This window comes from Neodiprion fabricii, chromosome 7, assembly GCF_021155785.1.
Source record: "Neodiprion fabricii isolate iyNeoFabr1 chromosome 7, iyNeoFabr1.1, whole genome shotgun sequence".
Taxonomy (NCBI): domain Eukaryota; kingdom Metazoa; phylum Arthropoda; class Insecta; order Hymenoptera; family Diprionidae; genus Neodiprion; species Neodiprion fabricii.
The window spans coordinates 7,200,842-7,489,199 of NC_060245.1; the positions used below are offsets into that span (position 1 = coordinate 7,200,842).

The window sequence follows — 288,358 nt, forward strand, 5'->3', positions numbered from 1 at the left end:
GTGTACAATTCACTTCTTTGAAATACGCTGATTCGTTTCGAGAAATCCTACAACGATGGATTTTGGAAAAATTTTCAGATGAACACGTTATTCGTTGAAAAAAAAGAAAAAACAAAAGAAAGGAAAACGAGGTGATCGAAACGAGGCTTGGAAGTATTCAAGAAAACCCTGGTTGATTCAGAAAAGCTTGTTAATGGCAATTTTTTTTACTTGATTTAGCGAGTTTTAAATTTTTGAGAAATTATCGAAGCGCATTTATTTCTACTGAAATTTTCATTCATTACTTCGAAAGTCTCTGAACATCAGAATTTTTTCGAACAACACTGAATTGAATTAGATTTTTTAACAATTTTCCATCTTCTCTACTGGAATTTTTACAAATATTTTAACAACACGATTACAAGATTTTAATCCTGATCTAGTTCAATTTTTCACCAAAACGAAAATAAATATAATTCGGGGTACGAAATTCGAAAGAATTTCATGGCTGTATTCAGAAACCTTACAGTTTTCTCGCAATTCCAACAATTTTTTAACCGTTATCGCAACGACACCCTTTTTTATTAAAATTTTTAACTAAACATAAAAAACTAAATTTTTCACAGCGCAGCCGCTTCCGCGACAAGACTTGTGCTTACCAATTATTATTTATCTCCATTATCTAATCAATGCTTCCGAGTGATCTTGACGATGTAAACACACATTGGACGGACACGATCACCAACCAGCATAGTTATATCAGCAAGGTTTGATTTTGTTCAGGTCGGAATCGTGCCGGCATTGAACCGTGAAGAGAAGATAACCATTCGCTGCGAGCAAATTTTTTTTCACGTACACTTGGCCGCAGTGCTTCTGAAATGGTTAATTTTCACGGTGAGTCGGTTACGTTGGCAATACCGATCAGACCGCAGCGCCACCACCGGTCAGCTTTCAAACAAGCTTAATCTTTGTCAACGTACCGTGGTGTGTGTGTGTGTGTACAACAGGGTGGTCCTTAAAATGGTGATTTTTGAAATTTGACCAACTTACCTCCTGAATCGGCTACAAATAATTTACAAATAATTTCCTTATTTTTTAGATTCTTATCTCAACTCCAATCCCTGCCCGCAAGAGGGTGGATATCCCCATTTAACCCTTCAAGGGGACATTAAATCTACTAAACGCATTTCCATGAAATTTGAAACAGACGGGTTTCTTGGGTCGCTGACTGCTCATCTGATCTCAAAAGTTGAAAATTCAAAATGGCGAATCCAATATGGTGGACCAATGTCGCCATATTGAATCCAAGATTTAAAATTTTGTAATTTTAAGTTCGTATTTGCATTCAGCGACCTCAAAAACCCCTGGGCACTGAATTTTATCGGAATCGAATGACTTTTTGGATTTTGGTTCGCCATATTGGATACGCCATTTAGAATTTTCAAATTTCGAGTTCAGATTCGTAATCAGCGATCCCCGAAACCCATTTGCACCGAATTTCATCGTTCGGTGGATTAAACGTACCCCTGAATGGGTTAAACGGTGAAATCCACCCTCTTACAGGCACGGGTTAGAGTTTAGATGAAAATCTGAAGAAATTAGAAGGTTATTTTTGAATTATTCGGAACTGATAAACTGGGAGGTGAGCCGGTCAAAATTCAAACATAACCTTTGTAAGGACCGCTCTAGTAAACATAATAGGTCGATAAAAATAACTCAAGACCGTAGAATCTAACCTAAAAATATAAAATTCTCGGGCCACGAGTTATCTTATGTTCGCAAAGGTTGAGCCGGTTTCGTGGCCGTCAAATCTAACCCAAAAATATCAAATTCGAAGCTCATAGGTTATAGGTTATGTTATATTCACATAGATTGAACCTGTTTCACTGTTAGCCGCCAGTGGCGCTGCGTGCTGATTCAGCATTGCCAACGTAACCTTTTAGTCGAAGAATTAAGTTAGTCGACTCAGAATCACCGAGATTAGCGAATGGAATCTACCTACAATGAAACGACTCTCAAGGCCTTGCACTCGTTCAACTGGTCGCGTATTATTTCACCATTTCCCTATTTTTACCTCCAAATCTCGAACAGATGTCTGCAGTGGATGAGCCGCCTGATCCGAGAAAACTTTCGAGTTATGCTCAAAGTACAACGATAAGTCTAGATAATCTCATGCGAAGACTGAGAGGTTCTGTCGATCCTTTGTTCAGCCGAATCTAACTCCCGATTAATCCATGCTTAGAGGTAATTTTCAGTAACATATCGCGTGTCCGATGGTAAAACGACGTATGCGTCGAAAATATGAATTTGACGGTAAAAGGCGGTGGGATTATTATTTTTTTTTTTAAATTTATTTGTTACATTTAGAAATGGTACAAGGTAGGAAAAAATGATATCCCACGTAACTGTATCAGATCGTTTTCACCAATTTTTGTTTCTTTTTCGCAAACGCTTTGCAAATCTTTGAAACGTGGAGATTCGTTGATTTTGGGAAGAACGTTTCAATCTTTTCTATTTCTCAAAAAAAGATAATAACGTTGTTGAATGTGGCTTCGATTTTTTTCACGCAAATACAGAGGGAAAAAAATACTTTCTTTCACCCTCACGTGTGGTAAAAGGTTGTATAATACAGCGTACGTCCTTTGTGCCATTAAACATTCACTGAGAGAAATTTTTAGTTCCGCTTACCGCTCAGTCCTTAACGATTTTCATTTTTTACCACAATTTAAAAATACAATTCTGGGTAGAAAATGAAAATTAGTTTTCTAGCTGTTACCGAAAAATCTAGTATCCGTTACTATTCTTTCTCATTACGATCACTGTTGCTATATTTTCTTGCAACTGTTGCAAAAATTTAATGCTTGTGCAAGAATAAATTGACGTCAAAGCCTTGTTTAACTAAAAAAGTATAGTAAACCTCTGAAACTGATTTTGCGTTGCAATTACCAAAAAAGGATCGACAGTAGCACAAAATGGTTACGCCTACCTCGTTTTTCTTAACTCCAACAATATTCAAATATTTTTTTAACGATACCTGTTTTACTGAATTTTTCTAATCACTATAGAAATAAAATTTTTCTCAGTGTGCGATACATTACACTTTACGACCTTTCAATGAATAATGTTTCAGGATTTTTAACGAAAGAATTTATTACGGATGAAAAAACTATTAAACGTGCCTAATTGAACCTACTTGACGTTTTTCCTTTTCACAATTGCGATTCAATATTTTTTCTTGACTCATAATCTCTGCATTTATGCAAGGAAATTTAGATTTATCGACATTTATACGTGACTGTATAATCTGAAAAGTTATTTCAAAACTTTGGCCAGCTTTTTAGTAAGTGTTTCGTACCCGAAAAACATGAACCGATATTTTTACGATGATGGATTGTCGGGAAATTGACGCCTTCAAAAATAAAAAACAAAGTTTAACAAGTTTATCGTTCTTTGTTACATTCGGTTTTTTTATTTTCCAGAAAATCGCTCTACCGTAAACAAGTGATGAGTAAAGAAATTGGTTTCAAAAGAGTTGAAATATTCTAAATTCAAATTTTATTGTGTATCGAGTAACGAATAATTCACTCAAAATTTAACGCGTTAGAAGCGTGATTTTTTATATAATTTTAGATTCTCTAATGCGATTCAAAACTGACTCTCGTATGTGAAAACGATCTATCGAATTCACATCGCACATTTTTTTTTCGACCTTGTAAAGTAATTCTGGATACAAAACAAAAGGGATGGAATAAAATGAAAGAAAGATGTGACGTGACCAAACGAAACGAAACAAAAAGATGAATACAAAAAATTGCGAGCTTGCAACGATTTTCACGTCGACGGTTTGGAAGAAATGATCCGTTTTGACGCTCGATCGAACAATTTTTCTCTTGTTTCTTTTTGCCTACTTTGTTTTTCCTTTTTGTTTCTTTCTAACATCACGTACAAGATGACGACACATTTGAGTGACATATATAGATCTGGAAAATTCCGTCAGGGAAACAATTTTATTTATTGACAATTATTTAAATTATTAACAATTGGATTAGCTACGTTTCAATGTGAATGATAACATATTTTGTCTTCGGAGATCGATTCGTAGGCACGCTTTAGTCCGTCATCATAAAAAGGACAAAAAAAAACAAAAAACAAAAAAAAAAAAAAAAAACGTAGTCACGATTATTTTGCTAAATACTTCGGAGAAACTGGACTGACAATGAGTTAGGTTTTTTGACACTTACTTTAATAAAAATTTCACATGCTGTGTGAAGCTTATTTAATTTTTTGCTGCGAGAGATTTCGAAAAACGTTAAACAATGTACTCAGTTACTGGAATGATGCTGGATTGAGGATATTTTTATTATTAGACGCAAAAACATCGCGGATTTCATAAAAAAAAAAATGAAAAAAAAATAAAGCGCTTCTCTTACGTTAGAAAACAAATTTTTGTTTATTTTGCATACCGTGACTCGAGTTTTTGTAAGTTCATCGCAGCTGGAGATTAGGTATGGAATTTGGTAATGCGATTTTCTGTTATCGGATTAGTGGTAAATGCCTTATTGATTACCCTGAGTTGAAGATATTTTTTTTTTTAAGAATTCAACAAGTACAGGGCAGAAGAATTGTATTAAAATTCAGAATTGACCAAATTTCAAATCATTCGTTCCACCATATCAACATTTGAAATTATATTTTCAAAAGATTGACTTGGCACCTCTGATTTCAAGATTAAAAATAACGATCGTGGAGTTTATAGGGGTGATTAGTGAAATGATTGACGGTAGAAATTATGGTTAACGGTAACGAACAATAAATAGACGATTCGTTGAAAAAAAAAGCCACAGAACAACAGTTACAGTACTCTAATCTAGACGAATGAATAACGGTAGTGAAGAGAAACGAATGAAGCTAAATAATTGATGGGTATGTTGCGAGAGCACGGCCAAGACTACTCTAAAATGTAAAAAGTGCAAGCTCGCTTTCCGCCATAAAAGCCACTTGTAGGGAAATTTCAGGCGCGGTCGGACCCTTGACTCTGAGCTAGGAGGGCGAGGCCTTGTGACATATTTTTCCTTTTTTCATATAAATATACATATATCTAATTTTTGTGTCTTATATTTTGATTCTCTAAAAAAAAAAAAATTACACGAGAAAAATGACAAAAATGTATAGAATTTATTTATATGACACTTTCGAGCTTCAAGTCGTCTTTATAACATAACGAATCGTAGTTTCTTGACCTCGATAATGTTGAAGTAAATATTTTCCTTGGAAATGAAGGTCGGTAACGACATCCAGAAAAAATTGTTTACGTTTCCGGCCCGTCCTCGGAACGATTATATACTTACAGAACCATCTGACACGGGAATAGAATAATTGGTAACAGGAGTGAATTGCTTAAAATTAATATTGTACAGAGAATTATGAGATTAACAAAGGCAACTTGTACCGATATAATTGAAAGGAGATTGCCTGGTAATAACGTGGGATATTTCAAATTTGACGAACAACACGAAGAAAACAATAATTAAGACCAAAGTGGGCTAAAAAAAAACCGATGTTAATTTTTAAAAGAAAGAAGAAAAAAAAATTGAACTTTGATCTTGAATCACTTTTTAATGAATGGACTAATCAAAAAATGTTTTCAGACCGCTTTTGTAGAACGTTCAATTCTCTACAAAGATCAGAATGGCGCTTTTTTATTCGACTGGTCGTTTAAAAGGTGTAAAAATCAAAAGAAGCGAAAATAATTTTTCTCGTATTATTCTTATGGGAATTAAAAAAATGCGACGAGGACTATCTTAATATTAATATTAAGGGCTCATTTTTTCACAGTAACTTTTTTACATCCGAACGAAACTTTTGAGCCTGTTTGGAAGAAAAAAAATTAATTTTTTTTTGTATCACCCTAACGTATATAACATATATATATGTGTGTATACATGTACTTCGATACATGACACATTGTTTCGTTGATCTGCAAGATTTGCCGCAGAAGAAATGAATAAAATCCTTGAACAGCGTTGTTTTTTCCCCACGGAACTAGCGACAGCGGTAAAAATTTCGAATCCATAGAAGCCTGAAACGAAATGAAAAACCTGTCAGATCGATCGATTATTTCGCGACAAGGAGCAGCGTTTTGAAAAAGTAACAAGAAAACAAAGAACCAGAGGGAGAAAAAAAGTCGAACGGATACGCGTCCGAGTGAGCGGAAATGAAACGATTTGTTGCGGGATAGATAGCTCGTGCAGAGGTTGAGTAGGCAGTCGGTGCGGTGTTGTAACTAAACGGAGAGTAAAAAAAAAAAAAAAAAAAATTGGAAAAAAAAAAACAGAGCGAAAAGCTCGCTTTCCATACACGCCGGGAGGAATTCGAGAGGCGAATTGAATTCGCGGAGTTATTTCGCACGTGGGAACTCTGGCGAATATTCGAAATGGCAAAATTTCGTGTAGTTACTACACATCATACCTCCGGGTATATTAGAGTGTATCAAAAAAACCGACTATTTTTTTTTTTTTTGGAGAACATTGAAAAATCTTCCGAGTGTCCCTCAAAAATGACCTCGGTAAAATATGAGCTCTTAATATTGATATTTAGAGGTGGCGATTCTCAATTTTCTATTTCCCATTTAAATAACATGGGAAAAAATTTTTTTAAAAATTTAGAATTTTATTGCTCGAAAACGAATCAGTGTGAAGATATAAACAAAACATATTCTTGTAGGAAATTTTACGCTCTACAAAAAAGATCTGAACAAAGATTTGCGTAAGGTAAGTCGTTTCGGAGTTATCAGGCCTCAAACATCGAACCGTTTGAAATAATGATGTTATTAATTTATAAATGCTACAAAACTGACTTGGTTTACAAATATCGTTGTATCGCCAAAATTATCGATCTAATTGTACCGAAACACGGACCTGAACCCGACCAGACGTTGTAGCTATCTGCATAGAAAAAAAAAAAAATCGGTTCAGGAGTTGAGAGACGGCGAGTTTTATCCGTACCTGAAAATAAGAGGTCCTTTGACGATACGTCCTGCACGTACCGGGGATCATATCTCTCAGGGGTTTTATGCCTACCCGACTTGCCTGCAGTTCAAACCAGAAAACATTGCAGGTACCGCTGCGGAGAAAAAGCTTTTCCTTTTTCCTTATAGATATCCTTGCTTATACATGCGGAGATAAAATTTATCAACTTTGGTAAACAACATTCGCCCTGCGGATAGAGATAGTTCGAATTGCCTTGTACCATGGACTGTTCGATAATACATTCACGACGAATCAATTCTCTACGCCGAGGGAAGTTTCATTTGCTACGGTAACTAGAAAAATTCAGTAGAACCTTATAAGTTTATTTGAAAATTAGAAATTATGCCAAATCAATATTAAAAATCTTTTATAAACTATGAGTAGTAGAGTGAAAATTTTAATTTATTTATAAATATATCCACGCCTGAACCGTCATTAGGTTTAAAATTCATTCATTCATCCATTTCACAATTCATTCATTCCAGGTGTATATGGTTAAAAACAGTGTATATTGTTAAAATGGGTGGATATCGTTGAAATTATAAATTATTGTCAATAACGGTTTTTCGTCGAGGCACTATATTTTCTGATTTCACTTCTAATGTTCTTCGTTTTATCGTCTCTTTTTAAATTTAGCTTGGCTTTTCGAATGTTTAATGATTATTTTGAACGGTTTGTCCTCGTAGTTTAGATTTACTTTTTATCCTCAGTTAGTCGACTTTCGATCAGTTACGATTTCATTTCAGAGAGGAACATCTCCGCACCTCCTTCCTCCTGGAGAGACGTAGACCAAAACCACCTAATTTCAAATTTGTGACCAGGTTCCCCACTCCCTGGGTCTAACCTAATTCACTCGTGCCGTGTTCATTGCGCGGTTATATTTGAATTTTTTTAGTTAAACAAGGCTTTAACGTCAATTTATTCTTGCGCAAGCATTAAATTTTCGCAACAGTTGCAAGGAAATATTGTAACTGTGATCGTAATGAAAAAGAATCGTAACGGATACTAGATTTTCTGTTAACAGCTAGAAAACTAATTTTCATTTTCTACCAAGAACTATATTTTTCGATTGTGGCAAAAAATGAAAATAGTTAAGGACTGAGCGGTAAACGGAACTAAAAATTTATCTCACTGTATAATCGTTAAATGTATAAGTTACGTTTCGAGTGGATGAAAAAAACTCACTTCGTGGTAATAATTAAAATGTATTTCATCTTCGGTTCAACGTTCGAAATTCCATTTCTCGACGTTGTTTTTCCTTCACGTTGCGTAAATGAATTTTGTTTTACCGAGAGATAAATTATTCATTATACTTGTTATTACCGAGTAAATCCAGTGCATCAACTGTGCATAATTTCGGATATCAGCAATCTTTTGAAAATGTATTAATTTATTGCTAGATACATTTCGATTCTTTTGTTTGGAATAATTCAAACATTTAATTGTCTGCACGAACGTTTCAATTGAAATATCACTACACAGTCATAGTTGGAAAAAAAAGTTAAGATCATTACACAAAATCTATTCCTTAATATGAAAAATTCATTTTGACCGTGTCTGTAATGAAAATATAACCATTCGATATCTCGGAGCGTTGAAGCTGTGAATAAGAAAAAATAAAAAGAAAACCACTGATTAAAATTTTTTGTTTAAATTTGATCTTTTTTTGAAAACTGGTTTCTCATCGTTCGGCAAGTGATAATTAGTTCAAAAACTAATACTTTTTTTTACAAGCGCATTCACCGCACGGAAAAATCGATACCCTCAAGCTCAGATTTTCCTTCTCTTTTCACCGCGCATTCAGAGAAGAACAATTGTTTCGACTGAACAAGCTTCGATTTAATTAAATGCAGTTTCTCGAATCTCAACAATCAATTCTTATCAAATCAAAGAATTTTTTTTACGAGTATGTCAGAGATTCTAAAAATTCATTTCATATTCAAAAGTATCGTGCTCAATTTACGGTCAACGCACTTAATTACTTGGGACAAAATGACTTCGTAAAAAATGACTCCGTAGAAAAGGACTTTTCGACAAAATGACCGCGGTCAAAATATCTCCAGCAATGTTATTACTTCAGGCATTTTTATACCCCCCGCAGAATCTTACTTATGCTTTCACCCAGATTTTCACGGAATTCCGACAATCATTCAATTGAATCAAATTAATTTGACAAAACCGTGAGATTTTATCATTGGCATAATTGCAGCAATTATTTGAAAATTAATAGATCGTTCAAATCTGTCTTTCAAACTTTATGAAATAATTATTTACCGACAAACATTTCGTCTGAAGTTACTTTTTTAAAAAAAAATTATTTCCCAAGGCCCGTTGTTATCCGATTTGTATGGTTCGTGGGTTAATATCTGCACGAACGGATCGGCCCTCGATGAATAATCGACATAACCGCAGTGATTTTGAATCGCCACTGCAAAACGGCGTGCCGCATCAATGATTGCGGAATCATTAGCGAATAGTGGCGACAGTCTATCGGGATTCGAATTCAGGCTATCAAAGCTTGGCCTGAATCCCTTGTGTAATCTCGTAGGAAATGAACAAACTTACGGAATTTCGCTTGAACGGTGCTACCAAAGGCTAGGAGGATGACCTTTGTGCTTACGTGAGGAACACTCACGCAAAATAAACAGACCTCAAAGTCAACGATTTTCTTCTTGTATCTCAGGTTCACGCACCGACGACGAGAGAAAAAAGTTGTTTCTTCGTCCTTTTTTTGTTTTTTTTTATCTAGGGGACGATATATTTGAATAGCAATCTTAGATCTGTTTGATCTCACAACGTGCAAAAATCCCAGCTTTGTTGCCTTGTCTAATAAAAGCGTTATTTTCAAAAATTTATTCGACGTAGAAAATAATTTTCGGATTCAACTATCGAGTGAAAATCTTACCTGAAAAACAGTTATTGTTTTTTTACGATGCAAGCCTGATTATAATAATCCGTATTGCTGAACAAAATGCAGATTTGTTTAGGTTACATAAAAAAAAGGGTGAACGGACGTGTATTTCGAATCGTTTAAGAATTTATTCAACTGAATTGCAATGCAAAAATTTGGCGGCTTGAAAGATGTTTTATTGAACTAGAACGAACTTACACAGTAAATTTGATTTAATCGATCAAAATTCCGTATCAGTCTTCTTAACGCAATTTAGGGAAGGAACGATATAATTCCAAGATTTCTTTCAACCTAGAAGGCAAATGTCAGAAAAAGAAATTTCTTCAAAACACCATTTAATTTCCAAAATTCGACGCGCAAGACAGAATAACTCGTTTGTACGATTGAAAGCAAAAAAAAAAAAAAACATTGCCAATATTTAGACCCCAGGGAATTTTTTTGCGCAGAAAAAAAAAACCAACAAATGTTATTACTGCGTAAATGGGCACTTTTCGATACCGTGCGTAAAATCGTATTTTACGTACTAGTTGCACAATACGCTCGCTCCACTCTCTTGCGTCAGTTGGAAACCTGAATGTTTCTTAAACCATTGGCCGTAGAGATGTGATTGAAGAAACGAGATTGTTTAAAATTTCATAAGCTTCCCAGCTGGTGAATCCATTTTTTCTTCAACAGCCATATCCAACGATTCACTGCGGAACAATCATTAATTTTCCCAGCTATTTCACATATTACCTCTATAAATTCTTTAGTAGGCTGGCGAATAGGATTGTAGTATATATACGCTTGGTTATCTATTATCGTAGGATAGACTCACCTGGTGACTGGACTATTAGTACATATTATTGATCGAAATAGACAGTTTCGCCGCCGGCAAAGCGCTTTCGGCTTCGTTGCTTATTAGTCTCGGTTACCAGACCCGCAAGGGGATTAGGAGCAGCTCACTCGTCTTGTTGCGCGACTCTCGACCTGACAATTTCCACCACCCGTTACCAGTATACATAATACATGGCGTGATACATAGGTATATGTATACAGCCGTATAACTGGCGTCATACGCAAGTCATACTTTGACGTCTCTGCGGGGATGCAGACGCTTGAGGTTCCGAGTTCTCGCACCGTTGACGAGCAAATCCAAGTTTAAGTCCCGCCTTAACCTTGTCGCCTTCGGTACCGAGAAGTGAATTATATTCACGTGCCGAGTGGGTACAGCTTAGAGGAAATATTCCCGTCGGACAAAAGATCCAGAGGCGCAAATCCATTGCACGGGCCCACGAGGACAAATAAAAAAAATATCGGTGAATCCGAATCTGGGGAATTTGAATTTAAATTACATATCAGGTGTTTACATCTGATTGTTGGAATTTCCTCACCTTTAACAGCCATTTATTGAAAATCGAACCTGAGGATGCCCCATTCTGACCCCAGATTCGGATTCATCGACCCCACACATACGTATAGTTATGGCGATCGTCTCGGCTTCAACGGTTATTTCTCGTTTTGACCTTGAAACGACCTCGATTTCGAACTGACAGGGTCAAACAGACCCCAGATTCGGATTCAGCGACCCCAAAAACGTATAGTTACAATGATTGCAATTTCGAAAACTCATACGACTGTGTATCACTATTTTCTTACTTTCAAGAGCCATTTAGTGAAAATCGCCCCGGAAAAATCCCCCATTTTGACTTCATATTCGGATTCTTTTTTTTTTTTATTTGTGGGCCTGTGTTATCATGGTCGAAAATTTTCGTCAATGAAACTTGAGTAATTATAATAGCAACCCGATGTTTTCAATTTTTCTTTCATCTTGACAATGTTGGGTTGTCAAGAATCGACACTTTGCAAACAATATAGCAGCTGTTCAAAGTTAACTCAAAATACATCTGCGACAATATTATCGTTCCTTGCAAATTCAACTGTCAGTTTGACTTCAGCCAGAGCTTTCGAATTCGCCTCGTTGTGCCAAGATGATGTCTATTCGTTTCGACGATTGTTTGTTGTGACTTAAAATTAGCCTCAAAACATACGTCAAACTGAGAGAAACTTATGGCAGAGCCATTAGAATTGAAGAACCTAGCAAGCGTTTATTTTTGGTAGCCAGAAAATTTGTCTCAGTTACTCGAACGAAAACGGAAGTATACATATTTACTCACCTTCAATGTATTATACGTCAACTTCGAAGTAACGTGCCAAACTTTGAAAATGGTTTGTATAAAGCGCGACGCTTTATTCTCGCTGCAAAGCTCTCACTTTCGTCCCCTTGTTTCAATCCTTTGTCTTGCAGAACAATCCGCCAACAACAACAACAATAACTTTGTATCCTCGCGGGTTTGGCACAATTCATGAAAACCCTGCGTGCAAGAATAACAAGTTACACAATTGACACGAAGTTGAGCGATAGACGGCAGTTATTAATTGATATTAAAACTAACTGGAACGATTGATTACAGCTGGAATACAATTTCGGAATTTAAGATGATAAGCTAGCTTAACGGTCGGAAATATTTACCTGAGATTTTGAGAAATGACAATGCGCAATAAATCACGTGATACGTTTATTTCAACTTTTTCTCAGCGCAGAGAGAGAGATTTGTTTATTTTTTGTGTTCATAAACGATTTCGAAAATCACTTTTTAACGAACAATTTTTCGTTGCGAATAGAATCTAATCATATCCTATTTCAATCTAAATAATTGGTTAATCAATCGGTAAGAATACAACGTTTTCGATTTCAAAACATGACGAACGATTATTCGTTGCTTGTCTTGTCACGTGGTATCTTATACGCGAAACACGTCGAAAAAACACGTCTGCTGACAATGAGGCCAATACTCCAAACAAAAGACTGACTACATTTAAGTGACATTTATTTATACCTACGCATTGGAGAAACGGACTACGCGGAGAATACCATAAAAGGGAGGAGTCGGCACAGGATCTGTACCTTTTCGATACTGACACCGCAACATTGCGAGTGAGATCGTTATCTCCAATCATCCTGCGTTTTACCTGCAAGATCTACACACGCATCGATATCGCAATATCGTGAGGGGTAGACCTCCCCCCCTCACTGGTAGCGCGATGCATCCGATCGCAATCCTTCCACATATCGCTCGACGGATCGATAATGTCAAGATATATCGACGAAGGAGAAGACGAGCGAAGATGGACTACCGCCCTTCTTACCTGTTGACCCGTATCACGTGACCCGCTCGACCAATCGGAGATCGCACAGGATGAGGAGACAATCACGTGACAGCAGCACACCGAAAATCGGCCGGTATCGCCAGGATCATCGCTAAACGCGACACGCACTACGTTCAACACATTTTCCGAGCGGACGTGCTTTCGATTCTGCGTACGAGTTATCTTTTCTACCGCTTCCAATAGATTCAGTTTTCGATTCGTTTTCTATTATCTTCTTCTCTACCGTGCTACCGACATCTTCTCTGATGAATAAGAACATCTTCTCTACCTGCTTTCTACACCTGCACCTGCATTTTCCTCTATTCTTGTAAGTAAGGTTTTCTTTTTTCTATTTCGTCAAGCCACGAAGTTACTTGTATCGTATCTCTTCTATATATTTTCTCTTTTCGTACTTTCTCTGGTGGTTTGCTCTGCGTGAGCAACGTGGGTTTCATCTAATACCGCAAGCAGGGTTGCAAACAATGCATTACTTTTTTAATTGCATTAGTGTTTTCATTAAAAGATTAAATTTAATGATTCAATGAATATTATAACAATTTAATCATCGAATTTAATGGTTTAATGGAAATTATTTTCATTATGAATTGAAAAAGTAATAGTTACCGCATTACTTTTTGGTTAAAAAATTTGCAACCCTGACCGCAAGTGACTTCGCAACGTTCAGCACTTATTTAATTTGTAGCGAGTATTGCGTGTTTTCTTGATCTTGCTTTGCTAGAATTGATTGATTCACCTGATATCGATGAACAGCAGCGGCTTACTATCTTTTTGCTCACTGTTGAATAGCTTCAATTGCCTTGTTTGACTTGAATTTGATCATTTATTGTTTCTCTGCAGTGATCGGTGAGTTAATTGGCTTGCAATTTTTCACAGTTTATCTTTGTCACTTATTATCTTTTCTTTATGTTTTCCACGTCTCTAATTTGATCGTAAGTTTGGTCGCTCACCTAATATATCCGACTGAGTAACATCGTAAGCTTACCTCGTGCGCGACCTTAAATCGCTGCGCTTTATAAACACATCGTCCTTTGACTTTGGAGTATTGCTCCGTATTGTACATCTTTCTCGTCACCTTTCTTCTCCGATACCGATGTTAAGTAGTTTGTCCCTCTAGCTTACAAGACATCGCGTTGTAATTTTTTCTATTATCCATTATTGATCGTCGAAAATATCCGAGCCCTTTTCTATTTCTTCTAGCTATCTCTCATCCACCTCATACCTATATCGCAAGATAGACTCCACGTATTTCTTTTATAATTTACATTTTAGCATCAATTCTCTCAACATTCCTTCGAGTATCTTGTTTCTGTAAGCTGCAACTTCAATTCCGTCGTCACTCGATCGACTTGTATTTTTTTGCATTTCGGTATCATTTCTCCCATCATTCTGCTTGACCTACGAATTATCGCATCTGTTTACCTGTACTGTGATGACGCAATTCTCTTGCCGTGTTGTTCTGCTTTCGTTTGAATCGCCAACGTTTACTTGGAGGATCTTAGTCCTCTAGTCTCCTGTCTCACTAATTTGTCAAGTCTCACTTTCACCTCTTTCTCCGGCTGTATTTAATCTCCGGCTGTAAATAATGTCTCATCCTTTTTTTCTTTTTTTTTTTTTTTTTGTAGTAAATTTGATTATCTACAAAATAAAACCAAAAACAGCCTCCAACGTGTAAAGTTCTTAAGAAATTTTTAACGGAGTGTTTCGAAAATTAGAATTTTGCTGGCCTGATAAACAATCATTCCGTGTGAGCAATGATACATTCGTAACAGAACATCTCACAAATCAGTGAGACTAATCTGTTAATTATCAAACTTACGCTGAACCATTTTTCTTCAATTGGGTCCTGAAGATATTGTATAACGTCTTGTGTTTTGAAATCGAAAACTTTGTATCCGTACTGTTGCGGTGGATCTTGGATACGTAGGTCAAAGTATTAACGACAACATTTCAAGTCAACGGTTCGACTCTGATTAGAGTCATCCTCAGGACATTATTTAATGCATGTATTGGAAACAATTTCTTTACAAATGTCTTGTTGGTGACAAATTTGAAACAAACATTAATAATACATAATAAAAATATGAATAAAAATCAGGGAAACTAACCTTGTAAAACTTGATCAATTAATAAAAAAATTAAATGTCAATCCATGAAGTACCGTCATTTTTTTTTTGTTTTATCAAATCCAAATAGTACAAAGTGCATATTGCAAAGGTACTAGGATAAACCCAGTGTCTCTGCTATAATTCACGGAATGCGATTAACGCATTTCCTAAATATCTGCAAAACTCTACTCTTTTTATCAATTTGTCTTTAATTGTAATTTGTATATTATCAGGAACACTGTCCTCATAACTACCAAAAGTAATATACACTGTTTTCTCTGCATTCAGTGATAGCTTATTAAAAGCAAGCCAGTTTGAAACTTTCATTAGATATTTATTCATTTTTATCTTTGCCAATTCCCATGTATCATCGCTCGCTATCACATCAGTATCATCGTTATTGTTGAATAACTTGGATCACTTTAGTACCAATATTATCAACTCCCCCTTTTTTAACTTTCATCTTCTTAAGTATTTTTTTAATTTCATTTTCATTCGCACAATCAAGTAACATAGAACTATTTTTAAAGTCAGGTAGTTTCGTTTTATTGTATTTGTCACAATTGATCCTATCACTCAATTTCTTTCCTATATTACAGAAATAATTAATAAATTCTTCAGCTATATTATCACTATTTTCAATGACCCGATTATCTTCATCAACCATATATTCTATACGGGTTTTTTTTATTAGTCTTATCACCTATTATGGAATTAACAGTGCCCCAAAGTTCTTTTCGATCTTCACTGTATCTAAGAATCTGTTTTTTTTCGAACTTATATTTAGCATCTTCATTAACTTTATCAACAATTTTTGCATAATTTTTATAATTATCTCTCAGTTCTTTCTTATTGTGATTTAATATCCGCAATTTATATAGATTATCTTTGTGATTACACGATATAATAATAGCCTTGGTAATCCAATTTTTCCTAGGTCTATTTTTCGTGTGAGATTTTTTTTTGCTCTCTAGTGACCCCGTTGGGTGGTTCAAAGACCCTGCCTGTGGGTTTTTTTTTAATTATTTTGAACCAATTGGGGGGGTAAGACCATTAAAATTCGATTTTCCCCTTCTTAAGGACAGGTCTAATCTACATATTGAGATATAGAGTCTACTGTGTCTGGTTTATAAGTACAAATAATTGATATCAATCCTTTTTTTTTCAAATCAATTTATTTTACATTTTTCACTTCAAATTTAGTTTGAAGTTGACTTCGAATCTCATTGATTGATGAAAAATTTCGATCTTCTCCTTCAGTCGTCTCAGCTCACGGTAGATTTAATTGTTCATTTGCAAGTTTCCCCACAAACTTCTTTCGCCCGAGTCAGTTTCCGTTATCATGAGGAAGAATCGAACGTTTCTTTAGAGCCACTCGGAACTATTCATGAGGTTCATGAGGATTGTTTGATAAACCAAAGCTTTTCTTCTTTATCAGCTCCCATCTTGGTTATTGATGCAGACGCCATGGTGAATGAAGTTTTCAAAAGATTTTGTACTCACTATCTGAATTTTATTCTGTTTCTGCAAGACATTAAAGTGTCCACTGCCTCCGTCGCCGTTGAAGGGTAGCGAAAATTGTTTCTCATCTTGGGATCCGATTTGGTGTGGATGACTTTGTTCTCCGCGATACACGATTAAACATATCTTAAAAATGTCCGCAGCTGCAGCTAATCCTGCTTCTCCCCCGTAAATTCCATTTTTGTTCATACGTGATTTGTAATCACCAGCTGACCTAATTGTTGAACCGTTTTACTCATTACCTCTAATAAAGCTCGCAAATGTAGACCAATTATCCACTATATTTGAAACGATACTCAGTCTCACCTCTGCGCGTCGACGGGAATCATCTTGATAATTTTCATGTTTATTTTTTTCGTGTCAGAAACAGATACCTATAAAGATATTTGTCAAAGACTGTCATAAACAGCCGATGACAGCTGTCAAAGGAAGCTTTGTTTGCTAGATGCTTTTTGTTTCGTTATCATCTTATCTCATCCCACCGCCAACTTCGTGCGTATACTATTGTTATTATAGGATTCGGGCTTCTTTGGCTTCAGACTTCTCTTTCATTTGTTCGAAACTTTTTTATTGGATAAAGAGATTATCCTTATTTACTTTCTTCTTTGGTGATAGTTTTTTCTTCTCTGTAGTTTCAGAATTTGTAATTCCCGCTTCATCGTCGCTGGAATCATTCGCTCATTCATCGTTAGTTGATAAATCAGGTTTCTCTTCAACTGCGGTGTTATTCTTTGTAAATTCAGTTTTACCAACAAATCTTTGTAAAGTAGGTTCAACGCTATAATCCGTGTTGTTAATATTTCTCTTTATTTTCTTTTTCAGAATGTCACATTCGTAAGTGTCAGTCGTGAAGTAGTCAATTTTATACTTAGTATTGTAATTCTGGTTGCTGTCAAAGCGATTGCAACATTTCTTACGGTTACCTTTACAATTCATTGTAGCACGTTTACCAGCATATTTCAGGCATTTGACTTATTTATCACACTTGCTACCTTTGTGGTTTAGCATACCACAATTGTAACAAGGTTCGACACCAGTCATGTCGTAAAGTCTGCAACGTTGTATGCGAATAAATATTTTTGACTGATTTTCTCTCATGACTTTATATATTTCACTAGGAACATCCAGGATCAATAAAGTCAATTTGTCATTTGGGTTTAATTGTCAGTGTAAAATTTTGTACTCATCAGTCATATTCTCAGAGTTTCGCGAACGAATATCATTTTCTTTTTCATTTAAATTCATCATTTCAAAATTGTTTAAACCAATCGGTCTCATTACTGGATTTTTTGAGATTCTTGTTGTACTTTACATGTACTAGAGAGGTTGTGTTTCATTATTGACGCAACCTTGTCAACACTTTCTGTGTCAAATAATATTGGTTGACACTTTTTTTTCTTATTTCTCATCGCTCCGTTGGATTTATTTATGATTCAACCGCAAACGAGTCAGAAATCGGAACACACGAGTACTCTGTCCAAAGGTCGTTACAGAAAGAGAGTTGGAGAGAAGTCAGTAAATATAACATAACCCATTCTTGTAACGAGTGAGCATAAATAAGAAGAAGAAAGTAAACAGAACCATAGAAAAAATGTAAGACAAGTGAGAAGGTCAGTCACGTACCTACGAATTCATATCAGTGATTAGTTTAAGCGACATCTGATGTTTACATCACGCTTGAAAATCGTAAGATATGTGTAAAAAATAAAAAGCCGCTATAAAAAAAATATCTGTATACTTTACGGTCCTGGCAGTTTGCAGAACGCATATATATAAGTGTATGTATGTATTTTTTTTAATGTATTTATATTTACAAAATACTTATTACTTGCAGAGTGAAACACACACACTAGTCTGAGTGGGCATGCTACAGAAAGAGGTTATACATTACTTACTGTATTATCTCAATTGCGTTTATCCACTTTTTTCTTTGCTCTACTTTCGAACCTGCTCTTGGAAATGCGTAACATTTGCACCGACTATTTCTGCCTGTATTTTTACAATTAACAACGCAACAACTATTATGAACCATTTTTATATTCAATTTTTACGTGTTTATTTACAACGGAAGCACGATTTGACGAAATTTTGTCCACTATGAGAGCTGTAATGGATTCAGTTGTCCCCACCATATACTCCGTTCCCTGCGAAAATCAAATTGGTGATTTAACGACAATGCATGTTTTTTTAACGCAGCGTGATGATCATCCGAGTCTTTGTATTCGTACTGATTGATTAACCAATTATTTGGATTGGGATACGATAAGATCAGGTTCTTTTCGTAGCAAAGATTGTTCGTTGAAACGTGATTTTGAAAATCGTTTATCGACCATCATTATAATACGAAACGAATCGACGTGAATTGAAAAATCAAATAAATCGTTCTCTGCATTCAAAAACTGTTGAAATAATCATTTCACGTAATTTATTGTATAAATTCAATATCGTCGAGTGACGGTCAAGGATGAAAAGATGCGATATTCGCACAGGATTATGCTTTTTATTCGACGTTTTTAACATCATCAGGTTTCTTTAATGTAAAATGAACAACACGATTTTACATGAGAACAATGCGGTGTTTACAATTCAACTGATGTACAAAAATGCCGCTGTTTCATCTTATTGTTGAACTACTGTGTAAAATTCAAATATTCCAAACTTACATGTATCGACATTACTTGGTACTTATGGTGTTTGTTAAATGGTGTTCAAAAAGGAAGTGACTACCCACATACCTACGTATACTGACAAGCCTATTCTCTTAATCTTAAATTATAACATTCATCTTTGAGAGTCATCCATATATTCACGTGTTAGTTGGTATGTTTTTATGTATTGTTTACACGACAGTCAATGCTTTTCCTCTTGAGAATTTATATAATGTCAGAATGGGGGTAACTTAAATTTTCAACGTCAGTTCTTCTGCTGACTGCCTCGCTCAGGTGGGATGTATCGTTTCTTTTACGATCCTCTTCTGTCAGTTGGTTTCTTTGTATGTAATATTTGTATTTTCTAAATTAAAACTCTGTCCATCCACGAGCGAGTGACAAGCCAACCCTGATCTGTCTGGATTGCGCGTTTTAATATCATAGCCGTATACAGCAATCCGTTGTTTCAGATGTTGCGACGATTGGCCGATGTAACACTTGTCACAATTTTTACAATCGATTTTATAGACAACATTGGTTTATTTCAGTGTGGCTGTTTTTGATTTTCAAGACGTAAATATGTCATTCAACTTACTAGTTGTGACGGAATGCCTGTTTTCCATCACGATACAATTAAATAAATTAAAATAATAAGTCATTTTGTACATCTCCTTCACCACATCTCCGTGTCAATGTTTGACAGAAGAACGCGAACAAAGAATCATCTTATCTTGTGGACGGGGAAATTCTGCTTGCTTGTATAAAAGTTGGATAATATGTGGAAATGTAATATAAATATGTGTAATGTGTACAATGTAAACTTATCAATAGCGATCCGATCGTGATTTAGCCTCGTGTTTGTCCAGTGTCGTCCGTTGATTTATTCGATCCTATTTTCTGCCTCTTCGTAATTTCCATTATTATTTATATTTGCCTTTTTTGGTGTGTAATTTAGGTGACTGTTCAACGTTAATAATTCAGTATGTCTTCGATAAAATTGGTTTTTTCGAAAATTTCACTCCATTTTCAGATGTATATGTTTATCTTTCGAACGTGTTACCGGTTCGGTTGTCGTAGAGGGAGTGAGAGCGAGAAACGGTGAGGACTAGATTCATAGGCCACGACCGCGACGGTCAAGCCTTTACACGATCTACATTGAACTCTTGTTGTGATTTTGGCAGGCTTGTTCGACTGTTACATAGCAACTTTGTACGAGACATTGATGTTTTCTATAAACATTGTCTTTTTGATGTTTTGTGACGGGTCATCGATAAACGGGACTGATCCAAGCCTTTTCGTTTCTTAGTATCGATGTTATCAACGTTATTATACATGCGACTATCGTAATGTTTTTCTATTCGTTGTTCTTGTAAATGCCAGATCAATTTTGCTGTATAGTCATTTTCATTTAGAGTTTTTGGTACCAAATTCTATCAAATAGGCCTATTGCTACACTATCTTTTTATATTGAAGCGAATGGTGAGAATGATAGTTGATGTATCTGGCAGACCAAGTTTCATCGTGAAATCAATCACTTTTCACTCTTCCTTCGTAGTCAATTAACCACGTATCCAGAATGCTAATTCGGTTGTTTTCTTTTCAATTTCATACGTCAACTTTATACGTGAATGATGGGAATTGAATGCATTTACTAGTTGTTGGATGTTGTCCTTGTGCAGACATGTTATTGTATCGTCCACGTATCGTTTGTGGAAAATTAATTCGAAAGGCAAAGAATTGACGGAAGTTTGTTCTATTTTTTCCATTCCCAAATTACCTGCACTCGGACTAATTGGTGATCCCATAGCTACTCCATAGATTTGTTTGCAAAAATTTCCGTTCATCGCTATGCTATTGATTAGATCATTGGTCTGTTTCGCTATTCCATTAGTCAAGTCTTTGCGTGCTTTATAGTTCTGTGTATGATTAGGAATTTCTTCATTGTTTTTTTCTGTTTTTTTCTCATCGTAATCTTCCCTGTCCATAATGACAGTACTATCGCCTTTATTCGCTTTCGTAGTAACAATGCCCTTATGTGATCTAAGAAATGCTTGTGCTTTTTTATAATAAGAATTACACTCTCTTGAATTGCTGATATCAAGGACTTGTCTAGCGACATTCGCTCCAACTCTATCCTTGGTTATAACATATTTTCATGCTAAAACAGTCTCAACGGAACATATTGGCTCATTAATAGGAATGTCTTTTTTATTACATGGTATAACATGTTTAGGACCAAGAGCTATCATGTTGTGAATGTTACCAGGTATCTCGTGCTTAGTTAGATTCACACACCAATTCTTTTGTATGTCAACATTTTGCCACGTTTTAATCTCTAATGCATCAAGTTTTTTGATGTTGTTCAATTTGATATTTAGCAACGTTTTTTCAGAGCTCTTAATGTCAGCGTTGAATCTATCCAGTTCTGATCGACTCGAATTATTTGCATGAAATTGGACGATTTGTTGATCAAGTTTTTTTTTATTCAATGCTACTACTTCTTGACGGTATTTATGCGCTATTTCCAGATTGAGAACAATCCGTTGTAGCTGTTTTAGTGACTTTTTTGAAAGAATTGTCGTTAGTTAAGTGAGCAATATTATTAAATTTAAATGTGACAAAGGATGGAATCAACCCTTATTGCTTACATTTGAGAAGGAATATTCGTCTATTTCTCATTATAGACAGTTTGTCTCGAGTTTTTCTTATCTTGTTTGCGTTGATGTTGATGATTTCGTTGTCCCGTTCACAAGGTGTCTTGATTCTTTGTTCCGGCATTTTAGACGAGATATCCGTACTTCCTTCTGGAACACCATGTAACAAACACCAGAAGTGCCAAATAATGTCGATATATGTAAGTTTGGAATATTTGAATTTTACACAGCAGTTCAACAATAAGATTGAACAGTGGCATTTTTGTACATTAGTTAAATTGTAAACACCGTATTGTTCTCATGTAAAATCGTGTTATTATTAATTTTACATTAAAGAAACCTGATGATGTTAGAAACGTCGAATAAAAGCATAATCGTGTGCGAATAGTGCATCGTTTCATTCTTGACCGTCACCCATCGAAAGGGGTGGAATCGGTAAGTGGTTCGATGGTTTTTCCAGGATATTCTGGGAAGGATCTGGAAATTTTCCGGACCCATTGCTTGTACAGACTGATCAAAAATGTAACGCGAGAGTCGACGATTAAGCTCATGTGGTAGCCGAGAAAACTCGCGAAATGGCCTCGTAAAGTGACTCAATGTTTTTTGCGTATCAGATGAATATTTACTCTTGAAAATACGTGATTCAAGTATCTTTGAGATCAAGGTATCCGATTCGACCATAAAAATTTATTTCTCACGCGCATTTAGACTATTTGGAGCCCTCGAAGTTGACGAATTTTTAATTATTTTTTCAAATGGCGTCCGTGGAACCAAACTATGGTTTTCTTTTTTCACAGTCTATCCTTGTCTCTTATTATCTTTTCTTTATGTTTTCCACGTCTCTAATTTGATCGTAAGTTGGGTCGCTCACCTAATATATCCGACTGAGTAACATCGTAAGCTTACCTCGTGCGCGACCTTAAATCGCTGCGCTTTATAAACACATCGTCCTTTGACTTTGGAGTATTGCTCCGTATTGTACGTCTTTCTCATTACCTTTCTTCTCCTATACCGATGTTAAGTAGTTTGTCCCTCTAGCTTATAAGACATCGCGTTGTAATTCTTTCTATTATCCTTTATTGATCGTCGAAAATATCCGAGCCCTTTTCTATTTCTTCTAGCTATCTCTCATCCACCTCATACCTATATCGCAAGATAGACTCCACGTATTTATTTTATAATTCACATTTTAGTATCAATTCTCTGAACATTCCTTCGAGTATCTTGTTTCTGTAAACTGCTACTGCAATTCCATCGTCACTCGATCGACTTGTATTTTTTTGCGTTTCGGTATCATTTCTCCCATCATTCTGCTTGACCTACGAATTATCGCGTCTGTTTACGTGTACAGTGATGACACAATTCTCTTGCCGTGTTGTTCTGCTTTCATTTGAATCGCTAACGTTTACTTGGAGGATCTTAGTCTTCCAGTCTCCTGTCTCACTAATTTGTTAAGTCTCACTTTCACCTCTTTCTCCGGCTGTATTTAATCTCCGGCTGTAAATAACGTCTCATCCTTTTTTTCTTTTTTTTTTTTATAGTGAATTTGATTATCTACAAAATAAAACCAAAAACAGCTTCTAACTTGTAAAGTTCTTAAGAAATTTTTAACGGAGTGTTTCGAAAATTAGAATTTTGCTGGCCTGATAAACAATCATTCCGTGTGAGCAATGATACATTCGTAACAGAACATCTCACAAATCAGTGAGACTAATCTGTTAATTATCAAACTTACGCTGAACCATTTTTCTTCAATTGGGTCCTGAAGATATTGTACAACGTCTTATGTTTTGAAATCGAAAACTTTGTATCCGTACTGTTGCGGTGGATCTTGGATACGTAGGTCAAAGTATTAACGACAACATTTCAAGTCAACGGTTCGACTCTGATCAGAGTCATCCTCAGGACATTATTTAATGCATGTATTGGAAGCAATTTCTTTACAAATGTCTTGTTGGTGACAAATATGAAACAAACATTAATAATACATATTAAAAATATGAATAAAAATCAGGGAAACTAACCTTGTAAAACTTGATCAATTAATAAAAAAATTAAATGTCAATCCATAAAGTACCGTCATTTTTTTTTTGTTTTATCAAATCCAAATAGTACAAAGTGCATATTGCAAAGGTACTAGGATAAACCTAGTGTCTCTGCTATAATTCACGGAATGCGATTAACGCATTTCCTAAATATCTGCAAAACTCTACTCTTTTTATCAATTTGTCATTAATTGTAATTTGTATATTATCAGGAACACTGTCCTCATAACTACCAAAAGTAATATACACTGTTTTCTCTGCATTCAGTGATAGCTTATTAAAAGCAAGCCAGTTTGAAACTTTCATTAGATATTTATTCATTTTTATCTTTGCCAATTCCCATGTATCATCGCTCGCTATCACATCAGTATCATCGTTATTATTGAATAACTTGGATCACTTTAGTACCAATATTATCAACTCCCCCTTTTCTAACTTTCATCTTCTCAACTATTTTTTTAATTTCATTTCCATTCGTACAATCAAGTAACATAGAACTATTTTTAAAGTCAGGTAGTTTCGTTTTATTGTATTTGTCACAATTGATCCTATCACTCAATTTTTTTCCTATATTACAGAAATAAGTATTAAATTCTTCAGCTATATTATCACTATTTTCAATTACCGTATTATTTTCATCAACTATATATTCTACACGGGTTTTTTTCATTAGTCTTATCACCTATTATGGAATTAACAGTGCCCCAAAGTTCTTTTCGATCTTCACTGTATCTGAGAATCTGTTTTTCTTTGAACTTATATTTAGCATCTTTATTAACTTTATCAAGAATTTTTGCATGATTTTTATAATTATCTCTCAGTTCTTTCTTATTGTGATTTAATATCCCCAATTTGTATAGATTTTCACTGTGATTACACGATATAATAATAGCCTTGGTAATCCAATTTTTCCTAGGTCTATTTTTCGAGTGAGATTTTTTTACTCTCAGATTTTTGTAGGAATGTGATATGCAATGTTTAATTTCATCTATAAGAAGACCTGTTGTAAAATTCGGATCGTACATTATTAGTCTTAGCCGATCTACTTTCTTTGCATTTCTTTTTAGTTTGCGATAGCCAAGTATTTTCATATTATTATCTACTTGAGTTTGTTTAGTTACATTTCTCAAGCTCAGTAACAGTGGGTAATGATCAGTTATTTTTGGTAGCAATTTCATAGCTTTGTAATCGACATCGTTTGTTTCAATAAAAATATCGTCTATGCAGGTACATGTATCCAAATTTGCTTCAGGTCTAGTTGTAGTTTCAAAACATTGTTTATATCCATATTCAAGCATACTAGTAAAAAATTCCTTTCCTATTGTATCTAGATTCACTTACTTTTTATATATTTATTTTAGATATATATTAGAGATATTTATATTAGAATCACCAACTATCTGGTGGTTATTGCAATTTTTTACTTTCTATGAGAAATTTCTTCAAGTTGCAAACAAAATCAGTCCTTGTTAAGTAGTATAGATATGACAGTTCTAGACCAAGCCATTACGTAACCAGGTGACGTAACCATGTGACGTAACCGGCTGACGTGCCCACGGCGGCCATTTTGAAAATGGCGGTCGTTTCGACGGCGGCCATTTTGATTCTTTTGATGGCGGCCATTTTTGATTTTTTGATGGCGGCCATTTCGATTTTTGCTTAGTTAGACGAGCGGTCATTCACACAGCGGCCATTTTGATTTTTGCTCAGCCGGATGAGCAGCCATTTTGATTTTTCATCGTCCGACAGTTTGATAATATGATTTTCACTATGACGTCATCAGCATAATCGACCGGTTTTACCGTCTGACGGTGGCCATTTTGATTTTCACTCAGTCGGATGGGCGGCCATTTTGATGTTTATCGTCAGACAGTTTGATAATGTGATTTATTTCTTGGTCGGACGAACAGCCGTTTTGATTTTTCGCATAATAAATAAATAAATGAATAAATAAATAAATAAATAAATAGATAAATAAATGTTAAGTATGTGAATTCACATTTTCAAATCCAGTCCAAATCGTTTCCGCATGATGGCGGATCGCCCGAGGCGTCAAGTGTAAATATTCATAATAATTAAACGTGTACAGTTTTATCCTATAGCTATCAGGGGGCTGGGACAAACCCTCAAGGTAGGGTGTCGGTCTGTACAGGTATCAACATGGAATCTCAAACTTTTTCACATCATGTAGAGTGGCAGGGAATTTGATGCCTGTACAGTCCAACTCGGAGATAAAGCGGCGATAATGGCTAGTTCTATCGGTGGGGGTGTTGGCCGGGTGGCGGGCTGCAGTGATGGCCCAGAGAAGGCATCTTTCATCTTTGTTTTTCACGTTCACCACCGCCCTCTTCCGCTGAATGTCCTCGGGCAGCTCAACGAACGTCGAAAGCCCCGCAGCGAGAGGCTGGTACCGGTTGATATTTCCGAGATTCGTTACAACTCCCGTTCGGATCCGGTTGGCGAAAGTTCGATCTCCGGCACGCCTGCTTTCATCCCCTCGCGGATGAATTTTTGTAGAGGTGGTGGTTGGGGATCGCATAGTTTATTTATGGCACATAACTGCATGAAAATTCGAGCTTGTTGAATTCCCCACCAAGATATTTCATTTGCAGGCGATTTTGCCCAGCCATGTTGCACATTTCAGCCAACTGATTTGAATCTTCTTGCAGGACCCTTGCGATTCTCGGTGGTAAGAAGACGTTGTTATCTTCATCGATCGTTGCCAGAACACATACCCCAAATTTCGTTTCGACCAGCCGTAAGCCCGTGATGTTGTACGCCGCTCCAATTTCAAGTTCCGACATCTTCTTGGTTGGTGGATGCTCCGGACTACCGACGTGGTTAACCTTTGTTAGATCCATCGCGTTTCAATCGGTTTCTTGTTTTTCACTAGTAAGTGCAGTTCACGACGCGAAGAGACGATGAGGCCCGCGTCATCATCGGAATAGGCCCACGTTTTATATACCACTCACCCCATCGAGTGGGAAATAAGCCTGGAGGTAAACTATTAGCGTAAAAGTTTACCGATCACCATCAACATTCCCAGCCTATCTAATTGCGGTGTCGCCACCCGGTCGATTAGCAGAAAAGAATGTATTCGAAGTATGTTGAAAATATTATTTTCGCTCTGAGAGTAAACTATTAGCGTGAAGGTTTACGGATTGTCATCAACATTCTCGACCTATCTAATTGTGGTGATCATCCCCAACCTATCTAATTGCGATGTTGCCATCCGGTCAATTAACACAAAGAATGTATTCGAAGTATGGTGAAAATATTATTTTCGCTCTGAAGGCGAACACTGCTGCAGTCGTTGAACGTTTTCCGGGCGCACAATCATACGTCGGGACGTATCTCATTCCTCGCTGATCTGACGACGTTCGATCCAATTGGCTTTGCGTTCATCGTCATCTGAATCGATGTCCGAAAAGATCGCGATCACCTCGTTTCCCCCATTTTTGAAAATGCAGGATTAATGTTATGTCCCGAACATATACCCTGTGCTGTCTGCGCGGTTGCGCGCGAGCTCTCCGGACACATTCAACGAGTCGCCGAAGATCTTGGAGCGAAAACTCCGAAGTCGCGTGGCTGAATCCTATAATTATTTCTTCGCCGGTAAACTGGTTATTACGTGTCATGATGATTTTAGCGCTTTCGTCTCACAAGAATTATAAAAGGGTAATTTCACAGGGAAAAGTTGACGCGAGGGATTTTATTAAAAGTGAGAATCGTAACCGGACAAATTGTGGAAAACTATCGGAATTGTGCGCGTCTCTCTGAAATTCAAATTACACCGATTATGAGCAGGAGCACGATATTTACCCGTGAAGTGACAGTGGTCGTGGCACTTTTTCTCCTCAGGGGTAAACGGCTTTTCGCAAATGTGACAATTCTTCGCGCGCATATGACAATCGTGTTGCACTTGGGTAAGGTAAGAATTTGGGAGAGTGATAGTCAAAGCAAACTATTAGCGCGAGTGAAATTTTACGGATTGTCGTCAACATTCCCCGACCTATCTAATTGTAGTGAACATTCCCGGCTATCTAATTGCGATGTCGCCAACCGGTCGATTAACGCAAAAGAATGTATTCGAAGTACGTGGAAAATATTATTTTTTGCCCGAGGCAAACTATTAGCGCGAAAGTTTACGGGTAACGGCGAAAAATCAAAATGGCTATTCGTCCGACCAAGAAATAAATCACATTATCAAACTGTCTGACGATAAAAATCAAAATGGCCGCCCATCCGACTGAGCAAAATTCAAAATGGCCGCTGTCTGAATGGCTGCTCGTCAGACGGCAAAATCGGTCGATTATGCTGATGACGTCATAGCGAAAATCATATTATCAAATTGTCGGACGATGAAAAATCAAAATGGCTGCTCATCCGGCTAAGCAAAAATCAAAATGGCCGCTCGTCTGACTAAGCAAAAATCAAAATGGCCGCCATCAAAAAATCAAATATGGCCGCCGTCAAAATGGCCGCCATCAAAAAATCAGAATGGCCGCCATCAGAAAAATCAAAATGGCCGCCGTCGAAATGACCGCCATTTTCAAAATGGCCGCCGTGGGCACGTCAGCCGGTTACGTCACATGGTTACGTCACCTGGTTACGTAATGGCTTGGTCTAGAACTGTTATATCTATACTACTTTGTAATATATTTTATACCCATCAATTGAAAAGTAACTATAATGATCTAACTTCCAAGTTTCAGTGCATGTAATTATTCATGGTTTTCTAGACATTTGTTTCAACATAATTTCCAATTTACCAATTTGAGCGTTCAAACTTCTCACATTGACATGCATGATCAAATTATCACTAATATCAATTTTCTAATTTAGCATAGTAAAGTTAGAAATAATTGTTTCACCTTGTATTACATCGAAGTTATTATTAACAAGTTCACTGGACATTCTTTTATTTCTTCTTTTGTTGATTTCTTATGTTAGTAAGTATATTGTGATTTTAACATGATTACTGTCAATGTTTCAAGTTTCATAAATAAATTATTTTCAATAAATTTTTTGTTATTTGACATATTAAATGAAATTCGGGGAATGGGTCATTTGAGACACAACAATTGGAGTCGAATGAGCCATGTTTAGTCATGTTCAAATGACTTCTAATATTTAGTCACGTTAAGAAAAATAATAAAAAGGTGAATGAGAAGAAGAAAAAAAAATGTAAAGAAAACAAAACTTCCGTCAGACACCAAAGAGGATGATTATTTTTGTCTAGTGTGCGCTGAGTCCCATTCAATCAGTCTCCCAGGAGAAGAGTGGGTACAATGCACTAGTTGCCGGGATTGGGCTCATGATAAGTGCACTTCTGGTGTCAGTGCATTTTATGTTTGTATGAACTGTGACAGTAACTGAACTATTTAAGTGTTTTTTTTTTTCAATACGAAATTTATTTAAGTTTGTTTTTGTTTCTATGAGGAATCTCAAATATTTTATTATGTTTTTGTTTCTATGTTTCATATATTTTGATGTGATAAGTTAGTATAACCCAATGGCTCTAGTGACCCCGTTGGGTGGTTCAAAAGACCCTGCCTGTGGGGTTTTTTTTAATTATTTCGAACCAATTGGGGGGGTAAGACCATTAAAATTCGATTTTCCCCTTCTTAAGGACAGGTCTGATCTACGTATAGAGATATAGACTCTACTGTGTCTGGTTTATAAGTACAAATAATTGATATCAATCCTTTTTTTTTTTCAAATCAATTTATTTTACATTTTTCACTTCATATTTAGTTCGAAGTTGACTTCGAATATCATTGATTGATGTAAAATTTCTATCTTCTCCTTCAGTCGTCTGAGCTCACGGTAGATTTGATTATTTATTTGCAAGTTTCCCCACAAACTTCTTTCGCCCGAGTCAGTTTCCGTTCTCGTGAGGAAGAATCGAACGTTTCTTTACAGCTACTGGGAACTATTCATGAGGTTCGTGAGGATTGTTTGATAAAACAAACAAGAAACGAGGTACGCGTAAGCCATTTTGCGATATCGTCGATCCTTTTTTGGTAATTGCAACGACGGATCAGTTTCTGAGATTTGCTCTATTTTTTTAGTTAAACAAGGCTTTAATGTATGAATAGATAATAGAGACATCTTCTCTACCTGCTTTCTACACCTGCACCTGCATTTTCCTCTATTCTCGTAAGTAAGGTTTTCTTTTTTCTATTTCGTCAAGCCACGAAGTTACTTGTATCGTATCTCTTCTACATCTTTTCTCTTTTCGTACTTTCTCTGATGGTTTGCTCTGCGTAAGTAACGTGGGTTTCATCTAATACCGCAAGCAGGGTTGCAAATAATGCATTACTTTTTTAATTGCATTAGTGTTTTCATTAAAAGATTAAATTTAATGATTCAATGAATGTTATTGCAATTGAATCATGTAATTTAATGGTTTAATGGAAATTATTTTCATTATGAATTGAAAAAGTAATAGTTACCGCATTACTTTTTGGTTAAAAAATTTGCAACCCTGACCGCAAGTGACTTCGCAACGGTCAGCACTTATTTAATTTGTAGCGAGTATTGCCTATTTTCTTGATCTTGCTTTGCTAGAATTGATTGATTCACCTGATATCGATGAACAGCAGCGGCTTACTATCGTTTTGCTCACTGTTGAATAGCTTCAATTGCCTTGTTTGACTTGAATTTGATCATTTATTGTTTCTCTGCAGTGATCGGTGAATTAATTGGCTTACAATTATTCACAGTTTATCTTTGTCACTTATTATCTTTTCTTTATGTTTTCCACATCTCTAATTTGATCGTAAGTTGGGTCGCTCACCTAATATATCCGACTGAGTAACATCGTAAGCTTACCTCGTGCGCGACCTTAAATCGCTGCGCTTTATAAACGGATCGTCCTTTGACTTTGGAGTATTGCTCCGTATTGTACATCTTTCTCATCACCTTTCTTCTCCGATACCGATGTTGAGTAGTTTGTCCCTCTAGCTTACAAGACATCGCGTTGTAATTTTTTCTATTATCCTTTATTGATCGTCGAAAATATCCGAGCCCTTTTCTATTTCTTCTAGCTATCTCTCATCCACCTCATACCTATATCGCAAGATAGACTCCACGTATTTCTTTTATAATTTACATTTTAGTATCAATTCTCTCAACATTCCTTCGAGTATCTTGTTTCTGTAAGCTGCTACTTCAATTCCATCGTCACTCGATCGACTTGTATTTTTTTGCATTTCGGTATCATTTCTCCCATCATTCTGCTTGACCTACGAATTATCGCGTCTGTTTACCTGTACTGTGATGACACGATTCTCTTGCTGTGTTGTTCTGCTTTCGTTTGAATCGCTAACGTTTACTTGGAGGATCTTAGTCCTCTAGTCTCCTGTCTCACTAATTTGTTAAGTTTCACTTTCAGCTCTTTCTCTGGCTGTAAATAATGTCTCTTCCGTTTTTTCTTTTTTTTTTTTGTAGTAAATTTGATTATCTACAAAATAAAACCAAAAACAGCCTCCAACTTGTAAAGTTCTTAAGAATATTTTAACGGAGTGTTTGAAAAATTAGGATTTTGCTGGCCTGATGAACAATCATTCCGTGTGAGCAATGATACATTCGTAACAGAACATCTCACAAATCAGTGAGACTAATCTGTTAATTATCAAACTTACGCTGAACCATTTTTCTACAATTGGGTCTTGAAGATATTGTACAATGTCTTATGTTTTGAAATCGAAAACTTTGTATCCGTACTGTTGCGCTTGATCTTGGATACGTAGGTCAAAGTGTTAACGACAATACTTCAAGTCAACATTTCGACTCTGATTAGAGTCATCCTCAGGACATTATTTAATGCATGTATTGGAAACAATTTCTTTACAAATGTCTTGTCGGTGACAAATTTGAAACAAACATTAATAATACATAATAAAAATATGAATAAAAATCAGGGAAACTAACCTTATAAAACTTGATCAATTAATAAAAAAATGAAATGTCAATCCATAAAGTACCGTCATTTTTTTTTTTTTATTAAATCCAAATAGTACAAAGTGCATATTGCAGAGGTACTAGGATAAACCCAGTGTCTCTGCTATAATTCACGGAATGCGATTAACGCATTTCCTAAATATCTGCAAAACTCTACTCTTTTCATCAACTTGTCATTAATTGTAATTTGTATATTATCAGGAACACTGTCCTCATAACTACCAAAAGTAATATACACTGTTTTCTCTGTATTCAGTGATAGCTTATTAAAATCAAGCCAGTTTGAAACTTCTTTTAGATATATATTCATTTTTATCTTTGCCAACGCCCATGTATCATCGCTCGCTATCACATCGGTATCATCGGCGAATGATAATATAGAATTATCCGACATGCTTATTAGTAAGTCATTTACATATATTAAGAATAGTAGTGGGCCTAATATTGTACCTTGAGGTTCTCCAACGTCGATTGAGCGGTAGTTGCTATAAATATTATTAATTTTGACTCTTCGTTCTCTACTATAAATGTAACTCCTTAGTAACACGTAGGCCTCACCTCTTATCCCATACCTGTAAATTTTTTGCAGCAATATTTTTGCATCAACAGTATCGAAAGCTTTGGCTAAATCCTGAAACGATACAATAGTTGTTGCGTTACCACTGATGTTGGAATTAATTAAGGAAGTTAGTTTCTCCGACGCATCGCTAGTCCCTAGATTTCTCATAAATCCGTATTGTTTTTTTTTTGACATTATTCTTTTCTTTATAACAATGTTATATATTCTGCAGTGAATTATTTTCTCAAAGATTTTAGCAGTATTTGATATCAGAGAAATTGGTCTGTAATTTTCAACCATACTTTTATGTTTTGATTCGTGGATAGGATTAATTTCAGCTTTCTTCAATGCATCGGGCCATGCACCAAGACTCGTGCACTGATTAAATAATACAGTTAGTGGCATAGCAATATGTTCAACAATAACTTGAACCACTTTAGTACTAATCTTATCAACTCCCCCTTTTCTAACTTTCATCTTCTCAACTATTTTTTTAATTTTATTTTCATTTGTACAATCAAGTAACATAGAACTATTTTTAAAGTCAGGTAGATTCGTTTTATTGTATTTGTCACAATTAATCCTATCACTCAATTTCTTTCCTATATTACAGAAATAATTATTAAATTCTTCAGCTATATTATCACTATTTTCAATTACCCTATTCTTTTCATCAACCATATATTCTATACGGGTTTGTTTTATCAGTCTTATCACCTATTATGGAATTAACAGTGCCCCAAAGTTCTTTTTCTTCACTGTATCTAAGAATCTGTTTTTCTTTGAACTTATATTTAGCATCTTTAATAACTTTATCAAGAATTTTTGCATAATTTTTATAATTATCTCTCAGTTCTTTCTTATTGTGATTTAATTTCCACAATTTATATAGGTTTTCTTTGTGATTACACGATATAATAATAGCCTAATCCAATTTTCCCTAGGTCTATTTTTCGAGTGAGATTTTTTTTTGCTCTCTAGTGACCCCGTTGGGTGGTTCAAAAGACCCTGCCTGCGGGGTTTTTTTTAATTATTTCGAACCAATTGGGGGGGTAAGACCATTAAAATTCGATTTTCCCCTTCTTAAGGACAGGTCTAATCTACTTATAGAGATATAGAGTCTACTGTGTCCGGTTTATAAGTACAAATAATTGATATCAATCCTTTTTTCTTTCAAATCAATTTATTTTACATTTTTCACTTCAAATTTAGTTCGAAGTTGACTTTGAATCTCATTGATTGATAAAAATTTTCGATCTTCTCCTTCGCTCGTCTAAGCTCAGAGTATATTTAATTGTTTATTTTCGAGTTTCCCCAGAAAGTTCTTTTGCCGGAGTGAATTCCCGTTCTCGTGAGGAAGAATCGAACGTTTCTTTAGAGCTACTCGGAACTATTCACGAGGTTCCTGAGGATTGTTTGATGAACCAAAGCTTTTCTTCTTTATCAGCTCCCATCTTGGTTATTAATGCAGACGCTATGGCGAATGAAGTTTTTAAAGATTTTCGTACTCACTATCTGAATTTTATTCTGTTTCTGCAAGACATCAATGTGTCCACTGCCTCCGTCGCCGTTGACGAGTAGCGAGAATTGTTTCTCATCTTGGGATCCGATTTGGTGTGGATGACTTTGTTCTCCGCGATACACGATTAAACATATCTTAAAAATGTCCGCAGCTGCAGCTAATCCTGCTTCTCCCCCGTAAATTCCATTTTTGTTCATACGTGATTTGTAATCACCAGCTGACCTCATTGTTGAACCGTTTTACTCATTACCTCTAATAAAGCCGGCAAATGTAGACCAATTATCCACTATATTTGAAACGATACTCAGTCTCACCTCTGCGCGTCGACGGGAATCATCTTGATAATTTGCATATTTATTTTTTTCGTGTCAGAAACAGATACCTATAAAGATATTTGTCAAAGACTGTCATAAACAGCCGATGACAGCTGTCAGAGGAAGCTTTGTTTGCTAGATGCTTTTTGTTTTGTTATCATCTTATCTCATCCCACCGCCAACTTCGTGCGTATACTATTGTTATTATAGGATTCGGGCTTCTTTGGCTTCAGACTTCTCTTTCATTTGTTCGAAACTTTTTTATTGGATAAAGAGATTATCCTTATTTACTTTCTTCTTTGGTGATAGTTTTTTCTTCTTTGTAGTTTCAGAATTTGTAATTCCCGCTTCATCGTCGCTGGAATCATTCGCTCCTTCATCGTCAGTTGATGAATCAGGTTTCTCTTTAACTGCGGTGTTATTCTTTGTAAATTCAGTTTCACCAACAAATCTTTGTAAAATAGGTTCAACGCTATAATCCGTGTTGTCAATATCTCTCTTTATTTTCTTTTTCAGAATGTCACATTCGTAACAGTCAGTCGTAAAGTGGTCAATTTTATACTTAGTATTGTAATTCTGGTTGCTGTCGGAGCGATTGCAACATTTCTCACGGTTACCTTTACAATTCATTGTAGCATGTTTAGCAGCACATTTCAGGCATTTGACTTATTTATCACACTTGCTACCTTTGTGGTTTAGCATACCACAATTGTAACAAGGTTCGACACCAGTCATGTCGTAAAGTCTGCAACGTTGTATGCGAATAAATATTTTTGACTGATTTTCTCTCATGACTTTATATATTTCACTAGGAACATCCAGGATCAATAAAGTCGATTTGTCATTTGGGTTTAATTGTCAGTGTAAACTTTTGCACTTATCAGTCATATTCTCAAAGTTTCGCGAATAAATATCATTTTCTTTTTCATTCAAATTCATTGTTTCAAAATTGTTAAAACCAATCGGTCTCATTACTGGATTTTTTGAGATTCTTGTTGTACATTACATGAACTAGAGAGGTTATGTTTCATTATTGACGCAACCTTGTCAACACTTTCTGTGTCAAATGATATTGGTTGACACTTTTTTTTTCTAATTTCTCATCGCTCCGTTGGGTTTATTTTTGATTCAACCGCAAACGTGTCAGAAATCGGAACACACGATTACTCTGTCCAAAGGTCGTTACAGAAAGAGAGTTGGAGAGAAGTCAGTAAATATAACATAACCCATTTCTTGTAACGAGTGAGCATAAATAAGAAGAAGAAAGTAAACAGAACCATAGAAAAAATGTAAGACAAGTGAGAAGGTCAGTCACGTACCTCCGAATTCATATCAGTGATTAGTTCAAGCGACATCTGATGTTTACATTAAATCACGCTTGAAAATCGTAAGATATATGAAAAAAAAATGAAACGTATATATATGTAAGTGTATATATGTGTTTTTTTAATGTATTTATATTTCCAAAATACTTATTACTTGCAGAGTGAAACACACACACTAGTCTGAGTGAGCATGCTACAGAAATAGGTTATACATTACTTACTTTATTATCTCAATTGCGTTTATCCACTTTTTTCTTTGCTCTACTTTCCAACTAGGTCTTGGAAATGCGTAACATTTGCACCGACTATTTCTGCCTGTATTTTTACAATTAACAACGCAACAACTATTATGAACCATTTTTACATTCAATTTTTACGTGTTTATTTACAACGGAAGCACGATTTGACGAAATTTTGTCCACTATGAGAGCTGTAATGGATTCAGTTGTCCCCACCATATACTCCGTTCCCTGCCAAAATCAAATTGGTGATTTAACGACAATGCATGTTTTTTTAACGCAGCGTGATGATCATCCGAGTCTTTGTATTCGTACTGATTGATTAACCAATCATCTCGATTAGGATACGATAAGATCAGGTTCTTTTCGTAGCAAAGATTGTTCGTTGGAACGTGATTTTAAAAATCGTTTATCGACCATCATTATAATACGAAACGAATCGACGTGAATTGAAAAATCAAATAAATCGTTCTCTGCATTCAAAAACTGTTGAAATAAACATTTTACGTAATTTATTGCATGAATTCAATATCGTCGAGTGACGGTCAAGGATGAAAAGATGCGATATTCGCACAGGATTATGCTTTTTATTCGACGTTTCTAACATCATCAGGTTTCTTTAATGTAAAACGAACAACACGATTTTACACGAGAACAATACGGTGTTTACAATTCAACTAATGTACAAAAATGCCACTGTTTCATTTTATTGTTGAACTACTGTGTAAAATTCAAATATTCCAAACTTACATGTATCGACATTACTTGGTACTTATGGTGTTTGTTAAATGGTGTTCAAAAAGGAAGTGACTACCCACATACCTACGTATACTGACAAGCCTATTCTCTTAATCTTAAATTATAACATTCATCTTTGAGAGTCATCCATATATTCACGTGTTAGTTGGTATGTTTTTATGTATTGTTTACGCGACAGTCAATGCTTTTCCTCTTGAGAATTTATATAATGTCAGAATGGGGGTAACTTAAATTTTCAACGTCAGTTCTTCTGCTGACTGCCTCGCTCTGGTGGGATGTATCATTTCTTCTACGATCCTCTTCTGCCAGTTGGTTTCTTTGTTTGTAATATTTGTATTTTCTCAATTAAAACTCTGTCCATCCACGAGCGAGTGACAAGCCAACCCTGATCTGTCTGGATTGCGCGTTTTAATATCATAGCCGTATACAGCTATCCGTTATTTCAGATGTTGCGACGATTGGCCGATGTAACACTTGTCACAATTTTTACAATCGATTTTATAGATAACATTGGTTTATTTCAGTGTGGCTGTTTTTGATTTTCAAGACGTAAATATGTCATTCAACTTACTAGTTGTGACGGAATGCCTGTTTTCCATCACGATACAATTAAATAAATTAAAATAATAAATCATTTTGTACATCTCCTTTACCACATCTCCGTGTCAGTGTTTGACAGAAGAACGCGAACAAAGAATCATCTTATCTTGTGGACGGGGAAATTCTGCTTGCTTGTATAAAAGTTGGATAATATGTGGAAATGTAATATAAATATGTGTAATGTGTACAATGTAAACTTATCAATAGCGATCCGATCGTGATTTAGCCTCGTGTTTGTCCAGTGTCGTCCGTTGATTTATTCGATCCTATTTTCTGCCTCTTCGTAATTTCCATTATTATTTATATTTGCCTTTTTTGGTGTGTAATTTAGGTGACTGTTCAACGTTAATAATTCAGTATGTCTTCGATAAAATTGGTTTTTTCGAAAATTTCACTCCATATTCAGATGTATATGTTTATCTTTCGAACGTGTTACCGGTTCGGTTGTCGTAGAGGGAGTGAGAGCGAGAAACGGTGAGGACTAGATTCCTAGGCCACGACCGCGACGGTCATGCCTTTACACGATCTACATTGAACTCTTGTTGTGATTTTGGCAGGCTTGTTCGACTATTACATAGTAACTTTGTACGAGACGTTGATGTTTTCTATAAATATTGTCTGTTTGATGTTTTGTGACAGGTCATCGATAAACGGGACTGATCCAAGCCTTTTCGTTTCTTAGTATCGATGTTATCAACGTTATTATACATGCGACTATTGTAGTATTTTTTTATTCGTTGTTCTTGTAAATGCCAGATCAATTCTGCTGTATAGTCATTTTTATTTATAGTTCTTGGTACCAAATTCTATCAAATAGGCCTATTGCTACACTATCTTTGTATATTGAAGCGAATGGTGAGATTGATAGTTAATGTATGTGGCAGACCAAGTTTCATCGTGAAATCAATCACTTTTCACTCTTCCTTCGTAGTCAATTAACCACGTATCCAGAATGCTAATTCGGTTGTTTTCTTTTCAATTTCATACGTCAACTCTATACGTGGATGATAGGAATTGAATGCATTTACTAGTTGTTGGATGTTGTCCTTGTGCACACATGTTATTGTATCGTCCACGTATCGTTTGTAGAAAATTAATTCGAAAGGCAAAGAATTGACGGAAGTTTGTTCTAGTTTTTCCATTACCAAATTACCTGCACTCGGACTAATTGGTGATCCCATAGCTACTCCATAGATTTGTTTGCAAAAATTTCCCTTCATCGTTATGCTATTGATTAGATCATTGGTCTGTTTCGCTATTCCATTAGTCAAGTCTTTGCGTGCTTTATAGTTCTCTGTATCATTATGAATTTCTTCAGTTTTTTTTTTTGTTTTTTTTTCTCGACATAATCTTCCCTGTCCATGATGACAGTACTATCGCCTTTATTCGCTTTCGTAGTAACAATGCCCTTATGTGATCTAAGAAATGCTTGTGCCTTTTTATAATAAGAATTACACTCTCTTGAATTGCTGATATCAAGGACTTGTCTAGCGACATTCGCTCCAACTCTATCCTTGGTTATAACATATTTTCATGCTAAAACAGTCTCAACGGAACATATTGGCTCATTAATAGGAATGTCTTTTTTATTACATGGTATAACATGTTTAGGACCAAGAGCTATCATGTTGTGAATGTTACCTGGTATCTCGTGCTTAGTTAGATTAACACACCAATTCTTTTGTATGTCAACATTTTGCCACGTTTTAACCTCTAATGCATTAAGTTTTTTGATGTCGTTCAATTTGATATTTAGAAACGTTTTCTCAGAGCTCTTAATGTCAGCGTTGAATCTATCCAGTTCTGATTGACTCGAATTATTTGCATGAAATTGGACGATTTGTTGATCAAGTTTTTTTTTAATCAATGCTGCTACTTCTTGACGGTATTTATGCGCTATTTCCAGATTGAGAACAAGCCGTTGTAGCTGTTTTAGTCACTTTTTTGAAAGAATTGTCGTTAGTTAAGTGAGCAATATTATTAAATTTAAATTTGACAAAGGATGGAATCAACCCTTATTGCTTACATTTGAGAAGGAATATTTGTCAATTTCTCATTATAGACAGTTTGTCTCGAGTTTTTCTTATCTTGTTTGCGTTGATGTTGATGATTTGGTTGTCCTGTTTATATGGTGTCTTGATTTTTTGTTACGGCATTTTAGACGAGATATCCGTACTTCCTTCTTGAACACCATGTAACAAACACCAGAAGTGCCAAATAATGTCGATGTATGTAAGTTTGGAATATTTGAATTTTACACAGTAGTTCAACAATAAGATTAAATAGTGACATTTTTGTACATCAGTTCAATTATAAATACCGTATTGTTCTCGTGTAAAATCATGTTGTTCATTTTACATTAAAGAAACCTGATGACGTTAGAAACGTCGAATAAAAGCATAATCGTGTGCGAATAGTGCATCGTTTCATTCTTGACCGTCACCCATCGATATTGAATTTATGTATTATCAACGCAGTCACGAACGCATTGGAGATTACGGGAAAGGATGAAATTGTGAAAAGCAGGTAGGTATATGGGAGGTCTGTCTGTAAAATGGTTTTAGACAGTCTTCGAGCAGATACTTTTATACCTGCACTGAGTCACAAATGTTTGGCAGTTCTGGGTAATAAAGGGGTGGAATCGGTAAGTGGTTCGATGGTTTTTCCAGGATATTCCGGGAAGGATCGGGAATTTTTCCGGACCCATTGCTTGTACAGACTGATCAAAAATGTAACGCGAGAGTCGACGATTAAGCTCATGTGGTAGCCGAGAAAACTCGCGAAATGGCCTCGTAAAGTGACTCAATGTTTTTTGCGTATTAGATGAATATTTACTCTTGAAAATACGTGATTCAAGTGTCTTTGAGATCAAGGTATCCGATTCGACCATAAAAATTTATTTCTCACGCGCATTTAGACTATTTGGAGTCCTCGAAGTTGACGAATTTTTAATTATTTTTTCAAATTGCGTCCGTGGAACCAAACTATGGTTTTCTTTTTTCGGGATGAATTTTACTTTTGACTAACATTGAATGACACTATCTTTGAGTCTGAATACTCAATTCCAAAAATCACCGAGAAGTTTTGTCAGTGACATTTTTCAACAGTCTACCAAGTATGAGTCGTGTTATTTCGAAATCGATGCTTATCATTATTCATATTTTTTCCTCATCGGGAATAAACATGGGGGAGTGGCTTAGCAATATGGCAGCAATAACTGGGATACGAGTAAATTGTTTTAGGTCACTTACGCGAATACAGAAGTACGGAAAATTTGGTGCAAGCTGTGACGCTTCGGTTGTTGAAGAGAGAATCATTACACCGCAAAAAACGCAACGAAAGAAGTCTTTCAAAGTTGAATACAGCTCACTCAGAGCATTGCATTATTCTGTCGGCAGATGTCACTGCGACATATTTTCGTTTCCAATAACAATTTCTGTTTTTCTGTTGCCTTCGTTGCGTTCAGCTAAAAATTTTTCTCAACGGGAGACTTTTTTTTTTAATAAATAGGTCCTTTTGAAACCATAAATTCGATAGATTCGTTTGTTTCGCGTACCCTGATGGCCACTCAACGTGATCGGCAACCGCTCCTGGCACTTCTGACATTATTCCTTCTTTGCTTTTTCTCTGACGTAGGACTCTTCACTAACATATTACACTTCGTTCGTCCAATATTTAACACACCAAAAACCAAAACTGCACATTATTATTTATTCCATGACCGCCATTTGCCAACTACGCTATAGCATACCATACTCTATCAATGTATGTTATCATACTGTCCGACATTATGCTCTCGGCTGCTAGAGCACCGAATATACCACTCTCTCTCCGTTCCCAACGTTTTTCTGTTGCGTTCGTTGCGTTCAGTAGTGGGCCCCTTTCGTCACCACGAGCATCGAGAGACACTGTTGCCTTCGTTGCGTTCAGCTAAAAATTTTTCCCAACGGGAGAATTTTTTTCTTAATAAATAGGTCCTTTTAAAACCATAAATTAGATAGATTCGTTTATTTCGCGTACCCTGATGGCCACTCAACGTGATCGGCACCGTTCCTGGCACTTCTGACATTATTCTTTTTTTGCTTTTTCTCTGACGTAGGACTCTTCACTGACATCTTGCACTTCGTTCATCCAGTATTTTATCACACCAAAAAACACAACTGCACATTATTATTCATTCGTGACCGCCATTTGCCAACTACGCATACCATACTCTATCAATGTATGTTATCATACTGTCCGACATTATGCTCTCGGCTGCTAGAGCACCGAATATACCACTCTCTCTCCGTTCCCAACGTTTTTCTGGTCTTGGCCATCTCGCGGTTGATCGGTCGTTACGACGTCATAATGCCAATCGTCACCCGGTCACCCCGTCATTCCGGATCCGTGACCGGTCGATAATTTATCATCCCCTGAGGACGAAACCTGGACGGGCTGCAAGGGCTCACCTTCCACGTTGCGCGTCTCAGCAGGGCCTGGGACCTGAAGCTCTTCCTCGCTATCATCCGACTCGGTGTCACCGACTCCTGTATTCCAAAGCTTTAGTTTTTCGCCCGGAACCAAGCCACAGTACGGCTTCTGCGTGCGCTGAGCACCCTTGACGTCCTCGATGACGTACCTATCACGATCTAATACCCTACTGATTTGATACGGCCCAGCGTACTTTGGCAACAACTTTTAACTCGCACCATCGTTCGTACAGACAATACGTCTGGCTACAACAATGTCTCCGCAATGAAATTTTCTGGGAGGAGCTCTCTTTTTATCGAACCTTGCCTCTTGCTCGCTTTGATTCCGCCGCATAACTTTACCGGCTGCCTCTCGAGTTTCTTCTCGGTTGTCATCGTACCGAGGTCCTCCTATGCTATTGAGGATTTGTGACTCGACCGCATTGCGAGGCCTGAGACCCAGCAATAATTCTGAGGGGCATTTTCCCGTTGCCTTATTGACCGTGTTGTTTAAACCCCAGACTACTCGCGGCAAGTCCTGATCCCATCTCTTTTCTTCACTCGAGCTAGCCGCTAACGTGCTAAGGATCGTTCTGTTATATCGCTCAACCTGGTCTTAAGATGACGATGTTGTTCGTTTGCAACTCTATCGAGAAGTGACCGTCGCCGAAAGCGAGACGTTGGTCTCAAGTGGGCCCCTTTCGTCAACACGAGCATCGAGAGAAACTGTCGCGTTCGTTGCGTTCATTATTTTAAAACTTTGATGATAATTTTTGTTTTTGCTTCAAATTATCAATATCTTATTAGCTTGGTACGATAGGTCCGAGGTTTGAGAAAATAGAGAAGCAAGCTATCGGAGTAACAACGTTTGATCGCCTGAGGGCAGCTCGTAATTGATCCCAGTTATACATATCGCTGTTTGTGTTTAATCCCATGGATTTGTGTACGTTGCTTCCGGCCGAAAACGGCCAAGACAGTGGATTGAATTTGCCCGTGACAGTTGCGTCTGCGGTGCAGAAAGTGCTTTCTGGTAAAGCAAATTCGGACAATACTTTGACGTGCATCGCTCCAAACTCTCAGTTCAACATACCTCAAAGCTCAGAAATTGCGCGAGCACAGTTTGTGTTGGTATTATGGATGTTGGTGTGATTAATTTTATTAAGTAATTAAAGATTTATTATAGGAAGATTGTTACTTTATTCAAAATGGAGTATCGGAGGTATGTCTTGACAAACTGAAGGATCAGAGTGTACTGACTCCTTGGAGCTATATTACTGTAGCTGTATTGTTAAAAATATATTTAAGGGTCTATACTGTGCTTAAAATTACACCTAGTTTTTATGACTATGTTCGAGTACTCTTATCCTTACTTCTAGAAAACTATAAAAGCAATCGCTACAGGGTTGACAATGTGTTTACCAGATGTTGCAAGAAAGTGAAAACTTTCACTTTTAAAATAAATAAAATAAAACTCAAATATGAGAAATATAATATCTCAAAAGAGAGAAACTTTTGTCGACGAACTCAATATTTCAACAGTTTGGTTACAAAATCCAGACCAATTGCTGCGATTATACAAAAGCACCTCGACTGCGTTGTAAATGAAATTTCATATCTTACGGTTTTTAAAAACTTCTCGTGAAACGTGTATTCTACTTCAACGGTTTGAATATTGTTAGAATTGTACGAAAATGCTATACGTAGATTACTAGTTACTGCAACATTTTTATCTACTTCTTCGATTTACTGAATTTTTTTAGTTAAATAATGCCTCTATGTCAATTTATTGCTCCACAACATCAAATTACCACCAAATTTATGAAAACACATTCTACGAGTGACCGCAACGACCAACAAAAAAAACATTACATCCCAGATTTTCTGGTTACGGCTGCAAAACTTGTTTCTATTTTACAGCCGGACTTATATTCTCTGGTTACGGTAAAGAAACGAAAATACTTAGAATTCTATAGTGGCCGCAATAAGAAGCTTCTCTGGGTATGGGAAAAAAAGCTTCTTCATATTTTGATAGTAATAGTTTTAATTACAAATAAGAAAATGCAGATGACCCAAGTATTGCAAATTAATCGATTTGCGCGTGATTGAGAAGAAGTGTCTTATCAATAAAGCAGCAGTCAAATTACGTACACGAATTGATTGATAAATATGAATTTTTGCTACATCATAAATTAAAGTGTAGACAAGATTTTACGGCTCGCTTTGATCCATGTATTTATTTTACTGAGAATAATTTTCACTCGATGCACCTAAAGAAAAAAAATCACGCTAAAAAAATGGTAATGTTGGATTCCGTGATATTAAGCTCAAAATTGCTTCGACATGTATCCATTGAACAATGAGATACTATATTAATGCAACACACCAGCGTCAAGATAATCACCGTAACTGGAGAAGTTCCGTGTTTCTCTTTTATTTGAATATCATCAATTTGATAATAATATTGAGTCATTGTGTTCAATCTATTTTGTGAGTTGACCAAATTAATTACCTTCAACGTGACTGAATCACACTGACAAATCTACTAAACGATCTCCGTACCTTTATTCGTTTAGATACTTGGATATTATTTATTAAAAGTGTGAATTGGTCATAATAATTGAATTTCCGCAATCCGAGTAATCGTTTGTTAATATTGTTAATTTTTGTCATATCTAGTCACCGTCAAACACGCCGAGTCGCCCACAGCTCAAATCAAGAAGACCGACGAAAAGTAAGTGACAACTTTCATTTCGAAAGCTGAATCAAAAGAGAAAAACTCCACGTTCACCTTAGATAAATCGTGTTCAATAATTTTCTCCTCGTACGAGCGTTAATGTATTTCGATCTCGAAAAGTAACAATCAAGTATGCTCAAGAATTGGTCGAAATGAACGATTTAGTATAATATGAAATACTCCGTTGCGTATAAAAATAAAAAAATAACGACGTAATGGAAAGTTACGTACCAAGACTTGGTGTGAAAGAGGGGGTAGTTTGAGAAGAAGCGCTGGCGAAAAATAATAATGGATAGAATAGGTCAACGAAGTTTGTTTCCAAATTAAAAATTAATTTCAAAAAGGTAAAATGGGGGCATTCAAAATAGTCATCGAATTCGGAGGATTCAAAATAACGAGAGCATACGTAACACTCGAAACCTTGATAAAGTCGAAGTAAAAATATTCGACGACCAAATTTTAGAGCAATCAAGGCTTGTACATTTGAACAATGGAGAAAACGAAAGCGTACATAATCTAATATATGAAAATTAAGACGGGTTTTACATACCGGGTGAGTTATTAGGATCCAGATGTGTTATAGAGCACGAAGTAATTACAGAAGGTGTACAGCCAATAATTATCAAACTATACAGATTTGAATAATTTATTGAACAATGACATTATCTAGCCGTCATTATTTCAATATAATTCTCCTTTATCTGTCTTAACGAAGAAGGACCATTCTGAAGGCAACAAACGCTGGATAATCGTCATAGATTATCGAGCTTTGAATGAAAAATTGTAGAAGATGCATATCCGTTGCCAAATATGACGGAAATTCCAGATCAAGTGTTTTCATCAAAAAAATAATAGAGAACGATGCAACTCAAATAGCATTTTCAACACCGTGTAGCCATTGCAAGCTTCAAAGAATGCCGTCTGGTTTAACAAACGTACCAGCAACGTTTTAGAGGCTGATGGATCACGTTCTACGAGGTTTACAGGGAGTGAAACCATTTGTATACCTCGATGGCGTAGAAGTATACTCAGGTTCACTTAAAAAGCGTAAAGAAGAATTCAATTCACTCGTACCGAAATTGAGAAATGCGAATTTAAAAACTTCAACCAGACAAATGCGAGTTTCTGAAAAAGGAAGTAGGTTATTTGGGTCATATAATCAGCGAAGACGGCGTAAAACGTGATCCATAAAATTCTCATAGCACTTGAGGAATTTCCAAAACCCATGAATGCGTAATATATCAAACAATTCCCACGTCTAATCGATACAACAAGAAAGGCAACGACGATGAAAACGGATACATTATATCTCATGAACATTATTCTTTCCTCGTTACATAATTAATTAATGTATTTTGGAGTAATCGAGGTTCAATTTTTACGTCAACTTTTAAACCTTACATTAACAAAACTAACTTATTGGATCTCTTTAAATCTATGTAACGTCACTAATGTCTTTTAAATTAAAAAATTATTTATGCACATATGTATAAATATATATATGTATATATTTGCAATATACTCCAAATTTAAGTACTATTTTTAACAGCCATTACAACATAGTTACATTGTAGAAATATAAACAATTGACAACCGTTCCGATTTCGAAATTGTTTTTCCACTTCAATAAAATTCTTATAGCACTTGAGGAATTTCCAAAACCCAAGAATGCGAAATATATCAAACAATTCCCACGTCTAATCGGTTACTATCGACGCTTTGTACCAAATTTCTCGAAAAATAGTAAAACCTTTGACAGAACTTTTGAAAAAAAACGTGAAATTCCTTTGTAAAGAGGCACAAGAAAACGTCGTTAGCTATTTATGGGATAAACTGCGCGAAAGTGCAATGTCGAGATGATGCCTTTACGATAGTTTTTATTGTGACAACGGATACATCAGGATTCGCCATAGAAGGCGTATTAAGCCAGGATCCTTATAGTTGCGGCCATAAAGAATTAATGGCCATAGCTTACACAGTGACTAAGTTCAGACCATATTCATATGGAAAGAAAGTCAATTTACAATTATTCACGGATCATAGACCTTCAATTTGGTTGCGCTCAGGTAAAGATCCAATGTCGAGACTTTTACGGTGGAGATCAAAGCTTACAGAGTACGAATATAGTTGGGAATACAAACCTGGAAGAATAAACGCGAATGCTGACGCGTTATCGAGAAACCCAGTGTTGAACGAATCGCAAGTATCAGCAATCAAACGACAAACGCAGGATCTGATACAGAAGTCAAAGCAAAATATTAAAGTTACGCCAGGTGGTTCATTCACAGTAAATCAAAACTATTCGCTAGTTCATTGTGTAGCAGAAGATTGATTTCAAATACCGTTTTGGAAACGTTATTCATTTAAAATATCAGAAGAGACCTGTTAGCTTTTCTAAAAAATGGCAATATATGCATATTCCATCTCACAACGAAAATGTACAGACACGAAAGGCCAACATTAAAATCATCGGAACGAAGTCTGATATCATTAAGAAATCTATGCAAAAATCTAAATTGTTATAAAACTGCAATGCTCAAAATAGGATGTGGTTTAGATAAACTATCATGGGAAAAGGTAAAACAAATGTTTGATTAATACAATTTCCACTGAACCTTTTGAAGTACTTATGTATGTCAATGGGAAACCCGATACGTCTGAGACCTTCGGGTAGTAACTCACACTACGAAGAGAGTTAGTCGTAAAACGATAATGTAACAGCAGGCCCAAGCATAAAAAAGGATGGAAAATCGGATAACCCAAGTAGTCATAATACCGAAAATGAAGGTCGTTGTAAATATTTGTTTTCGTTCTTATATACTAACGAACGAGATAGAGAAAAATATATACAATGGATGTTAAGAATTTGAGTCAGTAATCATAATAAAATGAACAGGCATACAAAAAAAAAAAAAAAAAAATCAAGCACGAATATAAATACGAAAGTTACATTTAACATTGAATTAAATAAATTAAATACAAATAACCATAGAAATCTTTAAATTTCATTCCATTGAATTTTACTTTTCTATTTCTCTGATCATACATATATACAGACATTAGATCATCTATTTCATTGCATTTAAAATTACACACTCATACATTCATTCACACAATCATACACAAAGTAAAATACGCCTTTTCAATTAATTAGTTCCTTTGTACCGATTGTTTTTTATATTTTAATTTGTTTTTCAATTTCTAATTATTCTCAACAGTTTTATCATTAAATTAACAATAAAAAAATTAAATCAACGGTTTCATCACTTATCATGTAGTTTGGTACAACAGGTTCCGTTAAATTGTTGATGTAAGATCCACTTATAGTGTTCTTTCTGATTTACGTCTCGTCAGACCGTTTCTGTGACATGATCGTTTTCGAAGATTAGTGTTGAAATTTGTTTCAAATTCGAGAAATTGTGTATTAAATTTTGCACCACTACGAGGAATTAAATGGAGTTTCGAAATTACGTATTACCGTCACATCGTAAACTTCGATACAGACAAAAATAAAATCACCGGATAGATACACGGACAATTTTAACTTCAACCTTCTTTACGATGTAAACCAAGAAAAAATTGATAATACAATACTCAACGACGTGTTAGAAACTATTAGCATGGATAACAACGTGCAAAACACCAGCATTCGTGAGTCTGTTGAAAATGAAAGGAAAGCAATCGCGAAAAGCATAGATAGCCGTATTGAATACACCTTCAGATCGTGATATTTTAATAGAATCGTTAGACGTTGTCCTGGAATTAAATTTAAATATTTTATCAGTATCGAAAACTAGGAAGATCGATGGAATAGAATGGAACGAATTTCGGATTTTGTTTGAATATATTTTGGGTGAAAATTAATGTAAAATAACAATCAGCAAAGATTTAATTAGAGTTACATCACTGGAAGAACGTACAGAGATAATACGAGAATATTATGCATTGCCTATCGGAGGACAGAAGGAAGTTACAAAGCCATGTAATAGAATTAGACAGAATTTCTTTTCGCCAAACATGAAACTTCAAGTCCGGCAGTATGTTACAGAATGTATGTAATGTCAACTCAAAAAATTGACAAGAGTTAAAACTAAAGAACCTACGGTGTCGACTGACACGCCAGGTTCAAGTTTTGACAAAATGTCTACAGACATAGTAGGACCTCCACCTATCACTCCTTCAGACAAGAAGTATATTTTAACAATTCATGATCAATCAACGAAATATTTTTTATTCGTTATTTATACTAATATTTTAGTGTCCGCGAAGAAAGAAAATATAAACCTTGTTAATTAGTCTTTGAAAAAGTAGCGAGATTATCACACAAATATGAAATAATCGAAGAATTAAATGATCGAACATACGAAGAATACTTAATCGAACTTTTTACCAAAATCAGAAATATTTGAGACCAAGCTCAAAAAAAAAAAAAAAAAATCGATACAATCAAAATAGAAATTGAAACATTATTATGGTAAACAAATAAATTCGTTAAATTTGGTAAAAGGCGATTTAGTCTTTTTTTTTTAAAGGAACCCATGAAAGGGAAATTTGCAGATCAATATTCAGGATCGTATGAGGTAGAAGAGATATTGGAAAATCATAATGTCAAATCAAATTGGCAATAGAATCAAGATAGATTACATGAACAAATTAAAAATCCTAAAGGAATAATTAATTACTCACGTTAGAATATTGGAAATTCAGGTCGATAGAGCAACGCCAAATTGCTTTTAATATCAAATAACCTACGTAGTTTAATTACGGTACTGACCTTTTAAAAACCATGTGCGTAAGATTCGTTCGCCAACGGACGAATGGCGAATGAATCTTACGCACATGGTCTGTAAATTAAGAGATCAGTGCCATAATTGAACTGCTTAGGTTACTTGAAATTTGTTTGGTGAACGTGTTTGAAAATTCTCTTTGTGTTCATGTTGATGTGCATATAACAAAGATATTTGTTCTGAGGAGGGCCGAAATTGTGGCCGAAACGTTGACATTAAAACCAATTTGACGTTGTTCTGTCAATCAGTATTTCCAAGATTCTATCGTACATAAACTACGAGGTCGAGACAAATTGTACATAATTAATTACTATAGTTACTTATGATTAGGTGAGGATAATCATAAATCTTCAATAGTTGGCAAGTCATTTTGTATAATTACGTTAATCAAGTTCAATTTATGGATAATAATTAACATTGTATAGAAGAATATACCTACGTTTATGATTACGTTAAACAAGCTCAATTTAGCAATAATAATACTAGATACATTTAATGGAATACGTTAAAATTGGGAAAAGAATCTTTTACAGCACAACATTTTCAGTCTTGTATAAACGGTTAGAAATAGTAACAAACAATTTTCAATCATTTGAATATAAGTATGTTGTTTTAGAATCAACATTATCAATCAGAATTCCGATCAAAGCAGAGACGGAGACAGAAAGATAAAATATGCATATATTCACTGACTTCAATCAATCATGATATTATAAATCCCAATGAATAGCTTTCTTTATTATTATGTTACGAATGGAACATTTTGATCCAAAAAATAAAGCTAAACGCTTTAGTACAATCATTCTAGTGGTGAACATGTTATGGATGCCCGCCGTAATTTGGGCTCTAGTGGGTTACGACTGTGGAGCAACTTCAAGAAACGCTTCAACCATTTATACTACCAGCATCGGAAAATGCGACGTACCAGAATAAGAGCCTATTTCCTATTAAATCCACGTTCAATTGCGCCAAGTAGCCGAATTTCGTCACATATATGTCATCCAATGCAAAATCGAGATCTAGAGAATATTTCATCACTGTGGTATGAACTCACACAACTCTGCGGTCAGAAAAGGACGACGTGTTTGTACACATAAGGTTAGCAGAGAAACATGTACGGGGCTTTATAATTTTGGAATAAACAGTCTGGGGAACAACGTCGCCGTACCGGGATTTCTTCAGAACAGGACCAACATTCGAGATGCGATATTTGCCGGAAAAGTGACGGATACCTGAGTTTGTGTTGCTGCTAGCTATGACTATGGTTAAGAACAACAAGAAGATGCAACAGCTGGTAATGGTAGATGGAACTGGACGCAGGTTATCCAATGCAGATTGTTTTACACCCTCTACACCGGACCAGCGCTAATGATTAGAGAGCCTCAAGATGATGGATTCGCACTTGACGTCTATACTTATTCAAGCGAAAAAACCACTTTCGCCATGATCAAAACGACTAAATTTAGTATTTGTGTTTACAAAATTGCACGAACAGAATACTCTTGACTGTTCATTGCGGAAATTGACCCTGCGAACTCGATAAAAGCCAAAAGTAAAATCGCCATTGACAATGTCGATATCCTATCGTACGTGAATAAAAAACTAGTATACCTAGAAAAACATCCTAGTAATCAAATAGCGAAAGTCTACAAGGATGATATTAAATAAGCATGTACCATAGAAGGTCAGATATTCCGTAATACCTTTACGCTTGCCACCCTTACACCAAATGAACCTCATACAACGTGATGAAGAGACCGGGTTACATGGCGATACGAGCAGGAGAAGTCGTACAATCTATTAAATGCGTAACCGTTACAGTGATTGTGAGGAAAACACAAACGTGTCATCGATAAATACCAATAACATTTCAAGATGACTCGCTCTTCTGAAATCGAATGAAAGAGAATGCCGTGAATTGCATTCAACCACATTTAGCATCGACGAAACCTGGATGAAATTCTCACTTCTACCAAAAGTTGTCGTCGACGCACCGGAGAAGCTCACACCGATGACCCGGCTATCTTGGAAATATCCTAAACCGCCACCTCTTTCTGTCAGTGGTATCTAAACGGAGGAGGACTTGAAGAGTTATCGCGACCGAGTGATGTTCCCGATTCAAAAGCCAGCCGTGCTGAACGCAGTTGCAAGAGGTATAACTGGACACGCTATTTCCGGAACAAAAATATCACCATCAGCTTTATTGGACGAGAACTTGTTGAATAAAATCACCGAATCGACATCACGTAAACTCTGGATCGGATTCGTGCCGTTTGGAACTGCTAGTTCCGGAGCCTTTGGGTGTCTACTTCGCTGTGAAATTAATTGAAACGGTAATTCATATTGGAAACCATGGGTAAACTCAGCACAATATTTATAGCTGGAGTGTACGTCAACTGGGAGCAGTACTCGGTTCATCGATAACCCTGCTTACGCATTTGGGAAAACCTCAATCCGATAACAAGGACGAGGAAGAAAATTCGACGAAAGAACAGATCGTCGAAAATCCACCAGTCGTACCACTATCCCAAGCCATCAAATTCATTCCTACCCATGTACTCGAAAAATATTCATACAAGCGTCAAATGTTACACACACGTTCAACATTTGACACGGAAGGGGGAGGAGTCACATCCTCAATGCCTAACGCCTCTGAATATTAGTCTCATTTTGCATCACGTATTCAATTCCAAGGATTTATATATTCTTTTCCTATAATTATAATCTTTTATAATTTCGTTTGTCATTTTTATATTATACTTTAAATTTTCGTATGCATTGAATGCATAAGGTTCCTTTTATCTTATAACCGTTTTGAGAAGCATTCATTCTTGTTCATGTTAACCTTGTAGTCAAATAATATTAACGGCAGTCTGAATCCAAACAGATTCACGTGAACGTGCATACCAGATGGACCACACCAGAGAACGAGTGGTGTCCTTCAAATATTGCAAGCTCACGGTCGAAGCATTTTCTTTTTTCACAATGCCTTTTATACTTTGACTATTCATTTCATCAACACTCGAGCAAAAACTATTCAACCTCGAACAATATTTCGTTAAGACAGACTAGATGCCTGAAATTCACCTTATGATATTTTCGGACATGCGAGAACTGACGTGCACGTGCAGCGCAATAAAACCTTTTTTAAGCGGTGCCTGTTTGGAAAATGACAACCAAAGGCCAGAATAGCTCATCTTTGTATACAGGATTCAAGTACGGCAATTCTGGAAAGGCTGGGGTAGGCATAACAAACCCACTGCACCGGACCCAGAGGGCAGAAGTAGTTCAGGGCAAATATGAACCTTTTAAACAGTCAGTTCATAACCATGATTGGAAGAGAGTGGTTCACAAAATCTCTTCCAATCAAGACTAGGAAAGTAACTGAAGAAATTCCGTACTTTTCTTTTATTTTAATATCGTTATTTCAATAATAACATTGAATCATTTTAATATTGATCTAATTTATTTGAATAAACTAAATTATTGTGTTCAATCTATTTTGTGAGTTGATTAAATTAATTACCTTTATCATGACTAAATCGAACTGTCAAATCTACTAAATTACATCCACACCCATTTTAGAACGTTCACCGGAGCCCTGTTTGGCATTGGCGAATTCTTTTCTCTACTCTGTCATTTTCGCGATAGCAATTGAATCATTCATTAGTCCACCGGCACCCTATTTGATTTTGGTGAATCTTGGATGTGCCTGGGCTGTTGAATTGTTATCTAAATCTTGTTAACCTTATCCAACGGCGCTCTATTAGACCTTGGTGAATCATTCTACCTTCTTTTAAAAACCCTTCCACAAAACTCTGTTGTAGATAACAGTTTGGAAGTGTAGCGATCGATTCTAAAGTGCTACCAGACAATTATAACCAGCCATTTTATTCATTTAGATAGTAATATTTAATTTTAGTATGAATTAGTCGTAATAATTTAGTTACCGCAACCCGAGTAATCGTTTATTAACATTGTTAATTTATGTCATATCTAGTCACCATCGAGCACGCAGAGTCGCCCACAGCCAAAATCATCAAGTTCAACGAAAGGTAAGTGAAAACTTTTATTTATTTCCTCAACCAAGGAAAATTCCGCGTTCATTTCAGATAAATCGTGTTTAGGAAATTTCTCTTTGTACGGACGTTGATATATTGTGGCGAATTTTGGTTTTCAACGAATAAATAATAGCCAAGCGAAATCTAGCCCACAACAATCATACTATCTGACTATCAATTTATAAAAAAAAAGCCTGTGATTTTTCGTAAGAATTGATTTGACATTGATACTAGACTTTTTGGTAACAGCTACAAAACTAATTTTCATTTTTTACCCAGAACTGTATTTTTCGATTATGGTAAAAAATGAAAACAGTTGAGGACTGGCCGGTAACCGGAACTAAAAATTTCTCTCAGTGCAATCAGGTATAGATTACCAAAATGAGTCAGCGATCAGTGAGAATTAGTGAGAACACGCGAATGACGGTGGGTGATGCGATGTTGGAGAGCGTTCAAATGGTTTTCCCTCGCACCCTTAGACAGTTTTTTACGATCCTAATTCGCGGGGTGTGATAAAAAGTTTTCCGGACCCTCGCGAACGATGCGGGAATTATCGAGCTGTAAAAAGAAATTGTTCTCACGAAATCCGACACAATGACACGAGCGCCACGAAATTAAGAGATTGGCAACTCTGGCCGAGAGGGGTAGGTGACGAATCGTGATGCTTGCAGGGTGTGTAATCAGTGAGAAGCAAAAGTTGAATTACCGCTGCAGTGCGGGCCTTATAAACCGAACGAGGCACTCAGGTCGTGAGGGGCTAAGCCGGAGTGAAGAGTGACTATAAAGCCAACTCACCGTCCGACGCCTCGATGATACCCCAAAATTGGGGACACGTTTAACTACGTACATCAGCTCGGTCGGTAAGGTCACTTCTCTACCTTACCGATAATCTTTGGCCAATTCTGGTGCCCGATCGGATTCGCCGGTCTTGCAGCCTTCTCATTCAAGGTCCATGGATGGACGAGTGAATAGAAGAAGGTTTTTGCATGAGGAATTGTTCGTAGGAACTAATATGGCGATTGCAAATGGCGACGCCAGAGAATTATTCATTCTTTTTTTTTCCGTTCTAGTCATGTTTAGATTGTAGCATTGAACATACAGACTGTACACAAATTGGAAGAAAAATAGAGTTATTGGAAAGACCTTTCTTTGTTCACTCGTTTATCTACGGATCTTGTTCTCGTCAACTCGCCTGACCTAACCTAACCTCCCGGTTTCACTTGGAGATCGATAAATAAACAAAAAACGTATTGGGGAGTTTTTGTTCAGTTTTATTGTAAAATACGGCTGTTACGCCCTTTCTTTACGACGAGTAGCCTCTAATAGTAGCTGAAATAGAAGACATGTAACGCAGTTGGTAAAAACTCACTACAGCATCCCCTTAATAGAAATTATTGTGATCATTTTCGAATAACACGAGCTAAGGTATCAACAATTTGAGAAAAGGATGTCGTATTGAAATGTCGAAAAAGACTAAACTCTATTGCTTTTTAGGTTAGTCCAACGTTTTTGGGTTTGCTTTTCACTCCAGAGGTCTTCAGATATCATCTTAAAAAATTTTGCAAATATTTATGTCTAGAGTGGATAAAAATAGATTTATGTAAGGAAGATACAGAAAAAAATGTTTCTCAACAATTATAGTTATGTGTTATAAGTATACTGTAACGTGAGAATCTTTCAACGTTTTTCTGAGAATTTACAGGGTTTTGATTGGTGAGAAAAATGAGTCGAAAAACATTAGAATCAAACAACACCGATATTCAACTATTTTCAACGTATCGGTTATAAAAACTTTTCTCAAATTGTTTGTAGCTAATCAGCTTCTCTTATTCGGATTTACCGCGAGAATGATCTCTGATGACTTTTAGAACGGCTTATTCTCTTTTCCTAACTTTTGATTCAGACGACCCGGCTGATTCGTATTTAAGGGTGTGTCAAGTGTACAGTGAAGCGAAGAGATTGAAAAAACAATGAAATACCGAATCGAGGGCTTGGAGATTGAAACTGAAGTTGTTTGTGTCGATATTTATTTCTCTTCGTCGCAATAAATGAAGGAAATATCGCGAATCAATACGAGTAAAGTTCAGTTATAATATTTCAACTTTATTACATCCCTTATTTTACACCAAAATCTTACAGTTGGTTCGAATTTTGTCCTAAACAAATTCTCTAAAAGTCGCATGCAACCAATTTTCAATAACGCGAACATGTGAAAACAAGAATAAAAAAAAAACAGCGGAAATCAAACTCTGGATTTCCTTTACATTTTTGGCAATACGTTCCGACAAATCAATCGCATGAAATTTTGAATGTATAATTAGATTTGTGAATGATAATTTTCCACCGTTACTTGCATCTCGTTTTTATCGTTTTCTGGAATTTCATACGACTGCGGCATTTTCACGTAACTGATGCCAAAGGCTTTGATGATAGTTAAATCACGTGACGTTTTACTCGGTCGGTAAAAACTCAACTAAAACAGATCAAAGCTCGGGAAAAAATTCGTTGCCTTATTATCGGCATAAATTCGAACATTGTTACATTGTTACGTTATTAGTTTATACAGGAAATGCAATTTCCTCTTTTCCGCTGCACAATATCCACGCAATTACTCGAGTCGGGAATTGTTCAACGATTCCTCACGTATTCAATTTACATTTCAAAGTCAAACACGAACTGACCGTCGACGGAAAATAGGACGGTTCAGAAGTATGGGATAGGCTTTATATTTACGCGGATCTTCTCAGGTTTGCGGAGAAGCGTTTTCATTACTCCTAGTCTCCCTCGGGGATGGAGTTTTGCCAGTAGGACGAGTAACTCTTCAGAACAAAATCAATATGAGAACTGTCCGTGAAATAAAGTTGGGGATGAAATTTATAGAAAATAAAAGTCGAAAGTTTGATTTGATGGGAAATGAGAAAGACGGGCAAAAAATTTTAACTGATTTATAACAACGACGATTGGTTTTTGATATTGCGAGATTCGTGAAATTATTATATTCGTCAGGTACGAAAATCTATTTAAGAATACGAAAGTAAAAAATACTGAATTATAACCGAAAGTTGAGATATCGATGTTCGATTTGAAATCACTTGAAAACTTTTAAAAATCTAGTTAATTCGTTCGATTTTACTCTGAGCTTTTATTAATAATTGTTCGAGGAATTTCTGTTTTTGTATTTTTAAAGAGATCTTTATAGCTTATGAATTTTTGCTAATTTGAAACATTTCGCAATAAAATTTATAAACAATATAATTTTTCTTGTCCAACAAACCTCCTCATAATACGGCAAGATTATTGATTCAGGAACGAGTGCAGAGAAATTACGAACGTTTCATTTTATTGCAGAGCTTAACGGTTGACGATAAAATCTGGAAATATAAAATAACTGTCGACAACAAGAGAATAAATTTATGATGCTATAGAATCGATCTCAATTTGACAATTCCTGCAGACATTATGCATATTTTACTGCCTTTTGATTCCCATGCGTTTTCATTGATTTTCTATATTTTGTTAATATTCTTAAGAACAATTAACTCTTTACATATTCGTTGTTTTGCCTATTTTTTTAATTTTGGACTTCTTATTTTCAAGGGTTCGCACTTTCAAAATTTCAATCTCGATCCACCAACCTTTTCAATAATTGTAATTTTTTCAAAACCTATCTCAGCCTGTCCGAATGTATTGATTTTATTGAAAAGCATATTTGTTTTTATTCAGAAAAATTCATTACGCAAATTCTAATACACATCTCAGTCATACGAATTATAACACGACTGATTGTGAGCAGAATATTTCTTCAACCGCTTAGATAAACGTGATTCTTTGATTTAATCAAATAATTCACTTTCCTTTGATTAGGAAAACGTTATTTCACTTATTACCGGTAAAATTGCTCATCACTTCTACCGAGTGTAATATAACAAGATGATTTCATTAAATTGAAGAGATCCACCAATCTCATGAGGAAATTGGAATCCCATACAATTTACACATATACCGTTTTCATAAAATAACCATACATTTTTCTACGTTTTTTCCTTCATTGATTGAAAAAGTGAGGAAAGAAACTCGAGTTTTGATGCATTTACGGAGGCATTTACCGCCAAAAAATCGACTTTTGGTATTTTGCATTTTTGTACAATTGCATCCCTCTTATGAATGGGGAAATTTTTTGGGGTCGGAAACCTTTAATTTGTATGGATCTGCATACGGCGAATTTAATACAATAAACACTTTAAAGTATAAATCGATTTTTCTTCACTTTTGATTTTTCAAACTTGCGCGCAAGGCTTCTCCAATTCACCTGAAATTTTTACTCGTTTTTTTTCTTGAGTATTTTTCACAAATTTTCACCGAATTTTGCCCAAATTCTAACCTAGGAGTGAGACACCCTAAATTTTATGTTAAAGAACGGCTCATTATTTTCATTCAAAATGAAGCTATTAAATAAATCTTCAATTAGATTATCCCAAAAAAATTCGTACCCTATGCTCTGAATATTAAGTGAGAAACCTTGCGCGCAATGAATTTTCACTTTTTTATACACTACTAAAATTGCACTCCGTGCGTCGCCCTGATACGTTTAACCGAGGATCTAACGAGGCCAATTTACTCTCAAAGTTGTAAAACAAATGCATACCTAAACCCTCAAAAAATGTTGAAACTTTTCCTGAATTTTGAAAAAATTAACCGAAATACCCGAGAATTTCCTCAAACTCCTCTAATTGGTAAGCGCCCCTTTAAAAACCGATTCTGCATTTCTTTCGTCACCTTCGAAAATGGTACTTATTTTCAACATCCCTGCGCCGCGGAATTTATCCAGATAGCGAACTCTACGAACGAAAGATGGAAAGATGGCGATGGAACCTGCAGCGTTGTTGCATCTCAGCAGCAGGGTTGCCATACGTACGATAACTATAGTACATGTACGATGTATTTACCGTCCGTACGATACACGATTATCGTACTAATTTGTACGATAATTGTACCATATTATGTGAGATTGTCCGATATTTTTTTTTTTTGTTCCTTAGTCGATACGTCAGAACGTCACGCCGGAGCGTCAAGCTTAGGCCCAAACATCGAGGAAAATGAATAAGTACAGCGTAGCAATTTTATTTTCGAAAATTTCATCCTCTATTACCAGCAGTCGGTATTCCGCTTAACCTCCTCGTCAGGACTGTCAGGAGTAAGAATCGATTTATCAACTCAATGCTTTTCTCCTAACAGAAAGGTGTATACCATAATTTGGTACGATAATTTATAATAATAGACAATATTTATATAATAATTTATAATAATAGGCAACCCTGCATCTCAGGGAGAAACTGCAATCGGACGAACGTGTCGGGAAGCCAATATGAACGCGACGTCGCTTCGAGGTTATGTTGAAGTATCGCGACCTCGCGTAAGAGATAAGCATACCTACTAGAATTCCGTGTATCTGGGTCGCGGGTGTTATTGAAAAATGGAAGTAAAAAGTGGTAAGAAGACCTGAGACGACACCCCGCAGGCCAGAGAGTGCGCGGCAATAACACCGCCTTGCTCCTCCTTCATCCGCCCGCCGCCGCCGCCTCACGTACTTCATTTCTGCCTCCCCGCCTATTACATTGGCTCGAAAATATTGTCTCCGACCTTTTTCCGATCACTCCTTGTTATTCATCGCGGAACGTGCCGAATCGGCCTTCGTATCGCGTGTTGCAAAAAGATCCTAGGTGCAAATCGACCAGAAATAATAACCGACGCAACAAATAACCCGTGACAAAAATATCACATTTGAAATTTCATTTCATTTAATATAATTCAATGTTTCTTCAGTTTTTTCTTGGCACGGGTCATTTTTGTCTCGAGTTATTTTACCGCCTTGGGTTATCTTTGCCTTTGGTCATTTCTATTTGTCTCATTTTTGTTTTCGGTTGTCTTTGTTTGAATTGTATTTTTTTTTTTTTGTGCGTCTTCTTGTTTAATTTGGTTGTTTTTGTCAAAGTTATTTTCGTTTGGGTTTGTTTTTTTGTCTTGGGTTATTTTTATAAGTGTCATTTTTGTTTTGGGTTCTCTATATTTGAAATATTCTTTTTTTGCTTGTTGTTGTTTAATTGGGCTGTTTTTGTCGAAGTTATTTTCATCTGGGTTATTTTTGTCTTGGGTTATTTTCATTCACGTTATTTTTGTCTTCGGTCATCTTTATTTGGATTATTTTTCATCGTGTCATTATTATTTGGATTATTTTTATTTATTTTTTTACTTATTTTCATTCGAGTTATTTTGATTTGCATTATTTTTTTTCTCTTACGTTATTATTTCGCATTTATTTTTTTTATTTTTTTTTGTCTAGGATCATCCTTATCGGGGTTCATTTTTGTTCGGGTTATTTTTATTTGGGCTATTTTTGTTTGGATTAATTTAGTTTGCGTCATTTTTGTCACATGTCATTTTTATTTGAATTATTTTTAATAGGGTTATTTTTATTTCAGTTATTTTTCATTTTATAGTGTATTTTTCCGAAAGACATGTAACACTCATTGGAATCAACACAAAACTGCTGTTACAATATTTCAAATTTTTTCTGCACATGACACGGACTATCTATTATTTTCAAAAATTGAATACTGAATTGACCTGATTTCAAAATTTCACACCCAGAAGAAACATCCATTTGAAAATGAACTCATTAGAAATATTGAACTAGAGAAATGACAATTTATTGACTTGAAACAAGTCTCAATCAAATCAAATAAAACTTTCCCAGCTTACGACGGCTGATTAATTATTATAAATAAATTCAACGATGTTCGAATAACATCTTTTCATTTCAAACAAATCGAAAATAATTTTTTCCGAGTATTATCATTTACAAAAATTAATTACGAAATTCTCTTCAAAGTGTATTATAATTTTTATTGTCATACGTTTATACCTATACATATGTATATTCTGAACTCATCAAAACATAATTACTTGTACGAAAAATCGTGTTCATTCTGTTCGTGAATTTGAACCGTTCGTTTTCACCATGCCAAAAATGTACGAGAAATTTTTCAACAAAGTGAATAAATAAAAGCATCTGCACGTTCGGTGAAATCTCGACTTTTTTACACGCACGATAAATTCGTTCCGATGAACGTTACATCGTGTTGGAAATTGCTCTGAAAATTTTTTTATTCTCAGACAAGCTTAAAAAAAGAACCAATTATTACAGACAATTATTCGAAAATATTATTATCGCAAAAACTATTCGAGATAAGAATTTGAGAAAAATATTGCGTGTTGGTTCGATTCCTTAAAATGTGGCGAAAAATTAAGCCAAGTGTAATAAACGTCCTGGCTGGAATTGGTACGGAATGCCCGTTATGTACTGTAATTTAGGTCTTGTCGAATAACCTCTAACACTTCGCCGAGTGCGGATAATGAGAGACGCGATTTTAATTATTGGCTGCAAACAGTGAAATTCGCGGCTTGTTTTTTTGATCATTGACCCGTGATTTTGACGGGATGAGTTCCGAGTTTTTTTGCAGGGAGGATCTGCTGCCTTGAGTGCCAGGCAATAAGCGACGGTGCGTGAATTCGATCTTCTTGGTGTTTTTTTTTTTTTTTTTTGGTAATCCGCACGTAAATGCGAAGCTCCGTCAGAGGGGTGAACATCTTTTCACCCCATAAGCTGCAGGCGTTCCTCGTGGCAACAATCATCAAACGGGCGAATTCTGTACAGGAGCTTTATAAGCCGAAAGCTGAGCTAAATTCCCGAGCTGCGATTCTACATCGGGAAACAATAATTATACACACACCCGTGCTGCAGAAACCGGTGAATAGTAATTAAATTCCTTATGATGATTTGATATGGAATACCGAGCATTCCTTCCGGCAGCTCAGTTTCCTTGTTATTAGGAAAATTATTCATTGACCGTTAACACGCCCCTTTGACGGTCGGGGATCAAAATCCCGTGGGATCAAAAATTGGGATCCATTTTGAAATTGGGACTTTCGATAAGTCGCCTACGGTAGAGTAACTGTTTTCCCGAAAGTTCCTTTATCCGAAAAAGTACTTTCAGAAGATACGGAAATATGAAAGCTCCGAAATAACAATTCGGAGCGGTTGATACTTCGGACCGCCAAGAAAACGGAAGAGTTATTTGTCGGAAATAAAAGTTCAGAAAGAGCAAAATATCGATCCGAAAAATGCAGAAGGACCAGAATCCCGAAATACTTACCGAATCTCATGGGAATACAAAATTTGTGAAATTTGTCAATTCGATGCTGGTTTTATCAAGATTATCCCATTGTATTAGATAATCGTCTGTGTCGTCAAAGAAAAATAAAACGCAAAAGAATCGGCAACATATGTTTGATAACATTTAACATTCTGTGTCAGTGGATTTTGGGATTTTAGCTTTTCGATTCTTTGGTCGGTAGTTGTCGATGAATTCGGATTCGCAAATTTTGGAAAAAGGCACGAGTCTGACGTTTGAAATTTTGCAATTCGCAATCTTGTCCGTTGAGAAAAAAAAAATTCCGGTATAAATTTATTTACACATTTTTGCGTTCTCAATTTTTGTTTCTTACTAGACAACTTCTCGTATTTATGGTCCTTCTACATTTTTAACTGTTGGTACTTTTGAGAATAGTAAACACTGTTGCGGGAGAAGTTTATTCCTTTTGTTTGTGTTAGAAAATTTTAGCGATATGGGTAACTTTACAATCGTAATTAAAATTTTGTTAAAATTACATGACAAGTTTTTACAATTGACTGTTTGGTGCAATTATATTCATCGATACGATAAATTTCCCGGTTATGGATTTCAGATTGAGAATTAAAATGAAACAGTATCGCATATCTTGACGCAGGAAAAGTTTAAACAAAGACCATAAGTTTCAGTTTCGTTGGCAATAGTAGATTATATAACAAGGGAATAATCGAATTTTATTCCCGACTCAACTCGGGTCACATTATTGACTTGATAAGTTGGACTCGGTATTTTTTGGAATAATTTGTGCAGAATTCAGCACAGAGATTATGGATAAAATAATAAATTGTAAAAAATGCGTACAATTAACATACGGATGATTACGGATAAAATCATTTTTTGTATAAAAAATCCTAATAATTTTGTGGTTCATGTGTAAGTACCATAATTTTATTAGTCTAAAGAATAGAAAATTATTGAAAATAAATAATACAGAAAGAAATAGTTAAAGTTGACTAAACAAGAGAAAACCAGAAGAACTGACAAAACTAATTCGCGGGAAATGAGAAATTTTTTACGGGAAATGCGCAAATGCAGGAAAAAAGTACAAGTGTAGTCATATGCTATTTTTGTCCCGCTTTTCAGGTAAAAAACAAAGAAAATGTTTCGGACGAGTCGGGAATAAAATTGTGGATCACTTTGTGTAGATTCCATTATTGAATCATTTCTAGAATGAGAAAATCGTGTCGTTTGACACTTTTTAATAAACTTCACGGCTCATTTTGTTCATTAATGAGTTCTTCAAAAATCTACAAAATCAAAATTTTTGGTAATGATGGAATGTTTTTAATAGGAAATTAGTTCACTATGGATCACTTGTAATTTTTCTTTTCATGTTTGTTTTTTTTTTGTTTTTTTCTTTTTCTGATCCAGTGAGAGGTCGATCAGAAAATATGACTTTGTTTACCTGTCAAGAATTAATTTACAAAATAAATCAGATCTGTTTCACAGAAATCAGTCAAAAGGTATTATTTTTTCATTGTCCGTTAATTTCACTCTTACTTTTAAACCTTCGTTGCTATCGCGATAGTTGAAAAAAAAATAGTGTAATACGAGTAACTGTAATAAAAAAAATAGTTATATACATATCAAATTTTCTGGCGACAGATGCAAAACTCGATTCGTCTTTGTACTCAATAATTCAGATATAATATAATTTTAATATCAATTCGCGCAGTGCTTGGTTTGAAAATGAGTTGGATTGAATTTAATTGAATTTTTCACGAGGTAACGAGTGTTGAAAGATTGAAGTAATAATGTGAGATTCATAATTGGAATTTCTCTGCATTATCTGGCCACCTTTGTCTCAGCCTTGTAATCGATTTGCGAAAACAAAAGTTTCGATTCGGTCTCTTGACTCCCGTCTCTTTATATTCTCATCTTTTGCAGGATCTTCTTTTCGCCTCACTTCGTCCTTCCGACGTACCGGAAATATTCATCATGGAAATTCTCGCGAAACGCAGAGAAGAACGTGTAACCAGATTGAAAATTATTGTTTGGAATTTCTAAGGCTCTCGTCAACCGTGACAACTTTTCCATTCCTCTCAATAAGCTTCTTATCTTTCCAATAAATTGACACGAAGCCAATCATCGCATGTCCTGAAAACCGAACTCTACTCTACAATTCAAACGCGGTTTTCAAACATTCGACAAGTCTTATTTGCAAACTCATTTTAAAATTGTGGAAAAATCGATAAGCCTATAGGGTAGAAAATATTCTGACAAGGATTCTGCGCCGAAAATTTCCAATATTTCGAACAGGTTAGTAGTTATGAACAGATAGACATATTAAGTTTTAAAATTCAACACTTTTCTATTAACTTTATCGTAAAATATTTGATTTCGGTATTACACTGAAACTGACGTTGAGTTAGAGAAAAAAATAATGTAATATTGAAATATGCATAAAATTTGTGAAAATAGGAGATATGATCACTATTTTTAATTTAAATACTTGAAAAGAAAAGTTGATAAATTTAATTCGTGCAACCAACAATGAGCTCAAGCAGAACGGTGGTTTGAATAAACTGGCCTGATTCTGATGAGAGAAAATGTGTAACGTAACGAGAGAAATGTCAAGACCGAAAATTTAACAAAGCTCATACATTTGGCCCCAAGGGTATGATGAAGGAAGAAGAAAAATTGTGAAAATTCGCGAGGCAGATTCGGAGTTTCTAAAATGAAATTGCCTGAAGGTTACGCAGTTGTATTATTCTGCATTTATTCATGCAAGACGGAATAGAGCCCGGTCATAATCTCGTTTTTCGTTCTCGTCCTCAGACCGTGTAGGTAACGAGTTTTGCATATGCATGCATGCCAATTAGCAACAGCAAAATACATTTCGAACCTTCCGTCCGTTGTCATTGTTTCAAAAGATTTCGCTTGCGATTCGGTTGTAAAATAATGAACCAATTTACATAAACGTTTAGGTAACTCACAAGTTACAAACGCAACAAAAAGGGCGAGATATAATCACGATTGAAGTCACAAGCCAAAAAGTTGAGAATAGAAATGGGAGTGTGTTAAAAAAAATTTAACTATGTATAACAGAGAAATTTTACGCGTCTTGTTTGTTATTTTAAATTCTAATAGTTTAGGATGGATAATTTTTTTGTTCAAAAAGATTTGTTTCATTCAAATACGGTTCAACCAAACGAACGAATCATTTTGAAATTTGGTCAGCGGTCGAATAAACGGAAGTCTTTGAATCTCACCGTGATTTTCAGGATGTAAAAAATGATATTATCTACTGTTAGTAAAACAGTGAGTCGATAGATGTCACTACAGGTTTGCACCGCTCTCGCGGTAAAGAAGATTTGAGAATTACAATGATTTCCTGCGAATTGGATTCTAGAAATTATTCGGTGCTTCGTTGTATTCTCTGAAAAGTTATCACCTAAAATTCATGGATTCAGTTTCGCGTTGGAATTAAATTTTAACCGTTCAATTATCCATTCAAACTTGAAAATGAATTATTTTCTCTATTAACTAGCGAAACGTCAAAACAATCCGGTAAACAGGCGTTGAAAGGGTATAGCCGGGTTAATATGGGAAATCTGCCCTCGCGGCTTTTTTGACTCGCACTTGGAGGAGCGATTTGGTGTCGAATGAAAATAATTCACCTGAATTTTTAGCTCTTTAACCCAAACGGTTTTCGAGATTTTCAAAAAAACCTGTTTTTAAGATTTTATTTTTATTTTTATAGTAAAATTCAAAATTAATCAATGATGAATTTTTTCCTCATTCTTAGGAGTCTAAGACATGAAATAAAAAATGTGGTCATGATTTTTAAACGGAAAACCAATTCTTAGCTAAGAAAAGAAAATTAAATTATTTTTTTTTAGCCTTTTTGAAAGGTGTCACTCACTGAATTTTGTCTAATTTTTTTGATATTGTTGCACCACTTCAAAAAATTCGACAAAATTTCTGAGCGTGGCGGAGTATAAAAGACATTTTCAGACAAAATTCAGTGACACCTTTCAGAAAGGCTAAAAAAAAAAATTTAATTTTCTTTTCTTCGCTAAAAATTGGTTTTTCGTTTAAGAATCATGATCACATTTTTTTTTCATGTCTCAGACTCCTAAAAATTAGGAAAAAAATCATCATTGATTAATTTTGAATTTTAATGTAAGGATAAAAATAAAATCTAAGGAACAGGTTTTTTTGAAAATCTCGAAAACCGTTCGGGTTAAAGAGCTAAAAATTTAGGTGAATTATTTTTATTCGACACCAAATGGATCCTCTAAGTGCGAGTCAAAATAGCCGCGGGGGCAGATTTCTCATATCAACCCTTTGTACGAATATAAAATAACGGATATTCCGTCACGCGAAATCTATTTAGGATGCAAATTTTTTTATCATTATATTCCGGAAGGTTAAACAAAATCTAAATTCAGCTCATTATTCATTACATCGGTGCGTTTAAAAATGGTAATATAATTCTTCACCACTTCCTCGTCTTTTCACGTCAGAATCGGCGCGGTTGCGAAAATTTGTCTTCTTCCTCATAATTTTTTTTTTCTCCATTAGGTGATTACTTTTGACAATAAGTTAACTGTATAACTTACGAAGAGCAAAGATCGACCAACACGCAGTGCCGTGGTTGATTCAATGTCCGTACTCAAGTACAGTCGCACCCTTATGAAATGAATATTCCGGAAAAGTTGGCACGAAAGGCAGGAGAAATGCAACCAAATCTGGGCATTTTACCAAGAATTCTGAAAGCGTCCTCATTGCGTCGTAATTTCAAGATGTCTGATCTTTCTTGCTTTTTTTTTTTGCCTTTTCTTCTTTCTTTTCGTCTCTCGCGTTGCCTCTCAGTTACTAATTCTGGTTCAACCGTAATCTAAACTCGAGAGATAGAAAATATGAGCCGAGAGAGTTTTCACCTCGCGATCTGGGCTGAAAATATTTTAAAAACATTTAACTGTGTATCGTGCCTACACGGCAGAGTTACTTGTATTGGGACACGCTTATGTGATCACGTGTGACACACACCTTCAAATCTGTTCAGAACTCGAAAACAATGGCTACCTGACATGCGCAGTACGGTAAGTCGGAGAAACGCCGGGTCAACACGTGCTAGCACGACCAGTTGCTTGATACGCGTGAGCCGGACAGCACTCAGGCTCCTCTCCAATTTGGTGAGCCTATAATTCGAATCTCTGATTTGAACTGACGCTAAGTCGTATTCGTCACGATGGTTGTGTTGATACATAACTGAGACAACGCGACTGCGGCACAAGAGGGTCGACACTCGTCGTCACTCCATGACATAGCGCCTCTCGGCCATTCAAATAGCGCCTCTCGGCCATAAAAATAGCGCCTCTCGGCCATAAAAATAGCGCCTCTCGGCCGTTCCATCTCTCTCTTGTATTCCCACTGGGGAATTAATTATCGCCTTGATAATTATCGTTTAACTAGCTTCCACGCTAGCATCTTGTAAGGCGGTTGAGCTCACCCCTATTGTGTCTTCACTCGAAGCGTCACAATTCTCTCTCTAGATACATCCAGTGCACACATCCACTCATAAATCTAACATTCATTCACATACATTGTACACGATTTCGAGGAGGTTTTTACTCAGTTCCTGCTGAGGTTTTCCTCCTCTGGGGTAATAAATCATCCTTGATTGACCCCCAAACCGAGTGGATTTATTTAAAATACCTAACCTTGCCCATATCAATAATTGTTATAAGTTTTAATTTCAAGATGAAAGGGAAGTACGGGAATTAATCCTGGTGGTCAATTTCCGACAAAACAAACTGTCTAAATTTTTTCGTTATGCTCTTATTCAATGTAGTCAAGGGGTCGACCCAATATAAGCGCGCTAAGTAAAGGCTATTTTCATTAATTTTTTTAATACGTTTATATTATAAATATTGATGTATAAGTTTTTACAATTAACAAATGCACTCCAAAGATATATAGAAAGATTTTTTTTAAATTCATTTCAGTAAGTTTTCATACATAAAAATGCTTGTTGAAGAAAGGTCCAAAAAAAAAAAAGGATGGGTCTATGCTGTTGATGAAATCTCTGGGATGGATGGTCTAAAACAAAAAAGTCGAACGGTTTTAGATTCCGTGTGTTAATAGCTGTAGCGCATATCAATGATTTTTTAAAATTTTGTTTTTGCCTATTTTTGTTTTTTTCTTGCCAAAAACGGCGAAAAAAACACGGTTTTCTTTTATTCTTCGAAAAATTTCCGCCATTTTGTTAATTTTGCAAAAATTTTAAAATCGTATGATACGCGCCGTAGCCATTAACGCACTGAATCTAAAACCGTTCGATTTTTTTGCCCCGACTTTATTTCTGAACTTTTCTGCAACTACCATTTTCATGTGTAAAAACTAACTAAAATGAATTAAAAAAAATCTTTATATGTATTTCGGGAGTGTATGTATTAAGTGTAACAACTTATACATCGATATTTATAATATAAACGTAAAATAGGCTTTATTTAGCGCGTCTAAATCAGGTAGACCCATTTAAAACATTGCAAGATAAAAAATTGTGTAACTTTCCACCTGCGATAGCGTCAAATTTCAACCGCAGGAACGTTCAGCTGTTTCATTTTCAAACAGCGTCGGTTTGGGGATAACGATAATCCCTTGTCATAAGGGAAGAACCACCATTCCTTTCTATTTATGTAAATATTATTCGTTTGCCCGTTGACAGCAGAGATTCATAATAACTCGGCTTCTATATCCATTTGGTAACCCGGATTCGAAGCGATCGCATTACGGTATGATATATGGTATAAGCTACCACCCGTTGAGATCGCTTTATCTTATGCTAATCAGATAAGACACTTGTCACCAGGCAGACGGTGAGTAGATTTTGCGATTTGGTACGGAATTTTTTTCACCACCTGAATTCAGTCCGCTTGCTTATAATATTAACCGCTATGCTCAATCTTGATTATTCTCGCACGGTGGGAAAGGAAATCTTGAACTAACAAAACAGATTTTCTTGGATTCCATTGACTTTGACCTAGTATCCCTGATTTGTTAGAAATACGATGACTTCGGTTCAACAATTTCGTACGAGTTTGATTGCCGAAATTTCTTTATTCAAAAAACGACTTTCATAACGCGAGATTTTTACAAATTTTGTAAGATTTCAACGCGTAACAAGAAACTTCCAATAGACTTCGAAACTTTGATCTCATTTAAAAGAGACTAACGTGATTTAAAAAATTTCAAAATATTTTTTCTGACTCAGAAATATTTCGTGCGATTTCAAAAGATTCTTGCCAACTTTGATCTCGTTGTAATTTTTTTCTAAGTTCACGACTCTGTTTACCGAGATCATACACCTTGGACTTTGGTGTCAAGAAATTAAATTTCAAATGATTGCGAATCACCTATTAAATAAACTTATAAAATATGAGCTTCTTCGGGAGGTCGTTACTCTGCCAGTTCGCGTCTTTTCATCCCTCGTTTTTTGGGCTGATTCAATTAGATCCACAAGGGGAACGTTATACTAATTATCCAGCTGAACGGCGCTCACCTGAAAATGATTAGTGAAAGGCAATTAAAATGTTCACCACCATTCAGGCTACGTAACGCTTTTCTCAACTCCCTGTCATTTCTTTATTTTTGACATCGGTGTTACAAAACAGTTACATTATTTACCGCTCGAAGATATTGTGAAAATTTTATGTCGTTTTGACTTTGCTTTTATCAGAAAAGTATTAGTATAAAATTAATATATATATATAGATATACATATTATTATGTACAGAGTAAATAATTAATATATACACATTGAATTGCTAATGACAGAATGATCCGTCGTCCTTTATAGTTTGATGCGCATGCGCAGCATTCCGAGAGCAGCCAGGATGACCAACCGTCACAAATTTAGACGATAGTTAGCCGCGATGTATGTAACCTCTAATAATGACTAAAGATAATCGATTTTCGATTAAATCGACTATTTTTTATTATATTAATTTATATATATTATATCATTATCAATTTATGTGATCAAAGTATGAATTATTATCATTGTCTTACTTACTAATTGTAAGTGCCTATTTGATATGACAAGTGAAAGACGAATGAATATTTTCACCTGAAATTGAAAAATATTTCGAATGAAACTATAAATCATGAAAAAACTTTTCCACCATTAAGACCACATACTGAAATTTATGAAATTTTTATTTCATATCCACCGTATCAAAAAAAAAAAAAAAATACGATATGATCGATCGATTAATTTTTACCGATTCAATCGCGTCGCGTCTGATTATTTTTTTGGACTCGATCAATCGATCGATTATTTTTTGCTTGATGACGATCGCTTAACCTAAAAAAAGTTGACACTTGTAAGGGCGGAACACAACTGCCCAGAGACGAATGTCAAAATTTTAGAGGTTACGTTCGTGACGGTTGGTAACCCTGGCAAACAACTGCTTTCGAATCGAAGCGCATTAGCCATTAAATTTTAGCAGACGACGGAATATCCTGTCATTAGCAATTCACTCCGTATATTCTCAGTCAAGTTGAATCACCGTAGATTTAATTAGTAAAACTAATAGCGATAATGTGCATAAAAATTAACGAAGATCACTTGAACTGTATCGCGAAGTAAGTCATGAATACCGACATAACTCCATTACTATCAGCCGATAACTTTTATCACGTGTAAATTAACGAGAAATTCTCACTCACGATCCTAATTCTCACGATTATGCGAGCAGCTGGGACTTTAATGAGGGTGATATTCGCAAAGATCGCTTGTGTTCTCAATGAAACGCCATAATCGCGTACTTTCATCAGCGTGCAAAAAATCGGAATCACGTCTAGGTATTAATTGAACGGAACTGAACAATCAACGTCACACGAGCACGTAAACGAGCAAGAAAAAGCCGAAAACGAAAAACGTAACAAATGTAAAGAAGAAAAACAGAAGATGCGAAAAAAAAAAAAATTCTGCCGAATTATGTTTAATCACTAACATGGCAATGACTTCAGACGATTTTCTTCGTCAAATAATTACGTTGGAATCGTACGTTCGAAAACAGGATACGAAACGGACGACCGAAGAGTAAAATTAGATGCGGTTGTTAGTAAAGAGAAAAAATAATGCCGGAGAATTTTTTAGACGCATACAAATAAAACCATCGTATGAAGAGACAGTTTTGTCCGCACGGAAATGAAGGAATAAGAAAAAAAAAACAAAAAAAAAAAAAAAAAACACTCACTCTTGAACCCTTGAATTTGTTTGTATTTTATTTGCACCAGAAATCAGATTCCGAAACGCGGTAAATAAATAAAAGCTGCAAGATCAGCTCCGGAAAGTCGTAAGGCCTTGAATTATCTCACGGGGGTTGTTTTTTTTTTTTTTTTTTTTTTCTCTTTTTACAGCTCGGTTTTAGCTCGGCTGTTAACCGGAGTGAAATCTTCAAGTTGAACTGAGGGATTTTGTGGGATGCGACCCCGCATAGTTGAAAGCTGTCAAAGTAAACGCGGTTCTCGTAAAGTGGGGGGATCACATGATTCATCGAAGATCTTATTTCGCCCGTAATTAGATCGTTACGAAGCTTCCCTAGTTTCAAAGGTCAGCAGCGAAGAATCGAGGGTTGAACCTGGACGCGTTTGCTTTAACTGCGTCTAATTGTAAGATCCAGAGCTTTACAGACACCCTGTTTTACCTGCTGTAGTAAGCCGTGGTGATGAAACTCGGTCGTGAAAAGGATGCGAAGGAAAAAAACGTAATCCCTTCAAACACCCTTACAGTCGCATCTTTGAACTGAGCTTTGTTCGCAGCTTTCTCAACATATTTAACGAAACGTTCAAAGGTGGGGATGAAATTTGGGGTTCTTAATGGTTCGACGCATTTATTCGATTTTTAAGATAACCGAAATTTGTCGAATTTAGAAAATGCGATCCTTTCAATTTTAATTAGTCAAATAAAAATCAATAATGCAATTTTTAACGGAATGGACAATATAATTTAAGGTGAGTTAAGATACCTGAGACATGAATTATATTCGCGTAGTGCGATGAACTGAGTATAAAATACAATATGTTACATTTGCATTTTGTAATCAGAAAAAACAAAGTCTAAGAGACGTTTGCATTTTGAATTTTTGCAACGAACTAAAACAGAAATAACATTTACAAGAATATTGAAATTCGTTCGAAATTTCAATTCGATTAAATGATTGATCAGGATGTTAAGAACTTTGATGGAATGAAGTTCTTAACATAGTTCTTAACAAGAAAATATAGTAACAGTGATCGTAATGAGAAAGAATAGTAACGGATACTAGACTTTCCGGTAAAAGCTAGAAAACTAATTTTCATTTTCTACCTAGAACTGTATTTTTTGATTGTGGTAAAGAATGAAAATCCTTAAGAACTGAGCGGAAACCGGAACTAAAAATTTCTCTCAGTGTGGTTACAAATAGCCTCAATTTTGCCTCGCCGATTCAGATAAATTGTAATATTAGATCCATAAAAAACTGCGTGATAAATTATCAACCCGATTTAGTCGTCTGTAATAAACAACCGTAATCAATACCACAGCGGAGCTTACTCTGCCAGTCGACATTCTTGAGCTTGCCAAATTACATTCGTATACGTATAGTTTTGACAATGTATACAGGGTGGCCCATTTAACTCTGCCACCGCGAACAACTTGGTTACTATTGATCGTACCGAAAAGTGTCATCCGAAAAAGTTGTTGCATTTCAAGGGGGAAAATGAGTTTTGGAAGTAAATGTCATCCGAAGGTCATATCTTATGAGCTTTCGGTGTTTGCGATGGTTTTTTAAACGGGACTACCAATTTTTTTGCTCGCTACGAGAAAGCTGACATCAAAACGCGTCCAACCATTTGCAACAACGTGACCTTCGGATAACCTTCGGCTCCAAAATTCATGATTAAGTAACGGAGGTGGAAATTCAAGGAGAATGAATTGTATCGGCACGTTCGATACTTTTTCACGTAATTCATTTATTAAATGCTAAAAAATGTTGTCCATCAACCTGAATACAGTTGCCGATACGCATAATGAAGGATTCCCTGGCTTCACGTATCATTTCAGACGTAGTCCCGTTTAAAAAACCGTCGCAAACACCGAAAGCTCATAAGATATGACCTTCGGATGACATTTACTTCCAAAACTTATTTTCCCCCTTCAAATGCAACAACTTTTCCGGAAAACACTTTTCGGTACAATCAATAGTAACCAAGTTATTATCTCCGAGTTATTATATAAGAATAATTTATTCACGACCGTCTGAAATTATCCACGTTTTTAGTGTTGAACTGCAAACGATGTTGACAAGGCTCCCCGGTAATTGATTTAATCAAATCAATGAAAATTCCCTTACATAAATCACCCGGTTCGTAAAGAGTTCGAATCCACTCGCGTGTATGATTGATTGTCTGGCCTCAAATTGACTCGTACTACTTGAACGGAGAGTCAAATCGTAACACGAGTAACGGCATAAAAACATAATAAATAAAAGTATAACTGTTTTTTTTTTATTTATTTATTTATTATTTTTTTTTTTTTGTTTCCGTATCGAGGCTTCTGAATGAGTTCCATATCCTTGAAATATTTAACGATATTTGTCGTGATACCTTTTCGGTACAACTTTGGAAATTTTCGGATACCTGTAACCTAGATATTTTCATGGTTTGGTACAATTTGAATAATCGACGAATCATAATTATCAGTATAACTGTTATTCGAAAATTATTCAACTGCAAATACGCGGTATAATTTATTCGGGATGTTTTCAGTCGTTACTCCGACTTGATATGTATTGTACAAGTTAGATAAGTATTTTTCAAAGAAATATATAGCGCATTGCCTAATAAAAGGTAGAATAAAAATGAAATTTAAGTAGTTTTTGATATCGTCGTTTTTAAAATTTGATTTTTCTTAATCCGTCAATGCAGTCAACCGATCCATCATATTTTATATACTGTACGTAGAAATAAATCCAATCGGTTCGTTAGCAAACTATATATAATTTTTTAAATAAAATAAATGTTACAATACAAAATTTTATTTTCTAAATTTGTAGTAAAAAATGGAGTAAAATCAAAGGAATTAGTAAAATATTGAAAAAAAAATAAATAGTAAAAAAATATGACACCATCGTTCACCCACATCTATTACTCCAGTCATGTCAGATTATTGCAATGTGAATTCATAAATGCATTGTTCTGATAATGACGGCCCGTTACTTTGGTAATGATTATTGCAATTCGAATCAATCAATCAATACTTTGGTAATTATCAATTGTCAGAGAATGTAAATTCAAAAATTTTGGTTATTTTGAAAAATTAACGACGTGGCTTTCGTCAAAGTTGTGGAATATAATTGTGAACATGTCACCTACGTACAAATATTGTATAATTGTACTCTAAAGAGACGAATTTCTTAACATCGTCAATTGCTTTATCATCTATTTTAAATTATTCAAGTAATTACAAATTGTAGTTTCGATGCATTACCCATTATTTTGGTAATGGATAAGGTATTCTTTTTCAATTAATATTTTTTCAATCCTGATCCGGGATGTTCACCAATTTCCAAAACGCATGTCGATCAGTTTTACTTTCATGTCACTTTCTCGAATAAAACTTTGATTTTTCAATTTTTGAACGTACACCATTTCCTCTCGTTCAAAGAAAATATGATCCCGATGTGCGTTTTTTGTGTAAAAAATTCTGATCCTTCTGATCGTGAAATGTAATATCAATTGCAGGCTCCTAGGAACTGTCAAAAAATATTTTTGTTTCGATCTTTTTGAGTTCTGCACACATGCGAATAACTGGGCATATTTTTTTTACGTAAAAACGTAAACAGTTATTCATTGAATGTGTAATTAATAATTCAGCAACGTCCCATTGTGAATTGTCAAAAAATACACAATGAGAAAGGAATACAACAATCATTCAAAAATTAATGAGTAATTAAATGGATGATGCATTAACAAAACAATGCATTTTTCACATTAATCCCAATTTCATCCGGACATGAGTTTCCTCAGTTTTGGTCGTCCTTTCATGCCTTGTTCGAAAATCCTGATTCCCGATCAGTTTCCAAAAAGCTTATTGGCAACATCTCGATTCAAATCTTCTCCCGCAGACTTCCTTTCGAAAAGCATGTAAAACGATACTCGATTTTTCAATGAATTTAAATCGAAAATTCTCTTTTTGTATTTTCTTTTCTCTCTCCCTCTTTCCCTGAATTCCGCATCGGAAAAAAGCTCCACCGAATCGAATTCGAGGTACGTGGATAAAAGGCAGAGCGAAAGGAAAACTGGAGCCTAAATCTATCAAAGAAATAACATTAAGCGTAACTGTTCCACTTACGACTGATGAGAAATTTCCAAGAATTTACTCGAAATTCGCAATTTATCGGGTTGATTACAAGAACTGTGCAGTTTCAAGTGAATCAGTTTAATTCTCTTGATAAACGAACAAACAAATAAAAGATTTTCATACCCTCAAATCGTGTGAAAATAAAATGTTGTTATTTTCGAGATGAAATCACGCGGTTGTTTAATCGTTGAAAATTATCGCGTATTATAAAATATACGTCCCAAGAAACTTTTCTCCGAAAGATTACGACCTCCATTACTCGGTTTATAAGTATAAGTACATATATACATATATATATATATGTATAAAAAGAGAGCTTCGAAATGACATCGATATTTCAGTTTTTATTACAACGCGGAGAAAAACCTGTCCGATTATATTACGTGAGTTTATCTTTATACGATGATATTACAGAATTGCATAAGTCCGGACGATAAAAGACGAGCCTTGCGTAGACTGGATAGGAGGGCGAATTACGGGAAAGGAAATGCGATTATTTTAATGACTCAATCGTGATACGAAACGCCTTTCGGTTTGCGTGAGGGCTTTTCCCATGATTTTCCACACGACGCCATATTCGTATTTCGCTTCGTTATGGCTTTATGTTGAACGACCATAACTTTTCATGCATGCGCAATGAAACGTTTCCTTCAACTTGAACACAGGTTTCTCCTAATTTCAACTCACCGAGAAACTTGAAGTGAAATATTATGATGCTTCGTCACATAACGAGGCATATCGCGTAGTGAGAGAGGGGGGGGGGGGGGGGGGGGTAGCAGGCATGTGATTCAATTTATGACGAGACACGCGTAGGGCTTTGGAATTCGCATGATCGTGACTCTCAATTTAAACTCTATTTGCCACCGGAAGCTTGCAAGATCCTCATATCGATTTACGATGATACCGTGCAGATGTTGCTTCGCGTCAACGATGGATCGGCTCTTACGGTCTAGACAAAAAGTTTGGCACGAAACGTAATTTTTTTAACACGGTGGGGGTGAAAATGTAAATCGATAGGAACGAACGCGCTCAAGGGTAAAAATATCGAATTGATAAAAATACGCGAAGCTTTTTTGGAGAATTTTTGAAGTCTCGACAAGTCGAAAAATGTGCGGAAAAATGAAATCAATCTTGGATATTTTGAATATTGAAAGATCGGTAAACAGATCATAGAAGAGTCGCGGTATCGAGTTTTCAAAGAAACTAAAATCTGTTTTGTAGAATTTCAAAGTGTTTAAATAATGATTTTCGACATTTTTTTTTTTTTTTTTTTAATAACATAGTGTAATCATACTATAATTTATTTTTTTCGTCTTTCAATATTTTTAACCCTGTAAATAAGTCGGTTTTTCTGGAATAAAAGTAGTTATTAAATTTTTGTTACTACGGCGTACCGTTACGAAAATTTTGAAAAAAAAATGACGCGACTTGTTGACTAATCTATATCGAATGTAAGGATGATCGTTTCAAAATTTTGCTCGAAAAATATCACAGTTTAAAATTAAAGTTTGAGAGACGATAATTTTTTCAAATATGAATTTATTGAAGTAAAAAAGTCTGTCCGTTGTTTCCGTAAAAGCTCTTGACTTCCTTGATGATACATAAAATTTTTAGATAAATCGGTCAAGTCAATCCTACGGTGAAAATTATTTCATCTTTGTTTCGTTTTCTTATTTTTTTTTTTTTTTTGTTTTCTTTTTACACAACCAATTTAGACTGAGGTCTGATACTTTCAGGATTTAATACCTTGCCAGTCTACTTATCCATAAAATGTTATCAGGATTTTCGCAAAAGGCATTTTTATCCTTTTCTTTTTTTTTAAGGCATAAGTATTCGTAACTAGAGTTTATTGATTAATCAGAGTTTGTTTTATAATTTTTTATCTCTACGCTGTTCTTAACCTAACGATACTAAATCTATTTTAAATATCTGCTACGAAAATTTCATCGTATATTTAAGCTTGATAATTTAATTAACCGTAATGCTTTACTGAAAACATAATATATGCAATGAATTTTACCGACGATTGATTTTTGCCGACTGATTGCTTTGAATTGGATAGTATTTTTTTTTCTCTCAAATACAGATCAAGAAAATATTCCATTGTTAAAATGACACGATTAAATTCGGATCGAGCGGAAAATAATTATGAATTGGCGTGTCAATAGATTTGTGAATTAATTATAATTCACCTGAATTAATGAGAATTAACTAAATTATGGAAAAATAAGTCAAGTTGAGTTGAATTAGTTTGCATTCGTGCCAGAATTATCTGTTCACGGAGAAAATAAAATTATATTGAAATAAGATATTAAGTTGAATTAAAAAAAATAATAATAATAATAATTCGTATTAACAGGAAACACGAATGAACGATTTGAAATTTGTTCGAAATAACTTCAATTAAAGTGAATTATCGAGAAAAAATCGCGATTCATCAATTGAAATGAATTAAGTTGAATCGAAGAAATCAATCTGAATTTAGAAAATTAATTTGAAACAAGCAATTGAATTGAATTAAACAAAAATAATAATTCAAATGAACAGAAAATACAAAAAAAATTAATTTAAATTTTTCTAAAATCACTTCAATTGAAGTAAATCATCGGAAAAAAATTAAATTCATGAATTGACGTGAATTGACTTGAATTGAAGAAATCTGTCAGAATTATAAAAAATTTATTTGAAACAAGAAATTAAGTTGAAGTGAAAAAAAAAAAAAATAAATAACTAATAATTCGAATGGACAGAAAATACAAGAGAATGAATTGAAGTTTTTTTCAAACTCACTTGAATCAGAGTGAATTGTTGAGAAAAAATCTAGTTTCATGAATCGAAACGAATTAAGTTGAATCGATGAAATCTGTCTGAATTATGAAAAGTGAATTTGAAATAAAAAACATTCTGTTAAATTACATGAATTTATTAAAATTAATTCAGCTCAAAGAATTATTGCGTAACTCAAATCTCGAGTTATTTCCTCCCACGACGATGACAGTATCGTTATTCAATTCGCGATTGGAAACTTCACTTTTCCGTTGCCCGACTATTTTTCCCCCAACTTGTACGTCCGATGCATCCTCATAAGTGCATTCCTTACGGATCCCCTCGATCTTTCCAATCCTCGGAATGTGCTCCGTCAGCTTCACATACGGGCGAGCGCAATGAGAACGAAAGCTGCAATCTCTCAGGGCGAAGCTCCTGCGCTTGGCGCAATTCGCAAAGCTCCTTGGGGTCTTTTTCCCAAAGTACTTCATGGCATAAAGGGATTTTCATTCCGTGTAACCAAGCCGGTGGAAACATGCGGTATAAGGTGTGCGATTCTCCTTCTTCCACTCCATAATTTCTTCAAGTATAATAATATGAAGTAAGCGTCGGAGGGACGAAAGCTCCGCGTATACGGGTTTTATTTTTTAACGCGTAAAAACCCCCGGACGGCGCACGAACGACCCAAAAACTTGAATGAGAATTCCGTCGTATATACGCGGCAAAGTCGCGAGGACGCGAGAGAAACCTTAAATTTATGGCGGCCATCTAACCTGGATAATATGCGACGCTGTGATATACAACACCCGCATTTTCATAGTTTGTTATAATTCCGCGTAATCTTGCCCTCCGCGTTATTGCTCTTGACTCGTGATTTCGTCGCGGATACAAGCTTTTCATTCGTTCGTTCGTTTGTTTATTTTGTTTATTTATTTTTTATTTTTTCAAAGGCTTATTCGAGTCAAGGTGACATTCGTTTGATTCGAGTCAACGTTGCAAGTCCAATGTGGCGAATACAATACTTACTTAATTCAACAAAATACTTTTGTTGGACGAAGCTTGCGACAAATTGATATGGAACTGAATCGAGCCTTTTAACGATCATGCTGATTGTCAATTTACTCGAGATAAATCGACGTGAATTCCTTGCGATACCGTGAATTTTGTAGCAAGAAACTGTGTCATTAAAATGACTAAAAATTTTATTGAACGCACCTCGGTCGTTTTATTTTGAAAATAAAAGCTCGTTCCCTTTTGCATATTGTCGAGTGAAGGGTTCAATGGTTGAAAGCAGGTTACAAAAATCTTTTGCATTGACTGAACATTGGAATTATTCAAGCGTACAAAACACATTCTTCGAACGATGTCATTTATCATTCTGTTTAGTGAATATTTTGTGGGACTTATTCGATATTTAATGAATGAAAACCGAAAGCTTATTGTTGGGTATATAGAAGTCTAAACTGAACTTGTGCCATTAGCTTTTGTTTATTTGTAGTCAAAATTAACTTTGATGACCCAAAACTTGGTATTATGCTTTCTTCACTTGTAACAGGTCCGATGATAAGTTTATATCACATTATCCGTATCTAACTTCTAAGCCGCCTACCCGGTTTTATAACTATCTCTGAAACTAATTCCGTAGCGAGAAAGTTCACCGCCTAGTGGCCCTTCATAGTACTAGTATACCGATGTTTGCGATGAATATATTCTCTACTTGTTTCAAAGGATGTGATGTTTCTTTCACCTCTTAAACAAATTGGTGCAACTGATTCAACGAGTTACGCCAAACAAGCTCCGATTGGATCAACGAAGTACGGCATTCGATCGATGTAAGTTTTTGTTGGCTAGATTCGTGTACTGATTTTATTTGAAGTATCTAATTGTTTCTGTCAACGAAAATGAAATTTGCAGGAACAATACACAAACTTGAAATGAAATGATATTCAGTTGACTCAGTTCCGGAAACACATTAAAAGATTCACTCGAATCAACACTTCACTCGATCGCGACAAGAAAGGCTTTCGTTGGAACAAGGAATTCGCTTGGCTAAATCGTTATGACAGACTCGCTAAATCGAAATTGTTGAATTGAAGTCAGCGTATTTGGAACAAGTATGGGATACCAGATTGAAGTGGATGGATTCCAACAAATTCTGTTTCGTCGGTTCAAGCATTCCTTTACGTCCGTGCACCGGAAATTGGATGCAGACTTCAAAAATATCTTGTGATCGGAAGTCCAAGACTCGATTATCTGTATGATTGATTTTATATTCACGAGAATAACATGCTGATCCTTTTGACAAAATTCATAATCACTGAAACCCCATAAATTGAATTTTTGTGCATTCAAAATTCTATTTTGTAGTTATTTTATATTCAACCAGTTCCGAAAAACAAGTTTTACCGACAATTTTCACGGGCCTTACTGAATTCAAGAAGCTTCGGGTGAAAATATTTCAACTCAAATCATATTCAACTTCCTTTCAATTTATGTTCTACATATGACACAAATATTATTGCCTTATATTCGTTCGCCTGCAATTCGTATTTTATTTCTTCTGAACTTACAAACCACAGATTCAATTTCTATTCAATCTTTTCTAACATCTATATTTTCTAATATGCATACCGGGACAATCTCTTTAAACTTGAAAATCAGCTGCGCATTTATATATATTTATATATATGCATATATATATATTTTTTTTTGTTGTTTGAAAGGAAAAAAATTCAGAATTTTTCCTAACGCTACCCGATAAAATGCCTGTTTTGGACCTAAAAAATAACCTCTTAAAATTTGAGTAACGTAGCTTACGCGTAAGAACTGGCACAATTGATTTTTCATTTTTTTTTTTTACTTTTTTCTAAAAATCTCCCAAAATATAATATAGGTGACAAAAAGTCTGAGAACATCGTTTTTATGAAATTTAATTTACCGTGAAAAAAGTCTCTTGTGATTTTTTCATATATTACGTATTTATCAAGATATTTACAAAATGCAAAATTACGACTTCAAATATTGACTTTTCTTTCCAAAACAATTTTTTTTTTTTTGCCAAATCTTCTTCAGATCTCATATATTAATTTTCAATCCTCAATAAAAAAAAAAAAAGAAATTTCATATCGAATCCCAAATTTTGTTGATCGACTCTGAATTGACAAAAAAAAAAAATATATATATAACACTAATGAAACTTGCGTTTTACATTACTCTAATCTAAAATTAAAACAGAAATCATTGCAATCTCGATGACAAATGATATTTGTTATTTGAAATTCGTAATCAGTGAATCACTATTTTTCTCGTCACTAAATCCAACGTCTATATTTTGCAGCAGACGTGCAGGAGTTGCAGTTGATCGGTGTTTTTGTAACAGTTTGCAGAACGTCCTTAGATGTCGATTACAGGCACGAGGCCAGTGTTCAAGATCGTCGCTGTGACCGAAATCGAATATCTCACTCCCTGTTTCCATCCCTGGACGTCATTGTTCCAGGTAAGTAATTTGGCAAGGTTCGCCGGCTGCGCAGCCACCCGTTTTTTCGCCATTGTTTCATCGGCCCAATCATTCCTTTTGGCAGAAATCTCGCGTCTCATCCGTCGATCGCAGCTTCCCGGCTTTCCGTTCCTGCGATTATCGCATCTGTTGTCCAACGAATCGATCCGATCGAACCTAATTCAAAGTGCCCAAGAAATTCATCTGGGATTGATTAAGGGTGCGTGACTGTCCTTTTTTATCGACTGAGTCGGCTGTTTTCCATATTCCGCTATCATTAATAAACCGACGAATGGAATTTCTTGGCATGAATAATACATGAAAATATTTCAACAACTCCCATTCAACTCTTCATTATTTCAATAACGGTGGAAAGCTTCTCGCCCGTGGACTTTATCGTTGTCCCAAAACTCAGTGAATAACACATGTCAGAGAACCGCATTTTTTGTTTTTTTCAGCAATTTTTCCAACTCTACAATTAAAAAGTACCAGAATTTTGTATTTAAAAACAAAAAATAAGAACTCGCCGACTCGGTCGATAAAAAAGGACTACATGAAATGTCCTAATTATTGACATAGAAACTATCTATACTCTCCTGCTATCGGATTGGTGTGGAGCTTGTTCCGGTGCTCAAACTGCTTCTAGAAATGGTTTCAGGCGTTCTTCGGAGCAGAGGAGAAGCTTAAAGTGGCTTCTTTCATTAACCTCAAAGCTGCCCGGCTTTTCCCTTCACTGTCTTTCTCTGAGGTCTTTCTCTATCTCGGAATTCTTTCAGTCGTTTCTCGTTACTCGCTTCTCGTATCTTCTATGGATCCTTGATTCACCTTCTACGAAGCTCGCGAATACCTCTGGGTCGGAAAAATGTCCGCGCAAGTCGATGATGGAAGCTCATGAAAGAAAACCGCGACATTGTCAGTGCTTCGGAAGGAAGACCGAAGTCGAGTGAATCGAGTTTAATTCTAAAGAGTTTCTAGATGATTTTGAAAAACTTGAATACCGTGAATTTGCTAACAAAGAAAGTCCGTCTGCTAATCACTTTGGAACCGTTAAATAACTGTTCTTACTTTTCTCTAATTTTGTGTTAAAAACGTACACTTCGACAAATTTTTATGTGAACTCGGCAAAACATTTCTCAGCTCAGATTCTGTATATCGTTGCTTTGTTTCTTCATCGAGTATGACATTTTATCATTTCATACCTATATACATCGTTTTTTCGATTAACCGTGGAGGTTAAAAAAATTTCAATTTTCATTCAATTAAGAGCGAAATTCATAATCAACATATTCGATTGGCGGTAAATGTTTTTGGCATTGTAAAATCCAGCGAATTATATTTAACCTCTAAATTTATAAATAAGCAATACTTTCACTATCCAAACAATTCGAAAATATATACGAATGCGTGTACTAAAACGCAAATGTCTCATGAGTTTCTACATATTGTTTTCACGGCATTATAATCGTTGTATGTGTTTACTTTTGATTGGTATCAAGTGATAGTACTCGCAACTTTTTTAATACAAATTATGCACAATACGAGGAGAATACGTTTAAAATGCGGAAAAAAAGTCAAAGGTGAATGATTCAACAAGAATTACATTTGTTACCGACACTTTTTTCATACGAATCATCGACTTTTTGATGAGAAAAGATAGGTCACCGAAACGGTTCGATCAAAAACAACGAACAACTGTTAATAGAATAAAGTGATAACAAAGTAATTATTATTTATGAAATTTTGAAAAATCGAGGAAATTATTTAGCAGAGGTGATCCCGGATCGCAAAGAATGCACCATAGACGAGCCGTATTTTAGGGGATTGCTAATTACGCCGTAGAAAAAGAGACGAGTTACAAGATAATTGCAGAAATCTGTCGCAGCCGTTTTGCGTCCGAAATTATCTCCCCCTTTTTGCCAGTTTTTGTGATACCGTAACACGGATATTATGTCGAAGCGTTTCGCGTTCACGGATCCGTTGGTTCTCGGTTTTTTTCCCGGGGGTGCCGCAAGAGCCTCGCATCCTGCAGGATTGCTCCGGGATAAAGGGGAACGGGTTCGGAGGCGCGAGGCCGGTTACAATATTGAGCCATTTCCGAGGGGCGCTTTATTTATTTATCCTTTTACTCGCGCAGGGATATCTGGCAGACCAGCCGATAGAAAACGCGAGGATACGCGGAGAGAGATGATGTATAGAGTTCTGTATGGACCTCCGTGACGTATCCTCGTATCCGATGTAATCAGGAATTAGGGGGATTATGTTTTTGTACCATGGCTCTTCCGAATACGGACCCGAAGTATGGTCGAAACATTTTTCGGGAGGTTTAACTTCGTATTAATTTCGTTACGAGTAGATAGTCGTAAATTGTGTATTTTCGACATGGTATGCGTAAAATTCGATTTTACGCACTGTATCGGAAAGTGCTGTTTTACGTGGTAAAAGGTAACGGTGAGTAAAATCAGATTCTGCGCATGCATACTAATCGTCCACCTGGAAAAGAATTTTCTTCAAAATGATATTTAATTTTCAAATTTTGGCGCACATATTAGAATAGCTCGTTATCCGATTCAAAAAAAAAAGATTCTTAACATTTAGATTTTAAGGAATACTTTTGCACAAAAAATCGAAAGCTGAAGAATTTTCGGGTAAGCCCGCGTTGAGACGAGCCGGGAGTGCGTAAAATCAAATTGAGTATTTTCGACATGGTATGCGTAAAATGCGATTTTACGCACTGTATCGAAAATTGTTATTTTACGCGGTACCAACATTGCGTAAAATTGAATTTTACGCATACCATGTCCAAAATATTCAATTTGATTTTACGCACTCCCAGGTCGTCCGAACGCGGGCTAACCCGAAAATTTTGCCGCTTTAGGTTTTTTGTGCGAACGTTTTCTGTAATCTAAGTATTGAGAATCCTTTTTTTTCAATCGGATAATTAGCTATTCTAATCTACGCGCCGAAATTTGAAAATTAAATGGTCTTTTGAACAAATTTATTTTCCAGGCGGATGGTTAGTAAGTTTTTTGATGGAAAATTAATCTAAGACAGTGAAAAACATCAGAAGACTGGCATCGGTCAGAATAAAATTTAAGAAAAGGGCTGTTATTAGTAGCTCGTATTATTATTATCAATGATCCGTGCACTTTTATCACTGCGTATAATGGCACTTTTCGATACAGTGCGTAAAATTCGATTTTACGCACTCGTTGCATAATATATCATTACCGAAGTGTATCGTATTCGTTGCCGAATATTTAATCATTGGAACTACAGAAATTATATTGAAATTGAAAAAAGCCTCAAGTATATATTAGATAATTGTTGAAGACCTAGTTTATTCATTTATTTCATACATTTCATTCAAAAGACTATTTACTTGAAACTCGCTGGGACTGATTTCTTTTCAATAGTTAATTTAATATTGCCATTTATTGATCGTAACGAGAATCGATGTAATATTGGAAAACTAAATGTATTAATCGATATTGCTAACACGACAGAAAAAAATTTGCGTCTGTGAATTCATAGAAAATATTTTTCTGGATGAAACAAACCGTCATGCAGTGAAATCGAAAGAATCTGCTAGATTTTTAACGATTTGTAAACATCGATATCTGAGCTTCTGTTCATAATTCCGTTATTTCCAACATTTGAGTTATTAAATAGATCTTCGTTGCTCTGCAGGAACGCGATAATTTGTTAAGTACTAGATGTGCGGCTGTCTCGTAATAAAATTGATAACAAGCATCGATTTTTGGTTAACTATGCAACCAGAAAAAGAATCCGTAGAAGAAACTAAATTTCTTCGGTACACAAACATACCAGAAGATTTATCTTATTTGTTAAGCTTTTTATCCTCACTAATTCATGATTTTTCTTTTTTTTTCAAATTGAATGAAATCCATTTCCTGTAACTACAATTTTAGTGAAATAAAAAATTTAGTTGCACCCTATTTTTCTAGGTGCTATACCCGTCAGCTCTCCCACGTCACTGGAACTCATAACTTTTTCAATTTACATCAAATTTCCAAGTTTCACGAAGAAAGCACTTTTCTGCTACTCTGATTTATCGTATTCAGCAAGTTTGCAGGAATTGGTTGAGCGAATGCAAAAAAGCTATTCGGGATTGACCAATATTCAGATAAAATCTCAACTAAAATAATATAATTCTGATACTGAATTTCAACATGTTTCCGCTGTTTAACGCTTCCTTATTCAATACTCATCGTAAATCAATGTTCCAACCAACTGTCAAAACTCGCTACATAAATTGGAAACTTACGGCGACTTTGTTCTAAGATAATTTTTATAATCAACATTTCTCAAGGTATTCTTTAACCAAGATTGCAGTGAATTTTAGACAAATTTATCGAATCCTCGGTTCTCTTTAATAACGACGCGATCTCTGACTGGTTTATTTTCCCTCATGCACGTGTAATATAATTCATTGAAAGCGAGTGTCCTTTTATCGAGCCGAATATCCTCATGCAGACAGAATCACGAGTTCTATTGTGACTCGCCGGTTCAATTGCCCGGGAGATAAAATGGGGTCAGTCACTGAATTTTATACCCACCCACTATACGTATATATATATATATATATAGATATACAACGTGTGCGTATATAATTTTACGCTACCCGACCAAATCCAAGAAGAACATGAAATTGCCTGCACTCAAGAAGCTTAGCGAAAAGAGATAAAAAAAAAATAAAAAATACACCGTTCAATTTATCTCAAAAAAATTGTGCAGTAAAAGACTTGTATAATGTTTTTTTTTAACTAGACCCAATCATTCATGAGTTCGTAATATGTTCGAAAATATCAGTATCACTGTGTTCGGTAAAATCATCGTAATTCGGTTGAATTATAAGCAGAAAGCATGTGTCAAAATACGAATTTGATGAATTAAAATACTTTTTACGGCAACCCAAGTCGTACCGAATTGCTGTGCCAAATTTGTCAATATTTTGTTATTCAATTAACTTTATCCGCACAATTCTGTCTGATAAAGAAACTTCGTCGAATATAATTAGTCTGTTGTTGGTGGGAAAGGTTTCGCGTTTTACCAGTTGAGGGAAAAAAATTCGGTTACATTTTTTCTTCATTTATTTGAAACAGAGCTAGAGCAAATAAAATAGGTCAATAGATACGTGACGTCACACGACTCTAAAGTATATCTATACGCATACGTAACAAAACTAGTGAAATTCAATGAATTATAACTTTTGCAATTATCATTTTTAACCTTCAGCCAGAATTATTTTGACTGTTTTTCGAGATTCATTAGCGGACAAAGTCAGTATCTAGTGTTTAAAGCTATTGGAAAATTTTGTTCTATAATTGTGTATTATTCGTTGTTTCAGTATTTTAGATATCGCATTATCAATCTTCAACTTTTCATTGTGAATTTTTCATTGTGAATTAATATAAAAACAAGCTTTTCAACCAATTTCCGTGTCAATCAAAGTTTTTCTCAACGAATAAACGCTCATCTTCGAAAACAATAAGTATTTTTTTAAGTATGGATTGGTTCTTTATGGGCTGAAGCTTGACTTAGTTCTGAATGGTCTGAAATCTCAATTTGTTCTGCGTTCTTTGATGTTCAATTTAGTTCTTTACTTTCTTGTGTCTCAAGATGATTCTATGCTGAATTAGTTTGGTTTAAAAGTAGGAATTTTGGAAAGACTTCTAATTGGTCTTTGGCTACGTTAGTGCAAAACGATTGGTCTTGAAGAGGTCAATCGGTGCGGTGCTGATCAGGAAGTTAGTTACAAGAGTGCATTTTTGAGTTCTGAGAATGATACTTTGTGAACTTATCTTTTACTACCTCAAAGTGAAAAATTGTTGTTGCAACCTTTTTTATCTTGTAGAAGTGACTCAAGCGAATAAACCAAAAAAAATTTGAGACCAAATATTAAATGACTTCGTTACACTGTTTTATCACTTTACTCCTTGTTTTTATGAAACCTATCTACTCATCGATAACAGAATGTGCAACTTGAGTGTTTTTCAAGGAGGTAATTGAAATGTACTTGAGTATAAAGATATGACGATAATAAAGCATAACAAACGGTGATTGAAAAATGTACCGCATTAATTGTTGACTCAAATCAGACGCTGTGTAATAACGCGTTTCAACTAAAATCGGTCACAGTTATTATTTTATTGCAAAGAGAGTCTTACTGTAACTTGCGTGTGGTGAGCTTAATGGGCTTGCAAAGGCGGGAGACGCGGCCAGACTTTACGCTCACAGCTATAATACCTACTATACAAACCGCAGAGTTTCTCAGAGCTTCGCAGAGCTTTCGAAACGACGCGAGCTTTTGATCCTTGAGCGGGTTTCTGCCACGAAAACGCCGACGAGGAATTCTACAATAAGATAATATCCGAAGCTGGGTGGATGGACGGGAAAAGGAAGCCAAGAAGTCGAGGTACAAGCAATGGGCGGATTCTATGATTCGGCTGAAAACTATACGACTTATACGACTTGGCTTCATCGAAATTTGTCTTTGATCAAATATCCGAGGATATTTCCAATCGGTGCAATAAATTATACACACAATTGGTGTAAAATTGGTGTCACAATTTTGTAGGTGTTGTAAATTCTTTAAATTATTATTTACGAACTTCCCGGGACAATCATTCGCTGCTTGATAACGTTAATTAGTCTGCGAAAAACAATAGAAACTTATAACAATATGTTAATAGGAATAGGTATTTGAAATTTACGAAAATTAAAGTTCAACTTAATCGCCCCTGATTGAATAGAAATTTTTCATTATCAGATAAAATCAGTAATTAAATTAAATTTTACAATAAGTTCATAGAGATAAAATTATTGGACAGTTTCTTTGGGTGAGCACCAAAAAAAAAAAAAATTAATGATTAATATAATTTAAACGAATAATTTAGCGGCTTTAGATCCAGGAGCTATTTACTCGGATATTGAACGTATACGCTTTCAATTCGTTAGCATTGATTTCTGATCCACCGTGTGAGTTTTATCGAGTGTGAAATTAATGGAATATTTTAAAAATGAAACTATTTGGCGATCATGTTAAAACTTGAAACGATTTCCATGATTTCCAACGCAATCATTTATTTTCAAACGACTCGCTATGATTTCCAACGATCTCATTTTCCTCAATTAATTCCCCGTTATTTGAAAAAAACAAATTTCCATCATTTCAGTTCGCTTGAATTACAATTTGATTTCCGAGTGTTGCATTTGTAGATGACTTCCTCGAGTGAATCGCCCACGCGACAGTGATTGAAATGTAAAATACAGAAAATCGATTTGGAAAAGACGAACAATTTCACTAAACATGCATGTTTCAGGCTCTACCGTAAATCTAGTCTATACTTTGTGAAGAATTACGATAGGAAAGTACAAGTGGAATTTGTCCAGTAACTGTAACGTAATAAAGTTCGACGAAATACGCCCGACGATCCGCCCAACAGTAGCAACTCGGCTCCTCGAATCCTTTTGAACTCATTTCCCGGCGGACCAACTTTTTCGTTACCAAATCGTAAACAGCGAAATCCGTACACAAGCCGCCCTCTCCAGCCCGCTTACGAAAATGCAAATGTTTAAATAGCCCTGCCATGCGTCAAACCCTTTGAAACCCGAGTCTCGACCTTTCTGAGGCCGCGGAATTAACAAACTTCCATATTGGCCGAAACAATGTTGTTTCGTGCTATATCGAAAGCCTCAAATCAACGAAATTTCAGCTCAGCAATGGTGCCCGTATAATCAGTATTGGGCATCAGCTAATTACAATTTGTAATTTTTTCATGCTGTCTGATATTTGTTAACAAGAGTGAAATAATAGTTACGTATTACAATTGGATTTGTAGCGATGGGAAAAATTGTAACTAGCCAAATAGAAATGAGAAATTATAATGCATAACCAGTATTGGGTATCGGCTAATTACAATTTGTAATTTATTCATGCTGTCTGATATTTTTTAATAAGAGTGAAATAATAGTTACGTATTACAATTGGATTTGTAGCGATGGGAAAAATTGTAACTAGCCAAATAGAAATGAGAAATTACAATGTGTAATTGGTATTGGGCATCTGCTTATTAAGATTTGTAATTTGTTTATGCTGCGTGATATTTTTGTAATGGGAGTGAAATAAGTTGCGTATTAAAATTGGATTTGTAGCGATGGGCAGAGTTGTAATTGATCGAATAGAATTGAAAAATTACAACGCATAACCGGTATTGGGTATCGGCTAATTACAATTTGTAATTTATTCATGCTGCCTGATATTTTTTAACAAGAGTGAAATACTAGTTACATATTACAATTGGATTTGTAGCGATGGGAAAAATTGTAACTAGCCAAATAGAAATGAGAAATTACAATGTGTAATCGGTATTGGGCATCTGCTTATTCAGATTTGTAATTTGTTTATGCTGCGTGATATTTTTCTAATAGGAGTGAAGTAAGTTACGTATTACAATTGGATTTGTAGCGATGGGCAAAGTTGTAATTGATCAAATAGAATTGAAAAATTACAACGCATAACCAGTATTGGGTATCGGCTAATTACAATTTGTAATTTATTTATGCTGCATCATATTTTTAATAGGATCGAAATAAGTTACGTATTACAATTGGATTTGCAGTGACGGTAAAAATTGTAACCAGCGAAAATAGAATTGAGAAATTACAGTAGAATACAAGTTGCATTTGGATTTTATAATTGGCACGAAGTGAGGTTCAGATTGAATTTCATTTTGTAAACAGAATTAAATGAAATACACATCACATTTGTATTTATAAGAAGGGCAGGATGAAATTGAAATTACATTTTTGACGAAGTAAAAATTATATCTGTAAGTGTTTATTAATTTCGGTTTAATCAAGAGACTTACAAGTTATTAATATCTTAACCCAATCCAATTACAATTTTTCAATATAATGAATCATTGCATCAAACCTAAGATCTCAACAAACGTCAAAATTGCTATCAATGTGATTTATATTTCATTTCAGATCAATTACAAAATACAATGTAATCACGAGATGTGATTTTACATACGGATGTTTTTGATATTATATACAGTCATATGCAGTTAAATCCAATTAGATTACAGACTATATTTCATCAGATCTAGTATCTGGTATTCGATGAATTGAAGTAATCAGATGTAATATCAGATCTGATCATCCATACCTAAGCGAATGTAATCGTATGTAATATGATAGATGATACAAAATTTGATCTGATTATGCATGATTATACAGATACATCCATTTTTCCGGGAACAAACGTCTGTACGATATGCAAATCCTGATTTTACGGTCGTTAATCTATGCTTGCGATAGCAGAAAATGCGGAGGATAATTTCATTTCCCGCATACCGTTATAAGCAGGATGAATTGTGGAGCTTTGAGCTTTATTTTGCAACGTATATAGATACGCGTATATACGCATATATGTATGTATAACGTACGCGATATGCCGCAATACGGAAACTCCCCGTTATACATTGAAACAAATTGACCTAAATGAGAACAAAAAAAGAATAGAAACGAAAATAAAAAGTCGCAGCAAATATGAAAATCGTGCGACAAGCGCACGTATTTGGGTTACTCGGAGGCAAACAGGAAATAATTACTGTGATAAACAATTAATTTGGAGTCGTTGTCAATTACAATTTCAAAATGTAATTCGTACTTTTATTTCACTCAATCACATTTTTTTCAATATAATATTATAAATTACCAATAGACATTTAAAAAAATGCGATTTGAATTTTATTTAATGTGAGTTACATCATGCGAATGTAATAAAAACGTAAATTGTATTTTGTAATTCAGATGAAATAAAAATACAAATGTTATGTAAATGCAATTTGTATTTTGTAATCCAGGAGAAATCTAAATACAAATCTAATGCAAATATCATTTTTATTTTGTAATTCAAAAGAAATAAAAGTACAAATTTAATGCAAATGTAATTTATATTTTGTAATTCAGGAGAAATGAAGATACAAATTTTACTTTGTAGTTCAAATGAAACAAAAATATAAATTTAATGCAAATGCAATTTGTATTTTGTAATTCGGGAGAAGTGAAAATTCAAATTTAATGCAAATGCAATATGTATTTTGCAAATCAGGAGAAATCAAAATACAAATTCAACGTGAATATCATTTTTATTTTGTAATTCAAATGAAACAAAAATACAAATTTATCGATAATGCAATTTTTTTTTCATTACAGTTACAAAGTATAAGTGTATTTTGTATTACATTTTGTTCAAATTACAAAATACCACGTCATTCGTATTTTGCTTCATTCCGATCACGAAATAGATGTAATTTCAATTACAAGTTGAAAAAGAAAAAATCTTTTTTCCATTTTCTCGTCGTTTCAATTGCAAACTGTATTTGTAAATTTCACTCGTAGTTTGCAATTTTTACTTATTACAATTTTTCCGTTCACTGTTTCAATAATCGACTGCAATTAAAGTTTGATTTCACAGTGTCTTTGCAAACCTGTTGCTGCGGCAACGAATTCCTCCCGGTTTACGTGAAATACCTCGAACAATGTGTACGAGGATGATTTATCACGAGATCGGTTTTCCTTTTTTAGCTGCGACATATTGCCAAAGATCTGTCTAACTCGAACTCACATCCAGCCAATGGGCGAACGAAAGTTCGAAAGAAGTTGGAAAAATGAGAAACGCTCAAGTATGATCAGCTAGACAAACACAAGTTTCATTCGGTTATTGGACCTCTTTTCATATGTTTCCTTCGGGCAGAAAACGGATTTATTGGATAATCAGCTTATCCGAAGTTTCGTGGATGCCAAATTACACGAGATTTGCCACAGCTGATCCCTGATGATCGAAACAATTATTTCTCCGTCCCTCGTAACGCGACGCAAATCGATACTCGACGCATTCAGAATATTTCGTTTAAATTCAATAATATTTCTTATAATCGGAGATAGTTTTCCGGTATTACACACAATTGAACAAATTCTTATTTAAATTTAAAGAGCACCTAATTCCTTACCCTTCTTTATATTCATTAGTGAAACGGATTTTTGTTTCATTAAAATACATCCCAACAAATTGTTTGTTTCGGAGGTCAAATCCACATGCTTGAATATCAAAAATGTAATTTTACTACGGTGTGCCACTTTTTTCTCAGCATCTCGAATAGAATATCTCAGCCAAATATCAGTTCTTGATATTGATATTTAGGGGTGACTATTTTATTTTTTCCCTTTTTCGGAAAAAAACGGAAAATTTTTGAATTTTTTTTTTGCGTAAACGCCTTGACTTATAAACTGTCCAAATACAGATTCTTATAGTAAATTTTACGCTCTTCAAAAAATTACCGAGATAAAATTTTCCTAACTCTAAGCGATTAAGAGATATTCAAGATGACGCAATGTTTATAGGCGAATATATCTCTTAATCGGTTGGAGTTGGAAAAATTCTATCTCAGTGCTTTTTTAGAGCGTGAAGTTTCCTATAAGAATCTGTTGCTAGGTAGTTGATAACTCAAACCGTTTAGGAGAAAAGAAATTCAAAACTTTTTCCATTTGTTTTTACGTGTTATTGAAATGAGAAATGGAAAAACTAAAATAGCCACTTCTAAATATCAATATTACGAGCTCATATTTTGCTGAAACATTCTATTTGAGACGCTGTACCAAAATTTTGATGAACAAAACAATTTTTTCATATTTTTAATGCTCTAAATTTACATTCATTAAATTGCTTTTGAAAAAATTGTACTTTCATCCGAAAAAACTTGATTCGGTTACATTTTGTGGCATCAGAAAAAAAAACCTTGATTACTTTAGAAACATTTTTTCTCCAGATTAATCAAAGGGACTTGAAAAAAATGTTTCGTAAAGATGTATAAGATTTATTTTCGGAGTGATCACAGATTGCTTATTTCGGAAATTTATTGTTGGAACTAGTTTTCGAACTGCACGATAGAAATTTCGCCATCTTTCCCGATATTTAAAAAAATATTCGTTTGCATTTTTACTAACAATGAAATCTTAACGTTACTTTTTCAATGAAGCAAGAATGAATTTTTCATCATTTTCAGGGTCTTTTGTACAACTCAAACACGGAGAAAAATAACCGGTGAAACTTTAAAGCCTTACCGAGAAAGATTAGGCAATTGGTATAATGATACGAAAGTATTAATTTTACTTTCCGAGTTCGTTCATTTTATGTTCTTTAGATTATAATTATCCTAACTGAAGAAACTTTCTTCTTCGAATTTTGAAGGAAAAAAAAAAAAAAAAAAAAAAACGATAAAAGTTCTGGGATTTGAATATGAGAACAAAGAAACATTTCGAACGCTTAGTGAGCACTAAAAAATATTTATGCATACTGTGGCTTCGATGGAAAACTTCGTTGGAGAGTCAACCTGTTTTTTTTTTTTCAGTTTTTTGTCGTGAAAAATCTGTTCTCGATTCAAAATAAGGAGGACGTATAACATCATGTTTACGGTATATTTACTCATTTTTCAAATCAGTACAATTTCTTTTCTCGATCTCATCTCACAAATCTCTTATGTCCGCGGTCAAAGATTGATCACCCTTTCATAATCTCGGCACGAGCAAAAAATTTCTCAAGAACGACGAGACGCGATGCCTCAATCGACTTACCGCACCCCTATAATTTGAATAATACTCAAAACTCGACGCACCCTTTTCCCTCCTCACATAATTTTTCCATAATATGAAATAGCACAAAGAAATTTCAATTGAAACATTATACGATCCCTTCAAATTTCCTTTCTCTCATACTCGACCCAAAAAAATTTCTTTTTGTTTCTCATAAAATTCTCTGAGAAGGTGATTCTGGAAGCTTTTTTGAGGTATTGAAATCGATACCTTAGCTTAAGTCAGCTTTATTCACGGTGGAAATTTGTATGTCTTTTTTAAGAATACTGTGACAAAAAAATAAGGTTACGAGATATTGTTTCCTCTGAATTTTCAGTATTGTCAATAATCCGAATTATTCTGTTCTGATCGCTTTTTTAAATAAAATAAAATCGGTTTGAAGTAAAAAAAAAAAACTTTCCTTGCCTTGTTTGATCACCGTGTTTGTATGTGATCAAGTGATTAATGGAATTCATTATTCAAAGACCTTTTCGCCGATGTTCATTCCGTCCAAGTCGACGATCAATTATAATAATCGATTATTCAACATTTACCCCCGTAGTGACGTTCATCAGAAGAAGACTTCACAATATTCCTTTTTCCTTAGATTTTGTGACAAAGTTTCAGATATAACGAGTTAAAGAGAAAAGAACAGTACCTACTTATAATTTCACCCGACGATCAATCAGTTCTGAGTTTTTGGTGCTTGTTTCAAATAGTTTCGAATATTCATTTGAGAGATTGGTTTCGCAGAGAGTTAGAAAAAGAATAACATCTTCGATCAATAAATTCTGTACCTATAATTTCAACCAGCGATAATCAATTCTGAGCTTTCCGGTGCTTCTTCAAATAGTTTTCAATATTTATTTGAGAGATTGATTTTACGAAGAGTTAGAAAAAGAATGACTTCTTTGATCAATAAATCCTATACCTGTAATTTCAATTAACGATCAATCAATTCTGAGCTTTCCCGTGCTTTTTTCAAATAACTTTGAATATTTATATAAGAGATTGATTTCGCGGAAAGTTATAAAAAGAATGACTTCTTTGATCAATAAATCATATACCTGTAATTTCAATTAACGATCAATCAATTCTGAGCTTTCCCGTGCTTTTTTCAAATAACTTTGAATATTTATTTGTGAGATTGATTTCGCGGAAAGTCATAAAAAGAATGACTTCTTTCCTATACCTGTAATTTCAATTAACGATCAATCAATTCTGAGCTTTTTCGTGCTTTTTTCAAATAACTTTGAATATTTATATAAGAGATTGATTTCGCGGAAAGTTATAAAAAGAATGACTTCTTTGATCAATAAATCCTATACCTGTAATTTCAATTAACGATCAATCAATTCTGAGCTTTCCCGTGCTTTTTTCAAATGACTTTGAATATTTATTTAAGAGATTGACTTCGCGGAAAGTTATAAAAAGAATGACTTCTTCGATCCATACACCATTTCCCCGTCAGGAGATTGCCTTTACAGTGAAGTTTGGAATCCACCATATGTCCACAGCCTAAAATAAGTATGAGGCAGCGATTTTGAGTAAGAAAATTTTGAGACTATAGGCAAAGGCGACCAGGATCGAAAGTAAACTTTCCTGTTCTGCTTTACCGGAATAAAAGCGCAACGTCGGTTATTAATGATTCCGGCAAAGGCAAATTCAAAGTAGAAGGTATGTATAATATATGTAGATATATAGGGCTGCTTATGTATTGCTATGGCTTATAGTATATTGACCGCATTAAATGGGAGGATGGTTTATATGATATTCGTAGACCAGGATTGGGAGGAGTCGATGCAAATTTGAGCGTCATCAATCACCGGAAGATGGGCCGCGCTTTCGACCACTCGGTATAAATACTCTTTAATTCCGCTCACTCTAAGCTCACTTTCTGATTTCTATTCCTCCTTCTGCACGTCTCAATTTATAATCCTTCTCGTATCCTTTATACAGATATAAAGATTCCGTTATCCTTCGATCGATGAGACGATATTTTGCTGGTATTTGGCCTGAGTCAAAATTTTTCACCAGTCTCTATGGAAAGGATATCAACTTTGGGCAGGAAATTAATTCAAGCGATGCACTCAAGTTTTGCAATTGAAAAACAAAACACTAATTTGAGGTAACAACTGGATTTATTTCGGATTTCTATTGTCCCGATAAAAGCCAGTAGATGCGACAGCAAATTTTTATGCGCAAAGTTTTCAACTTTGAAGTATTCATAATTGAAAAAGAAAAATTCGAATAACTTTTCAACAGCTCCGCAAGCTCAGAAACTCGTTGCAAAATAACTTGCCGAAACGTCTTTTGGTTTCTTTGACTTTTTTTTCTTTCTACAACATTTTTGACTATGAACTTAAAATTGGCAGTGTTTGCGATCGTCGGGTTGTAATAAAAATATCATACAAAACAACTGCATCCACATTCTAAAATTTATTTCAGATGCGTTACATGAGTTGAATTCAATACGGGAAATTCTCTCTCCGATATAACTTTGGTAGTAAAGTTACAGAATAGTTCCGGCATACTGTCAGGATTTCTACGAGGTTCCGCCACTCGGTTATTCCCATACAAACTTGCTATTTATACTCGACATTACAAGCAGCGTTATGCGGCAATGCCGGAGTTTTCACGCACTGTTACAGATGTTCGTAAATTTACTACATATTTACTACACAAAAGTGTAGCCGACTGAAAATTGTAGCGTTTTATAGCGAATTACTGAACATTTTTATTAAATTTGCCGTAAAATTTTTTAATCTTGTTTAACTTGATTGGAGAAACGCAAAAGCCAATTTTGTATTTACTAAATTATGTAATAAATGTATTATATTTGTAAATTTACTATACATTTGCTGTACGGTATTTAGAATTTATAAGATTTTTTCATTCCATTCGAAGATACTTTGCTGTAATTGTGGGTGTCGAATTGATACAAACGACTTGTTGCATGAATTTTAAACGCTGTAGCTAGTTTTTTTCCTAAGAACCGCCATCCAAACCGCTAGACGGCGTGATTTCGCCGGTGGTTTAATTAAACCATACGAGAATTATGTTATAGAAATCTGCGGGCTCTTCGGATGGATCAACGCGGTGTTCACTTTACGGTGGATCAGAATCATACACTGCTGATGCCGAGACTCAAGTGAGACATTTCTCGTTGTTGTATTATTTTCTTCTTAATATTATATAGTATTTGACTACACGGAGGGATAAAATTTTTTGAATTAACAGAACAGATTCCATTCACTTTAATCTGGTATCCCTTATTTGTTCCAAATACGATGACCTCGATTCAACAATTTTGATTTAGATAGTTTGTCAGAATGATTGAGACAAGCGAATTCCTTGATTCAACGAAAGTCCTTCTTGACGCGATCGAGTAAAGCATCGATTCGAGTGAACATTTTGATGTACTTCCGAAATTGAGTCAACCAAATATCATTTCATTCGAAGTTTGTGCATTGTTCCTCCAAGTTTCACGTTCGTTGACAGAAACAATTGGGTACTTCAAATAAAATAAGTACACGAATCTAGCCAACAAAAAATTTACATCGGTCGAATGCCGTAATTCGTTGATCCAACCGGAGCTTTTTTGGCGTAACTCGTTGAATCAGTTGCACCAATTTGTTTAAGAGGTAAAAGAAACATCACGTGCTTCGAAACAAGTAGAGAATATATTCATCGTAAGCATCGGTATACTAGTACTATGAAGGGCCACTAGGTGGTGAACTTTCTCGCTACGGAATTAGTTTCAGAGATAGTAATAAAACCGGGTAGGCGGCTTAGAAGTTAGATACGGATAATGTGATATAAAGTTATCATCGGAACTGTTACAAGTGAAGAGAGTATAATACCAAGTTTCGAGTCACCGAAACTGATGTTGACTACAAATAAACTAAAACTGTTGGCACAAGTTCAATTTAGACTTTTATATACACAACAATGAGTTTTCGGTTCTCATCCATCAAATATCGAGTAAGTCCCACAAAATATTCACCTAACAGAATGATGAATGATATCCTTTGGAGAATGTGTTTTGAACGCTTGAATAACTCTAATGTTCAGTCAATACAAAAGATTTTTCTAACAACAAATTTTGATACCTGCTTTCAACCATTGAAATCTTCACTCGACAATACATCAAAGAGAATGAGCTTAATTTGTTTTCATACAATAATTTAATAGTTTTAAAACAAAACGATTAAGGTGCGTTCAATCAAATGTTTAGTCATTTTAATCTGACATTTTTTTTTTGATAAAAAATTTTTATTCAAAGGCTTGATTCAATTCTACGAGTATATTAACTTTTGGCAATTAAACGAATATCACGTGACTAAAATACTCCTTTCGCTCCGTGTGTATTAATTTTTCACCTGCATCACTGAAAAGTCTGTAATTCCAGGTACGAAGTGAAAATTAGTTGTTACGGCTGTAATCAAAAGATTTAATAGTTGACAATGAAAATCACACTAAATAATAACCGGTAACACATTTTCTTGTAATTTCAACGATATTCAAACTGTTAACGTAACGACAACCATTTTACAAAGATGTTCTGGTAACTGTATAAGAAACAAAATTTCTCTCAGCGCGAATACTTAAGTATAAGTACTTTTTTCCCGCTCCACATTGTACCTCTCGTCTTTGAGTTTATTGCACGTAATACGAAAATACGTCGGTTGAAATCCCCCGGTTCACAATTTTCCCGGAGATGATGAATTGGGCGTTGGCAGCTTGCGACAAGCTCCTGTAAATTTTCATACCGAAAAGTGAATACGGAGATCGAACGGAGCCCCGCGAAAACTTTCTCGGGTAAATTACACCCCCGTATTTTGACTCCGGGGTAACCGGACAAAAATAGTCGATGAATAAAATACGTGGGAAAAAATTTCATTATTGGCGGATTTCACAGTCATTAGAAACAAAATACTAATCTATTAGTAACAAAATTTTACGGATAAACGAATCAATTTTTGGATCACATTTCAACGCAGTTTTAAAGTCAATTTCAGAATTGTCATTCTCTCGTGATGCTAAGGGGAAGGAATTTTTTAAATTACGAAAATTGCATATACATTATTGATATTTGTTATTGAAGAAATTCGTATTCTGCGGCACGCATTTAACCAGCAACGTTGCTTATGAGAGGAAAAACGGGGAGATGAATAGCGGAACGAGTAAACAAGCATGTAAGTGAATGGGCAGCATATATTTATTGCACCCTGGAGGATAATTTGAAAAGAGGCAGGAAAAGGTAGGGCACATTAATCTTATAATATAACAACGACTCGACTGTTGAGCATGCGAAATAAAATGAAGATAAATCACCGAAAACATGAAGTTTTAAAAGTGTGGAATAAGTTCTATATTGTACGTTTCACAGACGATATGAGTGGGAAATTTTCATAAATTCAAATGCAAATAATAAAATCGATATAAGGAATGAGAACAAATTCAAAAAGGAAAAATTAGAAAATATCAGAGCTCAATCATTTTGAATTTTCTAACAGCAAAACTTCTTCTCAAATCGTTGATTCAAGTTTTTCCCTAGATTTTCCCCTAGAATTTCAGGCCTAGGGACGTTTGAACAGATCTTTTTCACTTCCCCAGCAGGTTTTGTGCTTAACGCTCTATGGAAGTAACTGATATTCAAGTTTATATCAAATCGTTGATATTTGAGCTTGCGTAATTCGAATTTGCTCGGATTCAAGTTTTTCCCTAGATTTTTTCCTAGAATTTCAGGTCTAGGGATGTTTGAACAGATCTTTTTCACTTCCCCTGCAGGTTTTGTGCTCAACGCTCTGTGGAAGTAACTGATATTCAAGTTGATATCAAATCGTTGATATCTGAGCTTGCGGAATTCGAATTTGCTCGGATTCAAGTTTTTCCCTAGATTTTTTCCTAGAATTTCAGGCCTAGGGATGTTTGAACAGACCTTTTTCACTTCCCCTGCAGGTTTTGTGCTCAACGCTCTCTTGGAAGTAACTGATATTCAAGTTGATATCAAATCGTTGATATCTGAGCTTGAGTAATTCGAATTTGCTCGGATTCAAGTTTTTCCCTAGATTTTTCCCTAGAATTTCAGGCCTAGGGATGTTTCAACAGATCTTTTTCACTTCCCCTGCACGTTTTGTGCTCAACGCTCTATGGAAGTAACTGATAATCAAGTTGATATCAAATCGTTGATATCTGAGCTTGCGGAACTCAAATTTGCTCGGATTCAAGTTTTTCCCTAGATTTTTCCCTAGAATTTCAGGCCTAGGGATGTTTGAACAGACCTTTTTCACTTCTCCTGCAGGTTTTGTGCTCAACGCCCCCTTGGAAGTAACTGATATTCAAGTTATTACGTGCCTCCGCGAACTTGCTGGCACTTCTCACTCGAAACTTATACCAACTGGGTAATACTAGCCTTAGCTGTAATTGCAACCTAGCCAAATTAAGGGTTAATGGGTGCTAGAGGCTGCGAATCTCGTTGAGAGAGGTTGTGTTAACGATTTTCCTCACACACAGAGCGTGCAGTACCAAGATTCTGCCTTGTGTATTACATAAGGTAGGGAACTGCCAGGCCTTGGAGAACATTTACACTCTCTAACTCAACTTCGAGTCGCCCGGCCGCCACGCAATCCGTAATCCGTCAACGCGTCAGACGCAGTTTCTTGGGAATAAATTCAAGGGAGGAGGGTCGAAAAAACGGGTTACAGACGTCGCAGCTGCTAGTTGATCAATTTAACGGAATTCTCTGGAAACTCGTCTGTACTGCTTTTCACAAGTATACATATATATTCACGTGTTTCAGACTGAGTTTTTTTTTCATTCAATTAAGACGTACTAACAATAAAATATCAATCACCTGCATAGATCAATGCAACGTTTGCAATGTTTGATTATCTAATTAATTTTTTTCCAAAAAGAAGTGAATATTTGCCAAGGACCATTCAAATAATTAGGGTGATTTGAATTGTCAAAATATTTACTTCATTCATGTAAGAAGGTTTTTATTTACGTCAATTTTATTCTAATCGGTTGATTATTTTAGGGATTTGGAAGATGCCTGAAATTCTTTGAATATACCTTAGCCAATGTTTACTTTTTATCAGGTAAGGAAAATTAAATCGGACTTTCATTGCATTGGTCATGAGGACTTTCAAAAATTCTAGTACGTTTAATTTGAATTAAACAAATTATTAACAAACAGGTACATGAAAATACGTTATATAAGTTACTCTAAATACGAAACTAACTAGTCTCTTGTCAAAAGGTGTCGTTCTGTCATCTATGACACTCTTCTTTACTCAATTTGAACGATTTAAAATTTTTTCTACGTCAAGTTTCGATTCATAAATTAAAAAATGACAATTCACTGGGTTAAGTTGTGTTGTGTTAAGTTCTTCTGGCTTTGTATTTTTTTGGGTTGTGTTGGATTCGACGAATTTTCCGCAAATCGTGTTCAAAATAACTATTGTTTTACTTTACAGTTTCAAAAGTCGAAGCTATGACTCATGATCGGACGGTACGTTATAAATAAAAACTGTCATGTTCGTGTAAGATTGGAAGGGAGAAGAGTAAAAAAAAAAAAAAAATAAAAACAGTAAAATGCCAACGTTTCTACGTATTTATTATATACTCTATTTGATTCGAAGTGCACGCCGATTTAGTACGAAAATTCTTAATCTCTCACGCTGTGACGCTATTGTCTAGTACTAAACGATAACTCACTATGGCAACACTGGAAGATACGCGATAAGCAATTTAATCAAAAGATCCATCGTGTATTGTTTGCGCCCAAGTAACCCAACGCCGTGTAATTATTCAGGAAGATTTTCTTCTCGGCATGATTTTTCACCTTATCTTTGGCACGAATTCGCAATTCCAAAATCCAAATCGGTATAATTCCGATCGGAACAACAATGCTGCCAAGCGATGGGGAATATCCGCAGACGAGAAAACGTCGCCGGAGTCTTGATCCTCGGTTTCGTTGCAATATTCTCGTGACCCGTCCGACAGCCAAGTCTAGACGTAGATCGGCATCCCGGGGATGCTGGATGAAGTATCTAGGGTCGGCCTACTTCAGCCGCTGCCTCTCGGAACGGGGAAAAACTACCGCAAGAACGAACCAGCCAGGCGCGCGAACACATTTGCACAGAACAGCCATTTGTCAGCCTTTTCAATTTGCCAGCTGCCTTGATAAGATCTTTCCGTAATCATTTTTCTTTATTTTTTTATTTTTTTATTTTTTTATTTCATTTTGTCTTATTTTTTCTTCCCAGAAGACGTAACTAGACAAGAGGAACGCTGTCTTACAAATAACGCCTAAGGAGACCGAAGTTTTTAAATCTCAAGGGCGGAGCGTTTTTTCAACTTCAATCTCCACCTTGACGGTATTTTTTATACTTTTGGGTCAAACACCAAGTGCAAAGTTTCGACCAATTCTTTCCTGTTGGGAAAAATTGTCAGTTAACAATTTTACCGAAGACAAACAATTTCTGGTACTATCTATAAAATATTTTATACTTCCGTACATGATAAGTTGTTTGATATCATAGATTTATTTCAGATACAACTGTGCTCAGTCTGTCAGACTTATCGAACTAGATCCAATTTCTTAACCATTCTTCGCGTTGGAAATTTCTAAACATATGCCAAATGTAAAAGTGTCTTCAATTTTCGCAAAACCTTTGAAATATTCGTGAAAGTTTTAAGTTTCCGCTGATGATTTAAGTCGGAATGAACCACAGCAACGGTTTTTCCCCTTTATTCACGTCGTGAATAATTACAACCAGTAAGTCATGCCGTGAACGTTCCTCACGTTAAATTCTCCAAGAAATTTAAATCTGGCACATAAAACTTGATTTGTCGCCACTCGGTGCAGAAAAATATCACCTAAACGTTAGTTTTTTTATTCCGTTTTCTGCCGAAAAACAAGGTATGTTATAAAGTTTTCACGATCTTTTAGTTTATGTTTCATTTCTATATTATACAAAACTATTTTTTGCGAATAATTTTTTTGAGTCGAATAGACTTTGCGTAAAATTTACGCGATTCGTTTATTAAATTAAGAAGCTTTTCATTTTTATTAACTGACTTATCATATCATTCAAAGCTCTAAATATATCGACCAATATTAATTCGTACTATTTCTGAGTCGACGATGACTTCTGAGAAAATTTTCAAAATTTAGTGGTTAAAAAATGATGCCGTCACTTTAACTTTATAAATTCCCTGAAATTTCCATGTTGGCTGGACGTCCCGCCATTTTCTTTGTACACACAGCGGCAACAAATCACTCCTCACAGTCCTAATTCGGAACGTCTAAAAGAATTTGATATAAAAAAGCGACTCGAATAATTCACTTGTATAACAATTCCTGTCATCGGTTATGAGAAATAAAAAACTACGTCTAAACTGCGGTTAGAAACTGCAGAAATTTATAACCTCCTAAAAAATGGGTTGAGAAAAAAAGAATCACACCGTTAGATCCGAATCGAGTTGATCAAAAAGCACAAACTAATGACGTATGGAAAATACTACCTTCCTACAACAATTAACGCATCGAATGATTCAAAATCTGATTATAAATATCGTAAAAACAAAAAATTGAGAGATGCAAATGTAAATATTTTGGTACAATGTAATTCACGACTTAACGTGTTCGACGAATTCCTACACCGTTTTTAGGAATAATTATTAATTGGCTTGTTGGATGAAATATTCATGGGCGTAGCTTCGACCGTTGAAAAATGTCTCGCCAAGTTTCTTGCACGAAACTTTTTTTCCTTATATCTACGTGTCCTGGCGTTAATGAGATTTCTCCGAGATATTTTTTTTATGCTAATATTATGGGACAAATTCCTGATGCTTTCCAGCTCGCGTCTCTCAAGCTTGTCCTCTGTATCTTTTTCGCGATGCTGTTCAAGATTGAAGCCGAAACGGTGGACGTACCTTCTTATCGCAACTTGTCCTCCCCCGGAGCTGTGCAACTAGCCGGCTATATATTCGAGGATTCTGATTGGATGAAACGAAACCTCCGCGATGAGATTCAAAGCTTGCAGAGACTAGCTTTGTCCCCCGTTTATTCAGACCAACCTTTAATGGATTATCTTGCTCTCGGCATTCAGAGACTATGAAATCAACGCTCGTAAGTTAAACATTTAAGTATCTTGCTTGAGGGTCGCTTCGTCGAATTTCTCTTGAAATATTTCACCCTCTTTTCAAGGTTGAGTTACGGGGTGGAAATGCCATGAGAACAGGCTTTTAACACTCCTCATAATTAAGCCGTATATTTGAGCCTGATTTTTTCACGAATAATATTTTTGACACACCGATTGAGCTGCCGAATTAGTCATGAGTGAAAAAATTCGACATCCTTTATTCGAAGGCTCCTGTCGTTAAAAAGTTTACTGCGATTAAAGATTTGTTCAGTTCATATTTTTGAGATGAAATTTTATTTCGTGCCCAAAAAACAACGGATCAATTATTTTTACTTATAAATTGATAAATAATACATATTTTCGGTGTCACGTTTGATGAATTTTTCAAAGAAATTTTTTTAAAACATTTCAAGCCACATTATTACGTTTTCACGAATCACTTAAATTGATACTTAAACATACTTTGCGGCGTTTAAAAATTGTTGAACACTGAGCTTTCGCCTAATTCAAGCCCAAGGAAAATTTAAACGGTAAATTTAAAGAACAAATGCACGAGTAAGTATTCCAGTAATATACAAACTGATCTAGGAAATGAACTTTTCGTACATGAATACGGAAATTTGGTACGAGGAATTTAGAAATAGGAGTCCTGTGGATCAATATTGATAAGTTGATTATTGACAACTGGAAAAGCTGCAAAAACTTTGAATTTCACCAAGTGGTACAGCACACACGATGCGAACACGGACTGACAGACATCAAACCGAAACTTCGAATCGAATTTAAACTGCATGCAGAAAAGTTCTTCAAATGCACATCCGTTGAGCTTTCAACGGATGTTACTAACAAAAAACAGTCAAAAAATCCAAGAGGACTGAAATCTTCATTCGTCGGAATGAAATGATTAATTTACGATTTTTTCTTTTTTTTTACACAAAAATCCACTCAAAGATGCGTAACAAAAGTACACTAAAAACTTATATCTGTGGAAGAAAAAAAAAATTGTTCTAATTTTAAAGCCAGAGCCTCGATTTTACCTCGAAACGAATCTCCAAATTCCAGAGTTTTCAGGCTCTTGGCCAATAAAGTATACAGACGATAGCCCTAAGTCTATAAGAGGGCGTCATAAATTTGTCGGATGGTGCTTGAGAGTGTTAATGCCAAAACTTTACTCTGTAACAGAGTCGTTTCAGCAGCAAGGGTTTCCACATGAGGTAGTAAAAAAAGGAAGTCGAAATTACAGTGTACACATGTGTATATATTTTTTTGGTTTCTGTAGCTTGAACTTACAAAGCGCCCAGCTTTTCAGACTGCACCGTTAAGTTGCATATATAATTATAGAGTAGCTTAAAAAGCCAGAAGGCAAATAAATCTCTTTTGCGATTGTGTAACAACGTGAATTTAATACGTGTTTAGAGATTTGCTCGTGAAATATTTTGAAAGAATTCAGCATGCAATTTATTGCATGATTTATCTTGTAATTTCGATAAAATAAATGTGAATGAACCGTGTGATTTTTGATCCAGTATGTCTGATGATTCGTGCTTTTGTAATTTGCTACGTGATTTTTTATTCATTTTATCGAATTTACAAGATGAATCGTGTAAAAAATTAAACGCTGAATTCTTTTAAAAGATCTTATGATTTGACACGTGAACATTTTCGGTGAGGTAATCGTTGGTTACAACTCTCGAATTCAGCTCCGGTACCAGAATAATAGACCATCCTTAAGATTTAAACACCCGATACGAAGGCCTCGCAATTTCCGGTTGATATCTCTCAATCAACAATCAGCGTACAGCTAATTCGCAAGATATGTTCCAGCAGAAAGATGAGTATAGAAATTAATTGATCCTGCAGGTTTGGATGATTGAAGGATTCTTATTTCAAGGCAAGTCACTTTTAGACAGTGATAATTTGACGGAACGAATCAGATTTTGTGAAATAGTTTATTGTACTTGCGCGTAATACAAACAGAATGTAGTGATTATGCAGGATAAAAAATCCGCAGAACCTATTCAAGGTGAAATATTTTGCGAGATTATTATTTCTGTAGAAAACATGCCGGAAAAACAGTTTTATCGCGATACTTTTCATCATCGTGAACAGAAAAGAGTCTATCGGTCTCTCCGACAAACTTGTGCAATGATCTCGAAAATAGCCGAATGAAAAATTTGAAACTGACAGGACTTGGCAGCGTAATGGAAAAGTTTCGAAATTTTTCTTTCTGAAAAACAAATAATTTATACATTTCTTCAAAAATAAATATACAAACTGGGATAAGCATAGGTAATCGATTACTTAGAAAAAGTAATGAGGAGGAAAAAGTACACATTTTTTCGGGAAAACACTGAAAATCGATTTATTTCCGATAAAATCGGCAGTTTAAATTGAATTGCCCATCATTTGATTGTAAAATCCTGTAAGTTTCAGTTCTTTTCATCGCACCGTTTCCGAGATCGTCGCGGGAATTCGTCAGACATACCGACAGTTTTCTGAAAAGCTTTTTGTTCGGATTACAGTAGTTCGAACACGTGAAGATTCGTTGAAATTAGTAAAATTGATTTTCGACTAAAATTAATACTTTTCTTATATCACCAAACGTGATGAAAACCAAAGACGTCAAAAGATTATCCGCAGAGGGAACGTTTCATATTATTGGGAAAATAGAATTTTCAAATCGTGTGATACGTCTTGATCACATTTTGTTGCATGTGTATATTGAGTCAATATCAATTTTCGCGCCAACGTTCTGAAACACTCAAATTAAATAGCAATCTACATATTCCATCAACGTTCCTCGCATAGCTTTCTACACATCGGAACAGAAATCTCGTACGTAGAAACCGTCGTCAATTTGTTCTTACGTGACATTTCAGACCCGATAATAACACCCATATTAATTCACAGTATCGTAATGCAGACATGTAAAGCGTAAAATTTTGCTAAACTCGGTAATTCAGCTGATCGTGACCTGAATTCTTAATTACCTGTGGCACGAAATAAAAAAGGAAAACTTCTGTGATTCATCAGAATTTGATCAAATAGTGAATAAATTTTTATTCAACGAAACAAATTGTTCCATAGCTAGGTTCGATACTATTTCATGAATTATTTAGGTACTTCAACTGTAGCCAAATCATTCTCATTTCATCAATCAAATTATGATTTACAGTTTTATGTGATTTCACAACCACAATGTTAAATTTGCACGTCATTTTATTAAAAATAGTTGAAACACCTTCAATAGGAAGAACTAGTGTGACACACTCCTTTGGATTCAACAACGCTTTGTCAATGCCTGCCGTTTGAACTCGCACATTCGCATAAACGAGGTATTCATCATAAAGATCTTCAATGGAAGTTTGGTTATGGCGCGTGAACACACGGAAAATGAGCAGTGAATACAGGCGATAGGCGATAGGTGAATTCTTAGTATTTGGGCTTCCGTCAATGTTAAAACTAAAGCTAAACTATTCTTGCCACTTTTCTCTTCGACTTCGACCAGCACTCGATGACTGGGGAATCCTGAAACTAATCCTGTGATCGAAATAAATTGTCAGGTGAGTCAACAGCGGCCATGTTGAATTTGTACTACCGTTTCAACTGAAAACTGTGCAAATGTTTCAGACACTTTTCGCTACCACCATAAATGCAAGTAATTTTAATAGCTGACCTACGTGGACCAGTTGGATCTAAAAACGTAATTTATTGCCACAAGCTCGATGATTACCTTTCAACCTTCGGGAATTCATCTTTCGTAATCCACTTGCACGAATATGTTTGAATAGATTTGTAGAAAAACATTGAACGGGCATTGACAGTTAATTGCTAGTATCATCGTGTGATTTTTACGTGGTTTCAAAAGTTTGGGTAAGGTTGTGCGAGACAAATGGAATGGAATCCGGTACGAGGTGATTTACTGGTATTTCTTTTCGCTACTCGCGTCACAAGTCTTACGGAGCGTTGTAAGAAAACTGGTAGTGCAATTTCGCGGTAATATTTCGACAGAATTCTTAGTTACAAAGCCGTGTAACCGATTCGTGCCGTAAACATATGTTGTTATAAAGAAATTCTAGTAAAATGTGTGCACTTCACGTGAGTCGTAATATCGGTTTACACTTTATCGGCCGGGTAATCAAATGCAACGGTTACGCCGCCCGTTTCGTTAAGCCAAGAGAACACATCGGTATGTATACCTATACGCTTGGTATAGCGATGAAATATACTAGCTAGGGTCTGGAAGCGGGCATGAATGTTAATGCGGGGACGACGAAGGAGATGAGAATTGAGGAGCGGCTGGAGGGTCGGTCGGACGGCGTGCTGAAGTTGAGAAGAGAAAGATGATCGGATTAGGGGTAAAGACAAGGGAGATTACCCGATTACCGGAATTATCTCGCTGTCCGACTGGGTGACGCGCCGTTTAAGATAGCTGCGAAAATCCCCGGCTCACCACCATTTCCTACCCCATTTACTGCCAGGGTGTATCGAGGCGCTATTCAAGGATCTACAGGCACGTGGCTCGAAATCGTACCAGGTGAATAAAAATTATACAAATTGTTCTCACTTTGATTTTATACACCTGGGTGAAATTTGAATGTGATTTTCCGAACCGTACAGGAGTTATTTTACTTGTGATTTTTTTCTGGATTTTACATTGATTCTTGTGGAAAACTGCAAGGTTTAATTTAAAATCTCGAAAAATTGAAAGTAAAATTAATCCGGTATGGTTCAGAAAATCGCTTTAAAATTTTACGCAGGTGTTTGGAATAAAAGTGAAAACAATTTTTATCACCTTCGTTGACCTGGCACGATTTTGACCCACACGCCTGTACATCCTTAAAGATGTACCTCCTGGCTGTACATTCACGATCAAAAGTGAGTCTCCTCTACAATATTAAATACTTCCAAATAAGATAAAAATCTGAATAAAGTTCAACCACGATAAAGACGATAATAAAATTTAATTCAAATAATAATAAAGCCCAGAAGTTATCAATGAATTGTTCAAACAAAATATTGTTTAACAAATTTTCAGGGAATGTTTTCATCTGTCACGTGAAATGAATTTGTTGATTTTTCTGAATACGGATGAATTTTCAAAGAATTTTTTCATTACATTGAAACTTCAGCTTTCGAAAATTGTAAATTTTGAAAAATGGAAGAAAAATCATGAATTTTCGATCCGATTTCGTAAAAGCGTTGTACATTACAATTGAAAAGTTTCCGGGGCATTGAACGAAGAGTTTCGTGAATACAACTTTTACAAATTTTCGAAAACGGAAATTTCAAAACAATTATATAATTCTGAAAAAATACACGTGTATTCAGAAGATTTAGCGATTTAATTTTACATGAAAGAAAAAAACAAAAAACGTTCCTAGAAAATTTGTTGAGCAATATTTCGTTTAATCAATTTATCGATAACTTTTGGGCATTATTATTATTCAAATTTAATTTTCTTATCGTTTTTATTACGTTTCATTTTTTCCGATTTTTATCTTAACACAAATTATTCAATATTTACTTACTTTTGGTTGAGAATGTATAGCCAGTAAATCCTTAAGGCTGACGATCACAAGGATATAAGGTACGATATGTCAAAAAGGGTTTATTCCAATTATTTTTAATTTAAAGATAGTATTCTTCGATAGTTTATTCTCTTTTTCACTATTCAGATTCCGAGAAATAATTTTTTGTACGAATTGTTGGACGTTTAAATTCGATTTCTTATAATTCACAATCGACGAATTTTTCATTATATGCTTCATGGAAAAATGTATTGATCTTGAAAAGTGATCTCCGAAATTTTGCATCTTCTATCTCCGCTTATCCACCAACACAACGTTAGTCTTGCCATTGCCTCATAGCTTGGGATTTGTGAAACCGCAAGACCAGCATCGTACTGCTTGTAGAAGCAAGCTGAGAAAAGATACACAATTTTAGCGAACATGGTGGATTATTCAAACTGGCAACGTAACGGGTGAGAAAAAAGTTCAAAACAACATAATCAGGGCCGTGCCTACCACGCAGGAAAATTTCTATGCGCGTTGTAAACATTTTTTTAGACGATCTGTGAAGACTTTTATGCTGAACAAAATAAGTCCAACCAAATTATAATCGGGCAAGAAACACGAGAGTTGGATCATTTTGACCGTTCTAATTACGAAACCGTTTTTAGGAATAGTTGAAATCTTAAGTTTTTTCGTTCGAATTTGTTTAGATTCATTGTTATCACAAAGTACGGATGTTGTTTTATTTTACGATCACTATTATTGACGCGAACAACATTGCTGGAGATATTTTAAACGGTTTTCACGCATCCTAATGCACGTTTTAACCTTTAAGTGGGGTTAGGGGAAAATCTCGTTGAAACAACACTCACGCCCTACACATATGGAATACGTAATGGCAAATTAAGTCTTTCGCCGGTCCTTTAAGTGAAACTTGGTTGGATAAAGTTTTGTCTAATTACATTAAATTAGGTATATCCGAGTGTTTAAATTCCGATTAAAGGACGATTCGATTACCTTGAGTAAAATTTCATCCTCCCATGATGACCGGATGTCGAATCTTTCATGGCTACTCTCTTCGTCCTCTGTACGCACGGCAAATACGCAGTGCTTAATTGAATATATTCTTTGAACGTGTACCTACTTCTCCAATTTCTTGAACCGTGAAGTAAAATTCCCTGAATTTTTTAGGAGGTTGCAGTGGTAAAAGAATGAAAAGTTAATATTTGTTAAAATTTGGCACGCTGGTGGGGTTTTATGGCTTGAATGCTTTCCTGAAGTTTAACACCGATTCACAACTTCAGAGCCCAGTGATTGTAAACTAAAAATTCCAGCTTCTGGATTTGATTAAGATGGCTTCCTATGGAAATTTGTTCATCTTCCAAAAGTTTTTTGCTTCTAGCGAGATAAAAAAATGTTAGTAAGAAAGGTTCAAATTAACGATATGTGTAAAAGTTTTGGAACATGAGTACTTATTAAATGAGATATTGATAATTTTACATCGAAAAAGACATAATTTTACGGTACCTGAAACAGCAGCTGATAGATTTGGCAATGTTGCACGAGCTGCAGGGTTAAGTTGGGTTGCCATCGGTTTCTGCTGTTTCGGTTAATCAGCACAGTGTTGCCAAATCTCAACGGATAATACGTGAGTCAAGTAAGTGAAAGATTCAAATTTTATTCCAATCAATTTGACTATCGCACTTACTGTAGAACCTCCTTAATACTAATCTACATCCATATCGACGTTACAGTGATGAAACAATTAAATGTAGAAAGTTAAACATTGTCTTATACATGGAAATCAGAGAGAAACCATTCACAACAATAATGAAGAATATGGAAATTCGAATATGGTGTTTCATTATTTCTTTATGTAGGTGTTTTTGTCGTTTTGCTTTTTTTGCACAAGAAACTATCCCAAATGAGCGTAAAAGCTGTGCACTTTTATACTCGTTCGTTAGGCCAATAACTCACAATCAGATAAATTGGGGAGAAACGTATAAGAACGAGAAAAAGAGAAATAAATCGGTCATCACAGCAACCGCCACTTATAACTTAACGTTATAACTATAACGAAAAGCAATTCTTCCTCGGCCTATCGAAACATCGTCCGGACGATACGAAGACCGGCTTTGCCTTACCTGAAGACAGCTGCGTACCGGTGTAAACATATTGGTGAACAATAACCGCAAGTAGAATACTAATGCGATTTGGAATAGTTATGTTTCTTTGGGGTATAGCGAGTGGAGAAGGCTTAACGCGAATATCGGCAGGATTGATAAAGCAAGGCACGTAAGACGTTGGGGTCAAGTGATCCTTTCGGGGCTTGGTGAAAGAAACTTTGGCAAAACGCGCGTTTTTGCGATTCGCGCGTGCAGAAATATTTCTTTCAAATACGGGTTGCGATATTTACCGGCTTATATTTTTCTTCGCCTCAACAAAGGGCTTTCAATTTTTCGACTGTAAGATTTCGACGCCGGATCAAATGAAATCGACTAAATTTACTACAGTTCGAAAAATGAAATTCCCGCGCAGGCGCATGCAGAGTGGTTTACCAACGACCACTGATATCTAACGACAGAATATTTATAGCATAATGCGCATGCGCCACAATCCGAAAGCAGTTATTTGCCAGGGTGACCAACCGTCGTGAACGTAACCTCAAAAATTTTGGCAGTTACCGCTTGCAGTTGTTTTCAATACCGACAGCTGTCAAAAATTTTGAGGTTATATACATCGCGGCGATATTTCGTCTATAGCACCTCGCAGAATCCTTATAGAAATTGACTTCCTGTAGAATCGTTTTAATTTTCAATACGTTATAGTACATAACCTCCTGATAAAAAGTTCTCATGAATACAAGTCCCGAATATCAGTAGTTTCCGATGTACAGGCATCGAAAGAAAGGTGTTCAGATTTTTTGATGTCTATGAATGTAGTGATTTTCACGAATAACACTTCAAGGGGGCTTGAAATCAAAAAAATTAGTCAAAAAACTGAACGGTTCATTCTCAAAACTAGGCAGGATCCTGTGACTGATTCCATCCATGCCTTATTTCCATAAGGATTCTGTGGGGTTCTTTATGACAGTTGGTCACCCTGGCAAACAATTGCCGCCTGATCGTAGCGCATGCGCATTGAAATGTAACAGACAACGGACCATTTTGTCGTTGAAAATTCACGCTGTAGGTATAAATGCACACGAGGTACAGATAATCGGAAATCAAGAACAAGAAGAAGAAATGGAGCGAGCACCTGACGTGGATTAATACTCACGAGGATCCCGGAGGCTACGCGAAGTACCTACACAACTCTCGCGATCGGCAGTCAAGCAAGGTATATCCCCTGGGTAAGTATCGGCGATACGTCACCCGAGACATCGACCACTTTCCACGAACGATGCTGGAAAACTTTTGACACCCTGCTTGTATTGGCAAGGTGAGAAATGATTACGTTGTCATTCGTCACCCACATTTTTGAATTAATTGAGATTTTCGATCCAGAAAAATAGAAAATATTGACGTTTTCAACAACATGCAACTTAGACATTAATGCTATTCATTTCAAATCATTTACAAACTTTAAAAAAAAATATAAGCAATCTCGTGCAATTTCACTCCACGATGGCTGATATCATTTAAACCTTTTTTTTTACTCCGTTGGCATCGTTAAATATTTGATTTTACAACGTTGAACCGGTATTGATTATGAGCCTTGATTGGTTTGAATAAAACGAGTCATTGGTGGAATGAAATCAACTAAATTTACTGGATTCTTCCCCACTTCTGAAGCGTTTTGAAACCATGCATCGATATCTAAGCTTCTGTTTGTAATTCCAGTATTTTCTACCTTCGCATCTAACGAACAAAATTATTTTATCTCTACGCAATGTGAGCACGCCTCGTAACAAAATTAATAAAAAAAATGGGCATCGTTTACAGGGAAAACAATCTTGTTAGCTGAAATTTACTGACGCATATTACGAAAGTGTCAGTAAACTGAGAGTCGAAATTTAATTACAATTTTCACAACGTCGCGTCGTCGGTGAAAACACGCACTTGGGATTCCAGTAGTCAAAGCCGCTGCAGCAGGAATCCAAGACTGCAGACTCGAAGTTGGACTTGCAGTGGAAACGGGAAGAACGAGAAGCAATCTTCGAATAACTTGAGCGGAAGTGGATATTCTTCGTTTCATCGTATACTTGTGTCGAAGGCCGCAAAATCCGGATTCGAATCAGTTCCGACTGCGAGTTATTTGAGACGAACCGGTGCAGAGAAGGTTGAACGTCGACGTGCCAACCGTTGGGAAATGGAGTCGGTAACAGGTAGAGGGCTGTAAAACTATAGGTGAGCGAGAATGGATCTCAAGTGGAGTCGAGAATTTTTCCCCCTTTCCCGTTATTCACTCGGAGGAAAGTTCTTCAAACCTTTCATGCGTACATTTTTCCTTGCACGCGATTCACTTGAAATTTGGCACGCGCGTGCTTTTAGGGTCGCTGATTATGAATCTGAAGTTGAAATTCTAAAATTTAAAACGGCGGATCCAATATGGCGGACAAGCAAAGAGAAGAAGAAATTTTTTTTTGGCGTGTATTAAGTTTGAGCAAAAATTGGCATTTGGATTCTCACGGTAGATTATCAGGAAATGCTTTTTTTCATAGAAAAGTACGAATTTTGACCATTTGTTTACATGTGTTACTTTTGTAATAAATAAATAAATAAACTTTGTATATATATATATTTTTTTCTTTAATTAGGCATATTTCAAGGACTATTTGGAAATAAAAAAAAAATTGGCAATTATTACCGAAAAAGTAGTCCAACGAATAAAAAGCGGCAGAAAAAACAAAAAAGAAGACTAAACGCTGAGCGTTGAATTAAAAGTTTGAATTGGATAAAATTTCTTACAATCCAGAAAACTAATTTTTTCATTCCTACAATAAGTTAACGAATGTGTTATTGGATTTGAATTCTTTATTCATTGGTACGGGTAAATAGTTTTTAGCGATCCAACTCGTTAACTATAAATATACACAGTCGCTCGTTTCAGAGGACTGGTTTGAAAAAAACTTTTTTCAAATATAAAAAGCTATTTTCATGTTTTTTATTTTGCAAATCAAACAAAACTTTGCTCGATTTGAAAAAATTTTCGTTTCAGATTTGATAAAAAAAAAAAAAAAAAACAAAGTATTTTTTTCTCAAGAAATTCTTTCTCCAAGTGTCAAACTCCCGACGGTTAGTCGTCGTGTCTTTGAAAAAGTTGTCAAAGCCGTCGTACTCGCAACACGGGCATTGTTCGTTTCGCCCTACGGATTTTAAACACGTTATTTCGTTACTTACTTATCGTCGCGTAACTTCCATCGGCTTCGCGCTGGTAATTCAGCCCTAAAACGCCTTTGTGTAAATTCGTTAGCCGGCACACCCGGCTGTGAAACCCGACAGCGTTTTACAATTTGAAAATCGCAACCCCCACGCTGCGTTACGCCAGTCACCGAATTTAAGTGTATGTATTTCATAAATTAGACGCGGACAGGAGCGTCATGCTGCTTACCCCCGTTGTAAAGCACTCGAGAACCATTTTTCAAACAGATTTTCTTTCGCCCGCATGTACTTGATCATCAGGCCCTGAGCCTTGTATTATTATTTGCGTTATTAATTATCGCCGCGTATTATGGTAACATTATTGATAACTACCGATACTTTTAATCCTTAAAGGGATTCGTGCGAAGATAAGATCAGGCTACCTTGCCGAAGGGATGAGAGAGTCAAGGGTGAAAACCCTGAGAGATAAGGCAGGGAGACTCGAATAGGTTGTGGCCGGATGGGACTGAGGGTGTTTTTACTACTTTCTTTCGCACAGTTACTTTCGTAGCTCCTCGTGTATCCGAATAAACCAACTCTGTTTCATAAATTTCATCCCCTTTAAGCTGCGCAGTCGCAGCTTTCAAGAAAGCTGGTTAAGGATGAGCCAAGGATCAGAAAAAGGAAACAAAATACGTTCAAAAAATCTCCAGTGGTGTTGCTAATGGCGCTAATGATTATAGTGAACTAGAATAAATCAACTTCGCCCTGAAATGTGATTGAAATGAATCTGAACGAAATTTTAAGAACGCAAGCTAAAATCTCATAACAATTTGAAAAAGGCTTTGTAATCAGAATGTTCGAATTGATTTAACTCTGGTGTTTCATTTCCGAATCCGATATTTTTGGTCTAATTTTATTCGCCATTCGGATCTCTGTATTAAGATTGTTTGACAAGTTTACCAACAGTCATGAATAAAGTGAGGTAAAAGTAAATTTGTGCTAGTAGCCTAGTGGCCTAGCCAAAATTATTTTACACAAAAAATTGTTTCCATACAAAATTGTAAATATGCATAGTTTATCATAAAAACTTGTATTTTTTCTATTAAAAAATCTACAACATACTACGATTTTTAACGAGGTAAATACGGTAAAATACTGGTTTGTTAATGATCACATTTGCACAACACAACTGTACTATGTGATGCAAAATTTCTCAAACATCTTTCAGTTGATTCGAGGAATCTGATTAGCGAAACGAGTCCAAAAACATATTAAAATAGGATCAAGAACACCAGAGGTCAATGATTTTGTACGTTCAAATTGTATCGCATTGCGTCAATTTTTTTGAATCGTTATAAATTGTGTTCATTCGAATGAGCTTATATCCATTTCTGTCACATATGTGACAGTGTTTTTTTTTTCATTCGTATTCACCGTATAATCGGCGCGACTAAAGTTGATGAAGAATTTTTGAACAGCGGATGTGTAATACCGCCAACCTTTGCATCAGCGAGTCAGATGGATTTAAACCATGGTTTGCAGGTTCTTATTAACTTCCGTCGACTGTCGAGGAACGTTTCTATACACACTTCATGCAGAATGCATGGATTCACCTGAAGCGATATTCTATTCATATAAGTTTCAATGCTCGTTCGACATGTTCGCTTTATAGTTTCACGTGTCTCTTTATAGACCGGTATAAGTAGCTAAGGCGATCAGTGTTCAACACGAATGCATAAGACAAGTTGAAACAAGTATGCGGGAAAGCCTTCACCTGGAAATCCCGCTGTAGTAACAGCACTCGATGCTATTATTCATCATTATATACTGCACGGTATCGGCGTTTTGTGCCATTTCAGAATTCGTGCATCTGTGCATTGAATACAATTACGTATGCATAAGTTCCTCAGACGCGTCTGCAGAGTGAAGATTTTTGCGAGCCTGTATACACGGAGGGAAAGGAATTCTTGAATTAAGAAAATAGATTTTGTTAGAGTCCATTTACTTCGATCTAGTATCCTTTGTTTGTTCCAAATACGATGACCTCAGTTCAACAATTTCGATTTAGTTAGTTTGTCAGAATGATTCAGTCGAGCGAATTCCTTGATTCAACGAAAGCCTTTCTTGTCGCGATCGAGTGAAGTGTTGATTCGAGTGAATCTTTTAATGTGTTTCCGGAACTGAGTCAACTGAATATCATTTCATTTCAAGTTTGTGTATTGTTCCTGCAAATTTCATTTTCGTTGACAGAAACAATTAGATACTTCAAATAAAATCAGTACACGAATCTAGCCAGCAAAAACTTACATCGATCGAATGCCATACTTTGTTGATCCAATCGGAGCTTGTTTGGCGTAACTCGTTGAATCAGTTGCACCGATTTGTTTAAGAGGTGAAAGAAACGTCACGTGCTTTGAAACAAGTAGAGAATATATTCATCGCAAACATCGGTATACTAGTACTATGAAGGGCCACTAGGCGGTGAACTTTCTCGCTACGGAATTAGTTTCAGAGATAGTAATAAAACCGGGTAGGCGGCTTAGAAGTTAGATACGGATAATGTGATATAAACTTATCATCAGACCTGTTACAAGTGAAGAAAGCATAATACCAAGTTTTGGGTCATCAAAATTAATGTTGACTACAAATAAACAAAGGCTAATGGCACAAGTTCAGTTTAGACTTTTATATACCCAACAATAAGCTTTCGGTTTTCATCCATTAAATATCGAGTAAGTCCCACAAAATATTCACTAAACAGAATGATAAATGACATCGTTCGAAGAATGTGTTTTGTACGCTTGAATAATTCTAATGTTCAGTAAATGCAAAAGATTTTTGTAACAACAGATTTCGTCACATGTTCAAACCATTGAACTACCGACTCAACTAAACATGTAATGAAACAAGCTCAATTTGTTTTGATAAAAAAATTTCAATCACACATTTTCCTGATCCAAAATTCACATTATCACCGTGAAACTCACGTCGTGTTATCTTGAATAAATTGGTAATCAGCATGATCATTCAAAGGTTTGATTCAATTCCATATTGTGAGGTTGTCACAAGTATTTCGTCCGAAAAAATTACTTCGTCGAATTAAGTAAGCATTGTGTTCGCCAAATATCGTTGAATCAAACGAATATCCCTTGGCTCAAACAATCCTTTCCCTCGGTGCGTATACACTGTATATCACAGTCGTGTTTTGGTCCGAATTCATTAGGCACGAGCCGGGGAAAGAACAGGGAAGGGAGGCTTAATGTATTCGACAAATAAGTGGTAATCGTTATAATAACAACGCAGTGAGCACCTTGTATAACCTAATGAATATTGCCTAAAACCTGCTTCACTCAACCATTGCCCTTTCAAAACCCGAGATAGTGTGTAACAGGTATAAAGTCTATTATCGTTGTTGCGTACTCATCGCACCGTGGCGAATCCCCCGAGCATTAAAGGGGCGAGAGAGGAACTGCTCTAGAAGCTCGACGATTAAACGGGTAGGAAGGTACTCGTCAATTTTTAATCAAAACCAGTCACGGATCGCTTCGTTTTCAGTACCGTTCGGTATGTTGGGGCTAAATTTTTGATCACTCTCTAAACAGAGAGAGAGAGAGAGAGAGAGAAAGGGAGAAGGATGAAAATGGAAGAGCAGGAAAGGGGAAAGAAAAATTGGTTTCGATCAAAATTTCCAAGGATCAATTGCTTTTCTTCAACATTTATGCACGTATGCCGAATTTCATGAAAATCCTAATTCATCGAGCTTACAAAAGAGGTTGGAACATTGAATCATCGAATACTCAGATGATTTCAATTTCACAGTGGTCAAAATTCAGGTTACTTTTAATTCCCAGAAGTCGATGTTTGGTAATCTTTACTATTCAAAGATTCGTTGGTGTGTTTGACGAAAAGTTTGATCTAGACACGTTGAGCCGTTGAGAGATTTTCTCCGACTCGAAGTTTTGTCGAACTGAAAAATAGTTCGAGATAATGGTTAATCTATATTTCAATGATCCGTTCGACAGTTTTCCTTTTCAATAGCGTTGCATGTCAACTTTATTCGTGCATTAACGACCTGGGAAACACCCACTTGGGCTTATGAATATTCCCAGAAGGTTGTTCGACTTGTGAACAAGTTGTAAGAACATATCCAACGCTCTTTCACGATCCAGTTGGAAAAGTTTGAAAGTTTTTTTTTTTACCTGTATCTCCGTGAGTGCATTTATATTCTTATTATTGTTTTTTAGATGTATATACACAGGAGAGAGAGGAGACTCGACCTTCTTGAGAAAATTACGAGTGCGCCAACGTCTTCGCCATTATGCAGACAAGTTTCAGGCTTGACTGCAGAGAGAGTTTAACTCTGCCAGAATATCGTTCTTTCTTTTATCTTCCGTTGTGTTGTTGAGGAAAGAGTGTCGGTCATTTTCATTTAAAGGGGTCGACTATAAAAGTGAGTGAATTCCAGAATTTTTCATCTCTACGACAGATTATTCGATTCGATTAAGGTTTGTTTCACTCAAAAGTACGTTGATCGAGCTTTGCTGAAATACTTTCTTCATTTACGTCAGTCCTTTTGCTGGATGACATTGTTCTTGGAGGGTTCAACCTCTTTTCTACGATCTGGTTTTTTCCAAATGATGATGCTTTTTTCTTCACTAAATTAAAAAAGCCATCGACTTTTTCAAGAAAAATCAAATTTCTACTGTTAGAAATATTCTCGCAAGGGTTGGTTTTATATTTCAAGTTGGCAACACTTGTTCAACATTCAATCAAAATCAGTCGAAACACACTATACAAACATAAGCAGAGATTAATAATCTTAAAATATAATCCACACGTAACATTTTAACCTGTGTCTTTTGTTTTAAATAAACCTGAGATACCAGCATTGACTTCACATAGTCGCAATTTTCTTGGTAAAAAAAAAAAAAAAAAAATCAACCGGAACTTTGCCCGCAAAAAATGGATGAAACCCGAACGTCGAACGAGGAGCATTATCGAAAGGAGTTGATTTTGGAGGGTGTCAAAATGTACGAACGATACGTAACGCTGCATCGACGTTTGCTGCAACCGGTCGGACTTTGGCCGAGAAAAGCTCGTTGGAATAACTTGACTTGCTGTATCTACGAAGCGAATGCGTTTGTTAATATTTCCTGGATGATTCTCGTCTCGTCGAGCCAATATTTTTCCATTTGGGATGCTCGAGATAACTTCTTTGAGGTGATGGAGATCATCAGCGCCATGACGACAGCCTTCTTGATTATACACAAGGTGAGCTTTGAAAGTTGTGAGCTGCATTTTCGATCTTTTCAAGATCTTAGCGACCCTAGAATAATTATGCCTATGCATAGTAACAATAATTTGAATTAATAACTCGGTCATATGAAAGAGTAAACGCATTTTTTCAGTTCACGAAATCAATTCAACTATCTAAACTTAATTGAACACAATTTTTTACTGAGAAACAATGATCAACTTCTCTGAAAAGTTACACCTTATGCGGTCATTATTATAAAATCACTGAAGAAGTTTCCAAAAATTTTCAGAGCTTGTTTTGATATTGTGTAAAATTTTTTAATGTACAGCATCTATTCAGTGAGTTTCAAATTTGACTAACAGCCGCAAACGAGATTCGGATATTGAAACGTTTGTCAGTCAGTCGATTTATCGTGTGATATAAATAATCGATGAAAAACAACCACGAAGTTGATATTGGGTATTAGATATTTATATTTACGGAACGTCGAATTAAATCTCGGTCAATCGCTACTTCCTGCCTGCTTTGTAAAAATCGGAAATCAGAACGCGCCTTTGAATATTGGAAAAACATTAAACTGCGATTACCTCGAAAACAGGAGAACTTCAAGTGATTCGGAGCTTAATGTTTCATATCCTCTCGACAGCTCTGAATAACTTGAATCCAAGGATATATGTATACTGCTAGCAGGGAATGGATTTGCAGCTTCATTGAATTTCGATAACAAAATATGTATATCCAGTACACCGATTGTCACAACGATCAAAATTCGTTTCAATTAAATGCCTGACAATCGTTAAAGATCAGAAACTATTATTATTATTATCTGGAAAAGTAGAGGTTTTTTAGGCTTCATTTTTCCGGAATTCTTGGCTTTATTCCACGCGGTTCTAGGTCATAAGAACTGTTACAATAATTTATAAACCGAAAAATGAAGTAACTCTTGGTCGAAGAATCACTTGTCAGAGTGCAATAAATTTTTTTTACGGAAAACAAAACGAATCCATAGCTCGGAAAAGAGGGGATAGTTTTTCTTACGGCGCAACACCTGAGGAAATAAAAATGACGCCGATAAGTGAAAAAACGTAATTCTTGACACAAAGAATAAAAGTTTCCGTTGAATTGAATAGAAAACTTGTGAACTTAATGTAGCAAAAATTCTAGATCGAAGTCTGCGAGAAAACAATCGGCATTTAATACAACAACTTCGGCAAATATTCAAACGCGTCAAATTTGCTCGAGCAAATTATTGTTTGTTTTGAATAAAAAATTAGTATTTGTCAACAACTACTCCGGATTCACCGTGTGTACAATAACACACGTCTGAAAAGAAATCTTACTTCGGAATAAAAATATTACAGATACGAAGGTTTTCAATATGCCGAATCCATGTATCTGCTTTCCATTTTTTTCTATCACGTATATATTAAATGATATGATTTTTTTCCTATTGTTCAAAATTCAGAATTTGTTGTGTTTTGTTTTTGCATTAACACTACTTTAATCTATTTAAATAGTAATCCCAGGACACATTGCAACGGAAAATGGTCAGACGGAATGCTTGCAGATTTCTTTTTGATCGATTCGCCGTGAAATTTCCAATCGATGATACGTGAAAAGAGAACGAGAGTTTTTAATAATTGAAGATTTTAACTTTATAACTTTTCTTTCTTATGAATGTTATTGCCATCTTTGTTGGTAACTTGTAAGAAAAAATAGGGTTTTATTTGAGAAAAAAAAAGAAATAAAACATTACACGAAAATTATACGTGATACATATTTTTTATTACTATATTTCGATTCGTGAGCATCAAATCAATTATAACTACACTTAATGACAAGAAGGAGAAGACAATGTTTTTTTTTTTTTTATCTTTTTATGCAGATCCGTGTAATCGAACACAACTCAAAATCAGTATGTTTCGTTCCGCAGGCTTTCACGCTGTTATTCAAACGTTCAAAAATACGAGAAATCGATGATACAATTCGCGAATTATGGATCGACGGATGGTGCAGACACAATGCGTCGGTTCGCCGAAAGATGACGATGGTAGCCGGAGTGACGAAAACCCTGACGTTGATTTACCTTACTCTGATAATAATCACTGTAATAAATTTTGCCGTTTCACCAATGGTTTCGCTTTATACCCAAAGGGCGGCAAATCTCTCCGAGGGTGAAATCGTCTACGTTCTTCCATACCTGGCGCAGGTGCGTTATTTTCATACCTTAAGAAATTTCAAGAATTCATGTCTCAATAAACAAATATTCAATTTGATCGGAGTTTGTTTCGTTCGAAAGAATGCGTTTTTTTTTCTTTTTTTTTTTTTTTTTTTAGAATTAATTAATACGAAGCACTGTTATCGACAATCACGTTAAATGTTTCGCTTTACTTTAAATTTGGAGAAAATATACGTGAAGTTTTGACCCTCTGTGCCACGTTTCAACTATTCTATCTTCTTTCTGTTCATCGTATTTCTATCTTTGTTAATTAAATTTAAAACAATCGTAAGTTTTTATTGACGGATGAAATTGCGATTTCAAACGGTCGTAATTGCGATGAGAAATAAAAGGTAAAATCGTTTCTTGACGAAGAGGCTAAACTGTCCAAGAATGCTGTTCCCAAATTTGAAGTTAATCGGTTTAGCCATTTTTTAAACGTGTCACCGAGAAAAATCGTCAATTTTTACGGATTAATTCTATTGAAGAAATACGCAAATAAATCTCGGTCCAGGTCATTTTTAATGAGACGAACTCCAATCGATTGAATAATTTTTGTCAACGCGTAAGTTCTCGGAACTCACTTTCTTTTTTAACCGTCACTCTACTAGTCGTCCCTAACACGTAAATTAATTAATCTTCCAAACTATGCGAAATCCCGTGTGTAGAAAAACCGTTTCCACCCCTTATTCGTGTCTCTTGTTCGTGAAACTTTTCCAGAGTTCGAATTAAACTGAAAATTTAGATGATTCGAAACTTTGTTTTTTCGTAAAAGTTCGATATCTTTACTTCAAGTTTCGCCACCAAATAATTCGGAATTAGGCGTTTTGAAAATATTTGGAATTCGGAACTTCAACCCCGCCCTGTCAATCAGTATATTTCCAATCCACTTACTGCGATGTTTCTTCAACTTATTACCCATTTCCGCACATTATATGAAGCATTACAATAATCATGTTGAATAAATCAAATGCATCAACATCAACGATGGGCTTATACAGTTTCCCGGTGTGGACATAAGAAACCAAACGAACTACACGATGTGTTACATCGCCTCCAGTATCGTCAGTATTCCGATTATTCTCTACGCTGCTGGAACGGACATTTTTTACATTTCATACATAACCCAGATATCGCTACAGTTCGATTTACTGACGCTGGAAATCAGCGAACTTTTCGACGAACAGAAGACTGACAAATCGCCATCACCCAGCAGAGTCGAAAAATCAAAGATACAGAAGTTTGCCTTCAAGAAATGCGTACAAAAACACCAGAAACTGATCAGGTGAATTTATTTCAATTTCTTCAGAACCAATATCTTCCATCTAAAGATGAAAATTTATCTCCATTATTCGGACGTGCGATTGACCGTTACGCCAATCCAACTGAGCGTATCGACTTTTCTCTTTTTCCGTTCGCAGCTCGGGTCGGATAATGGAACAGCTCTTCTCCCAAATTCTATTCGGCATATGTGTCGTCAGCACTGTCTCGATGTGCGCAGTTATGTTTGAAACTATAGTGGTGAGTTTCTCTCCTTGAACTGAAACAACGTATTGTAGCTACAGAGTGAATAGACCAGACAGAAGAACGACATCATATCGTAGTGACGTTTTTTTTTTTTTTTTCTATTTTACTTTTGCTTGTTCAACAAAGAGCGAGTAATAGTCCAGTCAAAATAGATCTGTATTCGAGATATGGCTCCATTTTTATGAACAGGGGTTTTCACCTTCAGGAACTCAAATCTGAAATCATGTTTCAACTGCGTAGCTGGCGTTTTTGAAAAACAGCAATACGCTAAGAGAAATTTTTAGTTCCGGTTAAAGCTCAGTCCTTGACTATTTTCATTTTTTTACCAGAATCGAAAAATATAGTTCTAGGTAGAAAATGAAAATTAGTTTTATAGCTGTTACCGGAAAGTCTGGTATCCGTTACTATTCTTTCTCATTACGATCACTGTTGCTATATTTTCTTGCAACTGTTGAGAAAATTTAATGCTTGTGCAAGAATGAATTGACGTTAAAGTCTTGTTTAAATAAAAAAGTAGAGTAAACCGAAGAAACTGATTTTGCGTTGCAATTACCAAAAAAGGATCGACAATAGCGGAAAATGTTTACGCGTACCTCGTTTTTCGTAATGCCAACAATATTCGAATAGTTTTTCAACGATACCTGTTTTACTGAATTTTTCTAGTTAATTTAACAAATGAAATTTAAATTTTTCTCAGTTTTCTGACGTTTTTTGCATTTTCCTCAAAAACTGATATTGTTAGATGACAAATGACATGACCATCGTACAGAGTGGAAAATTCTACATCGAATTATGTTGTCATATGTAAGAAACGGAGTCGGATTAACGAATTAAGAAAAAAGAAATCCTACTTATCGACGGCATCTGGGATTTTGGTGAAATTATTTCTTTTTTCTTATTTAGATAATCCGACTCCGTTGCCGACATGTGAGGACATAATTCGATGCAGTATTTTCCGCTCTATACGATAGTCGAGTCATTTTTTATCTATAAATAGCAGTTTTTTAGGAAATCCCGAATATTTTTAATTCAGACCTTTTTTGACCGGCCTATAATACCGAAAATACAACTCATCTGAATTGCGAATTTCAGGCAAGTCACAATCAGCACGGAAACACCACCCAGTTCACGCTGTACCTAATTTTCGAAGTAACCGAGGTCTTCATCTATTGCTGGTTTGGAAATATTTTAGTGGACAAGGTAAGAATATCAAGGTCGCAGATAGTTAGAGATAACCTTTTGACATCCTAATTTTGTCGACGAATCTTCAGCTTTTATCAACTTTTCTTGCGTGTCATGTCAGCCATTAATTACCGTCAACCCGTTCAACAAATTATAAAACAATGTAAATTTACTTGAACTTCACTGTTTTTATACTTCAGAGTATGCTGCTATGTCAGGAGGCTTACTGCACGAAATGGTACAACGCAGATACGATCTTGCAGAAGGATTTGATGATGGTAATGACGAGAGCTCAACAGCCGATATACGTGAGCGCCTGCGGTTTTGTCGTAATATCGCTGAATGTCTGCACAAAGGTGAGGCAACATGCACATCCATGATATCGTGTAAGAAGTATAAGAAATAAGTGTACGTGCATAAATGATCACATATTTTCAGATACTGAATACCGCAGCGTCATATTTCACACTTATTCGCAAGATGTACTAACAACCCAATCGCTGCACTGTTTGGAAGTCTGTAAATTGTTGCATGAAAATTTGTCCAGTGATTTTCTATGCGATCAATTTTCATGGTCTTTTCGAGGATAGTGAATTGATGTTAAGGAATAGCGAAAAAAATCAAAGTCTTATTTTAGTAATCACACATTTTGCGAGTTGTTTGAACATTTGAATAAAGTATGAAAGACTTGAATAAATTATAAATCTCAATTTCATTACCGCCTATGACGACGCCTGAATCTAAAGAAAGTTCGTTTCTGGGATGGCTGACTCCATCGATACATCGGTCGATCAAGTTAAGTGGCTAATTGTTGTGCAACAAAACCTCTTTAACTAGTTTCAAGTTTTTTCAGGGAACCGAACCGTCCGCTAAATGGTCGCTCCTGTCAAATAAGTTGTAAGTATTTGCGATCTTCTGATTCGGAGTATAATCCAACAAGAAATTCATGCATCTACGAGACCATGTCGGTTTTTGATATCAATCTGTAATCAAAAAATCCGCAGAAGCTATTAAGACTTGGTATTGATCCTCCTCATTATCGCCATCATAGAGAAATTTTTATCTGTGTAAAATATTGATGGTCTGTGCAAAGTGGAAACTTTTTTACTTTACAGACAATTTCAAAATATCACACACGTGCGCGCAAAAGTTTACTTTGGCACTTGACACGAATTTCACTCGCAGGGCTTGAAAAATATTGCAAGCAATTTGGGCGTGAACCTTTTGAAATCACTCGTGAAAAAAATGTTCTCGTTACGCCCTTGTTGCATAGACTTCTATTACTGCGTGATTGAAGTTTGGATGTATCTCTAGAGAAATGTTCAATCGTGATTTTCGCATTGTCAAATAGGCATTGCCGAGTGATTATTCAACTCAATCCTCACTTTATCGATCAGGGGATCACATTTCAGGCCTTCGTCTGATGACCATAGTCAGCTAATTTTTTACACTAACAATAAGCTCAACAATTCATAGCTCGGATGAAATCAGCCACATTGTTGTCATTACATGGGCTAACAATTATTTCCACTATGTAGACAAGGAACTAAAGCCACGGGAAAAATGATTCAAAAATGAACTCAAAATCCTCATCTGTCTCGGTCACCGTCCGAACATCGTCAGCCTCCTTGGCGATTGCACTAACAATAAGAATCATGATAATGGTAAGTGTTTCTACCTATTGAAATTTCTTATGTGGATCCTGACCGGTCAGTTCTTATTTTTAGTCATCGTGGAATTTTGGCGCTTTGGGAACTTGCACGACTACAGTGCTGCTGCAGGTAAAAGTTTGTCGAAGAATTGGATACCGACTCTGAGGAAATCAATGATTCCAATTCTGATGCCGATCCGATCGACGTCAAATCCCATAGATGAGCTATTCCGATACGTGATTAGCTAAGTCTCAAGTAAACCCAAGAATCATCTTCGAGTTTTAGTACTTAGTTCATGAAAATGTCGACGATATGAGTCATAAGTGGTGTTTAGGAACGTCCTGGCCCTGCATTTTCTCGTCACGGATAGATCGTTACAACAATCAGTTACACTTGCTCGCGAACACTATACTCATATAAATACTTTCTTGCATACGTGTATAATTGCGATGGTAGAGTATCTTATTTTTGTAGATTGCCGCGTGCTCTTTCCGAATTTTCACTTTGCCACCTGCGATCCTGAAACCAGGGGAGATTTTTCACTAAGATTTCTCCGATTCGCCTAGTTTCAAACGGAAGTAATGTATAAGTGCTTGATCAAATTGTTGAGCGAGGAGGCATGCCTTCAGTCACACAGCGTCGACGTCACATGCAGTCAATCAATCAATCAATGTGTCCCTGTTATTAGAAGAGCTCCTCGGTTCTCCTGCGCTCCTGATACCAGGAGTAATTTTTGGCTGAAATTTTTCTGAATCACTTAGGTCCAAGAGAAAATGGCGGGAAAATTAGCGATCACATGCCCTCTTCATCAAGCAGGCATGCCTTCAATCACACAGCGTCGACATGACATGCAGTCGATCAATGTGTCCCTGTGTTTAGAAGAGCTCCTCGGTTTTTCTGCGCTCCTGATACTCGAAGCATGCATGCCTTCAGTCATACAGCGTCGACATCGCATGCAGTCAATCAATCAATGTGTCCCTGTTTTTAGAAGAGCTCCTCGGGTCTCCTGTGCTCCTGATACCAGGAGTAATTTTTAGCTGAAATCTCTCCGAATCACTTAGGTCCAAGAAAAAATGGCGGGAAAATTAGCGATCACATGCCCTCTTCATCAAGCAGGCATGCCTTCAATCACACAGCGTCGACATGACATGCAGTCGATCAATGTGTCCCTGTGTTTAGAAGAGCTCCTCGGTTTTTCTGCGCTCCTGATACTCGAAGCATGCATGCCTTCAGTCATACAGCGTCGACATCGCATGCAGTCAATCAATCAATGTGGCCCTGTTTTTAGGAGAGCTCCTCGGGTCTCCTGTGCTCCTGATACAAGGAGTCATTTTTAGCTGAAATTTCTCCGAATTGTTTGGGTCTAAGAGAAAATGGCGGGAAAATTAACGATCACATGCCCTCTTAATCAAGCAGGCATGCCTCTAGTCACACAGCATCGACATTACATGCAGTCAATCAATGTGTCCCTGTTCTCAGAAGAGCTCCTCGGGTCTCCTGTGCTCCCGATACCAGGACTCATTTTTAGCTAAAATTTCTCCGAATTGCTTAGGTCTAAGAGAAAATGGCGGGAGAATTAGCGATCACATGCCCTCTCAATCAAGCAGGCATGCCTTTAGTCACACAGCGTCGACATCACATGCAGTTGATCAATGTGTTCCTGTGTTGAGAAGAGCTCCTCGGTTCTCCTGCGCTCCTGATACCAGGAGTAATTCTTGGCTGAAATTTCTCCGAATCGCTTAGTTTCTATGAGAAATGGCGGGAGAATTAGCGATCACATGCCCTCTCAATCAAGCAGGCATGCCTTCAGTCACACAGCGTCGACATGGCATGCAGTCAATCAATGTGTCCCTGTTTTTAGAAGACCTCCTCGGCTTAGATGCGCTCCTGATACAAGCAGTAATTTTTCGCTGAAATTTCTCCGACTTACTCAATGCCCAGAGGAAGTGGCACAAAAGTAGCGATTAAAGGCTGACGCCGACTAGACCGCGGCGGACGGCGGCGGACGGCGGCGAAATTTTCGCTCATACAGTTATCCATATAGGTGTTCACACTAGACGGCGGCGGACCGCGGCAATTTTTCGCGTAGTTCCAGGTTGGGAATATTTCGGCGGTGCGCCGCGCATCGCCGCGCATCGCCGTCGTCTAGTGTGAACACCCGACCGATGCCGAAATTCATCCCAAGTATAAAAATAGGGAAACCTGCGTTACTTTGATGTAAATGGTTATGGTTTACAAGGATTCTTTTCATTCTCTCCGCTGTTCTTGCGAAAAATAAATGTATTCATTTTTACATCTTAAATAAATCCTACGGATATTAAATAAATGTTACGCAAGTAATTACTTCATTTTTAAAGAAATTTAAGTAAATGTGAGTTTTAGAACAACAAGTTATGATCAACGGATTATTTTATGTAAAAAATTTATTTTTTTCTCATTGTTCGGGTATGATGCTGATTTCATGAAGACTGTTTTTTATTTTGCGTATTAATTTTTATGCATAAGAAATGAGAGAGTATATTTTGAGCTAAAATTTATTTCATTTTTACTATACATATATTATATGTATAATAGGGTGTTTCAAAATAAAAAAATTCACGATTTTCCAACGAGCCACACCTGAAATAGTTTAGGTAGAAACAAAAATTCTGGCGAAAGATGAGCATTGTCGGTTGATTTTTAATCCTTTTTTCCTTTTTATCGAATTTATGATGGACAATTGTTAGTAATTTTTTTTCGTGTTAAACACTTCTTCATCTGAGCTATCCATAATGAGTAATCAAGAAGTAGTGGCAAATATGCATGATTATTTATTGTGTGCCCATGACGACTGAGACAAATCGTGGTCATCAGATAATTGATAAATATCTCTTTTTCGTAGAAACAGTATCGGCGGGTGGTCACGCGACTATAGTGGGCGCATCTCACGGTAACTGCGCCGCGGTCCGCCGCGGTCCGCCGCGGTGCAGTGGGTGTCAGCCTTAACTTTTAAAATGTCCTACCATTTCCGAACACCTCCAACCATCCTATTTACCTATATTACTAGATTAGCTATTATATGAAAAGAGAAGAATTATTCACTTCGAAATGGAATTCTATTCGACGCGCGCTCGATGTATTCCATAACATTAGTATTCCTAATTATTTCAACAACTTTTCATTTGCTCTCTCGATCTTGAATTTTCGTAGGCATATAACCAAAACGCTGTTCTAGCTAGTCGAGAGTGAAGTATCTACGTTGGGTAGAGAAGCAAAATTGTTTTTCGAAAAGTATTCGGATGGATAAAAATTCAGAGTAACTGTAATACATCACGGATGCGCTAATTTTGAACGAGATGAAATGGATGCTTCGTATATGAGATAGTATTTAACGCTGCGTAGTGATTTAAAGACCTAAAAAGGTGATAGGAAGAGAAAGAACGAAGCTTCTTAACACTTCGAGTGTATTTTAACACACATTTGAAAGATACGAGCAAAATTTTTCATCATCCAACTGTCGCAGAACGGCAGCGTTATCGGCTGACCCGTTAAGTAAAGGATATATCTTCAGTCAACGGCTGACCATCGAAGGGCCTGGCCGCTTGAGTCTGGAATCGGCAGGACAGATAAGGTGTGTATTTCTTGTATGAAATGTGAACACTAGAATCATTATACATCATATCATATCATCATACATCATACATCATACATCGTACATCATACATCATACATCATACATCATACATCATCATACCTAGTATTACAGTTCGAAACCAAAGTTTGAATTTTCGGATGTTCGGAAAGTGACGTCACCAATCTAAAATCGGCTAGCCGAGTTCCTCAGTCTGGTAACAACCGCGGAGTAGAGCGGACGGTTGAGAGTCGCGCTCCGCAAACTTCGAGTACCGGGTTCTCAACCTCCCGGATCCCGCGCTTCGGGTCCGCTACGTATTTCGAGTACCGGGTTCTCAACCTCCCGGATCCCGCGCTTCGGGTCCGCTACGCGGTGAAACTCGACTTCCAGGATAAGCGCTCCGTGGTTCCTGGTTCATTTTTACAATAAATTATTTCAATTAGTTTTTCGCGCAAGCTGAAATTCAGTAGCTGTCGGTCCGCTAATAAAATTTCTCGACTTCCAGGATAAGCGCTCCGTGGTTCCTGGTTCACGTTTACAATAAATTATTTCAATTCGTTTTTCGCGCGAGCTGAAATTCAGTAGCTGTCGGTGCGCTAATAAAATTTCTCGACTTCCAGGATAAGCGCTCCGTGGTTCCTGGTTCACGTTTACAATAAATTATTTCAATTCGTTTTTCGCGCAAGCTGAAATTCAGTAGCTGTCGGTCCGCTAATAAAATTTCTCGACTTCCAGGATAAGCGCTCCGTGGTTCCTGGTTCACGTTTACAATAAATTATTTCAATTCGTTTTTCGCGCAAGCTGAAATTCAGTAGCTGTCGGTGCGCTAATAAAATTTCTCGACTTCCAGGATAAGCGCTCCGTGGTTCCTGGTTCACGTTTACAATAAATTATTTCAATTCGTTTTTCGCGCAAGCTGAAATTCAGTAGCTGTCGGTCCGCTAATGAAATTTCTCGACTTCCAGGATAAGCGCTCCGTGGTTCCTGGTTCACGTTTACAATAAATTATTTCAATTTGTTTTTCGCGCAAGCTGAAATTCAGTAGCTGTCGGTCCGCTAATGAAATTTCTCGACTTCCAGGATGAGCGCTCCGTGGTTCCTGGTTCACGTTTACAATAAATTATTTCAATTCGTTTTTCGCGCAAGCTGAAATTCAGTAGCTGTCGGTCCGCTAATAAAATTTCTCGACTTCCAGGATAAGCGCTCCGCGGTTCCTGGTTCACGTTTACAATAAATTATTTCAATTCGTTTTTCGCGCAAGCTGAAATTCAGTAGCTGTCGGTGCGCTAATAAAATTTCTCGACTTCCAGGATAAGCGCTCCGTGGTTCCTGGTTCACGTTTACAATAAATTATTTCAATTCGTTTTTCGCGCAAGCTGAAATTCAGTAGCTGTCGGTCCGCTAATGAAATTTCTCGACTTCCAGGATAAGCGCTCCGTGGTTCCTGGTTCACGTTTACAATAAATTATTTCAATTTGTTTTTCGCGCAACCCCAAATTCGGTGGCTGTCAGTCCGCTAATAAAATTTCTAGACTTCCAGGATAAGCGCTCCGTGGTTCCTGGTTCACGTTTACAATAAATTATTTCAATTCGTTTTTCGCGCAAGCTGAAATTCAGTAGCTGTCGATCCGCTAATAAAATTTCTCGACTTCCAGGATAAGCGCTGCGTGGTTCCTGGTTCACGTTTACAATAAATTATTTCAATTCGTTTTTCGCGCAAGCTGAAATTCAGTAGCTGTCGGTGCGCTAATAAAATTTCTATAACTTTACAATCTTCTCACAATCTTTTTGGTAAAATATGTCGTTAAAAAAATTATATCAAACCTGACACACTATTTTTGATTTGTTCTCACGCTGAAAATATTTATTAGTATTCGAGGTATAACTCGAGGTGGTTGGCGGTTTTCGTTGGAGGTAGTTAGGGGTGGTTGCGGGTAATCTCGGTGATTCAGGAGGAGGGGGACGAGGATTTGTGCTTGGTGAGTAAAACACTTTCATAATATTTCATGGCAATTGTAATTATATTTTATCTGAAATTTTTCAAACTTCTCATGTTTACATTGAATTATTTTAATTCATTTTTTGCGCAAGCACAATTTCAGTAGCTATGAATAAGCTTATACAATTTATTATATTATTAATTAATTGATTAATATTCCTATAATATTTAATGGCAATTGTAATTATATTTCATCTGGAATATTACAAACTTGTCACGTTCACAATAAATTTTTTCAATTCATTTTTCGTGCTAGCACATATCTAGTAGCTATGAATAATCTGATACAATTTATTATATTATCAATTCATTATTTAATCAATAACTCAATTATATTAATCCTTACACAAAATTTTCGATGTGTTCTTATACTGAAAATATTTATTACTATTCAAGGTATAACCTAAGGTGGTTAAAGGTGGTCGGAGGTGGACGAGAAGGAGGACGAGGAGGGCGAGGATTTGTGCTGGGTGAGTAAAACACTTTTATAATATTTGATGGCAATTGTAATTATATTTCATCTGAAATATTACAAACTTGACACTTTTACAATAAATTATTTCAATTCATTTTTCGTGCAAGCACATATTCAGTAGCTATCAATAATCTTATGCAATTTATTATATTATTAATTAATTAATTATTATTCTTATAATATTTGATGGCAATTGTAATTTTATTTCATCTGAAATATTACAAACTTGTCACTTTCACAATAAATTATTTCAATTCATTTTTCGTGCAAGCACATATTCAGTAGCTATGAATAATCTTATACAATTTATTACATTATTAATCAATTGATTAATTACATTAATCCTTACACAATATTTTTGATATGTTCCCATACTAAAAATATTCATTACTATTCCAGGTATTACCCCAGGTGGTCGGAGCCGGACGAGGAGGAGGACTAGGAGGACGAGGTGGACGAGGAGCAGGCGGGGTGGGTCGTGGGAGAGGACCTCTCCTCTCCTCAAAGGAGGGGAGGGGGAGGGGCAGGGAAGGGGGAGAGGTGGGCGGGGAGGGTGAAGGGACGGGAAGGGACGGGAAGGGAAGGGAGGGGAAGGGAAGGGATTGGGCGGGGTGGGGGAGGGGGAGGTAGGGGGGGGGGGGAGGGGAAGGGGGAGGGAGTGGGAGTGGGAGTGGGAGTGGGAGTGGGTGGGAGGGAGGGAGGGAGGGAGGGCGGGCGGGCGTGTAGGGGGGCGGTACTGCTCTAATAACTCTAACGGGCTTGCATCGACATCCGTCCTCCAGTCTCTCCCTCCCGCCCACCCTCCCGCCCGCCCACCCAACCTCCCTCCCTCCCTCCCTCCCTCCCTCCCACCCTCCCGCCCTCCCCGTCCCCCACACCCTCCTCGCCCCACCCCTTCCCTTCCCTTCCCTTCCCTTCCCTTCCCCTCCCTTCCCTGCCCTTCCCTGCCCCCTCCCCGCCCAACTCACCCTTCCCTGCCCCCCCCCCCCCCTCCTCTGAGGAGAGGAGAGGTCCTCTCCCACGACCCACCCCGCCTGCTCCTCGTCCACCTCGTCCTCCTCCTCGTCCAGCTGGTCCTCCTCCTCGTCCGGCTCCGACCACCTGGGGTAATACCTGGAATAGTAATGAATATTTTTAGTATAGGAACATATCAAAGATATTGTGTAAGGATAAATGTAATTAATCAATTCATTAATAATGTAATAAATTGTATGAGATTATTCATAGCTACTGAATATGTGCTCGCACGAAAAATGAATTGAAATAATTTATTGTAAACGTGACAAGTTTGTAATATTTCAGATGAAATATAATTACAATTGCCATCAAATATTATAAAAGTGTTTTACTCACCCAGCACAAATCCTCGTCCTCCTCGTCCTCCTCCTCGTCCACCTCCGACCACCGCCAACCAGCTCGAGTTATACCACGAATACTAATAAATATTTTCAGCATGAGAACAAATCAAAAATAATAAGCAAGGTTTGATATAATTTTTTTATCGATATTATCTACCAGAAAGATTATGAGAAGATTGTAAAGTTACAGAAATTTTATCAGCGTACTGACAGCTACCGAATTTGGGGTTGCGCGAAGAACGAATTGAAATAATTTATTGTAAACGTGAACCAGGAACCACGGAGCGCTTGTCCTGGAAGTCGAGAAATTTTATTAGCGCACCGACAGCTACTGAATTTCAGCTTGCGCGAAAAACAAATTGAAATAATTTATTGTAAACGTGAACCAGGAACCACGGAGCGCTTATCCTGGAAGTCTAGAAATTTTATTAGCGGACTGACAGCCACCGAATTTGGGGTTGCGCGAAAAACGAATTGAAATAATTTATTGTAAACGTGAACCAGGATCCACGGAGCGCTTATCCTGGAAGTCGAGAAATTTTATCAGCGGACTGACAGCTACTGAATTTCAGCTTGCGCGAAAAACGAATTGAAATAATTTATTGTAAACGTGAACCAGGAACCACGGAGCGCTTATCCTGGAAGTCGAGAAATTTCATTAGCGGACCGACAGCTACTGAATTTCAGCTTGCGCGAAAAACGAATTGAAATAATTTATTGTAAACGTGAACCAGGAACCACGGAGCGCTTATCCTGGAAGTCGAGAAATTTTATTAGCGCACCGACAGCTACTGAATTTCAGCTTGCGCGAAAAACGAATTGAAATAATTTATTGTAAACGTGAACCAGGAACCACGGAGCGCTTATCCTGGAAGTCTAGAAATTTTATTAGCGGACTGACAGCCACCGAATTTGGGGTTGCGCGAAAAACGAATTGAAATAATTTATTGTAAACGTGAACCAGGAACCACGGAGCGCTTATCCTGGAAGTCGAGAAATTTCATTAGCGGACCGACAGCTACTGAATTTCAGCTTGCGCGAAAAACGAATTGAAATAATTTATTGTAAACGTGAACCAGGAACCACGGAGCGCTTATCCTGGAAGTCTAGAAATTTTATTAGCGGACTGACAGCCACCGAATTTGGGGTTGCGCGAAAAACGAATTGAAATAATTTATTGTAAACGTGAACCAGGATCCACGGAGCGCTTATCCTGGAAGTCTAGAAATTTTATTAGCGGACTGACAGCCACCGAATTTGGGGTTGCGCGAAAAACGAATTGAAATAATTTATTGTAAACGTGAACCAGGAACCACGGAGCGCTTGTCCTGGAAGTCGAGAAATTTCATTAGCGGACTGACAGCCACCGAATTTGGGGTTGCGCGAAAAACGAATTGAAATAATTTATTGTAAACGTGAACCAGGAACCACGGAGCGCTTGTCCTGGAAGTCGAGAAATTTCATTAGCGGACTGACAGCCACCGAATTTGGGGTTGCGCGAAAAACGAATTGAAATAATTTATTGTAAACGTGAACCAGGAACCACGGAGCGCTTGTCCTGGAAGTCGAGAAATTTCATTAGCGGACTGACAGCCACCGAATTTGGGGTTGCGCGAAAAACGAATTGAAATAATTTATTGTAAACGTGAACCAGGAACCACGGAGCGCTTGTCCTGGAAGTCGAGAAATTTCATTAGCGGACTGACAGCCACCGAATTTGGGGTTGCGCGAAAAACGAATTGAAATAATTTATTGTAAACGTGAACCAGGAACCACGGAGCGCTTATCCTGGAAGTCGAGAAATTTTATTAGCGCACCGACAGCTACTGAATTTCAGCTTGCGCGAAAAACGAATTGAAATAATTTATTGTAAACGTGAACCAGGAACCACGGAGCGCTTATCCTGGAAGTCGAGAAATTTTATTAGCGGACCGACAGCTACTGAATTTCAGCTTGCGCGAAAAACGAATTGAAATAATTTATTGTAAACGTGAACCAGGAACCACGGAGCGCTTATCCTGGAAGTCGAGAAATTTTATTAGCGCACCGACAGCTACTGAATTTCAGCTCGCGCGAAAAACGAATTGAAATAATTTATTGTAAACGTGAACCAGGAACCACGGAGCGCTTATCCTGGAAGTCGAGAAATTTTATTAGCGGACCGACAGCTACTGAATTTCAGCTTGCGCGAAAAACTAATTGAAATAATTTATTGTAAAAATGAACCAGGAACCACGGAGCGCTTATCCTGGAAGTCGAGTTTCACCGCGTAGCGGACCCGAAGCGCGGGATCCGGGAGGTTGAGAACCCGGTACTCGAAATACGTAGCGGACCCGAAGCGCGGGATCCGGGAGGTTGAGAACCCGGTACTCGAAGTTTGCGGAGCGCGACTCTCAACCGTCCGCTCTACTCCGCGGTTGTTACCAGACTGAGGAACTCGGCTAGCCGATTTTAGATTGGTGACGTCACTTTCCGAACATCCGAAAATTCAAACTTTGGTTTCGAACTGTAATACTAGGTATGATGATGTATGATGTATGATGTATGATGTATGATGTACGATGTATGATGTATGATGTATGATGATATGATATGATGTATAATGATTCTAGTGTTCACATTTCATACAAGAAATACACACCTTATCTGTCCTGCCGATTCCAGACTCAAGCGGCCAGGCCCTTCGATGGTCAGCCGTTGACTGAAGATATATCCTTTACTTAACGGGTCAGCCGATAACGCTGCCGTTCTGCGACAGTTGGATGATGAAAAATTTTGCTCGTATCTTTCAAATGTGTGTTAAAATACACTCGAAGTGTTAAGAAGCTTCGTTCTTTCTCTTCCTATCACCTTTTTAGGTCTTTAAATCACTACGCAGCGTTAAATACTATCTCATATACGAAGCATCCATTTCATCTCGTTCAAAATTAGCGCATCCGTGATGTATTACAGTTACTCTGAATTTTTATCCATCCGAATACTTTTCGAAAAACAATTTTGCTTCTCTACCCAACGTAGATACTTCACTCTCGACTAGCTAGAACAGCGTTTTGGTTATATGCCTACGAAAATTCAAGATCGAGAGAGCAAATGAAAAGTTGTTGAAATAATTAGGAATACTAATGTTATGGAATACATCGAGCGCGCGTCGAATAGAATTCCATTTCGAAGTGAATAATTCTTCTCTTTTCATATAATAGCTAATCTAGTAATATAGGTAAATAGGATGGTTGGAGGTGTTCGGAAATGGTAGGACATTTTAAAAGTTAAGGCTGACACCCACTGCACCGCGGCGGACCGCGGCGGACCGCGGCGCAGTTACCGTGAGATGCGCCCACTATAGTCGCGTGACCACCCGCCGATACTGTTTCTACGAAAAAGAGATATTTATCAATTATCTGATGACCACGATTTGTCTCAGTCGTCATGGGCACACAATAAATAATCATGCATATTTGCCACTACTTCTTGATTACTCATTATGGATAGCTCAGATGAAGAAGTGTTTAACACGAAAAAAAATTACTAACAATTGTCCATCATAAATTCGATAAAAAGGAAAAAAGGATTAAAAATCAACCGACAATGCTCATCTTTCGCCAGAATTTTTGTTTCTACCTAAACTATTTCAGGTGTGGCTCGTTGGAAAATCGTGAATTTTTTTATTTTGAAACACCCTATTATACATATAATATATGTATAGTAAAAATGAAATAAATTTTAGCTCAAAATATACTCTCTCATTTCTTATGCATAAAAATTAATACGCAAAATAAAAAACAGTCTTCATGAAATCAGCATCATACCCGAACAATGAGAAAAAAATAAATTTTTTACATAAAATAATCCGTTGATCATAACTTGTTGTTCTAAAACTCACATTTACTTAAATTTCTTTAAAAATGAAGTAATTACTTGCGTAACATTTATTTAATATCCGTAGGATTTATTTAAGATGTAAAAATGAATACATTTATTTTTCGCAAGAACACGGAGAGAATGAAAAGAATCCTTGTAAACCATAACCATTTACATCAAAGTAACGCAGGTTTCCCTATTTTTATACTTGGGATGAATTTCGGCATCGGTCGGGTGTTCACACTAGACGACGGCGATGCGCGGCGATGCGCGGCGCACCGCCGAAATATTCCCAACCTGGAACTACGCGAAAAATTGCCGCGGTCCGCCGCCGTCTAGTGTGAACACCTATATGGATAACTGTATGAGCGAAAATTTCGCCGCCGTCCGCCGCCGTCCGCCGCGGTCTAGTCGGCGTCAGCCTATTAAATGCCCTGTGACGCAGAGGCACACAGCGTCGATATCACAAGCAGTCAATCAAACAGTCCCTCTTTTTGTTGACTTTCACGGCCCATTTCAAAAGTACCCAAATAGACTTCCACGAAACAAGAAAAAAAAATTGATTCCCGAAATGAGATGCGCTTGCAAACATCATAGGGTAAAGGCGAGTGATGATAAGAAATTCCAATTAATTTGGAATTTTTTCGGGCGTCATACCAACATAGGAAAAATCCTTGGGGAAACTAAGAAATTTACCGGTTGACCATTTCGTGAATTGGCGTCGAATGCCCCTTATAAATCTTCAGTTAACGCTGCAATAAAAAAGTGGAATAACAGAAAGCTGCAAAGCGACTTTATCGATGTTGATTTTCTTTTATCTGCCGAAAAATCAACTCTGAGAAATCAGAACATACAAATTTGTGCCAAGATATTTCAAACGTGTTGTTTACAATTAACTACAAATGAAGTGTTGCATTAAATATTTTATTGAATCTGCATGTCAGAGCATGTGGCGAATTATGTATATAACAGTGTAGATATATACTTGTGTATATGCGTATATATATATATATATATATACCATATATATATGTGTGTGTGTTTGTATGTATATGTATGTATTTGATTACTCTTATAAGATATAATATAGACTCCTATGTTACAGCCAAAATTTTATGAATCATTTTCAGAATACAAGAAAATAAAATGAAATGTAATTAAAATTGAGAAAATTATACATATAGATTTAACAAAACAGTTTACATTAATTAGTTTGCTTACTCGAAGGATCAGCTAATTCACGGTAGCTTTTTTCGAATAGAAAGCAATTCCTGAAATAAACGTAAAAAGTTGTGTCAATTTAGAACAGAATTCGTTCAATGGAACAACACAGTTTTCTCACGTTTTCATACAGGAGAGATGTTTTGAAATCATAATTGTTGTTCCAACATTTTCATGTGATGTCACTTAATTTTCTTCATTTGTTCTACCACAACAAGAGAATCAATGAGTTTTACTTTTAAACAAAAGTAACGGTCGGCTGTTCATCGATAGATAAAATTAGCTACAATAACAGTATTAGTAGTGTACATCTACCGTATATAATAATTTTTTTTTCCTTTAATAGATTAATACGCTGTGAATATATCTATACTTCTATTTTAAAACCAGTGTTTACTATCTCTATAATTACGCTATTCAAAGGTTTTGAATGCAAGTATTGGCTTGACTGAAAATCAACCTTGTGCCGGTGCATTGTGCAACTTAAAAGGCCTTTTCACATACGTGGTTGCGGTGGCAATTTGTTGGTGCAAACAACAGTGATACTAAAAATTGACTAAGAAGATCTGATGCAGAATACCCAGGCAGCTTGGTAAGTTCAATTACTAGGTGTATTCACGATTTATCCTAGGTATTCTGAAAATATTTTAATGTACGATTGTAGGCAATAGGTATATTATTTTCTCTAGACTATCTCGTGATTTATTATTCAATATGTATAATGGTTTTCAACAAAGATGCGTGGATACATAAAGTAAATGTTTTAATAACGTTTCTTGGCGTATAGAATTTTGACGTATGGTTCTAGTAAAAAATACATATTTTGCACTACTACTCGAAGTCTATGAAATTAATGGATCCGAAGTTATAACTTTGCATCCGGTACTGAAGTTTGTTCATTTGTTGGTGAATATGTCATTCATTTATTAAGCATATCATTTGTTCTTTTCTGTCATTTCCCAATTTTCAACACAGCCAATGTTCACAGTCTATAATCAGTTAAAAATCCAGTAAGATTATCAATATACTATGTTTACCATGCGAAAATATCTCAAATTTTAGCAATCGGCGTTCAGTTTTTATTGAAAATACTTGTCCTGCTGAAATAATACGTATGCAGATATTCGTATGCATCAAATTCTTATTTTTATCACAAAAATTGTTAGTCAAAATGATTTTTAACCAGGTACTACTACTTGATTTTTGTTTAGTGTAAGATTGCCGGTATGCGTACGTGTGGTTTTCATGTTTTTTTTTTTTAAATCTTTATCGTAACATCATTCGAAAGCAATGTTTATACACATCAAAATTCGTACTAAGTTAAAAGTTTCTCATTAATACCTTATATTTATTACATATCATCATGATAATACATATTTTTTACCATTTTATTGTACCAACGCACTTATCACTCTTGACATATCGAATTTGTATTCATGAAGAAGTCGTGCGTTCAATTCAACGTTGGTGAATCCCATTTCTTCGAGAATACTGAAGTATCTTTCAATGTCCGAGCCAAGAACGCCATCTTCCACATTTTCATGAGCACCTCCCTGTAAGATGATATTTGATTATTTTTTCTTTCTTTGCGAGGAAAAAGGAAAAACTAAGTTACACATATTTTCACACAACAATAAATTTAGTGAAGAATAGATAATCTACTCGATCGAAACAAATCAGTCATTTTATAACTAAAGAAGAATACCACAAATAAAGGAATCAAAAATAGCAAAACTGATAATAACTATTATTGGAAAGTGAAATCGGGACACCAAAAGCAAAAATGGTAAAGCATTCGGAGGGAAAACACCATCAAATTTGTTCTGTAACTCATTTTCAACTAGGTTGACTATGATTCAGGTCCGAATGCTCTACCACGTTTTCATACTCAGATAAAGTAAGTCAAAGCTAAGTATATCCATTTGACGATGTAATAGCAGATAGATATACATCAGCTGATATGCTTTAAAGTAAAACAGACCATAATAAAACATTATCCAAAAAAAACGTACGATACTGTATTGTCAATTATATCCAGTGTTATTATTACGGTGGAAAAAAGAAAAAAAAAAACACGCAGGAAGGTAGTTATTATACGTTATAATTACGAAGTGACAACCGTGTTTATGGCAACCGCGTTTCGGACTATAAGAGTAAAGAAATTCAAAGTTCGCAGTAGCAGATGTGACTCCCTTGGAGTGAGAAAAGGGCAAAATTGTTAAAATGATTGAAACACGTTATAAGTAAATACCAGTAGAAAGAAAATCATACAGCAGTATTTCTGACGATTGCGGAGCAATAGAAATTCAAGAGATACTAAATTGCAAGAAAACTGTGTGTTGTAAAAAATTACTGTTTCAGAAATTTTCAAATTATCTTGTTCTGCACGTCAGAATTATTATGGATGTCGAATTGTGCACGTTTTGTTGGGTTTTGTATGCATTCTTGGAAATCCAGAAAATTCACCAAACATCGCACCACCACAATCGCAATTATAAGAGATTTGAAAATTTGATACAAAAACTAGACGTTTCAAGTGATAATGCATGTGTAAAACACTTGGGTAGATTTCAAAACACACTGAATTGTTAAAAAAGATTTTACACCCTAGTAAATTGTCTGATCTGGAAATACTGTTGTATTTATTTCAAAAAGAAAGCGATACTTTTTCAATTACGAATTTCTGGCTGACTGTCTATAAGAGATCTTCATAGAATAAAAAACGAGTTTCAATTACAAAAGTACAATGTATAAATTTATTGGAGGGATTAAAATCAGGTATATAAAGGATGTAAATAAAGCATAAGTTGTCCGACTTGAGTAATTCTCTGTGAGTACGCTGTTATTACTGGATTTTCGAGGTATGAAAAATGAAGTGTAGTGAATTGAAGGTTTGCGTAATTGGAGTTTTTTTTTTTTTTTTATACTTCATTGTCAATATCGTTGGGGGGGAAGGACCAGCCATGGGTGCATTCCATCTTGAATAGCTCAATGAGGGTTCTTGTGGAATGGGAAAATTTAAGGACATCTAATTCGTTGAGCATTATTACCGTCTGCATACTGCGAATTCGATCAAAAACTCGGCGTGCGGTTGAATAAGCGCTCGATGCGACGGTTACTGCACCAGATACCAACGTCTCAGGCAAAATATGTACAGCGTCGTTAGACGCACGACCAATATCTGGAGACGACTCACGGGTTTCGTTTTCGACGCTCGACTTCTGCGATTGTTCGGTGAAAACGCAGGCTGAACCTTCGCTGGTGAATTCCCTTCGATATTTTCCGCCCGTATCGTTCGTTTGTTTATCTTCGCCTAGTTTCGATTGGCAATCCCTTACGCCAAGGTCGTTTTCGCAGGATGTATACTTGGTCTCTTCGAGACCTTTCGAAGCATTGTTATCAATGACCGTGTATTTTGGATCTGTGTGACTTGTTTGCGTCTGAACTTGCGTGAAGGTGTAAACGCCGTTACCTGTAGTGTGAGAACTGTGGGAACTGAAGCTGTGCGTAGTGTCGTTTGTCATTCCCGACGTGAACTCTGTTTGTGATTGAAAAGTGGTCTGCGATTCGGTGACAGTAGGGGCTGATTTGTCTTTCTTCGATTCGTAACTTGGATGAGAACTTTTCATGTTCAAATTCAAGTTACAACTCTCGTAGTTCGACTCACCCAAATTCGTGTCCGACTTGGACATTTGTGAAGTGTCTTTGGTGACGTGGCTCGGTAAAGTTTCATTGACGAAGGCGTAACTGCCTCCGGGGCGTTTGTTTAAGTATATTTCGATTACTTCGTTTGATGCATCATCAATACTCTCTTCAAATACCTTTCCTGCCATGTCAATCACAAGCGCATTGCTCTTTTTCTCATCTTGATTCTCGTGGTTCAGATCGATAAGGTCTGCATTTGACGTTTGTTCCGATATATTCCTGCTCACATGGAAATGGTCCTCGTTTAGGCGGAGCGAGGAGTCGGAAGACGCTGGGTCGGAGAGAACCTCGTAGCTCGGAGAATCTTGATTGTTGTTACGATCGCTTTCTGCTTCACACACGACGTTGAAGTTATGCCTGTCCGCTGTTAGCGGAGCGCTGTTGTCAAATGTTTCGGGAGGTTTTGAATCCTGGGAGTCGCAAGTGTTTAATGGTTTGTCTAGTATGAAGCAGGGCGGTGTCTGTACCATCTCAAAGTTATAGTCGTGCTCGGCGTCCGAAAGATTAACAGAGTTGTCGCTGTCGTACAACATGCTGATGTTGTCACTGTCGGACTCACTTTCGTACGTGTTTTCTTTGCTCGTCGGCTTCTCGAGCATTTCTTGTCCAGTTACGGAGCAATTCATTCGAGCCCTTCCCTCGCTGCAGGAAGCAATGTTCGAATCTGTCTCGCATTTCGTGGGCAGTTCATCTTTTGGCGCTGCTGAGATGACAGGTACAAAAGCGCTTTTGGGACGCTTATCGAGGTTATTATCCAGCAGAACGATATTAGGATAAGCATATTTTATCTTTTCACATTTTTTTCGCTTATTCTCAAGCGCCTTATGAAAGTTGTGTGCCAAACTTTCGATCTTCTTCAGCCTTCGAAGCACTTGAACATCCGGCTGTTGAGGAGGGTTAAACGTATCGCTCGATTCTACTTCGCCGATGGCTCGCTTTTTCTTTTTACGACGTAGTTTCTCTTCCGTATTTGACTCTTGAGAATGGCGATTGCGATGCATAGAATGGCTGCACGAGGAACATGTCTCTGAAGAACCTGCATTCAATACTCCCATTACCTCCGACATTACTTTCGTAGAGACCTCTTCGACGATCTCACGCTTCATCTGGAATGGAAAAAAAATAAATGAGGACTTGTTAAATAGTTCGAAGAAGGACGTAGATATTTGTATAGATGGTGCAGGGTGATTACAACTTCTAACTTATGTGGTGGAGAGCTGAAAAAGAGGGTGAACATTGGGAATTTATATCTTGATAATCAACAATTTAATTCAATTAAAGACTGAAATCAGATGAATCTAAATCGAATTGAATTATTGGTTGTCAAGATATAAATTCCTAACATTCACCCATTTTTTCAACCTTGTATTTGTATAGTCCTGACAGCATTATATTATGTGTGATCTAGGTTTACCGAGTCCATGTAACTTCTGAACCAAGCTGGTGGAGCGTTTTCAGGTGACGAGGATTCAAAAGAAGAGTTAGTCTTAGGCTTTTCTTCTACTTTTTCATCACTCCTGATGATCCCAGTCATGTGGATTGGAGCCATTTCGTTCTTCGTAGTTAAAGAGGGTTTTTTTGGAATAACAAACAACCCGTCGCAAGCATTAAACAGGAGGGCCTGTTTCGTATCAACTTTGTTAGACGATAGTTCTTGCTTCCCTATTTTGTCAATGATCAACACAACATTCTTGTACTGCTTGCTTTGCGATCTAGCAAACTGTAAAAGTAATATGAAATACGATGAGCCAAAAAATATGAAATGTGATTCATAAGTTATTGCTAAAAATCGACTTATTTGTATTATTTGCTACTTTTTCTTTCGAGATCAATTGACAATTACAGAGCGATTACTATAGATCTGAAGCAATCCTGTATATAAGCATAGAACACTATCTCAAGATAAATTATATCGATTAAAAATAAATTTACCTTAAGTGCTTCACGAAATTCACACTCCGAATCGATTGGTAGTTCGTCACCGTCGCTATCCACGTAGCTGATAGCTATGTCCCCTGACAAGCCTATGTTTTGGCACTATATGAAGTAAAAACAAATTAGACATTATATATTTGTGATGCAATTATCCGCACATCAACCTCGATTCCTTGTGAATTAAAAACACCTTTCGTGTTTACGTGGTTTATTCAGTACTCCAAATTCAACATGTCTTGAATAGATCCTGTTTGTATGTGGATATTTGTTAAATGCGTTTCTCAATAGTCATCAAAAAATAAAGAAACTGGTAACAAAGTGAAAAACTGCGCAGATTCCCATCCTCAGATTTACAAACTCAACTTTTTTTTCCTATTTTCAGTGCTTTGTTCGTATATTACGATTTGCATTAATGTGGTCAAGTTATGTGAGATGAAATCAGAGGAAGCCTGAAGTTAGAGAACGTGTAAGGGTAATTGAGTATATCCTAAACAAAACCATGATGACTTATCGACTGCTCAATGTGGAGGAAAACGTTACAGGATGTCAGGAAGTAAAAAATTGTAACTTTATTCCACGTTGGCTGGACTTTTCTCATTTCATTTTCATCTCATGCATAGGTGACGAAAACTTGTAAAAATACTTACAGGGAAATTAAAATGAATGTCAACATATTTTTATTGTTTGACAACTCTTATTTTGAAGTTGAATTACTTTCAGCCTCTATAACTTTGCACTTATTACATTCAAGCTGCAGAAGAGACAAAATGCTATAATCAGGATCCAGCGATATATCCTAACATTCGATTTTAACGGAGGTAAAGCAGCTGCTGGACCAAGTTTTATATCACATCAGCTACTCATTTAAAGCATCTCTAATCAGGAAGGATGATTCATACGAAGCTGAAGCTAACAGCCAGAGGTTTGGGGTGAACATAATACTCGTTTGATTAAAACGAGACAGTAAACCTTAGCTATCAACATGTTGTTATTTACAGAGAAAGTCAATACCTTGATAAGATTATAGGTATAAGAAAACTGTACTTTGATTTCTCGTTTAGAAGATATTTTGTCCGTTCAGCTATTTCAATTCAATTGAAATCTTAGGTTGTAAGTAATCTGTAATTAGGATAAATTTTTAAGTGATGCACAAAGTGTGATGGAAGTCAAGGCTAAATAATGCATTGATCTATACTTCCTGATAAAAAAAATATGCACCACTAGTGGCAACCGAAAACCGGGTATATTTCAGTTCCGCAGTTTTCATTATTCATCAATAATTCTTCGCGATAGTGGATATTGAAGCGACACTATTGCAAATATTCTGAAACTGTGTACGTAAGGTTGTTGACCTCTACTCAGATATAAGTGCTCAAACATAAATATTGGACAAGGTTGAAGTTAGTAACTTTATCGTAATGATTCACATTTCAGAGAAATTCACTATTTCCCAATTTTGTAAACGTCTGAAATGTGGTAAATTATAATAAAGCAAAACAAGTTGATATTTTAAAAATTTAGCCACTTTAAAGTCACTTTAAAATTGCAAAATACTAACTTTTTACCCCCAATGTTTCGTTATGCTAACGTAACTAACTTGAGCCGTGTAATATTGGTCAGTGTAAGTTGTATTGTATGTTGTTATAATTTCCAAGGTATCATGTTGTTTCAATGTTGCAAAGCCGTGAGGAATGATTTTTAGAACAAATCACAAACTCCAATTATTTCGGAATCATTTTTTAGAGATCACAGCTGAATAATGAGTATACTGTGCTCCATTTAAGCCACAATTCACTGTTTACTGCATTTCAATTATGTCTACGCTCACATAATAGTCATTCTTTAAGAAACTCTAATGCAACATTCATTATTAAACACTACAACCTCAGCAAAAATAGTTGTTAGGCTTTGATGCAAAGTTTATAGTTCACGTGCAAGCGTTGCAAAACTCGCTGTGCACCACAATTTATATGCGCAAAGTATGACATGTAAAACAGGATTAAAAGCAGAGGTCGAACCTTTTGAAATTGAAGTAAGATTAGAAGTAAACATAAGTATAAACATTATACATGCATACATGAGTAAGTATCCCAACAAGATCAAAGTTCGTATTATCGGAGCAACAAAAATAACAGTAAGAAATATTCAGTCACTCCAATTGTCAAAGATACTAGATATGCATAATAAAAAAAAAATAAACCACACTGTTCAGATATCGTACTTGACACACATTTTTGATCGCTTTTCTATTAATCTGTGATAGTTTCCAACTTGTGGGGATTAAATTTACGAAGTTGAAGTTAGTTACGAAACACAAAACAAAAACTTACTGATTCATAATAGGTTGAAGTTAGTAACGTTATCATAACGAAATATTGGGGCAAAAATCACTATTTCCTTAATTTTACAATGATTTTGAAGTAACTAAGATTTGGAAATATCAGTATTTTGTTTCATTACGGTTTACTGAATTTCACACAATTTCAAAATCGCGTCATAACGGTTTTTTCTTATCACGAATCATTACAATAACGTTACTAACTTCAACATAATTCATTCACAACCTTAGATTGACTCTGAAGGTAAGTCGGTCTATAAAATGTGTACAACATATGAATCACAGGAATGTTCTGCTTGGTTATGATTTCAACGAATTCCAAACAAACCTAAAGAATAGCGAATGAACGATGTATTACGTTACAATCGCATAGTCGTACCAACTTTTTCGCTAATCCACTTTTGTTATCCCATACAATAAACCTAAGAAATTTCAACCTCGTTACCGAAACAAAATGGAGTCGAAACAAGGAAGGACGACCATGTTATTACACCTTGGTGTTATGTAAACATTGGGAGGACAGCGGTCCGTGAAAAATTATGAGTCAGCGAAGGTGACAGATCGTTACAAGGCGAAGGTTTGATAAATACGTAAATATTTGCGGTTTGCAGCTGTACTATCAATGCGAAACTAACGAATCATCGAGCCGAGCCAAGACGGCTCTGCTTTCGAGATGGCGCCGAGACGTCGCCATCGCGCTGCGCTTTGACAGGTTGGGAAGGAACGGTGTCGTTATAGGTTCTCATCAATTTTGTATATTTTTACCAGGTATGATTTGAAGAGCCAGAGGTCGAGGCTGGGGTCGGGAGGATCGCAGATGCCGATCCTGGCCTTGGGTTCTTGTCGCCTTGCGGAATATTTCGGCGGCCGTTTCCACTCAAGCTCGAAAATCAGTTCAGGCTGGTCTACTAACCCTGACTGCAGTCCCGTTAACGAAGACATCGCCATTACGCACCGGCCTATTTATACTCCGCGCCTCTGATCTATTCTCGGATTATTTTTATTTTCGGATTTTCGCCTCACTCCTTTTCTCTACACCACTGTCGCATGAATTGACCGGTCTAAGCTCGAAACAGCCGCGCGATCCGAAATCACATCGTCGTAACACTGGCTCTGAACGCTCTGAAGCGCTAAATAACAACCGCACGACGCACCGTGGTTCGATCAATGAAAACTACGCAGCAACCAGTCAGGAAGAGGATTACTAGTATACGGCTTTACCGCTGTGCAGCGCTGCAGTGCTTTATTTATTTTCCTGTCCCATTTCCCTTCTCCTCCCACCCGCCCCTGACGGACGTTTTAGGCTTATTCGTACCCAGGAATGTCGTTTTGTAACCTGTGAAGTTACATGTAAAGTTCGTGGTATCCGCCGTGTTTCCCCTTCTCTGTATTGCCGTACTTAAAATCCCATTACATTGTGCATTGCTGAACGTGCATTTTGTCAAGTAGAGACTGTTCAAAGTACTTTGCGTATACCTATATGTACAAAGTAGCTGAATTTCGTTTCTGACATTGCCAAATTTAGCAGCCTCGTATCAATTCTTGACCGAAATGATCGCAAAAGCGGTGAGCGTCGCTGTGTGCGCGAGCAGTTTCGTTTACACGTTTTATGTTGTATGTAATTTCACATATTTCTTGTCGAATCATAACGAGAATCAAAAGTCCATGCTTCGTACGACCGAAGGTAATGTAATCATTTGATATACTAACTCGCTACAGATCGCATGAGCTTACATTGACACCGATTGTACGTATGCACAGGGCCACGGGTGACTCAAGCTTAAATTAGGCTCAACACACCGCATCGCATACGCAAACATGATATATATATATATATATGATATGATGCGCAATACGCGTTGCCTCGATTCTTCACACAGGCTATAAACCTGTTATAACTGTAGATATAAGCTTGTGCACGCTATCTATGACTAATGATACTCGTCAATACTACCCCTTACCGACCGAGTTGTTTTGTGTATTGCATCAGCGACTAAAATTGTTGAAGACGAACATCCGTGGGTATGCAATCGAAGCAAGCGACAGGGTCACGATGTGTCGAGGTATGGTGACAATGCCGTGAACTTTTACCGACTCGGTTGTGGGATTAACATTATTGATCGAGGCGGTGATGGTAGGAAATTGCCGTACCGATGCTTCCTACCCCGTAACTCGCTTACCTGCACAGAGTCGCAAAGTCTCAAACGGTCGCTTACCAAGCGTCTGCCAACATCTAGTCTCTCATTGCATGCATTTTTCGCAATACAACAGTGTCCATAGGAGATCGATTTTAATCCGAGATTCTAATATAATGTGAAGTAAAACGATACATGACAGAACTATTTTTCTGGCGTATGTGTTGCATGAAAATAGTAATGTGAGGTATCCTTCCATTTCTTACATTATTTTAAAATCGTGGAAAGGTTTTCATCTACATGGACATAATTGCCCCAAAAATGGCAATAAGGGTTGATGGTGTAAATTAATGCATGACACGGCACTATATTAATAATGAGATATTTACGACAGGCAAAATATACAACTATTCGTAGAAATTGAACTTTGTAAACGTCTGATTCGGAGGAAGAAGTGAAAAAAAACATGTTTGTTCACTGACTGCCGGGCACCCAGGGTTGTAAATTTTGCAGTTTCGCCCATGGCACAGCCAAAACCCCGGGCTAAGTCTTGGGCTAAGTGCAGTGGAAACGGCGTCTGAAATAAGTTAGTTCTCCGTCAGCTATCTCAGTTTTCGGATATGCTCCAAAAATCGCTATCGCCTGTTTTCCACGATACTCCTCATTTTAAATAAATAATTTTGCTAAACAGTCTCCACTAAATTGAATTCATAGTTTTTTTTTTTTAATTTGGAGCCCACCATCAAATTCCATGTAACCCGTTCCGCCATCTTGCACTTTCTATTAATCCAAGGTGTCAGAGATGGTAATGAATTATTTTTTAAGTTGCGACGAAAACCTTTTAAGTTTTCTATAAAATTTCCAGAAAAACATTGATACTTGAATTCCAAAAAAATTTGGAAAAATGCTTCAAATCAGGACTTTTCATAATGACCAGAGAATTTCATTTAATTTCATATAGTAATTGAAGAAAAATCAGAATATACCATAAAATATTAGAAGAATTTCAGCCAAATTGAATGTCTAAGCAATTATAAAATAAACAGAAACATATTAAGTAGTTGACGTAATTTTACGCGACCTTATCCAAATTATAGATACGGATTTTCGGTGTCAAAGGTCAAATAACACAACTGTCAAATACTTAACATTTCAGCCGCTTGAGGAGGAGGACTCCTCGGACCTAAAGCGTATTTACAAGACTTACAAATATATACAAACAAATGTACACTAAAGAAATTAATGTGTTACAAAAGACCACAAAACATACAAGCGAGAGTAAAACAAGCTCTTTATAATAAATCAAAGCCTCGAAAAACGGTTTGTGGCATTGGTCACTATTGACAAAGTTTTTTTTTTTTTTGTCACTTTCATATATTTCTACGTAAGTATCACATTTGTAATACATCAATTTCTTCGCTGTACATTCTTTCTAGTAACTCTGGTAAACACATTTTAACATTGAGGAGCCCTCCCCTCGCTCCCGAAAGGGCCGAAACGTCAATTATTTGACAGCTTTTATACTTGTCCTTTGGCACAAAAAATCCGCATCTTAACATTTAGTAACATTAGGAATTTCAGAAAAAATAAAAAATGTTCTTCACAATTCTGACGTTGATTTTACCATCAAAATTCTGTAACATTCTGTAAATTGGGACATTTTCCAGTGAATGAATAACGAAATTCCATTGAAATCTGTTTAAAATATTAACATTGAAAGGTATGTTCCTAAAAATTTCCCCTCAACAATTCTTATTACCGCAAGTTCTCGCACGAATACATAATCCGTCCAAAAAAGAAGTAAATTGACCATGAAAATTGTAACAGCTCGTTAAAAAAAAATTAATATTTGAATTTCGAAAACAACCAACAGTTATTATCTCAGTCCATATACAATATATTCGTACATAAAATCTGATGTGACGAAGCCACTGCAGTAATTTTGGGTTAAAATGAGTTGTTCTTTTTATGCTGCAGAAGAATCTGTGGTCGTTGCGACAATATGGACATTGTTTATGGACACCTGCTTGCTGTGCGCATTTATGGTGCAGCATTCTGTGATGGCCAGTGACTTCGTAAAGAATATTTACCGGCGATTAGACATAGAAGAAATCGAACGGAGTGTGTATAACACCGCAGCCGCGGGTGCGATCCATTTTTTAATGAGCAATTGGCGTCCCGTGTCTTGGGCAACAATTTGGAGCATCAACACTTTCCACAGCACATCACTATGGCTGATATTTACCAGCATACACGTGATGGCCTGGCTAATAATATATGGCGGTTGTGTGGTCATGGACATATCCGAGCTTATGGGATTGAAGCAAGTTTACTATAAAATTTCCGGCAGGCAAAAACCGCTGATTATGAAGAGTGAGCAACTCCAACGTTTGTATTCGCACATGAGGCATCCAAGTTTCACAGGCTTCCTGATCATTTTCTGGATTCATCCATTCATGAGGTGAGCGAAGTTGTATTTACTGTCAGAATTAGCACTACCATTACCTCACTGAATTCAAAATATACGGGTTCGGATTAAATAGTCTCTGTATAAGGTTTGGAGAAGTAAAGGTAACACTATCCTGTGATTATTTCGTTGTGCTTTGTTGAGTTTGTGCTTAATCAGATTATCTCCGATTGAAGTTCGACCGATATTTGTTATTATTATTATCTTCAACTCCATATTACAGCGTTGACCGGTGCCTGCTGGCAGGTTTGCTCACAGCCTACATGATTCTGATGTGGACAGTTGACCAGAAGGATTATGAGTACCACAAATCGGTCATGCAGATGAAACACCGAAAACTCTTTTAATCTCCCTAATTTGAGATTTGATGGATCGGCGCACTTTACAGTAAATTGCCTGCTTAGAAAATAAACCATTCATTGTTTATGTTGATCAATATATTCATTTCCAGTACGATCAATAGACAGTACTCGAAACATATAGTTCCACTTCATGTATGTGATGTAAGATTGATTGGCATTCACTTTTGTGCACCAGCATATTTAAAGTTCTTCAAACCGGCTAAAGAACTTCAGAGTCTGTCATTCTCCAACTGATCTAAGTAGTTGATTCCATGTGATGTTTCGAGGAATTTGTTCATTAATGTTTCGATTTCACCCTGTACAGCAAATCACCCACCAATACCTTAATTATAATACGCGCATCGCATTTATTTATTTATTTTTATAGACTTCTTTTATACCTAAATATTATCTCACGACATCTTTTACGAGTTTGTTAACGTCACACGCACATGCATAGTATTAAGTTTTTGCAAACTAACCTCACGAGCCAATTTAACGAACAATCACGTGTATATGCAATACAAGAGCAGAACACATTATTTTAGTTATTTTTTCTTATACCTTGGTAAAAATAGGCGAATCTACTCCTTTCGTTCAGTTTGCATCTGGATGTATTCGCAACGTATGTACAGGATCCGATTGGATTCCAATAAAGACCGGAGACAAAAACTGTGCAGAATGCCAGAAGATCCCGCATGGCACGGACGCAAATTTACGATCCGGTGCAATAACCATTTCTCAGTAGTAATTTTTCCTCATCCTAACCAAGTGTACCTTAACTTATCGTTTTTATATCATAAATTTCAACCTACCTCTAATGTTACATTATTAAGTGTGCGAAATACTTTAGTAGCAATAGTGCAAGTATTTGTCACAGCAATTTGTAACAGTAAATTATACAATGTAAAATGGGTTGAATTGAGTTTTTGTAAAACCCAGAATGTTCGCTCGTCGATTAAATGAGTACTTATGACTTGCGAATGGAATTGAATCGCAGAGGTGTTTTATTACTGTATAACCCCACTCTTATCGCGCGTGAAAAGTTGACAACGTGTTGTAAGTAACGTTACAACATTTTCAAGAAAATGCGTCAAAGTTTCCAAAGTATATTCTATGTAACGCAGGCCCTGCATTAATTCGTGATTTGAATCAAGAGTGCTGTTCCCTTTAAAATCCAGTAGGATTGTCTGCGTGCCGAATTAAGCAGAATTGATACTACGAAATTCGTGCTGTGCCCTGTTGTTGAAAGAACTCCAGCCCGTATGCTCGTCTTGTACAAGGGGCAAACGTATCGTGGATCATTTTCCGGTAATGATGATGTCGGCAGAACGTGCAAAACTGGCAAAGGAGGATTCATCTCACCTGGATCAGAATAAACATGTGGGAGTTCATTACTTGACCAAGAAATTGCTAGGACATTAGCATCTGGTTACTTTAAGGGGTGACACCTAGTCAGTAGGCCGAAATCATTGGTTTTTTAAGAATTTTTCAAGAATTCATTACAGTAAAAATTTACGTAAATTTGTGCATGTACTTGAATAAATGTACATTATGAAAATTAAATTTGAAAAAAATTGATTTTCGAAAAATCTTGAATAGGCATAACCCCTTTCAACGAATTTCAAAGAATTTATTTTGACATACATTTTTTAATTACGAAATGTGTGCTCACCTTTGTTTGCATCGACAAGAACCATAAACTGAAAATCCCATCTACCGGCATCGAGAAATAACCCGTGAATCAGAACTCCGTCACGCGGGATATTCACGTTACCGTATGCACTGCGTACCTGGTAAAAAATGATAATTTAATTAGTTTTATCATTGATAATGGTGTGCGTAGTTCAATCGGTGATATTCTTCAATAATTCGGGTTTTGAATGAATATTTTCCAATGACCGATTTCTGTTACAGCTAGAATAAAATTATTTGAAGGGCCTTCGAAATCTCAAGTGAAAATGCTTATTATCAGGAAACAGATTAACTACGAAATAAATATGTACGCATTAAATTGAAACAAATATTTTTCAAAGAAAACTACAGTAACGTTGAAATTTCATTTCGACTTTTATCCAACGCAATGATATTTAGTAAATAAGTAGATTCGTGGATTCGAAAATTAAGCAGCTTTTCGTAATTACTTTCTTCGCGACAACAACTTTCAGTTTTACTTTAAAAAATATTTAGCACTGTGACGCGTGCAGTTTTACAAACAGTGATTTATACTTCATTGCATATATAGGGCTGATCAGCCACTGCAATAAAATAACGAAACTCAAATCCAACACCGTTATAAAGATAAATCACACGTGGCAGCGTTTTCGTAAATCATAATTCCAGGGATTATTGTGAGGTCGCCAAAGTTCGGGTAAATCAGGATTTAGAATCGGAATTAATGTCGTAGCGAAGTGTCAATACACTGTCCGAAAAATTTAACTGAACAGAATGTCCCAGCAGGTCCACTTTATATTTTTGTTATTTCTTACATTTCTGTTAGTGAACATGACATAAATTTTTCGCGATTTTGCCATTTAAATTGTAATATCCTCATTTATTTTGTGATTTACATTTTTTTTTCACGTAGTAATATATTAAAAATGGTTAAACCAAATCAAAAATTTGAGTTGATCAGCTGGGACATTTTTTTTGTAACCGTGTAGTGGTAGAATTATGTCTGGCTTTCAAATGACTACTAGTTGATATTTAAGAAAATATTTGAAATTAAAAAAGTTTGAATACGTAGTCCAAGTGAAATTGATAGATCTTTTTGAAAGAAGGTTATAAGCTAAAATGATTGAATGAGAAATGGCTACCTCCTTATGATGTTCTCGATGAGCAGATTCTATCAATTCTTGATCCAATACAATTTTGGTAGGAGCAAAATCTAGTTTTAGATGATCTATGGGGGTGTTGTATTTCCGGGCATACGTTTGCAACATTCCAGTTATAAATCCTTGGGGAAATGACATGCCTGATATCCAGAATGAAATCGGCATTTCGTGGTACAACCAAGTCTGTTAGACATAATTGGGTAAGGAAATTGAAACACTTTATAAGGATCATAGTTTTATTCTGAATTCTGAAAAGAACTATCATGTATTTTGAAAACTCTTTACAAAAATTGTGCAACTTACGCAAATAAAGTCGGTTCGCAGTTCTAAATCTCTTATCCAGCTTCCCAAACTCTTTAACGATGGATACACGTTTACGTTATGCCACATTTGTGGAACCTGTAATTTACGGTAGTGTCGATCATCATTTACGGCTTTGTCAAAATACATGTGTTTGCTTGTTGATGATGATCGAATATACTTGATTGTTGATAAGAGCTCTGAAGACCTTCTCCAATTCATCAGACATTACAACGAATCCTCTAATCGCCCGTTGAAGATTGTCCATGGAAGAGTGAATTTTAGCCAAAAGTTTGTTGAACCTGTCGACTTCGTGTAGCAAAACTGTGGTAAGTGACGGAATTCGACCAGCCGCATCTTTCTGGACGAAGCATGTCAAAAGTTTTTGTGATAACAATAATCACTGATATTCAATTCACTGCATTCCTCTTATAGTCGTGTCAACATCGTGCAGTTATATAATGGAGTGATTATCTAACAACATAATGGTCCGTTGTCCGCTATACTTTAATGCGCATGTGATATAATCCGATAGAATTTGTTTGTCAGGGTGACCAACAGTCGTGAACGTAGCCTCAAAAAGTTTGACATTTGTCGCTGGCAGTGTGTTCAACACTGACGGTTGGTTGTCCTGACAAATAAATGCTCTCGGATTGTAGCGCATGCGCATTACACTACAGCAGCGGACGGAGCATTATTTCTTTAGGTGATCACTTTGTATATAATGTGTAACGATCGGAATTACTTCAAGATGATTTGGGTTGCATTCGGACGCGTCAATCGATAAAATAATCCTCTCCATCACCATGTCGGCCAGTTCAAAGGCTAGTTCTGAGCTGGACTTGCCTTCGCCAGCTGTACTGACCCTTGGTTGTACCTCCATAATCGTGTTTAGAACAGTTTTCGTCTCTCTGAGCTGAAATTGAAGTGACAAATGGCGGTTATCTGTCAATTAAACTTTAAAAATGTCGGTATTGCGTAGTTTTCTCAAGTTACAACCATTCTGTGCAACGGTTTTGTCAAATGTGGTGAAAAAACATTTGAAGCTTCAGGTACAATTCAGTTATCAATCCATGATTTAAGGACATCGGTTTAATCGATCTATTACGTAATTTGCCACTAACTTTGTTAACTTACCTGATACGCAATATTGGCATTTTCATGCATGCCGAAAATTTCTGGATCTTCTATTATTGGAAACCCTTCTACAAAATCTTTGTATTCTTGAAGTTTTTTGTAGTTAGGGCAGTAATATGTTCCTGACAATGAGTATGTATAATCTGAAAATAGCTGTATCAGTATCTGATCTCTTTTAACCAAGGGTTACAGTAGATTCTTGGAAGAAGAAAGAGGAAATGTTTAATTTTAATCATGCAAACCAGGGTCTAGCGTCATGGGCGAAAAGAACCCCTCCAGAATCGTCTTGAGACAACGTAAGTCCCAATTGTCAGTAATTCTTCCACCATATGTTATTTCACCTTAAACGGACACAACGTAATGAAAAGACATACAAATACTTTTAATCGAGTTTAACTTATCTTATAAAATCGTTAGATTTCTGTTCAGTAAATAGCTATGGCCAGGTATCCATTTTTTTTGGTTTAAATTAGCGATGTAAGATTTAGCCGATCAAGACAGTTAACTCGGCTAATTAACTGAAAGTTAGCTTGCCAAAGTAATTAGCCAGTTAAAGCGGTAATTGACCGGTCTAACCTAAAAATGCAGAAAGTCAATATGTAAATGAATTTTTCACCTTTTAAATTCGAACTACTAATTAAAATAACACATGAATAGACATTTGTCACTAACAATTAGAGAAGTTTTTAAGCAAATCTATTTTTGATATTACTAATAATATACTAGCTAGAGTTGGGAAATAATACGTATTAAATTATTCCAAAATACGCGGAACTTAGTAAGTGATTTTGAAAAGTTGACCCAAACACGTATAACGATTTCACGAACGTTAATTTTTATTCTTAGCTTAGCTGATTATTATTGATTGATCAACTTTTTAGGCACCTCAGACAATTCGATGATAACAATTCTGTGAAGTCAACATATTCAAACTTTTCCTAGTTGCAAGTTTGAATCTGAAAAGTGTAAAATTTATTTGCTTGTCGATCTTGAACATTTTTAGGTCCGTCTAAGCCGATTAATCGACTAACTGTTTTATTTCAATCAGCTAATTGCTTTAAGCTAACTTTCAGCTAATTAGCCTAGTTGACTGTCTTGACGTACAGCACTAGTTTAAATGCCAGGTATGAAAATCGATGCGATAATGTACGAACCTGTAATGTACATTAGAGCGTCCCACGGAATCGTTCCACTCGTACAGAACATTTGCAAGTTTAACAAGCAACATTCACGGTCATTAGTGTTGAATTCGTATAATATGTTCCATCCTAAAGGGCCAAACTTTTTTCGTTCTTGAACAATCGCATGAAAAAAACAAATCCCAAATACCATTTTCCTCCACTGTGTTCCCAATGCTGTGAAAGTAAGAAATCAGTACGTATCTAAATTTGAAATCATTTATTTTAAGGGCTTACGGTGACACGTTATGAATTACCATGGTTTTCAAAGAAATCTTCTTCTAGCTCAAACAACGATCTCTTAATATTGGCCTTCAAGCCTTTGGGAGGTTCGTTCGTAACTTTAACCGAGTTTTGAAGGATGGATACGGGAAAAGAAACGCTCGGCATGGAGCTCAGAAAGAGTCGGAAGTCCTGATGTACTTCTTCAGATTCCTCCGCTATGCTGATCACCAATTTCTCCATACTGAGCATCCACGAAGTGGCCAAATGACAATTTTGTAAAAATATCCAATAGCCTTCTTTAGTGCCTCTGATCACAAGCGCCTCGGCAACTGGACCTTGCCCTTGGCCTAGCGAAATGGATTCTATTCTATCTGTGAATCCCATTTCAGCAGCGAATTTTTGAAAAGCAGCGAAAGGATCGGATCCAGTACTTAGGACAAACACGAGTGGCGTTGTCTTGGATGTATCCGGAAAGCTGAAATATCGTAAAACTATTTCAATGATATTCGCTGGAACATTTATCCTGTCCGGTAAAAAATCACCATGCACTTACAGAAGCTGAAGAGAAATCATTGGCGATTCAATAAACTGTTGGCCAAGGTTTTTTTGGACGTATGCCGTAACACCAAAGATAAGTTTTTCTTCCTTCATGGCTTTCAGTAACATTAACTTCTCCATGTCGGTCAAGATCGAATTCCAGTCATTTGCTGCTTTCGTATTGTTACTGGGAATTATATTTATTTCCTAACATTGAACCATGCGCGCATTTGAGACAAGGTAATTTTTCATATACGTCGGAACGCTGCATTTGTCGTTAAACTAAAATAAAATACACCTTACCTGCTCATTCGTACCGATTGAAATGTTTATTTTCGTGAATGCATCGTCCGTCAATTTTTTAAATTTCGCAAAATTCTGTGTCAAATAAACAATGCCATTCCACATGAGGTCGGTCAGTGTTGGGTAGTCCGGCTTTTGAGGCTATCAAACGGAACACGACGTATTAAACAGTTCAAAATCTTGAACACCAGATCGGTAAGTCCACAAAATACTAACTGCTGCAAATTGACCAGCTCCATAAAGTAAAAAATTCCATTCTTCGGGTTTGATGATCTGCGCGTTCAAATATATAGCGACGTTGAGCATGAAGCTAAATACTAGTTTATGCCTTTCGAACAGACCTCTCGAAACGTTAGTGTATATAGCCGTTGTAATTTCTTCGTAGAGAATCAGAAGTCGTTCCTGCAGGTCAGAACTCTTTGGACTGGTTTCGATGACTGTGTTAAAAACCTGAAACATTCCTGTCGTCACATCATCTAGCACACGCACCACAATGAGGACACCAAACGCGGTACTCACCTGGTTGAAATATTTCAGTGAAAATTGGTACATCGGATCTATCTCCCCCAAATTAGCCACCACGAAGTACAGTACCGATCCCCTCGTTGATACCGTCCGATATTTTTCTCTAGCAACTGTTATCTTCTGCTCGGTGGCCTCCGTTTCTATCAGACGTGTCGCTATGATTGCCGACGTTTCTTTACTGTCGTTTAGAGTTTCGATTAGTTCCTCGTTGTCCAGTATGTTATCTCCAGAACTGAACAGCAAGGATAGAATCTTGTCCTCGATTAACTGGAGTTGTCCCTTGTCGGCGTTAATCTTGGCGATCAATTCATTCCGCAATTTTTCGAGATCAGGTCTTTCGAGTCGTACGACGTCTCTGAGTGAAATTCCATCTTTGTTATAATTTGAAAACATGGGTTTTGTGCAGATACAGGGATGCAGATGGGTGTTCATATTGTCAAAATAACTCACGCGAGCAGTTGATCCTCGAGACCTGACGGCGTCACGGTGAAGTTCACTATTGTTACCTTAATACAAATTTCCGGCAAGTAGTGCGGGTTTGCCATTTTCGTGGTAATGTATAGTTTGAAATTTGTGTCGTATTCCACCTCGCTGTCACCAATCCGAATCAACAATCGTCCACCCTAAACATTTCAAATTTAAACTGTCCGTCTTAAGTGCCTGATACAATTCCATAATCAGCAGCTTAAGTCGGACCTTTCAAGAAGAAGAATGAGAGTATAGTCGCGTATCATTACCATTATGTATACTTGCTTCAGGAGAACGGGTTCCAAACTAGGATCCAGTATCTCTCCAATTTCCTGAAGTAACATCGGTGCTCCAACCCTGATGCAAGCTTCCATAATTCGCATAAAGTTTGAATCGGTCATTTTGCATATCTTTAAATTGTTCTCACGTTCCATGTTACGAATCCACCTGTTAGCCTGGGCGTGTGATAAACAGAAAATTTTGTAAATCATCGAATCGTGCATCGGTATGTCAATTGAAATATCGAAGAAACCTGTTCTTGAGGATCGATCATCAGTGGCCATTTTCCAGCTTGTGTTACCAATATCGCATTTTCCGTACTGACTTGATCTCTCGGCAAGCCGAACCCGTTCCAGCATCGAATTTCATACGGGTCAGCCAAGACGGTGATTAAGCTGAAACCAGGGGTGATAGGCACTTCCCCCCTGATGCAACTGTCAATCCAACTGTTGAGTAACTCCTCTCTATAGACGCTGGTAAATGCTCCAAGGTATGCCAATGCTCCAGCTGCGATCAAGATATCACCAGTCAGATTCTGGATCTGTCTGTCAAAATCCTGTATTCAAAGCATAAAGTCATGAAAGTTTTCGAAATTCATTCACGTCATACCAAGGGAACGGAAGTTTCCTCTTTCTCACTTTCATTAATTCTTCCCATCGGATTTGCTCGTCTGCAAGAGCCGACGTTAAACGTCCAGATCTATTTAGTCTAGCTTCGGCAAGTGCCATCTGATATTGTAGTTGCGCCAAATTGTTCACAGCCCCGTCAAACTGGGCCTGCAACTTAGCGATCTTCTTCTCGACCTCTGCCAATTGTTTCTGCTTCTGTTGCAAGACTCCTTCAATCACCCACAATTCATTTTGTGCTTGTACCAGTCTGTTATTAAAATGTAGCGGGAATCACTTCATCTTTATCAAAATCACACTGAACGTACTGTTCTTAGAAAGATGTTTACTTTATTCTTTTCGGTTCGACGATCCTGTACAGTTTCGCATAGCCGTCTATCGCCCTGACCCATATGCAGATGGATTTACAGACTTTACTTTGCTTGGCTACGAGTTCCGGTACAAACTCTGGATTTGTTACGTACTCCTGCAACTTCTTCAATAGCTTGTCGCTTATATCGTCTTTAGGATACTGCAGTAGTCTGTCTAAAAAGTGGACATCTGACAGCACTAGTTTCGCCGATGCCCAGTCAAGTCTGTGGAAGAAGAGTAATGCGGGTTGGATGTCAATTAAAATACTAATTTTGTTCATACTTTTCTCCTAGCAGCAAATCCACAGCTTCCATGACAAAGCGAACCAAATGTGGTGGCTTGTTGAAAACCTTTATTTCGTTGATATCGTTTTTATTGAGTGACTCGAGCGCTCGTTTCGCCTCCTCTAAAGCTGGTATTGCAGCTTCAAGGTCCTTTTTCGCATCGGCTTCTAATATTCCCATTGCCTCTGCTTTAGCCTAGGCATGACATAGATTTGAATGAATGTTACAGCTTATCAGTAAAGTAAAGATGATCTTCATACTTTTGGTTCGAACGCTTGACTGTGTTAAGTAAAATCTATTTTGATGAATGAATTACTTTAGCTGTGGCCTCGTCCGCGGCAACAATATTTCTTGCTTTGTCGGCTTCTACTTGTTGCTTTTGCACGATTATAAGTAGTTTAGACACTTCTTCAGAGCTGAGCTTTAACTTGGGTGCCAAAACAAGTAGCTGGGCTTTCATGTCAGAGACGGTTTCATTCGTTTCGAACAGTTTCTACGAAATAAAATTTATTGATTCAACATGTTTATCAAAAGAAGTGGGCGAAAAAAATCTGACATATATATGGTTTCACGAGAAGATTTCTTTGATACTGTTAGTACCCTAAGTCCATTTGATATTCTGTCTTTTGTCATCAAAGTCTTCTTCTTCTTAGTATCCAATGTGGACGCGTAGAGCTTCAAGAGCTCCAAATAACTGCTAGGCGTGGTGTAATATTTGCGTCTGACTTCGTTGAAAAACCGCACAGTCATTTGTTCTACACTCTGAGAAGCGATCGAGTTTCAATGAAAATCAGTGGAACGCACAATTCAAAACGTAATATACAACTCTTCAACGAAAATACCTCGTGCATGAATACACAAATCGTAGACAAAGCGGGAAGCATAGGAGCATCAGCCCCCATCATGGACGCAAGTGTATTTTCAGCAACCGAAAGCAAGGCTTCATCAGGCCACTTTGTGTACCAGTCGATGGTACAGCAATTAACCAGTGAAGGGAACATGCGACAACGACGCCTAAAGATCAACCGTCGATCAGCATATCATGTTACGTGACTTGTGATTACAACAATTTGGACCATCATGTAAATCTTCAGTGTACCTAAATGCGTCGCCAACAGGACTCATGCACAACATGAGATGCAAGTGATTCCTTACTCTGCCGATGAAGAATCGGTATATTTCATCCCTGGCCGTTTCTGCAATTTCAACCAGCTTAGCTGCAGGTCTGGTTGCAATTATGGCCTTTTCCAGTTCATCAGCCTCGAAGAGATTTGGGACTTCGCCTGTAACGATGTCGGTAAATAATCTAGTTCAATAATTTTTTTGCCATCTTTAAACTGTCTGCAACATACCCGAATTCAGTGTGTTATTAATATCTTCCAAGAATTCTTCAACCACGATCTGAGTGTCAGTGAAAAGAAACGTTGCATCGGTAGCAAGAGAGCCCGGAGAAAAGTAGAAACGCCGCAAATCGTCGTGCCACGAGTTTATGTCGTACCCGCGGCAAACTTCTATTTGATAACACCTGAAACAGTGGAATTCATTCCGTCTATAAAATTTGAGTTGTTGTTTCTTCGAAGTTGTTTCCTTTTTTGAAATATACTTTCTTTCTCACCTCGATTATAAAGGCTTTGAAAGTAGCAATTGGATATCCGAGTAGAAAACAATAGTATACTAACGGATAACCATTAACATGAGACGCCAGTTTTGTAAGACTCTGCTTTCCCATGCCTCCGACACCGACTAACAGTCCATTTCCTCTCTCGGATCGCAAGATTCTGGCTAATCTACACAAATGTTCAACAGCGTCCATGAAGAATATGATATTCATCTCTTTCACTGTGGCTAAGCAGTAATCGTCCAAGTAGTCCTGTAACGTATCACCATGGTGAGTGAACCGGTGAATAAGAGATATGAAGAATGCTCGTCGTCACCTGTAGGACCACTTTCAGCTTTGCAACATCCGTGATTTCTTGGTAAATCCTGTTCTCCTTAGCAGCACCCACCAGCATGAAGTCTCCGAAAAGAATTATCGGTGGATGTTCTATGATTTCCTCCTCCGGTAATGCAACGACATCTGTTCCGAATGTGCGTTTACACATATCCGTCATTAGGCGATAAAAATAAGACTTGTCTTCTACGTTGATTAACCGATCGTGAAAAACGCGCAAGCATTCGTGGTAAAATAATCTGTCAGAAAAGGGGTTTACAATTCGTTAGAGCCTAGTTTGGATACTTCACGTGAAAATTATCACCTACCTAAGGATTTGTTTCGCTTCTCTTACATCGGATGAATCAGCCTGTAATATGCCTTGGAAGCACTTTGATAAATCGCGCAAATTAAATACGTAATGACTCTTTTCAGGTGTAGGGAGCAGATCAATTGCTATTCTGTCGTAAACTTCAACAGCAGCTGTGACTATCTTGTCCCCAACGTCCATAACGGGTGGACAAAAATCTTTCAAAAAACCTCTCATAATGGCTCTGTGGAAAAACAGTTGGTACATTCATTGGCAGGAACTCATAATATAAATAATTTTTCAGACCTCACTGTATGACATTTCATTGATTCTTGGATGCAGAATAAAGTTTTGCATTGTCAAAAAATGCTTGGACACGTTTTCTCACTCCTTTGGAACTTGCAACGAACAAATACTAAAGACGCCAGAAACTTTTTTTTGGCAGCACGACTCAAATTTTGCGTTTCGAGATCAACCAGAAGCATCTAGCTTATTGTAAGTTATTCGTTTTATCAATTACTCGGAAGAATTTACACCTTTGTGCTAGATCTACCTAATAAGCTTAGATATTTTCTGATAGAAAAATACCTGAATATTGCTTTTAAAGATCCTTCTGTTGGGGCTGGGATGACTAGCATTCCAAAGTGTCTGACGAACCTTGGAGTCAAAATATTCCTTCCACCACCAGGAGGGGCACATGCGCATGACAAGACTACGTCCTCTATTACTTTCCAAAATAACTTTTCCCTATCATACAGACCTCCAAAGTCAAGAAATTGTCTGTGAGAATAACAAGTTCTTTAGCATATAAATGACTCTAGTAAATTGATTATATTTTGACTGGCAGCAATCGAAGTATCACTAAAGAAATGGTGAACACTTAAAAAAAATCGTACCGGAGGAGTTCAATCGGTGGTTGCGATCCGTAAGTGTCCAGCTTCGGCATATTCACATCATCGACGAACACGCAAACGCGTTTTCCCACCGGAGCTCCTAAAAGAGCTTTCTTTTTCTTCTCCAGTTTAAGTTCAAGAATCTCTTGAGTACGACTGCTACTTGTTTGTGCTGAGAAATTCAGTATAACTGGAACCCACGATTCAGTTTTCTGCAAATTACTCAGCACCAGTTTCGCGATTACTGATTTTCCAATACCTGAAAAATTGTGAGCTCACTTGAAATTGAATTCGCTCGTTATTGGGATCATCTCAAATATTAAAATTTGATTGAAAATAAAATCGAAATTAAACGGAAAATGACGAAAATAATCTATAAAAATGGATATCTAAAAGTACCAACCAGTACCGCCGGTGAATAGAACGGCCTTGTTGGTTTCCAACAGTTTTTGCATGATGTAAGAGAATCGAACTGTATCTATTGTGGGTACTAGAATTTCGAAAAATGGTTGTTCCGGATTGTAATTGAATACGGGTAATAGTTTTACCCACAAATCCATTCGGCGACCTTGAACATTTATATAGAGGCTCCAAAGATCCCCACTTGCTGGTAGTCTAAAATTATTTCAACACGAGAGTGAGAGATGCATGCAAAAATTTGTCTATTAGAATTGGGTCTGGGAAGACAACTTTTTATGTTTAAGCGACAGCGGTAACTGCCTATTATACCCGCTGATACTTCGAAAGCTGTACATTACCGTGCATCAGGATTTTCATCGAACTGCTCTTTTACGAATGTTTCGAATATTTCTCTCGAAGTGTCTATAAGATTTCCACCAACAGACCAAATAAAAGAGAAGATGAAGGCTTGCGTGAGGAAATTTTTGGTCCGTGATTTTTCAACTGTTCTGTCGATTGAGCCTGGCTCGTTTAAAATGCTTTCCATCAGAGCACATAGCATGTTAGCCTTGCTTATGTCAACCTGTTGAATATATTAAAATTATATTAGAATGTCCGTAGTTTAAGATTTAACGTGATATCATGTTGAAAATGATGAAAGACTGGACAGTATGCAATTTTGTTGATTCATCATGTACGGTCTAGCCAATATTCTACTTTCTGAGATTGATTCACCTGATGAATAGCGTGCTCACAATTTTTCTTAAAAAACGCTAATCCAGGATCCATATAAGTGGTGAATAGTTCGAGAATTTGATCTTTAATATCATCGTTGACTATTCTCCAAGGAAGCTTAGAAACCCAGGTCTTAACGTATGGTAGCCACCGAAGCTCGGATGGATCGAGATACACCATGCCTATAAATAATATTCGTATCAGCATAAGCCACCCAGCATTTGAAACTTGAATAAATTTGAATCAAGTTATTTCAGCACGAATCACGTCATATGTTGTACCCCTACTTGGTGTATGATATTGTTTTCTTTTTTTGCTACCCAAGTTCAAAATACCTAGAATGTTCACAATAAACATTCATTCGAGTATCTTTATGAGACGCCTACCGCATCTGCTGACTGTTGCGGGAGAAGCCTGAGCCAGATCCATAACTTCGAATACCATGTGCACATATGGAGTAAATTTTATTCGTTCCGAATTAGCAAGGCAAAGCATCTTGTTATCGTCTAATACTGTATTCATGTTCTCTATCCACACGGCGTCTACTGGTCCATCGCAAACTACCCACTGATGGTCCTCGTTTTGGGCCTAAGACCCAATAAAAGTTGAGAAACATTCGATGGTTACTCTGTATCTCGACTACATTTTTAATACGAATTGTGTTGTTAGAATTAAAATAATCTAGTAGAAAATCAAAAGTTCAAATGCTCAGATAAAGGTACAAATAGATCTTTGATCTTCTTTAAAATGGCTTCTACTAACCGAGCACGCACTGCGAACGATAATTCCTAGCAATCCGTCGTGCCACTCGTTCGATAAGGTATTTACTTCCCCATACAATTCACCAATTGTCACAGACTTGGGGTTCAAGGTGTACATGTGCACTGGTTGAAAGTGTTGCCCAATAACGCCATTTTGGTAGAGTCGTGTCAACGTGTCGCATAACGTCTAAACAGACGTTAGGGCGTTGGAAAGGAAGCAGAATGGTCACGAGTAAAACCAAAACCCAAACCGTCATTTCATTTACTTTTAAAACAGTTGTCTTCCCGCCACCCGTCGGTCCCACCAACATAACTCCATGTCTTACTATCATAGTCTCGTGTAGTTGAATGACTTTCTTTATCGAGCAAAGTTCAGGTTGAAGTCGGGCTTCTAACATTACCTTCGGAAAAACAACGGGATCAGAATCTCATCTGAGTTTACCACTCTAGCAGAATTCCGGAAGTAATCCAAAATAAATATTAAAAAGTAATTCACTTTAACAATACATCACACGTACTCTTATGGTTGTTTGCTGGAATACGCCATAGTCCTCTTCTGGTATAACGACACCGGGAAAGAGGTCACCAAGTATGCCCTACAATGAGACGAGACCTCTGATATTTCATCAGGAATACAGGTTGAAATGGATGGAGTTTTGAAAATCTCGATATTATTTTCTATTATTCAATAAACCAGAAATATATTCTACGATTATTGATCCAAGGTAAAATAATTGCCTGAAATAGCTCGGCATCATCGGCTAAAAATTTCGGAAGGTTGCTGTCTCGCAAAGCTCTTATTAACACGACATCTTCTTGTTTGTCTGGGTTTTCTCGTTTCAGACTTCCAGCCATCACAAGGACACTTTTTACAGCTCTTGAAACATTACATACAATGCATAGTGACTTGAAGACAGTACTAGGATATGTACTGACATTCGAATGCTTTGGGACAGTGCCGTGCTTACCTCATTCCAAAATCGTAGTGATCCTGTTGGGAAAGTTGCTCGCTACAAAGCGTGTACATCAGTGTCATTTTTTTAGACAGTGATTTCGATGACTCGAAACCCTCGGAATACAATGTCACCTCCGCAATTAGTTCTATAAATGTATGAAAACTACAGTTATTCTGTTGAGAATGATTCAAGGATCAGTAATTTACTGTAGTCTGGAACCATCATGGATATGGGACGGAACAAAGATTTCAGATTGTCCGGCAATTCCGTACGGCCAGCATACCCCGGATTCATGGTTATAAAAGCGGCACATGACATGACTAGCTTTATTTTTCGTCCTTCAAATAGAAATCTGAAAAAAATCAATATGCATTTTACTTCACGTTCTTATCAGTATTTGATGTTTTGTGCCTTGACAATGAAACAAAGTTACCATTGGATTGACCGTTTATAATTCAAACTTACTCTTTGGCTCTAGCTACCTTCGCATTTCTTATAGTGATCAACTGTTGCGCTATTACCGAAAGTACTTCGATGTCAATTCGATTGAATTCGTCGAAACAACACCATGCACCGGATGTCGCAAGCCCAGAGAAGAATCTGCCCATCATCTGTCTCGTTAAAGAAAATTTTTGAAAAAAATTGTAATTCAAAATCTCTTTTTGCAGTTAAAATTATTGCGGAGGTCTCACAAAAAGAAATATAAACGGCACTTTACCCGGTAATCAAGTCCCTCTGAACAGTTGAAGACTACACACTGGATAGCAAGAGCTTTTGCCAAGTCCTTGGTGGTCTCGGTTTTTCCAGTACCCGCAGGTCCAGCCGGAGCTCCACCTAGAAACGATTCATAATTCGCTCGTTGTCGGATTCAGAAAATTAAATCCTATTCACCGAGATCCAATTGAAGAGCCCCCATAAGGCAGAGATAACATTTGTCTGTCAGCGGGGTGATCACAAGCCTTCTCTGCGCCCCGAGGTATTCATACCCGTACAGATATTCCGCGCTGCTCATCCTCGCCAAGCAATTATCTACTTCGTCGTCCCAGTAGTACCGGAGTGCTTTCATCCATTCGAAATTCGTGCTGATTAAGGGTAATCGACTAAGCGTATCAGAATTCACCGATCATGTCCGTAGTGTTCAATTGGAGAGTTTCAAATGACTTGGACATACCTGCTGCTCACTTTATTTTCAACCAGAATCGTTATGGTGTCCCTTGCGTGAACATCAACAGTTATCAGATTAATGATTACTTCACGTACCAGCCTCGGCAATTCCCCTCTTACCATAGCTGCTAGTTGATTCAAGTCCTAGCATGGAATTTACGGTTAAATTATACAAGTCGGGAGTGGCTGACAAAATTTCACTGCATAACACTTGCGACAGTTCTTCTTCTAGCGTTGAAAAAACGTTTGAATAAGCGTTAGTTCACCTTAACTTACCGAGTAAGATTTTTGTTCGAACGATTGCATAGCATTTTCAACGTTGACTTTACCATCGAGAATTAAGTGAACGTTTCGAGCCCAGAATATTTGTGATACTGTCAAAACGATCTGAAATAATGTATGTTACACAGATGTTGAAGCAGGCGGATCTTTCTCCGGGATTATCAATGGTGTAACCTGTGAAGGATGTGCAACCAAGAACATTTCTCTTCCTCTGTGATGAAGATCGCTTATTGCCGCTTTCATCCTTCTCTTTAGCGATAAAAACATGGATGCCTCAACCTTTCCTAACCAGTCTTCCACATTGCCGCGTGCTTTTAATCCCTTTCCCAACTGAACTCTTTCTCCTTCGGGAGATATCATCGCGTTGATGTCTGTAGTCAGTATAGTGTCACTTGTCTCGGCACCATCTTCAGGTGGAGCCGTAGCAAACTCCAAACGATAAATTGCGTCGAAGCATTTCTGCAAGTGTCTTTGTACTGCGTGGGGATTTCTGGTCTGGATTCAGAGAGTGAGTGGGTAATCAATTGGGATACATTTATCTTCATCGATTGTGACATTCGGTCCTATATTTTAGAATATCGATGTTCGACAATTTTCGAATGACACATACAATGCATTCTGAACATACTCGTAATAAGTAATATCTATATCTAGACTATATCAGCAAGGATTTACTTGTTTATAATCAATTAACATGGTTGCTTCAAACAACTTTCTATTTATACATTTGTAATATGGTTGCTTCGATCTACTTCATACCTGTGCTAATATTTCAAGCAGTTCATCATTCGACAGGAAAAAGAAACGTGGAAATGCGATACGCTTTGTTTCAAGATAAGCTTCGAGACATTTTAAGATCTGATCCAAGTTTCTGTTATTCTCCAGGAACTTCTCGTACAAACCCGGCTGGCAACACGATTCAAGCGCCAATGGCATCTGCAATGAACGATTACTAATCGGTTGGGTTACTTGATCATTAACGACAATGTTGTACAAGCATAAGTTCAAGGGTGTATTTATGACAACTGAATTATGCTAAACGCGTACTCATTCGTTGGAGTTCAATACCTTGGCTGTTTTTCTCATTATGTCTTTCCACGATTTGTCAACTACAATGAAAAGCTTCGATTCAACGGGGAGTTGGCGTTGAATGTCTGGAGCTGAAAATATAGACTCTAAATAGAGCCATTGCTGCTGACAGTACTGCCAAGCATCCTAGAATACAGTATAGCAGCATAGTTTGTAAAATTTAAATTGAAAGAAGGAGAATACGGAGATGGATAATTATTGTAAACATACCAGTGTCTTCCAAAATAGATCCAGTTGCTTGACCCAGTCTTCCACTCGTGACTTAATCGGACCAACGTGACGTGACGCGACGATAGTCTGAATATTGATGTTACTTTCTTCGAGAATAGCCTGGACTTCTTCTAAGGATCCGAGTATAAACACATCCTTAGATTCCTTGTGCGGAACGACGAGAAATTCTAAAGTCTTCCAGGATTCTTCAACTTTTTTTAACAGTATTTCTAAACCGAATTCCGAACTGGCCGCCGCGGCAATTTCCATCAGTTCGGCGGGATACGAAAAAACATTCAGTTTTTCGAGAAGAGTCAGTGTGACGTCTTCATCTGCTGTGAATTTGTAGTTGAGTAAGCTTTCTATTTTCTGCCAATGACGAGTCTTTAGGTTTGGGTTTCTGAGGAAGCCTATAACTGGCAGCTTGTCCTTTAGTACTTCAACGTCTTCCTTCAGCTTTGGCACGATGTTGTTCGGTGGCAGGCCTTTTTCCAGCATTGCGATATTTTTCACGTTACGCGAAGTAAACGACGTCATTTCATCGATATTTAGTGTGTCGAATGGTACTATGTGCCACTCTTCAACCGCTGCCGCCCACGTATCAACGGTTTCCCACAGTAGTGTGCGCAGTTTCACTTCATTCGTTACTTGCTCAAGCATATCAAATCTCGTCACTTCCACCTGCATTATCACGCGCAGGATAACAAATTACTTGTATCTTTGGTTGCATGAATTGAGGAGACCAAAACAATGTTTCAGTACCTTAAACGCCTTCTGGTGATTTCGGTAGGTGTTTGCAATGCTTGCACATTCAGTCATTCGTGCATTGAGATTACGCAGAGTTGCAAGACAGTGCGCAGTGTTGCTTTCCGCGTCGAGTAGCCAACCTTGCTGTCGAGTAAGAATATCACTATGCTTTTCAAACTTCATTTCGTTGGAAGGAAAATTTTATACGAAAGACTTACAACAACTTCGTCATTAATTTCCGAAATTTTATCGATCAGTTCGTTGATGTCAGACTGAAGCTGTGCGTTGAAGCTTGCTATCAGGTTATCTCTGGCCACAAGTCGTTTCTCAACAGCTAAACGTAAACTCGTAAACTGTACATTAATACCCTGCGAGGAAGACATGAATATGAATTAGTGGTGAGTTAGCGACGTCTGCGCATAATCTAAATTCTTAGTATAATACGTGCACGTTAATTCATATTCTTGGCGATTGTGTACGGTACGCATAACTTGATTATCCTCAGCCTGAGCTTCGTATCAGAGTCTAGCAGCTCAAGACTTACCAGATAATTGGCCATGTCTTCGACAGGGACGGTAATCCGATACTCTTCCATGATATCGTAGATTTCTTTTGCGTATTCAAGCTGGGTCTCCATACTGTCTATCTTCGTTTGCGACTTGTCGAGGAATTTAATGTACGCCACAAAGTCGTCCGTCGATACCGGATCAGCCTCAAGATAATTTATCGCGTCAATTGCCTCCATTAGAACACTGTCCACTTTGGTTTTTCCGATTCTGAAAATACGGAAGGTATAATAAACCGTAATTTCGTTGCGGGCAGCTGAATGCACTTCGCAGTCAAGCGAACACAATGGCTAGCGATTAGTGAATGTGAGAAGTCGAAGTTTCTACTAACGAAGGCAACACTGATTCTAGCACGGCTATTTTTTTGTTGGGTGCGACTAAGGCCATTTCCTTGAATCTGCTTAACGTCACGTGGAAAAAGCCCAAATTTTGATGTTCCGCAACTTTGCTGATGGTTTCAATCTCTGCCGTGTAGCGTATGAACCATTTGCGAAACTGTTCACACAGAGTTTCTCTGCGCATAATTTGATCGTCAGAGGTCATGTCATCTTGGTAAAACTCTTCGATTGGTTTCAACCGTTTCCAGTACAGTTTTACAGCTTCCACATGCTGCCGAAGGACCTGATTGAATTCCTTTTTCACAACCCCTATACCAGGATCTTGTTTCAAGACCGTCAAAATTTCTGGTGGCTTGCCGCAAAGTCGTTCTTCAATTTTGTGATTAATCATTGGCCTGGAATCCGTTTACCAAAAAGAAAAATTTATAGATATTGGCGGTGAGATTATCGCACAGTTCTCACCTCGTGAAAGGATAGAAAAACGGATCGGAGAGAAGCGGCTTTATCGCATCTAAATTCTCTTCCCACAGGTCGCACACTGTTTGCAACACAAAGTAAAATATCTCTTCAGAAGGATCAATGTTTAGCCCGGTTTCGATTGACACGGTTAAACTTGTAACGAAAAATGGGCACTGAAAGAGAATTGAATTCGATACAGCAGACATATAACAAATAGCAGCATATGATTTGAGTGGAATTTTGTCTCACTAAATGTTTTAAGTCTTTCATATTATAATTTGTACCTGAGGCAACGTTCCATTAAAATTTGGTAACTCTAGAATAGCTTCAGTATCGGAAGACTCCAAAAACTCTTTGGATGGTAAAAACTGATCGTACACACTCAGCACGGTGACTATTTCTTTGTAGGTATTATGTAGCAGAACTTGCATCATATTTGTTTGCATGTAGTCGATCAAATGGATGAAACTTTTCGGTGGTAAGAATATCTTGCTTAAAATTTAATTTTCCAAGCATGAATTGTAATAAATTCGCATACTTACCACGAGAGACGGTAACATTTTTGTCTCTTACGAGCCTGTTCTATGTAGCTCATTTTCAAAACTCCGTCCTTCGGGATTTTAAATTTCGCCCCGCTGAACTGACCTTCCGAAATAACCAAAAATATCCTATTACCAGGATATTGTACGCAAAACATTCCTTACTGAATACTTGAGGAATATTGATCATACTACGCTTGTGTTGAATTATGGTACCTGTGCTGTAAGCGATCAGTTTACGTTACCAAGTTTCCCGTAAGCTGTCTGTTCTATGGTAACATTCGAATCTTCAGGCGTGTATCCCTCCTTCAAAAGAGCGCCAAGGCATGCGTTGTTTACTATATTTACAGCCAGCATCCTGAATTCGTCCAATTTACCCCGTATGGATTCTAGTTTCGCGAACTGAAAATGTTTCACGATTGAGTCCAGTATAGTCAGTGCAACGTTCGATTTCCCCGACTCTTAAAAACTTTCGAAACTTGAGGCTACTGTATCACCTGTGCTTCGATGAACATGAAGAGAGGAATTTTCTCAATTGCGGAAAAATCGTTGAATGACGAGTCCAAGAAGACCGCGCACATTGCTTTCACTTCAAGGAGTGCTTTGCTCAAAATTGGATCAGATATGAACAGGTTTTGCTCCATGTAGCTTCTAGCCTCGAGAAATTTCGTCCATGTTACTGTCTTTCTCCAAACGTAGAGCGCTTTCCATGTTCGGTATGTTGTGAATGTCCTTATCTGCAGGAAAAGACACCATTGCTTACTCGTTTCGAAGCGAGGGCCTTGAAGGCGGGTTTCTCGAAGCACTTCAACTCGCCCTCATCAGCTTCAAGTAAAACCGATACTCCCTCTCCCACAGTTCCATCGGTGTAAACGACATTTCATCGGGGCTATACTGCGTCACGCCGTTCACACTTATCGTCATGTAGGTACGCTTGAGTTGGCCGTATGGGACAATCCTGAAAAAAGATTACACGCATGACTGAACGTCCGTCGAAGGTATTTCCACGCATGGCTTGGCTTACTTCAACGCGTATGGGGTGAAGAACTCGGAACATCGGTCAACGGCGTAAACCATGTAAAAGAAACCGAGTTTAGGGTCATTTCGCAAGTTGCTGATTAGCTCAAGCTGGTCCGCCACTTCTGGCGGTTTACTCAACGGACTCTTCTTTCTAAACTCCGCATCATCCGCCTCTTCGACGACCTTACCGACTGGCCTCACATCGACTGAAATGTATCATCGTCACCAGACGTTAGGTCAGGATGACATTTTTCTTACCACTAACGAACGTTTCACCCTACTTTTTACGGTCTTCAGGACAAGAGTACTGCCGTCAGGTGTGCTGCTAGGTTTTCGTTCCACTTCTGGTACATCCACATACGGTAAGCATACTCTTTGAAAGATCGCTTTCTGCTGATCTCTGAACCCGGTCTGGAACAGGATTTTTACGGTTGTAATGCACGTCAAGGATGCTAAGATTTAATAAGACCTTTACAATTTCTGCTTTCGATTTTCAAAGCATGCCCGTGGAAAGAATTTAAAAAATGTGAAACCCTAATTCGTCGTAGTAGGAGGAGGTCCAACACCTGTGCTTTGCTTAATGTGTTCGATAAATATGAAAAATCTTACAAGGGGTTCTGGTATTTCTCGTTTGTGTTCGATCTTTTCCAGTACTTTCTTATGGGGAATGTGGAATGGTATTTCGCCTTGCCCTCTGAAATAATTTTTATGAGAATATAGTTGTTGCAAAAACAGATTTAAGCATCGTTATCCAGTCGGATTCGGATATCAGAAATAAAGTCTCTTAGCTTAGCTGCAGCATATTTTGACGCTATTGTGACACGTTACGATGTACATCTTTCATGGTCGAAATTTCTTCTCACCTTTTGTAATTCTTCGGGGGCTTGAAAATCAGGTGATTCACCATGCTTTCAGGTTCAACATTATCCGGAACATTCACTAGTCGGCTGCTAAGGTGAGATAGACCGGATGAATCTGACGATAAATCTGAAGAATTAGATATTCTACGGAAGCTGTCGTCAACCGGTATGTTTTTCTTGCTTTCCTGCATCTTTGAAGAGTTCAAACTTCTTCGGGAAGTTACAAAATATCACTCTTTTTAGTCGTATCACTCTCTATTCTCTGCCGTGCAAAAGCTGTGTTTATACGAAGTGAGTAATTAACCTAAAATAAAAACAATTCAATTATGCCGTGTTCATGTTGCAGAGGAATATAATTGCAAACGTGGGCACAATGTTACACATAAATTCCACTCCAAGAAGTTTGCAGCGAGAAAATTGCTTCGAGAGCTTTTATGCAGTATGGAAAAGTTATTGCTCAGTTTTCACGCTAGCTTTGTAGTTGATGTACTCAACGTGAAATTTTGAGCTTTTTCTGTATCTAGCTGCTGTTGTTGAATAATGGCCACTGATGGTAATACCGAAACCCGATGAACAACTTGATTTTCGGTTACCTGCTATTTGCTAACTGAACTAAACACGGTGCTACTCTTCATGACTTGTGAAATAAAAGTCTTCTGAGTCGAAAGAGGCTAATCGAACAATAGATTGGTATGGGTATTGATTTAACAGATGAGCACGGACATTCGATAACTTCTTTTTAAAGCTGGAAGACCATTTCATAGGGCTGGTAATATTTTTTTTTCTCCCTTAGTGAATGACAATTCATCGTAAAAATGTTTCAGGTTAATTTAATGTTCTTTTTTTTCCTTCTAACTTGTGAAAACATAGCCAACGTGATTGAAAGTAAAAAGAGTTTTTTATTCAACATGTACATTTCTGCACAAAAATTATTGCCTGGAAGCCCACAAGCGACGATGTAACGCATGCAATTGATATGCATACATGGTCTGACTTCACGAGCCTGCTGACCACCTTGGCGAATAATCAAATTCCACGTGTACAATAAAGTTGATAAATAAAGATTAGAAGCTGGTTTAGTTTAAATTTTACTTTTGGAATTCGCGTTCACCCCACCGTCATATAGATTTTTGAATTGCGCAAAACTAGTATCTAGTATTCGTTTTTTGTTGGTTTATTTTATCCACCCCGAGGTGAATAAGTGAATAAAATTTCCAGGGCACACATTTTGTACACGTATATTGGAAGCAGATATGCGACTGCTGTCAGCCGTAGATGAATTATTCGGGCTTGAGATTTGCCTCGACAATTTGTCTGCTACGCAGTTTGACGTCGGTTCGAGTTAGAATTGATGCATCGACGACTTCGTGTTCGACGAAAAAGCCTGATAAACACAGAAGACGAAGGATAAGCAAAGAACGTTTACGAGCCGGTGTATTTTGAATACGATAGCGCGAATTCTCTCCATGGTTGTCATCGCTCACCTGATACCTCAGCCTCCTTGCCGTATTTCAGCTTCGATTTGTACTCAGAGATATAAGTTTGGTACATGTCCCTCGCTCTTTCCTTCCGATCCTTATCGAGGTCCGGGCCTCCGGCTCCAGAGAGCATTCCCACCTTTTGGCTCACCTTCGAAAGCAGGGCTAAACCTGCAAGTTCGTCGTTTTATATGGCTCACTGTCACTACTAGGTTGAACTCCCACCTAAACCAAATACCTCTGGATAAAATTTCCCCATATAAATAAATAAATAACCGTACGAACACTAATAAACGTATGATAATATTTGTAAAGGAGAATTTTGTCAAGGGAGGATTTTCGCTAGGGAAATTTTTCCAGGAGGAATTTTAAAAAAGAAGATTCTGGATGGGAATCGATGTATCACTAGTATTTCATGCAAATAGATCCAGCCATTACTGCACAAAATAGCTATTAAACAGTAAAAAAAAAAGTTCGTTTTGAAGATCGTGTTTAATGAAAATTACCGTTGGTTTCGGTTTTTCCTATTTCCGGTTCGTCGGCATCCTGTAACTCATCTTCGATGCGCTGTTCTTCGGACAGTTTTCCCTTTTTGTCATCATCGGACTTCTGCGATTTGCTCTTTATCGTTCTCGATTTAACGCAAGTCAGCATTTCGTTCATGTTCTGCAAAGCTGCTCTTATGTTCATCAGCAGTTCGCCCCTGACTTTTCTCAGATTCTTGAAATCGATTTCCCGTTTCCTCTGCACCTCAATTTCCTCCAGCATCTCTTTTTTCACCGCTTTGTACCTGTTGCACACCTATTCATGTAAGCCTGGGTATGTACGATGAATAAACTACATCCAGCTACTACATAACGGGAAAAAATGTTATTTATAGGATATTTTACCTACCGTGCAGTTGTCGATATCATGCTGTGCTCAAGGGTCGCGAGAATCAGAGTGGCGTGGTTTTTTTTGTTTAGAAACGAGTCACGTTCCCTCACGTTGTGATTGAACTGTTTTATCAGACGTTCCTTCTGTTTCATTTGTTCCTCAAACCTACCGATGCACAATATCGTCATTTCCCAAACAGCACAAAACCGAAAGTCGTCAAAAAGACGTTTAAGAGATGATCTACGACCCGTTTTCTGACCTCGAAAAAGCATCTTCATGCCCGAAATATGTCTTTTGTAACTCATAGACGTTAAAACACGGGTTATAAAACATTATTCAGACATCGTTTTCATGACTTTTGGTTTTGCCTTGTGCGGTTTGTCGATCATGTCCGACATCTTCGAAGAAAGTATTTATTTATGACATTAATTGGTGCAAACGTTGAATTTGCTTCAATAAAAAAAAAAAAAAAAAATCGTGAAACACAGTTACTAACCTGGGAAATATTTCATCGTAAGAACGTACAAGCATGGACTCTTTGATATTTTCAAATACTTGTTCCAAGTCCTTCATCTCCTGTTGAAGAACCATTTCGCTGCTGGTCACAGCCGCATTTGCTACGGTGAAGTTTACTTCGCTCTGCGAGGAAAAATAAACGTTGGCGAGAAGTTAACGACGCCAAGTTTTGTCCGATTTGCGGAAGACCGTTTACCTCGGTTCTGACTAGTGACCGAAGGTACGACCATAGATCGTCGACCTGGAATCTAACGATGGTCAGAGTGCGTTCACGCTCTTTCATATTCACGCAGACGTCATTCTCCAAGCGTTTGTACCGCGATCTTGTGTCGTCCAAATTTTCGGTCACGAGTTGACCCATTTCAGTCGCTTTTATCAGCACTTTGCATTGCGACTTTTGATCCTCGACGAGAGCATCGAGAACTGCGTTGAAATACACCGAGTCCTGTGAGGAAAATTCAATTATGTTCATTCAAAGTATTTTCCGCCCTAATATCGACTTTTATATTCTCGTAATTGCTTCGGTTCACGGCGAAGAATTTTATCACAGGCATAACACACCGAATCGCGGTATACCTTTTTCAATATGTCCAATATGTAGCTGTAAGTTCGCCTGATTGCTGCAGCCGCACTTTGCTTTGCCATGGAATTTTGAAACTGATTTGTTAGATGCTGATGGTCGTAGTCCGGCACGTATTGCTGTTCCTGCTCGTATTTGTCCTTGAGTAACGCGCATTCCAACTGAATGATTTGATAACAAAATCCGTCAGAATCTTGTCGTGTTATAAATTACACAGGCCTGTGATGCCCCCCCGCATAAAACTGAGTAGTAATGTCGGTAGGTACTAGATACGAATCTATGAGAAAAAGTATATGACAAATTTTATCACGTAAATTTTCTTTTGTTCTGTTTTCTTCGTATTACTAAAGTTGACTTTCCATTTCTGTATTAAAGATATACATGTCTATTGATGGTAGTGTTGATATTTAAATATTCATCTACGCTCGCTAGTTGTTCTTTATGATGATTTTAAGTATATTTAAATCTGCGTAAGTACAAGAGAAAAAGATTGAACAGGAGTTTTGAAGAAAGTAGAAAAAGTTATCGTAAATCATTTCGATTTATCTAGGCTCGTAAGTCTTGTTTAAAACTAATGCTGTTCATTTTATACCTAAGCATTCAGTTTTATATTTATTATATTTATTTTTTTCGTCAAAGTTGTTCAGAAATCTGTGAATATGCGTAAATTGTATAAAAATAATTCTCCATGTGATGTAATTTTTTACTATTTTTTACTAGTGGTATATTTTAATTCAACGTACCTAAATGCCTATAAAAAGCATTATCGGGTACTTAAGAAGGGAATTAAAAGTTATATATTTCACAGGCCTGTGTTACTAAACTTCTAGTCAAGCTTAGGATAATTTACCTTCAGGTCAAAAAATTCTTTCATCCTCTTTTTCTTCAGGTAATACAACTTGTCGAGTTGCCTGCGATTCACGTCGTTTCGATGGTAAATTGCTCCGTAGGCATCCTAAATGTAAATCGAAAATCTTTACACACGGTCATGGAAATAATAATTCATATGCTTACAGAGTATAGAGTTGAACTTGTATTGTTGTATTTACTAGCACCAGAACTTTTTTCAATTATAATTTATCCAGGCTGAGCAATATTGGACTTTGGCACTGAAAGATCTCGTAGTAGCTAACCGTTCGAAATAACTTTAATCAGTTACGTAAAACTGGTTATGAAATTAGTTTCATTTATCAAAGAAATTTTCCAAATACACTGTACAAAACATCAATAACCTCTTCCAAAACAATCGTTATAAAAATTACATTTCAATCCATCGACAAAGAAGGGAATCAACTTAAACCTGAAGTTGCGAAAAACTGCTGTATTTACAAAAGATGGGGCAAATAAACGAGATTATTGTAGAGCTTTATTGTGGGAAATATAAAATCTGAAAAACACCTTAAAAACATGGTAAAAACGATATTTTATTTGATTTTCCGCGTCAATTTTGCACGTTCGAACAGCATTTTACTGAAAATAAGAACCCGAGGTATACACCCATAGGCACAGTTAGACATATCGATATGTGAGTGTGAATATATAATCGGGTGCACACGGAAATCTTATTTCATATCGTGGAAGTCGGATATTTTCCAGGTGACTCGATATCAAGGCGCGTTATATATATATATATATATATATATATAATTCCGGATTAGATGTTGAGGGTTGGCTTGGAACCGAATCTCGAGAGGTATTGAAATCGATGATCCGCATGAGCGAGAGATTTTCGCGCCATATGTCGGAAGTGTAATTACAGAATTCATGAAATTAATGTCACTTTATTGCGGAAAAAACATAAAAAAAAAAAATAGTAGCATAAAATCAATTTTTTGCATTTCATAGTGAAAATAGTCGCCCAAAAATTAAATTGATTTAACCATACTTGTATTCACGAAATATCGATATTAGCTTCGTAATAAAATTCTTTCGTGAAAACTGTGAATTCGTTTGTACATAAATTTGGTTCTTAGGTTAGGTTAGGTCGAAACAATTAACAAGTTTTCGAGCTTATTGAGCGCAAATCGAAATTGAAATATAAAGCTATGGTAGTAAATATTTTTGCTGTAAAAATAATAAAATTTTTCTCATAAGAAACTGCGATCCAGCTCGCCGCTAACTCAATAGTCAATGGCTATGCAACCTGTAGCCCTCATCAAACTGTGCAGCTGCAGGTGAACGTCGCGGCGATACGGGAAGGTGAAATTACCGAAGTGGAAAATGAAATTTTGCTGGAAGGTAGCCGGAGGCATGTACGTACGTATATATACAGGGTGGGGCATTTAAAGTGGCAAGGGCGATTTTTTCGAAAATGAAGCGAAATCTCAAAAAAAGTTTCATGTGAGAGGTGTAGGGTTATGAAGGGAACGGAACACAGCGCGTTGGAATTTTTATTAGGAGGATGCGTCAAAGAGATACGAAGGTCAGCTTCGGTTTTTTAAATTGGATGGTGTATTTTTTATTTGGAAAATGAAAAGAGTATTCAATTTCGTGGATAAAAGTAAAACCAGTTTCCTAAAATTGCCACTGAATAGGATATTTCAAAAATAAGAAAAAGATACAACGACGAACAACATCGACGAATGACATTCGTCTACAACTTTGTATTTTAACTGATGACTCTTGGTTCGATTTCAACTTTTTACTTCACACGGGAACAATGCCTCTAAGTTTTGTAAGATGTAAACAATTTTTTCAGGCATTAGATGCTTAATGCTACCTTTGAAAATCGAACCAAGAGTTATCAGTCAGAACACAAAGTTGTAGACGAATGTTATTCATTGATCGTTATTGAAAGGATTCACATCACGTCGTAGAAATTTCCTCGGTAGTAACATTCAGAATTCCTATTATCGTAATTATTATATTTGAAAAATGGATCGGTGTACAGTTCCCGAGAAGATCGATATGATTTACATTTATGGGGAGACGCATAAAAACGATAGCGCAGCTTGTAATTTACACGGAGAACGATACCCCGAAAGAAGTCAACCATCTCGCAGAACTTTTGATCGAGTCTTACGGTTGTTTTCAGAAACCGGAAGTGTCGCAACGAAAAAAAGGAATCAAAGTGCGCTGAAGTTGATGGCCATCGTTTCGAACATTTGCTTCGATAAAATTGTAAATTAATCCGCGTAAAGTGGAGAACGAACATGTTTTTCTTATTTTTGAAATATCCTATTGAGTGTCAATTTTAGGAAACTGGTGTACTTATACTTTTATACTCGAAATTGAATACTCTTTTCATTTTCAAAATAAAAATTACACCATCCTGTTTAAACAACCAAAGCTGACCTTCGTATCTCTTTGGCGCATCCACTTAATAAAAATTTGTACGCGCTGTATTCCGTCCCCTTGAAAACCCTACAGCTCTCGTTTGAAACTTTTTTTGAGATTTTGCTTCGTTTTCGAGAAAGTCACCCTGGTCACGTTAAATGCCCCACCCTGTATAATATACAGGTATATAACAACTTTTCGCATGATATCTGCAACATAGCGAATTTTTCAGGTCAACGGGCGAACGCAGCTTTTCAGCTGCTGACAATGAGGTAGAATAATGGTAATAAATAACGGCCGTTACGTTATCATACGTACGTCGGGTTTCATGTCTTGAAAAGCCAATTGGTAGTCCCGATGATGCTGCATGATTGTTCGCAATTGCCGCTTGTTACCGTCCGCCATGTCGTTCGTAATTTCCCGATAATTTTGCACATCTTTAGTCAACGCTTTCAGGTCACGCGAAACTTTCTTCTTAACCCTCGAGGCGTTTATCACTTGTAATTTTTTCTCTCGGGCTGTGAAATTAGGCCAATGAACAAGAGTTTGAAAGTTGTAAAGTTGCGCGAAGAACCTTGTTTCGAATAATTAGAGACCGGCTAGTCGGTTGAAAAAGAGGTAATGAAAAAACTCGTGAAATCGTTCGAAATACCGAAACATCCTAACTTATCACGTAAGCCAAGAAAATCGAGTTCTTTAAAGATTTTGCCTTGTCAGAAATTCAACCGAATTCGAATTTCCACTCTTTAATAGTCGACCGAAATTTTGATCGTTCGGAATTTTGACTTCATCAGAAAAATTGCGGTGAAATAAAAATGTTAGGTATAATTGATAAACTATCTCACATATGTATAATTGTTCGTGTTTCGTTTCGATAGTGAATTAAAATGAAATTTGATTACACGTTAGTTCAAAAGTTGGAAGGGGGGGGGGGCAATCTTCCAGTTCCGCGATAAAATATGGACGACTCATTTGGAATTCGAGAAATATTAAGATAAATATTCGAATAAGAATTGTCTTTGTAATGAGCCTGTATTTTGGTAGTTTTTTCACTTATCTAACCTTCTGCGACATTTTCCAGAATCCGCACAGTAAATGTGAAATTAGGCAGCCATATTGCGATATAGAAAAAGTAAATTGAAACTCTCAAGTATTAGATTGAATTCGTCCCGGGATTCCATATAATAATTACAGGATATTCTTTAGAAGTTTCAAAGGGCTCGATAAAGTCGGTTAGCATAGTACGTTATAACGCCCTTTTTTACAGCATTAAATTTGAAGAAGGTACAAGCCTGCGAAGACCCCGGTTATATAACACGGTTATACATCAAAAGACAAGTAAATCATGGTGATAAAATTGCGTTATGAAGAAATTCCCTCGAGAGGTCAGAGTTCTTGAAAATTCTCTCGTTTTAATGCTGATATACCTGCACCGCCCGGAATAAAATATCCGGCGAACAAAAAGCCCGAGGTTCATGCAAATACGGTATCGAATCGTAAATAACCGAGGGATTCGAGTCCTACAATATTTTCCGTGAACGGAATGATAATTCTTCATCCGTTACGCGAAAACTACGGAGTTCCTGACGATTATGAGAAACGATTTACTTCTTCGTCGATACCAGACTCGTCGATTAATAACGAACAGCAATGAGGAATAAGATAAATTATGTTTGGTTAAATTTTTTCAAAACGTTCGGTGCATTCACCGTACAACTTAAGGATCCCGCGATACTGTTGCAGCTTGTCTCGAATCGTCCATCTTTCGTCCTTCATCCCATGAATTTTGATATTCTTCGTACTCAACATTTTTCCAATCTTTTATCATTAAAGCAAAAACTTAGATTGTATAAATATATATGGATGTGTAAGACGTGCGTTAACTCGAAATACTGAGGTTGAAGTTAGACGTCACTTGAACTCTCACCGGTGTGAAGAACGTCATCATTCACCATCACGGATCGATAACAGCGCGCTTATCGAGCTTCTGGATTCTGAACACGTTTTTCTCACTTCACCGTTTCGCTAATTTGATAACACGTAAATGGTGGGTGTAAATATTAGGTACACAGTTGAATAAATTCTACTACAAGGCAATGAAATGTTAACTTGTACTCGACGTAAGTCGAATTATAAAGTTAAAATCAAATCCTGCGATATTTTCAACTTGATTTTCATTACGAAACATTCATTTGTCACTGATCGGAAGATAGAACCTTCGAATTCATGTTCAATGCTAGACGAGAATTGAACTGATGATGTCTACGAAGTCCCCAGAGCTTATCACAGTACCTGAAGTTCTTCGATTGCGAGAGAAATAAGCGCCCTGCGACACCTCGTGGCGATCAGCGATACCATTTCCAACAAATTTAACAAACAGATTGGGCGTTGCGATAACCAGAAAATATAGCCAATACTGACAACCGCCATTGCACTAAAAAGTCAAATTTTTCTGAACTTCCAACAATATTCGAACCGTTATTGTACAGATTTAGCCATTCAACTGAAATTTTCTAGTAACTGTAGAGTTTGACCTTCGTAATACAAACATCTCGGGTGATCCTGAATTGGCTGACAGGTTTGTTACCATAAATTAAAATAAATAAGTCGATGTCAATGTCTGGTACTTGCGAAGCTTAATGTGAGTTGAGACAATGCCTGGCATAAATCTTAGTGAAGTTGACAGGGGCAGCCGGAGGCGTGACGTCATGTCAGTCGGGCTCTTTGGTGTTACACAGTTGGATCCTGGGTGGCGTCGGAGGTTCACATCGCCGCCTATCTTGTTATTCAAACTTTGATTAAGGACTCCGCTCTTTCTCTTCCGGTACAAGATTAATAACAAACTCGTTAGATCGGGTTGATATATATATATACATATATATATATATATTATATATGTATGTATACACATAATATGAAAACTTTTTCCAGAGTGTCAGCCGTTCGTTACTTCGTCTCAATGCTGTGTCGCTTACAAAGGGAAACGAACATTTTTTCCATCACACCCAGAACGACTTTTTAACAATTTCTTATTATTCGGTAATTCCAAATTCGGTAACGCCCAATGTTTTCCCATCTTCTTTGCCTTTCACGGATTGCACGACACGACAATTGAAATTTTGCTGGATCTAGAAGATCGATTAATAATCAGTTGCATGCAGAAATTGTCTCTTACAATTGGATCGAGATAGTTGTTTCGAGTGCTCAAATGAAAGCGACGGGACTCCTACTAAAATATTCGTGACGCATTGTCTTTGTATACAAGAGTGAATTCCTAACAACTGGACGGTCCGTTGTCTGCTACAATTTAAAGAACACGCGTTAGAATCCAAGAACGGCTGTTGGCCAGGGCGACCAACTGTCATAAGTTTAGACGACAGTTCGCCGCGATCTACGTAACCTCAAAAATTTTGACAGTTGTTCTAGGTGGCAGTTGGGCTCTATTCGTAACTGACAAAATTTGTGAGGTTAGAGACAGTCTGTTGCCCTGGCCAATAATAAATTGCTCTCCGATTGTAGCGCACATGTATTGAAGTTTAGCAGACGACGGATCATGCGGTCGTTAGGGATTCACTCTGTACAGGCGTCAACCGTGACGCCGACATTTGAAGTGGCCGATGTATCGAAATTGAGATTATTAATCAGTCTGTTGAATATTCTGCTATAGTTGCTTGTAATAACTATTTTTGTTTCCTCCGTTTTTTTTTTATTTTTTTTTTGTTTTTATACGGGATAATGATATGTTTTTGTTTCTAGTGATATTCTATGATTTCAAGTATCCATCTTTCGATTTACCGTAATTATAATCGAGCAGTTCACGTTGAGTAGATTCTTATCAATTACCAACTGTTTTTTATTGATCATTCTTAATAATCTGCTTCGAAAACTTATATTCTAATACAAGTAAAAATCGAACTAATATTTTGATTAAGACTCGTGGTTTTCAATGTTTTCCCCATACCAAAGTAACAGTTAAATTGAGTTATCGATTTCAAGCCTCTGTTCGCGTTTTGACAGTTTTATGACCGTACTGTACGGCTAATACATCCTTAATTGGAGTTTTCGAGTTTTCTACAAATTTCCCGTGGAACTTCTGTATGGGATTCACTTACACGAAGAATAACGCTTCGACGTGGGTGAATTCCATCCAACTTATACGCAATGAGTAGAATGGCAGTGAGAAAAACGAGGAGGGATAAGCCGTGGCATAATGTAGTATAAAACTTGGTTGCAATAAAGCTTGAGCACTTTCACAATCTGAAAATAAAGAAAAAGAAGATTTCCCTTCTCCCCCCCTTCTGTTAAGTAGAGGATGGAGACGGAAACAAACGAAGTTCCCACCGGAGGCGACGTCGCGACGCCCTTTAATACGCAGGGAAACCGAGACGCTGCCCTCAGGCTTACTGAGTGGAACTCGATTGCCGCAAACTGGTTACAGAGAGAGAGAGAGAGAGAAAGTTTTCCATTTTTCTTCGACAAAAACGAGGATCGGCGAAAAAATAATTTTCATTCTCAATGTGTAAACACAAAAGTACGTTCTAGGATATTCATTCAAGCAGCTGCCACTTACGGTCGGAAATAGAAGTGAACTTTTCACTTTCCTACTTGCGAGTCAACAAAAGAATGTTAATAAAATCTTTGAATAACTTTTGAAAGAGTAGATTTATCACAACGTGATAGAAGATCTTTTTTGCAAAGCGTTCAATTCCCTACAAAAACATCCTTCTGGTATTATCAGTACACTAATGCGCTGACGAGTTAGAAGATTCCAAAGTAAAAAACAAAAAAAACTTCTGGCCTATCTTATTTAAGTGGGAAATAGAAAATCGCGATGAGGCACCTTTAAATTTTAAGAACTGAAACTTGGACAGAATCGTTTTTTTTTTCTCGTCATTTCGAACAATATTTTCGACTTGCATCTTGAAAAATAATAGTCGATTTTTATGACGTAGTCTGGTATATATTATACATACATATACATATATTTAATATATTTGTAAGCTACGATGATGTATTGAAAAATTGAAAAACAGGAAATACAGGAATTCTAAACAAAAGCTTAGATATCGATGCTTTGTTTCAAACCGGTTCAAAATTGATTGAAATCTAGTAGATTCGTTCGATAAATGGTAATATTGAATTGATAGTTGAAAAATGAGAGAATCTGTTTCAGTCACTTTGTAGAAAATAGTCTCATGAATAAACGGACCGTTGCAGAATAGCTGAATTTAAACCAATCAACTAGATTTTCGACCATACCGTAAGCTTTTGTTGATAAGTAAATGAAGTAATTTTATTTTTGTATTTTTGAATAGATCATCGTAGTTTACAAAAATACATTGATTAGAATAATACCGTACAAGTGACTGTCTCGTAATAAAACAAAAAAGTATGATTGATTTTTGACTTACCAATTAAATTCTAAACGACAATTTTCATGCCCAAAGCAGAATATTACATAAAATTTCGTGCACTCGTTCCTGAAACATAGAATACATATATATATGTATATATTATTCGTCGAATCTAAAAAATGTATAATTATTCCGTTGGAATTGTTTCGCGAAAGATTTTGGATATATATAAATCAAACTTTCAGTACACAGAACCGTTCTTACAATAAACATAAATAATGTGCCGTACAGTTTTCGCATCCTCACAAATATTTCCAAAGAATCGAAAGACGGCAGCAATCGGTAAGATTGAAAAAATTTGCGAAAGCGAATTGTGCCTAATTTCCGTCTTTCAGGTGATTAAAAACCGCAAAATAACAAGTGTAAGGGTGAAATATTTTCTTGGAAATTTTCCGTCACGCTAATTTCCAGATTTAAACAAGATGCGATATTTTCACACTCTCGAAAATATAATAAATCACCGTACGGGCCCGCGGGAGTTTTCAAAGACATATTTGCAGCCTTTCGTGTCACCACCGAGGGAGCGATAAGGCTTCGTTAATTTCCCTGATTTTAGCAATAACTCAGAAAGCTCCGGTCTTGAAAGTTCAATCAATTCCTGCAACCCGCGTTCGGTGCAGAACTAATGCTCCACCCTCCCTCCCCCCCCACCCCCACCCCCTCACTCGCTCCACCATAATTTACCCGAGACATCTCTTTTTCGGATCCCTCCTAGGTTTCCGCGTCTCGCGCACCGCTTAGAGTCTTTCTTTAGAGTCATTCAGCATCGAACGATCTGAAACTGCCGGGTTTCAGACTCTGGATTCTTCAGTTTTTTTTCCCCTTTTATTGTCCGTTCGTCAAATGCGTTCTGGATTTGTGTGCGGGTGTGTGTGAGAAATTTTGTGAAACAGATATAGGTCGTTTTTTTTTTTTTTTTTCTAGCCAGGTGAGTTTAGCGTATAGGAAAAATATTCGGAGGTTTCAAGATGTTGTCAAGGAACGGAAAATAAGATGAAATAATTTAGTAAGTAGCAACTACGAGTGAAATTAAGACGAGAGAAAATTGAAAAAAAAAAAAAAAAACAAAGAATCTTTGCATGACAAAATCAAATTTTCAGAATAGTAAAAGTAACCAGATGTAAATGTATGCATGTGATTTATTTTAATAAAAACAGGGTATTTACTGCTTCTTAAATATCCTTAAATCTGAAAATTATCCTGGGATAATCAAAAAATGCTTCTCAATCCCTGGAAAAGTCCTGGAATATTTTGATTCATCCTGGAGAAGCTGACATAATACATTTTTTATTGGAAAACTGCGACAGTAATTAACTCTATTATATAAACTGCTGCATAAGTTTTTTGATTCAACTCCTAACCAACTTATCCCATTGTTAATAATCGATAAAAAAAACAAAATTAAGCTCCTGAGATCAAAATTCGCAATTGCAGTAGACACCCTGGAAAAGTACCATTATTCTCTGCAATTGACCTGACGTCAATTTTTACCAGTATTAATTGTTATTTCTACTCTGTAACTATTTTGAATATTAAGTTTTTGCAAACAACCGAAGAGCTGAGTAAAAAAAATTCATTCGTGAAGCAAATCGACTGTAACTAATGAAATTCGAATGAATAATATGTAAAGATTTTGCCGTCGGTAAAACAGATTCGATAATTTAATCGCACGGAATTGTTGTTGTCCAATGATCGAGCTTTTGTAATTGAAATTCGTAAATCCCAAGTGTTTCTGTGCGTTGAAAAAATATTGGTTCAATTGAACTGAAGTCGATTATCTACTTACACAGTTTCTCAATATTTACTGGCCAATGATACTTTTACTTTCATACATACTTGGATCTATTCATTCATATACTTTCAAATCTCCACCTCAATAAATTTACTGATATAACTCGATTTCTTTTATTCATTTTTTGTTTTTTTTTAATTTTTTGCTTTGTAATAACGTGTTTCAAAGTCCCTGATTTCACAAAAGTTTCATCGATTTTAAAAATCTGAATTTTCATGCCAAGGATATCTCTTCACTTCATGACGTCGCCAGACTTTTACTAAATAGTGGAAGAATTTGAAAAATTTCCTAGTATTATTTTTGCCCAAAACAAACAAAAACATCCATAGCTGATCAGAATCTCAGGAGGTCAGGCAGATGATCATTTGGTCTGACGTGGAATGCCCTATATGTAGGTACACTGAGAAAAATTTCATTTGTTAAAGTGACTAGAAAAAATTCAGTAAAACATGTATCGTTAAAAAAAAACTGTTTGAATATTGTTGGAATCACGAAAAACGAGGTACGCGTAAACATTTTGCGCTATTGTCGATACTTTTTTGGTTATTGCAACGCAAAATCAGTTTTTGAGGTTTACTGTACTTTTTTAGTTAAACAAGGCTTCAACGTTAATTTATTCTTGCACAAGCATTAAATTTTCGCAACAGTTGCAAGAAAATATAAGCAACAGTGATCGTAATGGGAAAGAATAGTAACGGATACTAGACTTTCCGATAACAGCTAGAAAAGTAATTTCCATTTTCTACCTAGAACTATATTTTTCGAATGTGGTAAAAAATGAAAATAAATAACGACTGACCGATAACCGGAAAAAAGAATTTCTCTCAGTGTATCGAAAACGCGGGATGATCGAAAAAAATATTGTACACACAGAAATTACTTGGGTAATTTGTACGGACTGATGGATGGGGGGGATCCATGACGTACGCGAATACCGGTGTATATATATCCGGCAATCATTAATCAATCACCCCCATTCACCCTTGTCACGTGCCGCAGAGAGACAACAACGGGGTTAGGACAGTAATGATAACGCCGATATCACTGCCGCCTGTAGAACGCACGTGACTCGTATCGCCCGCCAATTTGCAGTTTGGAATTTATAATTTGCATTCGTATACGTGTGTCGTGTTACGTATGTAATCAAACACGATACGCCTAATGTGCAACGCTGGGTATCCGTTATCCGCTATCCACCCATGCACCGACCGTTCAATCACCGATGACAACTAGTATCGCCATGCGATTACATTCTTTGTCCATTCTCTGTCCGCGGTAACGAGATTGCTAAATTTACCATTTATCAGCTGACGAAAACTAGATTTTTTTATTCATTTTTTGCTGCAGATTTCGAGTAATACGATCAGGTTTGATTATACTCTAATTTTCTCTAATTTTCGACCGTTGATTATTATTATTATTTTTTTTTTTTAGCATTTTCTGCGACACGTTTTAACTGCAAATCAACCTGTTGAGTAATCTTTTCAATTTAGAGTCAACTAAGAGGGAATTGAACTTATTTTACATCAAATTTTATTAAGAAATATTTGAAATAAGCAAAGATATGGGCCTTGACTAATCGTTGTACGATAGAAAAGGGCGATGTATTAAAAAAGATTTTGTATATTTAACGATCTTCTTTCTTTAACTGTAGTAATTATTATAAATTTTGAAATCGGCCACGTATAACGATAGCTACGTTTGTGTAGATATTGATGAAATTTTATTTTTTATCTTCAGACAACCCTTCACCGAGATTTTTTTACGAGTCGTTGAGTCAAAACCGATATTTTTGTTTCATAAGGATGTATGTAAAACCAGTTTAACGTACATTCAATAAAATACCAACAATCCGATCTCTTTATTAATTAGTTATCCCTGTGAAAAAAAGGTCTTGAAAATCGGTTATTTTTTCAGCCGTCACAGTGGCCTTTCCCCTTAAAACAGACCACCTTTGTTGGCAGTGGTTGATATTCAGCGAATGGCTTCATAAATTTTGTCCTTGCGTTTGAATTTAGATCTTATCCTCTCTAAAAACTCCGATTTATAATGTATAAATTTAAGGGGGTAGTCTGCTTTAGAGGCTTCAAAGAATCGATTTTTTTTTTTTGCATAAATGTCTTCCTAAACTATCCAAGGATGTGTCCCTAAAATTTCAGAAGCAAATTAGAAATATTTTCGGAGTTACAGAAGAAATAGTGAGCAAGCGTCGAGCAGGTATACGAGCGGTTTTTTGAAGTTTTCAACCAGTTTTTTGAAGAGTCTGAACCAGTTTTTTGAAGTTTTGAACCAGTTTTTTGAAGAGTCTGAAGGGCAACTCTATGGACCAGGAATCGCTGATTGGCATATTAATGCGGTAAGTTCAAGAAAATTACGGTTTTTTATGTACGAAAACTTTAAAGCCCGTTTTCTCGAGTTTTCATTTTCACAAGTTTTAGAAAACGGTGCAGGCGATAGCAAAAAAAATATATGTCCGATCGAAAAAAATCAAAGTGATCTAGCTTCAGTATTAAATTATCTTCTATTTGAACTAAAAAAGTTGGACAAAAGTACTATTTTAATTACTTGTCTTGCAGCTTGAAGTGAATTTTTTTTTTCAAGAAAGTGAATTTTTTTTTCAAGCTTCGAAAAAATTTGGAATTTCATCATTTCTTGGGTATTTTTTTAGTTCATACAGAAAAGGAACTTAAAAAAACTAAAAAAAAATTTGGTTCGACTGTTTCAGATGCATCGCACGACCTCCACCACCGGCACGGATTTAAAAGTGCAGACTTCAGGCGCCCAGAAAAATTGTTATAACTTTTAAAAATTTCAATATTCTTTAATAATAAAAATTGTTCTTTAAAGCTTAAATATCATACACTATCATCTCAAAATTTCGTTTTACCGCAATCATTTCCTTCCCTTTCAAAAAAATTTCTGAAAAAACGCTTTTTTTCGGCTTCTAAAGCAGACTTCCCCCTTAACCGCGGTTCTTTAAGGAGAAGAAAACTTACGTCGAACAAAGTTCGTTGAAATTTACGAAAATTTTTATAAATAGTAATTCAATTCGAGGTATCGGCAACCGTGGGAATTGGGAATTAAACAAGTAAGGAGTAATTTCGCGAGGATTTTAGTTTTCAACTGTGCACTGGCTTGAGCAGGAATAAATTGGGCGAAGTGAAGTAATTCAACGCGGAAACTTGGATCCGACATTTCCGAGTTTCGCGTCGCAACTAATTTATTTATAACATATACATAGTCTTATGTATTCAAATGGGGAGATCTTCTGAAATAATGAACGTATACTCTCCGTCAACGCACTGCCAAGATATCTATGGATTTGTAGGACCCCATAAGTATAAGACAACGCGACTAAATATAGTTGTTGGAATAATGCATTCGAATAATAAAATTCGTGAATTTTAAGATTATTTTGGCTTATAGTTTACAATAGTTTTCATTAATAAAGCTCTGTCCATAGTTTTTCATTTGACTACCGTTGTCATTGGATACAATAGATTTCTCTCTATCAAAAATGAACGTGTTATTAATAACTTTTCGATTATTGGTAATAGATCAATCCAGTTTGTGCTAAAATACGATTCACGATATTCAAATTTCGCGCCATGTCATCGGATCCCGGACGCGACATTTCTAACCTATACATCTTCGTGTTTATCATTAAAAATGTTTTTCTAAACTGTGGGCAACGTCTACTTTTCAACGTATCGTTGGAAATATCATTATTCCAACAACCACAATCTCGTTTTGTCAAGTTGTATGGATTTAATGAAACAACTGTGGTAGCATTTCCGTTAATGAATTCGAAACGGTCATAAGCGCTGTGTTAAAAATCCAATGTCGAAAAAGCTCGTTTTTGCGTTTTTGGCCGGTAATCTGGTCCAATATTCAACGAGTCGAGTTTTGAATCTTACAGTTTTCAAACTGTGGTTCAGACCTTTATTTGTTTCGTTTTATTTCCTTTTCTCGAACGACCGTTTTTAAATTATTGATTTCTAAACCTTTTTGAGAAGTGTTTCTTTTTCTAAATTTTGCAAAAAGTTCCCAAAAACAGCCTTCTCTTATTCTGATCATTCGAAAGTTAGCCTCCGCAACGAAATAATTTACATTCTCAAATCGTCAAAAATTCCAACCTGCTCTGAGGAAGTGTGGTTGAAAAATGAACTCATCGGATGAACGTAGAGGATTGATCTTAAATGATCGAATTATAAAATGCAATTTTTTCAAATTGAACTAGAATTTTATAACTGAATGAGTTATAAAATATTTGGAACATTGACTAATAAAATACGGTTGTACAAAAATAAAAGAATAAATTAATAAAAAAACCAATGAAATAACGAAATAAAAAAAAAAAGACCACTGTGCAGACTGAGAAAGATTAAATGAAATATGAAGAGGTTTCAAAACTCGGCGATTTAACATATATGGAATGGTATCAGAAACCGATTCACAGTTTGTTTCACGTTTATTCGGTAACAGAAATTTTCCTTCCCCTACTATATTGAAAAAACAATTTGTATTAAAAATGTGTCAGTAATTTCAAATTTTCTTGGAAATTTTTCCAGTGATTACGTTTACACAGAATTCAGGTACAGACGAGGGGTTTAATCACTGTTGTAATCTGGCGTACAGAGGTTTCTGTCATCTCATATATTCTTTGTAATCTACACCTTCTTTTATCTTCTTGTAATCTCCATGCAATCTCAGAAAATCTCTGTAATCTCGCGCAATCATTGTAATCTTTGTAATCTCTGTAATCTTTCCGCAGTCCCAGTAATCTTTTACAATGCGTGCAATTTTTGTACTTTTTTCTAATCTTTTGTAATACATGTAATCGCTTGTAATATTTTGTAATCGCTCTGTAATCTTTGCAACCCTTCTGTAATCCTTGAAATTTTTCTAATTTTTCACGATCTTTGCAACATCTGTAATCGTTTGTAAACTCTTCGTAATCCTTGTAATAATTCCAATCAATTTTTTGATCTTTGTAATTGTAATAAGTGTACGCGATTTTGCTGAGCCATTAAGCTCTCGGGTGTGTATGATTCGGATCTACGAATACAACAGCGGTATGAAATCTGGAATTAATCGAGTGAGTATGATCGTCGTTGAATATTTAGATACTCGATTCGCGATTTCCCCTCGTAGCCCGGAGCTCGCCAATCGCCATTCCATTTCGCAAAGTCCCCTCCAGACATCAGTGACGGTAGGTATAATTTATCCAATCGTCTAAAATCGTTCAGCTCGTCGTTTCTCTCCTTTCAGTTGCAGAGCTTTGGATATTCAGGTTGGACAGTTTAGCAATAAATCTATAGGGCTGCTGAAATAGCTGGGGTGTTATTCTACTTTTCTTTTCAAGGGCTCTGCAACGGAGCTGAGAACCGTTTACGAGCTGCGGGGCTATCAAATCGAATTCTGAAGGAAAGGAGGGAAGAAGAAACAAAGAGGAGCAAATACATCCGGGAAATCTTCAACGGAATTTTATTACATCGCGGATTTTCAATACTTTAGCCAAAAAATCTGCGCTTCCGAGGTCAGTTGAAAATCGTTTGGGTGGATTGAAATTCGGCCAATTCTTTTCATATTTTTCATCCTTTCGGGTGAATCGGTTTGTTTCGGTAAACAATTCGAAATAATGTCTGAAACGATCGTCCAAACAACGCACTAAAGTCAAATTTGATTTTTCAGACATCTCCACAAAGCAAGAAAGAAAGGATTTGAAACAAACCATTTTTACTCTATAAATGTCCATTTATGAAAAATAAACGTTTCATGAGATATTTATTTGTGTTTTTTTATTCTTGCCAGTCAATTGACTAAACATCGTCAATGATGAAATTTTTTGGATGACTCCTTATTTACTCAGAATGAAGCGTTTTATGGAAAATTTATATGGTAAGAATAAATGACCCATAATTAAGAAACAATCAATTCTAGAGAGGCTATTTAAAGAGAATTATCGAAATAATCCCGGATGTGTTGAAGTTGGAAAATAAAATGAAGAACAATTGAGAATTGATTATCCTAATTCATCTTCATTCATCTCCATGTTCAGCATAGCTTCTTTATTTCAATTTTTGTAAAAGAACGACAGCTGTGTAAAAATTAAGTAAATAAAAAATAAAAATAACAAGAAAAAAAACCAGAGATTGGATAATTTAGATCGTTATATAATAATTCTGATCAAGTGTATTGAGAATTGAAGAAAGACAAGTGGGACGTAAAGATCCTGAAGGCCAAGTAAAATTATCATTCCGAGTGTACTGCAACGATGAAAGTTAAATATTGTATGTACAAAGTTGAAAGAACAAGATTTGAATATTAATATCCGTATTTCATCCGCTTGTTTTCTTTTTATTCTTCCGTCATTCTTTTGACGATGAATTTTTCTTTACACACTCTTAAATATGTCGTCTTTTGTTTTGCGGATAAAAGTTACCCCTGAAGACTTTCGAGTGAACGAATGAAGCTAACAAGACCCTCGAAAAGTTCGATTCTTATTATCATTTCATTTTCGGTACGATGTGTTGCCAAAATACTTGTGAAATCGAGTGTAACCTGTTTTGTTCGTTCCTTGGTGAACTCCGTAGACATCCTGCATGTTGGAGGCAGCTTAGATTGCAATCGATGATCGCGTTGCCATTGTTAGTTGAGCCAAAGCCGTTATGGATTTGATCCAGGTTATACCTACCTGCTTTTTCCCGGAAATTGTATTTCGAGATATCAATCAATTTACGGCCAATAAAAACTCCCCATTATACCAAATGGGATCGTAAAATTCATCGAATCATGCAGTTGGCCATTTTCGTGACACATATCAATACACAGTTCAAAATTTGTTCACATTCCTGAATTTTCCATAGATAAAAACGTTTCAGGCGTGCATTTACTGTTACTGATTTCCAAATTTCTCAAAATGTTCAAGTCATTGTCCATTATTTACGAGGATAAATAAAAAAAGAGTAAGAAGCTTGAAAACAATCGAAGAGTTATAATTTTGAGACTCAAGGACGCGAATATTTGAATTCAGAAGTTGTTGCACTGTAATTATGAGAAAAGTTAATTTTATGAAATTCCCAACTTTCAACTATTTCTTAACTTCATTTGATGTGGAGAAACATTTTCTTGTAACTACTAATTAGAAACAGTTAATTCCTTCATCAAAATGAAAAGGTCATCAAAACTTAGAGAACACAGCTTGAACTATACAGACAATGAGTAAACATTTTCTCTCTTAAGAACACTTTTTTTCCTTAGACGATGCGAACAATTATTTTAGCACCAATATCCACAAGAATCTCGCAGTTACAGATTGTGAAAAAAAAAATATTTTACTCCTACGATAAAATATATACTGAGATCATATTGTGCAGCCCAAGTGGTCGTGTTTATTTTTTGTCCGTAATCTAGCTATGTTTAATGAAAACTTGCAATACTCTACTTAAGTACGTACTAGTCTGGTAATATTTTTTTATGCGATATACTACAAGTAGGTAATGAATTTTGTACCCGACCAGCGCACGGTTTCCATGAATGCTGGTTAAAACGACAGGGAAATAACTCGAGATTTGAGTGACACGAAAATTTTCCAAGTTGGATTAACTTAAATCAATAGATGCAATTGAAGTTAATTTTTTTTTATTCAAGTAGATTTCTTTAATTCAACTTAATTCAAATCAGTTCATTAATTTCAACTTTTTCCTTTCGAGTCAGTGAAAAATTTCAATTAATTTTTTTGTGTTTCCTGTCGAATTTAAATTGTTATTTTTCTAAGTCAACTCAATTTCTTATTTCAATTCAATCTTTTTAATTCGGACAGAATTTTTTTAATTCGATTTGAGTTATTCTGATTTAAGAATTTCAATTCTTTATCGATAATTAACTATAATTGAAGTATTTTTTTGATTCAACTTTATTCCATACTTCAATTTTCTTTTTTCCTCTGTATACAGATAATTCTGGCACGAATCCAAAATAATCCATATCAATTTGACTTAATTTTCCATAATTCGGTTATTTTGCATTGATTCAGTTAATAATAATCAATTCACAAAACTATTGACACGTCAATTCATACAGTTGTTTGCCCCTCGGGTTAATAGGAGCTTGAAGATACTAACTTCAATTAAGCTAATACTGTCAAAATTTTCTGGTAATAATAAATTCAATTCAATTCAATTCAATTCAATTCAATTCAATTCAATTCAATTCAATTCAATTCAATTCAATTCAATTCAATTCAATTCAATTCAATTCAATTCAATTCAATTCAATTCAATTCAATTCAATTCAATTCAATTCAATTCAATTCAATTCAATTCAATTCAATTCAATTCAATTCAATTCAATTCAATTCAATTCAATTCAATTCAATTCAATTCAATTCAATTCAATTCAATTCAATTCAATTCAATTCAATTCAATTCAATTCAATTCAATTCAATTCAATTCAATTCAATTCAATTCAATTCAATTCAATTCAATTCAATTCAATTCAATTCAATTCAATTCAATTCAATTCAATTCAATTCAATTCAATTCAATTCAATTCAATTCAATTCAATTCAATTCAATTCAATTCAATTCAATTCAATTCAATTCAATTCAATTCAATTCAATTCAATTCAATTCAATTCAATTCAATTCAATTCAATTCAATTCAATTCAATTCAATTCAATTCAATTCAATTCAATTCAATTCAATTCAATTCAATTCAATTCAATTCAATTCAATTCAATTCAATTCAATTCAATTCAATTCAATTCAATTCAATTCAATTCAATTCAATTCAATTCAATTCAATTCAATTCAATTCAATTCAATTCAATTCAATTCAATTCAATTCAATTCAATTCAATTCAATTCAATTCAATTCAATTCAATTCAATTCAATTCAATTCAATTGAAAATCAATTCAATTCAAGTTCAATTCAAATTCAATTCAAATTCAATTCAATTCAATAAAGCCGAAACACGTGTATAATTTTAAATGGAGAAATCCACCCTGTTCTTGAAAGAGGTCAGAGTCGAGATAAAAATGTGGAAAAAATAAGGAACTGTTTTTGAATTGATTACTTGAAACTGCTTTGAGAGGCGAATGAAAAAAAAAATCATTCGAGTCCTCAATAAGCATCACCCTGACAGGCATTTACAGTTCTATCAAGGAAGATCATTCGAGACCTGCATGATACCAAGTTGAGAATTATTTTGCCGATTGTGTCTGCAGGTATGCGATGATACATGTACCTCGGAAGATGGTGATTTTAACTGGAGAGCATATGATCAGATATACTTATGAATTATGGGGAACGCGTCTATCGCAGACATTGATACCCTGAGTCATTGTGTATGTATAAGCGGTGAGATATAGAACGGCGGTAGGATTCCCGACACCGAGTTCATCCCGTCGTGTTCTCTCTTCTCCCGCGGGATATCTCTGCTCACTCCGATAAGCTTCAATAGCAGTGGCGCATATTTTTTTACCTCGCAGCGGCGCCCGATGCTTCTTAAGAACTGCTTCTCCGCTCTCCGCAGATAATATGCAAATTCTCAAAGCGTCTAGAGGAGATGTTGATAAATTATATGTATACAACCGGCTGCGATGTTAAACCGAGATGCGAGATACAAGTTGGTTCATCCGAGTAACTCAGCCACACGATCATGCCTTGTTTTCGCAGATTTGCCAAATTCCTATTTTTTCATATTGCCGAAAATTTGACGTACATGAAACGTCGCCAAATGATCGGCTTATATTTTTCTGTTGTTTAAATATTGATTTTTTTTGTTCATTTAAATATTGATGTAATTCGACTGAAATAGTTTGATCAGATTAGATATAGACAAAACTTGGATCGAATTAGATCTGTTGATTTTTTCCCGAGTTGTCACAACGGGAAAATCTCGCACGATCTTCTCGAGCGATTTTTATCAAAATCCGATTGATTCTAAAAATTAATTGAATCTACGCGTTGAGCTAAAGGACCAAAGTACGTAAATAGCGAAATCGAGTTCTGCTCATCCAAAACATATTTGACATTACAAGTAATTCAGAAATAAGTTTATCGATTTCGTTCGAAATCTAATCGGAGCTAAGTAGGGATTAATATTGATTTTAGGGTTGCCTTTTTATCTTGGAAATCCAGAATATCATGGAAAATACAGGAAATTCTGTCGAATATTGAGAAAAACCAAAATACGAAACTAAAAGTTATGTCACGTCAAATATTTTAGGTTTCTAATTGAGCTATGACTTTCTGCGACGTTAGAATTGATTCAGATCACTAATATTCTTTCGGGAATGATTGGAAAACCTAAAAATGGATTTAGATGACATTCAGTTCATTTGTTTGGTTCCGTTTAACTTACAATTGATAATTTTTTGTTACTATGTTTGGTTTCAAAAATTTTTCGAAAAATTATTGACCTTTTTCTGTTCTTTTGAGCCTGTCAATTTCTTCTCCTTCTTCATATCGGACTTGAATTTCGTATGCTTTCAATTTTTTTTATTCCGACAATCGATCGGTTATACAAAAATTCTGAACTTTCAAGAAAAACACATTTGCATAGTTCTAACAAGTCGGGCAAGTTTTTATCACCCATAGCTGATTAGCTAATAAGGTTCAACCAATTCAATGAATATTTTTTTCAATTCCTTCGACGCGAGCTGGCTGATTTCTGAAAAATTGCGGTTAGCAAAAAATCTTTCAAAATTTGTGTTAAAGGAAACTATACGTCAAAAGTGAAAAAAACGAAAATGCAAAAATCCGATGGAATTTGAGTAAAAGGAAAAAAAAAAATAAAATGGCGGGCCTTACAACTCAAAGATCGAAAAATTCATGAAGCCGCGTGAGTCGCGAAACGATCCTTAACACTGGTAATTTTTTTTTACCGTTCAAAAGCGTTTTATTATTCGAATAACATCGAGTAGGGAAGGAGTTTGGTATGCAGGAAAGCTACACGGATGCGGCAAATTTATTCTATAAAAAAGGGGTTACGCGGGTATACGTGCCGGGGCGTGAAACGTGCGAGGGAGAAAATCATGAAAATTAAAGTTGATAACGGCGGTTATCCTTGCGGTATAGAGGGATTGAACATTTTAAAACGATTCTCGAAAACGATGAGCAGTGATCGGACTCTTCACACTGACTGTAATAGATGAGACAACAGAAATTTGTACCTAATGAAAAAAAAAAAAAAAAAAAACGATATTGTTACCGTACGCCCGAAAGAAATATTTACGGTTTGAGTAAAAAATCCAATAACTAGTCGGACGATCTGCAATCTAAAAATGATCTAAAAATGATCTAAAAATGAAGAGTACTTTGATTCGTATGAAAAAGTGAAACTCGTTACCAATCGAGTAAGTCGGAAATTTGTCTTTGAAGAAAGTCGTTAAAGCATTTATTAACAGTGAAATAAAATTGTTTTTCTTGAAGAGGTTGACGTTTTATTCATCGAAGGATGGAAAAAAAATACTAAAATTATAAGCTGAAGTGATTAAACATTGATTTTTCATTCAATTTTTTGGGAAATTCGTCGTAAATTACGAAAAGAGTAGAAAAATTTTCATTTTGATGGTCACTACGTAGTCCATAACTATTTTCATTTATCATTAACCAAGAAATATACATAGTCACAGGTACAAAATGAAAATAAGCGTATATAAATGTAACAGGAATATGTTATTTTCTTTTTTTTTTGTCACTACAATACTACAGTAAAAATTTGGTGCAAGAATGAATAGATGTTGAGGTCTTATTGAAGTGAAAAAAATGCAATTCATTAAACAGAGAGATTTGACGCTTTTACAGGTCAAATAATTTAGTAGTAGTTTTTTGTAGTTAAAATATTGTTACGTAAACCGTTGTTGCAGTACCCATTTCACCAGAATTTTCTAGTACATATAATAACGAGTGAAATGATTGTCTCATTGCAGAATCGGCAGAACAGTAATTGCAATATATTCGTAAAACTTCAGGCTATTTGCGATACCATTTGGTGGTTGAATTTTCGAATATATTTGCAGCCCTGGAATTCGCCGGGCAATAAAGTTTCACAGTAAATTCAACAGCTGCACAGGCGTTACATTTTATTAAAAACAAAAATAATCACCGCGAAAGCTCGTCGCGATATAATAGATAACGATCAACGCTCGATATTCGGGTTGTTGTAGGTTATGACGGCGGGTAATAATAATATATGAAGGTGGCAGGGGTTTTGGAATACGAAATGCCGATGGATCCGACGCAAACTTCACTCTGCGCGAAATTCAACTTCCTGCCGGCCATTCATTTGTAATATTAAGGTCATGTAGTAGCCCTACCTTTACCGATCGAGCAAACTACCCTTTCTCTTCCTATATTGAAACTGTCGAAATTTGAATCCTTTTCGTTCGTTTGTTTATTTAATGTAAGTAGCAAACGGGTGAGTTTGCTCGGTCGGTAAAGGTAGGTGTACTACATGATCGTATCGGCGAACACCCGATTTCGTAACTTTGGGCAATCTTGTAGGTAGACAATTTCATATGCTTTCGAAAGATTTCGCGAAATCCGAATCTCCCAGATTCTACATCACATAAAAGTTAAATTTCACATTTCAAGCGATTTTGCTTAATTTCTAGCAAATTATATCAAATTTCGCTATTCTTTACGTCATTTTTGCGATTTGAAGTCGGATTTCGATTTTCTTTTGCTGTGATTTTGAGTGATTTAATTTCATTTGCGACATCTTTTCGCATGTTTTTATTCTTCTTTTTAAATGCTTTGAAAATACTTCAAATTTTTCTACTCTTCTCGAAAGAATTCGGAGGATTTCAAGTTCGATTGTGTTTTTGTTTAGCTGATTTCTGGAGCGAAATAAAATTATTTCGACAAATACGAGTAGTATCTGATTGTCCGAAATTCAGTTTCTCGATAATTTTTTGTCGATTTTAAGTGATTTTATAAATTTCCGGCACAATATAGACGTCTAATGTGCATTGATTTCATAAGTACGATTATCGATCTTCTTTACTGATTTCAAATCACCGATAGTTTATAATTTTTTTTAATGTTTCACTTGTCCTTGTCCCAGAAGTTTAATGAATAAATGAAGAATATAAACGAAACAAATTAAGAAGTCGTTAGCAGTGGTAGTGATTTTTCCCCAAAATGAAACTCAAGGCTGTTCTGTTGCTACATAAGCTTTCAAATTCCACAACTATTGATTAAAAAATTCCTAATAACAGAATGACGAAATTTTCGACGCGTTAAAAAGGTTCTAAAGTCGAACCCACAAAGAGATTAAAATCAGAATGTAATTTCGTGGAAACAAATTCGTTTTAACAGCGGCAGGATTAAAAAAGAGTCATAAAGAAAATCAATCGAAAATGAATTTCACGTATAAACAACACCCACGCACATTTAATTAAAAAATTCTGTAGCGCTCGTGTACGAAAGCTTCGAGTCCCGGCCCTTACTCATAATACATTCAATTGTTTATTTATCAATAATAATTTTTTTCTCATTTTCGTGTAAAACCGTCATGAACAGCAGCGTTTCGTCGCGTTCGTCGATGCCGCGGAACTTTTTAATTGCTTTTCAAGCTCGTGCGAGATTCATCGGTATAACATGATGCGGGCCTCGGAGAAATTCACTGAATCTCGGTGATATTTTAGAAGAGATTCCGAGTATTGCTGGAGATCCCTTAGGGCGGGAGCTCGTGTATCCATTTACGTCAGAAATCCCCAAAAACCATACTAATACAAGACCCTGATTTAAATTCAGAGAGGGTCCCGCCTTGTTTACTTTCTTTCCTTTCAATTTCGTTGTTATCGTTTCTTATACGTATATTATACATAATACATATACCTATTTTAAATTAGCACAAGTATATACGCTGTATACATATATCTATACCCATAGGTATACACACATACATACATACATAATACATATCTACGCGTATTCGCCCAATCGGAATACGATATTGGGGATTCTTTCGGGGGACTTGATCCGCGATACGAAATTCATTTTTCACTCAATTCTCAGTCAGATGATTAAAGCTTTCGACGTTTTCGTTTGAAAAGCTCTTGATCAAACACCGAGGTAGATGAAAGTCAATCTACGAACGGCGAGTTAATTGAATTGCACATGTATGTAAGATTCGAAAAAAGGTATTCTTAATTTTTAGTTTTTTGAAATGAAAATATCTTTCACCATGCTGAATTCTTTTCTTTATGAGATTTTTTTTTCTTGCATACATACAAATATTTTCCAAGTACTTGTTCTCTAATTTCAAATTGATTTCCAACAATTTCACTTTTGAAACAATATGTTCCTAGTTATTTTGGCCTGCTCCGATCATTCAAGTTTCAAGATATTTTCATGACTATGAAAATCCATAGATACTTATGAAAGATAGTTGTTCGAAATTCAACATCTTGAATATTCATTTGTTACAATAAATACATGTAAAAATCTCGTTTCGTCGAAATTTGTAGCATTGATACAATTTTTTCAATACATTGGAATGTACATGTACGTTGAAAATATGTTGCATCGAAATTTCCAATGGTAAAATAGAGTGGGGGTACAAATATAAAAATATCAGATAACAGAAGGGTCGCAATGCTAAATTTTCAAAGCATGTGAAATTGTTTTACAGTGTCTCAAAATGCAGCAATTCGAAGTACAGAAAGAAAAACTATCGAATCATCAGAATGGATGAGCATTACATAGGTAATGAAAATACAGAACTTAGTAGAATATTGAAGATTCTACATCTTGACTTTTCCATACTCGTTTCCATTCCTCGTTCTACATTTGAAATTTTATAAAACAAGCCTTCGCCTATCTACTTCCTGATCTTTCTAAATTTCTTACTTTACCCAAAGTGCAGAATGCCTGCATAACACAGAATCCTCAGAATTACTAAGAATATAGCAAAATTTTACCGATACCACGTTTTGGTTTCCTGTACTTCACGTTCTCCGTTTCGACTTCTCTATAATATTCTAACTTTCTGCCTATCGAAATCCCACGTAAAAAAGATCTTCGCGTCTTTGAGAATTAAATATTCCGATCCTTCCATCCATTTTCCAATCCTTCTACATATAAATTTCAACTAATCCCCGCACCCAATTTTTCATATCGATAATTTTCCAACGTTGACACGTACTCAAAGTGTCCCTCAAGAGATTTCGAAGAGTGCCAGTCGGCTATGACCACTCAAAGATAATAATTAATTGCCCTGCATCCGTCTACCGGTAAAGCTGACGGAAGTGAACTTGGTAACAAGTTACAAGGTTGTTCACCCCCGCAATAAACAATCGAGTCTACCGAGAGAAATACCGTACATTCGCACATCGTCTCGGATTAATACCAACACTACCGGACGGAAAAACCCGCCCACATTGTATTCATATTTGAAGTGCGCAGGATTAATTAAACCTTTTCCCCGTCCCGTTGCGGCGCGTTCTCGTTTACAAAACCTTGCGCATCTCATCTCTGCCTACAGATACAAAAATATCAAGTCCTTCTGACGTATGCTCGCTTATAACTCCAGAGCTACTGAACCGATTTTCAATTTTCTTTTCGCTGTGGACAGCTACAAACTATGGCCAGGTTTTAGGTTATATTAGGTTACAACTGGATCAACAATTTTCGAGATATAACGATATTTGTAAGCCAAGCATAAACGGCATCACACATCTGTGCGACACTGACTGACATCTCACGGATAGAAGTTAGGTCAGGTTAGGTCAGGTCGAGTTAGGTTAGGTTTAATGGGGTTGAGTAAGGCTAGGTTAGATATCATGAATCATCGTTCAAATTTTCTCAAGTGTAAGGAAGATTGTTTTTATCTAAATAGTGTTTACATTTTGTCACAAGGTTGAAGTTAGTAGCGGTATCGTGAGTACCAAAACATTGGCAAAAAAAATCACCATTTCCTTGATTTTATAGTGATTATTAAGGAACTGAGATTTCGAAATATAAGTCGTTTTTTTTTTTTTTTTTTTATTGTTTCATTACGGTTTACTGAATTTCAAACAATTCCAAAATCGTGAAACAACGCTTTTTTCTCAAAATGAATCCTAACCTCATACAAGCTAACCTAACCTAACCTAACCTAACGATTTTTCCTCAGCATAAATCGTTGCGTTAACTTTACCAATTTCGATACGATATTTGATTACATTGAATTTGGGTGCGGGCGGAGCCGCAACGGGCTGCTCGTAATATATCTGAACACGGATTAAAAACGTCTGGTTGGAATCGTTGTTACTTCCAGACGACGCTCGAATGCCCATATTTGGTCATTAAATAAAAATGTATTCAAGCAAAGCCGGGGTGCATCGCGCCCCTTCGCTCTTCGGGTGAGTTACCGACGGGGGTTGAGTGCAGGTGTCTATTGTCACATTCCTACCCCGAGCTTTCGCTCTCCGGTTCTTCGGCACTGATCCCCTGGTCCCCGGCTCGAGTCCCCTTCATCGTTTGCACAAAGCGCGGCTCGCAATATCCATGGGAAAGTACGCGGTAAATGAAAGCTCGCCGAGCTTCAACCCCCCTCCCCCCTCCCCCCTCCCGCCCCCACTCTCTCTCTCTCTCCCCACGCGTAACGCGAAGAAGCTCCTGTTCGCGCCTGCTGCACGCTGCCATTGAAACCGATCCTGAATTCCCTATTCTACGAATCCCATCGCGGTTTCAATGCCACCCTCTGAAACTTCAGCCCGCGTCGATGATTCGACCGTCGCGACGAATTATTTTCAACGTTGCCAACGTTACGAATATTCTGTATAATGTGCGCACGCATATGTCATGTTTATTCATATTTTCACGGTGACTAGCTATTTTTTTTTTTTTTTTTTTTGGAACCAAAATTGAAACGGGTCTTCTTTGTACATAAATATCACGTGTCTATGATCAACGTATCGCTTGTTTCTCCCGTCACTTGCGTCGCTAGTCATTGGCGCATAAAGTTTGATCAGAATGGGAACTCGGTCCAGTTTTAATTCCAAAAAAAAAAAAAAAAGAAAAAATAGTTAGCCACTGGAAAGTGACCAGGCCCGGTGATTTGTAGATTTTTTAGGTACGGAGTTGGTTATAAAAGTGGGCACAGAAGGGGATTGTTCATTTACTCCATCTCAGTTACATGGTAATTTAATGAAACAATTTTCCAGTAAAACCAAGAGTAGCTTGAAGTTCAGTACTTCACTTATTCACGATGAAGGCTCGATTGGATTCTGTCACCATTTTTTCCCAAACGTAAAGGATCGCTGTGTGAATCAATCCAGATACCGTTGTTTATCTAAGATCTGAGTTTTCTACCTCTGTAAAATAAAAACAATGTACATACTGCAGTGCCAGATGACGCTGATACGAATGGAATAATCCTTGAAAAAAAAAGAAATCAATTTTCAATGCCATGCGAATGGGTAATAGGTATATTTTATAGACATAGATACGCAGAAAGTTTGAGACAATGAAACTACCGACTCAATAATAATCTTCGAAATTTCCTAATTTCATTGCATCCAACTACTCGCCTACCAATAATCTCTAATCACTAGATGGACGTGTTTCGCTACTTTTCCCAGGTACGGAAACTCCATAAACAACATGCATCAAGTACGGTTTACTCCATACTGATTTTGAGGAGGGATTTTTTGGCGCTTACTTATTTTTGCCGTGAATTTTCTGAATTCATGTCTCTCGTCGAGTATTGGATTGAGGATGAATCCGTTCGAGTGAGAGTTGGAGAAATTCAAAATAAAACGGTGAAAAAATGGACAACAAGCTTATTAGTAGCGATGATATTGTGAACACGCATAGAAATGCATCTAAACAAATTCAAATCACAAAAGCTATAATAGCAACAAATTTGAGTACAGTCTTCGTTGATAGAAAAATTAACATTATTGTTTAAAACCAGAGTCTTCTGATGTTTTTCTGTACAATTCTTATATTTTCAGGCTTAATTTTGTCACTGCGGAAGTGTGTGAAGAAAACCTAGAAAAAATTTCAGTCAAATTCAGAGTGGATAAAAAATAGACTTGTGAATGATTTTTCGAATTGTTTGCACACAGTTTTTCGGAATCTGATTAGTGAAAAAAATGATCTCAGAACCATATATTAGGAACCTAATTTTTAAAAAACCAGAGATTGATAATTTCGAACGTTCTATTTATAAAATCTATTGTAAAATTATTAATATCTTAGCTTGGGTTATTCGCATTTGGTCAGGTTTATTTCCATTATGAATTACTTCAGACTGTATCAGAGCGATACTTATATTCTTAGAATCAAGCGAGCAGGTTGTTTGTCATCCTTAGCCGTGAAGAAGACCGTAGAAATGCTGACGAAAATAGAATTCAGAACTTGCACGTGGTTCATTGGTTATTTTAAACAAATATTATTGATTCCATTACCTATTTTCTTTTCAACGGCTTAAATTAAAAAGAAAGGCCTTGTAAATAAAAGTGTTTTCAACCCGTCGCGATTTTGAAATTGGTAAAAAAAAAAAAAAAAAAAAACAGCCACGTACAACGATAGCTACATTTGTATAGATATTGATGAAATTTTTATTTTTTATTTGCAGACTCCCCTTCACCGAGATATCAATGCCAGGATGGAGGGGAAATTTTTTTTTATCAGTCATCAAGTCACGGCCCATATCTCAGTTATTTTTAAATATTTTTTCATAAAAATTGATGTAAAATAAGTTTAATATACATTCAATAAAATACCAACAATCCAATCTCTTTATTAATCAGTTATCCCTGTGAAAAAAAAAATCTCAAAAATCGGTAATTTTTTTCAACTTCACAATGACCTTCTGCCTTAACATTCGCGAAAGACAGAATTGAAAATATTAATCCATTTTGCTTGAATAAATTGTAAAAAATGACTCTTGATTTGGTGTACAGAAAGTAGCATTACCCTTCAACTAAACCGGAATCAACTGATATTTTGGAATTTGAGAATCGATGTGACCAAGATTGAAGTTTCTCACTTACTACATCGAGAAAAAATTTCATTTGTTACAGTAACTCGAAAAATTCAGTAAAACAGGTATTGTTGAAAAAAAACTGTTTGAATATTGTCGAAATTACGAAAAACGAGGTACGCGTAACCATTTCGCGCTATCGTCGATTCTTTTTTGGTTATTGCAACGCAAAATCAGTTTGTTCGGTTTACTCTACTTTTTTAGTTAAACAAGGCTTCAACGCCAATTTACTGTAGCACAAGCATTAAATTTTCGCAACAGTTGCAAGAAAATATAGTCAACAGTGATCGTAATGAGAAAGAATAGTAACTAATATTCATTTTCTATCTAGAACTAGATTTTCGATTCTGGTAAAAAATGAAAATAGTGAAGGACTGAGCGGTAACCGGAACTAAAAATTTCTCTCAGTGCATGCAACGAACAAATAATTTATCGACTCTGTAACGGTGGGTGGAAAAAATCTAGAATAGTCCACAGATACTTATTCCTGTCAGCGACAAATATATATATATGCGGTGTAAAAAATCGCGAATCGATTCGTGGATGGTGAGGGCCAGGATTGGCTCGCTTTGAGGTGAATTACTCTTTGTGTATGTGCCATATGCCTGCGTATAGGTGCTCGGCTCGCCAGAGTAATATTGCCAAGTGAATTACCACCGCACTGATATACGGGCAATTAAACGGATATCCGTCGAACGCAGCTATTTCACCTATCGTATACCTCCACGTTCTTCGGTCTGCGTTCACTTTTACCTTGTAACGTGTAATAGGTTCGATTCGATTGTCACGTTGGCCTTTGGTTAATTGGTCATCAAATTTATTGCCGAACCTTTTTGAATTATTAACGGTTCAGCAAAGATTCGTACGATGTATGTATACAACGAAAGTGGAGCTAGCGTTGAAATTTGAAATCTGGTCAGGATGCAGAAAACTTAAATTTCAACAGTTTTGTTATTTTCGCGTACAGCGTGGAAATCGAATCGCTTAAAATGACTTTCAAGCTATTTTAGCACTCGAAAATCACTGGGTTTTTTGAACAATGATATTAAAATATACATATTGCGGAATTGATTATTTTTTGTACGTTCATGTTTTTTTTTTTTTAAACAATTATTTATAGAATACCATAGTTTTCACTGAAATCATTTGCAAAACTCAAAACAAAATAGAAATTTTGAATTGAGAATCTTCAAATATTTTCTAGGATAGCTAAGAAATTAAAAAATAGGGAGCATGTTTTTGAAATAACTTTTCAATCGGTCTATAAATTAACATTCCTTTAAAGTTATTAGAAAAATTGGAGAGGAATACATATTCAAAACACTGTGTTTTAGAAGTTTTGTCAATATATCTGGAAGTGCAATTTTGATGCGAGGATTGGATTCGTATTTTTGCAATTCGATGAAACTAAACTCACAATTGGTCACATTGGTCTTTCATTGAACTGCAGCTTCCTAATTGCAGACAATAATTTTTGTCCAAAGTCCAGGACTTTTAATTTTTCACATTGTAAAATCAATTCCACCGGCAGTCTTTGTCCATACGTTTTAAGTAAAGTCATTATTTAAGGCCGGGGTTAAAATTCCGAATTTGAAAAGTTCCGAAAGTGCCAAATTCCGATTTTTTTGGTCGTGAAACTAAAAGTAAAGAAATCAAACTTTTACGAAATTCCGAAAGGACAAAATGCCGAAAGGGTGTAAATCCGACAAGTCAAAGTTTCGAAAGTATGAAAGTGAGAAAATTTGAGAAACTGAAACATTTATATTCCAAATGATCGAAGATTTTCAGTTCCTCGAATATTTGCCTTTGTGAAATTTCACCACTTTGATCTTTCTTTGTTTTGGATTTTCGATGTTTTTCCTTCTAGAATTCTGGTCATTCTGATTTTCGGTTTCTCTGAATTTTCACACCCACTCGTTGAGTAAACCGTTGCCGTGTGAATATGTTCTAATTTTCTAAAATTTACTCCATCGCAACTTTATTTTTCGGATTTTTGCTCTATCGTAAATTGAATTCTCGGAATCCATCGTAACTTTGAGCCGTCGGGTTTCCGACCATTCGAAACTTTGTTGTTCCATAAAAGTTTCATTTCTTTACTTCCAAGTTTCGCCACCAAATAACCCCGGAATTAATCGCTCTCGGAACTTTTCAAATATTCAAATTTCAAACCGCTACATTAATCACTAACTCTCATTACTTTCAAAGTGAATTTGTGACACATCAAAATTAGAAAAAAAATAATAAATAAATAAATAAAAAAATCAAAAAATCAAATCTGTCACCAGTAATCCGTGTCCGCGATAAAAGTATGAAACTATCGATCGCTGAGGCGCGTCATTTCGCGAGAGGGACCCTCAATGTCATAATATTTCACGCCACGTATAATCCTGGCCATTATCCAACTGGGCATCCGGATGAATTACGAGCGCTGCGGCACGGCTATAATCGTATTCAGGATCCGGACGGATCGAGGAGAGAACGTTTAATGCCGAGAAAACTGACTCTCACAGTTTTTTCCGCTCACCTCGTTTCGCCAGAGTTTTTACCGTGATTTTCGTTCCATTTGGAACAGATGGGAGATGAAAATCTAGATTCACTGTTAAATCACAAGGAGTAATATTACAGGCTGCCTGAGGGCTTACTTTTAAAGTACGCGGGCCAACACGACACTTATTTGCTGCTGTTAGATGGCGCATCGAACGCATATCGATATACTAGATACGCGACTCTGCTCGGCTAGATCTCCGCATCGATCAACCCGTTGAGGTTATGTAGTACTCCTACCCTTACCGACGGAGTGAACTCATCCTTTTTCTGACTGTATTAAATAAATAAACGAACGGGAAGGGTTCAAATTTCCACGAAAAATCGATACGCCGTCAAGTTTGAATCCTTTCAATTCGTTTGTTTATTTAATGTAGGGAGAAAAAGGACGAGCTTGCTCGGTCGGTAAAGGTAGGATTAGTACATAATCTGAAACGACTGTTGTGTGGCGTCAGAGGATCTACACCCGCTTTCTGTAACGAGTAAAATAATAAACACCTTTCATTTAATCTTCCGCCAGTTACTGATTTGTTTTATTGACATAGCCCAACAATCACAAAGAAATAATTCTATGGAATATTAATTGTCTCATCATTTTCTAAGTTTTGAAAACGGATTTGAGATCTATGGCGCAGGGTCGACGCAACGGGTCTTCAAAATTTGAAGAAAAAAAATCCATTTATTCATCCAGTTCTTCATCGAATTTGGATTTTCTACAAGGTTCTCAAATTAAATACTATCACGTGACAAAGTTTATCGTGACATGAGTGTAAATTCCGATCGCAATGATTGATCGATACATACGGAAGAATTTTGAAGAAAATTGAATCTCGATTGATCATTCCATAGAAAATTGAAAAAATCCTTTAGTTTTCTACAAATTATGTGAAAGAGTCTGGTTATCGAGTTAAGGCACGAGAAAAACAAAAAAATAATTTTGCTTAATAAAACTAATTCTCCATCGAAACACGTTTTATTTTCAACGACTGATATAAATTCTATAATCAAATTACGTGAGGGTAATTTTTTCGAGGACTGAGGAGGTTCGTGAGTTGAAAATTAAATATGCTTTTTGTTTATTTTAATACCAGATAGTCTTGCATCTGGTATTTATTAAACAAATATGGTGGACAGCTACGATGATTTTTCTTAACGAAAACAAAAATGCAAAATAATTATACTTTAGTTATGAGCAAGAGCTGGAATATCGATTTTTTATTTCGAACTATTTTAAAATTGTTGAAAGTCTAGTAGCTTTGATTGATTAACTCCACGATGACTGATTTCGTTTCAAGGCGTTTATTTTTACAAATTCGATAAAAAAGATCTTTTCTTTTTAATAACCGATTTGCTGTTGCGCTATCAATTACTGTTGATTAAAATGAATTTCAGTGCTACTCTAAAATACTGAATATTCACTGATACCAAGATGGGAAAGAATGTGTCTTCTGAATAAAATTAATAATTACAGACGGAAATCGAACGAATTACGTGTGTACAAGATTTTGAAAATTTTAAAGCGATTGTATCATAGGTTTGATGTTTCTTCTCTTGCATACTTGTAGCTTCAATTTAACTCGGTCAATTTAAAATGAAAATAATGTCTCAAAATACATTGATTTGCGTAAAAAACACTTTTTGGACGATTTTGAGACGTTTCGGACGTGTTTCAGAAATAGAGTTTTTTTTTTAAATTTGCGTTTCTCACGTAACATGAAAAAAATTCCTCAAAATGAATAGCGGGAATTGATTTTTCAGAAAATATTACCCCTATTTCATATACTTGACAATTATTTAACACGAAGCATACCTCGAGAAAATCGTAAAAAACGAAAATCTAGATCGTACAAAAAAGCAAATGGGTATTTTTGTATTTTTCTGTTTTTGAGTCTTTGAGGAAATTCGTTTGTCTGATCGTAGCCTAAAAATGTAACAATGTGCCAAGTACTCAAAGTGCGACTGTACTTGGCAGTGAAATCGAAAAATGGCACAGATTTTAGGTCACGGACCAGTTCAAACGAGTGCAACGGTTTCAAGCTGATTCGTTTATCTCTTTTCCAATCGGGCCGAGCGGATTAGTGATTGAAGAAAACTCCAGAAAATCGTAAAAAACGAAGATCAAGATTGAACGAAAACGCGAATGGGTTAAAATTTCAGTATTTTCCTGTTTTTGAGTCTTCACGGGAATGATCGTAGCTTAAAAATGCAACAATGTGCCAAGTACTCAAAGTGCGCCTGTACTTGGCAGTGAAATCGAAAAAAGGCACAGATTTTAGGTCACGGACCAGTTCAAACGAGTGCAACGGTTTCATGCCGATTCGTTTGTCTCTTTTCCAATCGGGCCGAGGGGATTAGTGATTGAAGAAAAATCGGCGGCTCCGCGGAAGCGGAATAATTAAAGAGGAAGCTCAGCGGCGCGACGCCGGATTAAAGCGCTGCAGGACCGCGATCAGCTTCTCTCGTAGTGGCGTGATTCGGGTAATGCGGGAAAATGAGAAACCGGTGAATCAAATCACTCGGCAATCGTTTACGCACCCTGATCCGATCGTAAATAACATTTAAAGCTCAAGTTCGGTAGGGGCTCGGGGCGCGTAACTGTTAACTTGCGAACGATTGCGTGCGATCTCCCACGATGTGTATCAATTTGTCAATATCAGGGGCGCGCCCTGCAAAGCGAACCCCGACTAGGGTGCACCGCGTTATGCGAGTGTAAACGAACATCGTCCGATGCGTCAGCTGATGATGATCAAAAATTTGATGCAAGAAGTTGGGGCCCGGATTTTGTGAAATAATCATTTTCATTTGATTAGATTTGAATGATTAGACTAACCTTGTTTTGTGGATCACTGAATTTTCCTCAGAGTCGGCAATAATGTCGTATACTTGGAAAAATTTCGTTTGTTATAGTAACGAAAAAAAAGATACGGTAAAACAGGTACCGTTAAAAAAAAACTGTTTGAATATTGTTGGAATTACGAAAAACGAGGTACGCGTAAATATTTTGCGCTATCGTCGATCCTTTTTTTGTTATTGCAACGCAAAATCAGTTTGTGAGGTTTACTGTACTTTTTTAGTTGAACAAGCCTTTAACGTCAATTTATTCTTGCACAAGCATTAAATTTTCGCAACGGTTGCTAGAAAATATAGCAACAGTGATCGTAATGAGAAAGAATATTAACGGATACCAGATTTTCTGGTAACAGCTAGAAAACTAATTTTCATTTCGTACCGAGAACTATATTTTTCGGTTGTGGTAAAAAATGAAAATAGTTAAGGACTGAGCGGCAACCGGAACTAGAAATTTCTCTCAGTGTAGAAAAAAAATACATTGTTTCATTCATAAAAGTGGCGTTGACCTTGATCGTAGCTTCAGCGCCTCAACCGAAAAAGAAATAAGATGTTCCGGTATGACGGTCTTTTCGAACAATGTAACTCTCATCTGAATCTTTTTTGAGTATCATCAATAGTTTGACTACTATTGCTCTGTCACACTTCGAATGCCCCACCCTGTACATCCATTACCACTACCAACCCCCCGCTATACTCTGCTCTCACTCCCTTGTATTGCAAAAATAATCGTGACGAATAAAGAATTATTATTATTGTCACTTTTATTATTATCATTATATACATATTTTTTTATTCGAATCATTTTTATTCCTTGTTTGGTTTTCCAAACAAAGTACGGTGATTGGAGCCAGAAAATGCTGTTTCTATTTAGCATATTTTTTCTCTGTACTTTAGTTTTTCAAGTCTATATTACGTGGACATATTTTGCGATTTTGAATACATATTTATCCGGGCCCTGTCAGTAACAGTTATTTTTTTCAACCTCCGAATCGAATTTTTGGATGAATGAAGTGAAATTCGGGCCAGAAAACGTAGAGGATTACCAAGCTTGAAGAATGGTAAAAAATGGACGAAGAAATCAGGTTTCAGAAAATGAAAACTGCGGGAAATCGATCTCGATTTAATTTTATCGGAGAAGCTCTGATTGTGGAATGTGTTTTAAGAAAATTAAGCTGACATCAATTCAATTGGATTTGATCTAAGAAGCTCTGATACAGGTTCAAAAAATAGACACGCAGCTTTCAGAAAGTCAACGTGACATCAAACAGGTGAAATTGAATTGGAAAAGTTTCAATTCTGCACATGTGATCAGAGATCGGATTTTAGGAAATTAAACTGTCGTAAATTAACTCAAAACATTTTAAAAAAGCTCTAATTTGATACCATTAAAAAAAAATCAGGTTCTAGAAGATCAAGCTGACATATCAATCGAGTTATGTTTGATTAAAAAAGGTCTAATTCACATGTAACAAAAAATCAGGTCTTACAAAATCAAACTGACATCAATAGACATGAGTTTTTATGAAAAAGTTCTTATTCACGTGTAAAAAGAAAAAAAAAAAAAAAAAACTAAAATCATCAATTTGAAATAACATCATTAGTACTTCAGGAAGTTTACATAATCAGTTCTTTTCTTCTCAACTACATAATTCTGAGCTTGTTAGTATATTCGTTAATGTATTCCGTGCAGTCAGATAGTCTAAATTTTCATGACGTCATTGTTTTTTTTTTTTTTTTTTTAATAAGGCTTCATTTTATCATAACATATTTTGACAGTGAACGTCACGTTTTCGTGATTAAAGTTTATCTACCTATTATACAATCAAGGCAAGTGATTACTTATTAAATTTCAACAAATAACATACGTTTTTACGTTGTTTTTTTTTTCTTTGGCAATAACGGCAAAGTTTATTAATTTTAAATTCATTCTGCAGTCGCAGTTTTCAAACCATAATTCCAGTGGTATCTTCCTATTCAATGCTTCGGTACTTTTTTTAATCAAATTGCACTCCTGTTAATAGATTTCGATTTCGCTGTTAAGCCAAAAGCTGTACAAATCGTTTCGCTTAATTAATCGGCGAGTTGCTCTGGGTCAACAATTTTTTCTCCTCGCTTTTCAGTCGACGCACTGACGACTCCTTTGTTTTACTTTTAAAACGATGAATCGAACAGAACTCGGGTTAAATCGGGGTGGGACGAGATAGCCAGGCTATCTTCTCGTAACTAATGCGCAACAATGTAGAAAGAATCTTGGAAACGCAGGTCTTGATCAAAAATAAACATAAACTTTTGTCAACGTTTCGATTTTTGGTGTGCGTCCAACTCACGACGTGTATTTATTTATAAATACCTGCAGCAGAACCAAAAAAAAAATCAACGATAATTTCAACGGACCATTCTCCATGTATAAACATTAGTATTCATATAAATTTCATTCTTCTTCGTTCGACAGTATGAATTTTGAAAATAGCGAAGATTTTCCGACATCATATTTCGACATGGGACATCATTTCTTATCAAAAACCATGTACGAAAAAAAAAAGTAAAAAGAAAAATCATAAAAAATCTCTTGAAATCCTCTGAATCTTTTGACATTTTTTGTAATTTTTCAATACTCTATCGAGATTTCTGTAATCCTTTGAATTTCTTGTAATCTTGAAATTAGGCGTACGTCACATCGATGAGTGATTAAGGTCTCTGTATTATCCGTATTATAATAGTTCATTTATCAGTAATTGTTTTTTTTTTTTTTTTCAATCGGCTCGACAGTTCTATCAAACTAAAATAAATAGTGAGTGAAGAAAACGAATAAACGAATACGATTCAACAGTCAAAATTTCCAGTATTCGACTGGTTTGGTAATTCGGCGTTTTACCGTCAAACAATTCATTCTCTAATATAATTTGTAGAATTTGGTGAAATCGGCAAAGAGCCAAATTAATTGGACAAATATTTTCAACATGATGATATATTTTACCTGCTCTCAGAATTATTGCGGAGGTACATAGACAAACCGGAAGAGTCGGCTCCAAAAGCAGGATATCTCGACAAATGAATACAAACGTGATACGGTATGTATACTCGTATATACGACGAGACCGATTCGATTTAAGCATCGTAAGGAGTAAAATGACTTTGTAATAACGACGCGATATCAAGGGAGGCTTGAGTATCTCGATAAAAGTTTAGATCCGACTCGAAGTAGTCGGTGAAGCTGAAAGTTAGTACTGCTCCTGGTATTCCGCAGGCTGTACATAATAAAGTCGGAAATTTACTCCGGACATTCGTTTGATGTTCGAAGCGAGTTGTATGAAAACGATTTTTACACAGCTCAGTCGCTGTTCGCTGTTTATACGCTCTTTTACTGCCGGATACACTAGACTTTGTCTAACTTCCCGCAACGAGGACGGACCTTTTCTCTGAGAAACGTGTCACGTGAGAAAATTTACCCGCGGGAAGTTACGCGGAGTCGACTTTAAGGTTATGCGATAGTCCTGTTTTATCGACCGAGTCAACGTACTCTTATTTTTCGTTTTTATCGGTAAACTACCGAATGGAATGTGTTGAAATTTTGACGGCGGATTGATTTATCACCGGCAACTTTGGAAAGTAGTCTTAAGAATGTGAGCTTTATTGCCATGACTTACCATTTCAACAATAGGTAGCCTTATTACCTCAAAAATAAAAATATGCAAAATATGAGTAACGCGTAGCAGTAGAAGACACAGGTTTCTTTTATGACACATTATTCAAATTTTGTGATGAAAAATTAACACCCTGCCGAAATTTGAACGAATTCTACTCGGTAGTTCAGCGATGATAACGATAAATGAAAACCAGCGGCCTCGGTCGATAAAGAAGGACCATCGCACACCCTTAATTCCGCCTTATCGTCCAGACCCATCGTCAGGGTTGAATATGAAGCGAGATAAATAAATTTGTAACCCGATACACCGGCGCGCTGTATAAATGTGTTGAAACTTCAACGGTACGCGCTCTTATCGACCGACGGTCAGTCAAGAAAGGGTTTGGCCACTGTCAAAATAAATGGGAAAAGGAAGTTCCGATGTACAACTGCATGCGACGGGGATGGGAAAATGGAAGGGCTGAGCCGAGATATAACCTCGTCAAGATGAATGCCGCTCATTTCGCACTGGCACGTGATAATATTCTTATGAGGGGCATAAAGTTTACAATTTGATTCCGTGTCACGCTTGCCTGCGTTTATACATATACCTATATATTATACGTATATAAATGTCTTGTATAGCTGTACGCGTAACGTTTACATTCGGTGTAATAAAGGCACATTGCGATAAAGTTTTACGACACTCTTAACTTATTATAACGTACGTAAAGGCGTATATATATATATATATATATATATATGTGTGTGTGTATATATATTTATACATATTTACAGTTTTAATATCAATAATATGCATTCATAATTGCAGCTATACATTTTTTGCGTGAACGCATTTCGCACAATGCGGCAATCTTACACTTAATACTTTTAAAATAACTATTCGCAATGATAACAATAATTATAGGTACCGGATCAAATTGATCGAAAGTCGATTCAACTAGATGCACAATTTTTCAACAACTCTTGTTGAATGTATCACACGAGGGATCGGAGAAAAAGATATTTGTTTTGACCTTACTGACAACACGGTTTTTAACGTAGCTCGAGTGGTTTTGAGAATCGAAAACACGATAAACGTGAATTTGGAAACTGAAACTGGAATTTATCTAGTTCAGTTTAATTCAAAAGTTTGGTTTCGCAATGCAGGAAAAAATTGACAACTTCGGAAATGTCGCAATCTTCTTTCTGCAGATCGTTAATGCCAAAATCGAATTTATTGTTCAATCTTGTTGCAGATTTAGGCTAACTGTAATTTCTTAATCGATTCTCTATAGTTTTTTTAAAATTCATTTTTCCTAATATTTTATTCAGCAATATTTCGTAATGTTTATTGATATTTTATTAAGTCAAGCACAAGGTCACCGATTTCATAATGTAATCATTTTTCAGTTGACGTTTTCACGATTAACTGAGAAGCCGAGCAGATTTACTTGCAAACAAAATGAGCTGTGATTCGTTAAAATTCGACATATTTGGTATTTACAGAAAACATATAAAAAAAAAAAAAATGATTCAATAATAATATCATATTTTAAACAATTCTTGTCAGTCCGGTTCTTTTGTTAAAATTTTCTACCGTTTTTTCACCCTATATCCCTGAAATATATTCAAGGGCAGAAAAATGTCGTTCCTATTGAAAGTCTGTGAACTAATTAGGGGCCATCCATAAATTACGTCACACGTTAATCGGGGGGCGGGGAGGGGTCAAAAGCTTTGTGACGTCACATGTTAAAATTTAAAATACTAAAACTCAAAATTTATATGTGAAAAAAAATTTAAAAAATTTTCCAACTTGATCGATATTTTTATTAACAATTTATCACTCTCGCTATGAGATTATCTCTCACGCAACGACATTCAACTTCTAAAGCGGCGTTGTAATGCAAGTGAGACACTCAAATTCACAAGAGTTCTGAATGGTAAAAATATGAAGGAGTGGGTCCAACGTCCATCAACACAAGATGGTTAAGTCTTTTTTATCTTTAATTAACATAATTAGTCGCCTTTTGTTTCCTAACTAGTCGTTTTTTCTTTCTGTTATCATAAATATTTGACTCTATGTTGATTTTATTAAAGATTGTTTAATAGAAATAAGAAAAAAATGAAAATAACTGTTTTCTTTCGATTATTTTTAAATACATGCATAAGTTTGGAACAATTGTGACGTCACATCTGGGGGGAGGGGGTTCTAAATATGTGAAAAGTGATTTATGGATGGCTCCTTAAAGAACAATTTATTAACAATTTTTTTCATTGACAGAATGCTCTGTCGATTAATGACAATAAGACATTTCGAACTCCACTGTCCTGAATGAGGTGACAGAGTAAAAATATTCTGAATATATTAGATTAAATAACAAAGATACTAAATTCCACAAAATTTTTCGAAGACAAACCACTCAAATGAATTTCAGAGAACGTATAAATCTGTATGCTTGTTTCAAAATTTGAAATATTTTTCTAATCGATAAAACGGTATCTAATGCGTATTCCCGGGTCGCTCTGATATCGCATGCATGTATGTATTTCATACATATATAGATGGGGAGAGTTGAAAAGCAGCTTCGAATCATTGCTATTTATATATTCCACCACCTGGCACTTTGACAGGACGTGAAGAATTTCGTTAAAGGATATACAATTTGTAAATAAAAATTTGATACGTACCCTCGACGTATTTTTCTCGCACCTTCGTGTCACAAAAAATTTTCAGAGCACAAGAATTTCTTGATAAAAATTCAACAACGCGTGAAGAATATATGCGTCGATATAATGTCAGAATGTAAAGTGAAATTGCCAAGTTCAAGGATTATAAACACATTTCTTTTCACTTTGCACTTGTACGTTACAAAAATTTAATTCAATCTTTCAATATTTTATAATTACATTCGACCGATTTAAACTCATATAATTTACGCACACACGAGTCGTGGAATTTATTGTTAGTTGGTTGAAAATAATAATTCGTCAAATCAAGTGACGATTCGTTGCAGCAATTTTTTACCCAAGATACATGCGTTTATTTTTATAACTTTCAACAACTCACGTTCTAGCAAAATCCCTCAGCTACGATCCTCCGATACATTCAACTTTGATTTTTGCCAACAAATATCATAAGAATATGTCTTTTTTTTTTTTGCACACCATTATTTGCACTCAAAATTAATATACACGTATCCGTTAGTTGCAATACTAAAATTATAAACAATTTAAGAGCTTTGATATCGATTTTTTTAAAGATTTAAATCACTTTGATATGTTTAAAAATCCAGCAGATGTAGGAAAAGGGTTACTAAACTTTAGATTTTGTAATTACAACTCTATCACGTCTTCCTTCTATGAAGTATTAGACAAGACTGACGAACTGAGGCGCTGAACAAGAATTGGCTATTCATTCATTTCTGTCGCTCTGGACACGTAAGAGCGAAACATAAACATCAACAGCTTAGGTTCGACATACCGTCCTTGTATACAACAGAGATTAGTTTATCTACGTACACAACTATATACAAATGAAACCATCGGTGGATTCGTTTGACTCTGTTTTTTGAAACGGTTTTTTTTTTAAATTCAAGTAATCAGACTTTGTTCTTGAGCAAGTCAATCTAATATTGTCATTTTTCGATCATAAAAAATATCGTCGTAATGTTGTGCTTCGGTGCAGAATTTGCGTAGAATAGCTTTCCGAATAAATCAAGTCATTGCACAAGTGGAAACGAAACTAATCCGTTAGATTTTTGACAGTTTCAAAGCGATTCAAGATCAAGCATCTATGTCCAAGTTTTTGTCTATACCTCGACTGTCTTTTATTTTTGCGTATGAGAGAGATCCTCGTAGCTTATGAATCTCTTAATAATACGAACGAAAAAGTATTGATCCTTGACTCACGAATCCCCTTAACCGGTTATCGAAATCGTACATATATCGGTAAGATGAGGATACGATCGTGAAATGCGAACTGGAGAGATAGCTGGCTATAAGCTTGAACCACGAGATTTCATCTGCATGCCAGGAATTTAATGGAAGATTTGCATACTTATCATACGTAGCGTCGTGGCTTTTGCCGATCGACGAGTTTATCTCTGCCAGTTTCCCTCTCCACTCGATCTCTCCGTCTTCGTTTCCCACTATCTGCATTTTTCGCCGAGGTTTTCCTCCCAAGGAAAGAAAGGAAAAGAACAGTAAGTAGTGTAGAGAAAAAAAACTAAAAAAAAGAAACCCCTATGAAAAAAAACAACACACAAACGTCGACGATTCGAATCGCATTTCAGGTCGCGGGACACGGGGAGATATTTTTTATTTTATCTTTTGGGAAGAACTACTACTCTCTGTATTTGACGTGACGGGCTGCCTCTAATCGAGCGAAATCCCTAGGGGACATTTGAAAACGTCTGTTTTTAAATTCAGGTCGGTCTCTCGATCCCTCGGGTCAGTTAATCGCTAAATTAGCCAATTTCAATATACCTACTTCGCTTGCACTCTAAAAAAAACAAAAACAAAGATATACAGAAGATTAATGCGATCGAAAATTAACCACGATTTAACTTAAAATGGCAGGCAGCTGAATGACTCAAAGTATCAAAATTGTAAGTATATCAAATTTCTTTGATTCAAAAAATATGGCGATTACGGTGAATTGATCATTTACATATTTGATGTGTGAAACCAGCGTTATTAAGAAATATTTGAAAAACTATATACCGGAAATGCAGAATAATTTCAATGTCAATCTTTTACATTGAGAGAAATTTTTAGTTCCGGTTACACCGCTCACTCCTTAACTATTATCGTTTTTTATCACAATCAAAAAATATAGTTTAAAATTGAAAAATGAAAATTAGTTTTGTGGCTTTTATCGGAAAAGTCTAGTATCCGTTACTATTCTTTCTCACTACGACAACTGTTGCTATATTTTCTTGCAACTGTTGCGAAAATTTAATGCTCGTGCAAGAATAAATTGACGTCAAAGCCTTGTTTAACTAAAAAAGTAGAGTAAACCGAACAAACTGATTTTGCGTAGCAATAACCAAAAAAGGATCGACAACAGCGCAAAATGTTTACGCGTACCTCGTTTTTCCCAATTCCAACAATATTCAAACAGTTTTTTTAACGATGCCTGTTTTACTGAATTTTTCTAGTTACTGTAAAAAATGAACTTTTTCTCAGTGTTCGGTAGAAAGTAGAAAAATTATACCACGATATTATTTTTCAAAAAGAAAACTTCTGCGATCACAATACTCAATCTGAAATGTCCAATCGCTTTTCAGGTGAATTATTTTGCGGAAAAATGTTCAGCAGGGATTACAGAGGGGAGAAAAAGAGAGAAGAAAAAAGAAAAAAAAAAAAAAAAAAATGACAAACGGATCGGAGAAAATCGAATTAGGGTGAGCTACAGGAACAATCCCTTATCCCTTTTCTGTCTTCGATGTATGAATATCTGGGGCGTGAGTAATCCCTTTCCCGAGTTGGAAAATGAGGGATCCAATGTTATACTGGTTTCGGGAAAGAGACACAAATTCTTCCCAAGTTGTTCGACGGTGCGCCCACATTTGAGCTTCCGCTGCTACACCGGATCCTCGCCATCCTCGTTGTATGTCAGCAATATTTCCAGCTGGTGAACGAAGAGCACGAAGTTTAATACCGTTATTACGTTTCTTGCAAATTATACACACGGGATGGATCGAATATACCGACAAAAAATTCCTCACATGCTTTTTTACAGCCGAATAAACTAGACTCTGTCCAAATTTCTGCAACCAGGACGGACCTTTTCTGTAAGAAACTACGAATCTGGACGTTGCGTGGCGAGAAAACGTGTCAAAGTGGAAAGTTTAAGCGTAGAAAGTTGCGCGGCGACGCGGTCGACTTTAAGGGTGTGCCATAGTGCTGTTTTATCGACCGAGTCGACTGACTTTTACTCATATTATTTATATTAATACTTATATTACGTTTCTTGCGAGCTGTATACACGAGATGCATCAAGTGTATCCACAGTAAATTCGTCTGGCAATTTGTACTCGGTGAAATAAGACGAAGGGTGAAAATAAGGCTAATAAAGCGAGCTATTTAACTTATAGATGAAAAGCATTCGGACGGGTGAAAAAGCACCTTAAGGACGTTACAGGTTGGCTGAAAATCAAGCAAAAAAAAAAAATCAATCTTATCAAGATGTCATCGTACATAATCGAGTGTTCGATAAACAAGTATACATTTGTGAGATACGAAGATAAAAACACCTGCCGCGAAAAAAGTTGGTATTCTTAACCATCGAAGACACTGTTTGGAATAATGACTTTAAATTTTTTGCGTTTTTCAAAGAATTTCATGAAAATAAAAATAAAAAATGTCTCCAGCGCAGCGTGTCGGAATTTCGATTTTTTTCTCACAAATCAAGTTATAGCGATTTGAGACCCCCATCACTCCCTCGGCTCGCTATCGGCTTGACCGCTCGAATCGGACTGCTTTCACCTCCCTCTCTATCGAGCGCTACTCGCTCGCTTTGCGCTTCCTCCTCTGCGCATGCGCGCTACTCGCTTATTACCCCCACTCTCCCTTCCCGTGCTCGCCATGTGATACGAGTGCGGGAAGATCGTTCATATTAGATGCAATAGCACCATATAAACAACAAAAAACGACTTTATTCAACCAATGGTAAGAGGTAATAGGAAATTATGTAGCTAGGGGAACAAAATAAAATTGAAAACTGAAGGGGATCAAGAGAAAACGTGAATAATAAAAAGAAACGTGATTTGAACAGTTTTGTACAATTCGAATTTTTTAAATTTTCGAAAGCTTTTTTCTAAGGTTCTTAACCGAGCAGCTTGAACAGCCGTATTCGATTTTTGATCCAGCAATATTTTCGAGGAAAATCGATATGAGTGAACTTTTATGCTTGTTCGTACTTAGTTATCACGACCGTGCGGATACGTTATATTTTTTTCTGAGCAGTATAGTGGATATTGAAAAACTTGACCGCTCGGACAGGCGAGTATAAGGGAAAGCCCAAGAAATCCCCCAGTCAGCGATTCCGAAACGGATCTGATTGAATAGGTAATCTTGGGAAAGGCAGGAGCCCTGCAGGGATGTATCATACCGTTAACTGCCTCTTCATCCCTCAGTATTAGGGAGGAAATGCGTTGGATAGAGACCAATTTTTTCGAACCTCAATAGATGGGTGAAAAAAGAATTCGACAAACGACGCTCAGTAATTGCACTGAGATCGATCGAAGAGCGTTAATTGCGCATCTCTAAGATCCTTGAAAGACTCCGCTATGGAGAGAAATTTTTTCTCAACAGATTTTGAGTGCTTGTGTCGATCAAGAAATGAAAAATTCAAGGATAAACAGTGAAGCACGAGTTTATCGACTTGAATCTTGTTGAGAAAACCTCTTCTCAATAAGTAATAGGTGGAAAACTGCAGACCTGCAGATTGGAGTTGAGTAATTTTCGTTAATGTTAATTATGAAAAGGTTACATATTCGTAATACCGTTTTTCTTCTTTTTTTAATGCTGTTTTAAATCCCTTTTTTAAATTGTACAATTCTACAATCAATGCTCATTCTTATTCGTGAATACATTCTTCGCAACTCACCTCAGACTCCAATGATTTTCGACTTTCCAAATATAAAATTTCCTCAGATTCATCATTTTTTATCATGTACTGAGGATGTTGTTGCGTGTCGTTCACTACACTATTGTAGCATAAATATAAATAACACCGTCGGTGATTATTTAAACGGTTTCTTCTCTATACCTAACTTTTGATTCATCGTCAGACGGCTCATTAAGCCTTATGATACGCGGCATACTTTCGGAAGATCGTTAACGCATTACCGAGATTGGCAAAAGGTACGCGAACGCTTCCCAATTAATATTCCGAGGATTGAAAAATACTCTCAGCAATATCCAGCGACGAAACCTTTCTTCGGCGTGAATCAGATCCGGTCTTCTCGATCGATTAATCAGTCGTTCCGTCCTGAGAAACACTTAAGCTCGGCTCACGATCAGCGAGTCGGGCAGGTGGCGTAGACTGAACAAGTTTACTGCACTCTTTCCGTAAAAGAGAGAGAGAGAGAGAGAGAGAGGGAGAGAGGGAGAGGGAGATAGAGGCGAAGGCAAGAAAAACAGGGGGTGGCCAGGAAAGGGGGATTGGGGTAATCAACCCCATGGATCTCGTGTCGGGACTGCCGAGCCTCCCTCGGGAGCAATATGTTCCGGATTCAGGAGAGATATGTCCGGATTCGAAGCTGCAAAGGGACCGTCCTGGAAGCGTGAAGCCCCCAGGGTTCGCATCTCAGTTTCCTTCGTTTTCTGCGCTCAGCGTAAGTGGCTGCAGGCAAAACGCAGGCCAAGCTGTCCGTGTAAACACGCATATTGCGTCTTCACGTGCCTTTCATTCCCGGTTCGTTTCCTAACCCCCAGGAACCCATATCTCGCGGGAATCAGGGGAGCTCCAAAAGCAGGATAAACGCTGCTGAGTCGATTTTACTTGGGAATAGAAGTGGATCTGAAACACGATGATTCCATTATCGCTTTCTCTTCACTCCCGCCTTTTTATATCTGTAATGGAGAACGTTCAACCTATTCAGTCATAGTGGGATGCTAAGCGTTTATTTTTATTTATTTACAGTTTGTTTATAACTTCAAATTATCTTCGGCACTTCGTATTTAATAACTCCAAAAACCTACGAGTAACGAGTTTCGGTCAGAATCATCGAATTTGCATGGTTTCTTCGATTTTACATACGCCGTATTGAATTTGCCATTTTGGATTTAGAAATTATCAAACTCTGACCGCAGATTCTTGATCAGCGATCCCAAAAACCCCCGAGTAACAAAATTCCGGCCAAAATATTGAGTTAAAAATATGAGACTGAAGGGGTTAAGTTTTTCGGTTTGAGATTTATACTGATTGTAAAAGGGAACGATGGAACTTGGACTGCGCATGCGCGAGATTTGTCAAATATTCATGCAGGCTGGCCACCTTAATTAGTTTTCGCTGTTATACTCAGTTTATGGAAGATATGTAGGTGATGCGAAATTTTTCAAGTCAAGAGGAGGTCGGAGTGATGACAAAACAAGTCGTATTTTACGATTCTTTCCCCTTCATGGTAATTAAATCGTTTCAAATTTGGGACATGATAGTGGTTGCAATCGTGCTTGTGGGTTCAGTGAAATGAGTTCAAAAATTCAAGTAAAAATACGAAATACATTGGATGTAAATATCAGTAGAGTATCGTAACCTCAAAGTTATTGAGAATCTATTGTAAGTATGTTCAGTAATTTTGTCAATTATTTGTACTTTTTTGAGCTAACCTGCAATCACAATCGACAGCCCTGTCATTGTCAAAGTTTGCAAGTCTAGTTTTGATAAGTCAATTTGAGTAAGAATTGTAAAATACATTCTTTTTTCGATCTTGACACAGTGTTAGTAAAAACTCGATTTTTCCATTAAACTTGATCGAGGGAAGTTTCAGGTTTATGTTCATTAGGGTCTTTCAGAGAACAATAATTTGTGATTTTGATCCTGACGCCCCCTAAAAAGTTTGTTGATGATGAAATAAAGATTCTGTGAAAACACGAGCATTCTACGTTACGTGGAAAATCATGCTGATATGATTTTTCCTTTTTTTTTACATTTTTATGAATTAGTAAAGAATCGTGAACAACATTTTTTTTATTGCTTGCATCAATTGTAATATCAATTTAAGCCACAAAGAAGACCTACTCTTGTAATATTGAGTCTCTAGTTGATGTCTGAAAAGTCTACCTGACGAATTTTTCATTATTAATACAATCTGAAAAAAGTTCCGATCGTATGTGATGTTTTTATTTAGGAAAATAAGAATCGTTCGATATTGATCGTGATTTTTGGGTTAAATATAAATTTCAGGCAATAAGTAATAACTCAAGTGCTACGACGTGTTTCTTCGCGTATTTAAAAAAATGTGAAAGAAAGTGAAAAATCAAATGAGCGCAATTTTCCACATAACGTAGAACGCTCGCATTCGTCCATAATCTTTCTTTTAATCTGAACAAACTTTAGAGGGAGTCCCACGGTAGAAAATCGCAAATTATTTTTTCCAAAGCATCGTAATGTTCACTTGAATTGCAGAAAACTGCAAATTTTCAATTGTTCGATTAAAATGATCAAAAAGATTCATCATAGCTTTGTTGCGGAGCTTACAAAACTCGTGAAATTTATCATAAAAATTATTTCAAATGAATTATTTATACATATTAAACCCAATGCGGTCAAATGAAAGCTATTTTCATCACAAACGGTATGAGAGAGTAAAAGAGGCTCAATTATTCCTCATGGAAATATTTGTCGGAAAATTTCATAATTATGGAACGCGTGTGGAGTTTTACAAATAAAGTTTGTGGAGGTTTTTAGAGAACTTTTGCAGATTTTTGCGGTAAAATTTTTTGAACGTGATCTCAATTTTACCGAGTTTCTCTTGTAAACTCTACATTTTATTTCCAAAGTTTACTCTTCTCGCAACAAAAATGACAAATTTCACTTACGCTCTTTCAATTAAGAGCGAACTGAAAATGACTTTTTATTTAATTTGTCAAGCAAATTTATTTCACACGGAACAGACTATACATTTTCTGAAACTTGAAGAACAAGAAATGCAGAGAAATTTACCAGAGATATGTAGATAATTTCATTTAGGATAAGTTCATCAGTATCTGAGCAACATTAATCGTTTTTTTGAAATTGCGTGAAAAATTATAAAATTTTAGAAAAAAGAAGGAAAAAAATTTGTAGGGAATTGTAGAAATTGACAGAGGATTGAATTCCTGCAGTATGAATTAGCTTCAGCAAATTTCAGAGTGTTTCGAGATTTTTTAGCAAAATTCAGAGAAATTGAAAGAACATTTAGCGTCAAAATTTTCTGAAGAATTCTACACTTTTACCGTATTTTCCAGACTTTTTTTTACTTGCGCAATTATTTCTGAGAATCTCTAGAAACGTATGCAGAGTTTTGCAGGAAAATTTTACAGAGGAATATTTTTTCCAGGTAAAAAGTCGATGTTGTTTCGCTAACCGCAATCTAGGTCTTATTATAAAATAACTGATATTAATTTTTAATCAAAGCGAAGCTCGGCGCTGGTTCGTGGTTTATGAAACGTTATAACTAGAAAAGTTAGCTCTAATTATTCCCGAATGGAATCAGAGTGTTTCAGGTCACATTTTACTATCTACATCGCAACTCAAAACACACTCGAGTATACGTGAAATAGTGAATAGCTTGCACTCTGGAATTGACGTGAAAGCAGAAACAGTAAAGAAGAACCAAAACGGTTGATGAACCCGATAAATAGACAATTTTTCAGATATTATCATACGTCGTTTGAATGAAACGCGTAACTAAAGTTGATTTTTCGATAGTGTTGTATTCGTGTCTACGAAATTTTCATTAAAGAGTCTGAAAATAATAGAATGGTATTCAAAGAATAACATGAACATTTTTTTTAAATCGTTTAGTTAGAATTTCGACAGTGCCCTTTTTGCGCAGTTTGTTTTCACTCTTGAATCAATATCCACTTTTCTAATTGATTTCACAAGCGATAACAGCATATTGAATGTTAATAACATTTTTCTACTCGTGATCTAATAAGAGAACTTTCTTTCAATCTTCCGAAAAAAATCTTAAAATTATAAGCAATAGCTTGGACATAAATTTTTCATTTCTAAGTGTTATAAGATTAAGAAAAATCCGTTAGATTCGATCGATTCCAATCTAACTCAACTTGTTTTGATCAGCCAACTATTTTCTACAATTTCACCGCTACAATTGGTTCTTTTCCAACGCTCACGATCGGTTGAATATTGCTATTTATCGATCCGAATTGATATCCACGTAATCTCAGAAAATTGAATATTGGACAACAAAACATTATAAAAAAATTGGAAAATGGTTGAAAATGAGCCAAGGTAGAACGAAATCGATCGAATCTGATGGAATTTTAAAACACTTTGAAATGAAAAATTCATGCTTGAGCTACTGCTAATAACTTTAAAATTGTTTCCCGGGAGATTTAAAGGAAATTCCCTTAGTTCACGATTAGATAAATGTCATTAATATCTAATATGCGATTATTGCGTATGAAACTAATTAGCAAAGTCTCGATTCAATTGTACGAACTACCTTAAGGCGGGGCGTATCGTTAATTCGGTAATAAAAACACAATTTTTTAAACGTCTTTTTACAAGATACAGGCAACGTATTTTAAATGAACTGATCACAGTATTGCAGAGTAACATTTCAGGAATATTTTCTGTAAATTTCACTTAAAAATATTAAAAACTAAGCCGTTGGCAGCAAATCTCCGGAGACGTCTAGGAAAATAAAGTTGTTTTGCTGTGACGGTTGCAACTCATCACTGGGTCGTCAAAAACGTGTTTTCGCTAAAATAAAAATTGGCAAATTTGTTAATGTAAAATAAAAAGTGACAACAAATGAAAAAAAAAAAAATCGACGTTACCTGGGGAAACTCGTGAACTAATAAAATCGATTTCATTTCTTTGATTTCAGATAAGCCACTGACGAGTTACAACCGTCGACGCAAAACAACTTTTTTTTTGCTATCAACGGCTTAGTTTTAAATATTGTTCACTGAAATTTTCAGATAATATTCTTGAAATGTTACTTTACAATACTGTGATTATTTAATTTGAAATACGTTGCCTGTATCTTGTAAGAAAATGTTTAAAAAGAAGTGTCTTTTTTTCACCCAATTAACGATTACCCCCCTTTAAATGGTTCTCGCTTTGTATCAGTTTCCCTTTCAGATCCAAGAGACATCGATTCGTTTCTCGACTGCAGTCTAGGTACGGGCATTAGTGCAAATCGAAATTGGGACATCGAATAGACGTACATCTCAGAGGAGAGCAACTGTCAGCCAGGCGAGCACCTTGGGATTTCCCGTTGCTTGAAGGAATCGCGCGTGTCAGGGATCGAAATTCGTTCCGGGGGAAATTTATTGATTCCGGCTTGCGAGACGGGGATAAGTGAAAGTAGGAAACTGTTCGCTTGACGCGGAATTGGAACAGGAGAAAATTTCGCTCCACCGGCGCCAGAGGCATGCCGATGTTGCACGGAGGTATTAATAATGTTTCGTGATTGACTCCATTCAAGATAACGGCTCCAACCATACCCCCATGTATACACAGGGGTGTGAAATTACCGCGTATTCATCGAGATTGAAAATTTGACGAAAATTTTCCATTTCTCGCCTGCCTTAATGCCGTTATTTTAAAAAATTATCAACAATCATCGTCCTTTGAAACCTCCGAGTGAGGTTTGCTGTGAAGGTTAACGAATCAGAATTCGTTATCTTTTCTTTAATTTTATCACGATATAGTCAAACTTTGAGGATTGCTCAATTATTTAATTTCTTTTTTTTTCCTCTTTCTCTTCGTTCTCGTAAGCTATGACGATTTCAACAATGTTTCAAAGAAAACTAATATGAAGATTGTAAAAAAGACCTTGGATAACCATTTTTCATTTCGAATCATTTCAAAACTGTTTAACGATCCGAATATCTGGGTATGAAAAAACTTGTGCAAGCTGCTGAACCTAGTATTTTTTCACTAACAATGAGAAGCTGATTCCGAGTAAGAATGACGTTAAAAAAACATTTGTTCTATTAAACGCGATTCTCTTGGAATATAAAATTTTCCATTCCCGCTTTCGCAGATGACCTCCACCGATATTTTGCATCGAATGAATCATGGAATTACAAAGTAAAGTAACTTGTGTGTCGTTTTTGTCTAAAACAAAAAAACTGTGTAGATACAGCGGACCTTCAAACTTAATGAAAACTTGACGAATTTCAATTTATTTCCGAATAATTCCAAAGATTCTTGAGAAGAAATATTCGTACATAATTCACTGGATTTCGCCAAGTTTTATTTGTAATATTAACGAAGTCGAAACATTTCGGACGGTGTATTCTGAGATTTCATTACTACGATGTGAATTTTGAATTGATGGTATTTCGCAAGAATTCTGACCCGTCTGTTTTGCGAAGATTTCGTAAGACTCGTGTAGTTCACATTTATGAATTTCACGGAACCTTACAGAATTCATAACACGATTTTACGAAATCTCGTCTTATTTATAATATTTTTAAGACCGATTCTGGTATTTCATGAGATATCGTGTCCATATAGCAAACTTCACGAATGAAGTGACGAAAAAATCGAAATTCAAACCTCGTACATTATCTGTGGACTTACTCTTGCGGGAGGGAAATAACTCGAGATTTGAGTGTCGGTATCATTTTTTGAGTTGAATTAATTTACATAAATTTAAATAAATTTAGCTAATTAAACCTAATTTTTTCTATTTCACATTGATTTTTTATAATTCAGATAGACTTCTTTAATTCAACTTAATTCATTTCAATTCGGGAATTTCAATTTTTTCTCAATAATTGACGCTAATTCAAGTGAGTTTGAAAAAGTTTCAATTCATTCTTTTGCATTTCCTGTTAATTCAAATTATTATTCTTCTAATTCAATTCAACTTCTTATTTTGATTTAAGTTTTAAAATTCAGATAGATTTTTTTAATTCAACTTAATTCATTCCATTTCAAAATTTTCAATTTTTTGTTGATAATTCACTCTAACTCAACTGAGTTTGACAAAATTTCGATTCATTCTCTTGTATTTCCCGTTAATTCGAATTATTATTTTTTTAATTCAACTCTGTTTCCTGTTTCGATTTAATTTTTTTTCTCTGTAAACAGATAATTCTTGAACGAATCCAAGCTAATTCGAATCAACTTGACTCAATTTTCCATAATTCAGTTATTTCTCAGTTAATTCGCAATATTTCAGTTAATTTTCAGTAATTCAGTTGATTCTCATTAATTCAGGTGAATCATAATAAATTCACAAACCTATTGACACGTAAATTCGTATAGTTATTTCCCCCTCGCACTCTTTTCGTGAAATTCAGCGTTCTTTCCGTCAGTAGATATTGACTGTACTTCCATGGCTCACTTCGCCGCATAGCCGCAGAAGCTTGTAATTCCGACCTGCATAGTTCAAGTTTTCGGAACTTTGGTATGACAGGAGTTACTGTGACTTTGAAAGCCGTCGAACCCGATGGATTGCAATCTTCGGGATTGAAGCTTGGTAACAATTCCGTCTCTTCGAACAACTAACGTCACAAGAAACGTGCATATAATAGATAGTTGGACAGATAGATAGGTAGATAGATCATATACATCATACCCCGGAACACTTGGGGGCGAAATGTATACATAGAAAAGTATAACTCGCGGTAACAAATTAACATAACGATAGTTGAGATTGGTTCTTAATACTACAGAATAAATAAATAAACCTTTGTAATTAATAATACACTGAGAAAAATTTCATTTGTTACAGTAACTAGAAAAATTCAGTAAAAGAGGTATCGTTAAAAAAAACTTCTTGAATATTGTTGGAATTACGAAAAACGAGGTACGCGTAAACATTTTCCGCTATTGTCGAACCCTTTTTGGTCATTGCAACGCAAAATCAGTTTGTGAGGTTTACTTTACTTTTTTAGTTAAACAAGGCTTTAACGTCAATTTATTCTTGCACGAGCATTAAATTTTCGCAACAGTTGCAAGAAAATATAGTAACAGTGATCGTAGTGAGAAAGAATAGTAACGGATACTAGAAAACTAATTTTCATTTTCTACTTAGAACTATATTTTTCGATTGTGGTAAAAAATGAAAATAGTTAAGGACTGACCGGTAACCGGAACTAAAAATTTCTCTCAGTGCACATAACAAAATAGACACTTATTTGAATAACAGAATATGTATAACTAATACAAAAACAAATCGTATTAAATAAAACTAGAAATAAACCAACAAGATGAAATAAAGTAATTTTACAATAATGATACAGAATAATGCAAAACAACAATGTGGCACAATAATAATAAACAATACATAGAGCGAAGGAGAGCATAAGAGTAAAAGAGAGGGAGAGAGAGAGAGAGAGAGAGAGATGTATCCTGATTGTCCGTTTGTTTGGTCACTTTATTGCTTGTTGCGGCGACAGTGTTTACACTGAGAACGGTTTACCAACGTGACACGAACGGCAGAGGAATTGATTAAGGGACGTGACGGATGGATGGATGGCCTGGATGTCGCAGGATCACAACGTGAATCAGCGATATACGGCAATTATTTTTATGGAAAAACTTAATCAGCGAAAGCTTCCGAATACTTACTGCAGCGGATTATTATCAATCAGGATTCTCTGGAAAGTTTAGACACGCAAGTTTGATTTGTTCAAACGGTATTACACGCGTAAAAGTTTTACTCGGGATTTTCTCCAATCTCCACAAGCTCACAGATCTAATTGTCAGAGTTTTGCGTTTGCTTTGACGATTATACGAATATTATACATTGCACCAACATTCGTAAGTGTGCGGATGTAAATTGTTCCGCTTAAATTCGGAAAATATAAAAGGTTTCGAATCGTAGCTTGGATCGAATTGAAAAAAAAACCGTTCATCTAAAACGAAAGCAAGAATATTTTTACCAACTCGGTGAACGTCTCACGTTTCAAATAATGTTTCTTCATATCGTTTAAACAATTGCGCAATTTGAAAAAATCGATTTTTTTTTTTTTATATTTTCAAAGCTTAACCTTTCAAGAATGTGTCCTTAAAAGGACAAGTCAAAATTTCAATTATTTTCAGAGATATAGCTATTTTAGTGACACGTCTTCAATACTGGCTCGGCTGGAACGAATTTTACTCGAAACTTTAAACGCGTTTTTCTCAAAACTACATTTTTCAAAACGGTTGACATGATTTCTCTAGTTCTATTGAACCGATTTACTTGAAATTTGGTGAGAATCTTCTCAATACATGTCTCTATCGCACGAACTATTATTATGACGAAATAATAATTTTTACTATTTTTAAAAAATTCAGAAACGTCCAAAAAAGTCAAAAAAAACGTATTATTTTTTCGGACAGCCGTAATTTGGCAAAAAAAATTTTTTTTTCGACTTTTTTTTAGTTAGTACGATAGCTGCATTTATGTAGATTAATAATCTTTTTTTTTTTCTGATTTTGAAAATGCTTGCAATCGTGACAACATTGGCGCGCCATTTTTTTTGTACCCCCCACTTCAACAACTCATAGCACTTTCAATTTTGTATTTTTTGACTTGTTTTTTTTTTTTTTTTTTTTTGTAATCGTGAAATAATAATAAACGCCTGACAAAAAAATGGATGGTAAAAATATTTTTTGTTTTTTGTTTATAGCACTTCAAAAAACACCTCAAATTCATGCCTCTACACTAGAATACCCCCTTAATCTCACTGGATTTGTGCAGTAAGTTGAAGGCTTGAACTGGGTATAAACTCGAAGCAGAAACACATCAAAAGCTAATCGGCAGGTAAAAGATTCGTCAGGGGTCGTTGACCTTTTAAGGGTAGAGTCGAGCGGGGTTTTAGAGAAGGTTTAAACTTTGTACCCGCCACATCCGTACAATACATACACGAAAAGGGAAGATTGGCGATTAAGAATAAAACGTGACCGTACGTGTGTATGCAACGCAGTGTATATTTCACTGGCGGGCTGCACACACGTGTAAACACGTAAATATATAGTCGTGGGGATTTTCCGGCGTGGTCAGAAACGCCGCAAACATCCCCTAAGCCGCCGTTTCGAAGAGTAACCTTAGCGGTCTCGTCCATGGATCAAGAGCTCTACTCTATATCCGGGAAGTAAGATAAATTCGAAAAATATTCAAAATATAATTTCTGAGAGTGAACTTTGAACCCTCGGTAGCTGAATCCACCGCTGTATATGACAACTCCGAATTCTTGTTTCGTACTTGTTCAGCAGCGTGAAATATCGTATAATTTTTGGAGTTGAAGTAAAACCATCGATTATACACGGAGGGAAAGGATTGTTTGAATCAAGTGATATTCGTTTGATTCAACCGAGTGATATAGTTAAATACGAAGAATACGATACTTACTTTATTCAACAAAATACTTGTGACAACTTAATTTTGAACCGATTCAAGCTTTTGAATAGTCACACTGACCATCAATTTATTCAAGATTAACACTTCGTGAAGTTCCTTGCCGTAATATGAATTTTGTATCAAGAAAATCTGCGATTGAACGCGCATTTTTATTTTTTTTTTTTAACATGAAATTGGTACATCAAAACAAATTGAGCTTGTTCTAATTCATGCTTTGTTCGTTAGAAAGTTCAATGATTAGAACAGGTAATGAAATTTGTTGTTACAAAAATAATCCTTTGCATTCACCGAACAATAGAATTATTCAAGCGGACAAAACACACTTTTCTAATGACAATCATTTATAATTCTGATGTTTCAAAAGTTTGTTGGATTTACTCGATATTTAATCAGGTCGATCCAAAAACTTCTTTTTGTACACGTAGAAGCAGAAATTTAACGTATTGTGTCGATATTCTTTTCCCTCCGTGTATTGTACAGGAAATAAACGAAAACGATGAAAAAATACCGAAAACAACTATCGAAATCGAGTAGTCTACGAAATGGGCGACTTTAAAGCTCGATTCCCTTGATTAATTTTCTTTTTCTTTATTTTTCGCTACTTTTAGCCATCCTCGTAGTTAAAAAGCAGAAGTCAGATTTCGCGCCCGGTATTTACCAAGCTGTAAATAAAGAAGGGTGGATAAAATGAAAGGGGGAGAGAAAGGGAACGAGAAAAATACCGCTTTCATAGGCTGATATATACACTGACATTATTGGACTGACTTTATCGTGACCTTGGACACCGAGAAAAATTTTACACATCGTTCAAGATAATGTCGAGAAAATTCTTCAACGTTGAATCAACACTTCGCACGGAAGCCGATTCCGATTTCTTTCGCTCGATCGATAAATTATTTACCCAACCGTGCAACAGATTAGATTGTCATTAGTTAAACTGTCGCGATTCTATTTACACGGAACAAAGCGTGACGTGTATTTCTATGTTGCGGAACGTTGGCGAGGAACAAATCAAGTGGAAGACTAATAATCGTGGAGCTCTGTTTCAGAATCGTTCTTGTATCCTATATAATTACCTCAAAAGAAACTTTACTACTAAAATAAAAAAATAAACATCCTCTTAAATATGTATAATGATTTAAGTCTTTTGGTAGACATTTTTTTATCGCAACTTTCGAATTCTGTTTAAATTATTACGTCACACGTTTGGAACAAAAATTTAAAACCGGTGTATTCACGTGCATGTTGAATGATAATTCAAGTAACAAAAATACGTAGTATACTCAACGACAAAGTTTCAGCGCACCTGAGAAGAATTTAATCAATCGGAATTAATCATCTAGATTTGCCGTAATGAAACTATCGGGTAGTTTGTACTTCATTAACAGTTTCAAAATGGTTTCAGTAAGCTTTTGGAGCTATCAAACGCGTTTCAATTACCGAGTTATGAGAAACTATGACTGCCTGATTAGAATCACGCAGTGTGCAGTTAAGTAGTTGAGAACTCTTGAATCGATTTTTGGGAAGTCGGTATTAATTACGCGAGTGAAAATTAGTTGTCTATTGAATAGAGACATATGGCACTTTATACGTAAAGTGAGAATATTTCAGTAGAATAATATTCGAAAAAATGTAGGAACCTAAAAATTCATTCGTCGGAATTTTGCTTGCTGGTAATAATGACAACTGCATAGTTTTTGACAGACAGAGTAATTACAATAACATAGAGATTCATGTGCCTTCAACGGCGGATATTCACGAGGTAATGGATGTTACGGTTTTGTATAATTACACCGGCGACGGTGGGAATTCATTAGCAATTAATCAACTGACACAAGCCGAGCTGTCAGCTGAGCAAGCTGGGCGTGGTCTTTTATACTTGGTCTATTCTAACAAGTGAGAAAACTTGGCTTAATTTCAGACGATTGTGAATTTTTTTACATTACGTTTCGCTAATTTTTTTGCAATAAATCGTTGCTCTGTTAACGTCGATCCCTGCACGAATATCGTTTTCGGTTAACTTACGCTAAAAATGGCTTCACGAAGATGAATACAAAAATTTTGATTTCAACTGATATCCGAAAATTTTACAACAATAAAACGAACCTGTTCTTCAAATAAACCGCTGGAGTTTTGGTCAATCCAAAAAATACCCGTATCGTCGATATTGAGGTAGTTGGTTTGCGACAGTAACGCCATCCGACGGATAATCGTGAGCATTGTATCCGTCAAATAATTAGAAAATAAATTTGACAACGTCGCGTGATTTTCTTCTGTTGTAGTCTGCTTGAACCTTCGTTGATTACCTCGGTATAACCTTTATTTTTGTGAATCAAAATGTCGGATCAGTTGCGATTTAAGAAAAGATTCTCCAAAAATGAATAACAGCAAAGTGTTTTAGCAATACCATACCTAAATATCAGAAGATAAATAATTTGAATACCGCGCGTAATGTGCATACTTGCGACGCTGCCAAATGTACAACTTGACAAAAATTATAATAGCATTTTTTTTTAGATTATGTTTTCAATTATCAAATGACGGACAAATTTCACAGAAATTTGATAAATTATTCCTCAATATCCATTTTACCTTATTCAATATTTTGTCCCGTCCTAAAAATTTTATTCTAAAACAATCAACTCGAAACTATCAGTTTTCATCGCAGTCCCTATCTAAACAATATAAAATAGTTCGACTTTGAGATCCAAAAACTCAGTATCTAAACGGTAAGTGGTTTTCAAACTTTACAGGATTGTTTAAAGTTATTTAAAAAATTATATAATTAAACGTCACGTGAAGTAAACAATTCCGAAATTACTGTTCAACCACCTTAACGTGAATGCGGTTCATCTGTAGAAAGTGCTGTCCAAAATTTGCATGAAAATATGATATGATTTTTCAAAAGATAACGGGCGTGCAACATGCATATGTGCACATACCGGCATGCAAAATGATTCTGTTACGTAGCCGACTTGTCGAAGAAAACGTGACAAGCATTATTTCCGACTTCGAAACACCTGCCACCGTCGTATCTTTAAGAGCGTAAAGGTTCAGGGTTTGATGGGTCGTCATTTCCGGGTTCTGTACACGGTGCTCGACACCAGAAAATTTATTTTACTACTTATTTATTTTGCTGGCATCATTTTTATTTACGAACGACCTGCATTTTGTATTCACCTTATATTTCATACGTTCGTTAACACATTTGTTATTTAGCGTTTCAGAATGGAAGCTCAAAATCTGTGCAGTCAATTCGATACATACTCGAATGCAATATTTACCTACAGTAATAATACATACAGGGTGTTTTCAAGTGAACAACAGAGTATGTTGAGATGCCTACAACTGACGGGAACAAATATCGGTAATACAGACCTACTGAGTTATCGGCAGGTAATACGTTTAACCCTTTAATTTACCCTGGAACGCTCAGCATCTCACCTTTCTTTCAGCTTTTCATTTATTAAACTACTTTTCTGGCAACAACTACCGAGTTTTTTTGGTTCCACATGGTCCCTGAAATATTTACAAGTCTACGAAATTTATTTATATATTTATTGCAAAAATAGCACACGTAAACAAATTGACCAATTTCGTTATTTTTCACGAAAAAAAGCATTTTCTCCTAATATACCGTGAAAATTCGAATGCCAATTTTTGCACAAACTTAATATAGGACATCAAAAGATTCGACAAAATTTTTATTCATTTTTATTTTTTCTTGTTGTTTTTGACTGTCCGCCATATCAAATCTGCCATTTTGAATAATCAAATTTCGAGTTCAGATTCGTAATCAGCGACCCCAAAAGCCTATACATGCCAAATTTCAAGTGAAACGCTCCTAAGTAAAAATTTATGCAGGAAAGAGTCAAAGTGATTACATGACTTGACTTGACTAAAGTGATAATGACTCGGTAGCCCTGTTTTACCGATATTTGTTGTCCTTAGTGGTAGGCAATCCAACATACTGCGGCATTGTAACATGGAAACACCTCGTGTGCCTCGTGAATAAAATAAATACCAATCAGGAATAAATTATCATTCACACTAAGAAAATAATTCTTCTATATCTCTTTGTTACCGGACTGTTTTCTTCGAATAGCAACCTATTAAACAATTTTCTACTCCTCCAAAGGATATCGAATCGTGAATATAAATAATTGACTAAAATCTAATTCCAGCAAAAATTGAGTTCATCTTATCGTCAAAGTTAGGTCGATTAACATTTTCATCCCCCCCCCCCCTTTTTTTCGAAGCTGAAAAAGTTTGCAAGACTGTTGAACGTACGATTCATTCCCATTAATTTTTTTCTCAAAATATCCACGGTGCCTTCATCTTTCCATCTCGTTGACGGCCTTTTGTCACTAATTCGGTTCAGAGTCGTTTCTACGACGTTTCAACGTTGCAGTTCGATCGTTGCTGCATTGTTGTGCGCCACAAAGCACAGCTTGACCTCGTTTGGCCCAACGCCTGCATTCTTTGTAGAAACCTGAGTATTGTAATTTCAATCTACAATTGTCCAACTTCACAAAGGCGTGAAGATGGAAGATTTTTGAACATGCATGGCTTACACCTGTTTTCTCTCTTGTTCACTTACTATAAAAATATGGGAATCAGTAGCTCATACGTAAAGCACGCGGCGATAATTGTCATTCTTAATATTGTCACAACCTGCAGAGGTGAACGAAAATTGATTGCAAGTATGAAATTCAAGATTGTTACCAATTGTTGTAAAACAAGCACAATTGCGCTTGAAGTCCCATGAAGCTCACGAAGACGTCATAAGAGACCTTTGCGAACTCCGTGAAGTGTCATAAAATCGCATGAACTTCCACGAAGCACATAAAATCCCTCTTCATATTCTGCCAAGTCTCGTGAAATCCTTGGAGTATATCGTATTGCCATGAAATTGTTTAAGGTCTTGTCGGATGTATGTTTTCAACCAATATTGAACACTTTGCGATGAGGTAAGAATTTGAAAAAAAACTCAATCATAACCAAGTTAAGTGGACAATTCGTATTGAATAATAATAACGCCTAAGAGTTGTTAATAAATTGTTCAAACAAAAATTTGGTCAAGAAAACTTCCGTGACATTTTTTTTTTTATTTCATGTAAAATGAATTGATTGTGTTTCTGAATACTTATGAATTTTTTTTTTTTGAATTTAGGGTGGTTTAATAATTCCGTTTTCTGAAATTTTCCAACGTTCTATTTATGAAACCAGTCGCTCCATCGTCAGATCGAATTATTCCCTCACTGTAGAATTCTAAATCATTTTGTTTTCCAGTTTCTGGTGGTTCGTTTTTAGCAGCAGGCTTCATTGATGCTGTGGCAACAGTTTTTGCAGCTTCTTCGGCATTACACACGATATCATCACAAGTTTTTTGGACGATACAAAAGTTGACAGATCCATAATATCGCAAAAAAGTTGCACAGCTTCTTCTGTTTATTTCGTACGCTTGATGAGTTGATCGGTGGAAGTGAATTAATGCTTTTAATATCTTCATTGCGCTTTGTACAAAATATATTAAGTTTGAACCCAAGTTCACGCTCACTTTTCTCAAAAAATTTTACGTCCCCGTTACATATTCGGCAAACAAGACGCTCAGTGACACCTAAAAAATTTTAAGCAAAATGAATAACGCAGTGAGAATAAGTTTCATCGCACAAAACACTCGCTGATTCGTCACGTAATTTTTTCGCAGCCGCATTTGTAAAATCAGTTTCAGATTTGGGACGACCTGTCTCAATTCTTCTTCAGACGAATACCACGTCGATCTGTCAATCATTTCCGATCTACGGAACGGCGCTTCAACATTTTAAAAATTTTCAATGCAACACGCGAACTGTACTTTTCGAGAGATGACAGTCAACTAATATTTGACTCTAAACGACCTTGTTTTCTAAAAAATCCAGGTTTTGCGAGCAGAAGAAATACATGACGGAGTGAAATGTTCTTAAAAATGTTTTTTTAAAACATTCTTAAAAGTATGAAGAATAAATATCTGTAAAAAATCGATTTTTTTTTTCAAATTTCGAAGGTTATGTGAGCGCTTAAAACTTTTTGAGTGTAACGTATGACCATTCACGAAAACTTGTCCAAGAATTCAGGTCTTTCGATCCACTTTAGAAAATTAAAAAAATTCTTGAAACCGATTTTTTAAAAATCACCGAAAATTCCCCAAAAAAATCACACGTCTTCAGAAAAATCGATGACTTCATTTTATATGAAGTAAAACAAATTTCACTAGAGATTTGTTAAACAAAGTTGTGTTTGAACAATTTATTAACAACTTTTTGGCTTCATTATTATTATTCAAAACGAATTACCTTATCAACTTTGTTGTGATTGATTTTTATCTTACCGCAAAGCGTTCAATATTCTCACCGAGACTCAGTTTTGGTTGGGAATGTCCGTTCAATGAGACCTTAAAGCTTGTAGGTGTATAATTTTGTGCGTTTTGCGTTTTGCCAGTTTATATGCAGAATCCTAGTGTAATTTTGCAGGCAGTGAGTTAGAATTCCAATATCTCCATTCCTCTCTTTCTCTCCCCCGGCATTCGCGTCTTCCTACCTGGACCGAGCCGCCGGGAACTCTGCATGCATTACGTCGATTCGTCTCGACGTGGCCGAAACGACTTAAGGTTGAGATAATCCGATACTTTGTATGCATTAGCGTGATTTGGTATTTTAGCAAACTCGGACGGCTGGTATGATTATATGTATTTGCGATATGCATCAGCCGGAGTGCATGGAAAGTAGATTCGTGAAGGACTTACACTTCGTTTCACGATGGGAATTACATGACCTGAATTATTTTTCATTCAATTTGAAAAGAAAAGTTAGCTGATAATTCGAAAAATTTCGCTATATTCCAGTTCTACTACATAGAATTTTGCAAAATAATGAAATTTAGAAAATTTTCATCCAATCAGATTTGAACGAAAATACTTTCGGATACTTGAAACTTCGCGAATTCTTCAAGGGTTCAGCGTTTTTACTTGGCACTGTAAGCGGTGAATCAAGGGAATGGAGGAATTACTCGTCAATGGTGTAAAATCAAGCGCAAGCTGTATCAAAGGGACGTTAACCGGAGGCTGTTCGCGCCTCTTGATCAATGCAGCACGGAACGTTCAAAACGAACCGTTGCATCAAAGCGAATGGTTGAATAACGTGTGATCACACATCTACGCTCTCCTAGACGGGCTGCAATTTCCAGAAACATGGTTTACGGATTTGATAAAAAAAAAAAAAAAAAAATCAAACAAAGTTTCCCCCCTCGGGATTTCCAATCCTGACTATGATTGAAATCTGTGCGCTTGAGCAGGCAACCGAATTGGTATTTTATCGGGAACCTGAAAATCGCTAGTTTATGTTGTAGCTCAATCATTTTAGGTGAAAATTGCAAAATAAGACGGAGCAAAATTTTTCTACACCAAGTGCAATTCCTACCTAACCGGGAATTGTACTAATTTTACCCAACAAGGCGAAAATAATCTTCTAGAAATACAAGTCAGTAAATATGTAACATAATCGTTACGGACAAAATACCATTCGTAAATTCGTTTATATTGTGTTGTTAATTTCAACATGGGGTAAAATGAATCATTTAGTAACGCACAAAAAAAAAAAAAAAATAAAAAAGGAAATAAAGGATGAGACTTCACGTCATTGATTTCCAAATGCATACGAGACTCGGCGGTCTGGTCTTTGTTCTAATTCTGAGACATTCAATTTTCACACCGGCGGCCCTTTCGCCCTGGCTGCGAAAATTGAAAGTGAAAACTTTGCGACATAAATTTTCGTAAGCAAGACGGCGCCGCACACATGTTAATACCTAAGCCGTATCAACAGTGGTTACCGCAGGAACGTATAACCCCTATGCTGACGCGCACGTGGCTTTTATTAAGGGTGAAACAACGTAAGGAGAACCATTTCCGTCAAGACCGTTGAATGGAAGCTACGACTGTGCGCAAGAATTTGGGATCTGAGATAGTATAGAAATTCTATGAAAACCCGATTCATCGATTCTTCAAACCCCGTCAATGTTCCTGAAACCTCGTGATTTTCTCGTTCAGGAAAGCCATAGGAATTTCGAAAATCCCATAAGATCAACGTAAGAATACCCTGCAAGAATTTTCGGTAGAATTCTTATGAAAGTCTCTTTTACCAATATCTCGACCTCTGTAAAAATTCCAGAAACCCCATGACATTCCCGTAGCAAATCCTCATAAGAATTCCAAAAACACCATAAGGTTTCCATAGAAAAAAACGCTACGATAACTCTGGCTATAACCTCCACGAAAAACACAATCCTTCAATTTTTCGAGCTCTGTAAATATTCTTGAAACCTTGTGGTTTTCTTATGGAGGATAGTCATAACAATTCCAAAAACCCTGTAAGATTTACGCAAGAATACCCTATCACATTTTTCGGTAGAATTCGTAAGAATACCTCTTTTATCAATTTTCGAAGCCCGTGTAAATTTTGAAATCCCCATAAGAATTCCAAAAACACCGTAAGCTCCCCGTAGAAATATTCTGCAATAGCTCGGGCTATAATCTCCATGAAAAACACAATCCTTCAATTTTTTGAGCCCCGTAGATATTCCTGAAAGCCAATAGCGTTTCGATAAGGAATCCCCATGACAATTCCCGAAATTCCATAAAGGTCCTATAAAAATGTTCTATAATAACTTGCGCTCGAATTTTGATAAAAGATTCACTTATCCATTCTTAAAACCCCGTAAATATTCCTGGGACCCCATAAAGTTACCATTGCGATACGCTGTAATAATTATTTGAACTTCAATAAATTAACCGAAGTCCCATTGAATTACCGTAGAAAGAAAAAATCCTTGTTATAAAAATGGTAGAAAAAAAAAAAAACACTAGGTGAAAATTCGCAAAATACTACAGATCTCTCGTATGAATATTTACGTCTTTTAATTATTGTGGAAGGCCTAAGAAAATTGGATAAAATAAAAAGAGTCGTGAGAACACAAATTTTTGAAACCATTCCGCAATAATTGAATTGAGGAAGATTTTCTCCACAGTAGCGAGTCACGGAGCAGTGTATAAAATAGGACGAATATTACAGGGGACATAATTATCATTCGTAATTTCCTCCGGTGAATTGCAGTTGAGTTATTATATCACGTACCGTCGTTGAAATTAAACACGAAATTGTTTAGCGCGAAGCTCAGCTGATTTTGAGCGAAGAAATTGAATAAAACCACGTAAACTTTTCCTCTCACGTTTTTACAAGACATGTAACAAATTTTTTCGTTCAATTTTTCAGTCTAGGTATACGTAAGTAGATTAATTTAAAAATACGAAACATCGTCTTTAAACTTATAAGTATTCGTGTGGCATAAACTTGAAGTGAAAACTTGAAAAGTTTTTTGGAATTCAATTGAACTCGTTAAGTGTTTTAAATATTGAGCAACTCAATAAACATTTCTCGTACTCCACTCGAAGCTCTATAACCGTACACGATACAATAAATAAGAAAACTTGTTACCGATTATATTGAACATGCTCCGAGCTCTGGTGTAAATGTTTTTTTTCGCTCCCTGCGCATTAAAGCGACGCACGAGGTTCATTTTTGAGCACAAAAGGCTTCGTTAAGAACTTTTCTGTCGGGTGGTATAAAATATATACATACTTGATTACTCGCGCGATATGCCTACCGTTCTTCTTCGTTTTGTGCGTACCTCTACGCCTGGGGGAAAATCGTTATCAGACAAAAGACGCACGCCCGAGTGCGTCGAGGTCGGAGACACTAATTCTCAGGCAAGCTGCGAAGCTCTCGGAGCTTTTCGTGCATCTGGTAATTCCATAACGATCTCTCTGGCTTCGGGCTTTCCTTTCAATCGAATCAGCTACCTGCTCGGCTTGTTTCCGTGTACCGAAAATTTTTGGTCAGTAGGATTGTCAATTTTATCCTGTAACCGATGGACTTCGATATCTAATTATCTCTGGTATAAAAGCCCGACAGTTAAAATGGACGTTAAGGCCACAGGTAGAGGACAATGAACATGTTTTTCATGTTAATGTGATATTTTTTATTTTGACATGGTTTGTTTCAGTTTTTCGGGTAATGTAGTCACCTTACCTCATTGGATAATGTAGGGTCACCTCATTGGATGATGTAGCGTCGCCTCACTGGATAACGTAGGGTGAATTTTAATGCGCTTAGAGGGAAAAAATCTGGTTCAGAGCGATCTGGACAAGTTTCGTTAAATTAGAAGAACTTTGGTCGCCGGTAGTTTTGTTTTTTTTTAGAGGGTAATCTTTCCACGGGTTATTTGATTTCATTTTACCAAATTGGTGACTCAGAAGTTCAGAGTGTCGAAGAAATTCTGCCGATGTAATATATGTATACGTTGATGAAGAACGTTTTTCGAAAAATGTCGGGGATTGATTTTCAATATTTTCTCCGCGCCAATAAACGTCTATTTAGCGAAACGTCGAAAAACACGTCTCTTTTCTTAAGAGTCTGTCATATTCGTTTTACCAAAACCGGCGTCTCCTATTTTTGGACTCTCCTATTGATTGCTGAAATAAAGTTTCCCCTCGATTCTCCCAACTGTTCGTAATTTCGCGATGTATGTACACGTCCGCGGAGAAAATCCGGAATCGGGAAAGCAGCAGCTGGCTTCTTTGTACGACGATCCTAACCTCACATCAGGTTTAAACTCCCTCTCCAACAATTAGGTTAAACCTCGAAAGGATCCCGCATATTTATAAGGGTCGGACCTCTAGACCATATGAAATCAAATAAAGGATCGAGAATACGATTGCGAAGGGTGCGAGAGCCCGCCAACCACATACGAATCTCCTTTTGCGAGCGCTGTGATTTGCCGCGGTAACATCCGCGAGGACTCCAGTTAGAGGGTGAAGAAATATCCGTGCTTTTTCTGTCGCTACACAAATATTGGTCTCTATCGTCAATCCGAACACGTAAATTTTACCTCTTCCGCCTACTTGTGGCAAATCTTTCAGCTTCGCGCAGAAAATAGGTGTTTGGGAAGGTTTCCTTGGAGTCATCGGTCGGATTTGAAAAAAATATAAATGACGTTCCTCCCCTTTGAGGGCGTCGAGGGGGTTTCTCAATCTGAAATTTATTGAGATAAAACACAACCACGATACGATTGAAAAAATAAGTCATGCGTTTGAAGCCTGAAGTAAGAAGACTAGCCAGAATTTCTCTCAAAAAGAAACTTGTAGCCGAAACATGAGAGAAAAGGTGAAATGTAAACTTATATTTAAGTAGTAAAACATGAAAATAAGTATGTTATCGATCGCTGCTAACGAGGAGTAATAGTCTAATGAGAGAATCATTTTTTTCAAAACTCATAGTGCACGAAGTATCATAACGGTGATCTGTAGGACACATATAGATAAGGCAAGTAAGTATGCTTTTCATTTTCAAATACTAATTTCACTCGAATAATCACGTGTTATCTAATTAAAAATACTAATTCCTAAATGATAAAGTGCATAACAAATTATCTCTCGGTGCATGAATGAAAAAAGTTTTGAGCAGAAAATTGAACTAATTTTAATTTTATTCGATTCGCTGGTCAAAGATCGGTATGAATATAAAGGAAGAAAAAATCACTGTTGAGACTTAAAATTTTGAGGAGGATGAGTTTTGGAAACAACAAACTTGAAAGAAGACGCGAACAAATGCATCGAAAAAATTTATTTCAGAAATTATAATTATATACGTATTGCTATCGAATTGTTCACATCGCCCGTATGAAATAATCGAGAAGCGATATCGGCGCTTTCGCTGAGCTCAATTCCGCACTGTTTGATGGTTATCACGTCTTTGAGCAAATGATCCGAGGATCCGATGCCTCAGATCCAGGTTGTCAGAGTTGGATAATTATTATCCTCACGTACCAGCCACAATACTGACTGGCTCGAACTCGATAGTGATTAGAGCAACACAATGTTACCCCGTTGGCCTGAAGCCAGAGTAATGCGACCCGTGTAGATACAGCCGGAAACAAGGGAATCTGTCTTTCCGTCTGTATCACGGATATCGCTCAGCCTCTGGCTGTCGTCGTCGCGTGAATGTTTGGAAAGATATTGGTGAAGCGATGCTGACGATTCGCCACCTGGTAGTTAATTTTGACACTATTGAAAAGGGAAAACAAACCGCCTAGGTTAGGTAACAAGTTGATTCACGGCAGAAAATACTTTTGATATATTTGTTGAAAGTATTTTTATACAACCGCGATAAGTACAGGGGAAATTAATGCATTTGCGGATTGTCCGCCAACCAGTAGAAACTTTGTGAGGGGTGAAAATATTTTTAACTCAACTTAAATATACTCGAGTTCACGATGAATTATTGCGGTTTAACGATACTTTTAATTAACGTATCGGTAGTATTTTCTGCTACGGATTTTTTTCCCTTTTTTCAATAGTGGCAAAATCAGTCACCAGGTGGCAAATCCTCGCGGTTGTTTTCCCAATGCTCTCTCACTCACTCTGGCCATCACACACGCGTCTTATGGAATAATTAAATTTATAAAAAGTATAGAAGTTACACCTCGACATCATTAAAGATGGTTTCCTGATCCGAGGGTTGGTCAGCATTTGTTCTTTAATGCCTGTAAATATGGCTTATTCAAATTCAACTGACAATGAAAGTATCCCAGATCGATATCTCCGATTTGATTTTTCTTGTAATATGTTATAGTTGGCTAAAAACTAAACACCAGGTATTTTTTTAAATCTGCCATTAAGCATCTCAAGGGGGTGAAACAACCCTCCAAAGTAAGGCTTGTGAATAGGCGATTTTTTTAATTGAGAAAATTACATTTTTTATTTCTCGTTATGAAAAAACTTCTCCAGATGAATTGGTTGAGAAGTATTATGTTCTTGTGGGTGAAACTGAAATACCTTACTTCGGAGGATTGTTTGACAGATAAAAAAAAATGCGTGTCGCTTAGTTTTTAGTCAGTAGTTGCCACACGAGTAACAATTTGAATGCTTTTAAGCGTTCTAATCTCGGGTTATCAGAGTTTCAATCTCTTAGGAGACTCCAAAGGTTTATGCCGAAGGTACGGTCTCATCTGGTATAATTTTGATACTGGTAAGTTTTTACGACCTAATCACGAGCACAAATTATATAGCCTGTGGTGAAGGGATGGAGGTAAACATCACAATTGTATGAAATTTCATCTGGAAATTTTGTTACCGTACAATTTCTTGGAGAAGTTCTTGTTTCACCGAACATTTCACGTTTTCATTTTTAAATGTACCTTTATTTTTTTTTTTCCTCGTCAAAGGTGTTTAGTTTAAATATGGTTGGCAAAATTACGCAAACTGTGTGACGTATTTGACGTTAAAAATATCGTGTAACACGAAGATCTCTCTGAAGTAGTAACTGATAACTGACTGCATTAGTTTATTTTTTTGTAGTATATTAGTAACCTTACATAACACATTCGGGATCAGAAATACTTTTCCGAGACACAATACGGAATGGTTTGTTCTCATTATATCAATTTTATACAATAATCGCACCTTCAAGCTTCTATTTTACAATTTTTCCAACGTCACTTTTTTGACCAAGCGGTGTTGAATCTTGGAGAACGATTCCGTTTGCATTGACGTATCACATTCGCAAAATCATCAAGTTATTAAGACGCGTACGTGTTGCAGCAGCAAGGTTTGTCAAATGTGACATAACGGCAGGCAGTAATGGATTTGCACGTTTACTACGTCGTAAAGGTTGATGTTTGCGACTCTGTGTACAAGATAGCAGTAACGGCTTACGGAATCTAGTTTCCCTTCAGATCATTTTTATGTACCCGGCTTCTTCAACAATAACACTAATTCTAATCTGATGGAGAAAATTTCTGATAGAATGTTCTTCTGCATCTCATTCACAATTGTTTCTTCCTTTGTTGAGAAAAGTTATTGTCGCATTCTGTTTTTAAATTTCTATTAGTTCATTAATTGATAGTAGAGAATCACTTTTTCCGCACTTCACAGCAGCCAACTTCGTCGAAGGAATTTTAAAGGAGTTTTTGAACACCTTTTGTTAATTTTATAAAAAAATTGTTGTGAATTGAATATCGACCAGTTCGTAAGATGCGAATATCACTTCTTAAATAGAACTATAGAAAACACTACAATTATGATGAGAATATTGGAATGATTGATGACGAAGGTAAGATGCTGTTGCAGACACTTTGTGGAAAATACTCTCCTGGATAAAGTAGCAGACGTAAAATGAAATTCAGTTAAACTACTAAATTTTCAACCATTATAAAAAAAAAAAACTATATAAAGCTTCGCTAAGTATGCTATTTTTTCTAATTCTAATAATTTCGCTTTCAGTATTTATGAAGAAATTTTCGTAGTTTATGTAGAAATATAACAATTAGATGTATACTCAAAGTACAACTATCTCGTAACAAAATTGTTATAAACTTGGTCACGCAACCTCCTCAAAAAAAAGTCAAGAACTTCCTTTTGAATGTTTCCAAAGAAATCAAACGAAGTTAAGATCTTCAGCGAATGGTATCGAGAACGATGATTTTTGACCTTGTTGATTCGAAATACGAGTAATTTGAGTCTGAAAGAAAGCATAAAACAATTTACCGGGTAATTTTGCATTAAGCGATTTGATTCGTAGATTCATCAAATTTCAAATCGGATAATCCAACGGACCGTAGCATAACGCGCTAATGGTATCATTCAATCCTTAGAATAAACACGTCGTATTACGAATAAAATAAGATCAGCTGTAAAGTGCACGGGGCAATAAATAAGGATAAGTTTTAAAGTGGGAAATGGCTTGGCCATTACGCATAACTATCCAGATCCCGTCTTGTTTTTGACTCGGATTGCCAGACATTTTCATATTTCAACGCCCTTCGTTGACGCCCTTATTTCTCGGAAGGAAGGAAGCGCCGGGGGATGCGAGAATTTATTTAGGGTTTTTTCCCTCTCCCAGGAACCATTTGTGGTTCGATAAACCCTTTATTTCTCCCGGTGGCCCATCCGTTAGTAATGCCCTACCGCATATAATATACGTGCATGCGCTATACTTACGCACGTATACGGCGATAATACATAACCGGTATTATATAACGGGGTTATTAGCCCATCAATCGTACCTTGGAGAATTCCTCCCTGGTATGTTTTACTCGGGCAAAACGATTTAAAAGTCTTCAACGATGAGGCGAAACCTTAAACTGCTTGCACTTGGTTCCTAAGATGTATTATTATCGGAGTTGTACGTAATCTAACAATAATCTCAGGTAAATTAGCCTCATCTCTCATCCTATAAGAATAAAGTTAGTTTTGGTTTACATTTCATATTCATCTAGATTCTAGAATAATCTACAGTCCATCTTTATTTCTTTTTGCGATGTAATTACTGTGAAGATGAATAATACGATAAAAATGAAAAAATCCCTTCGTGATCGAATGAACGGGGAGAAAAAAATTCTTCGAACTAAACAAACATTTCTCCGCCAATGGCAATGAGATATAATTTTTTTTTGTTTTTTTTTTTTGCTTGAACCAAATGTCACTTGATCTTGCCAAATCTTTCATTGTTACAAATTTGTCTTTGTTTTGGTTTCGATAAAAAATTGTTCGATGAAAAAATAATTTTACCGCCATACGCAATAAAACATGCTGTTGAATCAACGATTCTTTTTTCGAGTTTATTAATAATCTTACGTTTTGTCGTTATCTTTTCGATTACGAGGATTATCACATATTTTGCACGAGTTTTTTTCACTCAACTGCACGAAAAACCGTCATTCATTTTATCTCAAGATGAATTTGTACATTTGTATAAAAATTTTGTTTTTCCAGAGGAGGACGTTATCTTACACTTTTTTCCAACTGTAATATTTCTCATTGTCTGAAAAATTATTTTCGCCTACACGTAAGCAAACAACTGTTGGTCGGAAAGACAAAAATCTGTAAAACTGTAAAAATTCTGCGCTACGCGTTACAAAAAGTCAGTTTACAGGAAATCAGTGAAGTGGGTTGCGTAATTTTCGAAACACTTCTCAATACATGATAAAAAATGATATAAACCTTATCGTTAGAAACTTTCCAGCATGTTTGGATTCGGAATAAAGTCATTACAGCTGTTGTCAATCAATCAATTATACACAAATAGAATTCAAGGTGCGTGCCGGCTACATTCGACTTTTATGGTTCGAGTAATCCTTGGCTTCATCCCCCGATTACCTTCCGACTTAAGTATATATATTTCCGAATTGTTCCAAATCGCTACAAGTCTGCAGCAATTAGAGTTCGAGACAACCGGGGTCAATCCAGCCGGGAGATACCAGATTTAGTTTCTAATTAGCGGAGGAATACGTTTTCCCGAGGGATGCCTCCGGGGTGAATTGTTTCGTTGTTCTCATTGATCCTTTCTCGCGCGCGCTACGAATTAATTAGATGGCGAGCGGCTTACTGTGTAACGTGCCTCCGAGGAATCCAACGACCCTTGTCGAATAGACGCGGAAATTATAAAATATGTTATACATAGTTATACAATTATCGCGGAACTCGAGATCGGCAAGTTGTCTAACCCGTAACGTTGCAGCCGCGTGCGAATCGGGGTGGGATTGAAATTTCAAATTTGAAAAGTGCCGAAAGCGCCAAATTCCGAATTCGTTAATGGCGAAAGTTGAAGTAAAGAAATCAAACTTTGGCAAAACGTCAAAGTTTCGAACGGTTCGAAACCCGACACATTAAATTCCGAAAGGGCGTAACTCCGATAAGTAAAAATTCCAAAATTGCGAAAATACGATGATTTGAAAATATGAAACGTCGAAATTCCGAATTATTGAAGATTTTCAGTTGTGTGAATTTCTGGCGTGGTGAAATTTTACCACTTTGAGCTTTTTCTATTTTGGATATTTTTATGGTCGGAATCATGATAATTCTGATTTTTTATTTTTCTTATTTTTTACAACCACTCGTTGAGTAAACTACGCCCTGTGCGTATATTTTAATTTTCAGAATTTTACTCTATCGAAACTTTATTTTTCGGAATTTTGTTCCGTCGGAACTTCACTTTTCGGAACTTTGCTTTATCGTAACTTGAATTTTCGGAATCTTGAATCTTGCAACTTTGAGCCGTCGGGTTTGTAACCATTCGAAAATTAGTTACTCCGCCAAAGTTTGATTTCTTTACTTCAGGTTCAGCCACCAAATAATTCGGAATTAGGCGTTTTCGAGACTTCAAATTTAGAACTTGAACCTTGCTTTTACGAACCTTTACTGAAAATTTGCTTCAATTCTCTTAACCTTTTATATCAGACAAGTTGAAGCAAATTTTCTCGTTTAAAAATACATTTAAGAGGACGAATAAATCTCGATTCAATAAATAATAAATTTATACATCGTAGACAATTCGATTGAATCACTTCTTCTTGATTTCGATGAATTTCACGACTTCGCTAGATCCAATTACTCATATATTCATTCTTTGTTAAAATCGACTGAAGCAACCTCTGAATTAAAAGTTTTTAGTACCACTGCACTTGCAAGAGTAATAGACAGCAGTGGTTACCATCCAGCCCCAAACTACCGTGATTGTCACTTTGCAACGCGTCATCTGGTGGTAAAAAACTGAAACCCATGCAACCAGGCTGACAGCTGACCGTCGCGTCGACCGTGTTTTTTCTCGTTGGATGGTAAGACAGATACATTATCGATTATGTTTCATTGATCCACGTAACACGATTAATTTGAAACCCCAAAACTTACGTTTCTTTGCCTCAATTAAAATTACAAGCTTAGGTTATGTGGCGATAAAATGGCGCCGACAACCAGGCTCTGACGTCACGAGTACATTTTCCGATAGGAGGAGACGCTTGAAAAGTTATATATTATCAAAGGTGAGTGAAATTCTGGAGAAACGATTAATGCAACCGCTGTGACGTTGGCTTGAGAAATTCGGCCTAATATCCATCGTTAGACTTGATTCCAGGAAAACCGAAGTCTGCGGCTTTACTGGTGGTACGGTGAAACCGATCGCGACGCGCGGTATTATGTACGTCAGGATCAGTGAGACGGAGGTTCAAACGAAGCTCCTGCGACGCGGGTGTGTCTGGAAACGGGTCGTTGCCTTCGGCTAAGCTACAAGCCCGGGAGCCTTTCGAGCTGCACGAGTTGTGACAACCTTAGAGCTCCAACGCACCGTTCCCAGTTCAAACGCAATATATTTGGCATTATGCGATTACGTTTACCCTGCACGTGTTTCAGTTCCCAATTTTAGAACTTCGATGTTGTCTCGATCATACCTCAAGGTTTCAAATTGATATTGAAATCGACGGTCCCTAATAAAATTCATTCAACTTCAGAGAGGCTGATTATAAAAGACCTAACTTTGGAGTGACGATTATAATTGGTGTAACTCTACGGACTCTGATGATAAAACAGTTTACTCTTGTTTATGAGTATGGAAGATAATTGTTTTATCATCAGGGTTCGTAAAGTTACTTGGATCTTAATAGTATTTTATAATCAGGCGGTGTAAAGTTAGTTAAGGCAGTAGTTCCGAAAATTTTTAATTAACACGAGTTTTAATTGTACGATTTTTTGAGTAATTTTAAAGAATCCTGTAAAGTTTGAAAACCATTCACCGTTTAGCTACTGAGTTTTTTGATCTCAAAGTTGAACTGTTTTATATTGTTTAGATAGGGACTGCGATGAAAACTGATAGTTTCGAGTTGGTTGTTTTAGAATAAAATTTTTAGGACGGAACAAAATATTGAATAAGGTAAAATGGATATTGAGGAATAATTTATCAAATTTTTGTGAAATTTGTCCGTCATTTGATAATTGAAAACATAATCTAAAAAAAATGCTATTATAATTTTTGTCAAGTTGAACATTTGGCAGCGTCGCAAGTATGCACATTACGCGCGGTATTCAAATGATTTGTCTTCTAATGTTTAGATATGGTGTTGCTAAAACACTTTACTGTTATTCATTTTTGGAGAATCTTCCCTCAAATCGTAACTGATCCGACATTATGATTCACAAAAATAAAGGTTATAACGAGGTAATCGCCGAAGGTTCAAGCAGACTGCAACCCAAGAAAATCACGCGACGTTGCCAAATTTATTTTCTGATTATCTGAGGAATACAATACTCACGATTATCCGTCGGATGGCGTTACTGTCGCTACTCAACTGCCTTAAGTAAATTTTATTAGGTGCCATCGAAATACGGTAAGTATTACCTTAGTATAGGGCTTCTCGAGAGCGGTGAAGGGATTATGATTCTTGGTAAAAACCTAGCTGATCGAAAACACTCTCGTTGCTAAGCTCTTTTCGAAGCGTACGTAACGTGCTGAATCGTTTCTCAATAAAATATCTTGCTAAACGATGATTTAAATAATAACTATAACAATTGTTTAAAATAAAGTGTTTATACGAAGTATCTTCAAGATTATAAAATAAAAGATGAAGCGATACCTCAAACACTATCATTTTCTTGAGGGATCGACGTACGTGTTCCGTACGAAAACAACAATTCTACGGATCTATCTCATGCTTTCCAATATATTGTCAGAGATCTGATAAATGCGAAAAAGACGATATATTTTGTACTGAACCGACGAAAAGTATTGATTCAATTTAATGTTACTTGTATTTTCGTTTATTTGTATAATAAAAATGACTTGTGTTGAATAAAAAATCTAGAAAATTACTCGCATTCCCTGGCATTCAAAATCCAACGTTCGAGCTTTCTCAATTATTTGTCAGTGAAATAATTTGAGTTATTCAATGCGATTCTGAATACACGTTTATGAGTACGAGAATATTTTACAAAATATGTCAAAAATGACGTGATGGATTATAAATAAGTTATTTCAAGCGTTTTCCAATAGCGGCCCTGTACAGAGGTTACTCCCCAAACACTCGTGAACAAAACAGGAAGTGAAGAAAGTGCTCAAGCGAGAATTAGGGGGAAGCCGCCTTATTGAGAGGGAATACTTTACCATTTTATTTCATCACACTTTGTAGAGAAAGAAAACGTCATACCCAGTACAATTAATTGTAGCTAACGCTATCAGCCAATTTTCAGTATCTTATAGAAGTACGAGTTTCTCATTTGAAAAGAAAGTGTGGTGAGCTTTCAGATCAAAATGCCGAAAGAAAGAAACATCCATGACCACTGAAAAAAACGATTTTTTTGTTCTTTTTTTTCTTTTGCGAAGTGAAACACGTTTCTTTTACGATTCCTGCGAATCTACCATATGAAATGAATTCCGTAGTCGGAGAGATCAGTTTTTTCCACGTCACGAACACCTTGGATGATATTTGATTTGTTTTTGAATAAAAATACGATGAAAATTTCGACGTGAAGATTGATGAATGTGTTTTTTCTGAATTATAAGAGGAAGCTGAAACAAGCAGAATTGTAAAAATTTAGTATCGCGATACTTGATGCAAGGTATAAAAATTGAAGAAAAACTATGATTTTTGCGTCGGATCGCTTACGGATAATCGATAGAATTACCTATACGGAGTAAAACATCTTTTCGAGTGTTGATTCATTTCCACAGATCATTAATTAAGGCGAAAACCATCACTGTTCAAAATATTGACGTCGGATGTTCCCCCTTAAGAATCCATCAAACGTACAGCCGAGTCGAAGAGCTATCGTGACAAAGATACGATGAGACGATGAGTCCGAGAGTCAACCTGAAGTTAATCGAATTGAATCGAGCTGAAACAATATCCCCGAATCTTCTCGTATTGAAAAAATAGAGGAAAGAATGAATTTCAATTTGAAATAAAACCGATTGTCGAAATATTTCTGAAATTAATCGAGAAGCGTTACTGAAATAACCGTCCGAATCACCCTGTACCTACACATAACAATAATTGTGACATTCGATGTGAAATTCACGGTTGTAATTATTTCTAAAGGACATTCTTGTGATTTAAATTCGACTCGATCGTCTTCAACTTAACCTCTAAAAGCTACACTTTGATGGGAACAGTTTTTGGAATCGACTGTACATTCGATACACCGATAAGTATGCGACAACATGTTAACAGGAAACGCGTGTATTTGTGTCATAGTCTTCTGTGGAATGGGATATACGAGGTTCTTCTGTGGAACATAAGTAACTCGATATCTGCCATACTTGAAGCATCGAGGCGAAGCTCTTTGATTACGTCTTGAGGATTCGGTTCCCCGTCTCTTTGTGGTAGCTTTCAGGACGGCCGGAGAGAGCCGGAAAGTGTGTACAGACGAAGATGAGATACATTGCGGTGGGCACTCATAGGGTTAGACTAAACAAATGGCAGGAGATGTATAATATTGAAATTGAGGCCTGCTGTTAAATTGTTAAATATTTGAGTTTACCGCTGTGGTGATGGAGAAAAGTCGCGGGGCGTAAACGAGATAGAGCGAGAGAGAGAGAGAGGGGGGGAGAAGATGAAGGGATGTAGATCGGGAGAAAGTTACTTCAGGCGTGATATTATCTCCAGCCTGGGGCCTTCAGAGTCATATTTTAGGGAACGTCGATCACCTATTTTATTGCCCGACTTGAATGTAATTAAAGTTGTTATAAGCGTAAGCTTCATATTGCATTTCTTTTACAATGTATGTACGAATGTAAAAGAACGTTTCAAATTTAGACGATATGCATAGTTTTTGTAATTCACTTGGAACCGGATGTGAACATTGTTGTTGTAAAAAAAAAAAAAGAAAAAAAGATCTACCCAATGAACAAGATTTTTTTTCAGCTCAACTGCGTCTGTTCCCAGTGAACACAATTATGTCAAACTGATGTCAGAATGACGTCATGACTTACGTTGGATGTGAGTCATATATGAGTCACATATGACTCATAATTTCCCACTTCCTGACGTAAGATTCTTACGTAAGATAAATTACGTAAATATGACCTCCAACTGACATCATTATGACTTGACTGGCGTCAAAATGACATAACTCTGATGTCGTAGTGATAAAAAGTATTTAAGAATGCTTATAATAATATAACTGTTACAACAGAACTTGTAAAGTCAAAGTGTTTATATTTTTCATTTATAAATAGTGATTATTTTGTTGCTGTACCTCTATTACGATATAATAATTGATTTTAAAATTAGTTTGTATATTTCATTTATGACAATATCCTAATATTTTCAATGTTAAAAATATATTTAATGTTTGCATTTAAAGAGAATTTGCGGTAAGTTAAATTTGGACACTAAATATAAAAGTAAAAATTAAGAAATGTCGTATGAAATTCCACTTACGAATTATTAAATCAATACACGATAAAGCATAGAACATAAATAGAAAAGTATCGTTGATCGTTTTTTTTATACCGTTGTGACATTGGTATTATGTCACTCGTATGTAAAATAATGACCGGAATTTTACGTAAAAATATGAGTTGTTTCTTACGTAAGCATATGACGGTATTATGATATCCTTTTGACGTCAGAATATGACTTGTAATTTATGTAAATGTATGATTTATTCTTACGTGAATAATATATAAATTTATGACTTCGATGTGACGTCACACATATGATAGGGATAAGACATAATATTTACGTAATACTTAAGTCACAATCATGACGTCATATAAAAGTTAAATTTTAAGTCAGTACTATGTCATAATGATGTCATACTACATGACATCATATCAGTCATCAATAAAGTCATTTTTATGTCATATCTATGTAAAAATTCGACGATCTCTATGTGACCTATCTATGACGTCATATGGAGGTCATGTGTTCACTGGGTTATAAGTTTAAAAAAACAAACGTGTTATTACTTACGTTGAAATTAGTCTGACTGCTAAACGCCAGGGCGGAATTATTTTTAAAAATTTTGCGATGAAATTGGAATGAAAATACTTTTTCCAATCTTATTTATAAGGGATAGAACTTCGTATGTTGAAATGAGGTACCTTTTAGACTTCACAAAAAAAGTTCTGTGCATCGGGAGGATTTTTAATTCGGCGAAAACTAGTAATCGAACATTATCAAAACAGCGGAAAAGAAACATTGTCCAAATTTGAGACAGGTTTTTTTCGGTGATTAATGAAACAATTGACGTAAGGAATTTCGATTAGAAATAACAAGTATTACATTGGTACACGTTCGATTTTTATCGTGGACTTGAATCCTCGCCTCGTCGAAGTTTAACATTAATTCTATAATCCAAACACCGCATTTCGACGAAAAACCTTGAAATAACTGGCCTTCAAAGAATTCTGTATTGCTGATACAGCGTATATATACGGAAAAGAAAAGATTTGTTCAGGCAACTGATATTTATTTGACCATCCCAAATATTGCGATCAAATATAGCGAACGCGTGTATTTTGAGTCAACAATCTTTTATTCGATAACGAAAAAGAAAAAGGAAGAACAACAATAAATTATTGCGTCTACCATATGTTAGAACTGTCGTTTTCGGTTTCATTTTCTTTTTTTCTCTAGAAAATCAAAATCAGAGTATAAAAAATTAATTGCCTGTGAAGTCATGATGTAAATTCATCAATATAACAGAATAATAAGCATTGAAATCAGAATAACCAATGCAGTGTAGAATTGTCAACCAGAATAATCGCATATCTGAGTTTGCCTAGGATCAATCAATTCAGCAATTTTACATTTTGACGATTTGCACACAGTCGATAAATTGCATTTCGACTTTATCAACGATTTAATCTTTTCAGTAACGTAATTCAGTTTCTTTTCGTACGTAATTGCAATTATACGTATCCTATATATTATTTGAAGCTGACTCCGAATCTGATGTCAAAAATTTATTCAAACTAAAAACTACCCCTGAATCAGGATGAGTACGAGGTGAATTATCAACATTGTTTCGTACAATGTTCTTGAATGAGATTTACATGAACATTTATTTTGAGACAGTAAGATTTCAGGCTGAGAATAGGTGCGTCCCTCAATACTATCCATACGCACCCCTAAAGAGGATGAGAACTACCCCTATGCACTCAATTTTGTAAATCTAACGGCCATTTTGAGATCTTTGTTCGTCAACCAATGAATTCCAAGCGTTTTTAATACACGTTCAGTATCAAATTTCACTCATCTCAAATATCATCATTGTAAATGCATAAAAATTCAGGATTCTGCATGAAATATGAAAAAAAGGCTTCTAAAAGGGTTAAATTATCAAGCGCCAAGGCAGCTTCTTATTTGAAATTTAGGCAATGCTCTTGCATGCGACGTATGATATTCCTTGTACACCTGAGCAGTTGCACCTGTAGGAAAATATCGACGAAACATAATTTTCAGTTTTCCGCAAGAGGAAATCCCGCTGTATTCCTTCGCCGCTCTTCTTTATCATTTCTCTTCTTCTTTGTCTCTTATGCCTGTTCATATCTTATTCGCGTTCAGGAAAAGTCTCACCGTCGTCGAATCCAGACACAAAAAGGGGATGGCGGAAGTCAAGGGTCATTTTCCGTCCAGAGTGAATGCACGTCTTCGAGCCCCATCGAGGGTCTCGATATTGATGGATACCGACCCCACCGACACGTGTCCAATCACTCGATAACGCGACATGTGACGGGAACACACGTCTCATAGAAAATGCATGCATCCGTCTCTTGTGTTCGTCATCCACGCTAAGAGTTTCCATTAGGCAATCGGTGCAGAACACGTAATGCAAAGTATAAATAAAAAAGATGGAATCACACGGTCGGAAATGGGGTGTTAACCCTTTCAGTCACAGAAGCCGCTATAGCGGCACCCATTTTGTTTTTTTTTTTTTTTTTTTGTACTACATGCAAAGTCCTGAACTTTTTCGCATTTTCAGGTAAAAAAATACCTAAAATTTGGAATTATTGGGATTTTTTTCGAATCCATGATTGTTTATAATTGTTATAAATAATCGTATGCAAAAAAAAACCTATTTTCTTACGTGTAATTCGTTAGCGGGGAAATTTGATAAGAAACGTAAACTAGAAACGCTTGGAATTCATTGGTCGACAAACAGAGATCTCAGAGTTGCAATTAGATTTACAAAATTCAATGATTACGGGTAGTTTTCAACCTTGTTAGAGGTACATATAGATAGTATTGGGGGTCGCACCTATTCTCGGCCTAAAATCATACTGTCTCAAAATAAATATTCATATAACTCTCATTCAAAAACATTGACTAAACAATTTTAATAATTCACCCCGTTTTCACCCCACTTTAACCCCATTTTAGGGTTTGTTTTTAGTTTTATTAAATTTTTTGCATTTAATTCGCATTCATCGTTGAAAAATACACAGGAAACGGACAATGCATTTCAGCGCCGAACAAAAAAAATTAAAATAAAAACAATGAATTGCGTGACTGGAAGCGTTAAAGATATACCCAACGTATAGTTTAGTGACAGAGATCTCACAATAGAAATTTGGTACAAAACAAGTTCCAAAGTTCAACTGAAGTTAATTGAATGGAATTTAATTGAAGCAAAATTCTCTAAGCACACAAAAAAAAAAAGAAGAAATTACCATAAGTTTCACAATCAGTTAGAATAGCATAATTATCGATGTCTTTGAAGAGATATTATTATTGAAATAGTTCTATAATGATAAAAACCACAGCGTTTTTGACTGATTTTAATCATCTTTAGGGCTCATTTGTTGCGGAGATCAATTTTTCAGAAATCTACAAAATCAGATCTTCGATAACGGTTTTTCATTAAGGCATTGATTGACTATTTATTACATAAAATTACTTCACCAAACGTTTTTTTTTTTTTTTTCTTCTGATCATCTTTGAAGCTGAATAGAAAATATGACTGTTATGTTGTAGAGAATTTAAAAAAAAATTGAAAAATTGGATCTAGTTCATTAAAATCGGTCAAACGTTGTGAATTTTCGTTATAGAAATAATTGAATAATGTGATCCCTTCAAAGTTATGAATAATGTGTGCTATTGTATAATAATAAGAATAAAGTGCTATTGTAGCTAAAATTAATGATTCTAAAAAAGTTTCTCGTGCTAAATGAATATTGTTTCGACTAAATTTAAGTCGATTACCTTGTCTTGGGTTTAATCGACTGTCTTGGGTTTAATCATAAATTCGCTAAAATTGATATAATTTAATATAGAGCAATTCTTGTGGTAAATCCGAAATTTCAAAATCAGATAGAGTTCAATTGAAACTAAATTATAGTTTATAATATAGAAACCCATATCACATTATTCTTACAGAGTAATTATGTCATTCGCACTCCAGGTACCTCGAATAAAAGGTTAAATACGCGTCTGAAGTTGAGACACGTGAGAAAGTTGTAATTATAAACACGGTGTGGGAGTTGAACTTGAAGATACATTCTGCCCTCTGCTGAATCTAATATTTTTTATACGTGGAAAAGGTATTTTTCATGACCAGAGTTGAATAGTTGATAAACTTGAGCAGACCTAAGTTCTGACGGCTTACGCTGAAATTTTAAAGAAAAAAGTTTTTTGTACCTCAAATCTTACTTTATCTAACCAACCAGCTGTTGTAACGCCGATAATAAATAAAAAATACAATTCTCACCGATGAAATCAGACGTTGGTTACATAAACGGAAGTTGAAATGTTCGCTGATCATTTTTCTGTCCGACGTTGAGGTGAAACTGACAGACGTGTCTCGATCAATCTTCTAAAGTACAATATATGTGGATAGTTCTTCTATACAAACATACCTACATTGTAAAATGATGAATGGTAGTAGATGCTCTGGACTTGTTGTTTTGATGGCATACCATTACTGCTTACAAACTCTATAGCGGATGTCAGTTTCCTTTCTCTAGTTTACACTCGACTACAAACACTAGTCTATTTTCATTCAGGTACATTCATTTTTACTTCAGCTGTACCTACAGTTTTACTACAACCGCAAGTCAACTTTGTCAGCTTTAATTTTTTTTAACAATATTTTGACCAATGTACAAAAGTATGTATTTCACCACGTTGACAAAAAGTATTTTACTAATCCAACAAGGCGCTGTTTTTAACTGGAGTATTACGCGATTTCATGAAGTCGATATCGTCACCTTGTAGTTGCCAAGTGTAACGATACGTGACGACATAATTAAGATGGTTTTTATGTATGCTTAGACAAAGCTACGCACGTTTGAATTGAACATTATATAGATCTAGGATAGTCTTTTATCTCCAAATCTCCTTTCGGCGGGCAATGCAATACACTATATCATAAAATGTCATGGAGCACTTAAAGCTCATTTCAAGCAGTTCGACATCAATACCAGCACCTGAAGTTGAATACTGTTTATCTACCCCAAGACTATTACATCCTTAGATCCAGAGACGCGTACAATGGATACGGTCAAGAGAGTATTCAAAAGGTTCAGGGTCAACTCGTGACTCTTGTTAAGACGCCGAGCGATTCGAAGGGCCCTGAAAGTCTCCCGTTGACCGTTCCTCATTGTCAGTTAACGCCGGCCGGAGGACATTGGCGACGAGATGGTGGCTCGTGCCAACAATGTGTCACAGGATCCTGTTTCCGAAACACTTGAAACTTGGCGCATTAACGTAAACTAGCTGTTGGCCACAGCCAGCTCGTTGCAAAGCATCTCCGCCATTTCCCCCTTGCTCAGGGTTCTCTTCTATACTCCATCAGGCACCCCCTTCAACAGTGTTGCTGAACTTCCAAAGACACGTTCGAGCCGCGAAACTCCAAGCAATGATCCGGCTAGTCATGCTCGCGAAGTGACCACGGACTTTGAAAACTCATCGAAACTTTGCGGCATTGCATTGCGATACAGTGGAGTTTAATGTTATGATCCATGCAGGTGACCGAGTTTTGAAACGCGGTTCACTTTTTCGATGATGGACGGGTGATCGATTGCTCCGTGAAAAACGACTTCGAAAGCATTCTACATTCAAAGCCTTCCATTCGTTACGCACGTTCAAGAATGAACCTGTCAGTGGGTCACAGGTCAGGAGCTATCTTGAGCACAAACAGAAGAATCACGAGGTATATGCGCGTCTGGAAGGAGCCTGGCTCACACTCGATTAAGGATCGATCAGCGATCGGCATCGATATAGTTCAATCTTTGCACTGTCAGGATGAAAAAGGTTTTCACGATTTCATCGTGCTTCGTATGTTCCTTTGTCAGAAGAGCGGATATCACAAGGTGTACATTTTACAAAAGCGAGTAAGGGAAGACGAAGAAGAAAAGAATCTGTTCGTGGTCACTGAAGATGAAGTAGTGCAGCATGATTGTGTGTTGCAAAAGGCAGCGGTAGGCTGAAGCTTAATTTTGCAGAAAATATTCTCAATGAGTCACGACGTTTTGTCGCTAATGCCCAAAATAAATCAAGTGATTTTTTGTCAAATTTAACAAAAATAATACCAAATAAAACTCGTATGACATTTCGATTTGGATTTGTTAAAATCCATAAATAAATGAAAAAGCAATCTCTGGTACATTCGACTAGACTGTTTCATACAAATGACTAAATCTTTTTGGTGAATAATGTATTATTTCCACTAAATCATGAGAGTTACTTTACAGAGTCGGTTACCGTATTCAAATAATATGTTACAACTTTAATGTACAAAATATTTTGTTGAAGTACGATATACAAAGGCATATTTATTCATCGTTGTTTGATATTGCCTTCAATTCATGTAGCATAAGTTACATTCCAAAGAGAAGTTATTTCAATTACAATCATCTTGCAATCTTCACAAAGTGATCACACTTTTTAGATCTGATTTCGCAATGTAACAGAATCTTTGAAATTGCGATACCGAACTTCCCACATAATAAATTAATATACTTTCCATTCATATTCAAAATAGTTTGAATCAATTTTTTGGTCGCTCCAACACAACGTTCTTCAGGTCGTGAAATAATCTACCCAAGAATTTAGTCACGGCGACACAATTTAGGTTGTCGAAACTGAACGCTTTTGTAATTGTACAGCTCGTGAATTGTCTCGCGTGATTCAAGGGGTTGTTGAACGCGAGATCGCCATGCGTCTGTAGCACCCCTCGCAGGAAGACAAGAACCCGACTGAATGAAGGGGATCGGTGAAGGAAACAGACATTACATTAAAATCGGTAATAATTTACTCGGTTTTCGGTTGTGGGGTAAACGAAGGTGCGCGTTGCTCCCGGGTCGTGAATTCGGTCAGACGAACGGTCGCTCTACATCCGGTGGTTGGTTCATGGTCGTCGTATAGATGGAGAGTTGTATTACATGCATGTATGTATGAGGAGAGTAAATTAAACCGCATTGTAACACAGGATGTGGCCGCTTGACAGGGGTAGAACGAACTGCGAATTTATGTTTTCAATATCTTTTTCTACTCCGGGCGAGGTATGTTTGCCCATATTAAACAACGCGCAAGAGGGTTGGGCGAATTCCAAGTTTAACGCGGTGCGATTTTATCGATTGAAGGTAATCACGGTGCGATTTTATCGATTCAAGGTAATCACGTGGCGACGAATTTTTGAATTATTATTGTCGTTGTTATTGTTCAGGTTATTTCAAATAGCTGCGGGTATTTCTTCGTCTGGTTAATCCTTTACCCAAATTGCCAAGAAAATTGCGCCGTCAGTAAATCGTGAAATACACATAGCGTAAAAGCTGCCGGCGAACGAAGTAGGGAAAAATTCAGTGACTAGTAAATTTCAATCTTCGCGTAATATTATTACAACAAACAAATCTCAATTCTTGCCGAGGTGCATATTTGCGCATTTCCACGCTGGTGGTTGTTAATTTCAGCGCCGAGATGTCTGAGCTGGCACCGATAGCTCATAAAAACTGCGTCATTTAGCTAAGTGCGTTTTGTCCTTCTTTTGCCAGACGGTATAGCTTGCATCCGAATCCTTGTCGTGAGATGTATACACTCAGGTCTTTTACCTCTTTGCTGAAGTCACTGCCGGAAGCCTTCTGGCCCAACAAATTACTTTCCAAATTTTTTTTTTTATCGTTTCCAAGTCCGCAACTGTGACTGTCGCAACCTAAGCAAGAGGTTACAAATGCTATTATACTACTTTTCCAGCGTGTGAAGCACATTGCAGTTTTTACTTTAAACGAGTTTGATACGAGAGGGTGTATATTATGTACGAGTAGAGGATTGAAATCTCGATAACCGATTATTTAATAAAATTCGGGTTTATTTCATTCATTGAAATAAATTTCGTTTCACAGAATAATTTTAATAACTGTTCTCATTGCTTCTTCTGTGAAATAAAATGACAATTCTTTTAAATAAAAAGAAAAATATTTCATCCGTCACGTATGGTGAATCACGAAAATTCTATCTGTGTATACATATAAAACCTTTCGATTACAGAGGCAAAATATTGAGCATCACATGGAGGCTGATTGTGAGTGTGATAATAATTGCAGAAATCATGCCTGTGGCAATCGCAATATCGAGGCCACGTGTCTCTGCCGGGATAACAGAATATTAAGTTTGTACACCACTGTTACTGTATTGCCCGTGGTTGAACGTGCCTTTCATCACGATCGGATTCCATGCGAAATTGTATTCACCCTCAATATTTTTGCTGAAGGGGTTACAACAGTCACGGTGTAATTATTACGCGGACGAGCTGCCGCGCCATGATAACCGGTAAATCAGTGCGGCATGGAATACAGGATCAAATTGGGGTTGCATTGGTGAAATAGCTCACAGCGTTCGAAACAAGGCGCGAGCCTCCAGCATATAGGGTTTCATCATTCTCATGTTGAGTGAAACTGAATTGGAATATTTCACTTGACAGAGACTTAGTCTGTACAAGAATCACGATGTCGTACACGAAAGTAATTTTTTCGCGAAATGGGTTGATTAATTGGAGAAACAGCTAAGACATTGATGATGTAATATTTATTACAGCTAGCAATAACAACGGATTCAGGTTCATCAATAAAGCGAATTTAGTAATAAAAAATGAAAATCGATTCCAGTTTTTCCCATTCGTTTCCGGAAAATTAAACGTTAGTGAACAATAGGCAATAGGCTGCAGTTGGTCCCAGACATCGACCTAGTGATAGTTCAGGTATATTGAAAATTCGAAGGCAAATGTTGAATGCAGACGCGTGATGAAACTAATCAACGTGATTCACGCAATCCGCAGGAGTTAGGAGGGTTAACATTTAGAGGATTTTTATGTCTTAGCGTACATTATAACATCAAAATTGCAGCTTCATCAGAAGTTTAACACTGTACACATGGCTAAAAGTGGACAAAAAAACTCTTTTCATCTTTTTGGCAATAGTCGCTGTGAAATGTGGATATATCTGACTACCCTATTTCAGGTGCAATACAGAGTGTTTCCAAGTAAACATCACAGTGTGCTGATTTGCTTACCATTCAGGAGAACAAATATCGGTAAAACAGAACTAACGAGGCTTAATCAATTTAGTCAAGTCGAGTCATGTAATCACTTTAACGTGACTCCGGAACGCGAGCACTGATCGCTTCGGCATAAGGTATAAACAACGAACTACTTGGCCAAATTCACACAACTCGGAGGATCTTAAACGCGCTACCTACCAATAACTCGGTAGGTCTCTATTACCGATATTTCTTCTCCTTCATAGTACGCGATCCAACATACTGCAGTGATTACTTAGAAACACTCTGTATATCTTTAGAAATCCAAACCACTTATCGTCATACGTACAAAATGCAATTCCAGGTACCTCTCTGTTGGCGTTGATCGGTGAGTTTGACAGAAAACTCGGGGTATAACGCGAATGGGTCACTGGCGCTGAGCGTAATGGGGCAAAAGGATCAGCGGGAGTTTTGGCACGCGAAGCTGATATTTGCGAGGAATGTAACGAAGCATCGATCGATCACCGAAATTCTATAAGTCGAAGTTATACGGTCTCTGCCTGTTTCTGCTTGAAACCGTGACGTTAATTTAACAGCGAGTGTGTGCACCATCCGTGTATTTTGAGTAGCTGACCAAACCAGCACTTCTATCTGAAGAGGGTAGACGACAAGGGAGCATGCGAGCTACGAGGGACAGCCTCCTTTGTCTCCGGCTAATTGCGTATCCCCCTTTTACCCCTAGTAGGGCCGTCCCTTTGCGCCCTCTCATACACCGCCCTTCTGGACCTCTTTCAACCCCTTTTGCCTTCGTTTCGTCCTTCCGCACTCGCCCATCCCCGTAAACCCCGAACATATCCGACTTGTCATCCTCGTCCTCCGCACCTCTGCGACCGCAACTGGTTTGTATGAACAGTTATCGCTGAATGCGCGTGTTCCGCGATTTCGCAACCTCTCGCCAAGACGGCTGATGAGAGGGGCAAACATTGGACCAGGGTAGCAGTCTGCGTTCGAGTACTAAGGCGATAGTCTAAGCGATCAGGTGCACGTTGAGGTTACGTTGAAGAGTAGGTATCGAGACGTAAGCAAACAGCAAAAGTGAAATAACAAACGTGAGCTGACTTATGAGGCAAGCGAATTTTGCTGCTGCGCTTGGACTTCTTTACTTATTATTTCAATTTTTGTCACTTGAGTATATTAAAATGTTTCCATTCGAATGATTGATCTTTTAACGCAAAACACCCTCAAGTGTAACTCAAGTTGATTTGACTCCGATGATCCAAAGCGCAGGCATTTTGTTTCTGCAGTTTTGGAAGAAATGGTTGCGAACAAAGTAAGGTTCGTTATCATGTGACTACGACCATTACATGGGAAGCGATAGGATCAAAGCTCTTTTGCGGTGGAGGCTTACAGACCAAAATGAGTGTGACGTGGGATGACAGGTAGCTGATCATCAATGACCAATCCACCAAATAGTCCAACAGAAATATTAAATGACTAATTGAAGCTCGTTCCACGTTGCGCTCATTTCATTACAATAGAACTCCAGCTTGAGACTTGACTGCTCATGTAACGATAAAAGTTAAAACTGAGAATCCGTCGAATTATAAATTACGGGACAGCTCGCTTTCCGTTTCGGTGAAGTCAGTGTATCGGAAGTTGGATGATTTACTTCTGTTGCATCATCAATTTTTATCATAATATATGAATTTCTTTAAGCTCCAAACTCTTGTCTCTCGTGAATGACTATGAGAATAATGTATCAGTGTGACTAAAACCGTTTTATTAACCACGTTCAGATCCGCTGAGTTGAGTAATACCGCCAATAAAGTTCAATCGAAAAGTTAGGAAGTAGTAATCAATGTAACTTGTTCATATACGAGACGAAATTGCTTTCTATCTTTAGATGGAGATATTTTTTTTCTCGCGTTTCCAATCATATCTCTCATACAGTATTGATACCGCAATCATTGGAAAAGTTTTTTTATGGGAATTTAGGTACGGATATAACTTATTAGAAGTTGAAAGATGAGCGTTGAACCGGTTCGGACGTTGCGAGAAATAAAATTTCCCGCAAATGGACTCTGGATGTTTGCGTGGACGATGCAGAAAAGTTGAGCGAGGAAGGTGGAAGAGGTGAGAAAGGAACCCATAGGGAAACGCAATGTCATAGAAACTTATGATGACAGCATGAACATATCAATTGTTGTTTTCGAGTACTACACATTCGTGAGGTTTTGAAAAATTCATAGTCGACGTTTACTGATAGAACATCACAAACTAAATTTTACGCAAATAATCCATGGTCAGCACATATATTCACTTTTTAGAAAAACCAGTTGGTTGTTGCAAGATGGAGGATACAACGTTAGTGCAATTTGACTTCGTAAGGTACTGTTCTCTCCAGAAAACATGTATTTTTCGCAACCAATGTTTTCCACGGATTTCTATTTCAAGAGGAAATTGCATGTTTTCTCAAGTGAACAGTGCCTTGTTAAGTGAAATTGGACTAACAGTGTAGCTTCAATCTAATGACATGTAACCAATTTTGCTGAAGAACTTACATATGTGCTAACCCACGAATTATTGACGTAAAACGTAGTTTTTGATGGTTGAACAACAAAGATTAACGACTTTTTTCAAAGTCGTCAGAATCTAATACACTTCAAGAAAAAGTGGATACTTGCATCATATGATAATCAGTTCCGATTGAATTTCTGTACATTCCAATTCCTTAAAATTCAACGCTCTCGACATCAAACATGAGACAAAAACTCGCTTTCATGGACTTGTAACCACTTTAGCACAAACACTTAACGCTCTGATTGCACCGATTTGTTTACTGTGATAGTTTTAAGTCTCCAAAAATCAGCTCGTAATGAGCTGCTTGAAGATCTATAGTTCGTTAAATTAACGTCGAAAATAGACCCGATTGAACTAGAGTTGCGATAAGAAAAAAAAAAGAAAAAAAAACAGCGATGCAAGTACTGAGAAATTGCGCGAACGAGCTAGTTAGAAGCATTCAAGGCAGAATTGGAGTTGGCACTTTTTAACTTCGAGCGTATTTCGTATCCTTTCGTCGTTAGCCATTACGTGTCACCGAGCACACATTGCATTTATAGAATCAACACACGTATTTCGATATCGAAATAACGATGCGGGGAGTTTGTGCAGTGCTCGTGGCAGAGTTGTTATCACTCAAGCAGACACGCGCCACTGAAAAATCATCTGCAAAAGTTACTCGCATCGTAGTTCACCATCCGACTACTGCAGCAGAAGCGCAAGAGGCTGAAGTTCAATAGACCGAAAATAATGAACTTGGGCTTATTTCATCTCGATGCTTTACGTCGCTGCGGTGAAACATCCCTTCTCTAATTAAAAATATATCCAATTACCCGGGAAAAGCATCCAACATTTTTTTAATCTATAACGTATTTTACGTCGACGGCTATCTCGGATAAAGAAATAAAAAAAAAAATTGGAATCGCTCATGTCCCACGTAAACATTTCAAAAATCTGGAAAATCGTTAAATGAAATGAGACTAATATAGAGATTTTTAAAAGTGAGGAACGTGAAGCCGAAGTGAAATCTATCTACAGCACATACAGACGAAGCTCATAAGATTCAACAGAGTTAGTTTTTTCTCTTTGATACGTACATTTTTTCTTACTTGCAATTCATTAAAAATGTGAGAATCGGGGGTTTTCAAGATCATGGTAGATTGCGAATCCGAACTCAAATCTTTTGAATTCGAAATACCAAATCCAACATTATGTTCTAAAATGAGGGAAATTACTTGGTCAGCTCACAACTTGGTAGTCGGGGGTTTTTGAGAATGCTGATTCCGTGTGTAAACCTATAGTTAAAAAATTCGAACTAGGGAGTCCAGACTTAGCCATTCTAAATTTATGAATTTTGATTCCAAATACTATATGTATATTGGCGAACAATGACAGGTTAATAACCTGCTTCGTTGCATCCTGTAATAAATTCTTCAATATGCACGACAGAGAAATTGCACAATTGATTTACCATGCTTATTTTTTTATGCACACACCTATTACACACCAAGCTTACTATGCGAGATTTATGGGATACCCTGTATACGAAATGCGTATGTATGCCAGAAACTGCTTCAGGATACGATCCTAAATCACGTATGTTTCTCGGATTCCCCCGAGCTTATGAGGTTCGTAGGTACGAGTACGATAGTTTGCACCCTTATACGCTCGCCTGGGGGTTTATTGCTGCCTATTTTGCGCCAAGCCCTTGGGGATTGTCGAGGACCTTCTGTAACATAACAACTAAGTAATTTCAGGAATTTTATGAATCCAATGTCTAGCAGCCGGTTCAGCCAAGCTGTTCACCTGACACTGTACGGTCCTCGGAACCTGAAGAATGTGGAGTCAGAGTCGCTTCTACTGAAAAATGGTGATTAGTTTACGCTTACATTAGCTTTGAAGAGAGTGAGACCACCAATTGAGTAATACTGGAAGACAAATTCAACGAATGAAATATGGCAGGGTTTATTAAGTGCTTAGAGTGACTAATTGTTCATCCAACTTACGCCGCTGACCAGAGCCATGATTTTTGGCCGATGCAATGGTGAGAGAATAGCTAATGGACGTGGCGATGTTGACTATAGTGGTTCCGGGGTACTTTTTTCCAGGTCAGGTTTGCGGAACGAACCCCGCAGTAGCATTTCAGTGAGTAAATTGAGTCAAATGGGTTCCCTTCTCATTGAGAAGAATATAATTTAGTGGTTACATATCCGGCAGCGTTGATGTATGAGGTGTGAAATCTTAATGGCTGTTTCGCGAGAAGTCTCACGCCGCCATGCTCAGTTGGCGAATGGGTGTATGTATGTACAATACGCGGACTTTGTGTATTGTTGATGGTTAACCATGCGGCTGTGACATAGCGAAGCGACGTGACAAACTCGACAAAGTGCGAGGTAAGTAAGTTGTTGGTTTCCGTTTTCTTCCCTCAGTTATACAGCGTGTTTTCAAGTAAATACCGCAATATGTCGGGTTGCCTATCACTTAGGGGGACAAATATCGGTAGCACAGAACTACCGAGTTACAATCACCTGAGTCAAGTGAAATCATATAATCACTTTAATGAAACTCCGGAACGCGATCACTGAAAACTTCGGCATAGGTTATAAACAACGAAACAACTACTTGGTCAAATCCGTACAACTTGGCAGCACGAGCAGTTTCAGCTCACTCGCGAGGATTGCAAGTGCGCTACTTACCGATAACTCGGTAGATCTGTATTACCGATATTTATTCCCCTCGATGGTAGGCAAACCAACATACTACGTTCTTCATTTGGAAACACCCTGTACTTACATACGTTGAAGGAGATTTTCGTGTAGATAACCATTTGGTCATACTTTCCTCACTGAGGAAAACTGTCCCACCAACTTCCAACGAACGTTTTAGATTCGGAATTACGATCTGACTACAATTTTTATACGCCTTGTTGTACAATAAATCATGACGATTCTCAGACCACTAAGCTTTGGAGCTTACAAGAAACACATTGCCCAGGTTTATCACGTTTTTGAATTGAACGTTTTTGTAGTCTTTAAATTTTCAGCACTTTCTGTCGCAGAAAAAAAATTTAACCTGGTGTGTTATTCGTGTGAAAAAGCCTCGTCTGTCCGAGTATGAAATCCCTTTTGAGGTAGATCTCAGACTCTAGCTCAAAAATATATTTTTAAATTTCAATCCTGTTTACACGGGAAAAAAATCGTTTTTATTTGTTTGTGCGAAAGGTTAGACGTTTTAATGTAGACTCGAGACTTTATTTATTACAATTATGTGTGTAAATACAAGAGTAAGGGTGGAAGAGGAGAGTAGGCAAGGGTTTGGTGTATATCCCGAAAGTTTCAGAGTGGGCTGAGAATGGGATCATACTTGAATTGGTGTAAACATTCCAGGGATCACGAATTTTCTATGTATATTCTACATCCCTGAATCATTTACATAAATTCAATTATAATCACTATTTTCATCCAACGATAAAATTTTACAGGTTGTAATCTAAAGTGGCTACTTTTCAACAGTTTATTTCTATCTCTTTACACACGCAGGACTGAAACTATCGATGAAACGTATTTCCTTAGCAGATTCTGGGAATCTGCCTGAAAATGATTTCATAATCGGAAAAATGCGACTTTGTTAAACAAAAAATGCATCATATCATATCTTTCCGACAGCAGACAATGCTAAAAATTTGAAGGCAAAGTTTCATTTCGAAAACGTGATAAAATTGATAAATGTGTTTCTCGTAAACGACAAGTCTAAAAGTCTGATAATTGGAGGGTTTTCATATTTCGGTGTACATTGAAACACGTCCAAATTGCTGCCAAGCAGAAGCTGCAGCCCTGAAAGTCTGGCCGAAAGTTGATGTATCGGCCCATATGTATGGGGTAAAAGGTGGCTGAAAGTCGACGAAGCAAAGCCGCAGCTCTCGGTTATATTCCATCAGAAACCTGCTGACGTCACGATTCTGCACATACGTACAACTGCACGGATATGTAGTTTCAACTCCAGCCATGAACTTCTTCAAAGGTTTTACACCTGCTTTGAAGTTCTTTCAACTGATGTCTGTACGCGCGAGAGAGGCACCTTGCGGTAAATTCACACTTTCAAATCAAAAGACTGAGAGCGTGAGCTGCGCGAGGTTCGCATCAGAAATTTTCTATTGAAGTATTTTCATCACTTCTTTTTATGTATATAAGTATATGTTTTTTGAAGGGGTCCATATGCATCTAAGTTCAATATCGCGAATTCGCCCAAACTTCGTATACATGAGAAAAAATTTTATCGGGCTACACGAGGAGGAAATTTTTGTATTCAGAGAATCGTGCAACATTGGAATTCTTCATGGTAGAAACAAAGAAATCATTCGAAATTATTGGGTTGAACTTTGATGGATTTGCACCGTTGTCGCTTCTAACGTCAAGATTGAAATAAAACAATGCATGTATCTCATTGACGGTTTAAAAAGACATTTTCGCTAATTGCAAACCCGTTCAAAAATTATTTTGCCTAAAAAAAAAAAAAAATGATTAACTTTGCTGTGAACAAAGCCTGCTGGGCAGAATTAAATGAAACACGTTGCGAATCTTCAACTTCATAGCACATTCAAGTCATGGACATTTATTCAGAAAATATTAGTTCTGTAAAACGTAATATTTCTGGATATATGAATGAGATATGTTTTAACTGTATCCCACAGACTAATAATAAAACACGCTTTCTCCTAATCCTAACAGAAAATAAATATTAAAATCGTATACGTACACGAAACGCATATAACGTTTCTAAAGAAGAAAAATAAACATTTAAATATTGGATCAATAAATCTCCTCTGTATATACGTATAAAAGATAACTAATTACGTGGATTAATCAATCGAATGGTTTTACGTACGTTCCAGGTGACGGTGGAAATGTTTTTAGCAAATGTACAGATATAGATTTAGTGAAGTAGAAAAAAATGCGCAAAAAGTTCTCGAAAATTCATTCAATTTTCGAGGGCAATGTAAAAATATTGATCTAAATTTTTTAATTATAATTGCTAAATTTATATGTAAAAATAGCGGTACTATTTTTCATTAATTTCTTTAAGTCTCTTTGTTAAAAGTCTCCGGGATCCTTTTCCTACTTCCATTACTCCTAAATAACCATTTTCGAATTTTTCTTACCGTTGCAAATATTTCGACCTTTTATCATGCATTCGGATCTTCTTCGAGGCCAAAATAGCTGGAATACAACCATTGTAAATGATTTTAAACTTTCCGAAATATTAAAGGAAATGAAAAATATTTGTTCAATGCGTTTTTCGTATTAAAAATGAATTTTATTCACATCAATTATCTTTTTTATTTGCTGTAGATGGTAAATTTATTCCAGTTACTTTGACTGTTTAGTTTGTTTTCTGTTAGTTTGAGGTTATTTAATCATGTTTCATTTTCTAGAGTAGTATTTTTGAATTTCTCCTTTTTGACACTTTTTATTTTCTGTAATTATTTGACTCGTTAGAGACAGATTAATCCAAGTTATCCAACATAGTAATGGACATTGATAAACACCAATACTGATGCTGATTTAACGTAAACATTTTCAGCGATGAGTTTGAAATCCACACAATTAAAACGACTTATTATCATGTTAGCAAACTTTCCTCTCACAGATTTATCATCAAATGAATTTTGATTGTGTACGCGTATAATAAAACCTGAAAAACGTTGATAATTCCACGGTAAAAATATATTTATTCCCGACTCAACCATAAAGTCAACGTTTTTGACCTCAAACGTCGGAGAAAAATGGCATATTCTTCCTTAAAACGCATTTGCGGGAAATATGTTCTCATATTTCTCGCAAATTCAAATCAGCGGGAAGTATAAGATGATATTTCCTGCAAATCCGAATCAGCAGGAAATATGATTCCAGTTCAAAAATCCCAATTTTCGAATAAATATTATGGCCAGAGTTGAGTCGGAAATAAAGTCCGATCGTAAGACAGGGATAAAAGTCGACTTTATTCCCTTGTTACATAATGTACTATTATAAATACCATAAAGAGAATAAATCACAGAAATTCATAACGAGTTATTCCGAAAATCTGGTTAATTTTTTTGCCACAGCCATTAATGGACAATGAAGAAGCTTGCGCGAAGAATATTTTTCGAAATTATGTTCCGCCGGGGAATTATCAGAGGCAAGTTTCACCAGCGGGGGATGAAGAAACCCTCGAGCCATGAACGCTCGTAGCTGAAGCTGGCATATTACCGTTTCGCGATTATCTGCGGTCGGGGTAATTCGGCGTCTGCAGAACGAAGGTTTCGAGGATTACGACGAGGGTGGGATTGAAATTGCAAAAAATCGGGCAAGTGACCCGCACGTGCTGCAGCAGCAGCAGCAGCAGCGTGTGAATAGATAAAAATCTGGCTAAGCAATGCGAGCTAATGGGAAACATTTAAGCGGTGTCGAGCTGTTGGGTGTCGGAGCACATACGACACGTGAACTCCATTACCTCGGAAACGGCACCCGTGTCTCTCCGATCCTACGGGGTTCGCATTACTGCACGTCTCTGTGCCAACAGCTAACCTGCGGACACTCGGTTACACGCAAATGTGTTACAGCATTTTTTATAAAATGCCTCAGCATCGCGATTTTCCCTGTCGCGTTCGCTTTTCGAGACTCGCAAAGTGTGAAAAGTCGTTTGGGAACACGATTATCGAAACCTGTACTGCCGTTACGAGGGGAGACTACTTGGTCGCTTGTTATTGGATGATCTCAAAATCCGCTCTACCGATTTTCGCGAATTTTTTAGGGGAATGGGGGGGGGGGGGGGGGGGGGGGGGAGGTCAGAGTCGCACTTACTTTTGAAACCATACAAGATGTACCATTTGAATAAGCCTGCCTAACTCAAAACATGATTTGAATAATCTGGGGAACCTATATATGTAGGGTAAAGGCTTGACATTTGTCGCCAACTCTTGTTCTCACTTCTACGGTAATGTTATGTTAAGTACTACGGTATAGTGTAGAATATTAATTGTGTAGTGAGCGCATGAAGATAAAAATTTTAACACACATCTGATTTATGATAGAATTCGAACGTTAATTTTAATTCGTCAAGAGTATACTTTGCAAACGAAGAAAAATTGAACTACGAAAACGAAAACATGTGATTTGGTGCACGGACGAAAAGCGAGGTCTTTGTAATAATTGAAACGACGAATTGAGACGAAAGCAAGGCGAACGTCTTCATTGGATTTTAATGATGAGTTATCACACCTTTTTAATTATATCCGAAAATGACTATTTGATTATATACTGTTTGTGAAAAATCATTCACGTAGCTTAATAGAATTTACTTCTCTTGTTTACCTTTATTTGAAAAATAAAAAGAAGGAATTATTTGTTATCCAATGTTAATATTGTAATAGAAGCAGTTAATCTGTTGCAGAACCTACGTTCTGAGGTCGAAAAGTTAATTTTTTCAAGTAGTTTTTCACGAATATGAACCTAAATCCACCCATTAGACTTAAAAATTTAATGTTTTACACGTGTTCTATAAAAAAAAGAGTAATTTTTAACCATTTTTCAAGCAAATAGGGTTATTTTAAACAACGCAATCATCTCAACTGTAGGTTCATATTCTTAAAAATAATCCAAACAATGAAAAAGTTTAAGTTCGTTAGTTTTAGATAAAAATTGCAACAATTGCTTACGCGAATAAAATCGACTGTGGAAAATAGTTGATAACTCGATCAATTACGGATCAAATGACTTTAAAAAATTACCTGACGTAGTTCGAACTAACAGTAAAAGATTTTTGGAGTTGAGAAAATATCAATTAAATTTTTCACTGTCGAAAAAATTTCCGACAGAAGCTTTTGTACAGTACTCAGAGAAATGTGTCATTTTAATTTAAATTTAAAATTTTAGTTATCAGATTTTTTTTGGATTATATACAGTATTCGTTGAACATTAGACGGTATTCAAACAGTTTCATAACTTCGAAGTGAACTTTTTAAATATGTCGTAATTTTCATGCTTGCCATTTATAATTTACCGACTGCACTCGATGCAGAATTTCCTTTACAAAATTTCGGCACATCTTTTGGTACTCAATTCAATTTGAATCTTCTTTCAAAGCGACTAAATTACAATGGCAAACGTATTTCGCTGGGATTAAACTTGTTTGAAGTTTTCATCTCGCGGTGAGGAATATCATCTACGATGTGATGCAACGCTTTTCAACTTATCGCTTCGACTGAAACTTTCTTAAAGGGTTTCTCACCCGTACTGACAAAGGCACCGTAAAAAATAATCGAAAATAAATTCCACGCACATTTTACCTGCACAGTTCAAGTCAAACATTGTTCTTACAAGTCATGCGTCAAAACAATCTATGCTTATGATTATAATACAAGTATTCCATGTATCGAATACCGGTATTGACTCATCGATAATTTGTTTATTTTCCCCCTAAACTCGATCAAAATGTTCTGTCAAGTTCTCTTTACTGGAAGTGGTCAAAATTCGTGGCATGAAATTTAGTGGGAAGTTTTTCGGATTTTAAGAGTAGAATCTCATAATTGATCACAACCTTCCGGAGGTTAAAAATTCGTCATGCTTCCCTGTTTGTTTCAGAATTATGTGATGCAATTTTTTGCTGCATAGCTTTTGACTTAAGGGGACATGCTAGTGTGAGCGCTTGTTTTTATAACTCGTATTCTAGAATTTTTTCCGAAAAATCTGTAACGAATTTTGAGATTCGGGTTTTTGTGGACAATAATGTAGAATTTAAAGGGTGTTTCTAATTTTTTTTATTCCAATTTATCACAAAATGGCGGCTGTAGGAATAATAGGGTAAAAAGTTTGTTTTTTACTATTTGACATGATTTTTCAAGTTCCAGTTGTGCTTAACAGATGATTCAAAAATATTACTAAATTATATAATTATGGCTATGGTTCGAACTACAATCATTTCATTTTGTACAAAAGAAATTATTTACGGGGCTATATTAATAATGTGGTAAGAAAAATGTGAAAAAAATGATACTTTGACTTTCGCGTTATGCGAAATTGTGAATTTTTGCAATATCGACATGATTATAGTTCGGACCATAGTCATACTCGTAAATCAAACACTGAAAAACGCTTGCCACGAATTTTTTCGAACGATTGTTTAAATTCTATTTTATTGACCGCAAAAACCCGAATCCCAAAAACTCCTTAACTCCATATTTTGGAAAAATATTGGATCAATTATTGGATAAATATTCTAGAAACTGAGGTGAAAAATCAAAGGGACACGTTAGAACCCCCCTCCCCCTGAAACCGATTTGAATTTCGAATTCCACAAATTGACAAGATTTTTATCCCAATAGTTAGGTCGACCTACGAATATTTTTTATTCCTCCTAAACTGGAAACAAAATGAGAATAAAATTGAACAAAAGTGAAATTTGTACTGTATAAAAGCGTGTCGGCGTAACAAAAAAGTGCGATTAAATCTTGAAAGATTGAGTTCGAAGTTTTCAATCCAACTCCTTATAGAGGGCTTTTCTCTATCATTATCGGAAACGGCACGAGTATTACAGTCAGGCTAGTTAATTAATTAGCAAAGGTCTTAACGACTGAAAGACTGCAGGTCCTTAGCGATTTGTTCTTTTTCCGTAGGACAAAAAAATTCCGGGGCTATTTTTCAGTATACCAAAAAACTGTGAGGATTATATTATACCGTATCTCCCCCTGCAAAGAAACGTGCCGAGCTGATTTTTATTGTTACGATTCACTTTCCCTCGTATCATCTAAATTAATACCAATTAATGTATTGGAACTTTTGAAATATTTTCAATTCTATGAAAGGCACGTCAAAATTATGTTGAAACTGGAATTATTGCGATTATTATTATCATTGGTTTATTGAAAAAAAATTTATCACGTTTTTAAAATATTTATTATTCAAAAACAATAAACTAAATGAAAAATTTTTTGTGTTCTCGTGTTTATTTTGTCAAACAAGATAGCAGTTTCCACCGATTAAAATCTAGTTTCACACATGCCAATTTGTAATTTTGGCAAAAATTTCACAGAGTTAATTTTACCTTCAAAATAACAGTAAAGTGTTTTCAAGTTCTAAAAAATATGGACTAAAATCGTTTTATCATAGGACCAATCCTAAAACAATGAAAACGAAGTACAGACACAATTTTTCGATAATTTGTCTGGAATTTAAAAATATGAAGTACTTTCAGAAATTTTATAAAAAAATAAAGGTGAAAAAAATTTAATTCAGATTTTTCAGAAGCTTTATTATTGGTGAGAAAAATTCAACCAGCATTAATAAATTTTGCGGTAAGAACTAGTCGATTTAGCACGAAACACTCGTCGCGTTTTTCTAATTCCTACGGGCAGAATTAATTGCTTCTCGTGATTCCGGCCAATTAACGTTAATCAGGAGTGAGTTAGATTCAAATCGATATTGTTACGTCACGCAAGAGCGTTGAACAATTCCTACGCACGAAACCTCGTGATTCTTTCATTATTTACACATAATACATGAAACATCTCAATTCTATGGGTCGTTTATGCTTATCTCCTCATTGTTCGCTCACGAACAAGTCCGCTTAGCTCCGTGCTAGAATTTTTTTAGGGGTTGCAGCGATAGAATAAAAGTTTATATTCGATTGTTCTCCGAAGTTTTTTCTACGTTTTAATAAAACCAAATGGAACGGTTTAGGTAATCGTCTGTTGTCGAAAATAGGAGGACGAGTCAATATTCGATCTAGAATGAGTTGAAAAGTAAAATCGTTCGATGCAGGAATGAGAAACGAAATACACAAGGGAATTAAATCCTCAGAGATCCTTAGAGATCTTAGTACACGTCAAGACTTGTCAAAATAAATTTACGTTTAAATGTAATTAACTAAATATCCTTCGGGAATTTTGAAAACTGTGTGGAAGATAATTTGAAGGAATTAAGCCGTTCTATCAATTAAGTCCTATAAAATTTTACGATTAGTCCGACAGTTTCGCTAAAAAAATCGAAAAATCATGAAAATTACTTTAAATTTAACTTTGACCTTAAGTAACTTTTGAAAGAGTTGATTAATCGTAAAATGATAAGAGACATTATTTGTAGATCGTTCAATTCGCTACAAGAATACATTATAGTCTTATCAGTAAACTAATATATTGACGAGTTACAAAATTCCAAAGCTTAAAACACAAATTTCCCACATTATTTAAATGGGAAATAGAAAATCTCGATGATGCACCTCTTAATATTGTTACAAAGGGTGAAATCACCCGTCTCACCCCCTTTTAATGATCTAGTAGTCATCATAGATAAAAGAAGTTTATAAATCTCTTACGTCTTTAAAAAGAATATGATTGCTGCGTCAACCAACATTATTGTAAAAACAGTCTTGTTTCAGATTTTAAACTAGAAACACGTTCTCTGCTATTAAAGCTATTCCATAACATTTTATTTGCGCCTTTAATTTGACTCACTAAACAAGCTCGCGAATCCATATTTATCTTGCAACGTCTTAAAACGTTACAATATTATTATTAAGAGCTCAAACTTTGACAATATTTCCTCTTCGTCAGTTGGAACACTATTTTTGACTTCAATATTGAAAAAAAAAATAGTCGATTTTTTTTATACAGTCTAATACGAACAATATTATATTTTTCGATGCCAAGATATTAATTACATGCTTATTTTATTATTTTCTTTTGCATTAATATGCTACTCGTAGACTCAACTTGCAACATCGTGTAAGAAAAGATTAAGGGGGTATTCTAGTGTAGAAATTTGAAAAAATCGATTTTTTTTTTTTTATATTTTCAAAGCTTAACCTTTCAAGGATGTGTCCTTAAAAGGACAAGTCAAAATTTCAATTATTTTCAGAGATATAGCTATTTTAGTGACACGTCTTCAATACTGGCTCGGCTGGAACGAATTTTACTCGAAACTTTAAACGGGTTTTTCTCAAAACTACATTTTTCAAAACGGTTGACATGATTTCTCAAGTTCTATTGAACCGATTTACTTGAAATTTGGTGAGAATCTTCTCAATACATGTCTCTATCGCACGAACTATTATTATAACGAAATAATAATTTTTACTATTTTTTAAAAAATTCAGAAACGTCCAAAAAAGTCAACAAAAACGTATTATTTTTTCGGACAGCCGTAATTTGGCAAAAAAAAATTTTTTTTCGACTTTTTTTTAGTTAGTACGATAGCTGCATTTATGTAGATTAATAATCTTTTTTTTTTTTCTGATTTTGAAAATGCTTGCAATCGTGACAACATTGGCGCGCCATTTTTTTTGTATCCCCCACTTCAACAACTCATAGCACTTTCAATTTTGTATTTTTTGACTTGTTTTTTTTTTTTTTGTAATCGTGAAATAATAATAAACGCCTGATAAAAAAATGGATGGTAAAAATATTTTTTGTTTTTTGTTTATAGCACTTCAAAAAACACCTCAAATTCATGCCTCTACACTAGAATACCCCCTTAAACTTTTAATATCGTGTAAACACGGCGCCCGATTTGCAAAATTCGAGAATATCTGCGGCTGGCTATCAAATCTCTGTATAATATAGCCGGTATATTAGCAACTGTAAATCTCGTAATCCGATGTGCATTAAGCGAAATATCTCGGTACGATTTTCAACATTTACCAGCCAACTTCGTCCCGGATGGTGGGAGAAGTATAAATTACAAACGTACACACACACACAGAGATATATCCGAATTGCATAAATTCAGTCGCACGTATTTACGATTAATTTTGTATCGATCCCACAGGCGTCGGTATGTGTTGCAGGCCGATATGAATGCGGATTAGGCAACGCCGTGTACAAGGCAACAAAATCGTTTTGATAAATTCGGTTTATTTAATACGGTGTAACCCTTCCAGGTCATCCCGGAAGGGAAACACGATGCTTGGTGGATAAAAGAGAGAAGAGGTGAAAATTCATTCGTTCTGCGGTAAATTACGGAGCATCGCGTGTCGCAACACACGTTATTCCGTTCCTCGTGGAGCGCGAAGCAACGCCACTCGTATATTTTATACTGCAAGCTCGTTTCGATTGCTTTGTCACGTAAATTTTCATTTAATTTTTTTCACAATCCGACGATACAGCCTCGAAGATTTGTCCCAAATCGTCCACTCAGCAATATATAAGACGAATATGACAATGAATGTTTGTTAATTGACCGAATTCTTGTAATCATATCTCGATATTATCATAAGATTCAAATTTCCCGCGTAAGTTTACGTAAAACTGTGGAAATGTTTCGTTTTTCGAATCTTACTTACGTGTCAATAGTTTTTTGGCGGGGGCTGAATTTACGTCAGCAACGAGTTTTCAGATGATGCAAGTTTCGGGCCGATGGAAAATAAAGAGTAGCTCAACCCTTTAATTCAAGCTGGGATGATCAGCGTCCTATCTTTTGTTTTTTGTTGCTTTTTATTTTTTAAACTACTTTTTTACTAACAACTGCCAAGTTTTCTGGGTCCACGTTGTCTCTAAAATATTTCTCAGTCTAGAAGAAGGCTTGATTTATTTATTCATTGTAAAAATAACTCGTGTAAGCAAATGGTCAAATTTGTACTTTTCCACGAAAAAAAGGATTTTATAAGCATCAGCTAATGTACCGTGAAAATACGAATACCAATTTTTCCACAACGTTAATACGCGCCAAAAAAATTTCCTTTTCTTGTTTTCGTTTGTCCGCCATATTGGTATCGCCATTTCGAATCTTCGAATTCCGAACTCAAATTCGTAATCAGTGAGTTTTATCAAAATCAAATGACTTTTGGAATGAAGTTTTACAGAAATTTCTTTTTAAATTTACTTCCGCCATATCAGATCCATCATTTTGAATTTACGAATTACGAATTCGATGCACGGATACAATTTCAAGTGTATCGCGTGTAAGGAAGAATGTACGCATAAACGGCTTAATCCATTCGTGCGTCGCTATTTTTGTTGCATCGTTTGGTGAGAGAAGGAGGAATTCTTCAGAAATCGTTACCGCAACGCTTTGTAAGCTCGAGGATTTACCTACGTGCTTTGATTGGTTGCAACGAGGATTTCGGTGGAGGCGTAATTAAGGATCGCTGGGTATAAATTATAGAGATAGAGAACTGTAAAGTCTTGGCTTCTTCTTTTGAAACACCCTCGGAGCTTCATCAGCTTTGCATCACAGTACCGTCGAGAAATTACCGACGATATACTACCACGCTATCGGCGCATCAGTTCTCCGGGCGGTATAATTAAAGGAAGCAGATAGATTAGGGGATTCAAGGGCGAAGGGTCGCAGCGCGGCGGGTTTCGTCGGGTGGCAGGGAGAAGGATATCAACTGGGAAGCGTACCTCACAACGTGTCACTGATAGGGTAGACTTTATTTATTAGGATCACGGACTTGACAAAGTATTCTACCGAATGAACGCTGGCGGTGTTAGAACTCTAGGAATCCTGATACTGTGAATTAGTAGAAAAAGTACCACGCGATTCGGCCGGTCGGCCAGTCGAATGATGTAATAAACATCCCCTTGATTCACCGATTTCCAATTCTTCCCAATTTTACGTACTGAGCAATTGGTTCCGATGTTCAACCACCTGGGATCGAAAAATAGAACGCCAAAATAGGCCAAAATGGATAACAGTTGAAACGGTCGGTTGGTTAAAATCCCATTCTATTTTCAAATTCCAGCACGAGATGATCGTGCATTAAGTATTTTATTCTCGACTCAACCGTACTTTTTATTAATTTAAAAACCAAGTTTTTTATTAATTTTATCACGAGATAACCGTGCATTAAGTATTTTATCCCCGACTCAACCATACTCTTTACTTTTTTTTACCTGAAAAGCGCGACGAAACTGGCATATTATTCCCTCTTTACTTTTCTTCCTTATCTGTGAGAAAAAAAGTAGCACTTTTCTCCCGCATGTGCGGGGAAAATGATGTCATTCCAATTAAAATTAGTGGTAATTATGAGATCATGTTTCCCGCACAATAATTTTTCAGTTTTTCCGGTTTGCTCTTTCTTTTCCATTCTGAACTACATTTTTCTGTATTATTATGAACTTTAAATAATATTACAGTTTTCAGACTGATAGACCACACTTACACACAAAAAGAAAAACACTTTTAAGCCAATAATGTGGCCAGAATTCAGTCGGGAATAAAGTCCTATATAGAACACAGGGATAAAAGTCCATTATTCCCCCGTGACATAATACACTATATTACATTGCTATATTCGTAAGCTACGACGATACCTTTAAAGATTATAGGGAAACAGAAAATACTGGCACTATAAAGGCAAGCTAATATATCGATGCTTTATTGAAATAATATTATTTTCAAATCGCTTCAAAATAATTAGAAATCTAATAGATTCGTTCGATTTCACTTTGCGATGACTTATTTTTTCAGAAAACCTTTTCTAACGAATTACCCGAAACACGCTTTTGCTATCATGGTGAAAAAGTTGAATAACTTACTTTACAATATTGCACCAATATTCATTACGATCAACAAATGACAGTATTGAATTGCCTACTGAAATAATCTATCTCAATTATTTTGTATGAAAAAAATAATTAAATGTAATTTGTGAATGAAATGAACGAATATACTAGGATTACTAACGAATCAAAAATGATTCGAAATGGAGCATCGATATCTGAGCTTCTTCTCATAATTCCAGTATCGTTTTTATTTGTATTCTTACAGAAGCCTTCGTCACGAATATGATAATTTAATAAATACTTAATACGCGAATATTTCGTAATAAACTCATTGAAAAATATTTATATTCAGCCAATCAACATCTCTCATAACCATTTCTAGCAATTTGAGATATCAATTCGTGAAATTTCGGTTACTTCGTAGAAATCAATAAATTAGGAGAACTAGGCGAACCGGATTACATGAAAGGTACGTATTGAAAGGGTCACCTATCAAGTACTGGAATGGTTAGTGGCATTTTTGATTCGGCAGAATGTAGGCGATGGGAAGGTAAAAAATCAATACGAAACTCAAAGCAATGGTGCAGAAACACTAACAGTACCGGTAATTTTAAAAGCGGTCAAAAACCTCGCGCGATGAACGAAATGTAGACATTCGTAAAATAAGATGGTGCAAAATAAAAACATTTGTATAAAATTTCGACAAGTGAAAAGTCAAAATGTGGAAAAGGTGGATCATCAAAGAACCAATATTCAAAAAATTCTATAACAGCGATTGAACCCATAGCAAGATTCAAACATGTTATTATTATTTTTATATTCTTCATGATTGTGTACTTTGATTATAAATAGATTTTGACGATTGTACATCGTGAGTTTCCGGAATTTTTAAAAATTATGGGTTTTGTATGATGGTTAAACCATCATTAAAAGTTGATTTCTTTCTGTTCATTCTTTCTGCCAGTACAATCGTATATTTGCAAAGTTCCAAATTTCTACAAGCCTCTTCATTATGTTTGTTCAGTTACTCAAGAATCTAATTTTCGATGTACTACACTGATCTGATGAGCTGATTTTTTCCAGCGTTCTAATTTTGTACTTCAATTTTTGTATGATGTCCGCTTCGAGGTAAAATATTGAAAAATCGTTTACATAACGTGTTTCAACGAATTCAAGAAATATTCTTACATACGTATGGTAAAAGCGTTTTGGAACTTTCGCCAGAAAGTTCAAATGAAACTTTTCTACACGCTGATTGATATTCCAGAAAACGTATGTGCAGTATTGTTGCGCTTTTTAGCAAGCGGTGAATATATTGCTAAAGTTTCTCCTCGCCCAGATCAGCGGCTAGCCAGTTAAGTATGCGCACCTATACAACGACTCGGGAGAAGTTTTCATCTGAAACCTGCGCATGTAATAATAATAATTCCTCCAACGTTATATTACAATGGAAATATGCGCGCCATTGCTCTCTGACATCAAAATGTTAATATGTGCAGAAATACATTGCACAGATTATGAAAAGCTTAAATCGAAGATTATAGAGATGATAAAGATTACAAGATATTACAAAAATTTCACGGATTACAAAAAGATTAAACAGTATGTACGAAGATTGCAAGTATCGTAAAGATTGCAAAGATACAAGGAATCACGAGAAGATTGCAAGGATTACAAAGAGATTACTTATAGTTTGTAAAAAGAGATCACGATACGTTACAAAACCTACTAAGGTCACGAAACGATTGTAAAAATTACAAGAAACGACAAGAGGTTCGAAGCTTGTAAGTATTACTCGGATTACAAATATGGTGTGAAGAGTTCAAAACTAATACGAAATATTACAAAGTATCTCACCGGTTCACAAAAATTATATGATATATTACAAAACCTACCAAAGATTACAGACTATTGTAAAAAAGAGTTTTGTAATCTATCGTGATCTTTTTAATCTCATTTTATAAACTACACGTAATCTCTTTGTAATCCCTGCAATCTTTTCGTGATTCCTTGTACATTTGCAATCTTAGTACAAACTATATAACTTTTTCGCGATCTGTGGAATTTTTGTAATCCGTTGTAATCTCGATCATTCCTTTAATCTTTAATGGAAGCTTTTCATAATCTGTGCAATTTATCTTTGCGATCCCAGTAATTTTACATCCATGTAATCTCTCTAATTCTAGCATTGCTTTTTGTAATCTGTCTAATTCTGTTGTAATTCGTTCAATCCATGTGTAATTCGTGTAATTACAGTTGATGTATGCCATCTTTACAATACAACGAATGAATTTTGTTGACAAATCAACAATTTACGGATATCCATCTGAACTCAGATGAGATTGAAATTTTCAAAACAAAATGAACGTTTGAATGATAACCGAAATCAGCCAAACAGCTTGAAACTCAATTTCACAGATAAGTGGAACAAAGAATCTCTTGACGTTGTTTTTAGGATGTTGGTAATAATTCCAGGATTTAAAGCGTGAAGCTTAGCTTATTGTGAGAGAGGTACGAAGCGAAAAACCTATTAGGTAATAGTCGCTGAGCGCCGAGGCACTCTATTTGTACGATTGTCAGAGCTGCCTGGAAAGCGAGAGAAATTAGTTGAAAGTAATTGTTTCACCTCTGAACTTTCATCATACATTTAAGTATACGTATAAATGCTTTGTGTAAACAAGTTTTCCTTCGAGCGAAAACGATTGGAAGGCTTACACTTTGCACTAACTGCAAATAAAAAACAGAAACTGCACGGTTGACACACAGAATTACGAATAATCGAGTGGAATTAGTTTCACGTGCAAATTAGTTGTTAGGTATACGAGAGAATTTGTTACAGCGTCTTGGAAAACGAACGCGTTGTCTATTTTTCATAAATTCTCATTCTCCGTAGTTTTCGCAACACCGATTGCCCAATATCAACAATTTCCTCCGATCTGCGTATTATAATTCGTCTGTGATTGACGATCGTCGCATGATGTGTTAGAAATTCAGTACGCGAATCGTTAATTTTTAATAATAATTTTACAAAAAGTCAATAGTGCAATAAGAATGAAAAATAGGCTTGCGGATAATACGGCGACTTTAATCCACATGAAAACAAAAACGTTCTGGAATTATTAGAATTGAAAACGAACAGTTTGGATCAGTTGCGAGAATAAAAATACCCGAGCAATTTGAATTCATTGTAAAAACACTTATATTCTGAAATAAAACTTTGAAATAATATTAATTAGGTTTAAAATCAGGGTTCGGCTATACCCTCAGATCTCTAACGCAAGACAAATATCTCGAAACCTCATTAAGAGTTGAGGAAAGAGGGAAGAGGTGTGTTGGAATTGGTTTCGGCAACTATAGGAAAGGACACGAGAGAGACAGAAGGGAAATCTACAAGGCCTAAAGTCATTAAACTACGAAGCAAATTACAGTCAGAGGTGTCCCTTCTTGGATGTAAGGCGACTCGCTTCAGCGTCAACATCATTACACGTACTTACCGGAGTTTCTACGCTCTTCTATCAGGTATGCAAATTGCCTCGGTGCCTCACGAAGAGCACTCACGTAACTGATGACGTCAGATTTGCGCTAAGATTTACACATACAAGTGTAAAGTTCAAGGATTAGGCTTTGCAACAATTTTTTTTTTCCTTCTTGCACCGAAATAATTTGAGTCAATATGGTCAGGTTTCCGTATTCAGAGAATATTTTTGTACCGTTTGGAAGAATTTTTCGGCCAACGCTCGGATAAGAATTGAAACAAAATGGAAAAATGTTGAGCTTGCAAAAAATTGAAAACCGTAAGGTATGAAAAAAATATTTTAAAGTAAATTCCGAAATTAAGACTCATTTCTTTTACGACTGAAGTTTCTACAAGATGAGTCTGAGACGAGTTTTGCTAATCATCTTAAGTATGCTTCTTAATAAAATATACGATTGTTAGTTACAACGCCTCATGATATTCTGAACAATGTTTTTGCTAGTAAATAATGGGCTGAAAAAAAGATCCATTCCGTCAAACGATTTATAAAGAATTTATCACCGAAAGCTATGGGCAATAATTTACAGTGATCGAACTAATGGCATATTCTTTTTGGAATGATACAAAAATGATGCAACATGATTCAATTGTTCCTAAAACATCACCAAACTCATTTAGTCAAGATTTGTAGATTCAAAATTAGTCATCCGTTCAAAACACATTTTTGATCATTTTTTCTAACACCTTTCTAATTATACCCGTGATTCTACATATCCGTAAACTTAGTGAACTCTCTTGACTTAGACATAATACCGAAATTGTATTTTTCAGACGAAGTGAAGTGACAGAAATTTTCTGCCAACAGACGTGACTGAGATTGAAAAATTCGCGTTATTCGACATCAAAATAAAAGCCATAATAAATAAATAATTATAATCCTATAGACAAGCGATAAACTAACTACCGTTCACTAAAGATTACACATTTTTGCTGACTTATAAATATTTTGCAC

At 36.2% G+C, this 288,358-nt stretch overlaps 6 protein-coding genes across 14 annotated transcripts; 2 read left to right on the forward strand and 4 right to left on the reverse strand.

Annotated features, from left to right (window-relative positions):
* The first annotated feature begins 30,127 nt into the window (after positions 1-30,127).
* LOC124186471 (odorant receptor 13a-like) lies at positions 30,128-125,952 on the forward strand. Of its 3 annotated transcripts, XM_046578220.1 has the most exons (12): positions 30,128-30,263; positions 44,515-44,569; positions 53,360-53,414; positions 81,130-81,288; positions 119,169-119,374; positions 119,804-120,195; positions 122,115-122,390; positions 123,401-123,684; positions 123,821-123,920; positions 125,019-125,126; positions 125,309-125,464; positions 125,547-125,952. In XM_046578220.1, the coding sequence occupies exons 6-12, from the start codon at positions 119,887-119,889 to the stop codon at positions 125,595-125,597; spliced, it is 1,284 nt and encodes a 427-aa protein (XP_046434176.1). In that variant the 5' UTR covers positions 30,128-30,263; positions 44,515-44,569; positions 53,360-53,414; positions 81,130-81,288; positions 119,169-119,374; positions 119,804-119,886; the 3' UTR covers positions 125,598-125,952. The 3 variants fall into 3 exon arrangements, with proteins under 3 accessions (XP_046434176.1, XP_046434177.1, XP_046434178.1); XM_046578221.1 differs by lacking the exon at positions 44,515-44,569; XM_046578222.1 differs by lacking the exons at positions 30,128-30,263; positions 44,515-44,569; positions 53,360-53,414; positions 81,130-81,288; positions 119,169-119,374 and having other exon boundaries at positions 120,086-120,195; positions 122,098-122,390.
* Positions 125,953-139,621: 13,669 nt separating this feature from the next.
* LOC124187244 lies at positions 139,622-148,434 on the reverse strand. Of its 6 annotated transcripts, none has more exons than XM_046579651.1 (5): positions 148,028-148,434; positions 144,922-145,026; positions 144,404-144,709; positions 142,481-144,095; positions 139,622-140,868 (listed from the first exon to the last, which is right to left on the reverse strand). In XM_046579651.1, exons 1-5 carry the CDS (start codon positions 148,208-148,210, stop codon positions 140,738-140,740), a joined length of 2,340 nt encoding a protein of 779 aa, XP_046435607.1. In that variant the 5' UTR covers positions 148,211-148,434; the 3' UTR covers positions 139,622-140,737. The 6 variants fall into 6 exon arrangements, with proteins under 6 accessions (XP_046435607.1, XP_046435604.1, XP_046435609.1 ...); XM_046579648.1 differs by having other exon boundaries at positions 139,622-140,837; positions 142,335-144,095; XM_046579653.1 differs by having other exon boundaries at positions 140,612-140,837.
* A 136-nt stretch (positions 148,435-148,570) lies between these two features.
* On the forward strand, positions 148,571-153,196 carry LOC124187246 (nurim homolog). 2 transcript variants are annotated; one of them, XM_046579655.1, is made up of 4 exons: positions 148,571-148,946; positions 151,375-151,858; positions 152,088-152,251; positions 152,784-153,196. In XM_046579655.1, exons 1-3 carry the CDS (start codon positions 148,814-148,816, stop codon positions 152,209-152,211), a joined length of 741 nt encoding a protein of 246 aa, XP_046435611.1. In that variant the 5' UTR covers positions 148,571-148,813; the 3' UTR covers positions 152,212-152,251; positions 152,784-153,196. The 2 variants fall into 2 exon arrangements, with proteins under 2 accessions (XP_046435611.1, XP_046435610.1); XM_046579654.1 differs by having other exon boundaries at positions 152,088-153,196.
* LOC124187243 (dynein axonemal heavy chain 6) lies at positions 152,688-171,024 on the reverse strand. Its single transcript, XM_046579647.1, has 51 exons — positions 170,947-171,024; positions 170,744-170,872; positions 169,982-170,662; positions 169,751-169,897; positions 169,442-169,618; positions 168,857-169,177; positions 168,677-168,787; positions 168,408-168,544; positions 168,128-168,318; positions 167,955-168,070; positions 167,702-167,847; positions 167,443-167,588; positions 167,249-167,381; positions 167,019-167,157; positions 166,799-166,876; positions 166,547-166,681; positions 166,282-166,467; positions 165,906-166,107; positions 165,520-165,701; positions 165,144-165,367; positions 164,789-165,000; positions 164,389-164,644; positions 164,081-164,272; positions 163,512-163,736; positions 163,187-163,442; positions 162,932-163,122; positions 162,605-162,777; positions 162,352-162,535; positions 162,095-162,266; positions 161,853-162,014; positions 161,569-161,745; positions 161,251-161,447; positions 160,947-161,192; positions 160,630-160,867; positions 160,245-160,547; positions 159,982-160,167; positions 159,695-159,867; positions 159,239-159,599; positions 158,936-159,169; positions 158,720-158,860; positions 158,433-158,623; positions 157,912-158,354; positions 157,631-157,831; positions 156,719-156,817; positions 156,477-156,619; positions 156,085-156,255; positions 155,521-155,700; positions 155,343-155,438; positions 155,022-155,222; positions 153,881-153,998; positions 152,688-153,570 (listed from the first exon to the last, which is right to left on the reverse strand). The coding sequence occupies exons 2-51, from the start codon at positions 170,798-170,800 to the stop codon at positions 153,341-153,343; spliced, it is 9,861 nt and encodes a 3,286-aa protein (XP_046435603.1). The 5' UTR covers positions 170,801-170,872; positions 170,947-171,024; the 3' UTR covers positions 152,688-153,340.
* LOC124186612 (dynein axonemal heavy chain 6-like) lies at positions 170,908-174,701 on the reverse strand. The gene is made up of 13 exons (XM_046578451.1): positions 174,514-174,701; positions 174,260-174,344; positions 173,932-174,061; positions 173,655-173,856; positions 173,447-173,588; positions 173,128-173,367; positions 172,876-173,032; positions 172,634-172,736; positions 172,376-172,583; positions 172,095-172,264; positions 171,626-172,027; positions 171,273-171,504; positions 170,908-171,096 (listed from the first exon to the last, which is right to left on the reverse strand). Exons 1-13 carry the CDS (start codon positions 174,699-174,701, stop codon positions 170,908-170,910), a joined length of 2,448 nt encoding a protein of 815 aa, XP_046434407.1.
* Positions 174,702-175,790: 1,089 nt separating this feature from the next.
* On the reverse strand, positions 175,791-183,184 carry LOC124186613. Its single transcript, XM_046578453.1, has 11 exons — positions 183,152-183,184; positions 182,946-183,006; positions 181,555-181,754; positions 178,811-178,915; positions 177,957-178,121; positions 177,577-177,825; positions 177,361-177,503; positions 176,883-177,029; positions 176,495-176,778; positions 175,995-176,159; positions 175,791-175,894 (listed from the first exon to the last, which is right to left on the reverse strand). The coding sequence occupies exons 1-11, from the start codon at positions 183,182-183,184 to the stop codon at positions 175,791-175,793; spliced, it is 1,656 nt and encodes a 551-aa protein (XP_046434409.1).
* Between the last annotated feature and the right edge of the window lie 105,174 nt (positions 183,185-288,358).

Excerpts from the sequence above, each read along its gene's own strand:
- LOC124187244 (XM_046579648.1), bottom strand. The coding sequence starts at position 148,210 with ATGGCGATGTCTTCGTTAACGGGACTGCAGTCAGGGTTAGTAGACCAG. Across the intron at positions 145,027-148,027 it reads GGCTCTTCAAATCATACCTG|TGCCAAAACATAGGCTTGTC; the intron begins GTAAAAATATAC and ends TACTTCATATAG. Across the intron at positions 144,710-144,921 it reads AATTTCGTGAAGCACTTAAG|TTTGCTAGATCGCAAAGCAA; the intron begins GTAAATTTATTT and ends TTACTTTTACAG.
- LOC124186471 (XM_046578220.1), top strand. The coding sequence starts at position 119,887 with ATGGATGAAACCCGAACGTCGAACGAGGAGCATTATCGAAAGGAGTTG. Across the intron at positions 120,196-122,114 it reads CCTTCTTGATTATACACAAG|GCTTTCACGCTGTTATTCAA; the intron begins GTGAGCTTTGAA and ends TTCGTTCCGCAG. Across the intron at positions 125,127-125,308 it reads GAAATATTTTAGTGGACAAG|AGTATGCTGCTATGTCAGGA; the intron begins GTAAGAATATCA and ends TTTATACTTCAG.
- LOC124187246 (XM_046579654.1), top strand. The coding sequence starts at position 148,814 with ATGATCGCAAAAGCGGTGAGCGTCGCTGTGTGCGCGAGCAGTTTCGTT. Across the intron at positions 148,947-151,374 it reads CATGCTTCGTACGACCGAAG|AAGAATCTGTGGTCGTTGCG; the intron begins GTAATGTAATCA and ends TTTATGCTGCAG. Across the intron at positions 151,859-152,087 it reads TGGATTCATCCATTCATGAG|CGTTGACCGGTGCCTGCTGG; the intron begins GTGAGCGAAGTT and ends TCCATATTACAG.
- LOC124187243 (XM_046579647.1), bottom strand. The coding sequence starts at position 170,800 with ATGACTGAATGTGCAAGCATTGCAAACACCTACCGAAATCACCAGAAG. Across the intron at positions 170,663-170,743 it reads ATCACCAGAAGGCGTTTAAG|GTGGAAGTGACGAGATTTGA; the intron begins GTACTGAAACAT and ends GTGATAATGCAG. Across the intron at positions 157,832-157,911 it reads AGATTTCTTTGAAAACCATG|CATTGGGAACACAGTGGAGG; the intron begins GTAATTCATAAC and ends TTACTTTCACAG.
- LOC124186613 (XM_046578453.1), bottom strand. The coding sequence starts at position 183,184 with ATGATGACGTTCTTCACACCGGTGAGAGTTCAA. Across the intron at positions 176,779-176,882 it reads ATGATATCGACAACTGCACG|GTACAAAGCGGTGAAAAAAG; the intron begins GTAGGTAAAATA and ends GGTGTGCAACAG. Across the intron at positions 176,160-176,494 it reads AGGAAAAACCGAAACCAACG|GTTTAGCCCTGCTTTCGAAG; the intron begins GTAATTTTCATT and ends ACGAACTTGCAG.
- LOC124186612 (XM_046578451.1), bottom strand. The coding sequence starts at position 174,701 with ATGCAGGAAAGCAAGAAAAACATACCGGTTGACGACAGCTTCCGTAGA. Across the intron at positions 174,345-174,513 it reads CCCCCGAAGAATTACAAAAG|AGGGCAAGGCGAAATACCAT; the intron begins GTGAGAAGAAAT and ends AAATTATTTCAG. Across the intron at positions 173,033-173,127 it reads TCATGTTCATCGAAGCACAG|TTCGCGAAACTAGAATCCAT; the intron begins GTGATACAGTAG and ends AAACATTTTCAG.